Source organism: Haliotis cracherodii, unplaced genomic scaffold, assembly GCF_022045235.1.
Source record: "Haliotis cracherodii isolate W230 unplaced genomic scaffold, xgHalCrac1.p SCAF_8, whole genome shotgun sequence".
Lineage (NCBI taxonomy): Eukaryota > Metazoa > Mollusca > Gastropoda > Lepetellida > Haliotidae > Haliotis > Haliotis cracherodii.
Genome location: NW_027266341.1, coordinates 3,042,389 through 3,330,746, shown reverse-complemented (window position 1 = coordinate 3,330,746; position 288,358 = coordinate 3,042,389). Strand labels below are relative to the sequence as shown.

Below are 288,358 nucleotides of genomic sequence, written 5' to 3'. Positions count from 1 at the left end.
AGAACACACTTTAACATTTATGTCTAGCTGACCTTCATCATTTGGAAATATAGCCTCATAACGAGGCTGGGGTCATCACATCGGACTCCAAGCGAAGGTCTGTACTGGTAGATAAGATCATACAGATGTTGGTATGGTATGAGTCATCGTCAGCTAAATCGTGCCGTTCTTCAGTAACCTCCCTATGAGTAACCACGCTATTGTGATATACAATGCAACCCCTTCAGTGCGGGAATCACACAATCCGGACATCAGTGAGTTTGGTTTCACGTCGCTTTGAACTGTATTTCAGCGATATCACGGCGTGTGAGTGAGTGAGTAAATTCAGTTTCACGCCGATTTGAGTAGTATTCTTTAAAGAAATGAGGGGTTATTCATATTCCCGAGTCAAGGGAGTTAACTGACTGTAAAGGTCCAGTTTCCACCCCTGCTGAACTGGGCTGGAATACCTGGGCTCGATCGTAGCGCCACCAATAGCTATTTTCGAGTTATGTCCCTTCTATGTCCCTCCTATTGACCAATCAGATACCACCTCTCCTATCACTTGCATTTGCATCAAACAAAATGGTCAAGACGATCCAATCGATAATCAAGAGTTATATTGTCTTACTTTTCGAGGTGCATCAAATCACTTTGAGCACCTTGATTAAACAGATGAACAGATTTGGAAAAACTTTGTCTGTTGCCGGCATGTTGACGTTGCACATGTTTCGCAAGTCCTACATTCGACCAAAATATGCACTTTCCCAAACGGATGTCGAATTCGTTAAGCGATTTGATTGAACTATGCATTGAGCTCGTTTGTGCAGGCAAAGTATAGCTCAATAATTCCAGTCTAAGTCGGCAAGGGTGGAAACTTGACTTCCATAGTCCCTTGCCTCGGGAAGAAGGGCAAATTACTCATCGAGTGAGTGAGTTGGGTTTAACGTCCCTGACATTATTTCAGTTATATCACGGAGGAGAGATGGGTTTATGCTCTCAACACTTTAAAATCGTTCGCTTGTAAAAACATTATCGGTGCGATGTGGGATTCATACTTTAAGGTTGTCGTATGCCAATGGGACGCAACTCTGCACAGCTAATTCCGCCTCCTTGTGGATCCGCGTCCCCTCCGTCTACATGGATATATAGGGACGTTACTTCTAAACCAGGACTCATTAATTCGATATTTGTTTTTGTAGGGAAAGGTACCGCCGGGATTGACGGGGTTTAAAAATTTTAAAAACTCCCAATGACGTATTTTTCTCCAAAATCTCATTGATGTGACTTGTTATAATGACTTGTCAGATTGTCTCCAGCCCTGTGAGGAATTGACGTCAAAACACGCACTTTCACTGCCCTCTTCCTCCACATACAATAGTCAGGATGTATTAGTGGTGCGCGAGTCCTCTCATGTTATCTCCAACTCATGAGACGAATAAGGATTGTGCCGAAAATTTTCCCATCACATAGAGTGAGTGAGTTGACTTGACAGCCGCTTCGAACAGTATTTTAGCTATATTGATGCGTGTCAACATGATGTTCAAGGAAAGCCCAAAGAAATGCATGTCTTAGACGTTTACCATTTTGGAGAATGCCAAGAGCAAGGCCTGGTACTGACAAACCGAGATTCATAATCAGTGCGAATCTGGGATTCGTTCCCACAATGCTCGGATTCTGGCACGACTGAGCAACGCATCTCTGCACAGCAAATACTGGCGCCTGGACGACGGGGCACACATGTCCCACAGGAAGTCCCCATGGGACCCACAATCACCGACATCGCGCTGACAACCCAACAATCAGAGTCAGGGCGAATCTGGGATTTGAACCCAGGGCTGCCGGATATCGGCACGACTAAGTAAGCGTGCGTAAATAATTGTGACGCTTTTCAGTCGGCGGGACCACCAATGCCCCCAATGCAAACAATTTAAACATTCTACAAGAAAGAACAAAATTTAATCAGTAAAAATTTGGTTCATGGGCGAACACAATGGTCAGAGTAGTCTGGGTTCGATTCCTATCATTGTGTGAAACCAATCAATGGTATCCTCCTTAAAACTACTAATGATTCCAACCAAACCTTAATCAAAGACGTGAACTTCAAATCGGTACCTCTTCTGACATCTCACAGTATTGACGTGTCTTTAATATATTGATCCTGTTAGACCAAATCCGATAATGTAATTATTATGTCTAAATTCTTCGACATTAGCGTGCAGAGAACTCTTAGCCCGAAATCACTAATGAGACGTAAATAATTAAACTTTTGGGGTCAAACTGACCCGGACGATGTCCCACAATGGTCCCGACCTCGTCGACGGCTGATCAATACATGTTTAACAACGACATGGACTGCGACGGATGAGAGGAACAGACATGCCCCCACCAAGGCTCCATATGATAGAACAGCGCTTTGGAACAAGTTGTGCGTGTCAGGGCTGGGTGTATGGTCTAATGGTCGTCACTGCCTGTGACACACGGAGCAACTAGCGTTGTTTATCTGCAGAGTTTTTCTCAAAATAATGCAAAAACGTGGTCACTAAAGAATTTTCAAAATGAAAAGCGGAGTTAGGGGAATTGACCAAGTAACATTGAAGGGCTTATTAGTTTGACGTTTTGGCACTCTTTGTCGTCACTCGAATCTTGTCTTTCAATCTTTCATCTCATCGAAACGTCTTTTTTAGAGTTCCCACGAATTCCACATTTTTTTACAGAAAGGCACAAATGCCTATCGGCAGTGGACGCTAGTTCGGCGTCAGCAATGGCGTCACGAGTGTTCCTCTTGATTAGAACTATTTCTTTACATTGCCGTTAACACTTTCTATCGTGTATCAATAGCGTATCTCGTGATGGCGCCATGACAACAATGCAGACTGGGTGCTTCATACTATCGTGATTGAGGAGGGTGGTTGTTAAAGGTAAATTAAAATGACTAGTTAATTATATATCATTTTTTTATGACAAAGGGGTGTTACATGCTCACAAACTTATCAATTACGTCTGTAAGTAGTAACTAAACAAATATAATTACCCACTACTAAAACGGCTTAATGGAATCTTTGACGAAACCACTTCTGTCTGTCTGGAGGAAATTATTCTCAGAAAATAGCAACTGTTTAAATTTTTATCCAATAAATCCAATTTGAAAATAATGTATTTCTTACTCATAGTCTCACTGCACAATTACACAGAGTAAATGCAACGTTTATTGTTGACCTGGGAACCTACTTAGAACATGGCATTATAATTAAGTCTATGGTTAAGAAAAGCAAGGAAATAACTGTATTTAATAGAATTCCTCCTTTCTAATTTTGAACCGATATGTTTTTCTTACCACCAACGACCTGGAGTCTCAAAGAGCCCCTACAGGAATTGTGTATGCTCCATTGGCTGATGTGTCTCGTAAACCGATAGAAGCCCAGTGATTAGTTAACTGCTTACTTATTGACTTCCGACTTTCGGCTGAGCCTTAGCAGAATTTATTGTGGCAATAAACCTTTCTTACCCTGTCATATTCTGCAAAAGTAATAATTACCCAATATACGTGTACTACGAAATTACAGTAATCTAGCCATTATCAGGAAAAGTATGCCTCTTCGTTTTTTACGGTCTGGTTGGGAAAAAAGACTAGGAAATTGTTGTTGTCTAAAGTGATTGGAAATTGATGTGATGCAACTACGCCTGTATATATTATAGTAAGAGAGTTAACAACATAATGAATACTACAGTATGGTATATAGAAAGTTTGGAACATATCCATTTAAGGTAACTGTTAGTATGGTGATTAATACATCATTTCTTTCATATGTTATCAGTGTGTTTTACGGGGGCAGTGTGCTTGGGCATGTGTGTTGTGAGGTTTCTGGGACTCCTCGTGCGTGTGTTGGAGTCCTCGCTCACTAATAATAGTCTACTCAAGCTACTATACTCAAGCTACTACACTCAAGCTACTATACTCAAGCTACTATACTCAAGCTGCTACACTCAAGCCACTATACTCAAGCTACTACACTCAAGCTACTACACTCAAGCCACTATACTCAAGCTACTATACTCAAGCTACTATACTCAAGCTACTACACTCAAGCTACTATACTCAAGCTACTATACTCAAGCTACTATACTCAAGCTGCTACACTCAAGCCACTATACTCAAGCTACTACACTCAAGCTACTATACTCAAGCTACTATACTCAAGCTACTATACTCAAGCTGCTACACTCAAGCCACTATACTCAAGCTACTACACTCAAGCTACTACACTCAAGCTGCTATACTCAAGCTACTACACTCAAGCCACTACACTCAAGCCACTATACTCAAGCTACTATACTCAAGCTACTACACTCAAGCTACTACACTCAAGCTACTACACTCAAGCTGCTATACTCAAGCTGCTACACTCAAGCTACTACACTCAAGCTACTACACTCAAGCTACTATACTCAAGCTACTACACTCAAGCTGCTATACTCAAGCTGCTACACTCAAGCTACTACACTCAAGCTACTACACTCAAGCTACTACACTCAAGCTACTACACTCAAGCTACTATACTCAAGCTACTACACTCAAGCTACTACACTCAAGCTGCTATACTCAAGCTGCTATACTCAAGCTACTACACTCAAGCTACTACACTCAAGCTACTATACTCAAGCTACTACACTCAAGCTACTATACACAAGCTACTATACTCAAGCTACTACACTCAAGCTACTACACTCAAGCTACTATACTCAAGCTACTACACTCAAGCTACTACACTCAAGCTACTACACTCAAGCTACTACACTCAAGCTACTCTACTCAAGCTACTATACTCAAGCTGCTACACTCAAGCTACTACACTCAAGCTACTACAATCAAGCTACTACACTCAAGCTACTACACTCAAGCTACTACACTCAAGCTACTATACTCAAGCTACTATACTCAAGCTACTATACTCAAGCTACTATACTCAAGCTACTATACTCAAGCTGCTATACTCAAGCTGCTACACTCAAGCTACTACACTCAAGCTACTATACTCAAGCCACTATACTCAAGCTACTATACTCAAGCTACTATACTCAAGCCACTATACACAAGCTACTATACTCAAGCTACTATACTCAAGCTACTATACTCAAGTTACTATACTCAAGCTACTATAATCAAGCTACTATACTCAAGCTACTACACTCGAGCTACTATACTCAAGCTACTACACTCAAGCTACTACACTCGAGCTACTATACTCAAGCTACTATACTCAAGCTACTATACTCAAGCTACTATACTCAAGCTACGCGTAACGGAAGTGGCGGGGGTGGGGTGCCTCCACCAGCTAGACAATGGTGCTAATGTATAGGAAATTCACGTCCAACAGATAATACTGACTGATGATTGTTGTCAACATTGAGTATGCTACCACAATGGGGGAGATAGACTTGGGTGTCAAGTAGTTATAGATGGCCTCGGAGTACGATGGCTTCCTAACTCTATGCTGATTCAAATGTTTCCATGAGTATTACATGTAGATGATTTTTCTATTGAATTAATGCATACTTTGTACAACTGTAAAACAGTTCAAAGCGTTCACAGTATATGCGTTTTGTCATTAGGGCTTTGTGAAACTATAAAAAAAACCACTTAAATACAGTAAACTACGGTTATAACGAACACGCTTATAACGAACTGACGGATATAACGAACTTACTTTTTGGTGCAGACTATTTGCTTTAGTTATGCTGTATATATGCTTATAACGAACTACGGTTATAACGAACTAAAATTGGTAATCCCTTTGAGTTCGTTATAACCGCACTTTACTGTAGTATGAATATTGTAAATATCCGAGGCTTACATTTTTAATATCTTAACTAAACACATCAGAGAATCTAAAAAACTACAACGCTGATATGAATGAAGAATCTAATCTAACGAAGAAAAGAAAACACTTGAAGGAGATTAAACAAAGAAAACGTTGAGAAAAACGTATATGTACAGACAATATAACACACGCGTCTACTGATAAACGCACGCTGTCTGCAGGACATGTGTTAACAGAGTCTGTCCTGATGCAGCCGTTGATAACTGCATTTTGAAGACTATTTTCTGGATATGCGGATGCGTGTAGTCCCTAGCTTTTTTACGTATCTGTCAATGTTTTGCAGTTGAGATATAAATATGCAACGGTCCTATCTAGAGAAACATAAAAATAACTTCCATTAGGGGGATATTTGGCGCGAAATTGTGTAACATGGCACGCACATCAGTGTGTGAGGAGGTCAGGTTTATCTTTGGAGGCGGGCGTAAAATGATGCCCAATACCGCGGGGTGAACGATCGCATCTGATAAAGCATAAAGAGTGCATTCCCTTAGGTTAAGCATCAAACATAAAATGAAATTACCAGCTTGAGTGAGTTACAGATTTACGTCACATCGGCAAAATTTCAGCCATATCGTGACGAAATATAGTAAAGAAAGAACTATATACCATCTTGAAATGACAAGAAATGTCAATACATGAGCTTAGTTAACGCACTGCTCTCTCTTTGATACAATATCCATCAATGATTGTTGGACAATTACAAAACCGAACGATTCCAAATAATTATGTCTGATACTGATGAGTGAGTGAGTGAGTTGGGTTTAACGCCGCTTTTAACAGTTTTCCAGTTATATCACGGCGTGTCAGGTTAATGTGGGAGGAAAGCCCGAAGTGATGCAGGTCTCAGACGTTTACCACTTCGGTGAAACCCACGAGCACGGGTATGGTGCTGACAAACCTAGAAACATAATCGGGGCGAACCGGAATTCGAACCCACAATCATAGGTTTCTGGCGTGCCCAAGGGACGCAACTCTGCACAGCGAATCACGGCGCCAGAGACGACAGGGCCACCCATAGGCCCTGATACTGATGACTGAGAGTAAGTGGGATAATATGTTTCGTTGCACCTGGAACATTTCAGCAATGTGGTGCCGTCACAGTGAGTGAGTGAGTGAGTGAGTGAGTGTATTTTTACGCCCCATTTAGCAATATTTCAGCAATATCATGACGGGGGACACCAAAAAAGGGCTTCACACATTGTACCCATGTGGAGATTCGAACCCGGGCCTTCGGCGTGACTAGCGTACTAGGCTACCCCAGCGCCCTGATGTCAGCATTATGGTGAGTGAGTTTGGTAAGAAGACGTAATCTTCGCAAATAATAGTGCTATGTGGGTTTAGGCTTTGAACACTTATTCCCCAAAATATCAGCAGGGTTATGTCCCTTGGACACACCAAAACATATGACTGTGATCGAATCCCGGTTCGTCCTGATTATATTCTGGGTTTGTCAGCGCCATAAACATGCTCGTGGGTTTTCCCTAAAGTGGTAAACGTCTGAGACTTTGCTCCCACTTCGGGTTTTCCTCCCACGTGAAGCTTACACGATCAACCCAACTCTCTTACTCACGCATAATATCAGTTGATATTGTTTTAAGAATGAACAGCATGACGTTTCCTGTTTCCAGCAAACCATATCTCATCCGGTACATCAAATTAATGCAGACAGTAAACCCATACATGTTGGCTGAGACTGTGCTGTTCGAGTGAGTGATTCAGTATGTTTAACACCCTTTTGAAAACGTATTCCAGTTATATCACGGCATTTCAGTTTGATGTAGGAGGAAAACCCAAAGTGAACCAGGGTTCAGACTTTTAGCACTCTGGGAAACCCACGAGCACGGGAACGGTGCTGACAAATTCAGAAACCTAATCAGGGCGAATCGAACTCTCGATCGTAGGTTTTGGGCAACCCTAGGGGGCGTTACACGTGAAAAAGTGGTTATCTTGTACAGGAGAGGCCCGGAACAACATGCATTCCCTGAAACCTAGAATTTAGATCTTCAGCATCCCATGCTTGTCGTAAGAGGCGACTAACGGGATCGGTTGGTTGACTTGGTTGATGCATGTCATCGTATTACACTTGTGCAGACCGATGCTCATGATGTCAGTCCAGACTCGATTATTTACAGACCGCCGTCATATAGCTGGAATGTAACGGCGTTAAACAACAAACAAACAAACATGACCAAGAAAGTATTGTTATAGCATGTAAATGCTTTGTCATAAATTCAGACTTCTTATGAAAGAGTGCAATTGTATATTTATATTTAATAAATTTATTCAAATATATAATATATATTAAATACATTAGACTTTTGTCAGTTAAGGTGATATATACTCTGAAGTACTTCTGAACTGAAGAGATGTAAAATTGTAAAATGAATTACATTTTTAATTAGACAATACTCATTTTATACGGACATGCCAAACATTCGCCTAAACGCAACTTGATAATAATTGCACCTCTCCGGAAAATGCCTGAGACGTCTTTGTGTTGGACTGATTCATTTGGCACCATGTTATCTGGTATCACATAGCCTTCGGTATTGTTATTTAAAATTTAAAAATACATCATGCCCCGTCGGGAAAAACGGACTAAGGCCATGCCATGGATGGAGCATGCCACGAGTTGCCAGACACCTTGGTTTCCATAATTCCACAAATACAGGCTTCTGGAACGTCATCAATTGACTGACAGTCGGCCAAGAAGCAGGCCGACTGCAATTGACGTCAGTTAGATCAGATCAGCACATGGTGACGTCACATCTACGCAATGGCTTCCGACGTGTTCAAATGACGTTCGGGACTCACAAAAGTGGACATACCAGTTACTGAGTCATATTCAAAAAGACGTTTAAGCGCCAATGTGACCTTGAATGCTACACAAAGTTAATAAAACGATGTCCTACGTGAAATGAAATAGTTTGCGATAACACTCTATTGAAAACATTATATAGCATGTTACGTTTACCGCTGCTCGTCCGCGTTTCCTTGGGAGTTGATACATATGTATGGGAGGAACTGGCCACAAAGAGGTATGTCATGTGTTCATGTTGCAAATACGTAATGGAAATCAAGATTACCCATGTCATCTGTCCGAGTGAAAGGGACAGGTACCACTCAAATATATTGTGGCAGAGCCAGGCAGGGGGCTTATAGTCACTCAGGTGGGGGGGATTTGTTTGATGTATAGTTGAAATTGAAACATCTGTCAGGAACACATGGTCGATAACATTGGTTTCCATGGCGACGTTGTGACTTGTTTAATGTGATAGGGACGAAACGTAAGAGCGAGTGTAGTATTCTATTCCGATTGTGTCCACATGTTAAATGCTGGTTGGTTGTTTTGTTGTTTAACGCTGCACTCAGTATTCCAGCTATATGACGGCGGTCTGTAAATAATCAGGTCTGAACCAGACAATCCAGTGATTGACATCATGAGCATCTATCCACGAAATTGGGATCGATGACATGCATCAACAAAGTCAGCGAGCCTGACCACCCGATCCCGTCAGTCGCCTCTTACGACAAGCATAGTCGCCTTATACGGCAAGCATGGGATGCTGAAGACCTATTTTAACCCGGATCTTCACGGGCCACATGTTAAATGTATTTGTAGACTATGAATGCTGATGACATTCAGAAATTCCACGTCTCTAAAGACAAAGAGAAAAAACAACAAACTTGAAGATAGTGTTCCTCACACGTTCATCCAATAACTGGTACAGTGATAGACGGAGAAGCAGTATGCACCGCTTTACATCGACACAGGTGCGATGCGCAGTGTTATCGTGAAGGTATTCTGCACTCTAGGCATGGATTTGGTTTGACTTAACACCAGACCCTCCGTCGATGTGAAGGCGGCTGATGGGCATATTTTATATATTTACACTTTTACACTCAAATTTGGCGAAGGAAGCGTCATTAAAATATGTTGAAAACACCGTTCACTGCCATTAACTGGCTTTACATGGACTTTACAGTATAGATAAATCTACCCTGATAGCTTTAGTATTGTGAAAGTCCATTGGTGTACACTTGAGCATTCTGGTGTAAAGGCCAGAGTGGCAATTAAAGCCACAACCATAATTACCTTATTCAGCTAGAGCCACTTGAATTTAAAACTTGTTGACTTGCCTTGAATTTGTTGTGCAACGCCTCACTCAGCAGTATTCAAGCTGTATGACGACGGTCTGTAAATAATTGAGTCTGGATCAGACAATACAGTGATTGATATCATGAGCATCGATCTTCGCAATTGGGATCTATGACATGCATCAACCAAGTCACCGAGTCTGACCACCCGATCCCGTTAGTCGCCTCTTACGACAAGCATAGTCACCTTTTACGGCAAACATGGGTTGTTGAAGATCTGTTCTAACCCGGATCTTCGCGGGTCCATTGACTGGTAGTGTGTCTATGGTTAGAGAGAGGTTGGTGAGGGTAGGGGAATGGTTTGAGCGTTTTCAGACGTTTGAGATGTACAACAAGGTGAATGCTCGGTCGTCCCGTGAGAAAACACGTGTCCTTGGCGTTCAGAAGAGGGTACAGGCTTAGAAGGTGTACTTTGATATTGATTTTAGCACGAGGGAAGATAATTACAAGCTGAAGGAAGGTTTGTCGGTGAAACAGGAAGTATGGTTGCAGACTGACATTGGCTATGTGTAGTTTTTGGGAACTTAATTAGAAAAAGCAGGTGAATCATATTAAGATTTTGCCGTTAAGCTTCGTTGGTTAATAATCGTATGGGCACGAGGACAAGAAATGATCCTTGCATAAGTGAATGTCGAGGGCTGTTGAATGGAAGGACCAGACCACATCGTGCCCAGGTAATTTAATAGCATTTTGTCCATCTTCGCTCTGCGTGTGGTTGCGTCACTATGTCCAAGATCAATTAATATCACGACTGTCAGAAAGGCACTATCAAAGTACATGTGTACGGCTATACAGTCCCGGGCATCTATATTAGAAATGTTCTTTTGTCCACTTGTCAATTTTTGTCAAAATATATTTCCATGGCGTAGTCTCTGTGTCTACAATGCATGACAACCTATTCATATAAAACAATTGACAAGCTAGAACGTTTATAACATAATATCTTCAGAATTGTTTATTGTAGAAGCATTGTGAAACTCGTGCCATAACAAAACTGGAGAAAGCTGCTTTCTGATTGGCTTATGTGGACTTCCTGTCAGTCATTTCATTGGTTGGCCAATTTTCGTGATTGTTGAGGCGTAGATCTGACTTTAATGAGATTGATGACGAGGCGAGCCTTCACAAGAAAGAGGCGGAGAAGTATATAATCCGATTCTCGTTAGTTCCAGTGAGTTTCCCCCTGTCATTCGGCAACTGTTCCAACTAATCAGCTCAGATAAACGCGGGTTTACTTTAACATACATTTGAGTGAATGGCACATGGAGGTCAGACATTCTACAACGTCGCTAGTAGAAAACTAGGCACAATAAAACTACGCCATCCTCGTTATAAGTAACTGTTGATGTTCAAGTGGAGACCATATCTCTGGTAAAAGGAACGAAAAGGTGATCGGACAGCTGAAACACACGGCAGATGTTGCGGACGCTCTAACTGGATTTCACTGTGGTTTAAGTAATATTTCAGCTATATCGACGCGGCCTTTAAACGGTCGAGTCTGGATGAGACAAACCAGGTGATCGAAAATATTAGCAGCGATAAACGCCGTAGCGGTACGATGACACATAATCCCCTTAAGAACCATCTTCCCGAGGCAAGTTACTTAACTGACTGTAAAAGTCCAGTTGCCACCCGTCCACTGGGCTGGGATTTCGTGGCTAGATCGTAGCGCAATCAGTGGCAAGGGTGGCCAAGTCGTCTAAGGCGCCGCGATTCGCTGTGCAGAGTTGCGTCCCTATGGCACGTCAGAAACCTATGATTGTGGGTTCGAATCCCGGTTCGCCCCGATTATGTTTCTAGGTTTGTTAGCACCATACCGTGCTCGTGGGTTTCACCGAAGTGGTGAACGTTTGAGACTCGCATCACTTCGGGCTTTCCTCCCACATTAAGCTGACACGCCGCGATATAACTGTAATACTGTTAAAAGCGGCGTTAAACCGTACTCACTCACTCACTCGCTCTGCAGAGTTGCGTTCCCTGGGCACGCAAGAAAACTATGATATGATTAGTTGATGGAGTCATTATACTGGGTTGTACAAAGCCGCCATTAAACTATCATTAACTAATGGTACTTTAGGTGTAATAATTCCTTTAATGTGACAGTTAATTAGGGTATTGCCCTTACAAAAATGTGTTAGATAACACAAACCTAAGCGCGTTCCTTGTCCCATATTTTATGACGCGTTTATGGCCTAAACATGACAATGTTTAGGACTGTGTTTAACCGCTAAACATGTTTAGGTTCTAAATGTAGAAAAGACTCGTACCCTCTCTAGAAGTTCTGTGAAGATAAATTAAAAAGGGGTGCTTTCTATATGTTTGGGATTTTTTAGCTTTTTATGGGGATAAATAAGTAGGGGTGTAACGTCCAAATCGTGATAATCACATATATTTTCCTTGTAAGCTTCCGTCTCCTGTATTGTGGAAATAGTATTAGTCATGCAACAACAAACATTCATGTAGACAACACGTGTGGTGGAACCTCGGTGACATATGAACCTGCAACCTCTTGATTTGTACGCTGCAACCGGTGCTACGGAGATTTTTGACGTCACAAATGTCAATTTTTCAATGTCACCATTATCTCAGCATTATCGAATTCATCATGTTTAGATTATGGGGACGTTGTATTTACGTGGTTTGAAGGCTGTGAGAAGATAGCTCATTTCACGTGTTTAGGCCCTAAACGTGTTAAGAAAGACCACCCCAACTGTGTATTCTGTTTTGGGTTTTAACACATCCGAACCATGTTTAGATCTAAGCTTGTCTTTTAGTGCTTATATTCTAAACACAAATATACAGCGTATACTTTCGCACAATACCGTTTCAGCCAACAAGCAGTTTCCTATACTAGTTTTAGATGAAAACAGCTCATTTCTCCACAAGAGTGTTTGTTAAGTAAGTCACAGTTACCAAATGCAATACTTCTGACGTTCAGGTAATGAGTGAATGAGTACGGGTTTACACCGCTTTCAGCAATATTCCAGCAATATCACAGCGGGGGGACCCCATATTGTGGCGCCCTTACTGTTTGGTTGAAGGGGGAGGGAGTATGAGTGTAGAACTGTATTTTTATCGGCCCCCTTTATTTTAAAAACGCATTTGCTCATATGAGGCGTGTTAGGTTTAATGGTACCTCTGCGCCTTTATTACCTTTAAGGTCCGTTTATGTAAGGGTTTAGACTGTCTCCCAGTCCTTAGAGAATAAATCAAAATAGGAATCGTACTCGAGTATAGAAGGATTTGGCAAGTCTAGATTGAAATTTAGCATTCTTCTGGGCCCCATTTGGATTTAGTTTATATTATTTAGGATATATTATTCTGAAATAAGGTTACTTTATTTCTAGGACTAAATAGTCTGGTCGGGATGCTCCCATAGACGTGTGATGCAGCCACGGAACAGAAGATGCAGACATCGTGATAAGGGGACTGCTTGGTGAGTTTCTTTCTTAAACTTCAAACATGCGAATTACATGTGTTTGTAGCATTTATTTATCCCAGAGATTCTTGGTATGAGAGATCGGTTCCAAAAACACAACATCTAAAACCCTTTCCTGTGAGTATGTTGAGTTAAAGGGGGGACCTACACAGTCCGACAAAAACTAGATTCATGGATAGAATGCGAGTCCGTTTGAACAGTTTATAAAGGGGTAGCAGAGCCAGTACTGCCAGGAACCAGCCTCTGTGAGAAGGAATACGGGAGCAAGATGTCACTGTGGTGTAATTAACTACACGAATGGGTGTCATGTACAGTGACGCGCGGTAGTGAAAGAACGTGTCGTGTTCAGCGGGAACTGAAACAGAAAATTTCAGTATACAATTATTTTTTCAAAAATACGGGATCGCTGACTTTGTTGATGCATGTCATTAATCACTCATGATATTAATCACTGGATTGTCTGGTCCAGACTCGATTATTTACAGACCGTCGTCATATAGCTGGAATATTGCTGAGTGCGGTGTTAAACAACAAACCAACCAACCATTGAATGTGTCGGTGGACAACTATAAAACCATGCAATGCAATAATGGGTTATACAGAGCAGTGCAACCTAGTATTGTGCCTTTAACAGCCGGAACACCCAAGCAGGCATATTTCAAAGAATATATCGATTGACAGTGATAATGAAACAAAGAAGCATGAACTGCTCTAAGACGCGGTAAAAAAGTAACAGTTCCTCATCACAACGGGACTTTTCAGACAGTTTTCTTTGTAAATAGTGTGCATAGGAGGATGTGAGATATTTCTTCAGAAACAAACAAGACGGGGTTTAAGACAGAAATCACATTTTACAAGCATTACATACCCCACACATTCAAACTGATTTCTTTATTTCCTGTCCGGTGCGCAGATCTGCATCTTGGGCGTGAGTTTTCTACTGTTATCTGCGCACATGCAGAATGCCAGGCAGTACGATCTTGCTGTGTTTTGCAAATGCACTTCCCGGACTCGGTATGTTTTCAACGAAGGATTTACGTCGGTGAGCATTCCTAGGCTCAACAGCAATAATATATAAATGTAGGGAATAGCAAGTGTGAAGCTTAATTACTGTTGGTTGACGTTAAGGAGAAACACGAAGACGCGGCTTCCTTGCCAATATACCTGCATAGACTCACAACGGGGTTTAAAGCGCTGCAATTCGCTTTGCAGTGTTACACCCCTTCGCCGTGGCAGGATCTGCTGGTCGTGGGTTCGAATACCATATACGTACAGTTTATGATCCGTTGTCAACAATACGGGCTGTGTTAAACTTGAAACACTGCTCAAAGCGGCGCCGTACGCATTCACCTTGCTGCCCCTCTGTCTATCCACATGGCTCAGTTTAAACAAACTGTAACTCTGCACAGGAATGACTAAGATGTATATTAAAGAGTGTTTCAGTGCTTAAGTAACCTATTCTCTGCGGGAAACCTATGGGGTCGAAGCACGGGGAAAAGTCTAGACTAAGATTCAGTCCCAGAATGCAATTATCTCGTTTAAAAAATATATCTCCACAAAATAAAAAAAGTAAATTTCAATTGGAGCCAAAAAACATCCTCAATTTGCCTCCAGCTTAGGTAATTATTCCAAATCATTCCAGACTTCAGTTGGACACCTCACACATATATTCTACTGAGGTCTGGCAGATGAACTTAGGAAACGTCTTGCAAGATTAATGAACAGATGGTTCTCCAAGGTCCAACTTTGGCCAAAACCGAGAACATTCAAGTGAACGCTAGTTCATAGCTTTCGTGACAGCTTTAACTACGGATTCCATAAATATTAATTTCCAGGATGTTCTTAGATGTATCAACAAATAATAACAGGCGCCTAGCGAAACGTCTGTTGACATGTATACACTCCGCCCCTAGCTCAACATCCGCCCATAGTTTAAGTAGGGTAAGAGCAAGTAGATTGCTCTTCTGTCGATATAACGAATACAGCCGGCGCCAGTGGTGTTTTGCAACAAATCTGACTTCACCGACAGCATGGGTTTGATGCGTTTCATTTTCAAACAAATAGTTTTCATACTTTTGTATGGTATATTTCGTCAGGAAGTGTCGTCTGTTATCACTGAAGAGCAGACGCGATCTATTGAAGCTTTTGTATCGGAGTATATGGCATGCAAGGGCGTGTCTGGCCTAGGTATTGGGATCGTCAAGGAGGATGCGGTGGTTGCGAGAGGATTCGGAGTAGAGGATGTTGACAAACAGAGGAACGTCACAGCCGATGGAACTCTGTTTGCCATTGGTTCTACGACGAAGGCATTCACGACAGTAGTATTGGCTATGGCCATGGAGGAAACGCAAGGAAGGCAAGTAAACACAGTGTATGCCTGCATATGTATGTTGCTCAAATGGTATGCAACTACGTGCATGTTGCACACATGGTATGCGTGCTTATACATGTTACACAGATTGTATGCATGAACGTGTCTGTTTCCTAGATGGTATACATGAATATATATATAGCCCAGGTGGTATGCTTGCAAATGTATGTCACACAGATGGTGTGCATGGATATGTATGTCACACAGATGGTATGCATGCATATGTATGTTCATTAGGTGTATGCGTGCATATGTATGTTGATTAGGTGGTATGCGTGCATATGTATGTTGATTAGGTGGTATGCGTGCATATATATGTTGATGAGGTGGTATCTGTTTGTTGATCAGGTGGTATGCGTACATATGTATGTTGATCAGATGGTATGCGTGCATATGTATGTTGATTAGGTGGTATGCGTGCATATGTATGTTGATTAGGTGGTATGCGTGCATATGTATGTTGATTAGGTAGTATGTGTGCATATGTATGTTGATGAGGTGGTATGTGTGCATGCATACGTATGTGGATTAGGTGGTGTGGGTGCATATGTATGTTGATCAGATGGTATGCGTGCATATGTATGTTGATTAGGTGGCATGCGTGCATATGAATGTTGATCAGATGGTATGCGTGTATATATATGTTGTTTAGGTGGTATGCGTGCATATTTATGTTGATTAGGTGGTATGTGTGCATATGTATGTTGATCGGATAGTATGCGTGCATATGTATGTTGATTAGGTGGTGAGGGTGCATATGTATGTTGATGAGGTGGTATGCGTGCATATGTATGTTGATTAGGTGGTATGTGTGCATATTTATGTTGATCAGATAGTATGCGTGCATATGTATGTTGATTTATTGGTATGAGTGCATATGTATGTTGATTAGGTGGTATGTGTGCATAAGTATGTTAATGAGGTGGCATGGGTGCATATGTATGTTGATCAGATTGTATGTGTACATGCATATGTATGTTGATTAGGTGGTATGCGTGCATATGTATGTTGATCAGGTGGTATGCATGCATATGTATGTTGATTAGGCGGTATGCATGCATATGTATGTTGATTAGGCGGTATGCATGCATATGTATGTTGATTAGGCGGTATGCATGCATATGTATGTTGATTAGGCGGTATGCGTGCATATGTATGTTGATTAGGCGGTATGCATGCATATGTATGTTGATTAGGTGGTATGTGTGCATATGAAAGTTGCACAGATGTCAAGGTTACATGATCAGTCTGAGTGAGTAAATGTGTTGATAACTCCAGCTATATAACGGCGCCTGTAAATCATTAAATCGGGTCCTGGCAAACCAGTGATTGATAGGGAAAACAAGTTTACACACACACACTCAGCCAGGTCACACATTGTGACCACCTGATCCACAGAAGTGTGAGTGCTCTTACGACAAGTGTGAGTGACGGGACAGCCTAGTGAACACTCGTCCATTCTGGTACACAGTGCGGAACATATTCAGTGTGTCTCCTGCAGTTATAATGCTGAAATATTGGTGCGCCAGGGGCTACTGGGGCTACTGGGGCTACTGTCTCGGGGTGTAAAGTGTGACAGATTAAACATGTGGACGTCAGCTAGCTAATTGACTACTGACGCCCAAATATAGTTTGCCCGAAGATGGTACGTCTAAGAGACAGACAGTTATTTCACTCACAAACCCATACTGCAATGTACTGATGTGCTTTTGAAATATATATACATGTGCATGAATCACTCCTTGGGTAGCGTTACAGACTCGGGTGCTGAGTCGCAACAAGCTCTGTCAGAGTGCACATTGCAGACATGGACATGTGTATAGCCTCTAATTCCCAAACCATTAACCATTAAATACATATTGCATGACATACCATGTCATTTGGTTGGCAAACCGTCAGTTCTTTTTAGGTCTATGCTCCATAAACCGAACAATGATAGTCACGCCTACTAACGGACTGCTGTTTCCTGATTGGCTGATAATAGAGTGGGTGGGACTTGTGTTGCATAATTTGGCTGAAATATTATATCACTGATTTCGTATCCTTGTCTACAGTGTTTGGTTTAAGTTATCAAGTGACGTTATTATTTTTGACGTATATATTTATAAGATTGTACTTCCATTTTTACTTTATGCAGGTATAACAGCAAAAACATAAGAAAATTAATTCGTAAACGCATCGAATATTTCCATTGAAATTGTTTGGTTTCAAAAGTCAAAAACCGAAATATACGAATGATTGAATATTTGATTCTGGCCAAGACAATCCAGTGACTGGTATTTAAAGCAACGTCGTCGTTGTCAAGCTTGACCACACGACCCTGATGACTGGGCAGCAAATTACAACAGTGCCACGCGTTATTATGAAGGATATCTTTCTGCTTCGAAATGGCATATCGGAGTTCAGCATAACCACAAACATACGCGAGAAGGTTTCAGAATGCATCTTTAACTGATGATTTACTCACGTTTCATAATCATTCAATCTTCCTAAACCGACACTGTTTGCCTGCTAACGCAGATTGCATCGGCAAGTGAGACGTAATGCTTCATATGGATCGCGGTAATACGCTGAGGGTTGCGTTTTGGTGTGTGTGTCTTTCTGCGAATGTGAGTGTATGTGTGTGTGAGTGTGTGTCCCTTCGTACTGAATATAACGTTGCAAAGTGGGAACAAGTCTTTGAAAATTCAAATTCATTCGAACATCATTGTACATCAGGTGCGATTGTGTCGAGACAAATACACTCTTCAAAAAAAAGAAATGCACAGTTAGTATGTAGTTCATTGAACCTGAGTACACAAAGAATCCGGTATATAAATTGAATAATTATGTATTATTGGAAAATGTTGGTGGCCTGATATTCGACAAACGGTGCGTCAAAACGCAGCCATTGTCAATTTGCAATGTCTTAAACGGCATTCTTTTCACACATAATCAAAAATATCATTGGGGAAAACAGTAAAGCAAAATGCATATACAAGTTATGGCATTCGTAACTCGTGGTAGTGGCTACAAAAAGGCAAGCATAAGCCAATATTTTGTCATTCATTTGTCAACATTTTTCAAGTTCGAAAATGCCGAGACTCAGCGTTGCCAATCGAAACATCGCCAAAGGACGTATCCAAAGAGGGGAATCGCAGTTTTCTGTTGCACGCAATTTCAACGTCCACCACAGAACCATTTGCCGCCTTTGTGACCGATTCACACAGTTCAATTCCACTGCAGACCGGCCGACCAAGAGTTACTACCCCTGCATAGGATCGCTAGGCTGCATAGGATCGCCATCTTCGCGAGGCTGGAATCCGACCCAGAAGACCAGTTATCGTCCCTGTTTTGCAACAGATCCATCGACACCGACGCTTGCGTTGGTGCCATACCTTACAGCCTGGGAATTTGAGAAACTGGAGACGAGTATGGTTTAGCGATGAATCACATTTTCTTCATCACCGGCGAGATGGAAGACAACGTGTTTATCGTCGACGAAATGAGCGTTTTGCCCCACGTTGTGAACGTGTCATGGTATGGGGGTCTATATCCTACACCACGAGATCTGACTTGGTTGTGGTTCAGGGAAATTTACCAGCAAATCGCTATATGAATAAAATGCTTCAACCTCACCTTCTTCCAATCATTGACCGCCAGAGGGAGCTGTTTCAACAGGACAAGGCTCCGCCACATACAGCTCGTGTCACGGTAGATTACCTTCATAAAGCCAACATGAACGGCTTGCCCTGGCCGTCGGGATCTTTAGATCTCAACTCGATCGACGTGTACGTCAACGTCAGAACACGCCGCAGACACTCCCACAACTGGCCAACGCGTTACAAGCAGAATGGCGCAGAATTTTGCAGGATAGAATTCGTACAGTTATCCAATCAGTGTCGAGTATGATGCAGAGTCGTAATTGCTGTCCGGGGCGGTCACACGAGATACTGAGTTAGGCGCAACCTTGTGGCCTTATGTGACATGACAATGTACAGTTTTCAATGCCTTTCTACAACGACAACATGTGACTATCGAACACCAAAATTTCATATTTGCATCTAGGATATTAAATCAAATATATCGACTTTATCAGGTACAAAAGAAATTCCTAAATATCTACCTGTGCGTTTTGTTTTTTTTAAGAGTATACGTGTGTTGTCGTAGCTCCATTGTAGTCACCATGCATAGCTTTCAACCATTACTGGTGTTCTTCTTCAGGTTGACGTGGGACTCAAAAGTCGCTGATGTTTTGGGCGAAGACTTTCGGTTCATAGATGAAGAGAGAACCAAACTGACAACTATAAAGGACTTGCTGGCTCACAGAACTGGCCTGATGGGCCCCGGCGTGGCTTTGCTCTACAAGTACGACAGCACCTATACTCGCGCTGATCTAGCAAGGTTTGTTTGTTTGCTTTTTTAACGCCGCACTCAGCAATATGCCAATTTTATGACGGCGGCAGCAATATGGCAACTTTATGACGGCGGTCTGTAAATAATCGAGTCTTGACCAGTCAATCCAGTGATTGTTATCATGAGCATCGATCCACGCATTTGGCATACACAAAACGGCAAAAGGGACACACATAGGAAGAATCGACTCGCAAACCATCCATAACGCTTACAAATAACAGTTATCAGAAAGTGCAAAGATTTACCGAAAAGAAAACTAAAATGTATGTCTGCTTTTACTGGTTCCAGTGTTTGCTTTTTGCCTGTAGGGATATTCGCTATCTGGAAGAGAAGGTGGGTTTTAGGGATCGCTGGGTGTACAACAACTACATTGTGACCTTAGCTGGTCACGTGGCCGAGGTCATCACAGAGAAAACATGGGAAGAACTTCTTCAGCTGACCATCTTTGACCCTTTAAACATGACCAGCTCGGGGGTGCTCGGGACGCCCATCCTCGAGTCACCAGGACGGTTTACACCCGGGTACTACGAGAAGATGGGGAGCGTCTTGCAGACTCCTCGCCATGCGTACATGTGAGTGACTGTTGTTGTCAACTATTATTGAGATAGCATCATAAGTATACGGACACAAATGGGGTGCAGGGATGCATGTTGACGTAGACACAACACTGTTGTAGTTGACGAAGTCATTCGGTGACATGGGTGCAACAAAAGCAACAATTTGGTGGCTAACAAACATAAAAACATTTTACTTATTATTTCCGTTTAATAATTCTTTTTAGGCACCCACCCACCAGACCATGTCCTGAGCAAGCAATAATAAACATCATGCTTCTTTTATCGGGGGTAGGTCGGGTAGCCTAGTGGTTAAAGCGTTAGCTCGTCACGCAGAAGACTCGGGTTCGATTCCCGACATGGGTACAATGTGTGAAGCCCATTTCTGGTGTCCCCCGATATTGCTGGAATATTGCTAAAAGCCGCGTAAAACCATACTCACTCACTCACTCTTTTATCGGAAATATACGTTTTGAATTACTGTAACTCTGTATGAAAGTGGATCAACAATACTGGGAGTAACATGCTACCAGTCGCCATAATGACTGCCGTTTCATCCGCTTTACAATACTAATTCTCTGTCGTTACAAAGGCTTATTATGTACATATGATTCAACATTCTAAACAGTACACAACCTTCCATGGATACTCCTCATATGCAGGACATACGATATGTTTTGTCTTTTGGAGGCATTTTTGACACAAAGTTTGTATAATACATTTATCAACCGTAGACAGTGCCGTAGTCAGCCGGGGTGGGGGGGCTATGGGGATGGGGGGGGGGGGGGGGGGGTTGCATTTATTATGTGCACACACACCCACCCCCGTCAAAAAAAAGTTAACTACGGCCATGGTAGAGGTGTTTGGTAGTATTTATGTTCAAACGCATACACATGTACATGCAGACGTGCCAATGAGTGATCGAGTGAGTGAGTATGGTTGTACGCCGCTTTTAGCAATATTCCAGCAATATCACCTCGGGGGACACCGGAAAATGGGCTTCACACATTGTACCCATGTGGGGAATCGAACCCGGGTCATCGGCGTGACGAGCCAAAGCTTGAACCACTAGGCTATCCCACCGCCTCTCACATGCCAGTGAGAACAGAGGTATGAACTCAGCACTAATACCCTCTATCATATATACAAGTATACGTGTAGCTGAGCATGATAGAGCAATACAATACACTGCCTCATGCATTCATGCTTGCTTTCTTTTATTTATGCTTATGCGAGCATGCATTCATCAAATGCATACTCGCTTAGCCTTACCTCTTATATCACAAATAAGTTCAACTATTATTACTAAAATTACCAAAATTCCTTTTTAGCTTAATGCGTATAATGATATAAGGATACTTGAATGTGTGGTTTTCTAAAGCATAATAATCACGAATCCACATTCCGTGTAGTCGTGTCTAAAAACACATATATCCAAATACAAACAATACACCTGGACTGACTGCTGGCATACATTATGCAATAATCTACTGCAATACAATACAGTACAACAAAACAGGACAATACAATACAATACAATACAATACCAAGTGCTACTTAACGATCATAATATCACATGCGCTATCACAAACACACGTCAACACACGTAACACACACACACACACACACACACACACACACACAGATAAACACACAATACTATTAGTTCCAACATAAACTATACTGTAACATATATTCCATCTTCCAGAGTCAAGGGAGTTAACTTAGTCTATATAAGTCCAGTTACCACTGTGGAAAATGGCCGTTTATAGTCCGTTGACTCCTTTGCCTGGGGAAGATGCATATATTCTAACAGAAACAATAACATGTATATGTAAAACGGTCAAGACAACATTTGACGTCGGTGATACATGGTTAAAACGGTTTTACAGAGTTTATGAATTGTGTCTGACGTATTTAAATGGTGCATGAACTTTTCGACTGGTGAGGAGTTGTTAAAAGATGGGGGTCATGTCATTCGACTTCACTTCCGTAAACATGTCACACAGTAAGTAAGTGTACATATCACATTCGATGAAGAAATGTATATGTACAACAACAACAAATGAAACGATCGCGTACTGGTGGAAAAACCCAATCAGCTTACAGGCCTTGCCCGCCATGCTAATTAAGTCGTTTGGGTTGTTACAAAATACAGACCTCAAAGTGCGAACTTTGGATACGTGCATTCTCTAATCAGCCAATCAGACCAGATGCGTCTAGATTCACAGTACGGGCGAACGAAGCATCTGATTTCTGAGTCTCGAAAACGAACGTTAATGTGCAGTTCAGCATGGAAGATATGTCTTTAAAAAAAACACCCAGTCGTTTTTTTCCTGAGTGTCATAGCATCTACACACGATCTCATTAAAACCAGTCATTTTACTCCTTTACGATACCTCTGCACAACACCTCCATGGAAGTTCGCGTCAAGTAAATCCTGAGCAAACTGACCGTCATATCTGAATGACAGATGCATGGATTCTTTAGCCAATCCGATTTCAGCTCTCTAAACGATTTCTCTACCACTCCGATTCAGAAATTTTGATTTGTACAAATGAAAACCCTCTAATAACTCACATATTGCTTCGATGGAACTCCTGATTCAGTGTAGTTGCAATGGCGCTCAGAAACGATTTGGTATTCAAATATCCACAACAATTATAGCGCGTTCTTAATTACCTACATTCGGAGCTGGAGGCGAGGATTTAGAAGCCGACGCTGACTGGCTGATTAGAGAAGTCCACCAACTGTCCTGGGCTGTCCTGGGCTGTCCTGGGCTGTCCTGGGATCTTCACGCAGCATCGGGGGTGAAGATCTGGTTTTAATCAGGTTGCATCTGCACTCGAAAAGGTGCATCAGCGAGGGAACATTTGTGCTTTGTAGATGGTTAAACCTGTCTTTCTTCATACCGATTATTTTTCCAATCAGGAACATAAACTAATACCCCGTTCACATGCACCTATATACATATGTGTTACATTTGAATACCTGTGTAAATATACACACGTGAGTATACGTCGTGTGAACGCATTACGCATGTGTGTATATTTACACCAGGTGCAAATTGCACCACGTCCGGAGCAGGTGCAAATGTAAATTTACACAAGTGCAAATTTACACTGTGTGGATATGTTGTCACGTGAACGTTTATGCCAACACCAGAGGATGATCTAATTAACATAGAAGAAGAAGAAGAGTGAGTGAGTGAGTGAGTACGGTTTTACGCCGCTTTTGGCAATATTCCAGCAATATCGCGGCGGGGACACCAGAAATGGGCTTCACACATTGTACCCATGTCGGGAATCGAACCCGGGTCTTCGCTGTGACGAGCGATGGCTTTAACCACTAGGCTACCCGACCGCCCCAGAAGAAGAAGAAAGACATTTTTATTAAAATGTCACGCATTGGACAGCATAAAATTTCTACGTAGCTCGGGAAGATGTGTTCAATGCCCGGCCAGTATGACAAATGAGACACTAAAGTCAGTAAAATAAGTAAAAGATTTATAGATTGAAAGAAAACAGATTGTACAGATTAAATCACACACATGTTCCTTCATGATTATTGTAAGTCAACTTCTTCTCATTCGATTTTGACTGGAAAACAACCTTTTCGTGTTGAAAGTTGTGATCAGACTGATGAATACATGTGCCTGTCTTCATTTACATACCATATCTATATTTATTTACCTTAGTGAACGGGGAATAATATGGTTGGCTCCGGCAATGTTGCCGAAATTTAGAGTATAGTGTAGCTGAATCTGACAATCCGACATCTTACTGACAGAGGCATCTTTTGATTCGGGGAGTGGGGCCTTGTGGTTAAAGAGTTCGCTCGTCACGCCAAAGACCCGGGTTCGATTCCCCACATGGGTACAATGCGTGAAGCCCATTTCTGGTGTCCCCCGCCGTGATATTGCTGGAATATTGCTAAAAGCAGCGTAAAAGAATACTCACTCGCTTTGATTGGGTCACAGTTATCGATTCAAGGTTATAACAGATCCCCAGCAACCTATGCTTGTCCTAGGAGACAATGGATGGGGTTATGACAGATCCCCAGCAACCTATGCTTGTCCTAGGAGACAATGGATGGGGTTATAACAGATCCCCAGCAACCTATGCTTGTCCTAGAAGACAATGGATGGGGTTATGACAGATCCTCAGCAACCTATGCTTGTCCTAGGAGACAATGCATCAGAGGGTCAGGCACGGTGACTTCATCTCATCGACCCCCCCACAGCGGCGAAAACAAACAAACGTCATATGAAAGTGTTGTCAAAGGTATCGAATGTGCTTGGGTAAACGATTTGTTTTAAAGTAATGACATTGACAGTGTCATTGCTTGTTCATTGTAATCATTTTCGTCATTTTAATGTACAGCATCCACCCTCTGGAGCCTGCAGGAGGTATTGTAGCTACGGTCGATGATATGGTGAAATGGTTACAATTCCTCACAGCTGACGGCAGGACTGAGGAAGGGAGACAACTGCTGTCAGCATCAATGATGAAGTCCATGTTTGACGTGCACATGTTTGTCCCTGGTGACGACAACCTTGTTAGTATGCCTACGTTCCCAGTAGCACATCTACATCGAGGCTATGGACTGTCTTGGGACATAGGAAACTATAGAGGTATTTAGTATAAGGCGGTCTACGCTTTTACAATAAATGAAAATGTTCCGATATATATACGCCATTCTACTGCATTAAGGCACGGGAGGGGGGTGGTGGGGGAGGTTATATGGGGTTTAACGTCGCGTCCAAGATTATTGCACTTATATAGCGACGTGCATGAATGTGTTTGTGTGTGGCTGCTTGTACTAGTCCGGACTATAGTGCACACTGAGATACCATGCCGTAGTTTATTGACATGAATACCCCACTCAGACACAGTATACTGACTCCGAGACGACCAGTCCTTGTTTAAGCCCGTTAATGCCGAGCGCCAGGCAGGGTAACAACAAGTTTAATCTTTTAACGTCTTTTGGTATGACGCGGCCTGGGATCAAACCCAGGACCCTCCGCTCTCAGGGCGGACGCTCTACCACGGAGGCGGTCTCACATTAAAGCAATGGTTTGGCTGGATTTTCAAATGATTGCTAGGCATAAGCTGTTAAGAAATGTCAAGGAGTGTTAAAAAACAATTATTCACAGACCAGACCAACTGATTCTGAGAATCATCGTTTTTGGCACTGCTGGAATATTGCCCACAGCGCCGTACAAACACCACGCTCATTCAAGCATTCGCGGGTCCGTAGGAAAGATCTGATTATAAATACATTGCAAGTTAATGTTCCATTCACTGCTGTTCCAGGTTTCCAGTTTCTGTGGCACGCTGGTCTTATTGGCGCCCACGTCTCGATGGTAGCTGTGTTGCCGCAATTCAAACTTGCCCTCTTCATCTCTAGCAACACGATGACCGATCTCCAGCCGATAGTGTACTACGTGCTGGACCTACTGTCTGGGCTACCCCAGTGGCTCAACTCAACATCCGCGTGTTCTTTTCCATCACCATGGAAACAGGACTTACACAAATCGAACGAGTCAGGTTCTGAGACAGATGGGCACAAAAAAACAGGCACCCCTGCCGACACCGAAATCAGAATGGAGTCGTACATGGGAAGCTACGGCCACAGAGTTTTCGGCGAGTTACAAGTTAGCCTCAATAGGTCCATTCAAAAGCTATATCTATGTTATGGGGCGTTACAAGGGCCACTCGTGATCGAGGACACAAATAAACATGTATTTCAGCTTAATGGAGTCCCAAACTACGTCAGATTCAGAACAATGGTGCAAGGGAAATTTCAGAATTTTGTGTTCCTCGATGACAGTTTGTTTTATACAAGAGGAGTGCGCCTTTCCGACCCGGTCAGCGGCAGTGCGCGTTGTTCTTATCACTGCCTCGTTCTGACAGTGCTGGTGGTTTACTGGATGACAGGTGTACATGATATATATGTGTATTGGACACAATGATGCCAAAACCACGACCTGCAGGTTAAGGTTGTGCAGACTTCTTTTGTAAACAGAAAAAGGTATATGTTTCAATGATAAAGTATTCCACTTGCTTATTGACATGTCGCCGCTGGGCTGGGGTAAACACTTCTCTCTCCCTGTTCGTGTTTTGATGAGCTGATCACGTGAGCCGCATCTTAATCGAGTGGGAGCTAGTCGGAACTCAACACCATTGTCTCTTTATCTGTTGGTTATGGGCCGGATTATAGACAGACAGAAGTAAAACAGAAACACGTCGATAGTTTGAGCATCTTAATTGCTTATTACATAAAGGCTGTCTAGTTGTCACATAATTAGGGGCGGTCGGGTAGCCTGGTGGTTAAAGCGTTCGCTCGTCACGCCGAAGACCCGGGTTCGATTCCCGACATGGGTACAATGTGTTAAGCCCATTTCTGGTGTCCCACGCCGTGATATTGGTGGAATATTGCTAAAAAAACGGCGTAAAACTATACTCACTCAATTGTTTACAAGTACATCATTATTCTGTTTTAGCATGAAGGCACTCTACATTTAGGACACACATAACATATGACAAGCGATAGAAATTGGCACTAGTCGTATAGTCCTTGCCATACTGTCCAATGGTTAAGGTAGTAGTAGACATTTGCCACTTGTAATGGATTTGTTATATGTTATCATTATAAGGACTAGTGGATTAAACAAGTTAGTTCGTTTTGCTGCATAGAGGTGTAATAGGAAACAAGAGGACACGTTGTTTAATAGTGAGACGGGTATTTTATTGAGCTCTCCCTATTAAGGGGATTTCATATTATTAAAAGGCTTATTATGAAAGGGATATGCATTGTTATCTTCTTAGTTCGATGTGTTATCTTGAAAACGTTACTGGGTGATAACGGAAATTGTCACCTTTTATTTCGCTTATTTTATTATTTCCAATTTCCAGTCGTGAATTTCACCTTAATTTATGCTGAGCGATATGCCATCACATCAAGCTTGTGGTGTCTACATATCCCAGGTGCTGGAGCATGAACACTGTAATTTCACGGAAGGACACATTCTGCTTACAAATACATAAATAAATTGCAAGTGCTTTCGTGGCATTTGATTGGCTAACCAAGTATTATTTTTGTGTTCATGTTTCCATAAACCGAAAAATATTAGGCCACGCCCACTTAGAAACTACTGTTTCCTGATTGGCTGATAATACATTGGGCGGGGCTTGTGATGCATTATTGCGCTGAACGATGTCACTTATTTCCTACTGTTTCGTTTGGGATGTAATTGTTGTTGTCTATATTTATATATATAAGAACTGACCTCAGTATGCTTTGCCTTCATGGAGATAAAAACGTAAAAACCGGTGAGCACGCGGAATACACAGTTTAGCTACGGGTGGCCCAGTCGTTTAAGGCGCCGCGATTCGCTGTGCAGAGTTGCGTCCCTTGGGCACGACAGAAACCTATGATTGTGGGTTCGAATCCCGGTTCGCCCCAATTATGTTTCTAGGTTTGTCCATCACTTGTCACTGTATAAACTTACATGTCAATAAGTATATATATACCTATGTTGTTTAGCCCTATCCATCACTTGCTTGATAAAGGTGTTAGGATCTACACCGAAACGTCGCACTAATTGTAATAAAGAAGTTGTTCATCCATAGAACTCGTCTTACTTCAACAAAGTATATAGTATAGAGCTCCGCGAACGGGTTATCGCTGTGAGGAGCTTGGTTAGAGGCTCCAGAGGATGCTGTACTTGGAGATGAATACAAAAAGACACACAGACGCACGCACGCACGCGCAAGCATACGCATGTCCGTCGTTGTATAAGTGAAATAATCTTGAACGCGAGGTGAACCCCATTTAACCTCTCCTCAACCACCGGTAGGTAAACTTGTTCTGGGTGCACTGGCTGGGACGTCTTGGAAGATGGACACAGACATGTGTTAAAACAAGAAGTAGCCACAAATACCAGACAGAAGCGCAGTTTTAGTGTTTAAGTTCTTTCCACAAAAATCCATTTTAAAGTTGAATGTTATTGTGAGAACTACATGACACTGTAAATGCTCTTATGATAAATGTATTCGTGATGACAGTTTCGGCGCAGAGGTCAAGCATATTAATCTCGTCTGCCCATGAGTGAGTGAGTGAGTTTGGTTTAACCGCTTTTAACAGTATTCCAGTTATATCACGGCGTGTCAGCTTAATGTGGGAGGAAAGCCCGAAGTGATGCAGGCCTCAGACGTTTACCACTTCGGTGAAACCCACGAGCACGGGTATGGTGCTGACAAACCTAGAAACATAATCGGGGCGAACCGGGATTCGAACCCACAATCATAGGTTTCTGGGGTGACCAAGGGACGCAACTCTGCACAGCGAATCGCGGCGCCTTAGACGACTGGGCCACCCGTGCCCCCTCGTCTGCCTATGAAGATCTAATCAAGCAGTAGGCAATTTTAATTAGGATCCAATCAGCTTGTCACAACTGTTTAATCCTTTTAACCCTTATCCTTCCTGTACATCTGGCTTCATTACTTGTGTGCTATTTGTTATTCTTACTGTACATTAGGTTCCATCTAATCGTCTGTGTGCTACTTGTTATCTCGTACCTGTTGTTGGTAACGTTAATCTGCTGACTTATCACAACATGAGGCCTGAGTGGAATTCTGTTTACCTTTCGTTTCATTCACAGTACACTTAGGAGACAAGCCAGGCAGATTGTAAACAAGCCATTCCTCACCACTCGCCGCTTCCCGTAGCCTGCAAGTAGACTCGTTCCGCTATCAATGAATGTTATGTGCGAAAATACGTTAAACCAGTTAAAAGGTGTGTATAACTTCAAGTACTTCAAGTACTCCGGTCAAAGATTCCCTTAGGGATAGGTTTTGATTTTACGTAGATCCAGGGGGGGGGGGGGGGGGGGGGGATATACGTGCATTATTAAGCAACGAGTTGAAAATTCCTTTAAATATGCACGTCAGTCGGAAAATGGCCACAAGAGGGGCACGAGTCGCTCGTCGGCTTTTCCCGGAATAACATGAGTTGGTCACGAATGGGGCACGAGTCGCTATTCGGCTTGTCCCGGAATAACACGAATGACAACAAGCGTGATGATTCACAGACTAGAGTAGTTTCCCTTCGAAAAAGGGCAATAATTCAAGCGGGTGGACTGATGGATTGCAGCGAAAGGCGATCACTCACAAGGCATAGGTCTACTTGTGTTTTAACACATGACTTTGTACAACTGTGTTAGAATTGTTATGTCACTTTCTAAAATATAAGTTTCAGTTTGAATCTGATGTAGTAAAAACATAATCGCACATATCCTGGAAAATTGCAAAGTTTATAATGACTGTTTGTGACGATAGAATTTAAGAACAATATCATAAAGTGGTTAATACTTGTGTATTTGGGGGTGGTAAATATCCTGTATTAGCCAAGGTTCGCTTAATGCAATGTTTATTCCTAAAACAGGATACTAGTTTAAATATGCGAAAACAAAACGAAAACATTCCGTTTCAAAGGCAAATACAGATAATTTGTTCTTTCACTCCGAAATCAAACCTCTCTGTGTGAAGGAGGGGCCACGGGTGGCCCAGTCGTCTAAGGCGCCGCGATGCGCTGTGCAGAGTTGCGTCCCTAGGGCACGACAGAAACCTATGATTGTGGGTTCGAATCCCGGTTCGCCCCGATTATGTTTCTAGGTTTGTCAGCACCGTACCCGTGCTCGTGGGTTTCACCGAAGTGGTAAACGTCTGAGACCTGCATCACTTCGGGCTTTCCTCCCACATTAAGCTGACACGCCGTGATATAACTGAAATGCTGTTAAAAGCGGCGTTAAACCCAACTCACTCACTCACTCACTGTGTGAAGGAAGAGATGCGTCGAGTAGGGTTTGTTGCACAATGCAAAACTGTTTTTCTTCAGTATTTGTTTCAGAAATGTAAGCAGAATACCTTCTCAGGGGACCCGTGAAGATCCGGGGTAGAATAGTTCTTCAGCTAACTATGCTTGCAGTAAAAGGTGACTACGTGGTATGAGGCGACTAACGGGATCGGATGGTCAGGCTCGCTGACTTGGTTGATGCTTGTCTTCGATCCCAATTGCGTGGATCGAGCCTCATGATATTAATCACTGGATTGTCTGGTCCAGACTTGATTATTTACTGACCGCCGTCATTTAGCAGGAATAATGCTGAGTGCGGCGTTAACCAACCAACCAACCTTCTCAGGGCTGAAGTGTGAAGGGCTTACTTCAAGACTTTCTCCATAGCGTTAGAATTTGTTTTACAAATATCAAGCTTTCGTGCCTTTTGTGTTCATATGAAACCGAATGTTCCTATTCCTGTGAATGTAAGCAGTTTACTTCACCTTCGCTTTCCACCGACGCATACGGCCGCACGTGAAGATCGTGTGCCATTATCCTTCTGAAGAGTTCATTACAGTGAAGTGAAGGGAATGTTTCCATGTGTTTTCCAAACATAATTATACTGATGCCGATTTTGAATTTAGTTCTCCGACTGATAGTGTTATTCCTATTGAGTGAAACAGCTGTCTTCTAGATAAATATAGTACTATTAATATTCGCGTTATTCCTATTTAGTGAAACAGCTGTCTTCTAGATAAATATAGTACTATTAATATTCGCGTAATTTTCATAATCAGGAATGCATGTTTGCTTCCTTTAGGAGGTGAACATTAAGGACAACCGCTTGAGGGTGTAAGTTGAACAATACAATGGATTCGTGAGTGTCAGTTAATGTTGTTTGATTCCGAAATCAGCAATATTAAAGCTGTTTGTTTGTTTGTTGTTTAACCACGCTTTAGGCAATATTCCAGCTATATGACGGTGGTCTGTAAATAATCGAGTCTGGACCAGACAATTCAGTGATCGACATCATGAGTATCGACCTACGCAAACGCAAGTGGGATACGATGACACGCATCGACCAGATCAGAGAGCCTGACCACCCAATCCCGTTAGACGCCTCTTACGACAAGCATGGGATGCTGACGACCTTTTTCTATACCTGGATCTTCACGGCTCAGTTGATGACATAATAAAACACGGATCAGTCGGTCACACATTGTAACCATCTGATGTTATATGGAATGGGGGGGGGGGGGGGACTTGGGCCATTCAGGTTTTATACACATGTTCACACACTTTCGTTCTGGATGGCCTAGACAAACATCGGTGTTCTGGATAACACATTGTAAAGAAATACAATTTTTTGGCAAGAATAATTCTATATTTTGAATCGATGACTGAAAAATATTCCCTCTCAAAGGAGATGTTCCATAGATTTTAGCACAAGCGCCCGTGACGACTCGTGTCATTCCGGGTTACGGAAACGGTCGAGTGCTGTCGAAAGAAGAGTTCGCTGATGGTAGATCGTTTTACGTCACAATCGTCTGACGTCATAGAAAGAAGACGTCATAGCAAAAGCCATCGCGCTTCGATACAAGACGTGTTTTCGTGTCCGATGTGATTTCTCCTCAGAAATGGCAAACCCGTGGTTTCATTAGGATCTTTTAAGCACAACAAAAGAACTGGACTTTGGTAAGTTGTTTTTAAACATATCCTTGACAAACTTTTGATAAATCAGTCGTGCAGAAGATGAACAAGGTAAAATTTCGAAAACCCAGTCTTCGGTGAGACGAGCGAATGCTTTGACCACTTTGCTACTCTAGTAAACCAGTAAACGTATTAAGATTCGCTTTGACACTTCCTATGACAGTTTCTCTGATCCCCGTACATTCGAAAGAATCACGAGAACATTTTTTTCATTAATTATGGGTCGATGTGAATCTGTGTCCTTATGTTAAATAGTTAAATGGTATAACAGTGTGGTTTCAAGTATTCTTTTTCAAAGCCGATACACTTCCAAACGACTATATACTCTCTATAAAAGTAAATACATCTCGTCAAGTTTATCAATATTTTAGCCATAGGAACAGCCTATTTTAAAACAGCCCCTTTGTTCAAACGGTTTAGGTAGTTGATCTTCATCGGATAAGGAGTAGGGTTCACCAAATAACTGATGGAAAAAAATATGTTGTTTTGTTGTTCTTTTGTTTGTTTTGTTTTTTTCCTTGGGGGGGGGGGGGGGGGGGGTGTATTCATGTCCACACAAGTAGCAGAACTGCTAACTGTGTTGGTAGAATGTAACCTTAAAACCTTAAGCTTAACTTCGTTGTTGTTGTTTTTAATTTCAGGTTCCCGGTTAAGGTTTACTCCTTGCGACGAGGACCAACATTACGCTGCAGCGGAGTTATGGAGAAGACCCCTTTGTTGCGACAACAGGAGACTCGAAAGCATTGACCGTTTATCTCCATCATCTACCACCCGCGTGGACGTCTCGACTCCATCATCGTGGGCATGTTGGAAGCCACCACAATACGAGCATATATTCCTTGGCCGTACCATCCGTGGGTACACGTTCCAGAGTGTAATAAAGTCAGGAGGAACCGCAACCGTATATAAGGTGGAGAAAAATGGCCGGACATACGCAGCGAAAGTCTCGCTCCCAAATCAACTCCACTCGGATACAATATCCAAGGCATGGGCTACAGAATTTAGCATTATGAGTCAGATGAAGCACAAAAATATCATTGGAGTTTATGACCTGTTTCCCCATCATGGACTCCATGTGATCATAATGGAGTATTTCAATGGCTGCGATTTGGCCGACTTCATTGCCTGGAACAACACATTCCAGAGACAACGAGCTTTGAAAAAGATCGCGAGACAACTTGTAAAAGCCATCAAATACTTCCATAAGCACAACATTGTTCATCGTGATATCAAGCCGGCCAATGTACTGATCGGAAAAAATTTGAAAGTCAAAATAATCGACTTTGGGGGCGCGATGAAGCTGAGACCGGAAGATACATTGCTGGACCGGAAGCCGACTATAAGCACTCCGCAGTACACCCCACCAGAGGTACACGCAAGGGAACGGCGTTCATCAGGCGACATCTGCATGAAAGCATTTGATATGTGGAGCCTTGGAGTGTCCTTATATGAAAGTTTGACAGGAAAGCGGCCCAACTTCTACAACTCCGCAATGAGAACAGACACTGTCATTACTCAGCCCGATTTCAGTGTTTTTGAAAGTCGAGACAGAAGCTTACTTTGTTTGGTTAAGAAATGTCTGGATATGAATCCAGAATCGAGAATCACGGCTAAAACGGCACTAAAAGAAAAATATTTCAGGCGTTTCTTTTTCTAGATTATATTAAATCCTGATATTCTTGATCTTATCATGAAAAGTCCAAAACGGTAAATCATGGACTTTATCGTGCCTTCTGAATGGACCAAATAAAGGCACACATTGAGGGCCATGACAAAAAGGTCCACAGTACCTCATGCTTGTTGTAATAGGCGACTAAAATGGTGGACAGGCTCTGTGATCCGTCTGGTTGTGTTTCATGCAACCCGGATGTTGTGGATGATTGCTCCTGCTTTCAGGCACCACAAAAGTCCATTGCTTTATCAGATAGTTTACCATACTTGACGCTATGGTATAAACAGAATTAGATCATGGCTCAAGTAAAACATCAGCTATGAGTCCGCTTCATGTGAAACCAAAGTGTATATATTCCTCTACAAACCATGTTACAATTGGAAAGTTTTGTGTATAGTTCATTATTTGTAACCAATGGATGAACATGAGTGAGCTTATATATAATCCTGTCTTTCCACAGAAAACTATGTATATATTTGAACTGTTGCCAGATCACGTGTCGATCTCTTTTGTTCATGCTTCATTGTGAGAAGTAAACTATTGAAAGAGATCTGTATCCTGTTTCTTTGTTGTTTATGAACATCATTATAAAAAAAAATAGGTTAATAATATCCTTTTGTAATGACAAGGTATTGATTTTGAATAAATAGTGCTACCACAAAGTAGCTCACCTGGATATGTAGTCAACAGTCTAAAATGTCAAACACATCCACTTCACAGACCTTGTTTTCAGCATTGATATTCAAATAATAAGGTTTGGTATATTTTATACTGACGTTCCAGTTAACCTGTGCACTTAAATTCTCCTTGTGGAAAGTCTTGTCTGAAGTCTTGACACCTGATCCCACATGTAAAAGAGGCCAACTTTTGTTAAAATGCTTGAGATTATTTTAGTCCAACTGATGAAGATGTTGGGTGGTGAACGAACCCCTTACCTTCCACTCTCAGGGCTGAGGCTCTAACACTAGACCACGGAGGCATTCTTATTTAAGAAATAAAGGACAAGTACAATAAAACACAACACGGATAATAAACCACGAGGGGCATCAGTATAATGCACAGCCTCTTTAAGAGTGTTGATAACATGTAGAAGCTTTAACAATGACTCCCTTAATAGAATCCGACCTCAGCAATGTTGGACAAGTCTATTTATGCACAGGTGGACATTTCCCACATATTCTCACGTTGATCACCTGTACCTACTCTCCCAATACTGATTGTCGTATCTCTCCCGCTTTTGGATGCGATCGTTTGGTCTTTGTTTTTATCTGCGTTGCCCATCTACATATATGGGAAACAACAAACTTGATAAGTCGCTCTCAAAAATACCATCCAATATATGACGTCATCAAGTTGCAAACGCATGTTTATACTTCCAGAAATTAGGTCATGATAGGACAATGTTTTATTGCAAAATAAACCACACTTCGCTCTTCATGATTTTCTTTGCAATTTATCACATAGCTATCTTATATTCATGGATAAGATACAGAATAAGCTATGACAAATGACTTACTATCTACCCTTCACAAATGTTCACATAAAGCAAAATCATGATAATTCTCCCATAGCTAGTAGGTTATGTTCTCGCTATCTCCACAAATCTGATTTGACAAATCTTGAATTATTATAAATAAGTTCAAGGTCTTTATTTTGTCACATAAAATTTCAAATATCACAAACCGCCACAACAGAATAGAGACCGTCCAAGTTTCACAATAGCCTTACACAATCAAAGATGTTCGAACTTTCAGCAACAAACCTACGACAAGTACATGTTGCTTTGCAACGTGATACAAAATGGTAAAAACTTCTAAAATCATAACAATTCATGACCACCATCAGCAACCTCGGTGATGTCACACATGCTTCAGAGAGAGTTGGTTCCTGATGGCGGGTGGCACGAAGCCATCCTTCAGCATGTCTGGCAGCGATGTCCCCAGAGCTTGCCGTGCCTTCAAGCAGGACAACTCTTTGAGGCTTTTCAAATTTCTGTTGAAGGAAACAAGCTTCTTCTTCAGGGCTTTGCCTCTGGGGCCTCTGAAATATTGGGGTGGGACATGTTTTTCAATGTTTGGTTCGGCAGAAATGTCATAACCTGCAGCCAGAAGCATGTCAAGCATCTGCGTTCCCACATCAACATCCGGACATGTGATGGCATGGCACAAGGTGGTCAGGTTCTTCTTAAAGGACTTTGTTCTCAAAGGAGCATTCTTCCTGATCAGGTATCTCAGGATGTTGATGTGTCCACCTCTCACTGCAGCTCGCACTTCGTCATAAATCGGGGACGTCCCAGGGCGAGCTCCTGCTCTGTATAATCGCTTCACCATCTTGAAACCACGTAGCACAGCAGCATGAAGGATGGGCCTTCCTTCTAAGTTCTGCTTGTTAAGTGGTGAATCTGCTTCAATAAGACAATTGATGTTTTCTTCTGAGCCACTCATGACTGCTCGGAATATTGGTGTTGCGCCAAACTCATCAACTTGCCCAACATCTGCACCATGAGCAACAAGGAATTTGATGATTGGAGAATAGTCATATGGTTCTCTGGAGGCCAAGTGCAAAGCTGTCATATTTTCATCATCAGATATGTTAATGTCAACACCTAGGTCCAGCATTCTCTTGAGATGGGGCAAGCTGCCTTCTTTTGTTGCTTCAAAGAATGGGTGACAAGATGGATGAAAAGGAAAACCTTGTCCACAGAGGTAGTTAAATATCACAGTGCTCCCAGCTCGAATTGCTATTTTCAGAGGGGAGTCTACTGCACTTCCAATTGCCATTTTCGTACTGGCAGATACTTTTCTTTTCTTGAACCAGTTTATAATTCCATGTCCATCTCGGTTAAATATGAGATCTGTTAAGGCATACCATGCAGTATCCGGTGCCTCACTCTCACGTGAAAAGTCATCAAACAGAGGTAAGTCAAATCCTGTCTGAGTGCCCTGGCTTTGATACTTTTGAAATGTTGAAGATTTGCATACTCTGTACGGTTTAGTCACAGATATCAGACACTTTTCTGACTCCACTATACGTCCACCATATTGTTCATCACTTGCCATGTCTTCATCATCTGGTCCTTGTTGTTCAGCTTTTGGTGCTGCTGCTGCTGAAGTCTTGTGACTTAGGGAATCAATCATCATGGCCTCGTCTCTACTGTGGGCATCACCTGGAGCTACTGAGGACTTGGACAACTCCTGAAACAGATTTCTAAGTTTACAGTTTATAGTGTACAAGTCACTGCATGGTTTGCCTCCTGCATACTTGTAGTACCCAACAAGATGACATGATCATTGCATCTGAAGGTCAAAATCAGGTAACAGTTCATTCCATAGGGCAACAGGTCATTCCATAGGGCAACAGGTCATTCCATAGGGCAACAGGTCATTCCAACATGCTGTGGCCCAGTTTCACAGAACAATCTCCCATCCGAAATCAGAGAACCAGAATATTTCCAGCCCTTAATAAGCCATTAAAGACCTATCCCTTCATTCGCCTATTGTGGTCAGAGTGATTTTGAGAAGTTATAAATATGAAATCGCTCCACAAATTCTTAACTTATTTTAAATGTTTCGATCACAATTAGCAGATCAGCATGGTAATACAGGGCTCCATTTAAGGAACTTGATTTAACCTGCACCAGGCGCATGTTGACAAGAAAAGCTAGTAGCACCAGACTAACACAGGTTGCACCCTGTTCTCAAATATTTATCAAAGTTGACACAGATGCATGAACTAGTCTTAATAAGAAGATGTAAAATACCAGGTCTCTGCGATACAGGGATCAGTGATACTGTATGGTAAAAACAAATCGAGTAAAATCCTGGATAGTTTTTATATTTGTATACTTATTTGTATACTCCTTAATGCATGTACTGCTTGTTCTAGACTGTGTGAAGATCTTTGCTTGAAGAAGTTGTTCCAACCAGCTGAGAGGCCAACCCTATCACACAGCTCCCACGTGACCTTTGGACCGCGCCCACAATCGATGATAGGGGTGGGATGAGGAACGATCTATCGGTCTGCCCTGGGAGCTGGTTCTTGGTAATAAAGTCTCAGCACAGTCTGAATGAAACAGCTCTGGCTGACTATGCTCAAAGTGGACACTCATGACGTCCAGGGCGTGTAGATCACTGACATGGGCGGCTGTAGCAAGCGCCAGGAGGAAGACCGTCTTTTTCATCAGAGGGGCTCGAAAGGTGTGTCTCTCAGCAAGGTGAGAATGATGTTCAAATCCCAACCTGGTGGACGAGATTTTGCCTTCTGGTCTTCAGGCCTGAATGAGAGGAGCAAAGCCTGTAGTTCCAGGATTTTCGTCAAGCGCTGATCTTCGAGAACTGCCAGGACGGAGTTGAGCGCCACAAGATAGGATGTTATGTGCTAACCTTGAGTTGATGCTTGTGGCGAAGGGAGAAACAGGAATTGAGGCAATGCAATGGTGGGGCCTTGCTGTTTTCCCCTGCAAAAGCTCTCGAAGGATAGCCATTTGTCATCGTGGGAGGGCAATGTGCCAGTGGGGGTGACTTTATCATGCTGAGATAGCCCATCCCCCAGGATGTTGCAACAGCCTGGAATGTATTGCACCTGGGATCCAGACGATTCACAAGGTGGAAGGAACGTCTGTTGAATGAGTGAGGGTGAGTGAGTCTTTCCTTGGTTCCAAAGACACCAGACGACGGTTATGTTGTCTGTCGAGATGGAGAGCTGTGTCTGAAGGCCTACTTCCAATGAGCGCTGATCGGCGTTCCACAGCCCAAGGCAACCTGTCCCTCTAGGTGTGCGCCGAGGGTGAAGTCCCTGTGATGAAAGTAGAGTGACTGTGTCCCAATGATTCAGGAGGCAGTCATTGAGAAATGTCACGGACATGGAGGTATGAGGCTATCAGCTTGGTAAGCCATGTGAAGAGAAAATTCCAAATGGGAGGACCACCCATTGGTAATGGACTCCCATGATGATGAAGCAGAGGAATTTCCAATCGTCAGGATGGATTGGGACATGTAGATATGCGTCCTGGATGTAGATATGCATCCTCAATCCTCTGCCTGGATCCGGCATCTCAGGAGCTTGAGCGTGATCACCTTGAAGTAAGGTAGACTTGCCAGGTAGCGTTTGTTGAATTCGGTGAGGTTGTGTATCATCCTGTGTCTGTCAGAGTCAAGGAGAGAAGGAAGATGGGTGAGTAGAAGCCCGGTGTTAAGGCTGGGATGTCTCTACGGTTTCTTTGGGTAGCAATGACAAGATGTTCTGGAGTAGTAACTGTTATTGAGTAGGGGGTAGAAGTCTGCTATGAGGGACGACGCAACAGGCAGGTCATCTTTAAGCGTCAGCCTTTTTGGCCAGCAACGACAAGATGTTCTGGAGTAGTAACTGTTGTTGTGTAGGGGGTAGAAGTCTGCTATGACACAACAGGCGGGTCATCTATAAGCATCAGCTCATACACCTGCTGGATGATTTTGGTGACATAACTTAAGGGTCCCCCAAGATTTGTCCAGAATCGATGCAGACTCCCACCTACTGCATTGTCTCTGCCTTTACCTAACAAAGTTGAGGCAGAGCCCCGCCCCCAGGGCTGGAAAGAGTGGCTGGTAGGATCAATACTGGGAAGGCTTAAAGGAGGCTGGCTGTGTTACCCTAGCTAGGGCCTTTACGGCAGTCTGGACCTGGGCGAAGGCTGAAACTCAGGAGTTAATTTGAGAGACATCTCCTGAAATAGGTCTGTCCCTCTTGAACTCTGAATCCCAATCAGATAAAGCGAGGTAGCCCCGACGCCGCGTGGTTGTAAGTTCAATCAGAGCGGCTTGCATATGAGAGCGCATATGCTCGACCTGTCGTTGAATGGAGGATAAGACAGTGGTGTATTCGGTTTGGATTATCCTTTGACAGGTCTTGGAGAATGGCTCTGGAGGTCGACGCCATAAGGGAGAGTGGCTTGTGAGAGCGACGAATCTGTTTCCACATAGGCAAATTTGTTGTCAGAAACTCGTGTCGAGGTGGGACGGTTGGACCCAGTCATGCGTTGGAGATCCTCGTGGAGCTCATGGGCGCAGACTGCAACCTGGAGGGAGTGGATCAGACAATCTCTCCGTCTGTAGCGTGGAGCTCATGGGCGCAGACTGCAACCTGGAGGGAGTGGATTAGACAATCACTCCGTCTGTAGCGTGGAGCTCTGAAGGACGGTGTCAGTGAGAGATTGCTTAAGTCCTCATCAAGGGCCTGGATCATGTCTTTGATCAAGAGATCCGGTGGGATATCGACATCTTGGCAAAGAGACAAAGTAGCCCTTTTAGTTGGAGATGTCTCGGAAGTGTCGGACATCTTACACCGGAGTTTCCGCGCCTGCTGTGATCTCTGCTTTTGAAATCTGTAGGGGAAAGCTGGAAACAGTCTTTGCATCGAGAAGACTACAGGCATGGAGATGTACAATTTAAGTACAAGGGGTGGGGATCCCACGCCGACATGTTACACCGGCACTTGGAACAGGATGGCATGTTATCTGCAATGAAGCAGTGTAAAATCACAATGCATCCACGTCCGATAATGTATGCTATAATTTGTTTTCCCACTAGGTGGGGTTATGAAACAAACATTACGAAGAACATAAGACAACATACAATGACAAAGCAAGATACATGCAAGGGTACGGCAATGGTAAGGTACCAGGCACGACACCCGAGATTACCATTGTAACGCCAGCAGGTGTCAAATAGTTATGCACAAGTAAAAACATAGAATGTACAAAGATACAAATACAACACAAGCACAAGAAACATTAACTCAAGAAGCATAACACTGAGGGTTTGAACAAGTTTTGTGAGAGATGAAAAAACAGGTCTCCACTCAGCAAGTGACAAGATTAATGTGATGATCTGTGACGTCACTTCCCCTGGTCACATGGGAGCTCGGTGATAGGGTTGGCCTCTCAGTTACTTGGAACAACTTCTTCAAGCAAAGACCTTCACACAGTTCTTTTCACTGTCAAGAACAAGCAGTAACATGCATTAAGGAGTAATGCAGGATTAGTAGAAAATTGACATTTTTGGGTGATCAAAACATGTACACAGATACAGTGGATTGTAAAGAAAGGCTTATGTAGATATCCACAAATTGCCTGTAAAAACTTCTTATCTGCTTATCTGAACACAACTATTGTGCACTGTCATGTACCTCCTGCTGCTGTTCCTCATCAGTGTCGCAGTAATTACTCTCCGACTCCTCATCCTGGAATGAAGCGTAGGAGTAGAAATCATTATCCCATTCTCCTCCATCTTCTGGACCACAATCTGCTTCTGTATCAGATTCATCTTCCTCCCCAGAAGTCCCGGAATCACTCTCGTCCCAACAAGTCGACATGGCCTGGTTGTACAGAAGGAGCACACGAACTTAACATAGTGTGAGTTGGTTTTTATGCCGCTTTTAACAGTATTCCAGTTACATATCAGGGCGTGTCAGCTTAATGTGTGAGGAAAGCCCCAGGTGATGCAGGTCTCAGACGTAAACCACTTTGGTGAAACCCACGAGCATGGGTATGGTGCTGACAAACCTAGAAACATAATTGGGGCGAACCGGGATTCGAACCCACAATCATAGGTTTCTGGCGTGCCCAAGGGACGCAACTCTGCACAGAGAATCGCAGCGCCTTAGACGACTGGGCCACCCGTGCCCCAACTTAACATAGCAACTTGGCAGATTTTAATACTTTAGGCTTTACTTAATCACAAAAGCTTGACCAAAATTGAGATTGAAAAACAGAAATATTGCAAAACAGGCAAAATTATCCTCTAAATGAAAACTCCTCCACTGCGGGGAATCCCCTTCCTGGATGTCTAAACGGGTTCTCAGTGTTCTTACTTACTTATATTGGATATTTTACGTGCCCTTTCCGACTGCAGCATATTTCGCACACGGGCCCGGCCAAGCCATTTAATGTGTTTCCGAAAAGGGGAAAAAGTTGTTTGGCAATCTAGTAGGGGTGTTTTAGTGGTTACTTATATAGAATTTTGGAAATTTTGAGATATGGAAAAAATGCCAAGAGGGTTTGGGGGGCGAACTAAGGGACCTGATTTGATTAGATTTGACCATTTGATTACCGTGTCCACAACTAATATCACCTTCGTAACAATACGGAAGATGCCTTCACTTGTTTACAGGTATGTATTGTGTGGAACAGGGCTGAGGGCAGCGGGTGTTTTGTTACCTGAACAGGATGTTAGTAATAAAACTCTAATTAACAATCTTTAAGTGTTATCCAAATTATTCACAATGTCAAGATCAAGGGTTGTTTCACACATTCAACAATGAATGCAATGTTATTTTTGTAGGATTATTAAACAGAAATAGCAGAAACAGTGTATGGATAATGGTTAAGAATCACAAAATAGATAAACGCATCAAACGTGACAGCCGATTAAAAAAGCTGTCAACACTGCGCCGGTAGCTTGCATAAACAGGTTTGTTGTGGGAGTACGCACTTGTGTGTTATATGTCTCTTAATTATGGGCAATTAAGTTCCAGAAAAATATATTTGTCGTATACAAACATTTCAGGCTGTCAGCATAAACCACGAAATTTACAGTCATTCAAATGTTCAATGTTTTTTTCACCAAAATAACATTCTTATAAGAGGCCTCTGTTTCTAATTTTGAGAATGCCCTGGGCGCTTATTACATCGAATACAGTATATCTAAAAAAATAATGTCAGAATAAAAAAAATATAAAATTAAGTGTAACTTTAATTTTAAAATAAAACCAACATTTAAAATTAGTTGTTTATTCTGAACATTTTTTATCTTCACTTATTTGTAAAGGCACGGGTGTATGTACTAACTTCAGATCAGTGGGAAAGGCCAGTCAAAGATGTCTGTGTGCTGCACATGTATCTCTAATTTTATTACATTAAAGTCCATGGTAGTATGGGAACTACTTGCTTAGATTTGAATGTTTGAATGCTTTTAATTGTCACAGGAAATAACACAAAGGCTGAACAATAAAATGAGTTTGCATTATTTCATTGATGTGATATGATAGCCCAGCCTGACAGAATGCCTCACTGTTTTCTGGCATAGAAAATACAGTGGCAGTATACCATTTTCCATGCTATCTTCCATCAAGACAATTCATCTTTTAGTTGAAGACTCAACAAATGTTGACATTCTACACTAATAATCACTACAACATATGTGCAAGTTAAAAATATTCAGTTGTAAACAACCATTTTTGAATGAAGTTGCAACAGGATAATGCTTTAGCTTGGCTCCGTCTCAACATGTCACAACTATAGTCTATAGATCTAGTTGTCGCAGCGATGTTGATCCAGTAACTATCCTAATGTTTACAAGCATATCAAAGAGGGAAAGACAGTTTATACCAATAGTCATGTTTTGGATTTTTGTTATGTAAAATGAATGAATGTTGGAAATATAAAATGAATGGATTCTGGAAACGTTATAGTGCTATAAAAAAATTGCTATGAAAGTATATGAGAATTTAGTGCTGAATTGCTGAATAAATTATTAGAAACAAAATAATTGGGGAGGGGGGTGTTACGATCTACACCGGTTAAAGAAAAATCCTGTTTCGGACATCTTGCAAGGATAGAAAAATATATGCAGTCTACGAGTCATCCAAATTTGGGTAAGAGTCAGCCGAATAAAGTACGAATGGCCCAAAACAGGTATAAATCTGACGAGAATTTTAGGAAAGAGTTAGCCATTTTCGTAGGGTACGAATCTCCGTGCATACGGATCGTCTCGTGTGTTCAGATGATCGTGACATGGGTGACATCGTACACACTCGGTGACATATGCTGCCACACGCAGCAAATAATGGGTACCAGTCATGATTAACCAGAAAACAAGTCCAATACGACCCAATGTCATTATTCTCTTTCTTGCATACCTTCTAAATAGTCAAAGCCTTCTTACATAGTGGCATCAGCATGTATCAATCTGGAACGATCTTCTCAAATAGTTCCCGCCACCGTAGTGAATAACAAATCAGAGTGACCCCCCTTTGAGAATAACTGGTACCGCTGTTGAAATGCGCATGCTGTATTAGACAAGAACACACTTGCTGCTGCCGGTGTTTCGGACTCACTCCCTATCACAAATTGTTCACGATACGTTTAAAAGAGCCACAATACGTGAAAAGTGCACACAAAAATATTAAGTATTTTAACATTACTCAGCCCTTGATTCTACAGTTGTTCAATGTTTATTATGAAAATGTAGAGTCTACATCAATTTATGAAAGGAGCTGGATCTTATTCAAATAATTTCCCATCTGGTAGATCTAGACCTGTAGTATTATTTTTTTGCTTTGCTATAAGTTTTAATACCTGTATTTTTCTATTTTGCATGCATCTTTTGAAACATTTAAATTTTACTTTCCCATGTGTCCAAAGATATAGAAACGTTTACATGTATAAATTTTGACATGTGATTTATGTGAAAATAATCCAGAAAAATATTTTATATTATATTTCATAATGATTTGCGATGTAATTAACTGAACTGGAGGTTACCTGTATCGACATAGGCATGACAAACGTAACATTCTGTGGTTCCTCCCTCAGCCATACCTCGAGCCACTGTGAATCCCTGCATCGCCTCTATTTAGGTCCATGGCTTGTCAGTATCCCTTCCTCTGCAGAGTTCACGTCTTATACTGATGGCAATATCATGTTTACATACAGTGTCATTCCTTTCTGATCAGAACAAGTGTTCCCGCATCAACAAATATGAGACTCCTAAAGGATCAAGTCAGATGCACAACGGCTCCTTAACATGGCTGAGGTCAACAGCCATGGCATTAAATTATTTACAGGCCTCCATTATTTAGAGTATGATTGACTGCCACGTAAAACAGATGCTCTTTAATTCCATCCCTAATCTGAAACAGGATATAGTGAATTCGTAGACCCAATTTATAGTGACAACACACACTGTCATGTGACAGCTGTGCCTAGTGGAACACCGTCTGTGCAACACTGGGTATCATCAGACATTTAATGCCATCGAGTGAAAGATGACTTGACTATGGATTTCTTGTGCCTGCAATGTCTGCATTCTCCTTCAACCCAACTCCTCTGATAACCCATGCGTCTCCGACTCCTTCAAATCTTACTCCAAGACTACTACTCAATTGTATTTGCTTTGTCTTCGAGTTCACCATGTATTTTATCTACGAGTTGGGAGTGGCTAAGAATTCACCTACAGCCCTTTGAAACATGTAATGGCTTTTCCAACAAGACATGCAATGTGTTAAAAGAAAACAAACACATCTTTTATTTTCATACTTTGGTTTATTTACCATATGAAATTTTATGATTCCACCTTCGACAAGACCAGTTGTATGTAACAGTGTATCACTCACATCGGCATCCTTCCCAAAACAGTCATAAAACAGCTTCAACACAAACAGAACATCAGACCACCTACACCTGCAGTAGAAGTAGTATCACACATAATATCAGCTGCACTTCATTCTATAAGTCCTGAAGAAAACTTATTCTAGAATTACAATACTGTACTCTTACTTTTCTCCCCACTCTTGTCAGTAGTTTTAACAGAAACCCCTTTTTCCACCAAGAAGAAATCACCATTCACATAAATCCTTATGTAAGTATTTCCTAGTTACTGATTAGTTAAGTCATTAAATAATTCCTGTCAAAAAGAAGAAAAACCACAACGCGAAAAAATATCAAAGAAAATAAATTAAAAACATATCTTTTCTAGTTTTGACAGATTTCCTGTCCTAAGTTAGAGTACAAAACATGATTTTGTTTGTTTTATTGTCAAGATATTGTTTCAGAAATGCATATTGACATATTTACCTGAAATAAGTGTGTAAAACAAGAGAATAATTTGATCTGGCCACAACTGATTTGCTTCAAGCACCAGGCCAAATCAACCCTTGAAATGGTTCAACAGCAAAGAAATTTCAACTTTTCAGAGTCAAGTCTCGTGTACATTTGTTGAGTCTGGCATTAACCTTCACAATAATTGTGGTGTGAAATTTCTTCTTCATATATAAAACACCTTTTTCATTTACAATAATGATTTCACAATGAGCACAAAAACATAAACGCCCATTTGCACTAGACACAATTAGTTCCATGAGTATCCCAAGTTCTGTTCATGTATTCAAAGCACTAATTAATTCCTTTTGCAAATGGTCCAAGGACAATTTTTTTCACATAAATTACCTTTTCTTATTTACATATTATGTTTAACAACAACAAAAACAAAAGCCCTAAACACAAAAATCATTCTTACTCCTCTCTAAGAGATGTGCAGAAGTATCATATTTGTCTGACAACTTGTTCAACATGTATTTTTACAAATACCTTCCACTTCAATAGATGCAGAGATGGGAAAAGAAACAGGAACAGTAAAAAGGGACTAATGTTGTGCTCCAGATTTCCCATTAGACAGGGTTACTCAAGTTACTGTCAAAACATATTTTTCTCATATTTTCGGTTGAAGAAAATTCCATGTGAAAGAAAATGTCTGATCAACCCATATTCTTTAGTTATAAAATCTAATCCACAACATGTATTGTATGACTTTCCAGTACAAGTTATAGCAGCAAGAGTTTTCACATGTTCTCCACGGTGCTGCAACAACCATGCCCCGCCACCAACTGTTTCTTTGAGGATAAGTACATTTTTCAGTGACATTCAATCAGTAAAGCCCCCCAAAAAGATTGCTTTTTCTTTATTTTCTAGTATCAAAATACAGGGTTTTACCTCGACTCTAAAAACTAGGGGTCCAGGGGACCCTCATTTACTAATTTCAAGGGTCCTTACAGGAAATATGAATGTCCTGTAAAGTATTGAAATAGCTAACTGTACTGTAAGACTTTATCAATTCTTTAATTACAGGAACTTTATAATTCTTGTCAAGAATTTGGTACACTGAATATTATTGTGCGTCCCTCAGAATGCACTTTATATATTTTTGGACATCCATTCTATACATTTTTGTGTACTTGATGTAGATATCTGTGTGAAGTAAAACCCTAATAAAATACATCATGGTGTTCAGTATTCATTCCTTTAGTCTTGCCAAGTTCTGTTAAGTCTGTGACTTAATCAAGTAGTCCAAATCCATTAAAAACTCATTCAGTCTGGGAGGCTCAGTTGATGTAATAACCGTTAATAGCAGCAACATCTACTAAAAATGATGCTGAGTCAAGTTCTGGCAAGTAGATTCACAAGTTTGGGTCGCAGGTTGATTATGTAGGGCATTTTCCTTAGCATGCTGTCTTAGTCTTTCAGGTGTCTCCATTGTCACTTCCTGGGTTTGAGTGAGTGAGTGAGTCAGGTTTTACACCGCTTTTAGCAATATTCCAGCAATATCACGGCGGGGGACACCAGAAATGGGCTTCACACATTGTACCCATGTCGGGAATTGAACCGGGGTCTTCGGCGTGACGAGCTAACGCTTTAACCACTAGGCTACCCGACCGCCCCTCCAGGGTTTGAATACTCCACATCAGTCCATCACATGTGATTACATACTACATATTTTAGTGACTAAAGAGATATGCTTCACTAAGCAGTTGTATGTATTCACAGACAATGAAATAACATACTGTATACAAACACTTGCAGTAACGAGAATAATTGTACATGCTCATATACATCTCACAAAATAAAAAATAACCACCTTTCAGCGACAGAAACTAACAGTTTTAGTCCACTAGTCCTTATAATGACACATATAGCAAAACCTTTAAAAAGAGCAAATTTCTACAAGTCCTTATGACACCTTAACTATTGGGCAGTTTGGCAAGGACTACAGGACTAGCACCATTTTCTAATGCTGCCTTTTTGGTTTGAAAGGTACATTCTAATAAATTTTGGTACTGAAATAATCTAAACAAAAATATTGTTTTTGATGCACTGCAATAACATGACACTGTCAAGGGCAGAATACTTGTGTCAGAGAGCTGTTTGTATTCATTAATATTTAGTCTCATAATCTAAAAATTATTCATGTAAATAAATAAAAACCAAAAATTGTATCAACAATCTTACCACAAAAAACTGGAGTGAAAACGATTAGGCCTAACCAATAGTTGTCTCGTTAAACAGAAGGGCCATCTTTAAAATTCAAGAAAGTAAACAATCTTCAATCAAAAAACAAAATCAGTTTCTCTTTTCAAAATGCTTCTTCCACATGAGTATTTTGGGGGGTTTTCTTCCAGAAAATGAGAACCTTGTTTAAAAGGCATATTCAAGAAAAATATACTGAATGTTTTTCAACAATTGACCTCACCTTTTTGCTCACTGCATGTCAGAATATTGCTCAAGAAATTTTTTGAACTGAATTGGTTCCCTTTGAAATCCTCTGAATTGAAATCTTCGCTCAGAAACGCAGAGCACAACATGTAAAGTGCTACAGTTCAACAAAACAGAGAACAAAAAGGGGAGATAATTACAAGTGACTGCATAATTGACTTCAACCTTGACCTTGTAGCAGAATTCCTACATGATGAAAAATTTGAAACAAGATCAATGCTTCATTTACATCACTTATTTTGGCATCAATGACGATTAAAATGGAAAGAAAACGAGAAGGATATTACCGTCCAGTAAAAATCTAGTTTCCTTATAATGAAAGAGACATTACAAGAGTTATAAAAACATTGTGTGACAACTACACCACATAACTTCACATATTAGAATAGTTGCTGTCTCCTATAGGAACTGGACAGAGAGATGGACAGAAAACAATTTTTGTGAAACCTGAGATGTCATCAGGTCATCCTTTCATATTCAGCAGTTGAGTCTTCATTTACCGTTGGAACAGCCCCAGTCCTTTATATGTCTAGACCCAAGAAGAGGGTTTGTTGAGAACTTTTAACATATGCCTCCAGACGTCCGTTTGCAAACCACCAAAATCAGATCTATTATTCAACATGTTAAAATGTGCACTTGGCACCATGTCCAGTCCTGACTTAAATTACAACGAATTCATTTCACCCAAATCATATCATCCCTGTATTCATAGCACTGCAAGCTGATGGATAAAAATACCATACAAACACTTTGTTGCCCATGGCAATGCGTCTCCAATTTAAACAATTTTGTTTTGTTCTCACTTTATGGATTGGCAGACTGCAAAATGATGAGGTTAAAAAAAATAATTATACCATAAACAAATTTGAATGAATTTTTTAACATTTGTAATAACTTAATTTCCATGCACTGAAATACATTTTCACATAAATATTTATCCATTCAAAGATGTAAGCTATCATGCCATTCTTAGTTGCTGACACTATGTTCATGAGAAATCATGAACAAGAGAAAACTTAAAAGTATTGTCTTACCAAAATGTACAAGGTCTATTGTTAAGAAGCCTGTTTTGACTCATCGGTAGCACTTACTGTCCATACACCCATCGGTCCACAGTGCATAGGCACCATACGACAGACCCTAGCTGATGAATACATCAATTATTTACATAGTATCAGCTGAGAGACTACTAGACTCACAATCACTCAAGCTCCATAAACGCACACTGCACCACTTCCTTCTCGCATGGGATGTCATTAGAAAAAGTTTAGTTTCAAACACACCACAGAAAGGGCTTCCCCATTCACCAATGTATGGATGCATCACAAATCTAGATCTGGTGATGCAATACACAATACACCCACCCATGGATCGAATCCTTGTTAAATTCAGTATCGCATTTTACAAGTCACATTTACAAAGTTTTACATAAACCTAGCCTGGTAACTTCTCATGCTAGCATTATTTTCCTGCTGAAAATGAAACCAAATGCTTAATCAGACTGTAATACTAATACTATACTGGTATCAGGACAAGCCTGAATTTCCCTGTCATGTGACAAACCTCAGTTCAGGGGGCCATACTGAGCATGGAGAATTTCATGCAAAAACTAAGCAAATGAAGTATCAGGACTCAAGTATTGCGACACGTTTTGAATCATGAGGTCGGCACCTCACACAACTCTGACTGTAAACAACATCCAAGGAAGCAATCATTCAATATGTGTGAATACTAATTCCAACTTAGCCTAGATGTGAATTGTTTTGCCAAACATAATCTTGGATCAGGTGTGTGATCCATTTCTCTCATAATTGCATATATTATACACATAGTTTTGGGAGATGTGTTATTTTTACCTACACTCAGCATGAAATGCTTCTGTTATTTCTGGAATCGTGACATTAAAACAATGCTTTCTACTTCTTTCATATCATGGAAAAGCTGAGTGAACAATTGTCCTCTCTTCTTTGACATGGCCAATGTTTCCTGACTGTTGTATGCAACATCACTACTGTGCAATCAGTCATACTGTGGGCACCTGCAATATCCGTACCCTTCAATATCAGTTGTTACAGTATGACATTGACTATAATGATGACAATAATACTGAAATATTACTTCTGAATGACATCCCATCCCTGAAAATATGTCAGCATATCATACCAGCATATCATACCAGCAACTCTTGCCAACATCAGATTATACACTGTATGTATGTACACTTCAACTGGCAGGTCGACTAAGTTGCCAGTGTTATCAAGGCGGTCACAATCGTCTGATATTTTCCTGTGAACTGCTAATGTTAGCTTGGCTTGGACTAATATATTTTTTTCTCAATCAATTGCTGTTCAGCAAGTTGCTCAAATTAGATATGCCCATTCTTGTCATGATTTCACATAAAAAATCCTCACCAAAAGTAAATACCTGACAGGTAAGGTATTAATTTTGAGCTTGTTTGTGTTAATTATTCATGTACTTTTTGAAAAGGTCAACATTTGCATGCTGCTGATTATTGATTGCTGTTTCACCTTTTTCCTGATTAATCCCTGCCATGCCATAACATAACCATATCAACCAATAAATTTGATTTTCATCAATGATGGCAACATGACTCTTCAATAGCCCAGGTCTATAGTGTTCCTCAGTAGCCCAGGGTGCCATTGTACAAAACAACCTTAGTGTTATATGACTGTCGTAAGTCTATGTTAAGATATGGGTGTTACGATTGCTTTGTACAACGTCACCTTGGTCTATAGTGTTTCTCAGGACTATAGCGCTCCTCAGGAACCCAGGTCTATGATGTTCCTCAGTCAGTAGCCCGGGACTATAATGTTCCTCAGTAGCCAAGTACTATAGTGTTCTTCAGTAACCAAGGTCTATAATGTTCCTCAATAGCGCAGGACTATAGTGTTCCTCAGTAGCCCAGGTCCATAATGTTCTCCTCAGTAGCCCAGGACTATAATGTTCCTCAGTAGCCAAGGACTACAGTGTTCTTCAGTAACCAAGGTCTATAATGTTCCCCAATAGCACAGGATTATAGTGTTCCTCAGTAGCCCAGGTCTATAATGTTCTCTTCAGTAGCCCAGGACTATAGTGATCCTCAGTAGCCCAGGTCTATAATGTTCCTCAGTAGCCCAGGACAATAGTGTTCCTCAGTAGCCCAGAACTATTGTCTCAGTAGCCCAGGACTATGGCGTTCCTCAGTAGCCAAGGACTGTCGTTTTCCTCAGTGGCCCAGGTCTATTGTGTCCCTCAGCTAGCCTATCTCAGTGTATATGCACAAAGTGGCCTTTGATTGTAATGTCCCCATGTCTATAGGGGTGTGACTTACCAGTGACTATCTATGACTTGACATCAGCCACCTGTTAGGACCAATGCTTCTATGTACATAAACTGTGCAGCACCTAACATGCTGACATTCAGTCTTGCCATTTCTCAGATTTGATGCATACATACACATATTTACAATTACGCCTGTACTCCTGAGGCGAGGTAATAACATGCTCTTCGTGAGAGTCAAGGTCATGTACAGGACTTGAAAACCGGCTGCAAACTGTTCCTAGATACCAGTGACTGGTGCTGAAATAACTCTGATAACACAGACTCAACCATACAAAAGAAACGAAATTCACAAAATGTTAATTTGTGTTCATTCCACTTTTAGATCTTATCACCTTGAGACGATCATATAAGCACCAATGACAATCCGACAATCCATAGAAATAGTCATAAAATCACGTGTTCATAAAGTCAAACAAGTCTTCAAGCTAACGGCTATCAATTCTGGAAACACACCAAGGTGCCAGTGAAGATCCCCAATTCTGTTGCCAACTCTCTGTTGTGACACAAGGATCCAATATTTTCATGTGTGCTTTCCAAACCATTGGACATTAGCTTCACCCACTTCACAAGTTAGAGTGTACGGTATTTGGTCTCATGTAACACAGGGTAATTTCTTGTCCTCGACATCAAAGTCCAACACGAGCAGCTTAGTCTCCTCTGTGCCATTGCGACTGCCCACAGCACAGACAAGTTTTGTGTTGTTGCAGCGAAGTCGCCAAACTACTCCCCCACTGCCACCACTATCGAGGGCGACAAGGTTCCGGAGAAAGTCGCCATGTTTTAAGTCCCAGATTTTAACTGTCCCATCGTCAGAGGAAGTTATCACAAATTTCTTATTGAACTGGAGACAGGTTACAGCACTTTGATGTTTGTTTGGCCCTGGCAAAGAAAAGACAACATTTCAGCCACTTGATATGTACTCTGTCATATTTCCTTGCAAGACTCACAACTCAAGGTTACAGCGAATGGAGTTAGAAAGGTGGAACTCTGCTTTGAACAGTATTTCAGTCATATCACACCTTGTCAGCTCCAAGTGGGAGTAAAGCCTGAAGTGATGTAGGTCTTCGACACTGACCACTTTACAAGAACCATGAGCACTGGTTGCTGCTGACAGATCAAGGATCATTATTGGGGCAAATTTGAGATTCAAATCTCTGACCAAGGGCTCCTAGCAGACTTGGGAGGCAACTCTGCACAGGGAATTGCAGCTCCTCAGATAATGGGCTAATTACAGCTCCACCTTCCAGCTCATGCTATCAAATGAGTCATATCAGACACACGGGCCTTGGTTGATGCATTTCATCGATTCCAATCGCGTTGATCAATGTTCATGATATCAATCACTGGATTGTCTGGTTCAGACTCGATTATTTACAGACGGCCGTCATATAGCTGGAAAACTGCTGTGTGCGGCTTTAAAAACCAACCAACCAATCAAGACACAAGGGCATGAACTCCAATTTTAAGATAAACACTAACACACAGAAAATAAAACTAACTGGATTTTACATGCTGCAAATAAGACACACTTCTGTTGCAGTTCAAATTCCTCCATTTGGATCTTAGTCAAATATTCTTCTTCTTTCAAATGCCATAATGAATTCAAGGTTGAAAAACCTGTTGACGTTTAACATATAGATAAAATGTGTCCATTTAACAACATTGTAACAACACTTCAACCGAACATTATCTTATGCCATACAGAATTGATATCAAATTGCTCAGCAGATGTGAGACACAGCAGTAAAAGCTGGTTCCTCTGTGTACCTTGTAGAGTCTGCAAGCACTGGCCAGTGGTGATGTCCCAGACTTTGACCGTAGAGTCTGCATTGCCCGACACCAGTATGTTGTCCTTCAGCTCTAGACCACTGGTCAGTGACTGGTGACCGATGAGGGTGTGTAGACAGTTGCCCGTCTCTACATCCCACACTCTGATGGACGTATCCAGCGATCCGCTCACTACATGTACGCCGTCAAACTGGAACCAGAATGATAACATCCGCATCAAGGACACAAACCCACAGGCTAGAAAATACACATTGTAAAGTAACTCAGTCAAAGTTTAGACATCAGTCAATACAGTCACACAAATGTTTTGTACCTTCAAAATATTTCATGACAATACAAAACCTTGTTGTGTGTTTAATCTGTTAATTAAGGGGGCATCAGGAATGTGTCTTATTCTGGCCCCCAACTGAATTAACTGGTAAAAACGGAATGTCTAGTTCAAAATGGAGCTAGAGTGGGTCGATGCCTGCTTGTTGACCAAACGACCGTGTGCAGTCCCTGGTGATAGTCAGTCTGGCGTTGGTCAATTGATGAGCTCAATGTTGTACTGCCAGAAGCACGGCTTCCACTTCCAGGTTGTTCATATGCCACTGTGTTTGTCTTGAGACCAGGGTCCACTTACACAACACAAGTTACAATTGATCTTAAGCACCTACAATCAACTTTACAATCACAATACAATTGTCCTATTCCACTTTCACAAACCCATCTAAGCGCCATTGTAAGATCATGATCTTAGCTAAGATTGAAATCTTCAAAAAGGAGGTACAAAAATCTTAAACTCAACTCCTGTCTACAGTTGTCTGCTAACATGCAATGCTTGCTGCGCATACAATAAGTGGAACCGGTAACGACACACAACAATACCTCCCAGGAAATAAGAATTATGAATAATGTTTCAAGAAAGCAGTTGTTTAATATATATTCACTGCGTATCAATTATATTGATATTATCATTATTTTTAAAAAGTGTGAATTTTAATTTTGCTATTTATGGAATATTTTACACAAATTTCAAATGTCTCATCATTTGTATTTGCTTGTTTGATGAATACTTTTTTTCTTTTAAATTCAGATATTAAGACTGCTTGTCACCCGTCACACTCGATTTTAGATTTAAACATGTATGAATCTGCTCTTCAACTTGTATTTATCTGTAGATTATTTTAATGAGAAACTAAAGACAAAATAAATGACACAAATGAGACCCAAAACTCAGCAATTATACAACAGTAATACACTGGGCAAGGTAGATTCTACTCAACAGGCTTATACAAAGGGAAACAATTCCCATCTAGAGTATAAACTAAGATTAGCTGCCCTTGATTTATCCAAAAGGTCACGGACATTACACATCGCTTGCAGATGACTAAGTTTTTTATCCTTCCCTTGATTAGCGAAAAGGTATGTTGTTTCACACTTCTTTCAGCATTGAGTCGGGCGGGAATAGTACTTTTTGCTATCGACTTGATAGTTATGTGGTTAACTATCACAATTAACAATATTTCTGACCTTATATCTGTGGTGAATTCTTCACGGTGTTGAAGTGTAGATTGGAATCATAAAGTTTAACAAAAAGTCAATGTTTGAACGTAAAGCAGATTGTTTATGTGAAAAAGACCAAGTCTTGCACGCCATTTTGTCAAGTCTATTCAAGGACTACAACAATCTTAGCTACTTCCGCACCAATTGTAAGTTTTGATTGTAGCTAACAATGATTTAAGCCTGCAATCGCTTTGTCGAATTGGATGGCGATTGTAGCCAAAGCCTAAGATTGCGATCTTAAGGATTTATAATAATTGTAGCGCTAAGAGTGTTGTTCTGTGCAAGTGGACCCAGGAACCTGAAGCTGTCTGGTCCAAGAAGTGGGTTCTCAACCTTGGAGTGAGGCGTCTACATACAGGTTATGCCTTGAACTCTGAGGCGTTTGATGGGAGCTGCCACTAGTCGACGTATAGGCGTCGGTGGTCTTGCAACACCACTAGGTCCCTTCTTGCTGGCTCCTGATATCAAGTGAGCTCAAAATTAAATTGAGTAGACTGTTGTTAGATAATGTCCACCTACCTGTAGAGAGTAAACTGTGTGTGGTCCTTTAAGTGTTGAGAGATAATGTCCACCTACCTGTAGAGAGTAAACTGTGTTGTCCTTTTAGTGTTGAGAGATAATGTCCACCTACCTGTAGAGAGTAGACTTGTTGAGAGATAATGTCCACCTACCTGTAGAGAGTAGACTGTTGTTGAGAGATAATGTCCACCTACCTGTAGAGAGTAGACTGTTGTTGAGAGATAATGTCCACCTACCTGTAGAGAGTAGACTCTGTTCGTGTGTCCCTGTAGCGTGTGTAAGCAGGACTCTGTCTCTGGGTCCCACACACGGACGGTGTAATCGTACGCCCCGCTGACCACTCGGCGGCCATCATACTGGACACACCTGACAGCTGCAACATGGCCCATCAGCACATGCAGACACTGGCCAGACTCGATGTCCCACACGCGGAGCGTTGCATCACGAGAACCACTCACAACTCTGAAACATTGGACAGATGTGAACTTTATAAAATAACCTCCACAAAAGAAGTGCACACTATGGAATACATCAATTCTCATTCTGCCAAAAGTCTGACACGAAGGGTTTGATAATGGCAGAAACAATAACACATGAATTTTCAATAACTAGGGAAAAATCAATGACACCGTTAACTGATCCTGTAACTTTGGTGCAATAAGCACAATAGCAACCAACTACAAATAGAGATACTCAAACAGAATAAAACAGACTTTCTGCATGACAGTAAAACCGCTGAGGCTACCCATTCTTCTCTAGTGAATGGCCATAACTCTATGCTAGAAGTTTCAGTTTTCAGCTTCAGTTACAGTCACCTGTTTAAACTCTTCTTGATCACGTGGACACATGTCTGATGTTCTGTCATGAAGTTCTATCTACATTACTTGCTAGTGCACACTTTTAAAAACCGGTACATCAGAAAGGGTGGTGCGGTTTATATACAAGAATGTGTGTACTACTCACTTGCTCCCATACAGACTCATGCACCTGACAGTGGACGTGTGACCATAGAGCGTGTGTTTACACACACCCGTCTCAGCATTCCACACCTTGAGCGTACGGTCAGTTGAGCCGCTTATGACGGTCAGACCGGACATCTGGGATGACCACACCCCTCCAGTATGACCCACTAGTGTACGCAGGCACTGAAACAAGGACACACAAAGCATGATAATCAGCACCACTCAAATGGAGTGAGCTCAGTTCTATGCAGTGATATTTTCAGTCATCCAATAATGTGTGCTGTACTGAGAATCTTAAAACAATTTGATCTCATATGGCTGCTTAGCATGGTCTGAGTGAATGTTTGAATCTAAAGTTAAGTTTGGTCCAGGTGGGATATCTAGAAGTCCTGAAACAACAACAAGAAGCCTCACAGGTATTTAGAAGATGGTACCTCAGGGAAACATGAAAGCTTTTCTGGATAACAACTTTTTTATCACTCTGTGCCAGAAACCTTTGAGTGTGAACTTGCACTGATATTATCTTCTATACATTTTCGTCATAGAATATAGACTAGTCCAACTAGTCTAACTAGATAAGCAGAAACTTTACAAGACATGGGCTTCGGGCAAGTGGATAAAGTCACAGTCCGCATTAATGTTTCTCAGGATGATTCAGTGCTACTTTTCATATTGTAGAAGTAACTGTCAGCAAACATATTTTGACATTATTCATGGTTCTTCCACCTAAACTCAGCCAGGGAGTGGAAAGGATTCTTCATCAACTGCAGTTGCACATGTAGTAAGCTGAGTTACAGCATTTAGTGTACAACTGCTAAGAACAGTATTTATATAATGTGACAACCATCAGTTTATGTGGGACGAGAAACAGACACTCAGTTGTGGTTTACTACATTGCTTTAAGCTAATAACCGTGACAGTGGATCAAGGATTGCTAAATGCAATGATAAGCATCCAGGCAAGCGATGAACACAAACCACAGAATACAGTACTGGTAGCTAGGGGAGACAACTCTTCATAGCTAGTTGTGTCTCAGATGACCAGGCAATCCATGAAGAAAGAAAGAACAATATGATTTGCCAGCAGGTGAGATGTGTTCTAACCACCTGATCACAATAGTACATCAAGCAAATGTTTGTGGAGATTTATTAATTCTACTTGCATAGCTGCACCTTTCTCAAGTGCACAATGCAGTTTTGACCAGAAAAACTAGTGGCTGAGAGCATGAAGATCCACACTGGCTACATATGATGATAATAACATGGGGAACTGGGTACTATTCCTACCATGAATCCTCATGGGCTAAAGCGACAACACACAACACACAACACACAACACAAAGCACACAACACACAACACAAAACACACAAGCACTTACAGTGAGTGAGTGAGTATGGTTTTATGCCGCTTTTAGCAATATTCCAGCAATAACACAGCGTGGGACACCAGAAATGGGCTTCACACATTGTACCCATGTCGGGGAATCGAACCCGGGTCTTCGGCGTGACGAGCGAAAGCTTTAACCACTAGGCTACCTGACCGCCCCCAAGGGCTTAGTCAGCTGTTACAACAACCATGTGCTACTTGGTAATGACAAACACCTTCCTGTTGGGCAGGCACTCACCTTGCCAGATATAGCAGACCATACTTTGAGTGTGTTGTCGTCTGAGCCGCTGACAATACGAGTTCCGCAGAATTCAAGGCAAGTGATCACATGATCATCATGGCCTTTCAATACCTGAAATAAAAGCATATCACACGATCATGTATTGTACATCTCAGCGCAATAGACAAATATGTAACATATACCTTTATTCATTGTGTGACAGACCACCTCCGTTGGTCTAGTGGTAGAGCATCTGCCCTAAGAGCAGAAGATCGGGGATTAATACCAAAAGATGATAAAAAATGTTAAAAGATGGTACTTGTTGTCACCCTATCTGGCGCTTGGCATAAAGAAGCTAAATCAATGGCAGGTTGTCTCAGAATCAGTATAATGTTTCGGGTTTTCATGTTAAACCGGCCATTGTATCTCAGTGGGCTCCGGACTAGTACAAGCAGCCCCACACACCATTCTGAACAGATAGCCGTCATGTAAGAGTTACAGATAGAATTATGTTTGCTGTACCTTTGGAGGTCTTATAGCACCGGTGCGCCAATTTTGTTCGATTTGATACTGCCTCATATAGAGAGCCTTCCATGGACTACGATGTGCTCTTGGCTTCTTGAACTTGTGACTGCCATAAACCAGACTCTCATCCACAGACTCTTCCCGACACTTCTCTCGCCACAGGAGGTTGTCCTCTGCCAGGATCCGCCAGTACCGACAGGTTTGAGCAGCTCTCAGCAGATCCTTTGGCTCAAGGAACGATAATACATACAGAGCCAGCTAAAACACAAACAAAACACTATGACAGAACATTGATATTTATTTTCCTATTTCCCTAAAGGGACTGCCAAGTTAATATGCTAAATATTGATAGCCTCAGATATATGATGGATCTCAAATCTGTGAAGTTTGCCATCCTGATGTCATTTCTGTTTTTTGGTTTATTGAATAACGCCACACGCAATATTCCAGCTACATGAAGGCGGTCTGTAAATAATCCGAGTCCAGACCAGAAAATCAAGTCATGATCTTCCTGCAGCAAGGGAGTAAACTGGCTGTAACAGTCCGGTTTCCACCCTTGCCTAACTAGGCTGGGATAATGGAGTCATATTTTGGTGGACTAACGAGTCTATACATAGACCCATCATAATCGCATAATGAAATCGATATCAGGTTCGTAAACTGCCGTGCAGATTTCAGGCCTGTTAGTCTTACGACAAGCATGGGCTGCTGAAGACCAATTCTAAGCTGCATCTTAAAGGGGTGACATCACTTCTGAGAGAACAATATAACATATACATTTCCACGGACACAATGAGCAAAGTAATTTTAATTCCTGGGGATTTATTTGGTTTCTTCCTGTCCTATTTTAGGATATCTTTTACTATCCTATGGGATATTTGTGTGATTGGATTTTATGAGTACTGGTAAATATCCAATATTTGGATTTCAAACATACACAAAATAACACTGTGAAAAGTAATTTCATAAAAAGGTCAAAAGTAGTGCTATTTACGATGAACCTTTTTTTCATAGGTTGTTTTCCCATAATTTTGCATTGTCTAAAATGACTTCAGATGATTTCACATAACAGATAATTTCCTACAGACGTCAAAACTGTGAAGTGTATTTGCGAGCGGGATGTATTTTAAGTCATTATATTTAACTTTGACTTTGGGGGTTAAAGAGGAAGGACACGCCGCATCCAGGGATTAAGAAGTGTGATGCAGAGAGGGTTAGCAAACCCTATGTGGACAGTGTGGGTAGGTATTACCCGGTACAAGGGATGAAGCTTGGACACCTGTACAAAAAGATCCACCCAAAACACATTTTAGTAAACAGAGTCACCTAAGCTAACAGCGGCCTGAAATCCCTTATATATCCAGTGATGAAATAAAATGTTACATTCAATTCACATCCCCTGCTACATTTCGACATTAAACTTATTACTTTCTATTGATATTTATGGTGATCAGATGTTGGTACATGGTATTGCAGTGCACTGGTTCTCTCTGCTTCTCCGTCAACTCAGCCATGTGTATGGTGTTTTGCTCAGCAAGTTCTAAGAGTGTCAACCTTCTATCAATAGTTTCCGTTTGTTTGTTTGTTGTTTAATGCCACACTCAGCAATATTCCAGCTATATATCTGTAAATAATCGATTCTGGACCAGATAATCCAGTGATTGACATCATGAGCATCGATTCTAGCAATTGGGATACAATGACATGCATCAACCTAGACAGCGAGACTGATCACCAGACCCCGTTAGTCGCCTCTTACGACAACAAGCATAGTCATCTTTTACGGCAAGCATGGGTTGCTGCAGAAATATTCTACCCCGGATCTCTACGGGTCCTAAAGTACAGATCTTACCTCTTTTGGCAGTAGTGATATGAAGTCCCTCTGAAACTGGGGCTCAATGACCTGCATCATGTGGCGCACCTGAGTTGGCTCACAGATGGCTATCAGCTCATCCACAGCCATCAGCCTCTCTGCATTGCTCCATGCCTGCAGGGAGACACCACATACTACATGTCCAGGCAACATCAACGTCAGTCTCAAACACAGCACCAACATCACCCACTCTAGGGCACAAACACTATACATTTTGATTTCTTTAACTGTTACTGCTTGTCTGGTGCAAAAAACGAAATATATCACAAACAGAAAATGTACTAATATATTAATATAACACATCTTCACAGGAAGTATGAATAAGCAAAGAACAAGAGGATTATTCCTGACAACAGTTGTCTTGCAAATCATTACTTAATAAACTAAATTCTTTTGACAGCTATTCAAATCAAACCATCTGCATTTATTACTGGAGATTAAGGATTAAAGTATTGACAACAAAGTGTTAACAGAGGGCCGCTGCTCGTACCTGGAATGTCTGCAGCCACTCTGCCAGCTTGGGAGGGGGGTTCTCCTTGGAGGGGATTCTCTGTCTGGAGATGGCTACAGTCGGACGTGTGGACAACTTCCAACTGGTGAATGCACTGTTTAAACAAGAAATAGCAGTGGTCATAAAAAATATTTTGGACATCATACTTGGCAAGAGAAGACATGGAATAGTGAAGACAATATAAACAGATCTATCATGAGTAAGCATGTCTCTAGCTTGTTAGTGCCATTCTTAACTGATTCCAGGTACTGTGTAATACAGGACAGACAACAGAACAGCTTGCACGCATCAGGACACTTGGGGTCTAAAGCAGGAAGTGAAATGACGCAGCCGTAGAAGTAATGTCAGCTTGGTAAGGTGCAGACAGAATAAGAATCATTAATAATCATGACACGTCTGAAACAAGCCATCTTGTCGAGGCAAGAGAGTTAACTGACTACAAAAGTCCAGTTTCGACCTTTGCCGAACTAGGCTGGTATTATGGAGTTACATTTTGACTGGACTAACGAGTCTATGCATAGTCCAATCAAAATCATGCAACAAAATCGAAATCCGGTTCGTAAACTGTCATGCAGATTTCGGTCTATTGCAGGATTTGTGAAGCATGTGCACTGCCAACTCGTTGTCAACAGATATATTCCAAATCTTTTCATGTTTTTAATCAAGGTGTTGATGTGATTTGATACATTTCATGATGTAAGAGCCGTTTTAACACAATATAGATCTTGCTTATCGATCAGATCGTCCTGACTGGGCGCCACCATTTTGTTTGAAGCAAATGCAAGAGATGCGAGAGGTGGAATCTGATAGGAGAGGCTTAGAAGGGACATAACTCGTAATAGCCACTGGTGGTGCTACGATCAACCCAGGAATTCCAGCAAAGTTTGGCAAGGGTGGGAACTGGATTTTTAAAGTCAGCTAACTCTCTTGTCTCGGGAAGATGGAAACAAGCTGATCTTGGCCCAGCCAAGGGATGCAAGTACAGCAAATTATGGACCTAAGGCCACTAGACCACATATTCCGTGGTCAGTTTAAAAGTTGCTCTTTTTGACTGGCTCCTCAACTGACCTGTGTCCATCTCCAATGCCACAGAACTTCTTACTGGGTGAGGCACCATCATCCTTACTACTGCCTGGTTTCCTCTTCTTCACCTGAAGCAGCAATAGTTATTTTACTCCACAATGGCAGTACAAATTTCTACAGAATACCCGCCAGGGACAGAAATATTTGTGGTGGGGATAATCAACTCAATCAATGTATTTTGATCACTTGGAAACCCAGTTTTCATTGTTACCGTTTTAAAAGTTGCCACCGACAACCAACCGGCGGACCACTTCTTCTGCTGCACTTGGGTTATGTAGTGATATTTGAAAAGTACATAATGATTTAATTGATATCTATAAAGATTACAATTAACTGCAAAACACTGCCAAATGGAGGCTGATGTCTCTAAAAAGTTCAGCAGCAAATACAGCTGTGTTAACCAGACATGTTGCCAGGACTGGCAACAGTAGCTAGTCTGCACCAAGAGCACTAGATTACCTCAAAGAGGTTTACTATTTATATTATATTCAACTCACAATCTTCACAGGTTTATGAAACAATCAATGTCTTGGTAGTTTTGGATCAGTTGGTTGTGTAGTACACTTGCATCATGACAAATATTTCATACGAGAGAGTTAGAGTTGTAACGATACAATGGGGTCAAGATACAATACATATCACGATACTATTGGTGAGATACGATTCATATCCTGATACAGCACTTGTATTTCATAAGTTGATATTCTTTCTTTAAGCAGGTGAACCACAACCCTGAATCATATGTCTTAAATTTCAGAGATATGGCAGAAACATATTGACTAGATTTTATTATACATATTATTAATGTGCATTTTACTCAGATATAACTTGCAATGTAATGTATCGTATGTATCGCGATACATGCTTATCAATGTTATCAGTGTATTGTACTGTGGGCCTCATACTGCGATACAATACTGTATTGCTGTATCGTTACACCACTAGAGTCCAGATAAAGAGACATGACAGAGCTCCAGTTAAGCTTTTGGTGTTGTGGGTATTTTACCAGTGCATTTTAAAATCATTGGGTATCAGTAATTCTATCTGCGTATTCAAATTTCTGTTACCCACTAGTTTTTACACATGTGGGTATTTAAGTTAAATTTTTAAAAACACTGTTCATCTAGTCCCTGCAAACTTGTGTCGTGTGGGTTCGAGAGCTTTTTAGGACTCAAAAATACCACGATACTTCCACACAAAAGTGTGATGGCAAATGATCATGATGTGACTGTCATCGTAGAGTTTGGCAAGGTTGACGGAATGCCTATATAATTTCAAAATAAGTTGCTGATTTGCTAATCGAATACGCAGGGTTACTTCACAATATTTTGATGATACGCACAAATTTTATTTTTGTAGCGTGTCTGTAATGTTCTTTGCGTATTTGATACGCTTGGATTATATTTTACTGCGTATTTCTGCATTTCTGATGCGTATTTCACGCAGATACGCAGCTTATCTGGAGCTCTGCATGAGAATGCTATGCAGATGTTCAGGATGCAGCACAGCTCCTGCCTCAGAGTCTGACTTACAGCGTGTTTACAGCAGCAGCTTGTGGCCTCTGTCAGCCGATGGCGACAGTGACAGTCTGAGTGCACCTGCTGGCAGTCTTCCCCATCCTCATCCTCACTGTCCTCCTCATCCTGGTTGTCCTCGCTGTCCCGCTCCTCGTCCTCCTCCTCGCTGCTGCTGCTGTCATCATCATGGTCGTTGTCAGGCCTCACATGTTCAGAGTTTTCTTCCTGTGATGCCAGTTCCATGTTGTCTTCCACGCAGTCCCATGGCGTGTCAGTGTCACCCTGTAGGCAGGTTATACAGGGTCATAAAGTTAGCAGACAGCATTGCTCACCCAGTTGTGGGACTGGCCGCTATGTTGCTGATATTACCCACCCAACATTGAGGCTGGTGTGTAACTTGCATTCTGATTGGTACATTGGACCTAGTACCGCAGACAATCAAATAGGCTAAAGGAAATCAAGGGCGGGTAATTTGAGATTGCGAGAACCATGGGGATGGGTATCGTGGTTAGCATAGGTTTACCAAAATGCTAGCCCTGGAGATATAGAGGATGACCGTAGATAATCATTATCAGTTTTCTCAGATTTACTGTACTCTGTGATGTAACATTATCACAGTTTTCTAATCACAAAGGTAGCACTTGCTCTGAGCATGCTGAGGTAAGTGAGTCACATATTAATGTCTCATTCAAAACTGTCAGTGTTGCAATGGCATTGTCAACTTGACTGGTGGGCAGGTAGGAATTAATTTCAACTATCCCCTAAGAAATGTTACCAGACATGGGACAGCATTATTTAGGACAGTGGACCTGACTCTGTACCATCATTCAAAAGGGGCAGGGATCAAAGCTGCTCCTGCTCTTTCCCAGAGGTTTGTCTGGTTAAGGTCACACAAAAGCATGCAAATTTCCACCCCCTATTGTATAAACTTCTAGGTTTTATGTCTGAAATATCTCAACCACTTGAGCTTTAGACTCATATCTGAAGAACCCTAAAACAGCCTAGCCTCTTTATTATCCAAAAACCATTGTGATGGGAGTGTTGTCAGTTATGTCAAATCTGACTTCCTAAGGAATGCAATACATTGAATTGACCAAATTGTGTTTTCCTACAGCAGCTATGTTCGCTATGAAGCACATTGAGCCAGGGGCCATGTGAGAGATGTTTTTGGCACCACCTGTTGGGTCCCCAGCAACTTATGCTTGGCCATGTTTCAAAAAGCAATCACAGCACTACGAATGTCGTAAGTCAACTATGGGAGTAACTCAGGGTTAGAAACTAACACTTTTTGTCCATTAGTCCTTATAATGATAACATATAGCAAAACCCTTAAAATGGGCCAATTTCTACTAGTCCTTGGGATACCTTTACTATTGGGCAGTTTGGTAAGGATTATAGGACTAGTGCCAATTTCTAACGCTGGAGTTACGTTCACTTTAGCGTTACGATCGCTTTGTGAAACAGGGCCCTGGTCGTAAGAAGGAATAGTGGAATTGGTGGTTAGGCTCAGTGACTTGGTTGACTGCATCTTATCAGAACCCAACAGCATGGGAAGTGGCTCATGACATCAATCACTGGCTTGTTTGGTCAAGACATGAGTGTTTACAGGCCATGACCATACAGCTGGAATATTGCTGTTGTGATGTAACAAAACAATCAGCCATCTCCCCATGTTACAACAAGCATGAAGTACTGGAGGCAAAGCGTGTCGTGCAGTCTTCAACAATGACAACTTCCACCATGACAACAATTCTGCATACAAAGGTATGGTCATGACAGTAAGCAAACAACACCAGTGTTGGTTCAAGTCTAGTAGTGAGTGAGTTTAGTTTTACGCTGCTAATATTCCAGCAATATCATCATAGTGGACACCACAAAAGTGCTGAAGTCTTGTAAGAAAATATGCTTTCTTACCTGCGAGTCAGGATTTGCATCATCAGAACTGGATATTTCAGGAGTTTCAACCTTCAGCTGTTCTTTCAATCGTGCATCATTCCCTCTGGACTGGCGTGTATTGCTAGTTGTAGGGGCTGTTGCGTCCTCCTCCCTCCGCTCCACTGTGACGAACAGTCGAGACAAGCGTCGCGTCAGTCTGCTCTGACGACTGGAACCACTGGTAATAGCAAATGTGAAATCTTACATATGAAGCAACTTTCAACTAACATAAAGAGATTTTCTATTTAATAACAATTTACAACAATACTCTACAGATCAACAGTTTGTAGTGATTATTACCTTAAACCACAGTTTTCATCACATTCATTAACAGAATTATAGTATCATAAACATGAAAAATACACCTTAATGTCTGCCTGACACAATTAGTCAGTACCTTCAGGTAATTATCAATACAAGACAAGCAAGCTCTAACAAATGCTTGGATAGATGGTTGTTAAGGGCAAGTATTCAGGTTTCCCAACTACATCAAACAGATTTGACATTTCATCATATAGGCGTTCTAAAATGTCGATGTTTGTCCTTGTTCATAGCTAGTCCTTGTTTTAATTTTAAAGATATGTCAGCCCACCTATAGCACAGAAAAAGACTTTTATTAATGATCTTAAATATGTCTATTTTTAGCTGAATGTCCAAGTCAGCGTATGAGAATGAGTGCTCAACATTCCAGATATTTCATTAATGTTAGTCAGAAACATTAACTGCACATTATGGACAATTCAACATGCCAAATGAAAGTCTTTCAATACAGTATGCTCATGAGGTCAACATCCCCACCCTCCCACGTCCACAGTGAAACATTCTACTGCATCAGTTTGCATCCCTAAACATTGATAACCAAAAGCCCAAAGCCTGAGTCAAGTAAAATATTGGCTGGGCTACATCATTACATGTATGATACCGGAGGATATGGCACAGAATGACTACCTCTGTTTTCATCTGTGTCAGTTTTCAAAGAATAGTTACCGTCAATACATATTTGAACATAGAAAGGTATTTTAATCATGTAAATCATGTCTTTGATTATTACTCTATTATCATGGGTTTATTATCAAGGCAGGGACTTACATCGTTCTCACGTATTTTGTAGCAGAAATGTTTCAAATGTCAACTGATCATAGGCCTTCCCTCCCTGTTTGGTGAATGACTGGTGAGCATGCATTGGTGGTTAAAGTGATGATTGTTTCATCTGAACAATGACCAAAAAGCAGAAACCCAAGTTGTACTTGCCTGTTTTCCCCAGAGTTCCGAGATTTAGTCGTGGAAGTCAAAGGTCGACAGGATAGTCTTCTTTTGTTTTGATCTACAATGCTGCTGCCGATACCAGCTACCTGGTTTAAGGCACCGATGTTTTCAAAAGCTCCTAACTCCTGAAATCATAGCATAAAAACATCAGTTAGAACAATTCCTAGAAAGAAATGGAGATGTACTGTATAACTATCAATTGAATCTACAAACAACTATTTCTTCATCTACAGTTCATCAAAGCAACAAATTAATAGCAAGATGATTTTTCCATGGAGTGAGTGAGTATGATGCCACTTTCAGCAATATTCCAGCAATATCACCAGACACCAGAATGCTTCCAGGGAGCAGTGTCTATCTTGACAAATTTGTTTTCACAGAAAATGTCTATATGAAGCATATGACCTGATATCTGAATCTGTTTTGAGTGATCAATTATAGTAAAACAATTCTTCATTAATTAAAACGGATCTCTCAATCAACTTCACTCAAAGTAGTCAGAACAAATCAAACCACAAAGTTTAAACATTCAATTCATTATGAAACAACAAAGGTGACACAACACTGCTACTAGGCATAATGTCTTGTAAAGGCATTCTTCATGAGCATGTATCAAGCTTAAAGTTTATCAGTTGTGATCAGTTTTATTAAGAAAACAAGATGACCGCCATACCTGACCTTCCTGGTAAAAGATCAAAGAAAACTGACTCCCTTTATGTGGGATGCTGAAGTATATGCATACTGCATACCGTATTCGACGTAATAAGCGTCCGCTCTGATAAGCGCCCACGGCAATATTTGCTAATATATTGGCTAGTGAACAATCCCAATTAGCACCCCTTCCGATTGATCAATGAACACTTATTTATTTGTGCATAATATGCACTCGTGTGTTATATGCACCCTTAATTATGGGCAATTAAATCCTGGAAAATATATCTGTCGTGTATAATACGCACAGACTTTCATTTGTTTCTTTTCAGGCTGTCACCATAAATCACAAAATTTACGATCTTTCAATTCTGTATTTTTTTCTCACCAAAATTCTATTCTAATAAGAGCCCCCTATTTTCTAACTTTGAGAGCGCCCTGGGCGCTTAATACGTTGAATACGGTAGTATCCATCATTACACAAATTTATAACCCAGCTAAATGTCTCTGAATTAACAGAAAATTATCCAACAAAAGATATATCTGAGACTGTCAGACATTCAATTACTCAAGGCAATTTATTAACTTCCCCTTCCCATTTCCTGAAGAATTAACCAACATGACCAAGCTGAAGACAATAGAAAACAAACGCAGCTGACAGCAATGACATTTGAAAAACTAGTGAAAACGGGCCTTTTTTAAACTGAAAAACATTGTGCAATCCAGGATCTGCTTTTTATGTTTCTTTAAAAAAAAGAAAGAACTAAAATAATTGATGTGAACATTTGACTGATGTAGAAGTGCAAAGAGTTACTATGTACATACAATGGAAGAAGCCAATGGGATAAATAATCCTATCTCATTGGCCTTGTCATGATATTGTTATCTTTGTACATTCATTCCACCCTGTGTTGTGTAAACATATCAATCATATATATATAAACTTAATGCACTTTCTCAGCATTCATCTGATGAAGGAGCAAGAAGTAGATCTGAAACATGGTGACAAAGACAGAAAGAAATTGCTATCTATAAAAGAAAAGAGTCATGTATTGATGTGGAAGCTGACTATGTTGTTTATTGTCATTGGTGTCATAAATCAGATTCTACTTCCTATTGTAAGAGGCTGTCAAACCTTTTACAATATTAGAAAAATAATAATGATTCTGTTTCCAGTCAAAAGAAATCTATGACCTGGACAGACAATGGGTGTTCAGTAAATGTCACCACATATCGGTTTGTTTAAATGAGCATCTGAGCATCAACAAGCTAATGGTAAAAAATTAATAAATACGAATGTGACCTTATTTGGCTTATTTTATGTTGGATCAAGTTTTCTTTCAATGTAAACATGACAACAATGGCATCATAGAGGATGAAATGTCAAACAAAATGTCTGCCACCAGCTCATCGCCAACTGCAAATCAACAATCTACACAAATAAACTTGCACACAATAACCTTACCAGCAGCAACTTTATATCCCGTCTACGTACTTGATAGAGAAGCCATTAGTGCTAAGCTCTAAATATTTAAAAAAACACCATCAAATCAGTCTTTAACTTTAATAGCTGTCATCGCCTTTGGCAAAAGTCTTTAAACATTTGGGAGTTCTGGTTTCATAATGACACTGAAAGACAAAGGATGCCCAGCTGAAAAATCCCTTGATGATATCCAGTATCAAAATGAGATTCTGTCCAAGATGGTTATGTTCAAGCAGCAAGGTTTTCAGCACACAAAACATGTGCACTATGACCTGGCAGGTTACTTCAAGCGTCTTCAAGGCAGAATGCTTAACACCACCCCAGCAAACCTACACTAACACCTGGTTTTCATGACCTCATACCTGCTTGTGATTTTCGTTACCCAAATTTGATTTGCTGCGCTACTCAGTCTAATGGACCAACCTGAATTGTGAGTTACAAACAGCCTCAATGTTGAGTTGGCGATATCAACAACATGGTGGCCATTCCCATTCATCACGACAGAGTTTGCGAGAAATTTAACATTGAAAAACTGACTGGCACACAAAAGAAAGCCTTTCAAAATAACTTTTTGATGGAAAGGATGTCTTCATGTCCACCTGCCTTACCCATTTTCTTTTTATTTATCTCTCGCTGTCTGATTGGTCCAAAAATGGACAAGGGCGGGTAATTTAAGATCTTAAGTGAGTGAGTGAGCTGGGTTTAAGGCCGCTTTTAACAGTTTTACAGTTATATCGAGGCATTTAAGCTTAATGAGGGAGGACAGCCTGATGGAGGTCTCAGGAGTTTACCACTTTGGTGAAACCCACAAGCACGGGTATGGTGCTGACAAACCTAGAAACATAATCAGGGTGAGTCAGGATTCGAACCCACAATCATAGGTTTCTGGCACGCCCAAGGGACTGAACTCTGCACAGCGAATCGCGGCGACTTAGACAACATTGCCCCTTAAGACCTTCAGAACCTTGGGAATGGATCCAAGGGTTAATGTAGGTTTACCTAAATGTTAGAATATGCACATTAAATTAGCAGGGTAAGAAAAACAAAATTGACACTTAATATGCAAGTATCTACCAAATGGGGACAAGCATGGGTTACTTGGGACAAGCATGGGCTACTACAGACAAGCATGACTACTAGGGAAAGGTATCGGCTACTAGGGACAACCATGGGCTACTGAGGAAAAGCATGAGTTACTGAGGAAAAGTATGGGCTAATGGGGACAAGTATGGGTGGGGTCACTGGGGACAAGCATGGGCTACTGATAAAAAAGCTTGGGTTACTGAGGAAAAGCATGGGCTAATGGGGACAAGTATGGGGTATTGGGACAACCATGGGCTACTGGGAACAAAAATGGGCTACTGGGAACAAGCATGGGGTATTGGGGTCAAGCATGGGCTACTGGGAACAAGCATGGGGTATTGGGGTCAAGCATGGGCTACTGGGAACAAGCATGGGGTATTGGGGTCAAGCATGGGCTACTGGGAACAAAAATGGGCTACTGGGAACAAGCATGGGGTATTGGGGTCAAGCATGGGCTAGTGGGAACAAGCATGGGCTACTGGGAACTGGGAACAAGCATGGGCTACTGGGAACAGGCATGGGCTACTGGGGACAACCATTGGCTGCTGAGGTCAAGCATTGGCTACTGCTGAGCTTATTAAGAACAATGTTAAATCATGAAATGTACTGTCACACAAGGAAACAGATGGAAAACAAGAAAGAAGTGAGCAAAGCTCATATACCCCGGTTATCCCCGCTGGTCAACAACAAACAGTAAATAGTTTGTTAATTAATGAAATATGACATATTTCTAACTGATTTTAACTTCAATGTTTTAAAAACTAAGATTGAGTTCCAATCTCCCATGTTACCAATGTTCACTATGAGGAAGAAGAGTTTACCATGAACACCTTTAAATAAAAAAATTATTGAGGAGCTACATAAGAATAATTATCAAAAGGACCAAAAATTGTTGATATAAAAACACATAAAAAATGGAACAATATCATATAAGAAAATCAATAAATTAATAATTTCCATCTGGCTATATCCCCTGACCCTGTTGCAGAATTTATGACATAATTTAATCTAAACAAACCCTAACCTTTTTTAACCGAGGTGGAACTTGTCATGGAAATTGTAAAAAATAAGAAGAGTTTGGAACCTAAGTCCATCTTGTTGCCATCATGGCCATGGAAACGTAGAAAATAAAAAATTCTAAAATTTCTAAATAGCAAAAGGTGACAGACCTGCAAAGTTTGATGAAAAAATATTGAACGGTTTATGAGTTATGCTCCAGAAACGAAACGTGACGGGCGGAGCCCGTTTCTATATCCCCCGCCAACTTTGTTGGGCAGGGGATAAAAAACAATCATAGTGGTTAATGTAGCAAGTTTGCTGAAGCTAGGATACATAATATTGTAAACATGGATCGTACAAAAACTCTACCCAAAATTTATGTTTCACCATGATTCCATGGAAACGGCAAAAATATAAAAAAATCAGAATCTTCAAACTAGCAAAAGTACTCATTGTGGTTAATGTGTGTAGCAAGCTTGATGAAGCTAGGATGCATAGTTAAAAAGATATGGGCCGTAAAAAACACCCACCCTAAAAGTTTCTTAATGTGTCCATGGAAACGGCAAAAATTAAAAAGTTCAGAATCTTCAAACTAACAAAAGGCACAAGTACTCATTGTGGTTAATGTGTGTAGCAAGTTTGGTGAAGCTAGGGTGCATGGTTAAAAAGTTATGGGCCGTACAAAAGCTCAGACGGAAGAACGGACGGACGGACGGAAGGACAGAGAAACGGAATGCTATATACCCCCGACTTACTTCGTAAACGGGGTATAATGAACACACACAATGCACAGTAAGATTCCCAAAATAAAGCTGGGATCCCTATTTTAGCTGCTCTTATGACCAACAGATCTCTATTTCAGCTGCTTTTACGGTCAACAGATCCCTATTTCAGCTGCTTTAATGACCAACAGATCCCCATTTTGGCTGCTCCTATGACCAGCAGATCCCTATTTCAGCTGCTCTTATGATGAACAGATCCCTATTTCAGCTGATCCTATGACCAACAGTTCTCCATGAGAAAAGGGAATGATCTTTATCATGTTTATGTATCAGAAAGTTGCTTCCAAATATTAATGAGGGGGGATTTTCCTTCTGAGACATTTGGAAGCCAGGAATAAACACCTGGAGTATCTCTGGAAAGATATTCAACGCCAGTCAACCAGAAACTTTTATTGCTGTGACAAACTGAGTTCCCAGAGACTCTTGTATGGTAGATGAAGCCAGCATTAGGGTATTATCTGCTTATAATACATCTTTACAACTGCATGTTATACACCATTTGAAAGGTCTAATCCTACTATTTATACATATGAAACTTATGTTTATCACATCAATGCATATACAACTTATTAAGCTTGTTGTAAATAAAAAAATGTAAGCTAACACATTCATTATGTCCAGATTGAGGACAACGGAAGCGAAAATTTGATAATTTTCGGCAAACATAAGATTTCATAAAATCCACTAACCTCATTCGTTTTTATTTTCACTCTATACGTGATTGAATTGTGTTTTAAAAAAGAATGATGAATAGTATCTGACATTACCCATTTGCCGATGACAGCTGCTGTCCGCTCAGTAACATGAGGAAATACCTCCCTTTCCGAAGCTTCGTATGAATTACACGTGCATATGAGCCTTTGATGTCAGGCATTAATAGACAGCTTAGATATTCACCTACATGATAGTAACTTACCCTGGTGTCTTTTCGTAGCTGTAACATGCGATTTTACTGGATAGAAAATGGTTTCTAATTACGCTTTCTTGCTAAAATCTGCTTCAAGGTTTGTGATTGGCATGAACTAATAAATCAGTAATCACATTACAGTAATGGTACCATCCTCGTGTAAGATAAGTTTCAGATTTTGATGAAAGGTTTTGGTTAAATCATGTTATTCTAAGCGTTTTGAGAAGCAAATCACGATCTATATTACTTAACTTATGGAACTTCGTGGATGTATCATGCTAGGTTTGGGAATTAAACATTGTGTCCAATAAATCGAAGCTACGAAAGATGTAATATGACTTACATGTGATTGCACAAGAAGATGGAAATTATAACTTAGATTAGTTTGACAACTTTTAGATAGATTTCTGTTGATCTTATTTTTTACTTCATAAAATATTATATTTAAAGCTCTCTAGTTGATTGAAACATCTTTATTTTGCTTTTTGACATGGTATGTCTAAGCTTGTGTCGGAGAATATCATTTTCAACAACATTGCAGAAAATAGTGAATATTTTTTAAAATATTGATAAAATACGATAAATTAAAATGAAAAACGTATTTGAGTCATTGTGAAATGTGATAAATTTAATAAATGAATGATATGACAGGTAGTTTAATAAAATCATACACTATTTTGATGTGATGACTGCGTTCTTTTTTCTAAGGCTGATTGGGAAACTGGTTCATAGGACTTGTAAGCCTGACAAAGAACTAGACCCACGGACAAGATGGAACTTCAAGGTTGCACACAGCTACACTGTTCACGAACTGGCACCTTAAGAATTGAATATCAGGTTAATTACAGTTTTCCACATAAGCCACTAGTCTGCAGTCTGAGTCTAGTAAAATGTTGTTGTTTTTGTCTTGTACATGTTATTATAGAAACAATAGGTCATATATGAAATACTAGCTGACCCAGAATGTAACAGCAACCATGTTGACTTGAAAAATAATTGCATTTGAGGATAAACTTAAACGTCTTCTCAAATGAACAAGAACATGCTGGAAGAAAGCTAATTGATGAAATTGAACTCCAAATATTTTGTGTTAGAGAAAACGTTTTTCAACTGACAAACATGTCATCGCCCTAGGATATCCTCTCAGCTACATAGGAAACAGAATTTCATTAACAACAACACAAAGCTGGTATATGCCAGCTGTACTTACCTTTCTGTGCTTGACAATGGCTTCAGCTTTGCGTGTGCCAACACCCACTAGTGTCTCGAGCTCGCTGACTGTTGCTGTGTTAATATCCACTCTGCGTCTGGCCATTCTCCGCTGGTAGTAGCCCAACTTGCTCTGAGGACACACAAGTATTCCCAATATCATCTGCTTGTTCCATCAGATAAAATATATACATTGTTAATAAACTGTTTACTTCCAACAAATGGCAATCCTCTGAATATTCTTCCAAACAGATTTCTGATGATGCCTCATCTAAAGACCCCCATCATCATCATTAGCATCATCATCATCATCATCATCAAAATGGACAACAAATACCAGAAACCATATACCCATATATGGTCTCTGCAAATACCAGCTGGAATCTGAAAATAGTATGCATGTTAAGTTGTTGTTTTTTAAGAATGGTATCAACACTGACTGTATCCTCATATTGTATTGATACCACTGAGGGGAGGATTCCTGGCAAGAATAGGTCCTCACTCCTCAGGATCCCATATCTGCTGTAAATCCATGAAGATCTAGGTTGGAATAGGTGGGTGAGGTGAAATGGGGTTCAACGTTGTGTTCAAGATTATTGTACTAATATAGTGACACTGGATACTGACTCTGAGCTGACCCATCATTGTTTAAGACCCTTAACCCCCCCTGGATGCCATTTGGACATATAATATGTCCCTACACAAAACGCAGTTGCTGTGCCAGAGGGACATATATGTCCTTCTGAAACATCATGTTAAAAGAATTGAAATAAAATATTTTTGGATTACCCCATGCCCATAGCAATTGCAACATCGCAAAAAATAGTAAATTTTCAACACATCTGTGTCATTTTCACAAATCTACTGTCAATAAATAACGCATATGGAGTTAGTCAAATTCCCCTTGTTAACACTTTTGTTCTAATGTGCCGCATTGAAACATTTTTTTCCATTTTGAAAAAATTGCACTGACTGATTGAAAATCCACATGAGAAGGAATGTTTGAAACTTTCAAAAATATTTTGGTTAAAAGTTTGAAAATGATTAAATATCTACGCATCTATCATGTCTATGTATTAATTAGCTAATGAAACCCACTAAATGTCCGGTTTATCGATGGTGAAGGGAGTGTTTATTTTTTCTTCACAGTATTTGTTCAAGGCCTCGTTCATCACATTGAGTATCAAAGCATATTCAAAAACATTCATACAGTAATACATTCCTACTGACATCTGTAAAATACTGTGTGAAAATGTGCCACTTTTCATATTCATACGCATACGCATGTACTTAGAAATTCCATTAATGCTTCCTAAACCTGAAAATCTTCAAAAACACAGAAAGGGTACCGCAACTTTTCTACTTTGTCCCTCAGTCAGTATACATGTTCCTGATGAATACATTCTGCAAACATTCATAACCTCCGTCTTATACTAATTAGTCGTCATCATTCTGATGATAACGCATGGTGCTTAAACATGATTCAACAAACAAGGATAGGAATTGACTGAACCATGATAACTGTTGAATAGAATCAAGTGCAGGAAAGAAGCATGTTTCCCTCCCAAAACTGTCAAACCATAGATGCTGGAATTCAACATGTTCAAGGTGTCTTTAATACACTTCATATCTTTTATTATGTGTACAAAGCATAAATTTCACGTTAAACTCAAACATGACTGAGTAAATTGACGAAGTATGTATTTCCCCCATGTACCTTCAAGAAGAGATACAGAACACAGCTCTTGGCGCCATGCAATAACCTGACAACACCAGGGCCCACTTGCACAAAGCGATCTTAACGCTAAGATGATCGTAACTCCCATAATGCCCATACTTTAGCATAGGCTTACAATAGTCTTAGCCCTAAGATCGTTTTGTGCAAGTGGGCCCAGATTGTTTCATGGTGATAATGGACAATGCTAGTGTACCATGATCTATCATTTCACGTCAAGAATCTTGCAAAACATACCGATCACCTTTTCAATGTGTTTTTCCTGCTTGAACTCACATATTAGAAAGAGTAACGGGATTATTGTATCACATGAAACTGACTTAATGTTTATTGCTTTGTTTTCAAAGCAGTGTAACAAATATCAAAGCTGCATGTGCTTACAAAGATGTATTGTATAACAACTCAGCCTGGTCATTTGCCACAATCACGTTTCACAGCTTACACCCACACAAACATCACATCTACACAGCCGTCATGTCTAAAGGTGTGCAGGATTTCCAGTATATCTGAAAATTGAGGTTCACTCTTAAATATCCATGATACGTATAGTGAATCTCACCCAAGTGTCTTTTGATATGAAGTTCATCAACACTCGTTGATAAAAGTGGAAAAACTCTGAGGCTTGCCAGTTTGTAGACAGTAATAAGCAGTGTCTAAGTGTAAAATGTACTGCTAACAGCTTCAGTAGCAGAGCCATTAGTGACGTCATTTGATTGTGACGTCATGGTAACCCATGACGTCACAATGCAAGGCATTGTGATGCAATTTCATTGCAGGGATATCTTCAAGCCATATCTCCTGTGGGAACCAGTTTTGGATAATAAATCACATTCTACCATGAATTTGGAATTTACTTGATTCTGATTGGTCAATCAGAGGCTAATTAATCACAATAAACCCCTTCTTATTGAAACAGCTGGTTTGACAGACGCATCACCGCGGAAGCTAATATTCATAGAATAGTACTATTTTCAGTCATTATCAGTAAGCATATTTAAAAAATTATATCTAAAATCAGAGGTTTCAAAATAAACAGATGCGGTTACTACAATCTTTAAAGGATGTGTGGCAATATATTTCGTGCAGAAAACATGATAGAAATCTAAAAAGGGAACGTATTTACTTTTTGGAGACAACAGAGAGCTTGGAATTTTGGTGCTTTTCTATATACGACTGTAATGTGTCACAACGAGCGATATGATGTCACAATGGTGACGTGTGACGTAGAGCGAAAGCCTTGCAAAGCTTGCTTTGTTTTCTTCAGGGATGCCCACCTCATGTCACCTTACCAAGTTGCCGTACTTATATGCTTTCAATGCCTGTCATATGTTCAAGTGAAGTATTAAGGTCTAAACAAACTGCTTGAGCATATACAGTGCCATATTTTGTTCGGTGATTCCGTTATTCAGATCGATAACCCACTCTTAACACTGGACTCAACCCATGCCGCTTCACTCAATAAATTTGCGAACACTAAAGAGTTCACGTTTTATTTAGTCATGGTAGAATGGAGATAAACATACTGTGTTTTCAATGTAGAGCTAGGTTACCTGTAGATTTTACCGCGCTAAATTTAACATTTGAAACCACACTCTGCGCATTCGGTTCCAAATTCAATTTAGCATTGTTAAATCTACAGGTAATCTAGATCTTCATTGAAAACACAGTATGGTTATGTCCTAAATATTCTTTTGTAATGCTTGGAAAATAGCGATTTTTATCATGTGTTATTTTACTGTTAGTTAAGAACTTTACCTGGAGTGTTCATCTTGAACATGCATTGTGCGTATCTATTGAATTAGTAAACATAACGTTGTACCACCATCTTGTTTTGTTCCAATTATAAACTTAAATTCATACACTGGCATTTCAAATTGCTTTTGAATTCAAAATTTAGAATTATACAACATATGGGGTGATACATATCACAATATGGCCTTTGGCATCATACAATATTGTGATACACTTCAAACCTGTAATAATACCTATATCTGCCTCTACACTCGGAAATATGTCCTATCAATAACATATAAAGATATAATATATATATATATCAGTTTCAAGAGTGGAAAAAAGTATGACTTATTACAACTAATCAGTTCGAAACTGTGCCTGACGTCTGAAGCCTGGGACAGGTTCGAGGAAGCAGTGTTGTTTCAGGTTCCATGAAATCCTGGTAATAAAGATGTTGAAGGAGGCAAGCAGACAGGGTAAAGTTGACTTTTCATAATGGTTACTGGTGTGCAAAGGAGGTAGTATGGATGCATAGATGACAAGTGTAATGACTTGTAGTTGTATATGCATTTAAGTAAACAGGTGGAGGTGAGGTGAAATTTATCATTGCATTCAAGGATCTTGAACACTTGCAGTGTGCGTGAGTGAGTGCTACTCTCAGACCCACACACAGTGTAAACTGACTCTGAGCCAACCACTATCAGCCAACACAAGTACCATCTCTTAATGTCTTTTGGTATGATCAAACCATTGACCTTCCGCTCTCCAGACAGGCACAACACAACACAACTAGATTCTAGCTTAAATACTCATCCTGATCGCAACGTGCATAAGAAGACATATTTCACCTGACTTCACCATCTATTGCTCATGATTGAACCTGATAACAGACACAAACATTTATCAATCTAATGTCCACATTATGCTCTATGAAAATAGTACATAATCATCTTGACTTCTGTTCTGCGCTCACTTAATGACATGGAAGTCATGACAAAATCTCTTTGTAGCCAGCATCTAATGCCTCCTGGACTTCAGGATCTGTGATGTCCTGGCCACAGAAATAGAAACATGAAAGCCGTGATATACTTGAAATAATTGAAAGAATGTTATTGTATATGTGCTGATTACTACGCTCTTTACATTATTTGAAGTTATAGTTATAACACGATCAATATTATGCCTTGTATGGGACGGTTGTGTAACTACTCATCACATCAATAATGAACACTTAATTAGTTTAATTCATGGAGAGATGAACAGCAGTTTAGTGATTAAAGGTGCCTTAAATGAACTAATTTTCCTGAAAATTGTATCTACCCAATTCAATTTACAGGGAGCCAAAGGACTGGGTCCTATATGGCTTTTAGTCACAAATAATTAATTTAGCTACTTTTTTCAAAAGCAGTCAGGGTTTTGCGCAATGCACACATGTGTATCCAGTAAGCACAAACGTTGAGATCTGGTGCAGGAATAGAATACAAAAATATTTATTGTACCTACAGCACATCAAGAGCTGGCGTCATTTCATTCAACAGTCATGACCACTGTCGACATGACCATTGATTCATTCCAGGATTTAAAGCAATTAACAAAACATACAGTGTATTTTTACAGTAAAATACACTGTTTCATTACTTTACAGGACCCTCATATTGCCTGCAAAGACCCTTAAAATTAATTATTGGGCGTCCCCTGGATAGCCACTTTTGTTAGTCAAGGAAAAACCCTGTGCATGCGTTGTGCAAGCATGTCTGTACTTATGCTGGTTTCGTACTGCTTGCCTACTGAGGTGCCCTGCCACAGCTCTAACATGGATGCCCCACTCTGACAGATCATACTGACTGCAAACCGACCAGACCTTGTTCTAGCCTCTTAATGAGTGAGTGAGTGAGTATGGTTTTACGCCGCTTTTAGATATATTCCAGCAATATCACGGCGGGGGACACCAGAAATGGGCTTCACACATTGTACCCATGTTGGGAATCAAACCCGGGTCTTCGGCGTGACGAGCGAACGCTTAAACCACTAGGCTACCCGACCGCCCCTAGCCTCTTAATGCTGAAGCTAACAACAAGCACTATCTTGTATTTGTACATCCTATGGTATGATGCAGGTGGTGTCAGGCTCAACCCTCTAGCCTTCCACTCTCCACAGAAGCATTTAGTTATCAGATGCAGGGTCTGACGCAAAGCACAAATGTTGAGGTTGGACGCAGAACATACTGCATCCCTTGAAATGTTAGAACTTCAGCATACCAGCAATAACAAAAGCTTGATAAAACAACTGTAAAGTGCAGGATGAAAAGAAGTTGAAATATGATCATGTTAATATTGCCATTGTTTGTTCATAATTGATGCAAGTTGAGTAAAAATGTTCTTGTTGCCAAGCTAGATTAAATAGTTATTCTCTTTTATGATGGAAACATTCTCCTTTACATGTCTAGTATTGAGTTTCCATGCATCAAATATAGGTGCTTTAACATGATACATATGACAACAGGCATTTTTTTCAACCAAGGTAGCCTTTCTTGCACATAATGTCAACTATTCCTTTTCTATAACACTTCAAGTTGATGTGTATGTGTGTCACGTTTCTTGGTGATATCCTCATCAGGTTTTGAGTTACTTGAGTTGTGATGGATAAAGACCATCTACATGACACAGGTGGACAGAAGGAGGAAGCTCGCTACTATATCCCCTTCAACATCAGGTGGCTTCAAGTTTAGTAAACAAAAAAACAATGACATATCTTTCTGAACACATGTCAGCTGCAAAAAGAAACCACTCTATTCTTATGCAACTGGAGAGACTGTGCAGACATCAAACATCTTGACAGTCTTTCATCTCTTTTACAGAATACAAAAGTAAGAATGCCAAGCAAAGCAGAAATATTTATAGATCAGGAACCACTCAGTACAAACAGAGTTAATCTGGTAATTTCAGTGGGAATACTTGGAATTGTCCTGAAAATATCAACAGGGTTTCACTGAATAACCTGGCAATCTGGAGTGATTCCTAGCAATCTGATATGTGAGTGAGTGAGTGAGTTGGGTTTAACACCCCTTTTAACAGTATTCCAGTTATATCACGGCGTGTCAGCATAATGTGGGAGGAAAGCCCGGAGTGATGCAAATCTTAGACGTTTACCACTTCGGTGAAACCCAAGAGCATGGGTATGGTGCTGACAAACCTAGAAACATAATGGGGGCGAACCAGGATTCGAACCCACAATCATATGTTTCTGGCGTGCCCAAGGGAGGCAACTCTGCACAGCGAATCGCGGCGCCATAGACGACTTGGCCACCCTGATATATATACTCTTATATGTATCCCAGGAACCTGGTATATAATAACTTGCAACCATGTGTAGCCTAGCAGCCTGGTGTGTATCCAAGCAGTCTGGCATGTAATGTATCCATCTGCCATTTATCTGAGTAACCAGGGATATATATCTTGCAAACCCATGTAGCATAGCAGCCCGGGCCCCTTCTCACAAAACGATCATATTGCTACAACGATCGTAGGTTCTACACTTCAACATAGACTTACGACAGTCGCAATGCCACTATCGCTTTGTGGAACATGGCCATGGTGTGTATCCAAGCAACCTGGCATCTATCCTAGCAACACGGAATGTATCCCAGCAACCATGTGTAGCCAAGCAGCCTGGTGCATATCCAAGCAACCTGCCATATAAACCCTGTCAACATTGAGTGCGTTATAAAAAAACAATCGCTTGCAAGCAATGTACAGTGAGGAGCTAATTTTCAGTCGCTTGCAATCTCACTAATTGATGGCTGACGTCACTTCGCTCTCAAACCAAAATGGCGGCTGACATAAATTTGACATAAATGAACAAGAACAGAACAAGAAATTCTTGACTGGGTCAACTGGTAAATGGGCAAATGCAGCTAACATCCCAGCATCCCCAGTCTGCTCTACATCTTCAAAGTAGTCATCAATAGTCATAAATTCATGGGCTCGTCATCAAGCTTCTTCGACCCGTGAAGCTTCGGGGTAGAATAGGTCTTTAGCAACCCATAAAAGGCGACTATGCTTGTCGTAAGAGGCGACTAACGGGATCGGGTGGTGAGGCTCGCTGACTTGAAGCATGTCGTCGATCCTAATTGCATGGATTGATGCTCATGATATCAATCACTGGTTTGTGTGGCCCAGACTAGATTATTTACAGACCGCAGTCATATAGCTGGAATATTGCTGAGGGTGGCGTTAAACAACAAACCAAATAAAAAAATCAAGCTTCTTCTATTTTGTTCTTCACGTTGCCATTTTGGAAGAGTGCGCAAGCTTTTTGAGCTGTTGCAGACCCTGGGAGGAGCAATTAAGTTGCTTCCTCTATTCTAAATGATTCGTCGCTTGCAACGTGCCCTATGCGTAGCCCAGCACCCTGGTGTGTATCCTTGGAACAGCCACCATCCATGTGGACATGATGCTCCTTCCTTTGCCACTGATAATAGGTGGGGCAGGGAACTTCAAGAGGGAAGTAGAGATCCTCAAAGACAATACAAGATGAACAAGATGCCCGAAACGGCCACTACTACAGAAAATGTTGACAAGCTTGTGTGTATCATAGTAACCATGTTTGTGTCAGAGCAACTTGGTGCAGATATGAATATATATGAGGCAAACTGGTACGTATCCTAACAACCTGGTGCTTGTGTATGAGACAGGCAAACTGGTACGTATCCTAACAACCTGGTGCTTGTGTATGAGACAGGCAACCTGGCACAAAAGAGAATTTGGTATGTATCCTACCTACTTGGTGCATGAGGCAACCTGCTATGTATCCTGGCAACCTGCATTTCAATTTTATGAGCAGGTAATGATGCCAATGTCAAGACCTTACTGGCATTTTTTGTTTGGTTTCCCAATTCCGTTTGTTGTTTTTTTGTCTGTGGAAGGGTAAAAAATGCATGAGACATCTCAGTGATAAAAGTAGTTTGAGTGTGGACTGGCCTACATGTTTGCAATTTATCAGTTGCTAAATACAATGACAGTGGTGGAAACTGACATTTTTGTCCACTAGTCATTATACAGGCCATAATGAAATCATATATATAGCAAAACAGTTAAAAGTATCAAATTTCTCCTGGTCCTTATGCTACCTTATTATTGGGCAGGTTGGTAAGGACTATAGGGCAGATGCTAATTTCTATCACTGAATGATTTAATCATTGTTAGCCAACCAAAATACTGACAGTTACATACAGTTTAGTAATGTTGATATGAACTGGACAAACAGCTAGCTATCAGGTAGATTTAAGTAACATAACCCTGTTGATTTCATACTTCCTTCAGGTATGTCAACATTAGTCTCATGTTTCAACACAAAGGAAGTCCTTTCCAAAGAAGGCTTTGTTTCACATGATATAGATGATCAATTAAAGCAGGTATTTTCACCACTGCCCCCAAAAAACAGACAATCAATCGCATGACCTTTTCTTTCAAGTCAAAATTACATATCTAATTATGATGAATAAACTGAACATGAACACATCAGACATACACATTACCACATTACATCTACAAACAGATAAACAGCATTATGGAAGTACAGAATTATAAACACCATAATGCTTGATAAAGTGTAGTTTGGGCAACTGTAAAAAGTCTGCAAGCTTATGGAAACTGGACTCAGTGAATACTTTTCTCTGTAACCATGGAAACCTCTAAATTCTTTATCACATGTTCATGACAAGTTTCAAGAGGATGCTTACAATTTCATTAAGATAAGGAGACAGGGAAATTACTTATTCCACATGACAAGCAGCAAATATTTGACTTCGACATCTGTGAACTGATGTGGCATTTGAAAGTTTCTACTTCATTTCAGCCAGATTGGGATATTTTTCAACTTGCAATAAAATAAAAAATTGTTTCCCTCTGACATTCCTAATGCTGTGACTGTAATTGTAAATATTTCATCATCTGTAGATGAGATTATCAAACCTATTCTGCTATCAACAAGTAGGCAACTTCCACATGTTAACAGTTACTTGTCCTATTCCACCCTACCCAAAGTTCTCAAGTGTCTTTCTTATCATATTCAACAAAAAGATTCTATAATTGATATATACTAGCAAAAAAGTAACTGTGATTCATATATAGTCGTGTAAATGTTATTACTGAAAATAACTACATAATATTTGGTCAATCGTCTGACCAATGTTTTATCATAACAAATTATTGACAAAACCCATACCTGTTACGAGGAGACAGAGTGATACACCCTAAAAGATGGGTGCTGTAACAACTCAATTTACAATGTCAATATGGGGTAACAACTCAATTAACAATGTCAATATTGAGTAACAACTCAATTAACAATGTCAATATTGAGTAACAACTCAATTAACAATGTCAATATTGAGTAACAACTCAATTTACAATGTCAATATGGGGTAACAACTCAATTAATAATGTCAATATTGGGTAACACTGGGTCACTGATCAACTGGCCGATCATTGAACGGTGAATAAAGATGTGTCAAACAGACACTAAGGTTAATTCATAGATTGCTGGAGACAGCCTAGGCACGGATTGAGTCGATACTACGACAGTTTAGATGTGTATTTCTTCGTTTGTTCATTAGGATACGCCGCAGCGAGGATAAAAACGTGAACAATCATGCAGTCACGCTCTCTGACATTTCTCAATGTATACTGAAACGCCGAGACCAAGAATAAAGGTTCTAAATAATCAGAAAGAACGCTTATTTCGTTTCGTGCTAGGGAATTCCCAAAGGTTTCCCCGGGAATGTGGAAGTAGTCCGTCAGTGTTTACGTCATTTCAAGAACACGGTCTCATGAAAAACGTATAAACGTCAAATTGTGTCGTTCATACACACCGACCTCTCGTCCAATGGAAAAGCTGTTTATCGTGTAAACTTCAAATTAAAAAATTATTATAACATAAACAACAGAAAACAGTGGTTGTGAAAAATCAGACATCTTTTCGCAACTGCAAAATATCAACAAACAGGCAAAGTGAGAGAAAGCTTCACATCAGGGCACATCCTGCTCTCATAACCAAGAGGTTTACATTAAGGGACAAACAATTTCTTAAAAGGGACATTTGATATTAATGAATATTTTAACACAAAATTATCCATGTTAATATCTAACTTCGTAAATGAAAAGGCAGTAGACGGGTTATCAGCCATTGGTAAGGAGTCATTGTGACAGACATTTGTGAATGTTTTTATCGAGATCTACCAATGATTTGAAGTTATGGATTCAGTTAAGTTCAATGGCTGTTCTGATGCTACTGTTCTGAGTAGTGAGTTCATGTTGTAACTGTGACAGTGATCAATGACTCATAACATAATTGGCACATCAAACATTTTTTTAGTAAGAGTATGTTCAGGATCCAGCATTTCCTTGATAACTCTAGTTAACATGTTTCAGGTGCTATAAATGTACATGTCAGTTACACTAATAATGGTTCTGGCAAAATGTGTTTTGCAATTCTTAATATAACTCACAAGAGATTGAATTATTATCAGCTTGATAGGTCTGTTGTAGAATAACTAAATATTCAGAGTCCGCTAAATAAAAACAATGCTTACATTCAAGTGTTTGCTTTTATTCTTTATCATATACAGTATCGCGGTATCGATAAATCTCGTAATCCACACAACCAGTCGACTGTTTACTTATGCAAATCTAAGCATGATATATTTCATTGCATGATCGAATAATTGACTCGTACCAGTATGTCACAGCTACTTGTACACACGTTAACTTTTTTCAGATAGTTTCTGGGATGTTTTTTAAGTGGAATTACCCCTACCTCCATTCGAAATTGATTAGAAAAAGAACCCATTTGTCCAAACAAAGTCCCTCGAAATACAAAACAGGAAGTGATGTAAACCATATAGATTCTAATACACACAGCCTTACTTACTGCTGTAAGATTCACAAATGAGAGGTACTTTGTTTACTGAACTCGGTAAAGAAAATCAGTATCGATCAATCCAATGAACAACATTTTGTGAATCACATATTTAATATATGTAAGAGTGACCCATTACGATCCATTATAAATTGACTACCGCGATAACATAGCGTACCATCCCACACGGTCGCTCGATTTCGTGGGTCACTGTTACCATGTTCTGAAGTATACCCTTGATGTGCCTGGCTATTTTTAGTTTGACACAAGGTCGGGATATTTTCAACCAATCATCAAGCTACATGAATTACGACTATATCCGACCTGCTTAATATGCAGCATCTGATTGGCTGAAGCAAAGCTACAGACCATACCGAACATTAATACATGCAAAACCGAAAATAGATATAGGTCAAGAAACCGGTTTGGGTATTTGTCATTAAAAGATAGAGAATAATGAAACTGGTTTGGTTTAGCAAACGGAAGTGTTAATCAACATGCTTCGCTGTCTTGTTTGGAAACAAATACCATTACGCAAAGACGTACATCTTTGATTTATGATAACAGTGTCAATTTGATATGAAATTAATAACGCCCCAGTCACTGAGTTCACGAGACCCGCACATGTTACACAGGTGCGTTCAAACTCATTTTTGTGCGTCTGAGACACAAAAACGCGCTCTTCAGCTAACACTGAATAATAATGTCAATATTGGGTAACAACTCAATTATTAATGTCAATATTGGGTAATAACTCAATTAATAATGTCAATATTGGGTAACAACTCAATTAATAATGTCAATATTGGGTAGCAACTCAATTAGTAATGTCAATATTGGGTAGCAACTCAATTAATAATGTCAATATTCGGTAACAACTCAATTAATAATGTCAATATTGGGTGTGACCACAATTTGCATTCATCATGTTCATACAGGCGAGGTGGCGGTGACTTATTGAAGACACCAGATGATTGAAAACAGCTGGCTGGGTCTGGTCCTGTCATAGGTGTCATTCCATCTCATCCCAGACATGTTCTAAGAGGGCAACCAATGTTAAATTGATAAATGACTGAAGGATGAGAAGCATGTGAACCATGTTTACAGGTTTACAGCTGACAACACTGTTAAATGTTGAGTTATTAGTCTTACTTATCTTAAGTTCATTTGAACATTTATATTCCTCAACTGTAACATACTGTTCATTATCTTGTACAGAATTAATAACAAAAATTCCTAGTTCATTCACCATGGTAACATAAACCCGTTACTTATCATGAAAAGCTGAACATTATCATAGTTAACTTACACACACATATAATCAGAGAATAGCCAAAGAGGAATTGCAGATTATGTCTTGAGAGAAGAAACAGTTACCCCAAGCCATGACCTTCAGGATTGTCAGCATTCACTCACAAGGGACAGATGATACGTACATCAGAGTCCCAAGTGTGCTGATTTACATCATGTGTTACAGATCACATATATTATATAATCACAGATTATTGTGACTATTGTGTGTTTGACTGCAGCATGTTGTTAAATAGTAAATGACCTACACTGAACAACAGGTGTACACGCGGCTTTCAAACTCTTCAAGGATTGCTCTAGACTAACATTTAGTCTCTGAAATCTTATATTACACAATACCCTTCTTGACTCTAAAAATAAAAAAAATTCCCTCTGCATGCTAGCTTGAGCTGGCTAGACTTGCTTTTGTATGCATATCTAGATTATTATTTTTTCATAAAATAAATATATTCCACAGTCATGGTTCAGGACTAGGATTGCTCATGCCTGTGTCCAGAGACAGACATAATTTCTACGGCACCAAGGCCCGCCTCCGACAACTAGTGGCTGCTGTGACATGGACATACAGCGATAGAAACTAACAGTTCTAGCCCACTAGTCCTCATAATGACAACATATACCAAAACTCTTAAAAAGGGCAACATTCTATTGGGCAGTTTGACAAGGACTAGTCATGCTAGTGCCAATTAGTCCAATTAGCTGACAAAGTGATTTGAATATGTGGGGGGAAAACCCTGGCGCATTTGAGATGGTTGACCATGTTGACGCAATACTGCTATATTTCTTCCCAGGTAATAACATTCAATTACTCCACAAGTCCAAAGAAACTATTCGCCAATCAATATATGATGGAGATGCGCCATCTTGCTTGTCACTAAGAAGAGAAGAATGTTACCAAGGATACATTGGTTCACTAGGGGAGGTAATTCGAACTGGGTCATGATGTCAGGTAAGGGTGAAACGATACACCGATATTCCGATGCATCGCGATACTTGACCCACGATACGATACACGATACACGAGGGGGTGTATATCGATACGCCACGATACGGAACGCAAATCTTAAGTAGAGTTCCCTTGCTTCCCTCGTAACGCATTGCTCCCAAAACCCACTTACATTTTTAATAAACTCTGATACGATGTTTCCCTCCACTCCCCCTACACTATGAAACATAAACAACTAATATACTAATATTTTTTCAAACTGATCGTGTAAGGTAGGCAGAACATGTTGTGTTGTCTCTTCCGGGTTTACGTTACCTTGCGATTGACTGCTCCGTGTGCTCGCTGAATGTATTAACCAATCAAACAGGTCGTATAACATAACTGAATGTATCCTATTGTTTCATTGGTTGACATTCACTGAACAGCCAACCAGAAGGCTTTAGCGCGTGTCACGATGACCGGCACGTGCTTCAAACGACTTGAAAACATGGCAGCAGCCGAGTTTATTAGCGAGAAATGCGAGCTGGAAAAGCCCCCCAGTTCATTTAAGTCAGCTGTGTGGGACCATTTTGGATTTCCCGTATTATATCGGGATGGACTGCGAACTGTCAATAAAGAAGAAACGGCCTGTCGCCATTGCTTCACTCGTGTGAAATACACGAGTAGTACCACAAACATGTCCACTCATCTTCGTCGCCATCACTCGGACATAGATATTGGCGGTAGCAAGGTTCCGTCTTCTATTCAAGGTACGCAGTCACATGTTGTTGATTTCACCAAACCCTTGCCAGGAAGTCAACCTAATCTCCATGATGTAATTAAATCAAAATTACCGGCTGCATCGTCCCGCGCTGGGGCGATCACAAATAGCATTGGTGTTTTCATTGCTTTGGATATGCGACCGTATTCCGTTGTGGAGAATGTGGGATTTAGGCGTCTTGTCAACACACTCGAGCCAAGGTATCAGATTCCTTCCCGTACACATTTTACAAATACTGTTATGCCTAAACTGTACGAGAACACGAAACGTGAGGTTTTGAAACGAATTGAAGGTGCTTCGTCTGTTGCTATCACAACTGATGGATGGACGTCACGTGCGACCGAGAGCTATGTTACCATAACTGCACATTTTGTTAGCGAAGAATGGCAAATGGAAAATCCTGTGTTGCAAACACGGCCCCTTCACGAGAGCCACACTGGAACTAACCTAGCAAACGTACTGACATCTGCTTTAACAGAATGGAAGATTGACAGGTTTGGAAATGTTGCTATATCAACTGACAATGCAAGCAACATTGTTAGTGCTGTCAAGCAGTCACCAAGTCTCAACCCACACATTAGGTGTTTTGCACACACTGTAAACTTAGCAAGTCAAAGGGCAATGCAAGTCAGTCAGATGGCCAGGATTTTGGGGAGAGTTAGAAGAGTCGTGTCCTTCTTTCATAGAAGCTCTCATGCTGCATCTGTCCTCAGAACCAAACAGTTGCTTCTTGAACTTCCCTGTCACACACTCATACAAGATGTTTCCACAAGATGGAATTCAAGCTATGACATGTTGGAACGCTATCTGGAGCAGCAAGCAGCAATATTTGCTACACTAACAGTCAAAGATGTCAGAAAAAATGTTGATTCACTTGTCACACTGTCAGATGAGGATGTGGGATGTGTGGAGGATGCTACACGTGTCCTGAAGCCATTGAAAACAATCACAACTATCATGTGCAGTGAGAAGACACCAACAGTGTCACTGATTCTTCCACTCAAGGAACTGATTTTAAAAGCTATGGCTGTTGTGGAATCTGATTCAGTTCTCATCAAAAGTGTGAAAGCTGCTATTACAAAGGACCTAAAGGACAGATACACTGATCCTGATGTCAACCAGTTCCTGCAGGAGGCTACAGCCCTAGATCCCAGGTTCAGGTCCCTGCCTTACCATGATGAAACTGGACGACTTCAGGTTTTTACTGGACTGACAGTGAAAGCAGTGGCATGTGCATCAAAGTTGAAGGTATTTATTTGTTTATTAAATGTTTTGTCTGAAAATCTAAATATTATTGCAGCAAACTAAATGTTTGAGAGCTTATATTTAGCCTAGGAAATGAAACAAGCATACATGTTTAGATTACAATTTCCTTCAAAACACTTCTTTAGAAGAAAAACAACATTGAATCATTGACATTTTCTTTGACTATTTTCTTCAGAAACAAAAAAATTAAAACTGACATTTAGTATAGAAGATTTTGTATATCTAAATTCTGAAAACTTGTTTCAGACTGAAGTCAGAGTGAAAGTGGAACCTGATGAAGCTCTACATGCTGAACCTGACAGCCCACCACTACCAGCATTACCATCTGTGTCTGACACTGACAGGGAGGGGAAATCTGAGAGTGGGCCAGAGTCTCACGAACCTGACGAACCATGTGAAAAGAAAATTAAAACTGCCATGGAGGAAATTTTTGGAGAGGTGTTTATCACACATGTTCAGGCGGCAAGACCACTATCAGCTTGTGTGGAAAATGAGATACAACGATATAAAACCGAAGACTGTATTCCATTAACTGCAAATCCCCTGGAATGGTGGAAGGGCAATGAATGTCGATTCCCTAACTTGGCTCTTTTGGTCAGACATTATCTTGGAGTCCCAGCCACCTCTGTTCCCAGTGAGAGAGTATTCTCCACTGCAGGAGATATTGTCAGTGGCCAGAGGGCATCACTGTCCCCTGACAATGTTGACATTTTGATATTTCTCAAAAAAAACCTCATGCTGAACCATTCAGGCTGTGATTGAACATTGATCATATCTGGTGTTTGAAGTCCATTGTTTGAACCAAATAAAAGCTTGAGTAATGTTTTCTGTTCATGTTTTTTTTCCATAGAGTTGCGTATCGAGATACGTATCGTATCGTGACCAGAATATCGAGATACGTATCGTATCGTGGCCTTCCTGTATCGTTGCAGCCCTAATGTCAGGCCATTATGGCGTAACTCAAAAAGTGTGCCTTTGATCTTTTAGCAAAGCATCTTAGAATATGTATACACACCAATCGAGCTCATCCCTAAGGTGTTCAACAGGGATTAAATATTGAGAACACCCTGGATATTGACATAATTCTGAGTGAGAAACACAGTTTTGTCATGAGTCACATGTGGCAGAGGTTGTCATACTGAAATGTCATGTAAGGTTGCTGAGCCATGAACGAAACAACTGTAAGGGACAAAGTTTCATCTATACTGAACAGCTGACAGTTTGAAGGCCAGAACGACCAGAGCCCACCCAGACCAAATAACATCACAGTCCCTCTTGCATTATTAATTGTTGATTTAACTTTCACTCTCAATGTATCAAACAGAAAGTGTGTATTCTGTTCTTGCCAATTTACCAATCAAAAAACCTTCAATGAAAGTTTGACAGCCGTTTTATACGTTATCCAGTTTTTCTACCCAGGGCCATACAAATGCATGCACTCATATAATTACCACATACATGTTAAAATGTTGTGTTTTGAAAAATGGCATGGGTTCAGGCTGCATTAGGGGACACAGGTGGCCCAGTCGTCTGAGGCGCCGCATTTGCTGTGCAGAGTTGCGTCCCTTGGGCACGCCAGAAACCTATGATTGCGGGTTCGAATCCTGGTTCACCCTGATTATGTTTCTAGGTTTGTCATTACCATCCCTGTGCTCGTGGATTTCACCAAAGTGGTAAACGTCTGAGACCTGCATCACTTCGGGCTTTCCTCCCACATTAGGCTGACTCCACATAACTGGAATACTGATAAAAGGGGCGTTAAACCCAACTCACTCAGGCTGCATTACACATCAATCAAATATTACAATTCTATAGCATCAGAGTATACTCTCTTTTCAGGTTTCCTATATTATCTATATTATCAGATTGAGTGAATCATGGGTTTCATGTCACTTTGACATAGTTGAACAGCATTTCATTTGTATCATGGTTTTCGGGAACTCAAAGTTGACGGAATGTGACGGAGGTTGTAATTGTACAATTACAACTCCATTGAAACCCACTATCATAGGTTGTTGCCGATAGATCAAGGATAATAACTGAGATTAATTTGGTATTTGAATCCATGGTAGTTGATACTGGAACGGCTAAGGGACAAAACTTTTGACCACTCAGCCTCCCAAGTCCCTTTTTTTGTGATAGATGAATAATCAATTGTTGTCGATTATTACTTCCTGGTTGCATTATGGCAGAATGTATTATCTACTGCCTAGTCATGAGGAAAAACATTTTAGCAAACATCTTGTTTATCATGTTTACACAGAGAGCAATTTTTAAGGCATACCTATTCTATTTTCTAACTGAAACTCAAACTTGAATAAACTCCAGTGCCATGACACATACATTCTAATCATAATCTAAAACATGTTCAAAACAACTAACATATGACATGCAACAGACTTCTTAGTAAAAGAACTGTGCATTGTCAACATACACATTTTCATAAAGCATGCCTGACTATGCCGAACATAGGCATATTTGAAAATAAGTCACTTGCCTGAAGAGACATATATTCATGATAATACATGCTACATGTGCTTCAGTGTGGCAAGTCATGTGGTAAGTACTAGAGCAAGAGCAAGTTGCCTTTCTACTGTTGCATAAAAGTGTTTTATAAATACCTTAACACATGGGTACAGACTATCCCAAATTTGTTGTGAGTCACTGACAGATAGTCTAAATGTTCTCATTATTACTTAGCATAGAAAGATTTGCCATCACTCCACATTTGACCACAAATGCTGAGACAGACCACCTTATCCCCACATTTTAGTTGGCTCTTACAAGCATGAGGTACTCGGGGCACATTCTTGACTGCAATCCCCAAGGTGTCCCCAGTGTCTTGGAACAGTTATGACTTTTTCAGAGTAAGCAGGTGTAGACACCATGTGTTCAATTATATACTGAACAGCATTGAAAACGCACCACCATGAAAATGGATGTATTTTTATCCGAGCTTAAGCCATATGAAAATATGTAAGTGAATGAGAAATATACGACGTTCTGGACGAAGCATGAAGAAGAACCGCTCGTCAAAACACATTCCTAAATATTTTGTGAGCGAAATCGCCAAAACGCATCATATTGTGTGCATATCAAGGAAAATGTGTTTTGTTTCAAGGGAAGCATGCAGAATAGGGCTACAAAAGACAGACTTCTAAAAGCCACATCACTTGTTGCTGCAGAAGTAAAGGGTACTGACACAAGAAATGCCAAGATTAACAGCAGAGGAACGTGAACGTGCCTTGGGCATGCTTCAAGTTGGTACGTCAAGTAGAGTCGTTGCACAACGGTTTCAATGTCATCATTCAACAGTCCTCAGGCTACTGAGCAGATACCAGCAGACAAGAACCACCAGAGATTGACCACGTCTGTGTCAACGTCGTGTAACTACACCACGTCAGGATCGCCATATTGTTCGTCGGCATCTTTGAGATCGTACACTTCGGGCTACCAAGACTGCAGCAACCGTACAAGGCCGACGGAATTGATCAGTGCTGACACCGTACATCGACGTTTCCGCTCAGCAGGGCTACGTGCTCGACGTCCATATGTTGGACCCATGCTCACTGATCAACATCGAAATGAATGTCTGAGTTGGGCCAAAAGGCATCGGTCATTGAAGATTGTGGCAGTGGCATGGTGTGCTGTTCTCTGATGAGTCGGTTGACTGCGAGTGCGGCGTCGACGTGGAGAACGTTACCACAATGACTGCGTTGTACAGACAGATCGATAGGAGGAGGGAGAGTATCATGGTGTGGGGCGGCATCAGTCATAACCATCGAACAGAGCTCCATGTTTGTCGTGGAAGAGTTAATGCCCTTTACTACAGGAATAACATATTGGCAAATACGTCATCCCATCCTTTCATCAGCACCAGGATATGCACACCTTCCAGCAAGATAATGCAAGAGCACACACAGCACGTTTCAACACAATACCTAGCGAACAATAATGTGCCTCTGCTTCCATGGCCAGCCCTGTCACCCGATCTATCGCCAATTGAACATCTATGGGATTACCTGGGTCAACGCCTCTCATGTCGTCCGCAAGTACAGAACCTGAGAGAACTTGAAGATACACTACGTCAAGAGTGGAATGCCCCAGAACACTATTCGCAGACTTATTCGATCAATGAGAAGACGTTGCATGGCCTGTGTTGCTGCCAATGGCGGACATACCAGATATTGACTTTTCATTTTACCCCTATGTGTCTTCCTTACACTGATGACGTAATTGTAATTACTGTGTGGTATTCCTGTTTCCTTTGTCATCTTTCTTAATAATCCGTCTATGTCTATTCTAATCAAAATTGGTCTTTGCTCAAGTTGTTTTTGTAATATTTCAAGATTTATTGCTGGTGTGTTTTCAATGCTGTTCAGTATATTAGCCCTCGGCCCAAGTCTGACTTGTGATTCGTGTAAAATAACTAGATTCTGGAACTTGTGAATGTAAACAACTTAGTCCATCAGTATTGCCACTAGTCTTGGACCCGCGGATGATAGTGGCAGTGTTCAGCACTTGTATGTCAATTCTGATGTATTTGGGTAAAACAGTAGTATTAATGCTGGCTACTATTAATTTCAGGAACTTAGATAATGAACTGAATCAATATTAACTTGTATTTTTAAGACTATTATTGTTACAAACAGTTATCACAATCATAACATCTTACATGTTCATTATATCAGACAGTACCAATAATACTGGTAAACATTTATCCAGTTGATAATGTTTGAAATAATGAGAATAACCAATATATTGCTGGGAGAACAGTGTATTTTGTTTCATTTCACTGGATCATATTATGCTTTGTGTGCATTTTTGTCAAATGTATATTAGGCCATAGGTGTGTATATGCTGCGATAGAAACAATTGTATTACACCCGTCCTTGTAATGATAACATATACAAAACCCTTAAAAAGCGCCAATTTCTACAAGTCCTTACATACCTAACTCTTGGGCAGTTCGGCATAAAATAGCAAGGATGAGAGGACTAGGTCTAGTGACAATTTCTATCAGTGACAAGTTTACATGATCCATATTCAGAAAACATTTATTCTCAACTTTGAAAATGAGAATAATCTTAACACAAAGTCTACCATCACACGTGTCCATGAACACGTTTGATAGTGACAAACTGCGAATTATTCACCGTTCTTTTCCGAAACGCAAACAATGAGAGAATGTCAGCACACGGGGGTTCTCGAGCAGGCTAATATTGGCTTGGAGAAATCATGTGGGTCGTCAATGCTGCATAAGCAACAATATCTACAACCATATATACGACATGTGTTTTTCAAAATACTGACTATGCACAATTTACATTCTCGGATTTCTGGACCTTTTTCGACAAAATCGAGGCGGTAGTGTGATCAGAATACAGACTTGCAAAATCGTAAGCACGAGACGGTTGGTTATAACAAATCCAATTTTACTAATTAATATGACTTCAAAATAATACAAATGACACTCAAAATAAAGATAAATGGCGAATCTTCAAAACTAGCGCATTGATCTTCAATTATATCTTACCAATACTTGAATATGAAGTCATCTTTACACTTCGCCAACTTTCTCAATCCAAGAGGCGGCCATTTTTGTTTTTCACTCGCAAATTACCGGATTGTCACGGAAATAACCGAACATCAAGGGGAGGTAACCACATTTCTACGTATTGCCAAAATGGCGTTGCGGTGTTAATAATCATCATCATCAACAAAAGTTGGTTATATTAAGTAGCTGACTAGTTTATACTTTCAAATGAAACATTGGATTGATCCTTATTATTATTCATTTGCTTTTCAAGGAACATCCAATGTAGAACATTGGATATACATATTTTTTGGACATACATATGTTTTGGTATGAGACACGTTGCTGCATTTTATCAACCGTTTCTGCATAGCCCACTCTTTAGTCGGCCAACAATGTCATGCTTAAAACCTTCAGCTGTTTTTTTATTATGAGTTTACAGTTTAAGACGCCAATTTATGGGCCTGCATTCATGAAAGATACATAATTGTAAATGCAATTGACGTCTTAATTTCTTTCTAATAATGAGTATTGTCATAACTTGAATTACCAAAGGAAAAGAAACGATACTGAAAAGTTATATATTTATCATTTACCCGTCTGAAGTTATATCTCCCCACAATCAAATATTTTCTCTACCATATGATAATACAATCAGAACAGAATACAAATATTTGAAACACGGGCTATATATATGCTTTAAATGTTCATTAAAGAAATGGTATTTCTGTTTAATTCAAGAAAACCCTCATTGTAGTCAATAAAACACGAATACAGATTTTTTTTTCGGTAATCATATCCTTTATAATTATCAAGTATCATTCAAGTGCATACAAGATATAGATAACAGTGAATTCCGCTCGGTTCGGACCGATAAAAAATGCGGTTTACCCAGAGGTCCGGATTACACAGAGTACAAAAAGTACGATAAAACGTCTTTATTAATCGCGTGCATATACAATCTACATCATAAATGAAATATTGACATGGGCTGGCATTATATACATATCAAAACATTCTTTACTTGAAAAAGGACTGCTCAGTCACAGTTTCGTGGTAAAGTATGTGCCTCACCATCGAGGTATTATTCATACATCCACAAATGCAACATAGAAAAATTTCAAGATTTCGTACGCTAAGGCGATCGTAACTCCAATACTTTAAGATGGACCTGCGGATAGATTTGGATAGATTGGATAGATTGGTGCACTGTCAGTATCACCTCCGTTCCTTGAAGAGCAAGCTATCGTTTTCTTTGAAATACATGTGATATTTCTGTGAGATTCTGGCATGTGCTGGTGTATTAACCCGTGAAGATCCGGGGTAGAATAGGTCTTCAGCAACCCATGCTTCCGTAACAGGACTGGGCTTGTCGTGAGAGGCGACTAATGGGATCGGTTGGTCAGGCTCGCTGACTTGGTTGATAAATGTCATCGTATCCCGTGGATATAGATGCTTATGGTGTCAATCACTGGGTTGTCTGGTCCAGAGTCGATTATTTACCGACCACCGTCATATGGCTGTAATATTGCTGAATGCGGCGTTAAACGACAAACAAACAAGCAAGCTGACGTACTAGCACTATCTAGAGCAATGTAATATTCACAATACATTCTATGCTATTTTTTATTGTCATCTATTACTTTTATACATGAGTTGTGAGAAAAGAAAGATATTTTCGATTGTTTTCAATTTTGAACTTTCATTACACTGTGCAACGATCAGATTTATTTTAGATTATCTTAATATATCTGCAAAATTATGAACATGTTAATCGTTATTAATTGGTGGGGGGGGGGGGGGGGAGGGGGGGGCAATATTCAATCAAATAGACACAATTCAACGACACATCAGCATATTTTAGCAATTAACATGTAAATGAACACAGGAATAGGTTCACACAATAGGTGAGAATCATTACCACATGTAACGCTAGGCTCACAGGGTGTTCAACAGAACACATGGCAACCATATTTTCCAAGCTACACAAGCCAACATGAGTTACCTCCCTTCTGTTATGGCACGGCACCCCGTAAACATCATCGTTATAGCCTACTTTATGTTCCACTGCCAAACACACGCAGCAGAATGTCTTGACGAAAGTACGCGATCGCCTTGGAACAATGAGGGGTAGTTATTCCCACTTCTTCAAAGAAGTATATTCAGCTGAACTTTTCACTTTTGAAAAGTTGGGATACTTCCACATCGATTCATGGCTCCTATTCTGGATTTAGGAACTTCGGTAGCTGAGGAAGAGGATTTTGAAATCCGACACTGCATCTCCATGGTGTTATCAGTGACTGGTGTCTCAGACGCTCTGTGATAACACGAGGCGCCCAGACGCACGGGAGGACTCCATTCAAAACCAGGACAAACCCTTGTTATATCCAGGTAATGGTTTTCTCAGTAACCGTTTTTTGATCGTTCTGAACATTATTTAGTACTCCCAACCTCACTTCATTTCGCCTTGCCTGCAATTGTTGCTATGCAGCGCAGGTGCACTCCTGAATTAGCCCGACTTTGATTCGCGATGACACATGCACATTGTTCGTTGTGGTTCCTAGTTTTATACACCCACACGCAGTTAAACCAACGTTTAGAAACCTTGGATTTGTGTCAACCTACGTGTTAGAAATCCACGAATCAAGATGTGAGTATTAATATAACCCTATACTCTATAATGTATTCATCATTAGGCCCATGGATCCACTCATATTATAAGCGTAGTCGATGATGTTGTATACTCTTTGAATTCCTTTGTCTTAAAATTGAATTAAATCTATGAATGCCTGATACTTATTTTGATTTTATGTCGAATGCGACGTATCCGCTGACTTTCCTGTTTTAATCCTCTAGACTTGCTAAGAGAACTAGAAATTAAATAAACAGTGCCAATATTCCACATTCCTGGTGCAGGACAAAGTCATGTCAGAAGACATAGTGTCCTGTAACACATTCTTCAAGTTGTTCATGTTAAGTTTATTTCTTATAAAAAGCATCACTTGTCGATAGCTTGTCAATACTTTCTGTCGGTGAATCCTGAAATGAGTTACAAAAGCTTGACTGTACATTTTCGATAAAATCGGGGATCATAGATGAGTTTAGGCCATTTAGTTTGCATCGTTTTGAAAGCCTTGTACCGCTTTGATAACGTTTGTATTTTGGGGTCAAATCAAGTGTATACTTTGTTTTTATTTTTTCCGTTAGTTTCTAACATCAACGTCAATTTTGTGATACGATTTTTTTAAATATATTTTTTTTAATTGTGAAGTAATGCACTGATTAGCAACTTCAACTTCAGCTGAAAAAATATAAGCAAAATTGTTCAAAATATGCTTTTACAGGAATATAATTAACCTTCCTAGTTATGTAATACGAAGTATGGAAGTCAATATACGACAATTTCCAGGAACCTGTACCCATTGTCTCTTTTATCTTTTATGATATGTGCGTGTTATGTTAACACACGAGGTTGTTACAAGCGCGCAATTGGATGGTGTTCAGGACACATTCTAACAGTAGAAACATATAACAGGTTTATGATACATTTTTGTGTCGTTTATGGTGACGATGTCATCAATCGTAGATGCTGTAGCCTTGCAGTAGTCTTTGGTAGGACATACCGAAGATATCCAGTTATTTGCTTTTCTCCTATTTAAACAGTACATGAACCAACCTACACATAATTATCTTCCACCACGAGCAGTTGGAATGAACTGAACTTCTTCTCTATCTGTGCATTGGCCATTACGAAAAGAAGTGAAGATATCTTACTTACTTACTTACTTACTTTGGAGATTTAACGTGCGCTTTCCGACCGATGCGTATTTCGCACACGGGCCCGGCCAGGCCATTTAATGTGTTTCCGAAAGGGGCGAAAGTGGTGTGTGCAACCCAAGAGGGGGCTTTAGGGGTTGCTTATATAGAATTTTGGAATTTTGAGATTTGGAATAGGTGCCGATGGGGTTGGGGAGGAGAACTAAGGGAGCTGGATGTGGTGGATGTTTGTTTGTTTATGTAATTTTGATTTGGTAGATTATAGTGTTTTTAGATGCGTTTTATTAGTTCCGTTTTGATTAAGAATACGCTTAAGGCCTTGAAGTTTTCTAGTTTATTTTGTGGGTTTAGTATTGCTTCTAGAGTGAGAGCCTTGTTTAGATTGAGGGTGGTTTGTAATGCGGTTTGATGTGTTAGGTGGTGTGTGCAGTGGATGAGTGCGTGTTCTGGGGTTTCTAGTTGTTTGCAGTGTGGGCAGTTACCTGTAGTATGTTTTTTAATTTTTTTTAGATGGTTATTTAGGTTGGTGTGTCCTGTTGAAGATATCTTGAACTCGATCCAATATGTATACATATGTGCATATGACACGTGAATACAGTTCATATCTTACTATGCTGAGGTGTTGAATCATTTTCTGCTCAAATGTGAGATGTTGAATCATTTTCTACTCACAAGTGTTCACCTGAACCCGACTTCAGTCCTACCATAAAGATCATCCGGATTAAACGTTAAAATCACACGCGCTTATCCCATTGTTCTCTTAATCCCCAGTTAACAACCTAACTGCAACTATTCGCGTTGACCCCAAATGTCTGAAGGTCCACAAAAGTATGACAAGTGTAAATCAGTACGACTACCATGACTCCCATGTGTTCATACAAGACCACTGTCAGTCTGGATTTGGAAAGGATACCGAACATCCATCTTCCAAGTTTCCATCCTTGCCGAACTAGGCTGGTATTATGGAGTTACATTTTGGCTGGACTAACGAGTCTAGGCATAGTCCAATCAAAATCGCGCAATGAAATCGAAAATCGGTCCGTAAACTGTCGTGCAGATTTCGGTCTATTGCAGGATTTGTAAAAGCATGTGCACCGCCAACTCGTTGTCAAAAGATATTTTCCAAATCTTCTCATGTTTTTAATCAAGGTGCTCTCGTGATTTGATGCACTTTTCGACGTAAGACCCGTTTTATCACAATATAGATCTTGATTATCGATCAGATCGTCTTGACTGGGCGCCGTCATTTTGTATGAAGCAAATGCAAGTGATACGAGAGTCGGAAACTGATTGGCCCATATGAGAGGCTTAGAAGGGACATAATTTGTAATAGCCACTGGTGGCGCTACGATCGAGCCCAGGAATTCCAGCCTAGTTCGACAAGGGTGAAAACTGGACTTTAAAAGTCAGTAAACTCTCTTGCCCCGTGAAGATGCCGAACATCACATGATGTATTTGTTCTTAAAACATTAACATATTCAACAAAAAGTAAAAAGAAAAAGCTATACACTTTCCTTGTAGACTTTCCAAAGGCCTTTGATTCAGTTGACAGATCAATACTCCTAAGAAAGCTATTATCCAATACAATCTCAGGAAATGTATTAAAAATATTATCACTCCATAATGATATCTCTTATAAAGTGAAAACTGACAAGGGCATTTCCCGATCCGTTAACTCTAAAATCTGGGTAAGACAAGGATGCATTTTGTCCCCCACATTGTATAATATATTCCTCAATGATCTTCCACATTATATCAAATCTGATGGTATAATATGACACTTAATGTTTTAACGATTTATCATCTTTTGTTTGCCGATGACTTAGTACTATTTGCCGCTTCCCCTACTTGATAGTCTAAATGTATTTTGTGCAACAAATAACCCAAAGACTAATGGTGACAAAACAAATGTTGTAGTGTTCCGCAAATCAAGAAAAATAGAAGACAAGAATACCAGGAACGTGGGTGAATCAAAATACTGGCAACGGATAGATATAAATACTTAGGAACAACATTTGAAGCAAATTGATAACTTAAAAATAGTGCTAAACCACTCCTGAAAAAGGGCATAAGGCCCAACACAACTTCAGTCTACCAATTTTAACCAATATATACCTATAGCTCCTCCTTGCAAATTATTCAAAACATTAATCGAGCCAGCAATCCTATATTATAATGAAATCAATCCCCCTGAACAACTTTGTTTCATTTATCCCCGAGAAACTGCAGCTCAGATTTTGTAAATACATGTTAAATGTCAACAAAACAACAAACAACTGGGCAAGCCGAACAGAACTAGAATTCTATCCTCTTATCTACACATTACGAATAAAAATAACGAATTTCTATCACCATGTTGGTTCTTCAGAAACATAATACTTCAGAACGCTTTTGCTGAAAGTACATCTTTGGTGAATAATAGCTTCGGATGGGTGTACCAACTCAGTATATTCTTAGAAAAACACAAACACAAGTGACGCTAAGTATGTATCTAGTTACCATGGCTACAGCACGGTGATGTTTCCTCCTATGCACAAGTGATGTACAGTGTATTTCACTTATCTTTTACTTTTACTTTTAAAGTCAAATTATGATATGTTGGTTGCATTGAGCGTGAAGGGTATTTTAAAAATGATCGTTCATGGCCATTTTGTAATTGAATTTATGAATGAAATTATTGAATATATATAATGAAATATGTCATTAGTATGATTGTCATTCATTACTACGTTATATAGGCACAATGTTGTATGCGATCATGGCACTTATAATATGGTATCTTAATAAGTTCGACCCTTATACGTTTCCTGATTTTGTGTTAACTATTAATTTGAATATGTAAAAGCTTTACCAGTTAATTGCTCATTATTATGTCTTAACTATTAACTATGAAATGAAATATATAAAAGCTTTACCAGTTATTTGAATGTATGTGTTGTCTTTTCCTATTCATATATTATAAAGTATTCCTGCCTTTGCCTGAGATCCACGCTGTTTTAAGGCATGTAGATCCCGAGTTAGGGATAGCACACGCCAATCACCCAGAGGAGATCTAAACTACGTATGTCCTATATTATATGATGCCAGTTATAGATTTGATAAACGTTTGACGTATCTTTGTTTTTCTTCCAACAGGAGAACTCCATGGCACGGGTCAGAAAGCTTATTCGACTCTTCCTGGCCTTAAGTCTTGCTGGCGCCATAGCAACCATTATGGTCGCACGCTGGATCACTCCCGTCGTCCCAGTCAGTCCTGTGCAACGACTGTTCATCGCCACACAAACTCCTCCACGTCCTCAAGGGTTCCTGGTCGACACTCCAGCATGTCGCATACCCAACCTGGATCCCTTCGATAGCTCTATTTCACGATTTATTCGACGTCGAGGGAAAATTCTGTGTTATGGGAAGCCGTCCATTACATACGAAGATGGCAATGTACTACGAATCAACTGGACAACAGTGAATGATTTCTATGAAGGTGATTTTAAGTACTGTAAATATCAACCAATCACGCGAGGGACAAACCAATCCGATTTTCAGTTCTTTTACGGCAAGTTTGGAGACCCCTTTCACCAGGATGTTGAGATTTCAGATGAGTTCTTAAGAATCTATTGTATCAGCAAGTCTGAGGGTACAATTAACACCAATTTCCATTCGCTGATTATTCCGAAAGAAGCCGTGGATGAAAGATGTGAGAAAAATATTAAACGTCATGTAACAATTAACAAACCAAAGGAAATAATGAATGTTTTAATGGTTGGAGTTGACTCAATATCCAGATTAAATTTTATGCGTCAGATGCCGTTGTCGAGAACATACCTTCTTGAGGATTTAGAAGCTATAGAAATGTTGGGATACACCAAAGTTGCTGATAATACGTTTGTCAACATTGTACCAATGACAACGGGCAAATTTGTTGCCGAACTACCTTGGAATGAAACGATGTCAAGCAAACCGTTTGATGGCTTTAATTTCATATGGAAGAATTTTTCTAACTGTGGGTATAGGACTCTGTATGCTGAAGATGCTCCTAAAATTGCTATTTTTACATACTTAAAGGAGGGTTTCCACATTCCGCCGGCAGACTACTACAACAGAGTGTTAAGTATTGCGATGGAGAAACATAAATCGGTCTGGAATCATGATCACAACTGTGTTGGTGACAGGTTGGAGACAGACATGGTGTTGAAATATGCCGAAGATTTCTCCAAACTTTACCGAGACAAACCGCACTTTGGATTTACATTCATAACGAGGCTCAGTCATGACAATGTTAACGACGCAGGCGCAGCCGATGATCCTCACTTCCGGTACCTTCAGCGAATACACAAGTCCAACCTTCTAGAAAAGACGATTTTGATTTATTTTAGTGACCATGGAAACCGCTACGGGAACATACGGAACACTTTTGTTGGAAAACTTGAAGAGCGTTTGCCGTTTATATTTTTTGTACTTCCACGATGGTTTAAGAAAAAGTATCCACACTTAATTGAAAATATGAAGAAGAATTCTCACAGACTGACGACACCGTTTGACGTGTATGAAACTCTGAAGGATATATTGTACTTCGATGGGAAGGTTAAAAAAGCTAGTGTGACAGATCGAGGTATTAGCCTGTTCAGTGAAGTACCACGTGACAGGTCATGTGACACTGCCGCCATCTTGCCTCATTGGTGCATGTGTTTCGAAAGGCAAGATGTCCCGGTGTCCTCCGTTAATGTTACTAACGCAGCTAAAAGTATCCTAAATCAGATCAATGAAGAACTTTTCTATTATGGTCATCTTTGTGAAGTTTTAGAAATCCAAGAAATCAAAGAAGCAGTTTTAATGAGTCCAAATAAACGGGTTCTTCATTTTGAACAAAGTTTGAATGACGTCATCAACAGGACTGTTCACTATGGTAACAGAACTGAGGCAGTGTTGACATATCAGTTGACGTTCGTGACATCGCCCGGGGGAGGGCTGTTTGAGGGGACGGTCAACCTGGACGAAACAACTGGAAGATATACCATTGCAGGTGACGTCAGCCGTATCAACAGATACGGAGACCAGTCAATATGTATAGATAATTTCTATTTGAAGAAATATTGTTATTGCAAGAGTGTATCATGACAATAAATAATATATTAATTATTTATGCAATCAAGCGTTCACGATCTTTAGCAAATAGTGTTTAACCCCATTACACCTCCATCACAGCCTCATGTAACCGAGTCTGTAACTGACAAAGCAGTGGTATATGAGTATTGTTGTATACTGTCCTGTAGGATCAGACATATACCTGTGATATATGAGTATTGTTGTATACTGTACGTTAGGGTCAGACAAACCAGTGGTACATGAGCATTGTTGTCCATTGTCCAGTGGGATCAAAGACACCAGTGGTACATGAGCATTGTTGTCCATTGTCCAGTGGGATCAAAGAAACCTGTGGTATATAAGCATTGTTGCCCACATGAGCATTGTTGCCCATTGTCCAGTGGGATCAAAGAAACCTGTGGTACATGAGCATGGTTGTCCATTGTCCAGTGGGATCAAAGAAACCTGTGGTATATGAGCATCGTTGTCCATTGTCCAGTGGGATCAAAGAAACCTGTGGTATATGAGCATTGTTGTCCATTGTCCAGTGGGATCAAAGAAACCTGTGGTATATGAGCATTGTTGCCCATTGTCCAGTGGGATCAAAGAAACCTGTGGTATATGAGCATTGTTGCCCATTGTCCAGTGGGATCAAAGAAACCTGTGGTATATGAGCATTGTTGCCCATTGTCCAGTGGGATCAAAGAAACCTGTGGTATATGAGCATTGTTGCCCATTGTCCAGTGGGATCAAAGAAACCTGTGGTATATGAGCATGGTTGTCCATTGTCCAGTGGGATCAAAGAAACCTGTGGTATATGAGCATCGTTGTCCATTGTCCAGTGGGATCAAAGAAACCTGTGGTATATGAGCATTGTTGTCCATTGTCCAGTGGGATCAAAGAAACCTGTGGTATATGAGCATTGTTGCCCATTGTCCAGTGGGATCAAAGAAACCTGTGGTATATGAGCATTGTTGCCCATTGTCCAGTGGGATCAAAGAAACCTGTGGTATATGAGCATTGTTGCCCATTGTCCAGTGGGATCAAAGAAACCTGTGGTATATGAGCATTGTTGCCCATTGTCCGATAGGACCAGACAGACAGACGTTTACCACTTTATCTCAGATAAATTACAAACAACACAAAAAAGACACTTACTCAAATTCACCCTTTGACATGTTTGACTTATTCACTGTGGTAGATATACCATTATACAAAAAATGTTTTAAAACACACATTACAAAAAACAAAACATTTCTTAAATGAATTTGTTGCACTTTTAATCTTTTGAAAATAAATATGAGTCTTAAAAACATACTATTCTGCACATAAAACAGACATATGGAATATGATGAAAGAAGATTTCGTGATTCTGTTGCATTGTCTTCAAATTGTTCCTAGTAATGTTGTATCCAGTTCAACATCATTCTGAAAAAAGAAGAACAAAACACATTGCCAGACAAGAAGAGATTTGTGTTTTAGTTGAATATGGATAAATCAATCATTTTAATGACCATAAACAAAAAAAGGGGTAATTTGTTGCAGTTTTGGCAGATAATACTAAATATTATAGTAAGTGAGTGAGTTGGCTTTAACACCGCTTTTAACAGTATTCCAGTTATATCGTGTCAGCTTAATGTGGGAGGAAAGCCCGAAGTGATGCAGGTCTGAGACGTTTATCACGAGCACGGGTATGATGCTGACAAACCTAGAAACATAATCGGGGCGAACCGGGAACCCACAATCATAGGTTTCTGGCGTGCCTAAGGGACGCAACGCTGCACAGCGAATCGCGGCGCCTTAGACGACTGGGCCACCGGTGTCCCCGAACACATTTGAAATGATATATGGTGTAACAAGTTATTTTTCGATGTTTTCCAATTCCGTGACTCATTAAAGATTATGTCCCGGTGAACAGTCATGATATGAAGTCTTCTTTACACATGTCATGGTACAAACAGACTTTGAGTGACTTAAATTGTTTAACACTGAATATGTAGTATTTAACGATCACAGTGGAACTTCCCCCAAATATTATAATCACATCATGGTTGAAAGCAGTTATGACCTACATTTACTGTAATATTAAGCTGATAGCCATGAAGTCTTCTCAAAAACACAAACCAAAGGTGCCAGCAGGTGTTAGTGCTACCCTCCAAAATCTGAAATCAATCAATTAAAGGGGGCTTTGATCGGGCAAATAGACAGTCCCAGCAAATTGGATAAAACAAATATCTAACATAAAACGATAAGCCATATTATTCAGCGTTGCAATTTATCACTGGGCTCTAATTACACTTATATACCTCTGGCATCATTGTCCCTTCAAAGGCGGATTAAGACTGAGCTTTCCATCCGAGGCAGAGGTGGAAGCAGGAAGAGGAAGGACACGAGGTCTGCACGTTTATTGTGTGTGGCAAGTAAAACCTATAATATGTTGGTGAAGTGCAACACCACCAGGTCAAGGTAGCTATGTTTTGAGCCTCATCTGGAGAGGATAAGTTGGAGGTGGAGAAGCAGATGAAATAGTAACTCAATAACATCAACGCCGCTTTGAACAATATAAAAATGAAATCACGACTTGTCAGCTTAAATAATGCTTGAGGACCTGCGCGGACGGAATCTGACATGCCAATACACATTATCGAGGCTAATATGTGATTCGAACTCACAGTTAGCACAGTTGCACTACTCATTGAGACGACTCTGCACAGCGACTTGCGGCGCATTAGACTGGAGCTGATGGATAAATTTTCTTCTTTTGGATTGGGGCAGTGTATTACACATGTTAGAGTTGGTGACTCGAATCGAACAGTGTTATATGAACATTGTTGTACAATGTCCGATAAGATCAGACAAAGCTGTGGTATATGAGCGTTGTTGTACAATGTCCGATAAGATCAGACAAAGCTGTGGTATATGAGCATTGTTGTACAATGTCCGGTAGGATCAGACAAGCAGTGGTATAAGAGCGGTGTTGTACAATATCCGGTAAGATCAGACAAAGCTGTGGTATGTGAGCATTGTTGTACAATGTCCGGTAGGATCAGACAAAGCTGTGGTATATGAGCATTGTTGTGCAATGTCCGGTAAGATCAGACAAAGCTGTGGTATATGAGCGTTGTTGTATAATGTCCGGTAAGATCAGACAAAGCTGTGGTATATGAGCGTTGTTGTACAATGTCCGGTAGGATCATACAAAGCTGTGGTATATGAGCAGTGTTGTACAATGTCCGGTAAGGTCAGACAAAGCTGTGGTATATGAGCGTTGTTGTACAATGTCCGGTAGGATCAGACAAAGCTGTGGTATATGAGCATGGTTGTACAATTTCCGGTAGGATCAGACAAAGTTGTGGTATATGAGCATTGTTGTACAATGTCCGGTAGGATCAGACCATGCTCTGGTATATGAGCATTGTTGTACAATATCCGATAAGATCAGACAAAGCTGTGGTATATGAGCATTGTTGTACAATGTCCGGTAAGATCAGACAAAGCTGTGGTATATGAGCGTTGTTGTACAATGTCCGGTAGGATCAGACAAAGCTGTGGTATATGAGCGTTGTTGTACAATGTCCGGTAGGATCAGACAAAGCTGTGGTATATGAGCATTGTTGTACAATGTCCGGTAGGATCAGACAAAGCTGTGGTATATGAGCGTTGTTGTACAATGTCCGGTAGGATCAGACAAAGCTGTGGTATATGAGCGTTGTTGTACAATGTCCGGTAGGATCAGACAAATCTGTGGTATATGAGCGTTGTTGTGCAATGTCCGGTAAGGTCAGACAGAGCTGTGGTATATGAGCGTTGTTGTGCAATGTCCGGTAGGATCAGACAAAGCTGTGGTATATGAGGATTGTTGTACAATGTCCGGTAGGATCAGACAAAGCTGTGGTATATGAGCATTGTTTCACAACGTCTTAGGATGCAAAAGAAAAGACAGGGAATAATTAGTTAACATTTAAAAAAACAACGTTTACTGCTGCATTTAAAATAAATCCTTCGTTCGAACACATTATTAATGTTACATGGTGCGTCATGTTGTATTTCCATGTTTTCAAATTCTGTGAATCATTAAAGATTATGTCTCTGTGAACAGTCATGATATGCAACCCATGCTTGCCGTAAAAGGCAACTATGCTTGTAATAGATGACTAAGGGATCGGTGGGTAGGCTTATCGTATCCCAATTGAGTTGGTCGATATCCGTGATGTTAATCACTGGATTGTCTGGTTCAAACCTGATTATTAGAAGTGCAAGCGAGATGAATATGCTGCTTAGAAGTGCTCCCAAGAAGAATACGCTGTTTAGTAGTGCTCTCAAGAAATAGTCGCTGTGACTTGGTTGATTATGTGTCATCGTATCCCAATTAATACCCATTATGTGAAAATCTAGACTGTTGTTTTCCGAGAATGTCAATATATTCCAACCATATCACAGTGGCCAGCAAATAATACAGTCTAGGCCAGACAAGCCAAAGAATGAGTCACGTCCCGCGCCATCAGGGCGTACAGCCAACATTGTGCCAACAACACAATATGTAGGATTTCTGTCTCTAGGAACAGAGCGAAATCAGTGGTCACGCATACACGCAACTGGCGTATGTGGCACATTTTCGACAGAACGTCACTTGACATAGCATTTTAAACATAATTATTTTATAAAGGTCTTAAAAGACGGATGACATATTGAAGGTAAAGTACCAATACCCAGTGTGTAAATAACACACAAGTAAATATTCAGTGGCTCAAAACATTAACTGGACTGGACCCTTGGAGATCACAATCAATTCAATTAGACAAACACATGCAACATTCAGCCAACATATAATCTTATGGTTTGAAATATTTGTCCATTACAAAGAAATGAATACTGTAAAAGCATCCATTGCGTCACTTTCCTTATACTTGGTTCTAATGTGTCAATAAGGGGGACCATACCCGTGCTCGTGGGTTTCACCGAAGTGGTAAACGTCTGCGACCTGCATCACTTCGGGCTTTCCTCCAACATTAAGCTGACACGCTGCGATATAACTGGAATACTGTTAAAAGCGGCTTAAACCCAACTCACTCACTCAATAATGGGGAACAAGCCTATACTAACATCCCTTGAACTATGGTAGCGACAGGAATGTATGTACACATCCAGGATCTTGAATGTGGGAGCTCACACTACCAAAGAGTGAACCTGTACACATGGCAGAACTGACAAATGCTGACACTTGAAAGAGGCGGGGTACTACATACTCTCTGGATCCACCAGATACCAGAAACAAGAACAGCAGACAGTGGTCAGCCTTTAATTATGTTCAGTTAAAGTCTGCAGCTGATGTTTTCAAAGAAAGACAAACTGTGGAAAATGTGCTGCATTGGTAATCATGGAACACGAGTGAGGCCCAGTAACACTGATGACATCTGTTCTACAGCCACCCTGCATTACTGCACTGTATATTAATCCACCAACAACTAGTTCTGACAGTTGGGAGTACTCAGAACAAGGAGATAACCGTACTTGGAGGCTAACTGATGAAAGACAAACAAAAACAGATTTCTTTTATAAAATGTTTTATTCTTAGACCAAATTTCACACGATAGATGTACACTGACAATGAGTATTTGAGTGAGCCTGAACTTCCACCACCCTTGGCAATATTCAAAGAACATTAGGGCAGTGGACACCAAGAATCAGCTGCCCCAAAATGTACCCATGTGGAGAATGAAACCCGGGTTTTTAACCTCCAGGCTACCCAGGGCTCGATTTAGCTATATAAAATATGCACAAGTGCAGCCTATTATTGAAAAATAATACCTAATGACTACATGCGCAAAGTGCATGTCAAACTTTTTCAAGTTTGTCCCTGACTAACCCGTATTTGTTCCCACAAAACATCTTTGATCACACTCATACTTCTAAAGTATATTCGCCATACAAACATCACTACTCCCTTTGTTAAGTGTAACTTGTCATGCTTTCTTAGGCTTGACGTCACCATACTATGGGTACTTTACGATAATGTGCATGTTCCTATTACGCCTTACAGCAATATGTCATTAACTTGTGTGAACCTGGCAACAGACCGGCTTAGGTTTCAACTTAAATTTATGGGACCAGAGTGCAACCTGGTTTTATCTGGTGTCCAAGTCAACGTGCACTGCGCAAGTTTAATCAAGTTCTTTAAATCGAGCCCTGATACCCAAAGGCCAAAATGCAATGAAAGCAGTGAGAACAGGAGCACAATTACTTCACAGTATTGGAAATAAGCCCAAGATGTGGTCATTGACCACTGACAGGCTATTATGAAAAAACCCTACTTTGTCAGTTGGATCAATAAAAACAATATAAAACAAAATGAAATGCTGTTGATTTAAAAAACCCTCTAGTTCACACATCTGATACAGGAAACAGTGTTATGTGTTGGGCCCATGAATTAATGATTATAAACATTTCACTGTATCCTTCGGGTAGGTCTCTGTGTTTACTCCACAAGTATCCATGCAACAACGACATTTCATCATAACCAATCATCATCAGAAATATACACTGCTCATTGCACTTCATTTATACTCCACATACAAACAAATACCAGGATAAGAGAAACACTTCAGATGATCAATAGTCTCATATACCTTAGCCCTTGGTTAGTTTGTCAAATGATGATGAAGTTTTGATGGCTTTCATATACTAGCATTATTAAGAAATATCATTTATAATTACAGGCCACACTTGTAAATGACACAAACAAACCACGTATCTATGCCAGGGAACTCTGATTAAAAAACATTCATAAATTGCATAAAACCCATTTGTATACATTGCAGTGTCAAGAGTTCTCTCCCTTGATAATTATGATAGCATATCACAATGGCACGCTCATTTACAGGTGAAACAGGGATATATTTTTTTCATAATTTATTTCGTATGTAAACTGCATATAAAAAATAGTAGCAATCTCAAAAGACCTCAACTTGAAATTTTATGCATTGTTGAAATCAATATTTTTTTATCTAAGATAAATTACAAACAACACGAAAAAGACACTTACTCAAATTCACCCTTTGACATGTTTGACTTAATCACTGTGGTAGATATACCATTATACAAAAAAATGTTTTAAAACACACATTACAAAAAACAAAACATTTCTTAAATGAATTTGTTGCACTTTTAATCTTTTGAAAATAAATATGAGTCTTAAAAACATACTATTCTGCACATAAAACAGACATATGGAATGTGATGAAAGAAGATGGACAATTTCGTGATTCTGTTGCATTGTCTTCAAATTGTTCCTGGCAATGTTGTATCCTGTTCAACATCATTCTGAAAAGAAGAAGAACAAAACACATTAATGAAATGTGTTGCATGCCGTACCAGACAAGAAGAGATTTGTGTTTTAGTTGAATATGGATAAATCAATCATTTTAATGATCATAAATTTAAAAAAAAGAAGTAATTTGTATTTGTGACGGTGGTCTGTAAATATTTGAGTCTGGACCAGACAATCCAGTGATTGACGTCATGAACATCGATCCACGCAGTTGGGATCGATGACATGCATCAACCAAGTCAGCGAACCTGACCACCCGATCCCGTTAGTCGCCTTTTACGACAAGCATAGTCGCCTTTTATGGCAAGCATGGGTTGCTGAAGACCTATTCTACCGCGGAATCTTCACGGGTCCAGTATTGGTATGGACTTCAGACGTGAGACCTAATTGGGTGATTGGCAAATGCCATCCATGCATTTATTGTGATTGTCATTGATATTATTGATAATTTTATGCTGAAATGACTTGATCCAAAATTCTGCACCTTGTTACAAGATTGACTTGGAAGCAATATTTGAGTGATATTATTCAAATCTGGACAAGGAGATCAGATCAGTTTCCTTGTCCAGGGCCTGATGGACAAAGTTCACATGTTAACACCACAGTAAATTCCTGTGAAATGTACAAACAATGAACCCCTTATGTATCATGACTCTACAGCTGCTGGTTAAAATAATGCTCTTTTTTTGAGATTTCTCCATTCAGCCAGATTGTCAGACTATTGATCTCCTGAGGTGGCCAATCAACCAAGTACTATCCATACCAAGGATCCATTGTGACATCCAGTTTCTATGTAGGCTGAACATTTCTATGTTCTTATGACATAAATAGGTAAAATGCCATCCATTCTGCTCATAGTTTTTGCATACCGATATTCATTGACCGAGTCTGGTTTTATGTTGATTGACATTATTTCAATGATATCATTGCATGTCAGCCTCATGTATGAAAATACCAAAAAGGCATATTGAAACTGAGATGAAAGTTTCTGTATATGAGTGTATATATAAGCTAAGATTGTGTTAGTAGATAGGTAGCAAACAATGGTTCTTGCATGGCAGCAACATCCCAGTTGGGAATACCAAAACTTGGTTTCACACAATGACATTGTACTTTGGACCAGGGAGAAGCGTGGTAGAGTGTCCCAAGTACCCCATTGCTCGTTGTATGAGGGGACTAAATTGGAAATCTGTGAGGAATCTGGGTTAGAATAGGTCCTTCGCGGTCGTAAGAGGCTGCTTAAAGGATCAAGTGTTAAGGCTCAGTGCAATCTCATTAAAATCATAACATAGTTCTTGCTATCGCAAAACAGAGATCTGAGGACATCCCATTACGGGTCACGTCAGAATGACCTTTCATCCAACCAATTAGAGCGTCGCTTACCAGATAATGAAAGTGAAACTTCTTTGATAGGCATTTAGAAGTTGGAGTACTAAGTAAGGATAGGAACAATTGTAATAAAGAAGTTGTTCATCCATAAATTCTTATCCTTACTTAATGAAAGTGAAAGTCGGAATGTGTTTTCTAATCATGCAACCTTGAAATATTTAACAGAGGGTATTCCGAAGGACAGTTATGTGTTTTATGATTATATCCATACAATCTAGGCCATCTATAAGCCTTTCTTTTTATCAATTTTAAATTTTTTATTCGAGATATGTTTCGAAGCGTCGTCGCCAGTTTGAAACTAGTGTTGTAAAGCTCGAGAAAGCTGCCTTCTGAGTGGCTATATCCATTTCTTGTCAGTCATTTCATTGGTCGGTCAAAGTCCGTAAAATGTTGTTCTGACGTGACCCGTAATGGGATGTTCTCAGATCTTTGTTTACTGGTAGCGAAAACTAATATCTGACTTTAATGAGATTGGGCTCAGTGAGTTGGTTGGTGTCGTGTCAACATACCCTGTCACATAGCTGGAATTTTGCTGCGTTAAACAACAGCATGTTTTTTGCAGCATGCTCTCAGATTTATGACACTGTTTCTAAGTTTTTGTTTACGTTCTCATTGTTTACTGTTGCCAGTGCCATGTGTATTGTAGACATCCGACAGTTTCTGTTGCAGTCTGTCAGTTTTCATTGGCTGCTGATGAGGCTGGTAAATGGCAGCATCTGGTGAACACCTGTTCACATCTGAGTCATACACACTGAATCAGTGTCAACAAATAGTGCTCTCTGGCCATGATGACAAGAAAACTTATGGTAGGCCATGCATGTATGTGTTGGTGGTATAGTGAAGCGTTTACTCTGAAAAGGAGCTATTTGTAGGACCAGGCTATACAGCAATGTTAGAATTGTGGCCATCTCAAGTCCAACTTCATGTTCTGGTAGACATTGCAACTTTGCACACAGCAATATTCCAGCTATATGACAACAGCCTGTAAATAAGTAAACCTTGACCAAAACCAGGGATTGATTTTAGGAACAACCATCCATGCAACTGGGGTATGGTGAAACACAATCTTCTAAGTTACCAATGAACTCTCCGCCTTGGGGATATCATGTCTTTAAAGAACTTGTGATATAAATGAAGCCAGTTACATCCATTGAATCATAATATATCCAAAATATGAATAATTGGGTATTGAGCATGTTAAGTATGTCCTGAAAGCATTTCTGTAAAATACTGAAAACTGTATTGATTAGGAAGTAATGTCATGTTGAAATGAGGTACAAAGAGAAAACTAAAAAATTCAAACTTTCAATTTCTTCAAAATAGTTCATGAATATTAATACTTACTATGCAAAAGAGGCATAGATGTCATAGCAGCCACCATCGACGGCACCATGGGTGAGGTTGGCGCGGATGTGGTAGTCGCCAGATGGTAAGAAGCTGGCATCAATCTCAAAGCTGGCACCAGGAAGTGTGTATGTACCCTGAATATAAAATAGTTATCAGTGAAATATAAAGAGTCAGTCTTATATCCCATGGCTTATAAGAAGATAAATGAAAACAGAAGGTTTGCCCGTATCCACCATGCAATTAAAGTGTCAAAATATTTTTAAAAAATGGTTTTTTTTTTTTCTTTTAATGATAAACTGACAATGGTAAGACTGATGTATTCGTATGGGTACAGGTACACTGTGTCAGACTGATTGTGTGGCATAACTTCTAGTGTCTTATCACTAGTCTCAAACAAGCAGCCATGTCTAACTTTCAGAAATTTTCATTGAAAAATACAAACGTTTGGATTTGACAAACTGCAGTGGATTTGTGACTGCACCCCTTCTCTTGTAACAATACCTTTCTACTTGACAGTGACGTAGCTTAATGACATGTCTCCAGAGGCCTTTAAATTCAAAGCATGAATTTTATGGAACAGATGACACAAAGATTGTAAGCCATAAGCAGAAGAGGACGTAACCTCTACACGAGACGGTCCCCTATCTCATGTACAAGTGACCACCTGAGAGGGGGTCTGCGTGACTGTCTGTCAGTGGAACTTGGATTTCTGCATATTGCACAAAAATGTCTCTACAAGTGTTATTTATGAAAATAATAAACAAAATTAAGTACAGTTATTGATCATTGTACTAGTTATCAAATGACATTAAAAAATCTCATAAGAAAAATAATAAACAGTCAAATTGGGAGACAAATGTGCAAAAATTAAGCAAAATGTTCTGTTTCTGACAACACGTTTCTCATAAGTACATATACTACTCAAAAGAAGTTAAGGATCACCATATTCTTTCATATTGGTAATGTTAATCTGTCATAGCATGAGAGATTAAGTATTGTAATATGGAAGAATCAGGTGATCCTTAACTTCCTTTGAGTAGTATATTTTTCAGAAATTATTATGTAGTATTTTCTAAGAGCTTATTCATCAAAGAGTTACAAAATATATGAAATGTTTCATGCACACCAAGTTAGGACGATGCTGTTTACTATTTAAGTTGTGCCAGCACAACACATAGAAACACTGGCGTTTGCATATGTAGAAAACATACCAGGCAAAATAAGATCATTGCACATATCGCTTTTGTTTCCATTTTCCATTTTTTTGTGCATAGTGTTTAAGTATAAGGGTTTTTAGATTTTTTGGGAAAATGGAAATATAAACAAAACATGCGGCAGGCTTTATGATGATGCGGGTGGTGCCTGAGAACCAAGACTATTTTTTTTTAGCCTTATTTATCTAGCTTAATATACTCACTGCATTGAAGGGACATTTGCATGGTACATTGGCTGCCTTAAACGAGTCAGGACAATCTCCAATCTGATTGAGCAGTGGGCAGATGTCATCGTAAGTGCAGGAGCCAATGTTGCCAATACACGGCAGCTGAATCCAGCTCCCGGCAACCTGCTTCTCCAGCAGGACAACTCCCTGAAAAGCAACAAAAATAAAACAGACATTCATCTACTGTATTTAATTCAAATCTCATTACTTTATAGCATGATTATATCACAGGTCTTAATATGCAAGTGAAAGGGGAAGGCTTTGTATAGTCCTGGACCCACATGCACACAGCCATCTTAGCACTAAGAGTATCGTAAGCCTATGTTAAAGTATGGGAGATGCAATCATCTAAGCGCAAGTGGGCCCAGGTGACTTATCAGTGAGAATTGTTAGGAGGCATTATGTTGAACTGGAGTGGCTTACAGCATTAAGTGTTTACACTGGTAATCATTCAACTATCTATTTCAGTTTTTCATCTTTAAAAAAAGGAGTTCGTTTAAAATGTCCTTAATATCTTATAAATCTAAAAGCATTGTACAAACTTATGAAGCTGCTGCCACCATTATGGAACTTCTATTTTCGAGTAATTTTTTTATGTTAATGGTCTGATTTTTGATGTTTATGGATTGCTTTGACATTCAATGTCATGATTTAATCATATTAAACCTAACAAATGCATGCAGGGTCATTTTTTCTGCTTATTTTGAGCTTCATCTCCCTATTTTCCAACTTGAAACAGAGTCGCATGCCCCTGTATTATATAATTTGTACCAATCAAACAAATACGTCCGACAGGTATCCCTTGTACTGCAAGTGTTTCTCTTATCATCTTATTCTTACTTGACAATAAGTCCAAGATTATAAACTTGATAGGACTGGGATAGTGAGAGTGAGTATTTTTTTTATGCCGCTTTTAGCAATATTCCAGCAATATCACGACGGGGGACACCAGAAATGGGCTTCACACATTGTACCCATGTCGGGAATCGAACCCGGGTCTACGGCGTGACGAGCGAACGCTTTAACCACTAGGCTACCCGACCTCCCCGGGACTGGGATAGGATAACAAATGAATGAAAATTTGCCAAAACAACCCACCTTAAGCTGACTTGCTACTGTCATGTTGACGCTGATGCTGAAGGAGACGGTGAGAGTTCCTGGCAAGGAGATGGGGTCGGGGGAGAACTTGATGTCATTGATGAGCAGGTTCTCCACAGACTTGTTGCCACAGTTTGCCCATCTGTAATCTGTCAGACGAGTGCTGGGGTTCAGGCCCTGAACACAGTTAACAACTATAGTACATTATGATCTTAAGATAGTAAAAAATCAAGCAAAAAAACAATCAAATCAGTCAAACAACAATGAACATCGATTTTATTGTTTCCCTCTACATTAGGGCATTGCTTTTAATAACAGAATTGAACATTGGTGCAAAAAAACAACATGTTAATTGGTATATTAGTTAAATAATACTTTTAAAAATAGTAACAATGAGGGGGAAAGACAGCTTGTTATTAGTCGGGTGCCTTAAAAATGCTTTGATCAGTATTTCAGTTACATGATAGCAATACCAAGTGAAGCAAATCATTTAGAACTTTGGAGAACCTCACAAGCACTTGTATGATGCTGACAACCAAGAATCATATTCAGGACAATTCTGAATTTTAATTTCAGGCTAGATCACATGATTGTGCCACACAGTAAGGCACACAATTATGTACCACTTGGCCTCCCATGCCCCAAGACTGTTTGTTTGTTGTTTAACGCCGCACTCAGCAATATTCCAGCTTTATGAAGGGGGTCTGTAAATAATCGAGTCTAGACCAGACAATTCAGTGATTGACATCATGAGCATCTTATGACAAGCATAGTCGCCTTTTTGTTTAAGGCAAGCATGGGTTGCTGAAGACCTATTCTTCCCCGGATCTTCACGGGTGCCTCGAGACTTAAGGAGTTCGGCACACTACATTTCAGATTTGGTGATTTCAGATAGTCTGTTAGTTATTAGTGAGTGAGTGAAAATGGTTTTACGACGCTTTCAGCAATATTCCAGCAATATCATGGCGGGGGACACCAGAAATGGGCTTCACACATTGTTAGTTATTAGGTTATGGTTTCCATACTTCCTCGAATAAACACTGGGAATTCAATTAACTCCAAGTAGAGTTTATGCATGGAATTTTCCCCATCATTGTCTCTGCGATGAAACATTAGCGGTAAAGTGGGTCAGAAAGAATTATACTCCCTGGTGTTTGAACAAGGAAATATTTTTAACTCTGAACTATAAGAGTAATAAATGTTAAAAGAATTCTGGGCCTTTCGTAAGGTGTCATGTTGCAATGACAGATGTTTTTTCAAACTGAACTTCATACTTCACTTACCATCTCCTTGTACACCTGTAGGGGTACATTTCTGCTGAGAGTGTGAGGCTTCATAACCAGTTGCATGAGATCCTCCATTTCAGATTGCAACCTGGAAGTTATCCTCAGAGGGTCATACTGTAGCACCGCTGCGAAAGCCACGCCAAAAGCCAAAAAGGCAAAGGCGACCACACTTGAACAATACTTCATGTCGGATTGCAAAATACAGTTGTCACTGGAACGACTTCGAACAGCGTAACTCACAGCCCGGCCGGCCTACACAATGTATCATGTGACTCTGCACGTGATGATTACTTTCGTATTCAGGCTACTTGACATACAACTGTTTCAATGACTCTGTGTTTTTCAAAAAAAGGGAGATTTGATCATAGTATTAATTATCTTTCTTTTAATTTATAATATTCATCAATAATGTTTAAAAATAACATGATTTAACTATGTTATCCATTTATATTATTTGTCAAATGTCTTAACCTAATTGAATATCAATAAAAGTAGTTTAAGGGAAAATGTGGCTACTTCGGGTCATGTTGAATCCTGTATTCAAAGAGCCATAATGGTAACGACGTGGAGAGGTGACTCGTCGTCTTGTTTGATTATATTTTTGTTTGGGCTGAATGCGGGTACTCTAGAACAGTTGTTTGAAAGGCTGCTAGGCAACAAAGGCACTACAAGAGCCTGAATCTAGTGACCCCAAAGCGTGTAAACCAAGCGTTTGGTGCAATAGGCCAAATGCCGGGTGAAAGTATAGTGGTCTGGCTAGTACTAATATCAACCCTAATATATCCGCGGCATAAGGAAATGATTTGCTGCAAAATCACGTAATTCACACTAGCAAAATGAGGTTCCTCGTGAACATCAGACGAATGTCCCGTTTCCTTGTAACATACAAACATACTACCACTGCGGTATCGCCTAGCACAGGAGTGATATTGACGAGAGCGTAATTGCAAACATGGTTCAAGATATAAACAGGAAACGAAATTGTTAATATTGTTTTAAACATGCCATTATTGATTAGTTTTTGGGGGGGAAATGATTTCATTGTAAATTTAATCTGACGAACAAAGAGTTTGCCGCCGTGTTGATGCAACGCTTGAAAAGGTTTCTTGTATATTTTCTGAAATAGTAACATGAATATGGAATATGAAAACCTCAGTGTATTAGGGGTGGGTGGGGCGGTTTGGGGCACGTGTGTGATTCAAGCAACACGCACATGCCACATCAGTCTGTCATACAGATCCTGATACAAATATATCCAATACAGCCCATGCAAGTCTATAATGTTCTGCAAGTTTAGTTAAGTGCAGTATCAGGATATGAAGAGTCTTTGCATCCATGGGCTCCTTTTTATTATATTATTAGTCTTAAGATAACTTTACAACTGTGTTCATTTCAGAGACTAGATGTTAGTCTAACCCCACATTACCTACCACATATACGCATACATTATACATATACATTTATATTTTCCCTTCCATTTTTATCTTAATTTCTAGTGTGCTATCGATCTATTTAGCCATCCATATATTTGCATGGTGTCCAACGAAAATTTGCAGATTATTATATAAAACTAAAATAATTTTAAGTTAAATTATTCTGGTATCATTACACATTAATCTTATTATGTGTTGGGATATGTTGGAGTGTTTACGCACATCATTCGGTATCACTGATTCGATCGATCACTAGCTAGCTATACCGTAGCTCCTCTAATATGCACTGCACCCGCGAAGACCCGGAATTCATTCATACCAGCTAGCACCAGCTTTTATAACAAATTTTGTTATAAATAATTGTTGAGCATTTTTTCGGTAGTGACATTTTTACGTTTTAGTTACGCTTGTGATGCTCTTATTCATTTGTGTTTATCACTAATGTAACCAAAATATCCTTCGGGAAAATAAAGTGTTATCTTATCTTCTACTATGCTCGGGAAGTATGGTCACTTTTGTACGTCCATGTGTTGAGATTTCGTTCGTAACATGAATGCGATATAAGGTGTTTAAGAAAATATGGCGTTGATGATCTACTTCAGTTGACGAAAGTTTTTACAAACAAATATTCCAGCTACATAACGGCGGACTGTAAATAACCGAGTCTGAGCCAGACAATTGTTGCGTTGTGGGACCTGTCTTCTACATCGTGTAATTATTCTGGCTACCACAGACAACAATAAATACGCCGTTCTTTTGCCGCCATATTTTAATCCCTTAATCTCTTCAACCTTCACCCAAGGGCAGATAATCACAAACGTCATTTCATTACAAACCGCCAGAAAATAAAGATAACATGCACTTGGGATACGATGACATGCATCAACTAAGTCAGCGAGCCTAACCACCCGATCCTATTAGTCGCCTCTTACGACAAACAATGTGGCCTTCTATATGACAGGCACGGGTTGCTGAAGACCTATTCCATCCCGGACTTCACGGGTCAAAATTTAAACTTCACCGGAAACTATATGTATTTGGACTGTACTATTTGAAACATGAATACTTTTGAAAGATGAAAAATATAATATGTGACGGTAACGCAGTAGGACGACACTATATATACATACGGTAGCAAGTCAAGGGTAAACGACATAAATGTGTTGATTTGACATGTATATATTATGTGAAGAATAAACTGTGTTCAGTTATAATATTCATTATATTACATCCAGGAGAAATATGATCTATTTTTATTTGATATGGGTATACACACTTATACAGACGCATCTTATTCCTTTCATGCGTCGAAGGTGAGGTGAGGTGAAATTGGGTTTAACGTCGCGTCCAAGATTATTGCACTTATATAGCGACGTGCATGCACGTGTGTGTGTATGTGTGTGGCTGCTTGTACTAGTCCGGACTGATGCCGATTTATAGTGCTAGCCCACTGAGATACCATGCCGCAGTTTAACACGAATACCCCACTCAGACACAGTATACTGACTCCGAGCCGACCATTCCTTGTTTTAGCCCCTTAATGCCCAGCGCCAGACAGGGTAACAACAAGTACCATCTTTTGACGTCTTTTGGTATGACGCGGCCGAGGATCGAACCCCGGACCTTCCGCTCTCCGGGCGGACGCTCTACCACTTGACCACGGAGGCGGTTTCATGCGTCAAAGATTGACATAGCCCTGATATGAGTATTATGATTAGAAAGAGCCAAAGGTGGCACCAACACCTTTTGGGATAAGATTAAACATCCTTTCAGAATTGAAACGGGCGGCGATTGATGTCACGCACGCACGCACGCACGCACGCACACATACCTACTGTCTACAATTAATAATGTATGTCGTGAGTCGAACAATAGCCTACTGCCTTTTCTGGAAAGAGGAAGGCCCAAACTGTACAGAGAAATAAAATAAGTAAATATGTAGAGGATTGATATGATCCCAAATGGGTGTCATCTGAGCCTTGAGTGATTGTTTGTGAGCCATGTAGAGGAGGGGCGTGGCGCGCCTGAGCCAAGGGTGAATGATGCACTGACACTGACATGGTACACCGGGCCTGTTGTAACCTCAGGGCTTGGAAGATTGCTGAAAAGAATAAATGCCGAAGCGCTTATTAGAGGAAATACGGCTAATGTTATCAGGTTCAATCTGTAACAATGTATCATACGACTCGTACGGTCTCTCCGTCCTTGGCCGCAGTTCAACCTGTATAAAGATAAACAGCGGAAATCTAAGTCAAAGTCCAACTGATTCTTGCATGATTATGCGGTAATTAATCCCGAATTGCATTTCAAGTCATCGCTATGAAATAATAGCATATGCACTTTCTGTTAGCCTATCATTATGATATTGAAGAGCAATGTTTATGATGCGTTACTTGAGCTGTTGCATATCCATTTCAATTGGTATGTGCCCTACATCCCGATAGTAAGATCGTGATAAGATATACGACACCTGGATACTGGTCACCCGTATTACATCATCGAAGAGACTCTCTCGCGCCTCAGTCAGAAGGTATGTAGTCTACATAACGAACAGTTAAGGCCTTACTGACAACACATGCACAAATCATCTGGAAGTATTAATTTACCTTCAATATATATATGAAACCTGTAAACCAATTAGAAACAATTCGTGTCTCTTGTCCTGCCGTCTGTCTCGTTAATTCCGTGCATGTGTATGGGGGGGGGGGGGGGGGGGGGGGGGGAGAAGTCATATATATATATATATATCAATGCTATTGCCCTGTTCCCTGGGCATGGGTTTGTTGTTTAACGCCGCACTCAGCAATATTTCAGCTATATGACGGGGGTCTGTAAAGAATCGAGTCTGGACCAGACAATCCAGTGATTAATATCATGAGCTTCGATCCAGGCAATTGGGATCGATGACATGCATCAACCAAGTCAGCGAGCCTGACCACCCATTCCCGTTAGTCGCCTCTTTAGGCAAGCATAGTCGCCTTTTACGACAAACATGGGTTGCTGAAGACCTATTCTACCCCGGATCTTCACGGGTCACCTGGGCATGGGACACAAGCAGTTGCTACATTTACATGTTTAGTATAGTGCAAGGTCCAGACGCTGAATCCAGACAAAAGACCAAGTCACAGCATGCGTGATCGACATTGTTTGTTGACAACTGTGGGCCTGTCTCAACATGTGAGAAATCTCCACTTAAAGGCGAGATAAACAACACCGTTATTGAATAGTTTCTGTCACTGTGTACATTTATCAGTCTCGTTGATAATTTCCGAGACTGGATTTGTGCCTTAAGTTATCACACCTGACTGCGGTGTAAAACAACACACCTGCATTCACTAAAACACATTGACCTGTGTTCATGATAATGGACCGAAAACACGTACAATGTACACGTGACGGCGGGACAGATGGACTATGCATGTTATCTGAGATAAATATGCACACACAACAACATTTGTAATCATAAACTGCTGAAACGAAACCATCAGAACAAAGTACATTACTTTCGCTATTTCAACCAATGAACTGAACGCTTTGCCATCACAACGAAAGTTGAATCATTTACGGAACAAATCCTAGACAATTTAAGAATCTATATCGTGGTAGCAAGTACAGCATTAATCAACCGAAATAGACTGGGGACTTATGAACTTATTTTTCTGAGGAATTCATTGTTACACGAAAACAATAACTATTTCTTCCGCCACTTTTTCCTTCTTGGACACAGAATCTGACGAACGCTACCTATTTTCTGTTTCATCTTGTCCCCAACTGACATGCTACAATGAAGGAGTGCTGGCACATACTAACATTGAGTGGGTGATACGGCACTGACACACAGTGAATAAACCACGGGGGGCAGTTCGACCCCCCGCTGTCTCTGTGTAACATACACAACGTTGTTTTACATGCATCTTTTACATGCCCCAACACCTTTTCTGTTTCATTAAGGACCTTCACACACACACACACACACACACACACACACACACACACACACACACACACACACACACACACACACACACACAGTCTCTCTCTCTCTCTCTCTCTCACACACACACACACACAAACACATTGTGACTTCCGATCAACATTAAGCGGATGTGTATGTCCGTCTGTGTGTCTGTCTCTCACATATACCACAATATCCCCTTCCTCCAAACCTCCCCCTCCCCTCGCTTTCTCCCCCTTCTCTCTACCTCCCTGGGACGGTCGGGTAGCCTAGTGGTTAAAGCGTTCGCTTGTCACGCCGAAAACCCGGGTTCGATTCCCGACATGGGTACAATGTGTGAAGCCCATTTCTGGTGTCCCCCGCCGTGATATTCCGGGAATATTGCTAAAAGCGGCGTAAAACCATACTCACTCACTCACTCACTCACTCACTCTACCTCCCTCCCTCTCCTTATTTTGTCACATCAGTTGTCGGGAAGGGAAGCCGACCTTCAGCTTGACAGAGATTCCATATACCACTGTCTTGCTCACGGGACGTCACGTTCAGTCAACAAAATGAAAGACTGGTGGTACATGTATTTTGAGCCAGTCTTACTTTGATGGAAGACAAATGAAACCATGCACGGTTAAAAGAAAGTGTCATGTTGCTGACTGAATGACGCACCCGAAACAAGGTGTATAATAGCCATAATATCGGGTGGCCAGTGATATTCCCCCATTCAGAACTTCTCGTTAGTGTTTATTTTCAAGATACAAAATCAAATATGCTGTCCCGATTGCTTCGCACGCTCCTTCAGAGTATTACATTTTTAATAATTTATTTTTAATTATTTTCTTCTCTGATTGGGTGAATAGATAGTCTACCAGACGTGACTTGTGGAGGGCTTGTCGGACGAGATGCAGACAGGTTAAAACTGACTGCCTGACCACTGGGCTAGCTATGGACTAACATCTAGTCTCTGAAATGAACATATCGTACAGAAAAACAACAGTTGTTCAATTATGTTAATAAAAATATATAAAAAAGGAGCCCAGAGAATCTCTTCATTTTCAGATACAGCAGTAATCTAGGCTTGCCAAACATTATAGACTTGCATGGGCTGTTTTTGATAGATTTGTATCAGGGTTTGTAAGACAGACTAGGTTAGCTACACCACTCTACATCTGTGTAGTTGCCGGCGTGCATGAAAGGAGTCCGTCCATTGTGGACGACACGATTTGCCGAGTAGCCTACTCTGTCACAAAATGTCACAGTGCGGAAACCGGAAATTTAACTTAAAGGCCATGTCAAAGTGTTCATTTCAGATATTTTGCTGCACTGAGAACAGATTCATTGCAAGACTTTGACCTGCTTTTGTGATAGAGCAAACATACGCTGCGACTATCACTGTCGTTTGTATCTCCGGATAGCCTTCGTGACTGTACATCTTTATATATTATAATTATATCACCTCAGTATTTGCAGCAAAATACTGAATGAGCGAGTTGTGTTATACACCGCTTTAAACAGTACATATATATAGTGGTTTAAACGTGCCAGCTTAATATTGGCGGAAATCCACAATCGATGCATGTTCACGATCCCCCACAGGCAAGCTGGCAGAGTAATAACAAAAGTCGATGTGAATCTCTACAAAGTCTATTGCTGTTCATCTGTTTAAAGATCACTCCCTGAATAGATTCCGACCTCGGAAAATTCGAACAAGTCCTTTTTATGAATGTGTTTATCAGCGTAGTCCAAGTACTTCTATGGGGAACACTTTAATTAGTATATCCGAATCTCCAGAAATAATAGGACAATGTTTTATCGTGAAATAAACCACGCTTCGTTCTTCGTTGTTCATTGCGATTTATCGCGCGTAGCTATCTTACCCCGTGTCTTACCTCTCGAACTACATCAAATCACTTGAGCACCTTGATGAAAGGACGGTACAGATGCTTTGCAAATCCTGCACATTGAAATCCATGTTGCGATTTTGATTGGACTATGCATAGACTCGTTTGGCCAACCAACATAGAACCCCGGGATTCTAGCCTAGCGACCAGCGAGCCAACGACACTGGAACCACACGAAGGGTATATTCTTAGTGCACGTTAGAATTTTTGAGAAAATTAATAAAGAAAATTTTAATAACGATGTTAACGGAAAAGTAATTGTTAGAAGAAGCTGTCAGGATTTAGGGTAATAGTTTGACCTAAAGGATTTCATAAATGACGATGTGGTTGATGTATATACGGCATTGAAATGCAGTTTTTATGCTACGATGGGTATTCACGTATATATCATTTTTGAAAATTAAACTCCGTATATGAACAACTGTTCCTCCAATAAAGGTCGTTCAGTTTGATTACTAAGCGTGTCATTGATATGAAAATGTAACTGCTGGCATGTGAATAAAAATTCATTCCAGTTTATTACAGTCGCAATAAAGAAACAGCAATTCCAGGGGATGTTAAAGTTTGTTTCATTATATCAAGTAATTGACACTAGTATTAATATTAAACGCCCCTGTTGCGCTTGGACTTCGGTAGAAACAGGTCGAGATGAGGTCGATAACTGACATAGCAGTTCAAAGCTGTCTAACTTTAACATTCATCCTCGCTGTTAAAGGAATGGTATTTGATCACCAGAGACTTCTGTTCAACGCAAGACCCCAGTCGGATTCCCATGATCAGTATAAGGTACGTCTTCGCCACTTCTTAGTTGCGTCCCTTACCTGTGTCAGGATCTGACTGTGGCGTGCTCGTCGTCCAGAGTCCCCTTACTCTGGACTTTGGTTCTTCTGCACCACCCGTGTTAAAGGGTTTCACCAAAATAGGAATCATCTATGACATTCGGTGTTTCCACCCGACAAGCCTTGATATGTAACTGTTTACACAAAGTCACTGCATACATACTGATTAAAGTACAGTTGCTTGCTAGATAGACAAAGTATTTCCATCAGTGTGTATGTGCATCAATCTGAGTTGGATGCCCTTTGGGGATTCTTCGAGAGATTCGTGTAAACTGTTGATCGGATGGTCACTATGGCTTCATATATGTGGGTGGCAATATTTGGCCAAGTTAATTTATGAAGTTACCATTGCAAATTGATTAATTGTTTGAATTTTTACAAGTTCCACCCGAGATTATAAAATTACGCGTTGTACGCGTGTCATATATGTGGTTATGACATAGATGAATATTAATCCATGCAATCCGAACACCCAGGTTCCATACCCTAAATAGGTACAAGAGTCAATGGTCGAAGCCCAAATCAGGTTGGAAAACTGCTAAAGGCGGAGAAATAACAAACTCACACACTCACACACTCACTTCGTGCTCATTACTTTATGAATGCATAGAGTGTGTTTCACATGGTGGCGTCATATGGCTTGCAGCAAATTAAATGATGCATTCTATTACACAGGTGTTACATTCCAATGTCGACATAAACTATACAAGGGGATTGTGTGGTACCGTGTTAGATATGGAAAAAGTATGCAATTAAGAAACGACATTTCAACGAAATCTTGTACAACAACAACAACTACTACTACTACTACTACTGATGATTATTATTATGATGATGATGATGATGATGATGATGATGATATTAATAGGTATGATAATACAAGCAAATAGAGTAACTAGAGGCCGCGTTGAATAAACAGGTTGTACATAACAAATACATGGATACACACTGACCTCCCTGATCGATCATCGTTTGTTTTTCACAATCTTCATCTATGATCGGTACTGCGTATGCTTTCACTATAGGACTCCGGTGTCTACCGACGTAATTTCTGAAGGATATGGCGACAATAACACGGTTTCTGAAAGATGACATGCCATAATATGTTTGTGTGACTTCTCTTATTCCACAAGGCAAGACATAGACACTACTCACTTCTGGAGACGCGTTTTGCAAAGTTTAGACCAATCACTTAAAAAAAGCAGAGGGGCATAAGCCATAGTGCTTTTATTCAAACCGAATTCTTGCAAAACATTAAATCTTTAAAATCAATTTGTGTATCATTGAACTTTGTTACTTTCGTTCATCTTGCAGATTCTGATAAATTATGTTAATCTGTTTTACCGTCAAAAAGTGAAAGAGATTAATTATTTTTTGTTGCAACTCCCACGTTTGAAACGTATTTCACTTTTGGTTGCAGGTGGTGGAAGTCAGGCTGTCGGAGTACAGGTTTGAGAACTGTGGAGATGTGTCCCGCGAGAACTTCATAGTCACAAATTTAGTCTTCTCCCCGGACCCGCTAGTCTTCCCGGGGGAGTTCAATGTGTCCTTCCAGGCTGAACTCAAGATAGACGTACCAAACAATCTGAAGGTAGGTGTGGAGTGAAAAAGATTTAAACTTAGATATTTTCCTCCGTTACAATATCTCCCCGTGTGAAATCTGAGGACGCCTCCCCTTGAAGCCGCGTCACCCAGTCAGCGTTTATGGTTCTAAATTCTCGATACGTGTGGGCAAAGCATTCACAAAAGCATATATGATTCCTGTATCTAAAAACCAAATATGATCAGGGAGTTCCGACTGCAAAAACAAAACGGCACTTCTATAATATTGTGGATAGTCTAGACATCACGTTGTGTGGGAGCGCCTTGGCATCTTCACGCAGAAGGGTCTTCTATCGAAGCTATAATACTTTTCTGTGGTTGTTGTCTTTTGCTAAAAATAGGCATTTCCGGATCGAGCTGTGAAGAAATGAAGCCGAATATTTTATATTGGTGATTTTTGATTTGCTCGATGCCCAACGCATCCTTAGAGTAGATTGGGTGGCCATCATTGCTCAGTGTTCTGAAGAGACCATGTAAGGAGGTGTCGACAGATCTTGACACAGAGAGGTATGTGTCCGAGTATAGGAATTGCGGTCTTTGTTGTATAGTAAGTAGGGAAGCGAACACGGACTCCGGCGTAAAACTTTGATTACTAGACTTCCCCTTCGCCCCGCGTGTGTTGAGTCAATTCCCTGGGGACACATCTTCCAGAGGCAAGGGACTTTATTGTCAGATAACCCCCTTGCCCCGGAAGCTGTTGGGGACAAGACTTATGTATCATTTACAAGTGCAAAGTTCACCCATCTTCTCTATGATCGCATACGTCGTACAGGCAGAATAAAAGCTAAAAATAAGGGCAAAATCAATTCAATTTAAAATCACAGACCTACCATGAAACTATTCCGTGTGATTATGAAAGTATGAAATAGAATTATGTGATCATATATTTTAAAATTAAAGACCTTATTGATACGTTGGGTACAAGCGGTACGCATTGATGTCAGGGTACGAAGAAACAGTCCCATCGCCTGCATCTGGAATCCGTGATCGCCACATATACCTCCTAATGCCCCCATAGGTATCCGGGGCCGATTCACACTGGTAAAATGAATATTCCTGGTTTTTTTCAGGCTCAGGTTCAGCTGTCCAAGAGAGTTGGCAGCCAGGATGTACCGCTTCCATGTGTAGCGAATATAGGAAGCTGCGTCTACGACGACCTGTGCAGCATCCTCAGCGGTGTCGTGTGTCCCCGGGAATTTGTGACTGCTGGTGTGCCGTGTAAATGTCCCTTCAAAGCGGTATGTAACTCTCCTGTCCTACAAACCTTTCTCCCATTGTCATGATACGGCAAAGTAGACTCGTGTGTCTTATTCAAGAAATAAACAACGAGCGGGGGTTGTGTATCTTACAATGAAACAGTGCAAGAAGAGTAAATTCTCTGTGTTTCATATAACGATAAACAACGACCACGAGTCGTTAAACATCTCTTATATGATATATCAACCCTATGTACATACTCTATATGGATGTTGATAAAATATGCAAGCTTAAAAATTGTGACCTTGGTTTTAATAAGTATGAGTCACAAGATAGAATCCGACCTCGGAAATGTACATTTTATGAACAGGTTGGTTAAGTTTTGTATTTCCCGCATATTCTCACAATCCGGATATGACCTCCTGATACCGATTGTCATATCTCTCCCACTTTTAGATGCGATAGTTCGGCCACTGCGTTTATCTGCGTACCCCATGTACATATATCACTCACGAGGCACTTCTCAAGTTGTGAGCGCATATTCGAATCTCCAGAAATGACGTCATGGTACAACAATGATATCTCGTGAAATAAATCACGCTTCGTTCTTTATTGCTGTTTGCGATTTATCGCGTAGGTATATATATATATATATATATATATATATATGACGTCAATTTCGCGGTCATGTGACCGCTCTCTCGTCCAATGGAAAAGCCGTATATCGTGTAAACTTCAAATTAAGAAAAATACACACACACACACACACACACATGACCGCGAAATTGACGTTCATAAGTGTATGAACGACACAATTTGACGTTCATACGAACGGACTGACGGACCACTTCCACATTCCTGGGGAAACCCCTGGGAATTCCCTAGCACGAAAACACACATAAGCGTTCTTTCTGATCATTTAGAACCTATATTCTTGGTCCCCATTACTGTTTCCTGATTGGCTGTGTTTTTTTAACAATATTTTCATTTCAGAGACTAGATGTTAGTCTATTAGAAAGTGTGCACGCCGATTTTTATGTTTTGACCTCCATAAAAGCAAAAATATATCGACGTCAATACTTAAAACAAATTATGTAGTTTAAGAGCAATAAAGGAACATTCTCCAAGAAACCAAAATTGTATTTGATATCCTAAGATAAATTTGTTTTTGAAAATATAGAAAAATATTCTAAGATATTGGTTCAATTATTTTATTGCCTTCGAACCTCCTTAATGCCAGTCAAGAGAATAAACATATAAAGTGTGTGTTGATTTTAGGAAAACACTGTTTATTGTTTTTTACGGAAGTGTGCGCTACTTGGCGCCAACAGGCGGTGCGATTTCCTGTTAAATTGGATTAAGGTAAGGATATATATCATTCCATAATACCCTGATTCGCACCGATTATGTCCCAATCACTTCCGAAGTGGTAAAACGTCTACGACCTACGTCACTTTATGGTTTTCTACCGACAGTTGAGACGTTGATTTACCTGAAACCCTTCTCACTTACTTCATCCCACGATTTGTTTAAAGGGCACCTACAACCTCCCCGTGGCAACGTTCCGCGTGTACGCAGCCTTCCTGCTTCCTGGTGTCTACACCTTCGTTGTGAATCTCACACATGGCGACATCTACCTTGGGTGCTACAAACTCGTAGCAACATTTGCTTGTAAGTATTGAACGGCGTTACTGTTCAAGAGAGTGTTTTATGCGGGTAGTGCAAACATGTCAGTATTCCTGATCGGTTTTTTAATTGGCAAAGGATGTTACTCGAATATACACGTCACCTGAGTAAGAGTAGCGGTATTTTTATGAAAAGCTCATATATGTATGTATAGAGAATGCGCATGTGCTAATGGTTTGTCGTTGTTGTTGTTTGTTGTTTAACGCTACACTCAGCAATATTCCAGCTACATGACGGCCGTCTGTAAATAATCGAGTCTGGATCATACAATCCAGTGATTGACATCAAGAGCATCGATCTACGCAATTGGGATACGATAACATGCATCGACCAGGTTGGGGTGAAACGATACAGCAAGGTAGCGATACTATGCCTATGTCGACACAGGTCACATGCGAATATTTACGTCAAATCGCATGGAAACGTCATGACAATAAATATTTCAGAGCAGGTTCAAAAGGAACACCTAGCTGTTCGTTGTGGTTATTTTTAGTAGTGAAATTTAAACACTAATCCCAGCATATTTTGAAATCTCTGACTGATAAAAACGCCAGCGTCATTAAAAGAATTGTGAGTCATATATTTCATTCTGCGTATCATCTTGTATCGATGCAGGGGCGGTAGGGGAGCCTAGTGGTTAAAGAGTTCGCTGGTCACGCTGAAGACCCGGGTTCGATCCCCACATGGACACAATGTGTGGAGCCCATTTCTGGTATCCCCCGCCGTGATATTGCCGAAATATTGCTAAAAGCGGTGTAAACCATACTCACTCACTCACTCACTCACTGTATCGGTACAGAAAATGAAGTATCGTGTATATTATCATCATATGAAAACTGACGATGCACCGATGTATCGTTTCACTCCTACAACCAAGTCAGCCAGTTTGACCACCCGATTCCGTTAGTCGCCTCTTACGACAAGCACAGTCCCTTTTACGACAAGCATGGGTTGCTGGAGCCTATTCTACCCAGGATCTTCACTGATGTAATGCGTTGCCAAATATGGACACTGGGTGTTCGTGTGACATCGCAGAGATTTTACATACACTTCACTCAACTTGCATACACTTGTAATAGTTTGATGTTGGCGTTGATTTTTCCTTTCTTCTCTTTATTGCAGGAGAGTGAGGCCTATTGCTTTGAATCAACCTTGATAGGTGAGGTTCCAATATGAGCGAGAATGCTTGTTCATGTATGGCCTATTGCTATTTTAAAAATTGTGGTATTGTGAAAATTACCAAACTCTGCACCACAAATAAATTGTTTTGTCACAGATGGTGTGCTATTTCTCCTTTATACATTTCACAACACGGCGGGGGAGGGGAGAACCTGACCCTGCGGTCCGAGTGTGGGTGTCCTGTTATCAATGTGTCGCCAATCTGTCTTCACAGGTTTATATTACAAGCATCTGTGAACACGAACAAATTAAACATTTATACACAGACAATTTCATACTGTAGTTGTAGTTATATAGAAATGTGTAAAGACATGTTTTAAATTTGTATCCATCACCCACGGTTGAGGATAATTTGCAACCACAGACAGAAATTTCTAAAAGAAAGTATATATTTTCGTACAGCAATACATTCAGGTCTTGATATTCTATCACATTCTGCATGGTATGCACGTGCAGCACACAGTCTGGTGGAGTGTATCGCCTGCAGCAGATGAAAGCACAATGTTTCCTCAAATCAAAACGTTTTACATTGAAAACTGTTGTGTACGGAAGCCTTTAAGGGCCATTTGTTTTTTTAATATTTTTTTCGATACCATCTTGAAATTTCAAGATACTATCTTGAAATTTCAAGATACTAAGTTGAAATTTCAAGATACTAAGTTGAAATTTTAAGATACTAAGTTGAAATTTCAAGATACTATCGAAAAAACAAAAAAAACAACAAATGGCCCTAAAAGGCTTCTGTAATTGTGAGCCGAATCCAGCAAAAGATTTCTGCAGGAAAGGGCAGTTAACTCTGACTTTCATGATGAATTTCGCGTATCCCATAGTAATAGAAGTGACTGTAAAATGTTGCCTTACGGCTGTGTTCCGCAGGGGGCCAGTGTTAAATGGCATTTATTTACATTAATTCTTCGTAGATAGGTGAAGTATTGATGACGTGTGTTGAATCTCATCATGTGATTAATATTGCTGGTGCAGTTCAATATTTATGTACACAAATGTCGAGACCAACATGCTTTGACTTGTTTACCTTCTCGTTTACAACACATTTCCTGGGACAGGTACACACACACGACTATGTGCGCTGTAACAGTGACATGTACTAGCACGGAATATCAGGTTAATGTGGACGAAAAGAAGCGAAGCAAGTCGAAGACGTTTAACAAGTGGTGAAACCCATGAGTACGAATATTGTGCACACAAACCAATGAGGTCGAACAGGGACTTGAACCGCCGAGTTGTCCGGATAGGGGACAACCGCCACCGCTAACAAACACAGAGAGCTTTAAACGTCGACCACAGCCAGTTCTACACGTGGAACACAGGCAGTCATGGATGTCTAACACAGGGCGCTCTGTATGCCGGACACATGTAGCTCTGTATGTCCAACACAGGTAGAGCTGCACGTGTACTACAGAGGGTTTTGAACGTGAAACACGGGGACCTCTGTATGTCGGACACATGTAACTCTGTATGTGCAACACAGGTAGAGCTGCACGTGTACTTGAGAGAGTTCTGAACGCGAAACACAGGGACCTCTGTATGTCGACTACAGGCAGCTCTACATTTTCATTTTCTAAACTTGAGACAATGCGAATATGTGATCAAATAATATGAAACAGTTGACAAATCGGTATCATAGTATCTTTAAGTGACAGTGGTTTGTGTGATTCCGTACTGGTCCAGAAAATTATTACTATACATGTACTTGAGATTTACTAATTCATCAGTCTTTTGGTGTCAATTTCACTGTCTTTATCGCCGTTCATATCTCAGATCTAGTCGCCAAAAAGCGGTTTCCATTCCACGAGTGCAATTCTTGCTTTGCTATCTTATAACCAAATGCAAAACTCATATCAGGTTTCTAAATTCTTGAAGACAAATTCCAGGATTCCTAACTGTAAAAGACTGTGATTTACAACTAAAACGGAAACACAGGTGTACATTTCACTGTCGAGATCTACAAGTCCCGTATTGTCTTAAACTATCCATATTTGATTACCCGTCGTGCATAACTCATGAGGATTCCTACTGGGAGACGCTTGTCTAATGAATGACTTATGATAACAGGAGTAATTACTTGCAGAAAGTCGTGTTAACTCCTCACAGCGGAGAACTTGACATTTAGAAATCGAGACACGTGATAAGCTGTGATTGAGACTTTGACATATATTGAAAGTTGGAGACAAAAGACACATTTGTCTGGTATACTTGTTCATTCACTGTTTCGTCAACTGTTCTCGAATTTCTCTTTCGGACTTTCTGTGGATTTTATTTCAAGATACGATTTGCAAGGAAAGTTAAGCAATCGACATTTTGGGCGAAATAAATGCTTGAAATTACTGTTTTAAGTTATGGTTGTAAGTATACCATACGTTTCATTTTGTAAACACATATGTCTTTTCAGCGATTGGTTAGCCAGTCCTCGATTTATCACCTTAATGCCGATGCGGACAGTGGATCGAACACCTACCCCGCTCCCCGGGCAAACGCTCTATCCACTACACCACTGTAGTTCATTGCGTTTCAGGGGCGGTCGGGTAGCCTAGTGGTTAAAGCGTTCGCTCATCACGCCGAAGACCCGGGTTCGATTCCCGACATGGGTACAATGTGTGAAGCCCATTTCTGGTGTCCCCCGCCGTGATATTGCTGGAATATTGCTAAAAGCGGCGTAAAACCATACTCACTCACTCACTCACTCATTACGTTTCGTGAACAGCCTAATACGAGAAGGGTTTGCTCGTCACGTCGAACACTCGCTTTCTATTCCTATCGTGTGAACAATATGTGAGCCTAGTCATAGTGTTCCCCACCCCTATGTGGCTTGGACATTGCTAAAAGCATCTTTGAACCTTACTGACTTCAAGAAATTCAGTGTGCACATACATTGCGTTACTCCCAAATCGCACCAGATTCATGGTGATTAAACAGAATTGCGTTTTAACTTGATGTTTGGCCGACGGAGGTCAGTTCAACGGATTTTGACATCAGTTTCTTCAAAGGTCAATGCATCAGGCCCCTTTATAAATACGATGTGATCGGTTGCAATAAAGATTCAATACTTGTGATTTTAAGGTGTGGTTTCACAATAATTTTCACTTTTGAATGAAGGGTACCCTTCAGAAGACCTACCCCATATTTCAGCCCAACCGGGCGCATGGTTATTCAAAGGTATCACTATGATCAGACTGATTAAGAGATACATTGGCATTGTGTATTGGGCATTGATACACCGTCAGTTGGTTCCCGACCATCTTTGCCCGTCCACTAGTGAGATCAGAGACAGAACCCAGTTTAGATACGCGGCGTGTAGTCACGTGACTCGAAGTCACCACTGACGTTAATACTGATGTCAAAGTTTGTGTCTACCATAAAGGTACAAAAGAACGTCTACCGAGTTTTGTATTTGTATGTAATTGAAGATTGAAAGAAATGTTGTTAAAATTGATTTTGTCTTAAATTATTTAACCATTACTCATTTCTGCAGTGGTCTGTAAGAAGTGATGTGTGGCCGGATACTTATTGGTTCAATGAAGATTGCGGTAAGCAATTTGTAACCATATGACCCCTACATGTCTAAAGTTGTGTAATTATTTTCAAAGATAAGATGTCTAAGATATCCATCAGCAGCTGTGTTATGAGATTTTTAAGCATGTTTAAAACATATAAATCAAACAATGCAGAAGTATTCTCTGTTTACTGACTAAGTGTTAACACATTTCAGAGTTTTATGTAATATCGATAACGTATGGTATTTTCAACTGAAAATAAAACATGATTAAATCAACAGAGAGGTATAGCTTCTTTCGGTCCTCAGTTTACAACGTCAGTTTACAACGTCAGTTTACTACGTCAGTTTACAAGGTAATGCCTGTGATTTATATGAACATGATACAATGTCACTGTGTCAGTTAGTGTCCCTGACATCCATCTTTGTCACCACAACCCATTTGATACATACTACTTCCCTGAAATTCAAACACGGTTATACCATTTGACGTGCAACATTGGAGGCGACTGGGTCGTACAACACTGGAATACACTGTAGCACAACATACACTGTCGTACAACATTGGAAAAAACTCTGTCTTACAACATTGGAAAAGACTCGGCAGTACAACACTGGAAAAACACTCTGTCGTACAACACTGGAAAAGACACTGTCGTACAACATTGGAAAAATCTCTGTCTTACAACACTGGAAAAGACTGTCCCGTACAACACTGAAAAAGACTCTGTGGTACAACATTGGAAAAGACTGTCCCGTACAACACTGAAAAAGACTCTGTCGTACAACACTGGAAAAGACTCTGTCGTACAACACTGGAAAAGACTGTCCCGTACAACACTGGAAAAGACTGTCCCGTACAACACTGGAAAAGACTGTCCCGTACAACACTGGAAAAGACTCTGTGGTACAACATTGGAAAAGACTGTCCCGTACAACACTGGAAAAGACTGTCCCGTACAACACTGGAAAAGACTGTCCCGTACAACACTGGAAAAGACTGTCCCGTACAACACTGGAAAAGACTGTCCCGTACAACACTGGAAAATACTGTCCCGTACAACACTGGAAAAGACTGTCCCGTACAACACTGGAAAAGACTGTCCCGTACAACACTGGAAAAGACTGTCCCGTACAACACTGGAAAAGACTGTCCCGTACAACACTGGAAAAGACTGTCCCGTGCAACACTGGAAAAGACTGTCCCGTACAACACTGAAAAAGACTCTGTCGTACAACACTGGAAAAGACTCTGCCGTACAACACTGGAAAAGACTGTCCCGTACAACACTGGAAAAGACTGTCCCGTACAACACTGAAAAAGACTCTGTCGTACAACACTGGAAAAGACTCTGTCGTACAACACTGGAAAAGACTGTCCCGTACAACACTGGAAAAGACTGTCCCGTACAACACTGGAAAAGACTGTCCCGTACAACACTGGAAAAGACTCTGTGGTACAACATTGGAAAAGACTGTCCCGTACAACACTGGAAAAGACTGTCCCGTACAACACTGGAAAAGACTGTCCCGTACAACACTGGAAAAGACTGTCCCGTACAACACTGGAAAAGACTGTCCCGTACAACACTGGAAAATACTGTCCCGTACAACACTGGAAAATACTGTCCCGTACAACACTGGAAAAGACTGTCCCGTACAACACTGGAAAAGACTGTCCCGTACAACACTGGAAAAGACTGTCCCGTACAACACTGGAAAAGACTGTCCCGTACAACACTGGAAAAGACTGTCCCGTACAACACTGAAAAAGACTCTGTCGTACAACACTGGAAAAGACTCTGCCGTACAACACTGGAAAAGACTGTCCCGTACAACACTGGAAAAGACTGTCCCGTACAACACTGGAAAAGACTGTCCCGTACAACACTGGAAAAGACTGTCCCGTACAACACTGGAAAAGACTCTCCCGTACAACACTGGAAAAGACTGTCCCGTACAACACTGGAAAAGACTGTCCCGTACAACACTGGAAAAGACTGTCCCGTACAACACTGGAAAAGACTGTCCCGTACAACACTGGAAAAGACTGTCCCGTACAACACTGGAAAAGACTCTCCCGTACAACACTGGAAAAGACTGTCCCGTACAACACTGGAAAAGACTGTCCCGTACAACACTGGAAAAGACTGTCGTACAGCACTGGAAAGGCATTCTGTCTAACAACACTGGAAAAGACTTTTGTACAACACTGGAAAAGTCTGTCTAAAAACACTGGAAAAGACTTTTGTACAACACTGGAAAAGACTGTCGTACAGCACTGGAAAAGACTGTCGTACAACACTGGAAAGGCAGTCCGTCTAACAACACTGGAAAAGACTGTCCCGTACAACACTGGAAAAGACTGTCCCGTACAACACTGGAAAAGACTGTCCCGTACAACACTGGAAAAGTCTGTCTAAAAACACTGGAAAAGACTTTTGTACAACACTGGAAAAGACTTTTGTCCAACACTGGAAAAGACTTTTGTCAAACACGAATCAGTACCTACAGCTACGATTTCACAGCATCATAGAAGAGAAATGAGGCCTGCTTGCCAGCACTTCCGTGCAATTAACCTATCTGGCTTCGGTGAATTGCATAAGATTCTGTGATTAAAATAATTACAGCTTATGTCCTAAGAAGTGAAACAGCATGTAAGTCAGCAGTCTACTGAGGGTAAAACACTGTCACTGATCCGCACTGTAACAGCAGGAGGTTCTTCCATGGTGAGTATAACTGACTCTGTATACGTACAGAAGCTTAAAGTAATTAACTGGACATGTTGAATCAGAATCTGATGAAAACACATACTTAGAACGACGTGTACAATAATTATAAGGGTGAAATCCATATTTTCTAAATCCAACTGTATTATGCAATTGTCAAAATCCCCATCGGGTACGATGAAGTGTAAACAGCAACCCGCGTCCCTGGGTATGCTGCGCAGCGTACCCAGAGAACCAGGCTGCGTAGGCAGCAGCAGAACAGCAGAGCATGACACCGGGGTGACCTCGCCACCCCCACCCCCCACCCCCAACGCGTGCACACACATATTAATCGTCTCCACATTGGTCTTTCTTGATATATTCGAAAACTCTTACATATATTCCCAAATATAATGGTTCGCGAATATTAAACAGCAATACTCATTCACTCAAAACATAAACAGTGTTATCCGACGTCAATGGGATAATTACGGTAATCGAGTTTAAGAGCATTATTGCATAAGATTGTCAATTATCATTTATTCACATTTACCGGTTGAAACAAACTGAAATAAATACAACTCGCATTCCTCTTGATACATGACCGAAACAGATTTATACCAGACACGCAAAGTAAAATACAGTCGCGATGAATGGTCTGCTGACTGGCCGTCCAAAGAAGGGATTGTGGTTTGAATTTTCCTTCCGTCATAAAATGTCTTTGATTTATGCCGAAAAGGGTGAAAATGTTAAGTTACTGCAAAACTGCGACCACAAAAACAAGTTTATTTACATATTTTACAACGATAATTCAGATAAAGAGGCTACCCACGAATCTTGTGGATTATGCAGATTAACAACGGGAGCTTTCTAAACGATTTACGGGACGGTTTTAATTAGCAGCTTATCAACGGGCGACCGCGTACGGTGAAATGACTGTATAATTAATTGCAGATCAGCTGGACAATACAGACAAAAGAAGCCTTGTTCAAATGTGCAAACAAGGCACAAATACCGATTTCAAGTACACACAAACAACAAATAGGGAAATTAGCATTGTCACGGGTTATCAACGACACAAGTGATAATCCCAGATGCTTTCTATGACATGCTGTTTGTTAATGATGCAACTCCTCAACACTGAGGATAACGTTGGGCAATGCATGGCAGCTTGATTAACTCAATGTATCCCCAAGGGGCTCATTAGCATTGACGGACAACCAGCCCGACGGAACAATCTCCTGTCGTCCTCGTCCCAACAGTATCCGAGACAGTTAACAACCGTCCACAAAATCAGTTATCTCCCCTTAAACAACAAACCTGCACCTTAATAAATAATATTTCTCTTTCCTCTTACAAAATGAAATACTGGTTTTAGTTTTGTTAAGTTTATATATCAGTTGTACGATGATTATACCATGATGGACCATTCATTGCACTCCCATCTCGTATTTAAAATGAATATCTTCTTGCGGAATATCGACAAAGTAATACCTTGGTTATCTAGGTTACCTGTGGCGTTTCGAAATTAGTTTACACTTCTTCAGTTACCTCCCTTTGACAAAACAGAACAAAGCAACATGAGTACATAGTTCAGGTGTTATTCAGGCTATCTTTTGTCGTCTGCTCTGACATTCGGGTATTGTGTCACGCTTCCCCGCGCACTTTCTGAGAGGCGAGGTACCCAAACTATTTGCTCAGTCGAGCGTACGGGGATTTCGAGGTATAGTTAGAAGGGGGCCTGTTGGGTTTACGTAGAAGGAATTTGCCTGACCAGGGGAAGGAAGGTACACCGGTCCTCTCACCCAGGGTAGACTTGGACCAACTTGTGTGTGACAGATTGTGAGTCACCGACAGTGAATGGCTACATCCATGTGGAAGTCAAGACAATATTTCTGAGTTTGTGGCGGCAGTTAAACCGAATATGGCGATTATCAGGTCGTTTCTGTGTTGGGCAAATACTCGTTCTGGGAGTGCTGTCAGTGGCTACTACAGTCTGGTAAGTGTTTTGAAAACAAGGTAATAATGGTTGTTTGTAAACCCGATTTGGTAATATTTCATGAAATGTGATGTTAAGCAGTTCGGGGCTATTTAAACCCGCTGTATGTGACGGATAACCGGCGTACGTCATTTTCATGTAATGTTCACGATGTCAACGACGTGCTTGACATATCGTTTTCTCGCCGTCTCAAACATTGTTTTTGTTGAAGAAAGCGTTATTATGTGACGCATTGAGACCTTCGTTCGTTTGCGGAAAAGTTCATGTGCGCGCTGTTGCTCACCTGTGTTCATCTTTAATCAAATTTGTTAATGTTTTTTAATTTTTAAATTAATCGATTTGTGGCTGAAATACTGCCGATACGACGTTAAATATTAACTCCATATAAAAAATGAATACACTGAATATGAAACCAGATTTATTTCATATTGGGAACGTGATTATTATCAGTCACGTTTGTAATTAATTATAAGTTGTAGATGCACTGATATCATTTGTGTCAAAATGCATGCAGCGAAAACAGTTTCATCAATCAGTTTGATTTGTCGTTTATTGTGTTTCTAACTAATAATTCAACGTTGGCGAAGTTTTATAGTCTGCAGGGCAATGCATGATAAAGAAAGATAGACGAAACATATAAAACCAGTCATTACTATGGCATGTCACAGTAAAGACGTGCTTTTTAAAAAACACACCAAAACAACAATTGTTGGGGCATTGTGACCTTTTCAGCTCATCTGTCAGCTTAATCACATTTGTTCCCTAGTTGCCGAATGTCTCCAAAAAGGTAAAATTGTAATTAATATTTTAAAATAGAAAAATCAAGAATACAGGCTCGTAACAGTTTTAATAACATGTAGGATGATAAATGTATTACACGTGACAGTGAAGTAACATTTACAATGCATAGGATATTTGTCTTATTTTCACCCCACCCCCACCCCCTGCTGTACACCACAAATACATGCAGTAAATAGGAGTTTATATATATAAATATTAATATAGCACCACTCATATGAATTTATGAGAGACGATTCGAAACTAAATGGTTTTGGCAGTGAAATATACCTCATGTTCAAAAAGGACACACAATTTCTATTGTTTGACAGGTTTAAAAAGGTGGACATTTTATCCGTTATACTCGTAAATAATGTAGATCTTAGATCATAACTTACAATTTACTTAATATCTACATGTTATAGTTACTCCGTGTTAACTGAATATTCAGTTGAATAATTTATTTGTTTACTCTGCTAAACAAATGTTACTTCTGTCACAGGTAACACCAAGCCTGAATTATTTACAGAGGAACATCATGATAACGCATACATTAGACCAGTCTATTACCATTCAGTAATGAATCCCGTGCAGGATGTATATTCACAAGTGTAACACACACCAAGGCACATGATGTAGTGGTAAACCAGGTCGAAAGAACTTATTGTGAAAGTATAATCTCCTGTTAAGCTGCTAAATACCATGATTTACAGGTCAGCGGTTCTGACACGGGAAACTGTGAATCTGACTCTATCGCTAAAGCCTGTCAATATTCTGTCATCTGTGACTCATACTCATCATTAATCGCTAGTGAACAGGTGGCTGGCGCACCAAACGACACTGTATACACTCTGAAGGCTTTAGATATATCACATCCAATGGAGAGAATGTAAGGAATTTGAATGACATATATGAGAGATAGAATGATGTATAAATGAGCATATATTTATGTAATTGCTGTGTGCCAGTAACAAAGTAACAAAGACCTGTCCATAATCACAGGGAAGCTCTGCTGTGAGAGTCCACTGTACAATTCCGACTATATCTGAAGCAGGTGTCAATGAATCACTGTCAAATAGCGATGATCCCAGGTATTCCCCGAAAGGTGAGCGTTTCTTGCCCCACTGGTGGTACCCGTCACGCACATGCAAAGGCTAGTCCATTGTTCATCTAATACGACAAGAGTCGGGAACATATCGTACAAATCAAATTTAGGAAATGCATTATTTTGTCCACAGATGCGTCTAGTACGTATATACTTTCCATGAGTCTTCATACAACATTTTGGAAGTTTTAGCAAAGCCTTGAAAGTTGTAGCCTGATCAAACAACTTACTAGCAAGAATCGTGTGACGCTCCTTGTAGATAGAGAGTGTTCTATTGTACCTAAACATTGGTCAAATGTAGACACCAAAGTCTGGAGCTATTGGAAAGTTGAAGTCACCCCTCTTGTCATACAGTCTTGTGCGCACATTTTTGTCACTCTCGATGTTGATGCATAAATCTGAATGAGGAGATGAGGCGGTTTCATTAGTCTCTTCTAGTTCAAGTGGGCAAATCAGTGGCCTGGATACATCATTATCACAAGGGAAACACGACACGAATAAACACATGGCTGTAACAAAACGCTACCAATGTACTGGGTGGGCTTTCAATGCACATATACGATATTACATTATGATAGTATGAATATATAAAGCTAACTGTATCAAAACAAACTTCTTATCATGTTTGTATATTTATCGTCAGCACTGATACGTACTTTAAACAGACCCATTATAAGAGTTTACTGGGTACGTAAATAAGAAGTACATCTTCAGTGGGTAAATGGATCCTGCAAATGTGTTTCAAACATATTTACTCTGAACAAGCCAGGCTGGTGTATGTTAATGTCGTTCTGGTAGTACATGTACCATATACTAAACATAAAAAGTCATCAACATTGAATTTCAGTTGATAAATATGGTTGATGTTGTGATCTACTGTGCACATCCTCTTGAAGGTTTGGAGTTACCCCAGGTTCACCGAACAGGCGTTATCACAATCGCAGACTTCTACACCTGTTACTATCTCGCAATCTAACTCCACATTCCATCCCGGTCTCACGACCCTCACCACCCCGTACAAACAATACCCCTATATTACCCACGGCCTGGAGATAGCGGGCTCATGGTCACTCGTCAACCACAAAATGTCACGTTCCAACTAACCACACCGCGGGGAGGTCCTTGTCACAAAGGGTCAGACGGTCAGAGGTGACAGGTTGGGACTTTTCCAACCTTATTTAAAGCTAAGATCGTTAGCTAAACATTAAATACAGTCAGTTTGTAATGGATACTATACTGGTTTTTCTATAAGTAAATGTGCATGCGATATCATTTCCATCAGGGTTGATGTTTGCCATTAAAATGAACGACATCATGAAAAATACGCCTCCCATTTTGATACGACATTTCATAGTATAGCAGGATAACACCGCTCTGAGAACACTCGGTTCCTGGTGGAATGATGGAAATAGTTTAGGCTCTACCGCCATTGCCAGTGTGAAATCAGCACATTTCCCATCCTGTCACGTCATTTCCCAGCCGAACGTGATTCTTACCTGTAAACCTGCATTAATAATTAACCAGTCTTATCACTCAATCATTTAATGAGCCTTTTGGAATTCAGTCGATTGTGCTTTCCACTACAGGTATAAAAGCCTATTGATTTTTCTTCCACACATTGCCATGATGGAATACAACACCTTTATCTAACCCACACACCGTGGGAATCCACCTTCCACATCAGGTCTTTCATCAGTGCTTCCACAGCCCTAAGCATTTTTAAAAGTTCAGGCCTGATATACCGATATTTGTTACCTCCATCCACATGACAATTGTGGATAAGATTGTTCCAATGTTGGCCACGACAGCAATACGTCGTGATTAATGCTGTACTCGTAGGTACTGATGGGTGAAGGGACACAGAAGCCATCTGTTAACACGCAGCGTGCAATCTGTTCTGCATTGAAATATATAATTTAGGAATGATGTGCGACATCTTGTATTCCGTACACCATTGCAGTGAAATAACCCAACAAATGCACCATCTGTAATGTATGCATGTATATAGAGCCCAGCTGATCACCGCTAACATCATATGATTGAAACAACCGGCTGGTGGTATTCAAGTTTAATATCACTTTGAAATATACAGTCAAGCACCTCATTATTACAATGCCCAAAACAGATTTTATCCTGATATCTTAAAACGTTTTTAATACATCTTCAGTCTAAGTGGACCTGTTAGTAAGCTCAGTCGCCAATGTTTAGACATGAGGTTGGGGGGTCTCCCTTCTTTAAATATTGTTTGAACAAATCGATTATTCTTTCTTATCAAATATCCCATTTTGTCCTCTCATGCTAAACTAACCGAGGACGTAACTCTCCGTTTGGGTAGCTCTGTAGCAAAGGTCAACACTGACTGACAACCGGTGTCTATTGTGAGACTGGCCACTGGACAAGGGCTGAAAGAAGACGAGAGTTAGTGGGTGTTTACCTTGTGAAGTGACCCACCGTACTTAAAATCTGTATTTGTTTATTCAGGTTGGTGGTCAGCAGGGTGGCGTTCTGTTACGTATAGCATTTGTACCCTGGGGTGACACTTCGCGACTTAATCAGTCGACGGGAATGCACGTTGAAGGCACTTAATTTGTCCTGATAACAACGCGCCAGAGGAAGGAAGAATTAATTCTAAGGATAGAATTATGCTCCCCACAGTTACAAAGTATCAAGTTCTTGTTGCATTAAAATGACATGTTATGATATTACAAATTTGGGTTTCCATTACAGTTTAGTGGCGAATTTTCTGCTATTAACATCAAACTTTGACACACACATGTCATGAGTTTAGATGTAAATAGTATTATATCTTATACCCAGTGCGTAAAACACACAATTGAATATGTTTGTCATTTATACCGAATCTCACTATATATCCTCTTTTTTATATCCCGCGATATCGTCACACCTTTAATCCTTCTCAAGTGTTAATACTGGAGTGCATTTATGACCATCCCATAAAATTGACGGTGACCACTTTCCCATAGAGAAGCGACCAACATGTCTCCGCAACCAGCCGGGACATTGGGCCACCTTTATTAGGGGATGGGGGTTCATAGGGAGGGGTGTAATTTGGTGACTCTTTCATCAAACCCGGACGTATTTCCCCGCCGCTTTTGCCTATGACCTTGGGAGATTGCCTTAGGGTTCGATAACTAGGCGATAAAAACGATGTTCTCGCTGTGTGGATGGGAATCCTGGCGAGGGATTAATCTGACTGATCATTACCTATTGAGCAGGATCCCCACTTTTTGACCATTGCTGTGTTAGTCATGTCCGCCTCCTTACGTCGAATGGGCAATGTTTCGTGATTTATCGGAAGGTTAAAGACTAATGAATGTATTCAGGGCCAAAATGTTGCGATCCTCAGTGCTGTTTCTGTTACAACCACAGGAACTCGATGATAGCGTGTATAACATAATACATCCGTATAGAGAAAAAAGATCACACCCCTCTATATACATAGTCTCTATGTATATAGAGGGGTGTGATTATTTTCTATACGAATATATTATGTTATACACGCTAGCATCGAGTTGCTGTGGTTACAACCAATCCGTTCAGGGAAAAACCTAAAAGGAGTTTGAAACTTCAGAAAACTACCCTGGGCGTGCATTTGTTTATAGTGTATTAACGGTGTGAGGTGTTATTTTCTCCTACCATTTGAGACTAAATTGTGATAAATTGTGTATATCGTATCGTCTCATAATGCAGGAATAATATTTGGATTATCTTAATTTTATATGTCACAATTAATGAACATAATTTCAGACGATTTCGGACACAGTGTGCAGTTCACTGCTATGTAGTCCCTATCTTGATCTAAACAAAAACAATGAATCTCGCTGCCTGTTCTTGTTACATTAAGCCCAAACTCAAGGCGGACGGACCCATTACATCCACGTTGAGAGATCGCGGTTGTAAGCAATGTCTCTAATGCTCATAGATAAGATAAGACAGGTATTCATAGCGATCAAGACTTTGTGAAACTTCCACTTCATTGCGCATAATACCACCGAAGACATAAATGTCTCATAATTATTTTCGGCACTGGTCACAAGGAGACAGTATATCTACCCCTGACTTGTTCGTCCCGGTTGGAAGTGCCCGAGGGTCGTGTTTAACAATGGGACGCACGTATGTGGAATGTTGATGGTCATATTAACGAAACCATTCGTCTGGATCGCTTCACATATGTGTTTTCCATATATAACGTCTGTCATAACCGTTTACCCTTTCGACCTATTTGTGCCCAAAATATTTATGAAAAAACCTTAGCCACTGCTTCCCTACGGGGATATGTTTTCACATTTGGCGGCGCTTTGGAAATGGCAAGATCTCACATTGTGTGTGTCACCCGTCGTTTGTGCCTTTTCCTTTCGCATCAGCAGATTGGTAATCTCAGTGGATAGTTGAATGTTACCCTTTTAGCTGGGGATAGAGTGAGTGCATTAGTATAATCCCAAGTAATGCAGGTCTTAGATGTTTGTCACTTTGTTGAAACCGACGAGCGTGTGTATTGGTGCTGATAAGCCTAGACATATACCCACCACCACATGTTTCTGGTACGCTAAGGGACACAACTTCTGCATAGCGAATTTCTATGCCTTGGACGACTGGGCCATCCGTGCCCCCACCTAAGTCAGTGAGTGAGTTAACATTTAACTAAATTCCACGACCAGTGAGCGTTAATTTGTAAAGTCGATTCTTTCATATAGAAACTTGCAAAGTAGCATTGTCTATCGGTTGAGATAGGGGTCACGTACGTTTGTGTATGGCTGGAAATGATATATCGAAACCACCAAAGCTAGCGCTATCATTGCTTTACTGCTTGTACTAAAATACCAATATAAATAAGGTGACATGGACATCAAACAGTCCAGTGCGTGACTTGACACGTTCACTGAGACTTTGATGAGCCATCCGTTATGACTACTGATGATACAGAGGGTAGTTATTGGTATGACATTGATAACATCTATTCTCTGACTTTTACTGACGGTATTCATTTCGCCACACATATCGAGACAAACAATCAAACCCACTCCTTTCCCACTGTGTACTGCCGGCATTCTTACCCCCCTCTATTGTTAACAATATATGATACGTATCAACCTTTCCATCACCCACGTACAATCACTGACTCTCCCAGGTATTCCAGATAAAACATCATATCCAGTATCTCTCATTCTACACACACAGGTACATCAGGGTCAATTGTTAACTCTCAGGGAACGCACGTCATCTGTAAATACGCCGCAAGACACATGTTGACTTCTTGTCACTAGGGTCGCAACCAGGTGGTTATTACTTCAGTGGGTATTCATCCCAATTACAGTCACTACACCATTTTCAGAGGACAGTAATGGGTTATGATACACTGTGCTATTCATAATTATCTCAAGGGTGTTTCTTAATATTAACGATGTACATGTAAGAAAACAAAATACTTTCGATATACCCCAAAATACTTTTGTTCCAGTAATCTTTGGTGAGTATGTAAACTAACATTTCAATCACCACATACCCGGAATTCATTCATTGAGATGGTTCTTCTGAGACTTTGTGTTGAAGAATAAATAATTAATCCGTAATGAAAATGATGACCCGCCACCTAGAGTAACCACAGGTAAACAGACATTTGAACAAAATGTTTGAAATAGCCCCCAGAAGTGTTCTCGTGCATTGAACAGTTTGGGAACGCCATAGGTATACATAACATACCTGCCCATTAATTACAGGTGAGTTATTTCTCCACACCTTGATGTGAGATCGGGTGTCAAAGGCAGTGGTCAGTACCGGCAGTTAAGCGGGATAAGTTCGCTTGACTTGGTAATCTGTTTAAGTGATGAAAAATAAATGGGCACGGTTGGAAACCTACACCCAGTTTATGTTGAGGTATTTTTGAGGCATTCTTTGCTCTTAATGTGATTAGCTTAAGGTTAAGTAACTGCACATTTTGAACAGTTCTGAAGACACTTAAGTCTTGATTGTGTACTTTTATTGTGTTCATTGAGGTATGATATCGAAAAAAACTGATGTGCAAACTGTATGAATCCGCGCAGAAACTACAGCCAGTGTGAAAAATAAGAAGCTTATAATGTAATTAGACTCTGTAACAGTCTTTAAAGTATCAAAATATGTTGAAGCCATGAAGCCATTGAAGCGACGAATAACCGACAACGATATAAACCCACAATAAACACAACTGTAGAAAGACAAGCTGTCAAAACCAAATTTCTATTTCAAATATTCTTGCTGGAGGCTGTTCTATGAACTTGAATGGTTTGATCTCGTAAAATGTGATTGCCTGTTGTCATAAACATGATATATATTGAGCCTTCCTCAGACAATAGTTTATTAACGTCTCACTCCTGTACATACATAAAACAGCTTTATGCAACTAAACATAGATAAAATGTACAGAACCATTCAATAGAATTATGAGAGACGAATTATCACAGATTTTATACATAAATGATATAAAGATGATACAGTAAAAAGTTATCCATATAAAAGATGTTTTCTAAGATTAAGAATTAAAAAGCAGACTTTGGCAAGTATAAAACACACACTGGAGTCACTGAAAATAAAACAAAGTTTGTCGATATCAGGTATATCTAAAACATTATAAGATTTAGCAATACATTCATTAAAAAGAGTTGCCCTGATATCGTCATATAATGCGCAGTGAAACAAAACATGGACCTCGACTTCTACGCTGTCATTACAGTGAAAACATTTTCTATTATTGACAGGTACACCTTCGAATCGACCGGTTTCCACTCGAATAGGAGCCACCTCACATCTAAACTTGGCTAGTGCCGATCTATAGTTTCCGGGCATCTTATTTGAAACATAGTATTCTGTCCCATATACTTGTTTGTAGCATCGATACATTCTCAATTTATTAAGCCCATTTCGCCCCTCTTCCTTTCTTAACATATCACTCCAACGGGTAACATATTCATTTTTACACCATTGTTCCACCTGTGTACAAACAGAAAATTTATCAATACAACCTGTAGCGTTTAATAAATATCCTAAATCCATATTAGTAAACTTTTTTCTTACCCTACCATTCCAATTTTTACAACCATTTACAGCGTATCCTTCAGCCAAGTTAAACACGTGTTTGTTTAACCTACTAGACATATTCTTAAGGCGACACCATTGTCTTGCTACACTTTTCCACTGTCTGACAACAGGCGGTATCCATCCCATGTCCCCATTTATAGCGACGTTAGGGGCGTATTTGCCGAGTCCCAAATAAAATCTAATGGCTCTATAGTGTACAACATTTATTGCTGACACATCATAATTACTCCAGATAGCCGCCCGTAGTCAAGAACAGACCACACCATGCTATCGTACAATTTGGAATAGGTTTGGAAATGCATACCGCCTATTGTCTTAACTTTGGATATCAACAGGCCCAAAGCCCTATTAGCAGACTTCGCTGCTGCACGTGCCATTACAGTAAAATATAAGTGGTCTGTGAACAGTAGACCAAGATAATTATAATTAGCAGCAATGTCTAAAATCGTATTTCCGACATTAAAAACATGCTTCGTCTGTATGACAGACGGATTTCTAAAATGGACAATTTTAGACTTTTCCTTATTGATCTCTATCTTATTTGTGCAACACCAAGTATGTAAAAACATCTAACAGTAGACTGAGATCAGCTTCATTCTCAGCTAGCAATGCTAAATCATCCGCATATGCTAATGCTGCAATATTAAAATTGTCTACAGTTACACCAATATTAAGACTGTTGAGAGTATATAATAAATCATTTATGAACAAGTTAAAAAGCAAGGGAGATAACAAACACCCCTGTTTTAAGCCACGGTTTACCGTGAACCAGGAAGTAAAGAAACCATTCACTCGAACACTGCATTTAACACCCTTGTAAAATGATTGCAAGGCAGGTAACATTTTGCCTCCAATACCATGGTGAGAAAGTTTATCCCATAAAATGTTTCTATTAACACAGTCGTAAGCTTTCTTAAAATCTATGAATGCAACAAATGTAGATTTCTTTTTTACTTTCCTGTTTTCTATAATTGCTGTTAGCGTTTGGACGTGATCGATAGTAGACCTTTTTGTCTGAATCCGTTCTGTGAATCATGGAGTACGTCGTTACCTTCTGCCCACAGTTGTAGTCTTCTGTTAAGGATACTACAATACAGTTTATAAATGGACGTAGTCAGGGTGATACCCCTGTATGAGAGGGGGTCTCTAGGGTCCAGGGTTGAGCACTTTGGAATGGGACTAATTATGCCTCACTACTGCATGTTGCATCTATCATAACATTAGTGTTATCTACCCTAGATTTCCGCCTGATAACCACACCGGGATAATAATATTTCAGTGTCATGCTCGGGCGAAGGCGAAGGTTCAGTGCTGATTTCCAGATATGCTTTTATCAATGATTACTTCATTCCAGAGTTGTTCTTCTTCAATTTGTGGTTATGGGCAGCATTAAATTTGAATTGATACAATGTTTTATACCGCACTCAGCTTAAAAACAACGCCCATGTATTTTCATGCTGACTAGTGAGTGTGTGTGTGTGTGTGTGTGTGTGTGCACGCGCGTGTCTGTTGAGACCTTTAGTGATAAAATTGCAAATATTTTTTTTTCATTTTCAGGTAATATCTGTGATGTGTTTGGCCTTTTACTTATTCCGATACATCGGGCTTGATGCAATTAGTGCTTCCATGGGTAAGTATTATCTCTCTAGTATCCTTATTTTAGCTTTCGCATTCGTTACTAATTGAATAGGCCCACACAGCAAGCGCTTAATTTCAGCAACAGTTAATAATACTCGTTGCATTCAAAGTGGTTGTTTTCTGCTAAAGGTAGATCATGTGAATATGTTTAATACTATAATATATACTATGAGGAGCTATGCTTGCCAGTTTGTCGTAGTGTTATATATATTATAATTAGGTAGAAAGCAGAGCTTACTGGGATGAGTATTGCGGTAGTTTATACGCTATTATTGCAATAGTATCATGAATATTATGCCTTCCCAATGTGGCGAAAAAGCATTTTCAAGAGGTATGCAGGTTTCGTGATTCAGTAGCTTGCCCGGAGAGTGATTTATGATCAATGATTAATATCTGATAATATGGTATGAACGTGCCTTTGCTGAATACAAAAAGTGAAGTGAAGAATAACAAAATGGGTCAGGTTTTAGTCATTCAAACGAAAAACGATTTGGAGATTTAGTTTGTGATGAGTCAAATTAACAACCTAGCTCATGGAGGTAATGAAACCTAGCTCAACGCACAGGTGATGAAAGGTTTGACACTCTTCGTTGGAGAATATGGCTGTATTATATAATATATAAGATTATCATATTTAGTTTCCCAGTATTGAGATTTTATTATGTGAAGTAAGAAGGACAAGGGGTACACACTTGTGTGTCGTCAACCACTACGTAAAACATACCAAAACAGGCCTCTGGAAGACAGGAAAGACCTCGACGTAATTGTGCCCTCGGGCGCTGACAATATCTGTTATGTGCATAGGACAAAGACGACTCGTATCTCTCTTTCTTTCAACATAAAACTTTATGACGGCGCCACTACAAGCATGTTTTAAGCAGGTGTGAAAAGTAGATTTGTATCTGGTATTGGGGTCACTTTTGGATCGTTTCCAACATATTGAATATTTCTTACACCAAAACCACAGTAATGAATGACACAAAGACAACTTTGTCACTCACGGGAAAAGTTTATTAATGTTATTTGATATTTGGATCAAGGAGTATATACACTGATGTAGTATGCTTAACATTCTAAGGCAGAGGATGTGCATTTCTATTATCCGTCAGGATATCATCTGCCATGGGTTGAGGGCTACCCTACATGTCCTTGTCATTCACCATGTTGTGCATGTTGTGCATGTTGTGCCTGTTGTTCTGTTATCCTACCCCTTTCTACCTTGCCATAGCATGTCCGTGCATCAACACAGGCTGTCACTTTAATATGCACATAAATGGTGTATTGCCGCAAAGTTGGTCTGTGAAGTTCACTTTGATAAACATCAAAGAAGTATATATCTTATCTTAAGAATTGGACGACATTGCCCTGGTTTAATCGAAAGCCGACTATCCTAGGACGGACAGATACATGTACGGAGTATTTGCTTTCGCGATATTGCAGCAATAAAATTACACAGATTCGTAGTTATATGTATTATGTATATGAGATGCGGTGTAGTACTGATCAATATGGAAGCATGGTCGTCGGTTGTAGATTATCTGTACGCAAATATTAACGATGTATTTGCAGTGTCACAGAAATCAGAATCTGAAACACGGACAATTCTTAGACAGTCCGGAGCAATTTACAGCAGTCGGTTATTCATACATTCCCGTATTATTACAAAGAGCAGTGTGTTTGTTATCTCTGTATATATCGACATGAAACACAACACCTGTAATTTCTGTACCTGGTTTAAACAGAGAGACCTCTGACGTTTAAACGCATTTGTTGTCCTTCTTTACTGCAACTAACCCATTAATCATAGTTTACTGGGGAATGTATTTTAGATGCCCACTTAATAAGAGAAAAACATATGTTTATGATACTGGTATTCAGTGTACTTACAGGCTAGTGATTGTATATTAGATGAAAACCACGGTGTTATTATCGCGTTAAGACCTCAATGTACAGTGACGATGCGAGGAATGCGTGTTACCTAAGTGCACTTTGTCTCATGATGGTGTATTAACAAACGATGAATTGTGTGAACTACAGCTCTTAACTGTTCCCAGCATTTAACATGACATACATGTTTTATTTCAGAATTTCGAGGCATTGTGTATGCTGGATTCGTCCTATATTCCCTGATGATAGCAGTCTCCCTGGTCCTACTACCAGGGGTGTATATGGTAAGATAACACACCCACGAACACATGTTTTGTCTGATTATAGACCACCGAATGACGGTCTACATTTATATAATCACCATTTTCAGTTGTTCACTAAAATACAATGTGCATTAAACAGTATCATTAGGAATAAAAACCTGTCTTTGTTTTAAAGTTGTACACTTCTATTTTCATGACGTACGACTTTTGATGAATTGGACGAACGAATAGCAAAACAAAACTTATACACTTCAAACATATTCAATTTTGTTTGCAGCCTAATCTATTGTTGTTTTATGAATCCACTTCCAGTCAACTACAACTACTTCATTCATAACTGATTTGTTCGAATACTTTTGAAATATAATCTGTATAAACGATCATCCACAATACAAGTTCTTATTGTATGTGGAACAATTCTTAACAGATAACGTTATACCTATACAACTTTGGTCAAAAGATCACCGCATGCTTTACACATTTCCGTCGGTTTATTCAGTTATCTTTCCATCAAGCTTGGCTTAGACCACCAAAGGCTTATTTACCGACCTCATATGACCGGTAACTAATTAGTTGAAACTTTCAAGAATAAGCAGCTTATAGCAGAAACCTTAACCCGTTTGTAAACAAAGAGCCCCCAGCTTGACCGGTCTTCATTGAGCCCCGACTTACAAAAGGGGACTATTTGGTGTGTTGATACTAATCTATTCGTGGAGATTCGTCAGGAAGATAAGCAATGAAGCGTCATTGCTGAAGTTTTGAGAAATGAGGTAAATTATGGCCCTAGGTTATGACAAGATAGAGCAATGTGGTCTTACGCCTTGTTTGTTCGCATCTTCTTCTTGGCAGGCCCTTGACAAATATCCGAGTCACGTATATGTCCATTATGAAGAGTACGTGTTATTTCAGGTGACCCTGTCTCTCAGTAGATCTCTAGCTGTCAGTCACATTTAATAATTTCTGCTTGATCGGGAATTTAATAGTCAATAGTCCTGCGCCACCAGGGAAACGGTTTTTAGAGGAGAGAAATTTATTGTGTAATAAAAGAGTTCTTAGTTTATATAGTCACCGACGTCCCGCATTGTGTGCTAGTAGAAAAGATCGCCGGTCTCATTTTAGTAATATCCCAAATGTCTATGGAGTAGTATTTCTTTATAAAGCAGTAAGAGCTGTTTCTTATGCTGGTCAACCATCATGAAGTCATTCTAATCTGGGGTGGATAAACATTTAAGTTGCTGTAAAGTTTCTGTAAGTTGCCTATTGAGACATTTTTAAACGTGTAGTCTTGAGTAGAAGACCGGTTATACTAGTACTCAATGCTGTAGAGTACACTTGTCGATTGATCACTCAAGGTATCAATTTCAAAAATTAGTTTACGTACCCACTGACCTATCGTTAGTACAGTATATGTATCGAAACAGAGCGAAGGCAATGAGACAAATGTTTGACCTTAAGATTTAGCTGGCAATAATGGCCTTTAGCTAATGTCAGAGTGCCCGGTCGCCCCATTAGCGTAGTACAGACTGCGTTCTTAACACCTCAAGTGCACCTGCCAGCCGGCATGGTACGTCACTTTTACCCGCTTAAAGGTACCCTTTACGGCATAATTACATCAGACAATATTTAACTTTCTGTCGTAAAGAAATACCACCACACGACTCTTGCACCCGGTTATAGTAGCCAAGAGTTCTCAAATTCCACGAAACACAAGGGGATTACCGATAAACCGATAAGCGTATAGAAAAGCAAAGCAGGTGAGGAGGGCTTCGTGTGAGAGTTCAAACACTGTTGTGGGTCAGACTGGGTTGTTACCTTTGTCCTTGCTTTTCCATACACGTGTGCGATACAAAACAAAACATCCCCACATAGTTTCATGAACAAGGCATCCGCACCTGAACAATACCTCTGTAAGGAGACACTGTATTTGTGCAGGAAATATTGTGAGAAATTGAAAAATGAGAGTTGTCAGGCAAATATCAATACTTCGGATAAAGTTATCGTTTTAGTTCATCTTACACGTAGATATATTGGTTTTCCGGAACACACACAAACTTCAAATGTAAGGAACACATGACACCAAGGCACGTGAATGAATGATAAAAGTTGTTTTCTTGTATAAAACACGCTCTAAAAATTATATCCGTGCTCAAGTTATATGCAACAGACACGAGTTACAGAGTAATGTAATATTTGGACGGTGGTAATGGGTAGATGGTTTTAAGATTTGATCGGCACTGAAGGCTAATGTTCGGGGTACTCGTGTGCCAGGCGAAACGGTAACCGAGTTCACTAGCAGAAACATGCTCGAAGCAGCCCATGTATTTTCAGTAGAAAGTGAGTGAGTGAGTGTCGTTTTACGCCGCTTTTAGCCATATTCCAGCAATATCACGGAGGGGAACACCAAACATGGGTTCCACACATTGTACCCATATGGGGAATCTTTCAGGAGATAAGAAATACCGATAGTTTCAAATAGAACCCGACTGAGTGACCATTGAATATATGCATGTACACACATTGAACATTATTTTTTAGGGGGTGGGGGTGGTATTTAAACATATCCTTTCTTCACTTTGGGACTAGAAAATATATTTACAGATTAAAACAGGAATTCTTGTAACTTGTCTGATGTCCTTGCAGCAAAGGATACCCTCCATTTAAAACATTTCCTGGAATGCCACATAAACACATTTCTTGCTTCTCGTGTTATTATGAAGTGCTCCTACTACATGGAATACAGTAACAAATCAGACTGGAACGCAAACGTAGCAAACCAAATAAAGATAACTGTAAGGGGAGCAATTCTGGGGTCGGACGATTTAATAAAAATAATTTGTTTAATTGTAACAGATACCGGCATGTACTGGTTTATCGTATATAAGGAAAGACAGTCATGCCCACATTCACATGCCCACAACGTAATAGACACGTCTGTCTCCACGTATGTTTACCCTTCACTACCAGAAATAATCTATCTGGTTGGGTTGTTATTGGACGCGATTGATTCTGTAGCTGAAATGAATCCCTTACTGTATTACCGGCACCCTTCGTTATGACACAAGGTGTATTTCCAATTATTGACTATGTCACTTATCGGCAGTGGCGTGTTCAACATTTGCTTGTTTATGTCTCTGAAATGTAGGATGTAAGTCATGAACATATTTCATATTTTTGTCGAATTGAAACCTTTTAAACGACAACGTCATTGACGATTGATATAAGCCGCCATAGTGATTGCCTATGTGTTTATTTTCAGGACAAAAAGTACCTGTTGTTACCATGGATATACGTGTTGGTAGTAACGGTGTTGTATGAGACGGGAGCCATTGCCCTCCTGACAACAGTACACTTAGAGAATGAAAAGGTGAGCTGGATGCACACTTCAAAGTCAACATCATGCACTCTATTTATGGACACAATGTTATAAACCATTAAACTGACTTTGTTATCATGACTTTAGTCACACGTGTACCATACATGATATTAGGTACGGGCAAATGTTGCTACAGGGCGGTTCGTTTGTGTAAGCATTCACTGCATCTAGCACAAAGTAGTTCGACATTTATAATGGCTCTCATGTGATGGATCACTATATTGTGATAAATCTTGTAAAGCTCAGGATTTTTGTATGTCTTTGAAAAATATGATGTCCTGATATTCTGCACACTTTAATGACTTTGTGTCCTTTGATGTGAATTATAAAACAGGAATTGTTATTCTTTTGTAGACTCTGCAAACGTGGGAAATCATCTCTGTATGTTTTTACTGCTTCCGCTTGGTTGCAAATGTAAGTATTACACCTTTACAGACGAACGCAGTTTAACATTACTATCTATCTATCTATCTATCTATCTATCTATCTATCTATCTATCTCACAGATTGTACCTATGTGGGCAACCGAATTCGGTTTAACAATGGGATGCTTTAACCCCAAGGCTTCCCCACTGCCCCCGTGCAATTATGTAAGACAACATTATGAGATGATATTGTAACTTATATGCAGATACTTGTTAACCTTTGTCATAGCTAACCTGTTTGTTTTTCATTTCTTCCAGTGTTACTGTTTTGCTTGTGTAGTGTCCCAATACCAGGAACTCTCCGAAGGGAGAGGAACGTACGACTTTTTGTACAAACCACGGGTAAGAGCTCATATTATATTTAGTATGGAAACAAGGATATAAGTGTTAAATAATAATTGTGAAAGATCAGCGATAAAGCTATTTCGATTATTGGCAATATTGTGGTCGACGGATGGATATGTTATGTTTATGCTGGCACCCACTAGTGCTACAACTAGCGTAATCCGATACGGCAACAAAGACCAAATCGTAATTCTTTGATCGCTTTTAAGAGGACCGCGTCTGATATTAACATATCAAGCTCTGTTCTTTATAAAATGGTATTGCGCAATGAGACGCGCACGACGATTCACTTAATTTGATGAATGTGGCAAATGCTACAGCAGATTACGAATATGTCTTGAAATACTAATGGTGCATTTACTGTTTCAGTCTCGGAGAATGCGTCGGTATTTCTCAGCTTCGGATTTGGACACCTATAGTCCTCCATATGGCGTGCAACTGCCTCCGTATATGGAAGACGACCCACGTAAAGACTGTAGTCCTCCAGACTATGAACAAATAGAAATAAATGAACACGATACAGCCGATATGTTCTGTACATTAGCATCAGCGTCTGCACACAGGCATAACGATACAGAAAACACAGAAGACATGCAGGATAACAGAACAGGTGTGACATTTCAAAGGACTACTTATGTGACATGGATATAAACACAATGTGATATGTGAAAATGACAGACAGAACTTCGTTACTATGCAATAAGAAAAGGATAGTGTTGCCGTTGGCGTTGTCATTGGCGCCAGTGAAACTTCCGTCCTTTAACTCTGTGTTCGCGCGGACGCCCGAGATACCAATGCAGCAGCGTGCAATGTGATAAGTCAATACGTGACACTGAAACTTGTATATAAAGAGTGTTTGCATGTGTGAGTGATACGAAATATGCATTTAAACGTTTCATTGATTTATTCAATCGAGAATGAAACAGGATTACTGCTGAACAGGATCCACGTTACAAATATTGGAGATACTGACGGGTTGAAATAGGAGATAAATAGTGCTATGTGTTGTTTAGTTGAAAACTACTGTTACCGTGAGGATAACACGGCATAGTGTCTTACGGATTCCGAAGAATTGTAACAGATTTAACTAAGAAGAAACTCAAATCTAGTTATTGGAGCAATTGCGGAATATTCCTCGAACAGATGTGATGTCAGCGAGGAGAGCAGCAATATGATGTCATATGTATTGGTATACAGATTGCATTCTCCGCCCACATTCCACTTTACCTCATTTACTACATGTGTTCAGCCTGACGGATGTGTGCGCAACCTGGTGTTATACATATACTGCAGGTGGTAATTGACCTTTGTGGTTACATCTTTATGTTTATATGTACATAAATATTGGCATTCGTCACAGTGAGTGCAATAAAATATTTTTGAAAGATCATGTTCTTTAGTTGTATGTTTTAGTGCGGTTCAAAACATTTCCATCAGAACGTTATAATTATATGCCAGCTAATGTAAATTGAACACACTCCAGTCACGCCGGAATTACCGCATCCCTAATTATGATTGATTTGGTGTTGATTTTATGAATGGAAGGAAATACATTATTCAGTTCTTTGAAAACAAACCAAAATGGATTTATTCTTTGAAGCTTTTTTGTATAATGAGTAATGCTGTGTAACAGTCCGGTACTATGTGTATGAAGGCCAAATCGCCCAAGATGCCGCAGTTAGCTGTGCAGTGTTGCCTACTCAAGGCGTGACAGGACCCTATGACTCCGGGGTGGATTCAGAGGTTGGTTTCTCAGTACCATACACCAAAACTGACAAATATTAAAGACATACGTGATTTCGGGCATCATAATACAATTTAAAAACTCAATCACTCACAACGTGTATAGTGCTTACAATTAAGGGAAGAACAGTTTGTTGAAAAATATTTCATGTTCAAATTTGATTAAAAGGAAAACAACGAAAACTAATTGTTACTTTTGTTTCAAAAATTAAATTAATTTTTTTAGATTTTCGAAAATTCGCATTACATGTGGCATCAAACATTATGTTCATAGCCAACTACTGGCGTCCAGAGATTTACGCAAAGGTATGTTGAGGTTTAATATGATATCAGATTATGTACCAGTGTTTCCCAGGATTAATAGCAAAGTAGTAGAGATATCTTATCAATGTTTTACGTGAATAAAGGCTCCAATGTTTGTTGGGCCAAAATGTTACACTGCCTTTTGTGTGACGCTGATATGAATGGTCGGGGAAATGTCAGACATATCGTTTCCTGAATCACATTAACCCTTTATGATCACGTATCAAACGTAGCAGAACAAGTAATTCACAACTAGAAATGTTATCACAGCGATGTTTCTAAGTAACGTTTGAAGATCAACGCCGAGATACACAATTTATTGTTTGAATTTTGAAAAATTCCATTCATTGTCATTATTAAGCTTAAGGGTTAAATATTAATTGCATATTAATTTCAATGAATGATTTATCATTCTCGTTTCATAGCACTATGGTTTGTTGTATCAACGCTGTTAGGTGAGTCGGAACATGTCACATCTGAGTGTCAGCTTCTGGTGGCTCCAAGAACAGGTATGTGGTATTTCTACACGCATCATCAAGATTCATGTTCAATTACTTATACTCTATCTATATTACAAGTCACCGTATTTAATTCATAATCATTGGACATTTACCAGTTTAATATGAGTTCTTTCATACGTATTTTACACAAATACAATTTACAGTATTAGTAAAACATATAAAAACCACACCAGTGTAAATTTATTTGAGCTTCTACCGGCCAACGTGTCTCACCTTAAATTACTATGTAAATAGCGCCGTGTTAATATTGGTTTGAGCAAATACATCACAAACACACGTCTCGTTTTGTCATTTACGTCACGTTTAACACATATGTACACGCCATTACGCCGTGTGGTACCCGTTGCAGAATACCCGAGAACTCCGTTGTGAAACTTAATTATGTACACGATTCCACAACAAAGATGCCATTTTCTTTCCAAACACCACTTTGAAAGTCACAATGAACTGATATGTTTTTAAGAGGTACTAGTCTAATACAAGTATATGTTTGTTTAGTTGTGGGGCGCTCCGTGGTGTTGTGGTATGGTTATCACAAGTTATAGCCCTTGCTCAGCGGACAGGGGTTGAAAAAAATCTGAATAATATTTTGAACCGGGTGAGTACAGACCACATGCTTATCATTTTGTAAAACATTGTTTCCCTGGGAGAAAAGATGATAAATATGTTAAATCGAGAATGTGACCTTCTGTGCATGCTGATCAGCTGATACTCGGAATTACTTGTGAAATTGCAATCTTATAAAATCAGACAAACCTTACTACCTCGTTCCGTTATCGGTCCCCTATAGAGAATGAATATTTCATGTCCCATTCGATAGAGATCTTTATTGTATAGTAAAATATATCAAAATAATGTCCACAAGATACCTTGCTTGGATTACTCATGTGTTATTACATACTGATTGCCATTGGACAGTGTAGACAGTTTAATGTTTATCCTCGAGAACTGGAGTATAGATTACAGGTAAAGCCATTCAGGCAGAAAGATACGGTAGTTATAAATGTAACACCAACGTAAGGAGTTAATGTCCCTATCGGCAAAATAAATGGCACATCTGTGGTTGATGAAGGTGGTTATCGTGATATCACGGGAAACACCCCGATACCCGTTGGTAACGGTGTACTCAGTATCGCTCGACGGACAATGCCTGACAAAGTCACAGAGTAAAGTTTTCTGTAAATCTCCTTAATGAATCAGCCCTCATCTTTCCTATACGTTTTTGTAAGATAATATCAAGAGGGTAAGAAAGACGACTCCTTCCAAACCAACACCCACTTAAGTTTGAAACCATGTCAAGGTTCTACATTTTCATCATGATAAAGACAAAGCATGAAGGTTTTCCTTTGTATTTTACGGGTGACATAACAATAATACAGATATCAAGGGGCGAATAATATCAGAAACATCGTGAGAGAAAATATGATGTCTAAAACTGACATTTTCTCTCAGATTCAACTGAGTATTTTCTAAGCAACTCACTTTATCATAGAAGCTGTGACAAAGCGAACCGAAGTTGTTAAGCCCAATCGATTCATACCCGTGCTATCCATTAATTTTGGAACTGTTTCGGAAAAAGGTCATTTTTATTAAGTTAACGTGAATTCCACACGATGTGAGCTGATAAAACACTGTATCCAGTCGAAACATGATATCATGATCAATATCAAATCGGCTTAGTTACTGAAGGTATGTTGATAGTTGCTATCACTGGCAGTTCTTATATCACATATCACGGATGCCATGATACACGGTTTCAAAACGAGTGGGTTTTTACAATCAGCAGCATTAGCTCTGCAAAAGGGCAATTTATATAATCAGTTGCGACATGTAATATTATATAAGCCAAATGTTTCATGTAACATGTTCATTTGATGTAAATAAAATAAGAATACAGCGAAACTCATTTGTCTGAACATCCTGCGTCCCTGGCACTAGCTGTGAAGATATTAATCTATGTCTAAGATTCGTTAATGTCGAAATGTTTTAATTAACTGGCAACGAATCTATCCGGGTAAACGGGCTTTCTGTATACTGATCTAGTTTCATATTTCAATCCAATGGCAAAATGACGAAGTAATAGGTGACGGTCATCACAAACAATAGCTACACTGATTACAGAAATAGTTTGACCCGAAACAACGTATTGACCGATACTTTTTTGTATACAAACGGACAAATAACTATGCTTTATATTAAATGGTGTAAATGTCATGTTATTGAAAATAAGAATATAATATTTTGTCATTCGTCTGATCAATGGTGTATCATAGCAATTTCATTGACAAAACCAAGACCTGTTAACAGGAGACAGGGACAGGCCCTAAAAGAGGGGCGGCGTAACAATGAACAATATCACAATGATGTAGCCATATTTACATATTTACACATAGATGTCTTCTTGTTCACAGGCACGGCATGCAACCGTAGATTAAAACTTCAAGGAAACCTTTTAGGAATAGCCGTAAACACCAAGATGAAACTTGACAAGAAGGATCTTTCCTTACTTTTCCACGTTTAGGTGGGCGTCAGCAGCATTTTTCACATCAACCTAGAAAATCATTCAAGTCAAGCTACGGTTCTCGACGGTTCTTCGAGCTCAGACAGAAGCTGAAACAAACACGCAATCATGATAAAAGGTAACTCGCCTCCACAAGATGCCTCTAATAGGGCGCCGGAAAATGCCGAGCGGTCTCCAAATGTCCAGTCGGCGAATTGGAAGGAACACATGCTCCTTCAGAAGAGGCTGCACATTCTGAATAGATCGGAGAAGGGCTTAGTGCATAGAATCGCCATTGATCAGAAGGTCATGTTCAGAAGGTTCCAAATGAAGCTGCACAGATCCAAACTCGGGTATGCTCAGATGATGGGAGATAAAGACCGTGTACGGGAGCTAAGAGCATTACACCTACATGGACTCAACACAAACTGTGGTCAAAGTGAGGGCGACTACGAGTTTTTGAAGAAGCTGGAGTATCGACCTTGTTCTGTGGATGAAGCAAGAATCCCAAGGTCGCGCCAGCAGTCCAAGAAAGCCACCTCTGACAGGGACATCGAGGAACTAATCCAGCAGGTCATGAAGGAGCAGTCCTCGCAACAAACAAGAAGCCAATCGGCATCAGGAAGGTGTGTTCCAGTAAGGGGAGATAACCCCCGTCCCCACAGTGGTAAGATGCGGACTCCCCCTTCATCACTTCCCCTTAGACCGGCTACTGCCGCAGGAACACGAGTAGAAAAAGAGTTTCTAATTTTACCCGATGTCAAAGGTCAAACAGTGGAAGAAAAGATTAATACATTTGTGGCAAACATAACTATTCAAAATAAAAATGACACAAGTGAAAATCCTGAGCTGGAATTTCCTTCAAAAATCGCAGGAAGGCGACAATCTAGAGTAAGTTTTGCTCAGAACATACCCCGAACAGTTTCCAGTACCTTTCCGGAATCTACCGGAAGTTCCCGACGTGAAAGTCTTACAACCAGCGAAGGAAGATCCTCCAGGAAGTCAAGAAGGGGTTCTATGTTTGAGGAGGTAAAAAAGACAAATCTGCAAGAAATATTTCTCGACGAAGCAAGATCTGTCGATCATGACCCTAAAGTGAAAGAGTTCTGTGATTCAACGCAAGCTTATGAAAACACCTATCTTGACAGATCCTTTGACTATTATGCCCACAAGATGCAGGTAAACGTGGAACAGACGACTAAAGATGATCCACCTCCAATGGCCGGCACGCCGGATCTTGAAAATTATAAATTTATAGGTAACACAAAGGTAAAGAGTCTCACCATGCCGTTGCTGGATTTAGACTTTGAAGATCTGAAACAACAGAAAGAGACACAAGAGGAAGTGGGTGAAGAGAACGTGGAAGAAGAGGAGGAAGAAGCGGACCACGGTCCTGATCCTGAAACAGATGTTCCTTCCGATGGTCCATATTCGTTGTGAAATAACAAGTGGAATGCATTCTGTATTACGAGTGTACGCGCCATATTCTTATTGTCGTCACTCGTATGCATGCATGTATGCTGTACGTTCCTTTAGGCTAACTATTACTTACATTTGAATAGGGTAATTGACATAGCAACACACTGGCCTGAATTGCATTACGTGTTATGATTTACAAATGATTGTTTACACTATACAAGAGAATTAACACCATGTACTTATCATCTCAATCGGACACCACTGATTCCCACTGTATTTAACACGATATTTATTGTGAAAGCAGTTTAGAAATAATCGTTGTACTTGACTGTTCGAACACTATATTAATTCATCATAAATACACGTGTTCTGTTTGTGTGATCATTTCTCAAATGAATATGATGAGTGTTCATATTTGTCCAAGACGGTACGAGTTGCCTCCCTTTAATGCTTGAACTTGTCGACACAAATGCGGCTCGATGAATGTGAATATGCACTGTAAATATGTGTTTACGTATTAACTACATGCTCAGCAAGTTAAGCTCTAAACGTGTTCATTGAGTTTTGTATTTTAAATCCCACTGAAACAAGGTTTTGCACCTTTTATCGAAACATGTGATCTAAACACTTGACGAGGAACAAACAGGCTTTTACAACATACTGGTACTAACACTATCCAAAATCCCCACGCACTTCGGGGCCAAAGTATATTCATGTCATAAAGGGTTATAAATAAATCCTGCTTAGAATAGTACTTAAAATGTTGTGCTGAACATTCATGTTTTGGAATCAAAACATGTACAAAAATGTATATGTTTTCAGGACACAGTAAAACCTGTTTACGAAAAGGTTTGTATGTTTGCTTATTGTTTAACGCCGCACTCAGCAATATTCCAGCTATATGACGGCGGTCTGTAAATAATCGAGTCTGGACAAGACAACCCAGTGATTGATATCATGATGATTGATCTACACATTTGGGATACGATGACATGCATCAACCAAGTCAGCGAGCCTGGCCACCCGATCCCGTTAGTCGCCTCTTACGACAAGCATAGTCACCTATTCATACCCGGATCTTCAGGGTAACGAAAAGGTAGGGGATAAACTTAATAGTGACAATCCATGTAACCTAAATACCTAATTATTTGACGACAGACCTGCTGTCGTATCAGTCACTATCTAAAATTCATGACGAGCATTACCTAAGAGTGGGTGAGTGGTTGAGTGAGCAATATAGTGGATTGGTGAGTGAGTGAATGTATGGGTGAGTGAGTGAGTGAGCACAATAAATGATGAGTGAGTGAATGAGTGATTGATTTACTTTAAGGAAAGTATCTAAGTTAAGACAGTTTAAACAATCATAAGTAAGGACAGAAATGTTGGTCATTGTGCGACAGAATTGTCAAATCTGAGGCTAATACTGTCTCTTGGTCACATGCTAACAACGACATGTACGAGTCATGGGTTGTAGAGTGATCGCCTACATATTCGCATGTTATGAGACGTTGGTCGGTGGCCAATCAGTGAGTGACATTGCAACATAAGCCCCGACGATTATTATTATCTTTTATTGTTGCAATTTATCTTAAAATATTAAGGTAAAGAAAACTGGTACCTCAAATGCTTCAAACAAGGCCACATCAGCTTTAAATTGTAGGCACTTCCTCTTGTCCTTACAGTGATACAAGACATGACGGAAAGAACAAATTCATGTTTGCGGTCGCTTTTGTCTCGTCTTTTCCCCGCGAATGGCTGTCAAGTTGCTAATGCGTCCTTTAAAAAAAACTCGTACCTTTGCCACTGAACGACTAAAGACTGTCGTCGACAAATACAGAAGAAGCGCACGTAAAATAGCTGGCACAACATATTGTGAAACAAGTCTCACTAATCACGAACATTTTGCAGTATTTAATTAGTACGTGTATCACGTTCCGATGCATATGCAACTATAGTATATCGAGTATCGGGCGGTTTGTAAATACGAAGTTAGAGTATTTCACGTCGAAATGAACACTTATTTCAGTTACATCAACAGATATTTTCCCACCGAACTGTGGAGTGTGTTGCAGAAGATATAACCTGTTTATCATAAATTTCGTCATGTCTTGTTTCTCCTCTTTGACTTACGGGGATGCGAAAAAGGGCGGCTGTATTACAGCTTTATGTTAACAGTAACACATGTGGCATTTATTTCATTAATAGACTGTCGCTCCCCAAACTCCGTTTACATCAAAGGTGATCCTCGTTTCTCTGATGTCGCTTTCAGACATATGGAGCTATGACAGGGTAAAACATAAACCTCTCTTGCGTTTCATGATCTGTGATGCAAATTGTTACCTTTGTGCTAACAGATTACTTGAAATGTGTTTCACTGTAAATATACATTAGAGTTCATGAAAAACTTCTGCAGCAAAACTAGGCACCATTGGTGTTACAACTTTTGAATAATGCACGAACATGTTAAGAACAGAAGTAGTGTTTTTCCCATTTATACATTAACTGTATAAGCTGCTTGTGTTGAAAAGGCATGATGTCCACAATGAATCTGAATGAAACGCATATATGATTAATAAAGGAACTTCTGCAGAATGCATAAGCTAAAACTGAAAACAAAAATGTACTTCATGATCTCATGTTCGAGATAATGTCACACTGGTGATAACAAAAAAATAAATGAAAACGCCTTATATTTCAAGTAAAACATCTGGCGATCACCGGTGCAAGAGAAATTTCCATCACCTACATGTGATGTTCATGCAATATGCTTGTAGTTTCCAAACATTTAAAAATAAATAGACATGCATGACCTATTAAAAAAACATTTACATATTCTAAATGTATTATTATTGTTCTTGGAAAAATGAAATAAAACAAAAACAATCAGACAAATCTAACATAGGAAGCATCTTAAAAAAACACTAAAAAGTACATAAAATAAGATAATATATCCTTCAGTCATATGGTAAAATTACACACACATGCACATAAGCACGCGCGCATCCTCTTCATCCAAAACTATGCTTCTTTTATAATGGGAATAAGTTCTCAGTATTGCTGGTTCCACGTCGTTACTTTTCTCTCTCGGCGCCGAGAGGTAGAATTCACTGGTTTATACTTCTCGTCATTTATTCTCAAATAAGCCACCCCTTTCATCGCTTCATATGAGCCTGGCTCCGCGTCAACCATCAGGTCCTTCTGCCTGTACTCGTCGAACACACTCCCGTAACTGAAGGACGGTAGAGGTTCAACGGGTTGTTGTCGTTTCTTGGGTTCCGGAGACGGGGTTTGTGCTGCCACTGGAAGATTGGCCATACCTGGAAATATTCCATATTATGTCATAGTTGTATGTGACCGTTGATGGTGTGATAATTGTTTATAAGTTTGGAATTATGCACATATGTGTTTAGTGAGTGAGGTGTGTTTAACGCCGCTTTGAATAATATTTCAGTGAGTGAGTGAGTGAGTGAGTGGGGTTCAACACCCTTTTAACAATATTTCAGCTATATGTCATGTGTGCTGACAGCCCGGCACCATGCAGGACAACCCTCGAACCTAGGATCATACATGAAGGTTTCGTTTCTGCCTAAGGGACCAAACTCTGCACAGCGAATTGCGGGGCTTGGGCGACTTGGTCCCCCGTGCCCCTTAATCACTGGGAGCAGTTTCTCTTCTGAACATCTTAGGGAAGATTTTTATGTCTATTCTAGAAAAATGCCTTAGAATGTTGATAGAGGTAAATGATGTTATTTCCGAATCTGAAGCAGGTTTCCGTTCTCAATATTCTATCATTGATCATATCTTTAGATACAGGCATTATGAACAAAATATGTAGTAAGCCAAAAGGCACATTTTCTGTTGCATTCATTAATTTTAGAAAGGCATGTGAGTTTGCTGACAGGAAAAGAACGCTATATTTACTCTCACAAAAAAACAAAAACAAAAAAACATGACATGGAAAAATGTACACTATGTTAAAAAGTATGGATGCATCTGTAAAGGTTGGTTGCTGTGAAACGTTTCACACCTCTGGTGGGGTAAGACAAGGCTGCGTTTTGAGCCCTTTCCTGTTCATATATAGAGAATACTACACTCATTCTCGTTAGATACCATTTTTACGAAACGAGTGGACTTTCTATGGTATCTGACCGAGCGAAAGCGAGGTCAGATACCATAGAAAGTTCACGAGTTTCGTAAAAATGGTATCTAACGAGAATGAGTGTGGTATTTTATTTATTACCCACGTTAAATATATATTTAAGTGTAAATACATAACAACTTTCGTTCGTTGACAGACCAAACTGAAACCGGTTGCAAAATCTGGTTGCGCATGAATATTGATATATGACCAAATATGGGCATTGTTGACATGTTTATGCATACGCATTGACAACATGCGCCTGCTGTTCTGTTTGCAAACAAACCAGCACAAACGCTCAAGATCCTTTTGGAAGAAAGTCTTCAACTTATGGTAATTCAAGCGCCATGTTGTAAGTACGCAGGACACCGATAAGAAAATTTGAAATGTCACATTAGCGCCGCGCTTTGAATATCGGACCAACAGTCGGTCACACTGCCGGGGTCCTGTCTGTGCAATCAAAATGGTTCGGTTTCCTTGATCTATCAGGTGAATTTATATCATGTTCGTACCATTTTGGAAGAGGGAAATCAGACTGTTCGCCAAAGACATTCATGTTAACTGTACCACCCTTTACTGAAGACGTGAAAATCAACAAACTCAAGTCTGCTTGCATGGTAGTGACAGCTTCGAAGGGCAAGGTCGCCACCGGAATAAGAAAAGACAACCGCGATCCACTCACAGCGTTTTACGCTAGAGATGGGGAATGTTACTGTTCACATTTGGGATGTTTGGGGCCACAAAATCAGAAGTCAGGCACACTTCCACGGAGTTTTCGAATGATTTTTATCGGAACTGTGAACTTTAAGTGATCTGGTTGTGCTGTCGTGTTCGTTCATTCATGAACAACACCTACCGAAACAGCGCCACAAAATACGCTTCAAAGGGGACACCGATGGCACAACCGGATCATCCCAAGTAAGTCTAGATATCTGTCCAGATAGTTTAAACAGACTTCATTTCACCATGCTTATCCTTTTACGTTAAATCAAATTGAAAGTTGCGAAAATGGTCGGGTGCGTCACGCTCAAGGGACGCGCTCGATCGGCAGTCGTACATTGTAAATCGATTTATAGATCTAGCTCGATTATACGTCTGTAGGAGCTCTATGCATAACTTATATTGAATGCAAACCGAATTTGATGCGTGTGACTATCTTGTTTGGTTTAATAAAGTGTTTGTAAATATCTCTCGTTCTCATGAATTTCTTCAGTTCTGCCTTGTAATCGCAAAATGAATGACGTCTCGCGATTTTTTATGAATGAAAAAAGTAGTCCCGGTGTGACAGAGGTCACGGTTATCCAATCAAAACGAATAAAACAAGGTCAACCTTGTACGACACACGTGTGACGTACGGATTTAGTATCTTACCACCTGTATCTTCACCACGTGGGTAATAATCTTTATTATTGAGCTTGTTCTAGCTGTTTGTGTTCGTGGTATTTTTGTAACCTAAAATATTGAACATCTGGGTCCACTTGCACAAAGCAATCTTAGTGCTATAATTATTGTAAATCCTTAAGATCGCGATCTTAGGCTTCGGCTACACTCGCCATCCATTTGCACAAAACGATTGTAGGCTAAGATCATTGTAAGCTACAATCGAAACTTACAAATGGTCGGGACGAATCTTAAGTAGCTAAGATCGTTGTAGTCCCTGAATAAACTTGACAAAATGGCGTGCAAGGCTTGGTCTGTTTCACATTATAAATACGCAAATAAGGGCAATTAAGTTCTGGATTAAGCTTTTTCAAATGAATGCAAGTCGATACCCTTTCCAAAACTATGCAAAGTTAAAAGTATTAGAAGAGCATGGTAATGTCAATTGGGCATCGTCTGTGAGGCAAATGTTATTTCATAATGGTTTTGCGTATGTGTGGTTATGACAAGGTATTGGTGATAAGAACATGTTTCTGTCTGCAATTGAAGCCGTTTAAGGGATATTTATTTCCAAACATGGTACCACAGTTTGGAGTCGTCTACCTTTTAAGTGCATTGTGCTAAATTATAAATATAAAATCTCTTCTGCAACCCGAATAATATGAAACTGTACTCAGATACAGATGATGTAAATTTCAAATATCTGTTTACAACATTGTCGAGTCATATACAACGAACTAACGAGATATTTTTGTAGTCCGTACATATTTTGTACGGAAGTAAGTTGACATCAAACGTCCCTCATGATGATGCTACAGCGCAATTGTACCCTGAGGTCTCTTTCAACACAAACCAGATTGATCGTGTCTTGATGTGTACGTGTCCCTTGTGCTTAGCACGATATACATCAACCATACGGTAATTGTCATATGGCCTGACGAGAGGCTATGCTGTATGCGAGACTGTAATGCGGGACTGTAGTGCAGACATGTCAGATACAACTTAAACAGGGATAAGCCAGATGCTTTATACCCGAGCTCTCAATGGAGTAACATGAACATACTCAGACATACAAAACCAGTTTTGAAGCCTTTCTTATCTGGCGATAAACGACGACGTAGAGGCATTTATCGTGAGGATTATCACTCTGAATGTATGAATGACAAAATCTGGGCATAAGGCGTCACTAATGAAGTGACATGTGGTCGTTCGGTAACGTGGTACAGCAAACAAGGAATTGAGGTGTGTCTGCACCCTGTTGCACCCTGGTTATTGAGGACAGGGTCACTCTCTGCGAGGCCATACTAACTCAGTTGTGTGCTCGGAGTTGTTCTGGCCATATATATATTTAGTTATTTGTGTACCCAATCCCACACCGGTTGTGTTTTGTTATCACTATGTATGGACGTGGCTATTCACAAAACTAAATTTTCATAACAATAAACATTTGATATAATGGGCAACAGCGCTACATCAAAGCCTGTGCCACAACGCACCTCCGTGCTAACAAGGTTGACTCAACCAAAGCATAGTATACTCAGGTTGTTTTGAAAATATTAAATGAACCTGTAAATCATTTTAGCATAAACACAATCCAACCAGTATATTCGTCATATGTAAGATATGTATGGAAAGTGTCAAGCTTAATTTCTATTTCTCAGCAGTGAGTATGGAAGATGGCAGAATATCTTACCGTAATGTAATGCCATATAATCCATTAACTCAGCCATCCTCTCTCTGTGATCATCGGACTTCACCCTCTCGCCAACTAGCAGTTTTTGCTGTCGATGATACTCCTTAAAGCTCGGGGCAAGGAATTCGTTTCTTCTGTCCATCACAGTGGCAATGTAACGCCCATCTGTAGTTTTATAATACTGTATCACTTTATCATCCTCTGTCATTCGTTTCTGCCACTGACGACGTGATTTCTCCTCTTGTTTTAAAACCCACATCATATTTGCTGATAGATTCTTATCAGCTTTCGCATGTGGTTTCTTCCTTCTTTGTTTCACTGGCAGAAGGGCCCTTGTATCTGGGGTGATACCCAATGGTACTTCAAAACTGAAACTATCAGGCACTGGTTCATCAGCGTCCAGATCAGACTTTGTTGAAGGATGTGCTTTCTTATCTCTGGAGGCTGTCCTGGAGATGCTTGAAAGATCACTTTGCTTTGAAGGCACGCGTTCTCTACTTGCAGCCTTACGAGGACTGGAACAAGAGTCCACTGATTTAATAGAAGACCTGTTACTTTCCCTTGACATGGTTGCAACCATTTCGCGTGAATTAAGGTTCGAATCCGTTGAATATCCTTGGAAGGATCCCACCCCTGAATCAGTGGTAGCGTGTTCTTTACTCTCAGACAATCGTAGTTGTTCTTTGAGATATGATGACGGCGGTGGGGCTAATGGAGCTCTTCTTATCCTAAGTGGTGGCAGACTTGCTTTATCTGTATCTGATCCTAGATAATCAGGCACGATTTCCTGTAAAACGTCATCACTTATATTAATATAATTAGAAGGGAGAGGAACATGTGGATTACCATATGTAAACCATCCAAGGTCTGGGTCATGATTTTCCTCGCCAAACAATGAAGGCCTTCTTAAGACTCCGTCAGAGTTGTCTGTCTCTGTTGAAAGATAATTGTCTATTTTGTCACCTTCTTCCATTTCATCACAATCAGCAGCAGCACCTTCAGGTGAGTGTGAGTCATTCTCTTCTGTTTTATCTTCTGTTCCACCTGTTTCGCTGTCTTGACGATCTGGGTATGTGGTTGTCACTAGAGGCTCATGAAGGTTGTCCTCGTCGTCTTCATCACCCTTAGTCCTTGTTACTGGCTCCGATGTTGTTTTGCTCACTTCCAAAACTCGCGATTTTCTAACTGGACCAATTACTTGATCACAATCATCATCAATAATGGTATCATTGACATCAGTATACACACGTTCACTGTTTTCAGCCGTTTTTGCATGATATTGTGAAGGCTCCTTCTCACGAGTCAGACTACCCTTCCTTTCCGAAGAAGGATTCTCTCCAATGTTCTGATTCTTCATTGGCTCCTGCTCCGTATCCTGCACCGTTTCCTGCACCTTCACATGTCCACGTGGATCTGATTTAGTTGCAACTGGTGCCACACTGCCACCACTCTCAGCAACAGAGCCTTTCCTCGCTAGCTTTCGATCACGTTTTGCTTTTTTCTCTTCTTGTTTCCGTTTTTCAGCCAGAGCTCTTTCCTTTTTCTTCCTTTGAACATTTTCTCTAAATTTAGCAACAGCTCTCTTCATCAGAGTCCTCACCCTCTCCGATTTCATCTTCTCCCTTATCTCCTCCTGTCTCCTCGCACACTCAGCTCTCTGTATCTTCCTCTTCTCCCGCTGGACGCGGCACATCATCTTATACACCACGTCCTGGCCTTTGACCAACTTCTGCATCACATGCTGGTGCTCTTTGTACATGATATTCACGTGTTTCATCATCACAGCATCACTCATGGTGTCAAAGTGTCGAGCTTCATCGGAAATCTCGGGTCTATCCTGTTTCCGCAGTTTCGGAAGGTGATCTCCATGCATACCAGCCAGTTTGAGGTATTTGGACCTCCGATTTTCCCTCACCGGAATAGCCGGAGCCCTTCTTCTCCATATTGGTTTCACTGTAGGATTGTTAGTAGACATTGTCAATAAGATCCAAGTGTCATAAGGAATATGGTTAAGCGGCAAAAATATCCGTAGGATTAAGGTTGTTAACGAGACATTTCATACCATAGTTTTGAGAAATGGCAAGAAATGTTTTTTGTTCATGCTTGAATCTACTCACTCTATTTGTAGTGTGAAGTAAGAAACAATGACACATTAACTGGTAGATCCAATCTCCACTGCAATGACCCTTGAGAATGATCCAATGAAATCATAATGTAATAATGTATATATGTATCCACTTTCGACCAATCTCAAAGCCATCGTCAAAAGTTTTTGGTCCGCACTAGGCCTTGCTGTTAACTGTGCTTCAATCTATACATATCTGCCAACCGTGACAACATGTTCATTTCTTCTATGTCTATTTGCGTGTGTGCATTACTCCAAGTAGCACCCGCAATAACACACACCATAGAGTCGCATTGTAAACATGCCTTACGCTCATCAAAAGCGTTAGGTAACCAGAAGCACCAATCACAGTTGTCAGTAGAGCCTAAGTATTTTCTTTTCACACCCATGCTCCAGGTAACCGTCGTATTCTCTTCTCGTAGCTCCTATCTCCGTGGCAATCTCCTCCAAGTGTCGTTAGATCCATACTTGCTCTACTCCACAAAGATAATGAACAACATTAATCGCATATACCACATTGTCACCTTAATCTATAAACGTTTGCAAAGACTTAGTGAGCACTGCCAAAGACAAACATATATAGATTAACAACCATAAACACCAGCAAAATAAAACATAAAAGATGAAATGTCTCATATTTGTAAATATACCTCACAAGAGCGTTGGGGACCTCTGACTTTATACGGGTGAGAAAAAGACAATATTTCATAGACCCCGTGACAATAATGCTATGGTAGGCTTAAGTCAGCAGTTATCACGACGACATTCCTTTCTCTAGGAGACGGTTGCAAGCAAGAGACAGACGTGTCACATGGTCACCCTTGAGCCTGCCAATAACGTATATACAGAACGTCTAATATGTCTGTGAATTGCCACCTATTGAATCTGCGTCACTGACACTATGATAAGCACAATAACGGCTTGATATCTACGGCGCATTGCTCACGCAAATACAGAGAATCAATTCATGATGGGACTACGACAAGGTTCTATACTTTGTTCGCCTTCGTCTAGCATAAAGATTTATACACGAAATTGGAATCTGGTGCTTGTGGTGTGATGTATTGCTGTCATTGTAACTTTAGGAGAGAGATGGGAATATCAGATTTTCATTGTAAGTGTTGTCATTAAAGCACCGACTTGAACAAATTGGGCTTTTAAGTTTGTTTGACCGTTCGTGTTGTGTTGTCTACTATTGAGTGGTAATAATTTGAGTTTTAGCTTGAGTCCTTTACCGTAAACATTTACAGGATACTGTCTTCAGCGAACATTATAGTTTATGGTCCAATCATTAAGTGGCTCGCGTCTACTTAAGAATGAAGCTCTTGGCCGCCGTAATTCCCTATGCATGTCAGCGATACCGTAGTTTTGTTTTATATTATAGTCGGATCTCGCCTCCTTGGTCTAGTGGATAGAGCGTCTACCAAGAAAAAGTGGGGTCAGTGGTTCGATACCAAAAATACGTTAAAAGATGATACGCATTGTTACCCTGCCTGGAGATTGGGAGTAAGGGGATTACACAAGGACTGGACGGCTTAGACTGTTCCTTAGCAGAGCTACATCCGGTCATTTCTCTCGACAAAGTGACTTGTGAAAAGAATATTCAGAAAAAATAATTTACGTAGACTAACACACAATTAATGCATCTGAATCACGACTGCATCACAACTGACTGCATTGTCATTGAACACAACTGTTTCGCAATCCTACCGTAAAAGGCAGGTTACCCAAATAGACCCAACGGTTCATGTTTGCGTTAAGTGCGAAGTGTGCAACAAGTAAAGGAAGCATGACCTTCCTAAATCTATTTTCTGTATGCTTAACTTGAGTAAATACAGCTGATTGCTTTCAATATTGGCCCTGATAGTGCTGGCGTGCGTGTATCATAGATATGCGTCATAAGATAAGATTTGGGTGTCGACGATAGTCCGATAACTCGACACAGATCACAAGCTCAGTATAATAACCACGAAAACAGGTGAGACACATTAACAGCCACGGCCCAACAGCAGTAATTAACTGTAGAGTTTACTAAGGGCAAGGACCTAAAACTTAAATATGAAGCACACCTGTCCCTAGATAGACGTGGTTGTTTCATTGCTGTCGGATCATTACCCCGACCCTGTCAAAAGAGCAAATAAATTACGATACTGTTTGTGTATGGTTTAAGAGCGATATATTGGTCGGAATCAATATGCCACTCCTGAAGTTGATATACATTGATCCACGTCATGGTTTGTGTAATATACAGTAATTAAGTGGCGGGTATGGAAGAAGTAAGGGGTGGGTATGGAAGAGGTAAGGGGCGGGAATGGAAGAGGTAAGGGGCAGGTATGGAAGAGGTAAGGGGCGGGTATGGAAGAGGTAAGGGGCGGGTATGGAAGAAGTAAGGGGCAGGTATGGAAGAGGTAAGGGGCGGGTATGGAAGAGGTAAGGGGCAGGTATGGAAGAGGTAAGGGGCGGGAATGGAAGAGGTAAGGGGCGGGTATGGTAAAAGTAAGGGGCGGGTATGGTAGAGGTAAGGGGCGGGTATGGAAGAGGCGGGAATGGAAGAGGTAAGGGGCGGGTATGGAAGAGGCGGGTATGGAAGAGGTAAGGGGCGGGTATGGTAAAAGTAAGGGGCGGGTATGGAAGAGGTAAGGGGCGGGTATGGAAGAGGTAAGGGGCAGGTATGGAAGAAGTAAGGGGTGGGTATGGAAGAGGTAAGGGGTGGGTATGGAAGAGGTAAGGGGTGGGTATGGAAGATGTAAGGGGTGGGTATGGAAGAAGTAAGGGGCGGGTATGGAAGAAGTAAGGGGTGGGTATGGAAGAGGTAAGGGGTGGGTATGGAAGATGTAAGGGGTGGGTATGGAAGAGGTAAGGGGTGGGCATGGAAGAGGTAAGGGGTGGGTATGGAAGTAGTATGGGGGGGGGTATGGAAGAGGTAAGGGGTGGGTATGGAAGAAGTAGGGGGGGTATGGAAGAGGTAAGGGGTGGGTATGGAAGTAGTATGGGGTGGGCATGGAAGATGTAAGGGGTGGGTATGGAAGTAGTATGGGGGGGGGGGGTATGGAAGAGGTAAGGGGTGTGTATGGAAGAAGTAGGGGGGGTATGGAAGAGGTAAGGGGCGGGTATGGAAGAGGTAAGGGGCGGGTATGGAAGAAGTAGGGGGGGTATGGTAAAAGTAAGGGGTGGGTATGGAAGAAGTAAGGGGCGGGTATGGAAGAGGTAAGGGTCGGGTATGGAAGAGGTAAGGGGCGGGTATGGAAGAGGTAAGGGGTGGGTATGGAAGAGGTAAAAAAACAAAACTAAACGCTTCGCATCATAATGTACTTTTGTACTCATGTTGTGGTAAATATGAAACGTGGTAAATAAGACTGGTTGTAGCCTTAATACGGTTTGGTGTACTCTCTGGAGCGGTCGGGTAGCCTAGTGGTTAAAGCGTTCGCTCGTCACTCCGAAGACCCGGGTTCGATTCCCGACATGGGTACAATGTGTGAAGCCCACTTTTTGGTGTCCCCCGCTGTGATATTGCTGGAATATTGCTAAAAGCGGCGTAAAACCATACTCTCTCTCTCTCTCTCTGAGCCCATAACCCCGAGACATCCTTGTATAGAAGCACGTAATATTGACCAATGTGTTGTTGCTTCACGTACCCGACGAAATTGTTTAATAATATGCTGCCAACAAGCGCAGTTACCGTTTCTGTGAATTTCTTCTGACTAAATGTTCGTGATAATCTTGATGTTAGTTAAGTCTGCGGAGATGGACAAGCGGGTGGGTTTACGCCGATGTTAATAAAGTAAATACAGATTTTGTTTCCCCCATGATTCCAATATCTCGAAGCCATGCGTTATCAGAAGCGCTGTCTGGACCTTTAGCAAATTTCCACCAATATCACGGGGAGGGAGAGCCCGAAGTGATTCAGATATTAGAGGTTTACCACTATGGTGAAACCCACGAGCACGGGTGTGGTGCTGACAGACCTAGAAACAGGGTGAATTCAGAGTGAATCTACGGGCAATACGTCACCGTAACACAATACGGGTAAGTGAGTGAATGTCCAAGAAATTACGCGGCTCTCCACGTTGTCCAGCATATCGATGACGGTGCCTAACATGGAGTTGAATCAGAATTGTATAAACCTTGTGAACATTGATCAGTCTCGACATATATTCGAACCAAACCACATAATCCACTAAGTTGACAATGTCCTATTGTAAGAATCGAAGGGCATGTACAAATAATGCTTCAAACTATATGGATACACTTGTTTTATTCTTCAATTTCGCAACTTCATTTTCAGGTTTGAAAAAAAAGAAAGTACAGTCATTGTTTAATATGATACTCACAAATCCCCTGAAGAACTTACTTAAGGATTGACTTTGTATTTATTTCGGTCCATTGAGGTATGAATCGAAAAACCAATGTGCAAACTGTATGAATCCGCGTAGCACGTGACCAATTCAGCTAATCAGATCACAGGAATTTCAATGAACACAACGAAAATTTAATTATTTCTATTTGAACTATAATATGTCGCATAAATGTTTCTGAAACGGAATTAAGAAAGCTACGTGTCAAATGACAACCGCAAAATTATTTGTTTACGTTATTCCGACAAGTCAGATTTGTTTTCACAACAAATTCGTAAAGATTCATTTTAACGTGTACATCCAATCAAACATCTCATCTTGCATTCATCATCTCCCTCTGTCACTCCAAGTCACAGCTGCCACTTTCATTGATTTTTCAATCTGTCTTCTTCTCTCCTTCATTATTCGTCCCTCCCTTCTGTATTTCTATCACTCTCTCCGTGCTGCCCTCTGCTCCTTTCATCTTGGCCTCTATCAACAGGAAACCGTCTTCTGTTAGTCGTGACGTCATACTTTCTGTGTCAACGTTCTGGAATAAAATGTTTGTTTCCTTAGAAAGACGCGGTTGTCAGGTAGGATATTTATGTCATTGTTCTATGCAGTCCTGTTCTTTTATATACCAAAAAAACAATCGCACTGAGTCATTCAAGTTGATTATAGTTACAAATAATATAATACATCACAAATAACGGTTCCTATTAAGACTAAAATGTCATTAATATTCGTTTTGATGATGATTTTTGAATCACACGATATTTAAATAATGCGATTTCGATCGGAACATTATGTAATTCAATCCGATTGCGTCCTTGATATTCACATTATATGCGAAAATGATGTACCCGGTATTAGATATTTAGCTTCTCATGACTAGTCTACAGGCTACTAGTATACAGCTGCCATATTCATCGCGGCAGTACTCTCTCAATTTCTATTTGTAAATGCCCAATGTAGATCATATCAAGTACAAACATGTCATTCACCTTTGCTTAGAACATGTCGTCATTGTTTATAATATCACAACAGTATTACTCTAGAAGAATCCCACCCACTGCGACATGTAACTATGATATTGGGTTGCATCAGGCGCTCACGCAGACTGAGAATAGGGCTACACGAGTTGTCTCCCTTCATTCGCGTTTCAAACTGTACTTGACACATTGTCCGGTGAGCGGTTACTTCATCTTGGATGTGCGAATATATAACGCATGAATACGCTTCATACTTTGGAGGTAAAGCTCGAATGTACTTCTTTTTTCTCTCTCTATAAATATAGCCGTAGAGTTTAACTGGAGTGAGACATACCTCGGGTAGGAGAAACTCCCGTGTAAATTCCCTGCTGACAAATCCGTGGTCATCTGCCCTGGCCTCGTGTTTGCCCGAGATGACCAGCCTGTTCTCCAGCTGGCTGACCTTCAGGTGCTCCACGTCATACTGCTGGACGTCGACCTTCACCTCGAACCTGTTCTTGTCGTACTTGACCTGTAACCAGGGACAACGCTGTCAGATGGATGCAGCAAAGTTTCAGATGAGAATATTACAAATGACAACGTTATGATAATGATAAATATGCACTGGCTGTAATAACGACTTCTGCTCCGGAAACTAACACTGGCACGTACTAATCGTCCAAATGACGGTAATTCTGTGCAGAGTGCAGAGTTGCGTCCCTTGGGCACGTCAGAAACCTATGATTGTGGGTTCGAATCCCTGTTCGCCCCGAATATGTTTCTAGGTTAAACGTCTAAGTCCTGCATCACTTCGGGCTTTCCTCCCACATTAAGCTGACACGCCGTGATATAACTGTAATACTGTTAAAAGCGGCGTTAAATCCAACTCACTCACTCACTCACTCATAACAATTAATGGATTAATATGCTCCAACATTTCATTCACAGCTTGAACGAAGTAACCTGACTAAGATGACATCACAAGCATTTTGTTTCCTATTATGTCGATCACTTCTCAGTTCCTCGATGTATTAGACAACTACTCCAAACATGAACCTGATTGAACGGGATGAGAGAATATTTGTCAACAAACTTGTACCCTAAATTCTAATAACTGAAACTTGCGTGTATCTCGATAATCAATGGAATGAAATAAAGCCTTAAATCAATTGAATGCTCCAATTTACCTACCTCTGCAGACTCTGTCCTGGTGATGGCCTGACCGGGTGTCGAGTGGTTGTTGAACATTGGCCTGTTGGACGCCATGCGTCTCATCATCTCATCCATTGCCTTGTTCTTGTCACGAAAGTGGTCTTCGATGCTGGATCGGAAAAATGGACGCATATCCGAGAAGAATGAATCCCATGGGGAATTTGATCTGGACCACGGAAATCGAATGGGGAGATCTCTCCTGTAGCCGCGGACACAAGCGATGTGATTATTGCGCAGTTGTCGACAAATCCGTGGCACAATTTGTCGCAGCATTTTCACTGACGGTCAGCTCAGTTCGAAACGTACGACCAGTGGGTTTGCTAGATATGTTTCTCCCTTTCACGACAAACTTTTCTGATGCAACAGACAACTACTCCAAGTGTTTATATATCCCAGCTGGTGGAGAATGACCTCGAATGTGCCATAACTATCAGACCAGCCAATCAGATTAAGGGATATAATACTGTTGCTAATAATAGACGTAGTGTTTGTGCGATAGCCTGTCCACAGCTTTGGGGAATACCCTTTGCTGGCTTCGTTGTCACGCAGCGACCGCTGACAAACAGTATGCAATTAGTCACTGTTTATTAAAGTTAACATTTACGTCACTATTTAGCAGAGCATGTTATCATTTTCGCATTTATCTGCGAGCAGCACACTAGAATGTTCCCGGACAATCAGTGACATGTCATGCAGCCGGTAAGCCCAGCTATATTTAGACCTGATCACGTGATACGCAGTTCAATAAACAAAGGCACGTTGTCGCAAAATCTGGAAAGATCCGTCAGTTTCTAGCTTAGTGTACTATAGGTATATAAGACGGGGGATTTGACCACTTGTTATTCACTGGTCAGTCGAATACTGAGCCACTTCAGCCACACTGACTTCATATATATCTTCACATATTACAGAGTATATCGTAAGACTACTCAAGTTGACTCCGACACATCATGTTCATTCAAATCGTTCCAGTCCACATGTCTGAGAATACCGGGTTTCAGCGCCGGGGGTATATTCCCCGAAGACCATGCTGTCAACATGGGATGGGCAAGCAGAATGGTTTCCAGGAGATGCTTGATCCCAGGATTCAGTCGCCATTGGAACCTAGGACCAGAGGTAGAAAGATTCGCTTACATTATCGACCCTTTGGTTCACATACCGATTCATCCACAAAGATATCGTGCTTGAAGAAACGCAGAGAAAAGTCAGAAGAATGCCCCATAATGCGGAAGCAACCTAAAGTGACGAAGTCGGAGACGCTTGCGATTCTGGATTTTCGGGGGTTTAATCCTGATGAGATCAAGGTGAAGGTGACCGAGGAAACAGTTACCGTCTGTGGGCAGCGGAATCATCCAAACGCCTCCTTCCGGGTCAAAAGGTCACTCCCGCTGCCTCCCGATGCTGACAACACGGGAATCATGTGCAGGTTTGTTAATGGGGAAGTGATTGTTGAGAAGCATTTAGCCTTTGAGGGGACGCGAAACACCAGAGATGAGTCTACCGAGGGAAAGAAGTCTGACAAGCAAGTGGCTGATACTGACAACACCGCTGAAAGTGATGGCGACAGACCGACAGGGACGGAAGAGTCACGCGTATGTGCTGCAGATCGGCCTGACAAGAATGTGGCCGAAGATGGCGGAGAGAGATTACTGCCTGTCGAGAAGCCGGGATCAGCAGGTAGAGCTCAGGAGACGTCAGTGTGTGAGAGAGAAGGAAGCAAACGTAAAGGGGATACGCTTGCTGACGACACAGGTTCTGTCGCTATCAAACCTGACGTCGTAATAACTGAAGCCACCGGCGTCAATCCAGAGTTTAAAGTTCAAATTGACCTTTCTGACTACCAACCAAATGACATACGGGTACGATTCAAAGAGGGCGAACTGATCGTTGAGGCAGAGCGTGAAGTAGAGGGCGACGATTTCTTCGTGGTTGAAAAACTAACACGGCGTATACATGTTCCCGAAAATGTGGCCGAGTCTGAACTGAAGAGTGTTCTTAATGGCGGCATGATGACCATCCTGGCACCTCTCGTTCCTGATGAACGTGAAGATGACGAACAATTCGAGTTGTCCACATCCAGTGATGTGTGATCTGCGTCCAGACTGACACAGAACTGTTACTTATATGACCATCCACATTATGTTTCGGTTTTGCATAGTCTCTGTTTCCCTTCCCGAGTCAGATCTTGTTTTGTCAGTTTTCGAAATGTAAGCATGATGAATATTCATGGTTTGGGTAATATTCAGTTGCTAGGACTGTATATGTTCAGGAATGAAGCTTTATGTCATATAATTAATGTCATTGTCATTTGAAATACATGTTATTAAATCATTTTGCAACATTTCTACTTCTTTTGTTCTTTAAATTACACAACCTGACCATATATTGCGGAGCATCTCTCCCTGTCACTGCGCACTCGGGTTTCATCACAGGTGAAACTAAACGTTCATGTTGAAGGAGTAACACATGCATTCTATACAGTATTCAATAACCCCCTGTCTTAAAGAAATAATCAAATTAAATTCCCACATGGGAACAGTCGTGAAGCTTATTTCTGGTGTCCCGGCCTTAATATAGCTGGAATTTTGCTGAAGGCTCACTCGCAAAGCGCTTCTGGTAACGCATGGCCTCGAGATATCGGAATTTAGGTGATTAAAATATGTATCTACTTCAAAATGTCACTTAATGACATGGACCCGGTTGTATCAAAGCCTCATTAACTAATGGCTACATTAAACCCTAATGATACATTAAATGCTTAATGCACCATTAGTTAATGGCATCATTAAAATCGGTTGTATCAAACGTTTATTAGCATATTATTATCTAATGATGCCTTAATGTAAGTGTCTTCATTAACCTGTCATTAAATTCGGTGTTTCCCCTAAATATTTCCCACAATTCCTTGATGTAAACACGTACGCGTTACTTCCGGTCGTCTGTCAAAATGGCATCGTATCCACCTAAACCTAGGAATAGAAACAAGATAAGACTTTACCAACACAGACCAGTGAGCTGACCCACGTAGAAGTGCGTTTGATTCATTGTAAAGATTGCCGCTATAAATTTGGCGCTATAATAATATGTTTATTTCAAACTAGCTGAGTTTCTATTGACGACATTTACCTGTAGTTCAACACTTAGTGCGTGCGATCTTGCAGATTTGGGCTGTAATTCATCTCTCACAAGATCGCAGATATATCTGATGCTTGCCTTCCCAAAACGGTAGCGTGCCCTTACTTCTTCATCGCTCATGGATTCGAGGTGTTGAGTTCGTTTTCTGAAAACACGGTCTTTCCTTGTGCGTCCTAAGCGTTCAAACAATATGTTCGCGGCCATGTTTGTTGTTAATGACACGCTAATGATGCCCCAGAACCTTCATTAAGTTAATGACGCGCTAATGACACCACGACGTCATTAAAACGTTAGTACAACTGGATTTAATGATACATTAGTTAATGAAGGTTTAATGCCACGTTAATGCATCATTAAAGTTTGATACAACCGGGTCCTGGTTACTAAACTTTTACATTGATACTGATTAGTGAGTGAGTGAGTTTGGGTTTAATGCAGCTCTGGAATGTCTTTCAGTGGTAGCACGACGTGTCAGCTTGATGTGGGAGGAAGGCACAAAGTGTTGTAGGTCTCAGACGTTTATAGCCATAGTTGAATCTACCAAGACGGGTATTGTGCTGAAAAACACAGGATCATAACTGGTTTGAGTATGGGATTTGAGAACCTTCGATGAACAGATTCTGTCTGGTTGGTACTGGACTCTGAACATCACCACGTCAACTCAATATAATACAGTTGAATAACCTTTCATTGGTCACTGAGCGATGGTTTGTTCATTACAAATTGAAACCGACTGGAGTTATAATTAATCCATCTTTGTCAATCGTGATCTGGTTTGGCAGCCATGTTGGATTGAAGGTCTCTTTACGATTTTATATTGTCTGTAATAAATGTCTTCAAGATTTTTCTTCTCCCAATATAACCCCATGATCATTCTTACTTGTCACAAATTCTTTTCACAGACCCTAAAACAAAAGCACCTGTATCAGTTTTCAAATAATAGCTGCCACCTTCTACTCTGCTATTGATCCACTGTTTGTCCCAAAAACTTTAGAATTCTTATTAATCCCCTTGATGCAACTATCTGTCTGCTATGACACACTAATCCTTCGGGAACAAATTGTCACAAAGAGACGAAACTGACGTCCGTACATACTGAAGGTAGTCATAACTGTATCATTGAGCAAGATGTGCAACATGTGAAACATCACACGACGTCATCAGGCCCTAACGGCAAATACCGTGTAACGTCATTTATTGTCGCCGGCTACGATATATGCCAACGTTTACTGTACATACTGCCTGTATTTGTCAAAGCAAAAACAAGAACATGGAGATGAAGGTTCTGTTGGTGATGATTATGTTGAATATGATGATTATCATTACTTTACAGAAAACATGTTAGACTTGCCTGTCGGGGGATATATCGTCGTCTGTCTGTCTGTCTGTCTGTCTGTCCGTCCGTCCGTCCGTCCGTCCGTCCGTCCGTCCGTCCGTCCGTCCGTTTGTGGTCATTTATTTTCATATCTCGAACACTTTTCAAACTAGCCTCACGAAACTCCATACACTTACTGATCACATTGAGCACTGGTGCCTGTTGCTATTTAAAGATTTTCCAAAATTGAATGTTGGACAGTTTCGATAGAAACGTGATGACAATTGAAGGGTTGTGTTTTTTGGGAGCATGAATTCTGACACTATAATGTCTTAAAATCAATTTCATAAAACTTTCTGCACTTGTAATGCCAGTATTTTATTTTAAAATTAGTATTGACATTTTCTGGGCGTTATCCAAAACTTAAAAAGTGTAAGCCTACGTGACCTCTTCATAAGCTTATATGTCGGGTAGTGTATACATGAATTCGGATAAGATGTGTAAAATCCAATTTTTATTGTTTTTATATGGAAACATTAACATGAAATGTTATAGACTAGAATGTTGTTTGGGGATAATGTATTTGAAATTATGAAACTTAAACAGTATATATTTCTACAACCGTATGTACATTGGATGGGGATTTATAAACAAGGTTTCCCCAATATAGATATCTCTCTCCTGTATAACTTGCATCATACATTGTACAGAATAGTTTAATAAACAGACTTAGCAAAAGATTAGTGGTAATTAAAACAGTGTCCTATAGATGAACAGATACGTTTACACACTATTAGACATTTCAAAGGTTTACAGATAAATAATTATACAGCAGTCTATAGATGTCTAACTAGTGCATCACTTGTACGTCACTAGTTTATAACTAGTGTATCAGAGGTATTCCAAAGCTACCCATTTCATAAGATAAAACATGTCTGGTTTCTGGTCGTAGATTACTATCTTCGGTATAATTTGTATTTCCATATAAAACATTTTAAAGTTCATATCCATTCTGGGGGCACGGGTGGCCCAGTCGTCTAAAGGGGCATTCACACGGTACAACTAGTTGTATACAATTGGTTGCATGCAACACATTGCATCGTGTGAACGGGCAAGTCGGTCCAACTTGTTGGACGTGAGTTGTGCGGAATAGGACATACTCTATTTTCATGCGACAAGTTGTACGTACCCAGCCAATCAAAACGCGTATCCAAATCACGTGATATTTTCACCTCCAAATGTAAACAATCATGGCGATTATGCCATTGTACAACGTTCATCGTGTCCTTGCCCTTCACTAACAGCTGATCGCGGGTAAACAATAGATCTCTTTTCGCAAGAGTATGCTTACCGGTGGCTAGATAGCGGAGCGTAATGGCCAACTTATCACCGGGTGGAATGGCATCACGCATGGGATGAAGCTTGTCTTGTTCATGCAAAGAAAATCGGAGAAGGCCTTTGTATCCTCGGCTTTGAGTTCATCCAAAAGAGCGCTGTATGCTCCAAGTTGCCTATGGGCATGGCCTCAGCCCTCCATAATCAAGAATCCAAAAAACACAAAAAAATCCTAATACTTACCGACTCCCTAAGTGGACTGCAAGCCCTCCAAAACAAAAATACCAAAAAACGACCTAAATTAATAAATCAAATACTTAAAAGCCCCAACGACCTAACTAAGGCAGGCAAACAAATAACCTTCTTGTGGATACCCGCCCACGTAGGAATATACGGTAATGAAAACGCCGATAATGCAGCTAAACTATCCCTCAAAATCCCAGAAATAAGCTTAAACTTACCCATCTCAAAATCAGAAATTAAAAGTGTAAACAAGCAAAAAAGCACAAAAAAATGGCATAACCTGTATCTAAACTCAAATAGCCAAATCAAAAAAGTGCTCAGCAAACCACAAACCAAACCAAAAATTCTCCACCCATCCAAATAAATCGACAGAGTAATCACTAAACTCCAAACAGGACACACCAACCTAAATAACCACCTAAAAAAATTAAAAAAACACACTACAGGTAACTGCCCACACTGCAAACAACTAGAAACCCCAGAACACGCACTAATCCACTGCACACACTACCTAACACATCGAACCGCATTACAAACCACCCTCAATCTAAACAAGGCTCTCACTCTAGAAGCAATACTAAACCCACAAAATAAACTAGAAAACTTCAAGGCCTTAGGCGTATTCTTAATCAAAACGAAACTAATAAAACGCATATATATATATATATATATATATATATATATATATATATATAAAACACAATAACCTACCAAATCAAAATCACATAAACAAACAAACATCCACCATACCCAGCTCCCTTAGTTCTCCTCCCCAACCCCATCGGCATCTATTCCAAATCTCAAAATTCCCAAATTCTATATAAGTAACCCCTAAAGCCCCCTCTTGGGTTGCACACACCACTTTCGCCCCTTTCGGAAACACATTAAATGACCTGGCCGGGCCCGTGTGCGAAATACGCATCGGTCGGAAAGCGCACGTTAAATATCCAAAGTAAGTAAGTAAGTAAGTAAGTCCAAATTGCCCTCGCCTAGCAATCCATAGCCTGACCCAACATGACCGCTTGGTTCTAACTTGTGAACAACCCGCAAGCAACGCAACTGTGGCAATCTCGTATATCGTCATCACTATCATAGTCATACACAGACGCCATGACGTAATGTTTACAAACATCGTCTTAAAAATTGAGATCTCGCGAGATCCGAGTTGTATGCAACTCGCCGCCGTGTGAATGCTGAGTTGTATACAACTTCAGTTCGTGCAACTAGTTGCATACCACAAATTATATACAACTAGTTGTACCGTGTGAATGCCCCTTAAGGCGACGCGATTCGCTGTGCAGAATTGCATCCCTTTGGCATTGTGGGTTTGAATCCCGGTTCGCCCCGATTATGTTTCTAGGTTTGTCAGCACCATACCCATGCTCGTGGGTTTCACCGAAGTGGTAAACGTCTCAGACCTGCATCACTTCGGGCTTTCCTCCCACATTAAGATGACACGCCGCGATATAACTGGAATACTGTTAAAAGCGGCGTTAAACCTGACTCACTCACTCACTCACATCCATTCTTATATAAGTAACAATTACAACTAATAATCGTAAACTCAAATTAAAGAGGCATTTGATGCATTATGTTGCCTAATTTGATTTAGGGGCGGAACATTGTACATGTTCCTGACAACTTTTGTAAAGAGGTTCTCCATGTCTCGAGGAGCACATCCGACTTCCTACCTATGTGCAAGTGATAGAGCGGGTCTCCGACCAGGGAACATATTGGTCATAGTGCCTTTTGTAACTAATTGCCATTACTTGTAATGAAGATTATATGTATTTTATCCATCATCACAGTCGGATATTTGCGGGGAGGCTATACAACATGTATATCTTCCCCAGTTTTCGTTTTAGTGCATGGATGTCTCTTCCTGAATTGATTACACAAGCGTTATACTAATTAATCATTCGCTTTTAAGCATTCGCAATCTGCTATTAAACGGATGTTTGTAATTCTCTTTCAATAGATATACATTTGCTTCACCAAAAACACAGAAAACCATAAATGAAATTGATGTGACCCATATATATGTTTATGACGTTCAAAGAAGGAATTTGAAATAATGATAATAATAACAAATCTGAACGCTCGCAACAAAGTCAAAGCCACACACACTTATGTGCCCGTCCTTTCATATTCTTTTGGTGTTGTTGATTGGACGAAACAAGAAATTCAGGGTATTGACACCCTCAAACGAAGAATCATGTCAGACAATGGATCCCACCACACTAGCTCTTCCCTCAATCACTTATATTTACCAATCATTATGGGATGATGTGGTTTTATTAACATTGGGGTTCTTCGTGATAGAATTGTTTTGTGCACTTTTGCACACATTTATTTGTCTGATCATCCTCTTGTGAAGCATGTCAGGACTCATGATGAAAACAAGGCATTCCACGGTTTTCTAAACCGAGACAAGAATGTGGGACATAATTTCAATGTCGATGTTGATTTTGTACTGCTGGACGGTACAGAAATGAGTGTCAACCAAGCGAAGTGTCAAATCAAGTTGGCCCAGACTCAGTTTTTCAAGGAGTGGCTTTCTGAACGACCACTGGATCGACTTTATGTACAGTGTGTTGAGTTGGTCAGCAATCCTGCAGAGGATCCTTTGCTTTGATGAAGTCGTCTGGCCTGAAGAGTAAAACAGAAGGTTTTCTGTTTGCTGCTCAGGACCAGTCACTTCCCACTCGAAACCGTCAATGTGTGAGTTTGCATCAAAATGTAAATATGAAATGAAGATTATGTAATGAATTTAATGAGACTGTCCAACACGTTGTCAGTGGATGCCCAGCTTTGGCACAAACACAGTATGTAAAACGACATGATGGTGTAGCGCGATCATTTTATTACCGTCTTCGCCATGCTTGTGGTTTTGACACAGAGGTCCACCCATGGTACGACCCGGAATATGTAGAGGGCGTCATGAAAAATGATGAATACAAAATTCTTTAGAATAGGCACATGTACAGCCTCAGACGTATCCGGGACAACAAACCTGATCTTGTCCTGTTTGATAAATCTAATGAAATCATGTATATCATTGAAATTTCTGTCCCCTTTGACACTGATGTGATTGACAAGATTGAGGAAAAACATGGCAAATGTGCGTACCTCGCTTTCGAAATGTCACGCTTGCATCCCAAGTACCAAGTTGTCCGACTCCCCATTGTTCTCGGTGCCTTAGGTTTGGTACCTCCCAATCTGTTGACTGACACTGGTAGAGTACCCGAGTTTGCTACCAGAAATACAGCCCTTCTGACTATCTGGGTAATGCAAAAGACTGCAGTGTTGGGGAGTCTTCACATTTTCCGAAAAGTTCTGGGTGGGTTGACTAGGCGGCGTTTCCTTTGGAGAAGTCCCATTCGCTGTCTGGGCCGCGTGTAGTGGGGCAAGGGACCTGAGCTGACTGTGCCAGGATCACCCAAACCCTCTTTGCTGAATTTGCTGCGTTTAGATAGATTCCAGCAATATCATGGCGGGGGAAACCAGAAATGGGCTTCACACATTGTACCCATGTCGGGAATCGAACCCGGATCTTCGGCGTGACGAGCGAACGCTTTAACCACTAGGCTACCCGACCGCCCCTAATAATGATAATATTGCTAATAATAATAATAATAATAATAATATTGATAATAATATTGATAATAATAATAATAAAAATAATAAAAATAATAATAATGTGCGTCTAATGTGATTCTATTCATAATAATCTAGTTCGTAGACTATTCTGCTTGCTCTTACATTTTATTATAGGGTTATTTGTACTTGTAAGTTCATAGAACTAGCTATTTGTATCTTACAGTACTTTGGGAAGATATTTTGGGTAAAATCCTTATTTACGCTTAAAGCGTTGTAGTTCTTTTAAATCCACCTATTATCCCTTAGAGGTAATTATCCAAGTCCCCGCTAATTGACCCAATTAAGAGCTTATATTAATTGGTCACTGCTCATTGTCTCAAGGTGTGAATTCCTGTCATACGTAGACGTTAGCATATCCATTGTCTTGTCTAGCGTCCGGTGAGATTGGTTAGCACAGCCTATTTAGTTTTAGTTTTGTCAATTGTTGTAACCCCTACTTGAGTTTCATTGCCTATATAAATAAACTGTGAGTTTTAGATTACACGCCACTTGTTTGTATTATTTTTTCACTGCCTGATATGCGGGTCTTAGTCGATCCCCACGCAGTAAGAACCGACAGGTAAAAAACCATCCAAGGCAGAACAGGAGGAGGTCTAATCATCTACGTTAGAGAGGATATTAATTACGAGGAGGTTAGAGTAAACACTCCTAATCTAGAAGCTAATCGAATCCAAGTCACCATCAATAACCAAAAAATAAAAATCATTAACATCTATCACTAACACTAAAACCAATTAAAGATACAGACCTAGACATCCTTTACCAATTAGGAAATAAATCAACTATCTTCCTAGGAGACTTCAATGCCCATCATCCTACCTGGGGCATTGCAGATAAACTAGACAACCATGGACAACTAATATCAGAGTGGATCGAAAAAAATGACCTAATACTATTAAACAATAACCAACCAACTAGATACGACAAAATCCACCACACCATGTCGGCTATCGACTTAACAATATGTGCGCCAGACTTAGCACAAAGTCTGATGTGGGACGTCCACCCAGTACCTCTAGGCAGCGACCACTTTCCCATAAATATAACCCTAGGAAATCTGAAAATACCAAATCAAACCCCTAAACAGGAACCTAAATTTCAGTACAGAAACGCCAACTGGGACAAATTCCAAGAATTATGCAACCAAGCTAATCTACACGATTTATAAACAAAAGACCCCGAAACATTCTGTCAAAACCTAACTAACTTCATAATCAACGCAGCCAAATCCGCAATCCCCTTCAAATCATCCAACCCAGGAAAACCCAATGTCCCTTGGTGAAATGAGGAAATAGAGCTAACTAGACTAAAACGCAAATCGGCTTTCAACAGAGCTAAACGAGACCCCTCTCATCTCAAAACAGCCCATGAACTAAACCACCAAGTCCAAAACCTAGTTAAAACTGCTAAAACCAAAAACTGGAAAAAATTCTGTGAGGAGCTAAACCACCACACCGACGCTAGGAAGGTGTGGCGCAAAATTCACGCCATCAGAGGCATCAAACGGCACAAAAGCCCCAATATAAACAGCTCAACTAACCCCACCCAAAAGGCCAACAACCTAGCCAAACACTTCTCTAAAGTTAGTAGCAACAGTAACTTCAGTAAAAAATTCCAAGATAAACTAAAAAAAGAAACCAAATTCTCCAAAGAAAACAGACAAGACAATCTAGAAATAAACCAGCCTTACACCATAGAAGAACTAAATCACGTACTAAACAATAGAAAAAAGGAACAGCCCCTGGCCTAGACCTCACCTCTTACCAAATAATCAAACACTTACCTACCAAACTACTCCAAACTTTACTTAAACTATACAACCTAGTCTACCTAAACGGACAGGTCCCATCCTCATGGAAGGAAGCTCTAGTAATCCCAATACCTAAACCAAATAAACCAGCAGACCAGGCTAACTCCTATAGGCCCATCTCCCTAACCTCAAATCTCTGCAAAATAATGGAACATGTGACTAAAAATTGGCTACAATTCTACCTAGACCAAAACAACATCATAAACCCCGACCAAAGCGGCTTCACTCCTGGCCGATCAACTCTCGCTAACCTCGCCCGACTAGAACAGGATATAAAAACAGGACAGCTAAACAAGCAATACACCATAGGCATATTCCTTGACTTCTCTAAAGCTTTCGATATGGTATGGCACCACGGGCTAATACAAAAACTTACAAAATAGGACTAAAAGGCCAAATAATAAACTTCATCCAAGATTTCCTAAACAATCGCAAAATAACCGTGGGTATAGACCATACGCTATCGGACCAGTGTCCCCTAGAAAATGGCACTCCCCAGGGCAGCATTCTCAGCCCAACCCTCTTCAATATAATGATAAACGATCTATTCTAGGGCTTATCCCCTAAACTAAACACTTCAAAATTCGCGGATGAGCCCTATGGATCCGCACTAAAAGCATTAAAATGGCAGAAAACTTAATCCAAAAATCTCTAAATAAAATACAACAATGGGCAGACAAATGGGGCTTCTCCCTTAACTCACACAAAACAACAGGAGTAGTATTCAAACATAAAAACATGAAACCTGCCTTCCCAATCCTCCAGCTAAACAACCAAACAATCAAATTCCAAAAACAAACCAAATTCTCAGGACTCATTTTCGGGAGGCTCACGTCCAAAACCTAAAAACTAGATGCAGCAAAGACCTTAACACACTAAGATGTCTCACCGGCTCTAACTGTGGAGCCTCCAAAGATACCCTCCTCTCACTCTATACAGCACAAATTAGATCCAAACTAGACTACGGCTGCGCCATATACAATACCCTAAACAACTCTCTATCTAAAAAACTTGACTCAATACAATACCAAGCCCTTAAACTAATTACACGCACCCAACATGGCACCTCCTACACCTCACTTCAGGCACTTACAGGGGAAATGCCACTAAATCTACGCAGGGAACATCTAAGCCTTAATTTCTGGGCCGCGTCCCAAACAAACCCTCTCATCCAAAACTTAATTAACCAAAACATTAGCCCAAAAAACAAAGCTCTAGCTCGCAAACACCCCTTACTCACCCCAATATCCCAAAGAATAACTAACTACCTCAATGAACACCAAACTCAAAATCTTAAACAAACTGCAAAAAATCAAATATCTTCACCCCTAAACTCAAAATACCCAAAATAGACACAACGCTAGCAAACCAAATAAATAAACAAACCGACCCAAACATAGCTAAAACCACCACACTCGCATTCATACACGAAAATTGGCCAAATTGGTGTCACATATACTAGTATACTGACGGATCTTCAGACCCGATCTCCAACCACACAGGCTTCGGAGTCCATACCACACAACCAGTTATAGAAGAAGAAGAAGAGAAGAAAAATGGTTTATTTAAGTGTCCAGCGGTGTATACATAAAATTACATCAATTTATACAGGAAATAAAATATATCAAAAGATATACATCGCCCGGCCAACGTGGGCCTATTAGACACTAATGTTCTTAAAAGCACTGCAAGTGCTAAAATAGTTATAGTGGACAATGATGAATTTATTAATGGTGCACAAAATAAGTGATAAAAGTATAATACTCGTACATTTATAACAAGCATTGCTATACAATGACATGTTTTATAAAATATACATGGGCATACAATACTAGAATGGGTTTATGACACGTTGTTATATAACCTACGTTTGATTTAATTAGTGCAGCCACAGAATAGGATGAATTAGCGCACTTCATAAGGAATGTGGTTTGATCTATAGGGGTCATGAGACAAAAATTTGGGCAAAGAGACGAGGTGTAACCCCAAACATATTCTCGTTGATCTGCATAAAGATTACACGTTGTTAAGAAATGAACCTCGTCTTCGATACTGTTTGTATTACAGTGTTTACAAATACGATTATGTAAGGGAATTTTTGGTTTCAAGAAACGACCGAGTTCAATTTCCAGAGGGAGGGTGCCACATCTAAATTTAGCAAATATACTACGATGTTCTCTGTTGGCTAAATTAATGACATATTTGGAGGTACTTAAAGACGTTTTAAACAGTCGATATGTTCTTAACTTAATACCATTTGTTAATCCTCTGTCATCCCAGAGCTGTTCCAACCATAATTCCTTATCCTTGTCATGCATGGTCGAAGTCACAAGATAATAGATTAGTTATAACAGAAGTAATTGATTTCACATCGAATAATTTCTTAACTGAATTATCCCATGACTTACGAAATTTAGATGACCATCTTTGCACTATATGCATTAGCCTGTTTTCATCTGCCAAACTCAGCCTTTTCCAGAAACGTACTATCTCAATTTTTTGCTTTGTATAGTTAGATGACCAGCCCATTTCCCCTCTTATTGTCAAATTAGGTGTTTTGTTGCCTACTCCCAAGAAAAAGCGGCAAGCTCTATTTTGGATAGCGTTAATGCAACTAAATTCTTTGGTGCCCCAAATAGCTGAACCATATGATAAAATTGGTTGAACTAGGTTATTGTATAAAGTAGTGAATACATCATAATCCATGCCGCCCACCGCTTTATACTTACTGATAATTACCCCAAGTGCCCTACTGGCTGATTTAGATATTTCTTTTGCTGTATAATTCATATCTAAGTTTTCATGTAACCAAAGCCCAAGATACTTATATGAATGAACAATTTCTATATTTTCCGCACCACAAGTAAAGTGATAGGATGACTTAACAGAGGATATGTTACGATAATGAACAATTTTTGTTTTTTTGCTATTTATTTGAAGGCGCCATTTCTTGCACCAATTGTCGACACAGGTTAACATTGATTGTAATGACTTTTCATCGGGTGCTAAAAGAGCGATATCGTCGGCATACAATAAAATACTGATTATAGAATTATCAACCTTTATTCCGCATTTAAGATCATTAATTTCTTTAACTAAATCATTAATAAAAACGGAAAAGAGCATAGGCGACAGAACACAACCTTGTTTTACACCGCTAAATACAGCGAAGCTCTCAGTCATTTTACCATTTATAAAAACCCGAGAGCTATTATTTTCATATAGCGATTTAACTGATCGGAAGAACTTTCCGTTTATTCCCAATCTATGTAATTTATACCACAGACAGTCGCGGTTCACACGATCAAAGGCTTTCATGGCGTCGATATAACAGACGTAAGTTGGGAGTTTAACAGATTTACGGTTTTTGATAATGGAGAATAAAGTATAAATGTGTTCCGTTGTACTTCTTTTACTGCGGAAGCCGTTTTGCTCTTCTGCCAAAATATCATTAAATTCCAACCATCTAGAAAAACGAGTATTTAAAATATCCGCGTATAACTTACATGGTATTGATATTAAAGAAATTCCGCGGTACCCTAATGGGTCACGTGGGTCGGTATCAGCTGTTTTGATAGGATAAATTAAGCTATGACGCCAAATATTAGGGCAAACATTGTTATTAAAACAATATGAGAATATGCGCAATAATACATCAATACAGTAGTTATTTTTTAATGCCTCGGCAGGTATAAAATCTAACCCAGCAGCCTTACCACATTTAGCACGATTAATTGCATGGAGGACCTCCTCGCGTGTTATAGATGCATCTGAAGAGCCTGTGTCCACAGTGCTGGTACAAGTAACGGAATCAGAAGATACACACTCCACTACGTGATGGAAGTGGTTATCATCGAACTGATCATATATGTCGCCATTGTATAATTTACAATAATCAGATTTCCACTTATCCAAGACTTTGCCCTCATCAGAGACAACCGTCCCATTTTCCACAACTTCCCAAGGGATAGAAGTACTCCTATCATTAACTATTCCGATTTTCCCGATAGCCTTCCAAAATTCCCTGGAATCCTTATCCTTATATTTATTAAGAAGTGTTTGTTGTTGTTGTCTCTGGTAAGACCGCTTCCGAGCCCGGAGCATTTTGCCAAAAGTTTTACGTTTAGATAAATAGTCACTTTTGAGTGATTTTCTACGAAATGGCGATTTACATTTTAACCAATCACGTTCGGCAGTAGAGACTGTATCCAACTGAGCTTGTAAGGCGTCACACCAGTAAGGTTTGTAAACCGAGTTACCCTTTTTACAAAAAGGCTTATATCGGGACACGTCCCCAATCTTATCCAGCTCTGTATACATACAATTCAAAAACTCGTCATATGCAGCGTCAACATCACGCTGATCACCAAAATGCGATTCAATCATACAAATTGTATCATTTAGGCGTGAAACGCAATCTTCATTTAACAAAAAATCACCATGAATTTTGCATTGATCATAACGCTTATATTCTTGCTCACTGTAAACAGACAATGGCTCACCAATCATATCATCCCTGGCTGGCAAAGGTAAAGCTATTTCGGACAACAGAACAGAATGATCGGGTACAACGTCAGGCACATTCGGCCCGGTAATAAGTGATGGCATCTTAATTACTTTAAAGTCTTTAAATCTGGCCAAGTCCTCGTGTGCTGTCACCATGTAATCCATAACTGAGCATCCGTTTTTAATGTAGGTAAAATCCTGCTGACCCAGACGGCCATTAATCAGACATAAATTCGCGTCCACGAGAAAGTCTATGAAAGATGCGCCTTGAGCGTTCAGTGTAGTGTCAATTACTTCACGTTCTTCAATATTGTCTACTCCTTCTATGTAGTCTTTCTCGGATCCAACACGAGCGTTGAAGTCGCCACATATACATGGTGTTCCATAGTTTTGATATAAGTAATATTTCTCAAGTAGGGTATTGAAGAAAGCTTCTGCATTGGTGGCTCGCGTAGAGCCGACTGGAGGCAGATAACAAACGCACAACACAAGATTGACGTCTCTCGCCGAGTTAGATGAAATCTTGAACCATATTATATCCTCTGTTTCTGCATCTAATATAGTAACACTGAATTTTTCTAAAAAACTTGTTTTAAAAAACGCACCCACTCCTCCCGAACCCCGTTTGGCCCTTGCGTTTACAGTTCGGCGATTATTGCCATACCATTTGTAACCATCAAAGACAATCACGGTGTTTCAAAAATGTTTCACATAACCCAAAAATATCGCAGTCCATCTCATTTAAAACTGACTCTCTAAAACGACTATTGTCATTTACATATTTAGACCACCCACAAGAGTTCCACAACCCTAGCCGCACAGTATCCTATTCTTTTGCTATAACTATTCGGTTACCTTGGAAACGTAATTTCTTGTTTTGACCACACTCCTTTATCACCGTTCGTAAGTTCGAACGCGAAATTAGTTCTTCTTGGGACATAGCTGCATCGACGTACACTTTCGCGTAGTCTTTGCTGTTCTTCGGTTTCTTTTTGTGTTGCAATAACAGTTTTTGTTGATCATGTGATTCTAGTCTGGCAACCACAACACCCGGTTTGCCATCACTCCGCTTCTTGCGTTCTGCACGCATTGCCCGCACTGTTGTCAATTTCAGTTCTTCACGAATCAGTTTATTTACAAGCCGACAAGTAACGCTTGAAGTTTTTGTTTCATTTTTATCTGTCGCTAAATTTCTGATAACTACTGAACATTCATGTTCCGCCATTGGGTTTGTCCGTTTAACCACATCCGAGAATTTTGATTCCAGTGAGTTAATTTTGGCATCAGCATTGTCTTTATTGGCCTTTATTTCTGCACGTACAGCAATTTGATCACCTTCAATACGTTTGATTTTATCTACTAGAATTGCTATCTGTGCATCAAAGTCACGTTTTAAAGCCTCAGTTTCCTGCAGCAAGCTTTTGGGCCGCCCTATCTTCATTTTCTGACAACTGTTTCGAGAACTGAATTCGCATGTGGTCAATTGCAGCTAGAATGTCGGAGTTACTTGCCTCGTTACTCGCGCACGTATGTGTCGACAATTGTTCACAAGAGTTTAACGTTTCTTCACTGTTAGTTCTCGGTCTCTTTGCAACAGACGGCTCACAATTATCCCCAGTACATTCCGTTACATTTGGTTGTGTCATAACTGCATTGTGTGTTATATCCACACAATCTTAGGGACTCCCTAACAACCAATCTATATTCACGGCCGAACTTATGGGCATGGCCTCAGCCCTGCATAACCAACAATCTAAAAACAACAATAAAATCCTAATTCTCACCGACTCCCTCAGTGGACTACAAGCCCTCCAAAACAAAAATACCAAAAAACGACCTAAATTAATAAACCAAATACTTAAAAGCTCCAACGACCTAACAAAAGCAGGAAAACAAATAACCTTCTTGTGGATCCCCGCCCACGTAGGAATTTACGGCAACGAAAGCGCTGATAAAGCAGCTAAATTATCTCTCAAAATACCAGAAATAAGCCTAAACCTACCAATCTCAAAATCAGAAATTAAAAGTGTAAACAAACAAAAAATAACCAAAAAAATGGCATAATCAATATCAAAACTCAAATAGCCAAATCAAAAAAAGTGCTCAGAAAACCACTAGCCAAACCTAAAATCCTACACCCCTAAAAAAAAAATTGACAGATTAATTACAAAACTCCAAACAGGACACACGAACCTAAATAACCATCTAAAAAATCTTAATAGGCACACCACAGGCAACTGCCCCCACTGCAAACAACCCGAAACCACAGAACACGCACTCATCCACTGCACCCACTACCAAACACACAGAACCACACTACAAACCACCCTCAATCTAAATAAGGTTCCTACTCTAGATGAAATACAAAACCCTCAAAATAAACTAGAAAACTTCAAGGCCCTAGGCGTATTCCTAATCAAAACAGACCTAATTAAGCGCATCTAAAACCTAATTAATCTACCAATCCAAAATCCAATAAACATACAAACACCCACCTCACCCGGCTCCCTTAGTTCCCTCCTCCACCCACCTCGGCATTTATTCCAAATTTAAAAATTCCAAAAATTCCATATAATTAAGCAACCCCTAAAAGCCCCCTCTTTTTAGCACACACCACTTTCACCCTTTTCGGAATACACTAAATGGTCTGGCCAGGCCCGTGTGCGAAATACGCTACAGTCGGAAAGCGCACGTTAAATCTTCTATATCAGTCAGATTCCCATGGAATACTAGTGAGGCGATTTTGGTCACCGTGATACTCGCCATCAATCAAGTCATTGGCCATCCGATCCTATCTTGTTTACTCATACGACAAGAAACAGACTTCCAGCTGACACGTATTGTGTAAATAGATATTGCGGTTCAATTTTTTTGACAGCTGATACAATAGAATAAATGATAAATCAAAATGCCAACTATCGCATATAATGTTCAATATTCAGACACTTCTGTGACGCTGTTCTTTTAAGAGCATTTAATCACAGTACATCATTCGCCATGATTTCCAGCCACTGTCTGATATCACATCAAATGATGACATCATCCGGCTGAAGAGAGCACACTTCTGCAGGCCTTTGTTGTAGCTGAACATCCCACAGTCTGCATGTTGGTGGCACATGAGGCTACACAGTGCCTCATGCGTTGTCTTTTCCTCAATTATTTCGTCTGCAGTAAACTTACCATGTTCTGCCACCAGTCTGAATTTAGCATTCCTGTCATCGCCTGAATAAATAAAGACCAAAACAGAGCACCCTCTTTATATAATCAAATTAAAGTTAGTCTCAAACTCAAGCATTTGCATCGTTATTTCCTTCGTTTATAGTGATGCGGATGTATTAATTTTATATATTATTGATTTTATGCCCTCTTCGTTTCAATATCTACAAGTCATGTGTTCAAAACAAAAGCACTCTCACAGCGTGTTTGCAGCGTCCAAGAAACAATTAACCTGCCGTTCCATCACTGTTCTGTTTCAACTTAACATGCAATTGATTACTATTTCATTGTGATAATATTGCATAGGCAGAATGTGAGTTACAGCTGTGAAAACAAAATCATGAGGAACCACTGACCGAATACAAACGTAGTTGCCATACGGGCGTTCCATTTCCACAGTGTCAAATGGCTTGCGTCAGTTGGAACTGGATCGATAACGTCAAACATGACCTCGTGACCAACTGATTTACCTTGGCCAACAGCAAAGCGACCATTTCCCCACTTTACCCAGAAATACCTGTGGACATTAGAATAAAACAAAAATTGGCAAATAATTGATAATGTAAAGTTCGTATTTAAGATGGTGTATTGTAATAATGTTTTTTTTATTGAAAATTAATGAATTCATATCATTGGTCAAATAATTTAATCTAATAATTTATTTCTACTACCACCACCACTTCTACTACTACTACTACTACTACTACTACTACTACTACGACGACGAGGGCTGGTCAAAAAGTTCTAAGTCTGACTAACCTTCACCTATGGGCCATAACAAAGGTAACTAGTCAATGTAGTACATTGTGTGAGTAACTCATTGCATATGTATGTTAGTGACAACCAATTGGACGTGAGAGGGGTCTAAATGGACACAGAAATGGAAAAGAACGAGTACCGAGCCGCAATCAAGTTTTTGACTATAGAGAAAAGTACTCCCTAAGACATTCATGACCGTATATCACAAGTGTGTGGGGATAAGTGCCCTAGCCTTTCACTGTTAAACGTTGGGGAGCCATGTTTAAAGCTTGGAGACGTCCCTCAACTTCCAGCAATGAAGATTCAATTAAGGAAAAGAACGTATAGTATCAGATAGCCGTACTTAGCCATGGATCCATTGAAACTATTAATTATGAACATTTACAGTTGAATAAGATATCAGCTCGTTGCGTGCCAAAATTCTGATTTTCGGGAAAAAAGAACTGACATTGACAGAGAAAATCTTGAGCTAACTGAGGATGATTTCGTCAAATTCAAGAAGAGACTAGTAACGGGTGATGAAACATAAGTCTACTAGTATTATCACGAGTAAAAACTTCAATCCATGGAATGGCTCTATTACTCCGACACCAAAGAAATTCAAGTCTTCAAGATCAGTGAAGAAAGTTATAGCCACTGTATTCTGGGATGCACAGGGTGTGATCCTTGTGGATTACTTAGAAAGTCAAAAGATGATTACCGGTTCCTTTTATACTGATTTGCCTCATCGTCTGAGAGATTCTATCAAAGAAAAGCGGCAAGGAATGCTGACTGCTGGAGTTCCACGTGAGTTTTCATGACAATGCCTTTCATACCTCTCGACTTGCAAAGGCTGCTTCCCACCCTGCATACTCACCAGACCTGGCAACAAGTAATTTCCACCTGTTTCCTAAACTGAAAGAACACCTTCGCGGAAAGCGCTATGACGACAACGATGACCTCTTCCACACTGGAATTGAAAAGCTTCACTATCGACAGGATAAGTGTATAGAAATGTAGGGAGATTATGTTGAAAGATATAATAAATAACACTTTCACAGTTGTTGTTTTTTTGTGGTGGGCATAGACCGTTTTGCCCAGCCCCAGAACTACTGTGTTTTTTCTGAATTTCGATCGTTATATTAACAGACGAATCAACTGACATTCAACCTACCTTGTTTCGTTACAGTCCAGAATTTTAGGCGTGTTAATCAGATGCTGTTTGCAACTTCGGCACGTTCGTATCGACGATTTTTGCCCAAAATATCGACCTAACGATATCGTGTAACCATCAGTGTCCTTCATATTGTCCAGTGCCATGAGACCATCATGACACACTTTAACACCGTATACCATTTGAGTGCAGTCTTTAACTTCAACACCATACTGATGTGTGGATGAATTGATACCTGTGTTCACAGGAAAGTCAACGATCAGTCGAGAAGCTGTGGTGGCATAATGTAAAGAAAACGTTTCGTTAGTAACTTGTTGCAGAGTTGTTTCACCAATGGATTGTGGGACATCAGTCACTGAAAAACCCCATAAACATTACACACTGAATGTTGCCTTGGGTTTGTAACTAAAGCAGAAATATCTAATGCTGTAGAAAAGACGTCCTTGTTAGTTATCTATAAGACGGGTGTGATGGAAATCGTTTTTGACATCTGAGATAATATTTTCAAGGTCTACATTCACGTGTCTGGCTCTCTTCTTTCTTTACCTGAGGGACGTGTCAGCCATATACCTGCACTACTTGATGTGTTGAAAGAGGTATCAGGGAAAGTGCACTCCAGAGGACCGCTCCCAGAAAGCTGCCCCATCCCAAAAAACATACCACCTCTCTCCTGATAGACATACATACATACATACATACATACATACAGACAGACATGTACATACATACATACATACATACATACATACAGACATACATACATACATACAGACAGACAGACAGACAGACAGACAGATACTGAATCGCCAATGTTAAATATCATATAACACTGTGGAATCTCTCTTCATAAATAAATATAACAAATGACCAAGGGGATTGAAAACAAAATAGGTACATATGATACGTTATGTAGACATGTGACATCAAGTTGTTTTACCAATTACAATTAAGTAAATAAACAATATACCCCACTGTTAATGCAGTCTACCCATAAAGAAGTGGTCCACACCAAACTTAAGTGCGTTCGTGTACTCACATGTGATAGCACATTCGCCAACAGGGAGGTCATGTTCTATTACATTAGAGTTAGATCTTTAAGGAGCTTGAAAGAACACCCAAACCAATTCCCTCCCGTATTAAACCTGCTGTCACATTTTCGTTGTGTTTATGCAGTATATGACAGTATATACCTTTTGTATTTCACTTTCATTTTGATTACAGCTGGTCGATATATTGCATATATATATACAATGGTGTGTGTATATACCGATAATTCATACACTCATAAACAAACATATCATTGAATGACGGACACATATACAAACAAAATAGTAGGCATACATCCCACATTGCAAGCCCAGAACACAAAGATACTTTCATGTGACCGTTGTTGAGTAAATATTTCCCAAAAGACATCACCGGTGTCACAGATTTCTTGGCAGGACTTAATACTCATGTGTAATAGCTCACAAATTCTTGTCTTTATCTCAACATCTTCATCATGACGTATACTACTTTACGCAACATCACACACACATGATTTGATTTGTTCACAAACTTTACACAAGATCCATTCAATATAATCTATAAGGTAAAAATGTGTCCATTCGAAAACTCACTAGTGAGTAACAACATAAGGATCGACTAAGAACGTTCTTTAAGTTACCTTCCGTTTCATGTAAACATACGATAAGTAGGATGCAGGGTAAGCACAAGATTAATCAATGGTGAAAATAGAACACTGCAACAGACTACTTTCCATTTATTGTTCGTCGTACATACTTCAACATATTGATTACCAAGGTGAAACTATTTAAAAAATAACCCTAAAGTTTAATCAGTTCATGTTTTTATGAAGAAAATCGTAACCTTGTGGTACCCCAAAAGGCTTTATTTTAACCTTTAATCCGACATTTTGATGTGCGTGTGTGTGGTTGCTTGTTCTAGTCCGGACTAATGTCGATTTTATAGTGCTATCCCACAGAGATTATTACGAGACCTGTTGTGCGTAATCAGACATTAGAAGCTTTGGGACACAGCAAGGGGATATTTTCTTCATTGTCAAAGTTTCTGTGGTAATGAAAGTGCTGGGAAATGCTATAAAGCTAGCAATGTGACGCTCGGTCATTCGCCGGCAGGTCTTCATCAAATCGTGGAACTCTGGTGTTGCTGAAATCACACACTTTCGAGTACGGGGTCGTCTTCAAGGCTCTCCTTTCCACACTTTAGCTCTGCACCCCCCCCCCCCCCCCCGCCCCCCTTTACAGTGGCATGGGAAGGGGCATATTAGTATTTTACTACAATAAACATGGATGGCTTGTGGCATTTAGCCCCTTGTCTTTAAGTACTTGATAACTGCACATTCCTCAAGTTTGTAAATTTTCGAAAGGTCACATATCCCTTCTGCTCATTCTGCTGAAACACTTGTCTCTAATTGACAAATGTTTTATGGCTAAAACTCAATGCCATTAATGTTCAAAACAAAGGCTTTCACTATTACTTAATTCCTAAAAAGGCAGTTTTTCCTCTCATTTCGACAAAATAAGAGAAAGTATTTTTGAATGTGAAATGGTATACGTGTGTACATAATATTAAGGAAAGGCATGTTTGAATGTCTCAATAAGCTGACGTGATGCTTGATAAGGCGTATCGTAGCAGCGCACAGGAGGGAGCATAATATATTCAGAGACATAGAATGAACATTCACCAGTTAAACATTCATGGCAAAAGAAATTGCATCATCTGCATAACATAATTCAAATTTAGGCAGGCATATATATTCAGTTCTTCGTGAGTAGGAATTAAATAAACCGAAGACCATAATTAGCGTGAAACTAGAACTCAAGCACAATCAGTGTATTCAGACCCCGGCGTTACAGATGGAAATAAGTTATTATTGAAAGGATGTTGTGGGGAAATGATCATTTGTGTGTCCTATATGTACGTACTTTCGGGCCAATTTCGAGTCACTATAACGCCAATAGGGCGTGACTATAGCGCGACAATTGCTCAGTAATCGCGCTACTATCTCTCCACTTTAGCGCCACTAACTCGATACTTCACACGGCTCTTTCAGGGCAATTTTCTAGCAAGTTTCGCGGTATTATCTGGCCATTTCCGAGCCACTTTCATGATACATTCACGACACTATCGCGAACGTACTGGGGCTCAGAAGTTATCAGTCAACCCTCGTGTGTGCCATACTGGGTTGCTACTTGCTTCTAAAAGGACCAGGCAGCACATTGTCCTGTTATTGTCCTTCTATGCAGTACGTGCATATCACATTAATATGAACATTCATGAATTCATCCTATGTGTACGAGAACATACACCCAACATTGTACACAAATGTATTCTGGAAATACAATAAAGAAATGGTGTGTGACAAGTAGAAACATCACCAAACGTGACTGAATTTCTTGCAAACTATATCCCTTGAGACTGAATAGAAAATCAACTTCAGCAATCTGTTTTATAAAAAAACAACCACTTATCAATTACACACAACTACATTGAATCATTTATTAACTTAACTTGTATAACAGCTTGCTTACTTTTTCCCCGATGCATTTACAGTATACTAACAATATACCCACTGCAATACCCATGTATGAAAGTAACCTTACCTTTCACACATGTTAACAGCAATATGAGGAGCTGCATCTTCATGTGACTTGTTAGAACAACTTTTGGTTTGCTCACCTCACGTGATTTTAACTATTCTGGTGAGACGCTGCGAGAAATACATTATTGATGTCTTGTCTTGAAAATCAATGAAACATTTTGAATGTTTATGCGTTCAAGTTTTTACATCAAGAAGCTTAGCATCCTCATTGGTCTCCATACAGCGTGGGTGGTTTTAACATTGCGATTAGAGATGTTACACTCAGTAACTGGTATGACACTGTAAATCGTTTATTCTTGTAAAGCCAAAGATGATGTAGATCTTAGATGTTTATTATTTTGCGACGGGAAGGAGGGGGACCTGGTCCAATGTCCACCAACGAGGCTTTTCTTCAGCGTAATAGGGACGCTTATACGATTTCGACTATATTCTGAGCTGATGTTTATGAATGACTATCAAGGAGTGATGATACAAGAGTTTTCCAAAAGGTGAACGTACCCTGTCCCACGTGTCGCAAGACCATCGAAAAAACGTAATATGGGGAAAATAGGACGTTTTCGTATTTGTAGTCCAATTCTATGTGTAGTCCAAAAAATAGTAAGCACTTTGATCGTGCTATCAACCACTGGTGGACCTAGTACAAATTCTAATACCTACAAACACTATTATAAATAGCTTATAAATATTTGACTGTGGTTTAAACAACCATCCCGCCCGCACACAATATATCATAATCATTGTAATTTGTGTTGAAATTGGCTACATTTATACGGCCTATTAGAAACATACCTTTCTGCCCTTGATCCGCATGTGCAATGTGGCAGATGTTTAGGTGATTAAAACGTCCGGCGCATACATACCAATTGCATATTGTCATTGTTGGAATGGCACAGGCAAGGGTGTGAATTCACCCGTTCGCAGGGTTCCTACATGTCATCTTTTAATCTTGAATATTTAGCTTGTTTTACGAATACTGTCTTTTAACTACCGTCATACGGATTAAAATGTCAAATGAAAAAGACATGTGTTTCAACATTGGCCAAACCGTCTATCATATACTATCCCTCCGTACCATATTAATGGATAATTTAGGGAAGTGTACATCTGGACAGTGGTTGTCAAGGATTTATCAACATGTCCAATAACTTACGTTATGTACATGTATATGCAAGGCGTCTCTGGTAATCTTTCATATCTATTTCCCTTTTTCGTAAATGTTTGTAATAAAATAACAGTCGACACACATGCTGCCATTATAATAACGCAAAAGTTATTAAAACAAACACATCTTTAATATGTAGTACAAACTTCTTAATAATTACATCTTCGGAGATAAAGTTTGGATGGACCAGACCATGGTTCTGCCATTTTGAACAGCTACAAGACAACAGCTATTTGCCACATTTTCTAAAGGGAACATGTGTTTGTTTATACGCAAGCTTCGATCAGTATTGATATAGACAAATGTAATTTTAGACATTGTTGCGAGACTGTCGGAGCCATTCAAATTGATTTTGCAGAGACAGAAAACTTTAATCGTGAGAAACCACACATGGTGATGGCCGAATATCAATAAAGAGATGCTTACTTTGTCACGTAGGCTTCGGTATTTTTCCCGATTACGACAAACATGAGTTTCAATTACGACAAACATATTGATGTATTAAGACATTACAAAGGCGGGTGAGGCTCGAACACTATACACGCTGCCGTTAACACAGGCAGAGTAGTGCTGGCTTTGCAGTTGACTCCGTTTACACTATCTGTGACGAGCATACCCTGTCTTGTTTAGAGTGAGTATGGTTTTACGCCGCTTTTAGCAATATTCCAGCAATATCACGGCGGGGGACACCAGAAATGGGCATTGTACCCATGTCGGGAATCGAACCCGGGTCTTCGGCGTGACGAGCGAACGCTTTAACCACTAGGCTACCCGACCGCCCCTGTCTTGTTTAGAAGTTGCATTATGAGCATAGACCATAGCTTAGTAAACGTATGTGAGTATATAACCTTGTGTTGCGTTCAAACTCGTGTGTGTGTATTTTTTTTTATTTACAGCTTTTCGTTAAGTTGATTGCCAGTAACGTTACTGTTTCAGATGTTTGGGAAGTTAACTTTTCTATTAACAATATATACAAATGAATGTCAGAAAGCAGAATAAATGATCGCATATTATCAAGTAGTATTTGTGTCAGAAATAGTATGTGGCCATTCAGACTTATTCACACCCGTGGTGACATGTCTGGGCTCCCTTCATGATGGAAGTATAACGTAATTATAAACCATGTCAGGGTTGTTCTATGATCGTTTGATATCGAGTGTGTTAACTGTGCTAAGCATCAAATGTAACTTGCAACACGAATTTGCATTTTTTAAAACATCGTTAACAGGGATAAGTAGTTGTTTTCTCATGGGCAATGTTGTTTTCATCTCTCGTCACAACTGTAATTTAAATTTATGTGCATGACATTTCAAATAAATAAAAACCACAAAGTCCTTTCCAGAATCATAAGAAATCTCTGACAAAAGCAGAGCCCATTGCGCGATTGCAACTATGTTATATGCATGTGTTTATGAATCACTATCAAATAGTGATGAAACCAGGTGTTCACGAAAAGGTAACCGTATCCTGCCTCACCGTTGGCACCTGTCACAAACACATAAAAAAGCAAGTCAAGTGAAACACGGAAACAAGAAAGAAATTATGGTACATGCCAGAACGTAATTCTAAACCATATCAATATTCCAAATGTCCATTCTTGTTTCCCCACTTCACAAAAGACAAGGTAGCTAGGTTAAATATAATATTATTTTCTTCTTTTTCTAGGTTGGTGACAAGATAGGAAATATTTTCATAATGCTAAGTAAAACATCAACGTCACCATTCTAGGCTACCAGTTGGTCAGTTTAGAAGCTGTTGTTACCTGCACAGACGTAAAACTGTACGTTTGCATGTATCTTCATAAGTGCTTCCCTATCCGATTTCAGTAGCTGTGCCCGGATAGGTCAATGTCATTGTTAAGGTCATCCGAAACAATATCTTATTGCTTGCGTGCTACTTATACAATTTGATGATATTTACTGAGGCTTGGTAGCTGTTGCAACTAAAGAATGGTCAAATAAGTAAGATGAAGTGCTGGTCACTTTCAAGCCCCATGGTCAGCGTAGTTGCAATGCCTGTATGTTATTAATTGCAGTGACAATAATATTTTGGTATACCAGGGATAGTTCATTTCATGAGATACAAATTGGATATATTTTTAAAAACATAAATATATTTAAACTTATCATTAAGCCACGTCCTTGCTTGATATCTAAGTTTAGTAATCATGTAGGGTTTGTTTACAAGAGAAATTAACAGACTGCTGGATATGAACACGTGACTGAAATATATATATATATATGTGCGTGAGTGTGTGTGTGTGTGTGTGTGTGTGTGTGTGTGTGTGTGTGTGTTCATCAGCCTTATGAGGATTGGTCTGAAATAAAAGGAAGCCATGAAGTAACTAACAGATACACCATAACCTCAGAAGGTTCGGCGTGATAACGTTTTGAAAGGAATTTAACTGCTTTAAACCCTTGTTAGTGTCCACCTTTTGTTATCTTATTAACTGTGTTGTCCGTACCTGTACATATATATGCTCTCTGCCCCATGGCCTTCATTCACCTGATGAAGGAATACGCATGTACTCCGGTGCGTTGTGTTCTCCATAATACAGAAGTTGACATCCATAAAGTCTCTTCACTATTGTTACAGTCTACACCATGAGGCTGGATATTGTAATTGACATATTTTTCCTCCAAAATGTTACTCGCTCTGAACCAGCTGGCACTGATATAGCAGATGACTCTCTCAGCTGTCTGACAATAGAGTCAAACATGTACCGAATGTCACCGATTTGTACTGTTGACTGTTTCTTTTCTCCAAGCTTTAACAAACATTATTTTGTATTGGAAGGTCGACAAAAGCAATTTTCAGAAGTTAGAATAGGATATCTTTTCCATTTACTGAAAAGTCCGAACTATAACAGTCAACTTTAAATTTGTTTGGAGGCTAGAGTTTGTCTCTTTCATGATAATTAGATTCACTTTCCAAGTTGCACCCAGACTTGACAAGGGCCACAACTAACACCATTCTGATGACACTTTTTAGATTATAACTGAGATTCGCCTTTCAACGTGCTGTAATTCGTTTGTTTCATTTAATAGAAATACATTTATTTAACCAAAAAGCCAGAAACCATGACTGAAATTGATGTGACGCATATATGCGTTAACGATTTTTCAGAGAAGGAATTTGAAATTGTAGGTCAATAATAATAATAATGATAATAATGACCGGATGATGTAAGCCTCTCCTAGGTGGGCCTAGATATAGGGAGGATTTATTCCCTTGAACAGTAATAGTTGATATAGCATGTACATATGTCCGTGTCGATTCGTGGCTGGTTGCGTTGTTATGGGTACCAGGTTTTGTGACCAGTCTACCATTCTTGTAATTGGCATCAATGTCTTTGTCCCTCAGATCCGCTAGAGCCTGTCTCTTGTGCTTGGGTAGGTCGTTAGAAACGCCTATATTAACACTTCTCAAGGTATGTCTGTGCTTGAGTACTATAATTTTCTCCTCCGTCAGAGAAAACTTAACAATAAGAGGGCGGGGTTTATTGGGTTGCGACTGTTTGACTCCTACACGATGCGCCCGTATAGTATCGGGGTCTTGCCAATCCTTTGTCTTCACATGCTCATTGAACATAGCAATATCTTTATCCTTACAATTTCGAAGGTCTCATCAGCTTCTTCAGACACGCCATAAAATACTACATTATCCCGACGACTGAAGGCCTGTAACCTGTCGATACCCCGTCTTCAAGTTGTTCAAATTTCTGATAGGGTAGATCTATATCACTGTAGATAGTCTCCTGTTCAAGTCTGAGCGCACTTCTGAAAGTGAGTTTTCAAATGATGAACACTTACTGCTAAGGTCGGTTAGTTGTGATTTAATTACACTCATCTCGGTAAACAGAGACTGTCAGAAATCCCGTAGTTCTGTGAGTCTTAATCTCAGTCTTTACATTGTTCAGAGCGTCCATAGTAACAGGCCCTGGGTTGATCTCAGTATCACCAGAAAGTAGTATATTAAGTCTCGTTACATATCCTACGATGCGAAACCGTCACAGTTGAGTAATGAAGTCGCAAAACATGGCCGACATGCATGACTTGTCACAGGGGTAAACACAGTGACGTCACACACTTTGGTGTTCATGTGGTAAATAACGATGAAGATCCTCAACGGCGTTAAAGAGAACTTGTCTGTTAGCTAGCAGAAGTGTCGAGAGCGTGAGGTGGAGTGTAAGCAAGACCATGCAGACTGATACACGCTGCGGGGTGCATCAGAAAACGACGTGTGAGGTGTGTACTTTGCGTCCATGGCGATATGTCTCACCTGTCGTGTCCCTGGAGGGTGGGCAAACTGCCCGATCCTGGCTCTGTAAGTCGCAAGATCGATCATCTTCTCTTCTCCAATCTGTCTAGGTATACTAATATACTTCATGTACCAACTTTGCATTTTGGAAACAATTTGTTGGTCAGTTATTTCATAGTTATTTAATCTACTCCGGCGAATGCTAGCCAGTGAAGTTTCAGCGGAGGTAATTGAAATGACAATAATAATAATAATAATAATAATAATAATAATAACAACAACAACAACAACAACAACAACAACAACAACAACAACAATAATAATAATAATAGACTTGTTTTCTTTTGTCTTTCCGTTATGTCAGATCAATGTCATTCATTTCGCATGCGAGGGTTGCGAGGAGTAACACTGGTAAAGAATACTTACCATTATATACATTTATATACCTCATTAGAATACAAATATATGTGCGTCTTATGTGATTCTATTCATAAACCGATAGTCTCGAAGCATAAACAGAAGTATCCAAGGCCATCTGACACTGGCTATTGATATAAATTTAATCCCACGAGGGCTAGGTGTACTTATGTTCAGTAATTACCCATGAGTATTACAACTATACCATTGTTTTCATCGTTTGCGAAGAGGCCCATGACAACGGGACGTCATATGAACGCATTTTCGCAAGTAGTTAATAAATAATTGATTTTGTTGTGACATTGTTCCAACAACGTACATGCGCTGCTGGTGTCTCCACTTGAGGCCAGATAACACGTAACTGTTCGTTGCCTGTAGGTCATTGTACAAGTATGTAAATCAACCATCAATAAAATGTTATTATTGCCTCATCGAAGTCTGGGTAACACATAACCTGGACGGAGTAATCCATACATATTCCTGACCTATGTCACGCAAAGCACATACACAAATATAATGGATGATATATCCAAATCTGTCACGGCGGCCTAAAAATAATATAGTCAGGGTCAGCGGTTGATATTAAGAGCAGCTTCGTCGATGCACGATAGACCGCAATCAATCAAGCCATCTGACCTGATCATCTGATTCAATGTTGTTTCCTCTCACGACAAGCAATTTAGTGGCGTGGAGCCTGATTTCACAAGAATAGCATACACGTGAAGAGTCCTATATACTGATTGTTTATTCCAACTTGATTGACACTAATGGTCACGAATGATATCATTGCAATGTTAACACACGCTCCTTTCTATCCTGTCAACTATTTGTCCTGTCCCGGACCGACACGATTGCACAACATCATAACGAAGCGACAAGTTTGCCTCAAGAGTGGCAAATCCATTTTGTGCACTATCCCCAAACATACGTGTAGACTTCCAGCGTATACTTATTGTTTGAATCCTTTTATTCTGTGAATAGACATTGATATTCATAACAGGTGATTCGATAGAATAAATGCTAAATCAAATTTAAAAATGCCAACTATTGCATATAATGTTCAATATTCAGACACTCCAGTTACGCTGTTCTTTTAAGCGCATTTAGTCACAGTACATCATTTGTCATGATTTCCAGCCACTGTCTGATATCACATCAAATGATGACATCATCCGGCTGAAGAGAGCACACTTTTGCAGGCCTTTGTTGTAGCTGAACATCCCACAGTCTGCATGTTGGTACTCAGCGTTGTCTTTTCCTCAATAATTCCGTCTGCAGTAAACTTACCATCTTCTGCCACCAGTCTGAATTTAGCATTCCTGTCATCGCCTGAATAAATAAAGACCAAAACAGAGCACCCTCTTTATATAATCAAATTAAAGTAAGTCTCAACCTCAAGCAATTTCATTGTCATTTACTTCGTTGATAGTCATACGGATGTATTTATAAATTGTTTCAATACAGGACTTACTTTTCGCCTTTTATTTTACTATTCACGTTTCTGTGTTGACAGAGCATTTTGTTTCTCTTTTAGGTTAATACTCATGTGCAATAGATAACAATTCCTGTCTTTATCTCAATACTTCATCATGCTTTGTAATAAGGTCCGTGATGCATGAACACGCATACATTTCCCAAATAGTACATTCTAACAAAACATACTTTACTGAACATCATATACAAATAATCATTATTTTCACAAACCTAACACAAGATCCATTCAGTATAATCTATTAAGTAAATATGTGTCCATTCAAACAACCTCGTGTGTGTAACAGAGACGAGGCATCAAGTTACCTTCCGTTTGATGTATACATACGATATGAGGGTGCAGGGTAAACACAAGGTTAATCAATGGTGAAAATTGAACATAGCAACGGTCTACTTTCTTTCCATATATTGTTCGCCCTACATACTTTAATACATTGATTACCAGGGTTGAAACTGATTAGACAATCACCCTAAATCAATAATTGTAAAACTAAAACCCAATTCGTTAAGAAAATCAACAAAACCATGTTGATAAAAATGAGAAAACTGACAATTATTTGTAGTAGTAAAAAGCCCGATTCCACCATATAACAAAGCTTACTTCTCTAAGAAAGAGAAGACAAGGAAACATGCCTACACATACATGGAAATACCTGTTTAGAATATAAATACGTGTGCACCATGCGTGTTTCCCTTCATAAACGTGCCAGCTCGTTATATGAAGAGAATGGTCATAAGGTCATGGCGACAGTGGCTGTAGATATATGTAACCGTCGGTTTTCATAATTACTTAAAGGGGGCACGGGTGGCCCAGTTGTCAAAGGCACCGCGATTCGTTGTGAAGAGTTGCGTCCCTTGGGCACGCCAGAAACCTATGATTGTGGGTTCGAATCCCGGTTCGCCCCGATTATGTTTCTAGGTTTGTCAGCACCATACCCGTGCTCGTGGGCTTCACCGAAGTGGTAAATGCCTGAGACCTGCATCACTTCGGGCTTTCCTCCCACATTAAGTTGACACGCCGCGATATAACTGTAATACAGTTTAAAGCGGCGTTATACCCAACTCACTCACTCACTCACTCTGACTCGTATATGATGTTCAAAAAGATCATATCAGCAAGGAGAGGAGCACAATTGGTGCACATGTAGATGTCTACTTCTTGCCTTTATGTTCTATCCCCAATTTTTCAGATTTTGCAAATTGGTTTTCAGTACACAACAATTGAATCCAATTATTTTCTCTGGACATTCTAATAGATCGACTGCCTTGGAGGCTTTTAGGTAGATGTGATACCTTCCTCCAATATCCTTACTTTCATGCAAAGGATGGATTGATTTTCAGAATTGAAATTTGGTAGACACAGCTGGAAACAATACTGGTGATGACCGATCTAGGCTGGCTGACTCATGATGATAATTGTTCGTTGACTTTTACTTCATTGAAATGGGGAGGCTGACTGTATAACACATGACTTGAAGAAAACATATGGAAGCGTATGAGTGCCATAGTCTAAAAGAAAGAATCATCTTCGCAGATGAAAGTATCATCTAAGTAGAGGATACTTACATTTACGTAGAGGATACTTTCATCTACGTAGAGGATTCTTTCATTTACGTAGAGGATACTTACATTTACGTAGAAGATACTTTCATCTACGTAGAGGATTCTTTCATTTACGTAGAGGATACTTACATTTACGTAGAGGATACTTTTATCTACGTAGATGATACTTTCATCTACGTAGAGGATACTTTTATCTAAGTAGAGGATACTTTCATCTACGTAGAGGATACTTTCATCTACGTAGAGGATACTTTCATCTACGTAGAGGATACTTTCATCTAAGTAGAGGATACTTTCATCTACGCAGAGGATACTTTTATCTAAGTAGAGGATACTTTCATCTACGTAGAGGATACTTTCATCTACGTAGAGGATACTTTCATCTAAGTAGAGGATACTTTCATCTACGTAGAGGATACTTACATTTACTTAGATAATCGACTTTGGTGATATATATTCTCGAATAATCGACACAAGGTATTGTATAACCTCTGGATTAATCAATAATGACCGATTTGTTTGACTTTCTACCTTGATAGACATTTCATAAAGTAAATCAATGTGTCGAAGTTACTGGAGAACACACGCCACAGTCTCTAACAACCGTAATAAAGAGAGGAGAGCACAACATGTTCTCCAAACTACAAACAAACAAACAACTATTGGCGCTTATTCAAAATCTTAGTAATATATCAACCATAGCATGGTTCAAGCAGGAGAAATCACTCGAATATATTGATTTTCGTGCTTTCTCCATTAAGGAAATGAGGTTCAAGAGGTATAAAGTGAATATGAAGAGTGAGAATCACTCATATAAAAAAACCTATATTAAACCAATACTTGTCCTCATCCGATGAAGCACTGAAAGTACAATTTTGCAGTATGTGTTTTTTTCTTAGCACTGATAATTTGACAATTTGAAATGATCTCAATATGTTGTAAACATATGTAAAAGGCCAAATGCAAATAAACAACCAACATGCTCCCAAACATTTAATTAAACTAACAGTTATGAAGTTATCACCTTTTTAAAACAATATTTGTGAGTGAGTGAGTTGGGTTTAACGCCGCTTTTTCAACAGTATTCCAGTTATATCAAGCCGTGTCATCTTAATGTGGGAGGAAAGCCCGAAGTGATACAGGTCTCAGACGTTTACCACTTCCCTGATACCAACGAGCACGGGTATGGTGCTGACAAACCAAGAAACATAATCGAGGCGAACCGGGATTCAAACCCACAATCATAGTTTTCTGGCGTGTCCAAGGGACACAACTCTGCACAGCGAATTGCCCCCTTTTAAAATATTAATATTTGTATAAACTTCACAAGACAAAATCACTGTCTGAGTAACCATACGTACGTTTATAATATCACATATGGAGATGAAACTATCCTCTATGCAGATGTAAGTATCATCTACGTAGAGGTAAGTATCATCTACCTAGATGTAAATATCATTTGCGTAGAGGTAAGTAACATCTACCTAGATGTAAATATCATTTGCGTAGAGGTAAGTAACATCTACCTAGATGTAAATATCATCTACATAGATGTAAGTATCATTTGCGTAGAGGTAAGTAACATCTACCTAGATGTAAATATCATTTGCGTAGAGGTAAGTAACATCTACCTAGATGTAAATATCATCTACATAGATGTAAGTATCATCTATCTAGTTGGAAATATCCTCTACGTAGACAGACAGACATTCTCCATTTCCTCCAATAATTGAAGAGTACAGTACAAATACGTAGCATCTACGTAGATGTAAATATCCTTTATGTAGATGTAAGTATCATCTATATAGATGTAAGTAGCATATCGTATATTTTGGTTACATTGATAGTATTGACTTTCACAAATCATACCGTCAATTGTTTCGGGAATTGGAATTGAGTGCCCATTGGCAGATACACCATTTTATGACTTTGAAACAGTTGGCACATTTTACTCGACTGGAAGCGCAAATATTACGTTGAAAACGCAATATGAACGTGAAAACTGTAGAAAGGATGAGCTGTAATGTCAGGTACGAATCGGAGGTTTTCGTTCGTATACACGACGAAACTGTTAGCTATCTGGTCGCATTTTGGCATGTAAGACTTGACCCTGAGATGGAAAACCCGCGTTTACACGCGTAGAAATGCAATGTTTTTGCACCAGAATGTGTTGCCGGTGTTGGATTCGGATGTAACAGTGAGATGACGTGGGCGGACATATCCTAAATCTGGTATAGACCTGGCGCACCTGCAAGGAAATTTCAACCCTCCACCACAAACATAAGCATTTCTCAAAGGCCATCTGGTTTCCGATTTTTAAATGTGTTGCACTGTAGAGGTACGAGGCGCAGAGGTAATCCATTTAGTACCCATTCCTCTGATACACATGCCTATTGTTTGTCTCGTGGTTCAACTGTTTCTTTTACAGCTGGTTCTATAGATTACATGATATCTGAACATTACAAATATAAAATATCCGCTAACACTGTCATCAAATGTTTAATATGTATGAAAAGTTTCGAAACCATGCCATGTATGACGACACATTAAATAATGATGCGTACCGTTAAAGAGCGCACACATCTGCAGTCCTGTATTTCAGCTGAACATCCCACGTTCTGTGGCACGTGAGGCTGTAAACTGTTTTACACGTCGTTGTGTCAATGACCATCCTGTCGGGAAAATTCCCAGTTTTCAATCATCGCCTGAACATATAGGCGGGACTAAATCAGGTGATACTTATGCTGTTACTGTTTTAAAACATATATGGCTAGGTTACTTGTATATGAACCGCGCTAAGTTCATGTGTAACCGAAAGCGCAGCGCAGCTACAAATAATCTACATGTTGCTCTACATTGAGCGCACAGCGAGTTTGCCTCCATTGTACCATGACAATTTATATGCAAAGTCTTTGGTGTTCGAGGAGAGCGAAGCAGCATTGGTTAAGGTTAATATATTTTCGTTTTTAGAATTTTCGAATTAGTGAAACATCGATACTAACCTTTAAACAAAATATTGCTGTGTATGATCAAACGTTGTCTTTTTACATCATTATATAATGGATATCATTAAAGGAAGTGTCTAGAATAGCTATTTCGTAAGCTAACATAATTCGGTATTTAGCAATTTGACAACCAAGGGCCAAATTGATAATACATGTCGGACATAATTCAGGGCCAGTATTTCTTATTGTGCTGATCAGATAGCGTTAAGCAAACACATGAAAAGCGTCAATACCTTTATCTGTCTCTACAGCTGTTTATCATGCATTCTTATCAAATCCCAATAACAACGTATACGTCCGTAGCATGGTATAAGCTATTCTTCTTCATACTATACTTTGCACATAAACACTGTTATCATTATGTATACCTGAACTCCTCGCCAATGTTCCTACCTGGCGACCGAGTTGCTACATGACTGGACACCCTACATCCCCAGCAACGTCCGTGCTGTTTGCGGCTCACTTCACCAGACATTCCCTGACTTGTCTTCGTCGATAGCGTTCCTGTCCGACCACCAGGGTGGTAGGGAGTCCGGCTCAGACATTCATTGAACAGATCCAGCAGACGAGAGTTGGTTTCCAGGTCCCCAATCTCTCCTTGTTCAGGTCATTATCAGGACCTGCAGTTGGTAATTCCACAGGGTAAGCGTTACAATAATGTCGAAGTGGTTCGTTTGCTCAAAACCCACATGGGAACCCAATGATTATGCCCCAGACGTGCCACAGTAACAGGCTAACTTTGGTAACAGAAATGTATCAACAATGAAATGATTTCCTAGTATTCAAGAAGAGATTCGATGAATCTTCTATTACAAATTACGTCATTATTATGATTTAGGTGCTAAACTATCAAGTTACATGTTACTTTGTGAAATGTATGTACTAAATAGTGTGTCTCCTGTCTCGTGTACAAGACCAGGAGTAGCCAATGTGTTCACGAAACAATGTTTTCAGACACAGTCACAAGTATTATGAGTGAATAGGCAAGAACTGTAATCCATCGGCGGTATAAGAAGTTGTTGTTGTTGTTTGTTGTTTAAAGCAGCGCTCAACAATATTCCAGCTATATGACGGCGGTCTGTACATTAGCGCGTCTGGACCAGAAAATCAAATGATCGAGATAATGAACACCGATGTACGCATTTTGGATACGATGACATGTATCAGCGAACCCGACAACCCGATTCCGTTAGTCGCCTCTTAGGACAAGCATCGGTTACTGAAGACCCTTTTCTAACCCGGATCTTCATGGGTAGCATAAGAGGTGCCTGGCTGTTACATGTCGCATGGAAATGTTATTCATCCTTATATCGATATATATGTACAGCATGTGCACACAATCAGCAGATTGAGAGATGAAGCATCAGGATCGATCACGAACGTTTAACCCTTTAAGTTCGGTTCTACAGATCTTCTGACAAAATGTCTTCCATTTATTGTTCATCATTCCGAACTTAACATGCTGATAACCAGGGTTGCAATTGTCTTGCAAATAGCCCAAACGTTGCCGCCACTACCACAATCACCACCACCACCACCACCACTACTACTACTACTACTACTACTACTACTACTACTACTACTACTACTACTACTACTACTACTACTACTACTACTACTACTACTACTACTACTACTTCTACTACTACTACTACTACTACTACTACTACTACTACCACAACAACGTACCCGTGGAGATTCGGGGTAGAATAGGTCTTCAGCAACCCATGCTTGCCGTAAAAGGCGGCAATGCTTGTCGTTCGAGGCGACTAACGGGATCGGGTGGTCAGGCTCGCTGACTTGATTGATGCATGACATCGTTTCCAAATTGAGTAGATTACTACTATACTAAGCGGAATAATAACTGTAAAATTTTTCTTGTGTAGCCACAACACATTAGCTTGGAATGTAAGCGAAACCGTGTTGATTAAGGTTAGACAAATGATACTCCTATGTTACAGAAAACCAACCCGACCCGGTGTGATAATAAACCGAGTAAAGAAATGTAAACGTGCACAAACAGATGATGCATGATGTAAATAACCCGATAACAAACCAACAATCTGCGATTGTTTTTGTCCCCAAGACTGTTTGTAAGGCTTGTTTGTACACGAAGAACCGGATCTGATTACTGACGTGCCGCCATCGTCACACCTATGTGATATGACACCAGCTGTAATCTATACCCTTGCCACAATGACGCTCTTCTAGAAGGATACTGTTTCACTGTTGGTTGAAACAGTGCCTATTTCCGCGAAAAAGGCGTGTTTGGGTTCTGTCTTGGGTTATATAAGTAAGTAAATCGCGATAGAATAACAAATCTGCAGACTATTATTAAGGTAAGAGCTGTTTGAGAGAGATATCTTTAATACATGTAATGTTCGACACGTGTGTGTAACATGTGTAATTATGCTTTGTTTTATGCAGACACTTCAACTAATACTGGGATGGACCGAACACATAACTTCCTATACATTGCGGGGCTTTGCTTGGCATTTTCGTGTTCCTTATCATATGTAAGTATATGAATCTACGACAATGCTTTATTATCTACATGTGTGTACTACGCTGATTTTAAAAACCTACACTGTGTTAAGAAATCTTACACGAGTTTCCTTAATCAAGGGCGATGTCAAAACTTGAATATATTAATTCCGAACAAATATATCATTTGCAATAATGTCTCTTAATGATTTTCACCATTCAAGAGAGATAACAGTACTGAAAAGTCGTCACTGATGTGACGTCACACAAGAAATGACGTCATCAGTCATTAAACTGTTACATAGTATTCACGTTTAATTATATCTCACCGTTAAGTGGGGTTTGATTGCGATCGGTCACATTATGTTCAAGCCTGATGGGGAAAAATAATTTGGTATTACTTACATTACGTACTTGGTAATGTACTAACGTAAATATTTCGAACTGTAGGGACAAAATATATATTTATGTGGTCCTGTTAATGTTTGGGCTTATATAACACCAAGGATTTTAGATTTTGTTTTAACTTTATCGACCACTTTTGCATGGAAGATAAGGGATCTATTTGGGGGTGAAGCTTGTTATGGTCTCAGTCTTAATTATAGAAATGATCCAACACTGTGTAAAAGGAATTGTAATTTAAGTCGTCGCATTATTTTGGCATATTCATATGTTGATTAATGACATACTTTGGATGTTCTTTAGGCTGGTGCTACTTCTGTGAATCGGGTAAAAGTAACATTATGAACATCTAGGCAACACATTAGAAAAGGCTGGCTTTGATGATTTTGACGTGACAATCATTAAGAAGCCGCTGTTACATGCTCTGAATAGTGTCTAGCTGCATGTATAGCTCAACATCATGAATATTAACCTTGTGATTCCATTGTTTGTAGTCGGATGATGTGGATGGCGATATCTCCACGACACACAACGACTGCATGACCACCCCATTTCCACGGAAAATATCACACTGCTTTACTCCAGGAGAGGACGAAGCAAAGATAACGGCAGATCATTTTCCAGAGCAAACAGTGTGCTTATCTGAAGAGAACAACTCGTTTTACATTTGTTCTGGAGGAAAGTGGCTGGAATCTGAGTTTGTACAGGAAGGTGCTCCGGGAAGGCACAAGAGGGGATTTTTTAAGAAATTATTCAGAAAAGTTAAAAAGGTAGCACGTTTCCCCCACGACCAGATTAGACGGCGGCTACCCTTCTTCAGGCGTCGTAGACCCTTTAGACCAAGTAAGATATGTTTTGATTTCATATGCACATGTGCAGGTATATTGATATTTAGATATACCTCTAAGTTAGATGCCAATCCTTATAATACCCTATACCTTATTATAAAACCTACTTTATTATAAAACCTTATGAGTGAGTTTGGCCTAACACTGCTACTTAGAAACGAAAGAATATATTCACATATTCATATTGTTAAATACACATTTTAGGTAGTTAGAACCTGTCATTTATCAAATGATTTATAAGATTCGGTGTTCTATTTTTCGCATATGCATGTTGTTTTATCGATATGAATGGTCCTAATAACATCTTGGTTTGCAAATGTGTGATTCAAGTTTTGATGATTCCCTACTCTACATCCTTGTGTCTTCATATAAAAGACGGAATTAGTTATGTACGTCATGTCTATATGAATTCATTAATCAATGAGTATTTATGTTAAATAATACCTTTCAACAATTTATGTTATTTAAAACACCTCTTTAGCCTGTGCTGCTTTACCCTCCAGTCAACAGCCCACCTTCGATAACTTGTCCGCCGATTCCCAGCACTATCATTGCCGAGTCCGGGGCGTCCGATGCCACAGTCAGATGGGGCGGCCCTAAAGTTACCGACAAAGAAAACAGGATCGGATCGTTAGTCATGATTTCTGCTTCACCTGATCTTCATTTTTATTTCTTTTCAGTAATCCATCTTAAGATTTCAAATTCTTTATCTGATACATGCGATAAGTTTATATTTTCATCAAACCGTTGAACAATTATGACATTTACCCTGTTCCGTATTCTGATAGCTTCACCCTTCCTACGTTATTCTCTGTTATTATAATTCTGTTCTATTAATCAAACCCGTTTTCACTCTATCCCCGATCAGCGTGTGACATGGTGACTTTCTTTTGTTAAGTACCCGTTTAACAAGTGGCAAGGGGCCAGGCAGTAGGTTCGGTGCCGGGCGCCATACAGTCAGCTACAAAACGACTGATCATCTTGGCGCTACTGCTTCATGTGCGGTGTCATTCACTGTTAAAGGTGGGCGTGACGAGCTCTATGTGTACAAAGACTTGATTAATTTTGATTAGGTCGACATTCGACATTTCGTTGTTAGTTGCAACATATCATTTTATCAATTTTCTGGTCCATCACTTGATGATTTGGTTTGTTTACATGTCGCAGTCGCATTGCAGAAGTACTGCTGTTTAGTGTCAAACAGCGAATTGTAAGTTGTGTTGAGGTGCCGATATGGCAGGACACGCTTACCCTTTTCACCAACACCTGGAAACATTCATATAATTTTCACAGCTATGTTTCCTTCTACGCCAAATGAAATCTGTTTCGCCAGATAATCGTTAAATATTCACAATAAAACCGACATGTAGTTGAAGTATTTCAGTGTATTCCAATTTTAGCAGTTGTATCACACAATGATTATACAAATGTCCCCAAGAAATATATTCTGCACCCCAGACTTAAACTTATATTAAGCCAAGGTTTATTTCCATACCATCCTTATGTTTTGTTATTACACTTTGGTGTTCAACAGACGCTCTATATATGTTGTATCAGTTCTTTCTGTACCTACCATTTCAGTAATTCGCTGTCCCCAGCTACCCAGTATAGCGAATGGGAATATTCACTGTTCAGGGTCGGTTGGTAGAGTGTATGGCAGCACATGTACCCACAGTTGTAACTCCGGATACTCGCTGACGGGGGCAGGGACTCTCACGTGCCAGAGAAGTGGAGCTTATACTCCAAACCGTCCAACATGCCAAAGTATGTCTTCACAAGAGCTTGTTATATATTAGAGCCCCTCCCTTAAACCATGTCTCCATATGATTTGTAAAGTACCGGGAATCTCTCGAACATGTTACAGTGCATGTACGCTTCTGTATGAGCTTTTAATATACTTCCAACTGGCCAGGTGTAAATGTATGCTTCTATAATAATTTGTGATATAAATGCAGTCACCCCAACTTGTTCATCGGCGTCTCTGTATGACCTTGTAATTTACATCAAAGCGGCCAACACGTCAACTTATGTCTCTACATGATTTTGTATTTTTCAACAGTTCTTCCGCCATGTGACAATATGTCACCGAAAATCTATATCATAGATGCTATATTCATCGTGCTTTACAGTGTCTTATTATAGCAAAAAACATTATAATGCTCTTGTAATGTACATGTGTAACCTTACATGTAGTTCATTCATAATTTGTTAAATATCATGAACGATCAGTATTGATTGACGAGGAAGCATCTGTTGTCCAGAAATCCAGTGTGGTAGGCCTGCTCTGCCAGTTCATGGAACGCATGTCCGCTGTACAGATGGCAACAGCTACCAGAGTGCATGTACACTCTTCTGCCACACGGGGTATTCTCCCAGCAGGGGTGCCAGCGCCATATGTTCGGCCAACAAGAAGTGGAGTCAAAATGCCTGGAAATGTGAAGGTGTGACAAACATAACCATAAACTCGGAATAATATCAACATGATCGGATACTACTTTATTGTGTGGGAGATGTTCATAAAAAAATTGGTTAATACGAAATATAAAAGATATTAAATTTTATATCGACATATTTCTTTTTACATGAGACATTATCAGTTCCGTGTTGAAACAATCAACAAGACTATTCAAAGACAGTTATATGAATATCAGTTGACTTATCTTAGCACTGTCATTTTCATTGTCTGCAATCATTGTCTTCTATCGTTATTCCACCATTATATAGCTCAGAAAACGCTAGACGGGACATGAAATCAAAATCACTCACTTCTAAATGCACAGTATTATAACTTTCAGACACCGTCAAGCCGGTTTTCACAAACTGCCCAACTAAGAAAATCAACACCATTGACGAAAGATTCCACTGGACACCCCTGAAGGCAACTGACAATTCAGGAAAGGTGGTTGTGAAACAGGTTCAAGGTGGACCACCAGGATCTTTGTTGACCGTTGGTGTTCACATCTTGAAGTATGTTGCTTCTGATGATGCAGGCAACATGGCTTCTTGTGTGTTTACAGTGGAGCTCAAACGTAAGTCAGTAAACATAGGACCTGTCTCACTTGTATATTGAGATTTGAAGATAACATGATATCTTTGAGACTGCATTGTCTCCTCAAAAGGTCTCCCGAAAGAGTCGGGCAGTCTAGGTGTCGGTGTTAAGATGCAGGTCGACAGGGTTAGAAGGTTCGATTCCCACCCATGTTACAGAACCCCGTTCATCGTGGTGCCTGCAGTGATATGGCTGGAAGCGCCGTAAAACCATACTCATTAACGTACATATTAAATGAAGACAGGTTCGTCCATGTCAAGAAACGTTATACTATATTTACATCGGTATACGACAGGTAAACACAGATATTTTGTATTGTTCTGTTGCTCAAATATATTTTCGATTTTGAGTTGCGTTGATAAATATACAGATGTACTCACACTGCCGACAATATTCGATTGTTTTGTGCAGAGACTGACTGCCCAAGACCCTCGGTTGGCGACACGGATATGAAGTTCACGTGTAATGGTTTAACAGTTCAGTCTGTTTGCCAGCTGTCGTGTCGCTCCGGTTCCTTTGTTCAAGGCAGTAGCTACATTTCATGTGTTCATCCTGACAATACGTCCTACTGGGAACCTATCGACGGAGACAACCCAAAGTGCTTTAGTGAGTTCAAATTCATGGCTCGCTCTGTGGTCTGAGCATTGGACTTCAATGTATGCTTGATGCTGTAGGATACAGGGGAGATCATGCAATATTAAGTCATCGATACAAGGTTACATAATTCATTACATTTGCATCCTATCAGACAGAACTACTGAGATCGCACTGGGACCCTAATCGTCTGCAGACCAACATCCCAACATCCATCTTCTGGATATAAGAGTGAAACAATTCATATAGTAACATTCAGTTGGTAGCCATAATTGCAGTACGACCATATTACTGGATGTGCATTATTCAGCAGGGTTTGGGATATTTAACGTTTTTGTATCATAGTTATGTTCCGTTTCGTTATCTTGCTGCTATCATTTATATATATCGTTATAAATTGTGCCGAGGAATGTACGCCGTTATCACGAGAGTACCAACCTTTCAGAGAAGAGATGTCCACAACTACCTGCGCCCAAGAACGGAGCACTAGCATGTGACAAGCAGCTAGATGGGACAGTATGCCAACTCCAATGTAATGACGGCTTTGACGTGAAGGAAGGGGAGGGCACAGGGGTAACCTTTGTCTGTGGGCTGAACTCTGACCAGTGGAAACCAAGTAGCGTTGTGCCAGACTGCTCGGGTAAATATTAGACACTTTTTAACAAGCATGTGTTTCCATTTAAGAATTTGCAGACGTTCGTGAAACGAACATGCGTAGGTTTGGTTGTGACAAGGAAAGGATAAAAAACAGGATGAATCTGGGACCATTTGGGGACTCGTGCCCCATCAAAACATAAGATCACAATCGGATTATATTTTAATTATAGATCTGGCGTATCCCGATGAATACCTTCTACCCACCGAACTCTTCTACTTCTGGGGCAATTGTGATGCCCCGGAGACACTGCAGCAGATCAAGCAACAGTTCCTGTTCAATTTGAACTCCCTGGGTATATCACCCTGTGCACAAGAGACATGTTCGGTGGATGACATTGATGTCACCTGTGGCGAGGAATCAGACATAGACGGCTATCTGGACTTTAGGCGGAAGCGACGAGCCGTGGCGAGACCAAAGCAGCTTGTTCATATAAAGATGACTTTCCGGCTGAAGAACACAAACAAGTAAAGGCAGAGTCATGTCAACTCTTTATTACGTTTCTTTTCTCTCCAACCTTAAAGTTCGTCTATGAAGGCAACAAACCTGAGCTCTCCCTTGAATTGGAACCAAAGAAAATGCAACAAACTTGAAATTGGGATTTTATGTGAGATTATATTTTTTTTTATTTGTCCAAGTTGTTTGTAATTTATCACATTGGTTGTGAATCAACATGTATGTTTTCTTTGTAGGACGATGTCACCAGAGGCGGCCAAGCGCTTGCTACAAACTCTTGTCGAGAAATCCAAGAATATGATGTCAACAAACACCGCAATGAGGTAACTATTACGAACGATGCTGTATTGATAGTTTCCGCTGGTGTTTTTATCGAGTGCATGTTGGCAACTATTGCTATAGATGTAATCATTGAAGATGTAATGCACGGCAGTATTTCATGATGTGTCATTTCAAATATATCAAACACCATCATTTAATTTATTGCATCTGTTGATTATTTCTATTTTATATTTCACGTTAAACCATATGAAATATTTAAAAATTGATTTTAATTTACCAGATTCCATCATTTGTGAAAACATTGATCTTTCAGGAAAATGTATATGAAAGCGAATCACATCACTACACCGGCCCCAAGGTTTGTATGCAAGATGATTTAACACATTGTTTGAAAACTACTCAATATGATTTGTAAACTATTTTTACTTATTAAGCATCCATAATATAATCAGTTAGTCGGTATTGTATTCGTGTTATGCCCACACTCAGTCTTCAGTGTTGCTGCAGATGGGCTAGGGCTATAAAAGAGTGAGTGAGTGAGTGAGTATGGTTTTACGCCGTTTTTAGCAATATTCCAGCAATATCACGGCAGGGGACACCAGAAATGGGCTTCACACATTGTACCCATGTCGGGAATCGAACCCGGGTCTTCAGCGTGACGAGCGAACGCTTTAACCACTAGGCTACCCGACCGCCCCTGGCTATCAAAGAGCTATAAGCATATATTGTTATGAGAGATATTCAAATGTCAAATTCAAAGGTCAACCCAGAAATCAGTACGCACCGCTGGGAAATGATCATTCAATCTATGAATAATCAATAAACTATGTAAACTCACATTTTCAGGTTTACAAGGTAAAATAATGGGCCAAATACGTGTCAGACGTAGAATTAATGTTTGTGCGCTTTGGAATGTCTAGAATTATGACACTGTCGAATGTCTTGAAACAAACCGGCCTGTCTGCGTCCTTGACTCCAGAATGGTGTTGGACGCTGGCAGGAATTTGGTGCTCACAAATTGTTGTATCAAACACTTGCCAGGTATATATGACTTAGTCTAACAAACCCTCGAATCGCCCTCTTGTCGCTCATATATACATGTTGGAACAGACAACCGTCTAGAAACTGACCACTTCCGAAACTTGAATGATTAAGCTTGCCATGTTAATGTATACCCGGGCGAAAACTGCTGCTACATTCTGACTATAACCAACTAAACAGCCAACTGACCAACCAATCAATCAATCAATCTTGCGTGCAAAATGGTAAATTAACATGATTTTTATGAACAATGAAAAGCGCAAATAAAATAAATAAATGTTTCAAACATAATCAACTCTCAAACTGTTTTTCAGGCCAAAAATCAACTTTGCTATTCGTCGTATGAGCAAGAGTTTTGGTGTGAAAACGTCGTCAACTAAAAGGTTTGTCTAATGTAATATATTCTGTTTAAATTATTGCCTTAAGAGTTGAATGTGATAAGGTCATGTTATAGACAAATGAATTTTCTGAAACTTTCTGAAACGATTGTTTTCCATTTTATTTGTCAGTTTTGCTCACAAACATGGATTGCCTTCTTTTGAACTTCTCCCATCTCAACCTCCCCCGACTCCGACTCCCATAATACCACAGCTGAAGGCACGTGCAGTAACAGGAAGTATGACCATGGAGTGTACCGGGGGTCATGTCCAAATGGACGCCAAGTCCGGCATCTGTGGTATGTACTTTGTTTCAGGGCTCCTTCATACTGGTACATTCTCATGTCTTTATACCCTGTCTCCTGGTATGTTTAGCTGTTCGATGGGTTCGATCAAGGTTACAGCATTAATTGCCTTAGCTTTAAAATAGCTTTATGGCAGACATGTGGAGGCCTTTCCAAATTTGATAAACAAGTGCAATTTTGTATTTTGACTTGTACTATAAATACTTGTACCATAAATTTTTGTGTTCAGGTTAACGCTTGCCTTGATTTTTCAAGTTAAAAAAGGATAGATTGTTTCCCCAGACTGTTGCTGATGATACAACATGCGATCAACATTAACCTACCTGCATAAAAGGCCCTATCAACAATTTTACAGAAGTAACGTTCGAACAGCAAGTTCACATTTATTCCAAGTCCAATGAAGCAAGTCTGAAAGGACTATATAAATATGCGCATCTGACTCCGTTATCATAACAATGGTTGGACTATCACATTGACAGTAGATGCCCAGCTTTAGCACAAACACACTATCTTTAGCGAGATGATGAAGGGGCTCGATTATCTTATTACTGTCGTCGCCAGGCTTGTGGTTTTGACCCAAGAAAATGTTGAGGGCGTCATGGAAAATGATAAATGCAAAATTCTTTGAAATAGGCCCGTATACAGTCTCGGACCTGATTCCGATGAAATCCATATGTATTTCATTGATTGTTTCTGTCCTTTTCCAAATGGCACGGGTGGCCCAGTCGTCTAAGGCGCCGCGATTCGCTAAGCAGTTTCGTCCCTTGGGCGCGCTAGAAACCTATGGCTCTGGGGTGGAATCCCAGTTCATCCCTATTATGTTTTTTGGTTTGTCAGCACCATACCCATGCTCGTGGGTTTCACCGAAGCGGTAAACGTTTGAGACCTGCATCAATTCGGGCTTTCCTCCCACACTAAGCTGACACGCCGCGATATGACTGAAATACTTTTAAAAGCGGCATTCAAACCCAACTCACTCACTTACTCACTGTCCCTTTCGACACTAATGTGATTGGCAAGAATCAAGAGATATATGTCAGGACCTCACTTTCGAAATGTCACGCTTGCATCCCAAGTACCAAGTTGTCCGACTCCCCATTGTTTTCGGTGCCCCAATCTGTTGACTGACATCGGGAGTGTACCCGGGTATGCTACCAGGAATACAGCCCTTCAGACAATGTGGGTAATGCAGAAGGCTGCAGTGTTTGGGAGTCTTCGCATTCTCCGAAAAGTTCTGGGTGGGTTTGACTAGGCAGCTCTGCCTTAGAGAAGTCCCATTCGCTGTCTGGGCTGCGTGCAGAGGGGGCAAGAGCCCTGAGCTGATGATGAGCCTAACCAGCCTGACTGTGCCAGGATCACCCAAACCCTCTTTGCTGCATTTTTTTATAATAATTCTAAATGTGCGGTCATTATCCTTGGGAAACAAGTGGCGATGTGTTCATAGACTGGTTGGAACATCAGCTCCTGCCCAATCTAAACAATCCCAGTGTCATTGTCATGTATAACGCCAGTTATAATCATAACGTTCCAGAACCAGATACTGTCGCGACAACCATGAGTAGTCTGAAGGCGACAATGCAAGAATATCTGACATCTTGCAATGTCGAATCCAGACCATCTGAAAAAAAGTTCAAGTTGTGGGAACAATTCGCCTAAATAAGAAACCAGTAAGGTACAAGACATATGTCCCACCACACGGTCACGTTGTCTGATGTACGCCAGTCAGACATTGTGAGCTCAAACCTATTGAGCATGTCTTGGCTACCTGTAAAGGGTTCGTGGCAAGACATGACACAACATCCAAACTCCCACATGTCAAAGGGTTGATTAACGCAGGCTTTGCTAGAATCACACCAGAGGTATGGCAAAAGGATGAAGATCACGTTTTGAAATAGGCTGTCAGTTCCTCTAACGTGACGGCATAGATGTCAACAATGTTGCCCCAGTTATCATACCTTTGGGTGATAGTACAGATTTAGGGACATCATCAGCTGAGTCAGGTGCTGGCAGAAGAAATTATCTGCAGAATAAAAAAATACGTCTTGATTAAAAAACCCAACCTCCCAAACCTTCTGTTTCATAGGTTTCAACTATTCCGTCATTTTTTCCAAGCTCGTATCAGTACAATTCTTATTGGTACCTCGTCAACGCATAACAGCAATGTTTTGAGACCATCCCCAACATTTGCACCTGTAAGAATGCACGGAACGGTGTGAGGTCATCACGTCGGGACAGGTGTTAGGTACTTACCCCAGGCCACAGGCCACACATGGATGACAACACACGGATATGTTCTAAGTTTATCATCATTTTACTTGTAAAATTCCCTCCTAAGGCTAATCACAGTGTTAGTTAGGATAGGCTAGGTAAAGTAGATTTGCGTTATTTTGATTTATGATATTTAATATTATAAAGCCCTACGATTCGTATTCATGAATGAAGTCAGAAATACATTTTCTAGCATTTCCGACAGTACTGTAATGATATATTCGAACAAAAGACACTGCTTTCAGCATTTTCGTATGATTATGGCAAGGGTTTTGTTCCTTTAACATGTAGATATGTAACTTGTACTAATCTAAACGCAAAGAATCATGATGTATTCGTCACAAGTGGTAGTCTCTTGGAGACTGCACAGTGTACATTATTACCTGTATGCAGTATGAGATACTTTAACCTGCTATCTACCAGCCTGTTCTGGCATATGTTTTAGGCCTGCTACACCTACTGAATGTATAAATATATAAGTAACTGGTAAGCATCAAGTCGCAGGGGATGACTACGCCGTCGTCGAAACGGGGTAAATGGGAACATAAATTTATAAAGACAGGATTTCTCTATGTTTTGCGGAAAGAAAATATGCCAGCGATAAATTAGATATATGCGAACGAAATCATTAAACCCGACCTTGGCTGGACCATTGAGCAGTTCTTCAAGCAGTTGTAGGGACGTATTGGTTACTACAGAATGAGAAATAATCGTATACAATATCCGTTCAATATAAATTCCAACTGAGTATGTGCCCTCATCTGACTTCCAGTGCCCTGCTCGGTGGGGACGTACGAAGATAAAATGAAGGGGAAATGCGTGCCATGCCCTGTCAACACCTATCAGAACAGTCTGGGCGCGACCTCTTGCCATCTCTGCCCACAGCTACATACAACCGCCTCTACTGGATCTACAACCAAAGAGGACTGTATCGGTGAGTTTACTGATGATGCGATTTGAATTACAAGACATCCACGCGAGGATACAAATATGAAATATCGCCCCGTAACGTAACATGTGTAATGGGGTGGATAATGGCGGATAATGGAATACTACTTTTGAAAGTAACAATGAAAATAACATGATCGATCATTATCATTACAAGAAGATCCAGATTATGTTAATGAAAAAATTGAAACATAGCCTATAGCATTTTCCTTTTTATCTCTTTTAAAACAAATTAAAAATAGCACAAGTCATCAACTTGCGTCAATATTGTCAGAACTTAATACTAAATAGCATACATTGTATTGTGAAGGTATACAGACATCATGTAACGTGTATCTCTAGTTCATTATAAGGGACTCTTAAAGTGAGTATGTTAGTGATGTTTAATGCTGCTGTGGCAGTATTGTCGGGAACACAAGGAAAGAGCTTTTTCAAATTCTGCCTAGGTCATGAACAAATCCTTGTACCACAAGACGACTCCATTGCATGTTGACGAAACATTACGGGCTTGCAGGACCCCCTGTATGATACTTAGTATTTGCATTTCTCATTTATTTCAGAATTGTGTTCCCCGGATACATTTTCCATGACTGGATACCACCCCTGCTACCCCTGCCCCCCGGGAACCTATCAGACGAACTCTGGAGCCATGACATGCAATCCATGTCTCGAGGCCGCGAGTGAAAGGCCAAACTGTGTCCTGAAGCATGACGTTGGCAATAACACCGCTATTCCTGATGATCTTAGAGTGTCCGAGTTCTTGCTGACCTGTGACAATGAATTGTGTCTGTCTTTCTAAGAACTGGAATTGTCAGGTGAAAAGCATGTCATGATCATAATGCCACATTCGCATCATGGAATATGCCAATCAGTCCAATGTATTGTTCTTTATAACTTGGATGTTGTGTAATAAAAGTGACAACAAACATTTAAATAAAGTCCTGTTTGTTATAACGTTGATGGAGATCAGTGCAATAAAGTCCGACAGAATCGACTTAAGGCATTAAGCGTTTGCAAGTATAAAAATAATTAAGTAAGCAGAAGAAGAAGAAGTCCATATCTAATGCGCCAAATTCCATTCACCAATTTAATGCTCATTACGCGACATTATTATTATTATTATCGCGGGGTAAACAGTCACATTAACATTTCATCCTACCGGGTACCCATTCACTGCTGAGTGAGCATAGGTATATTTCGAACAATGTCGTTAACAGTCACATTACCATTTCATCCTACCGGGTACTTATTCACTGCTGAGTGAGCATATGTATATTTCGAACAGTGTCACTTTTGCTGCATGTGGTTCAGTGAAGGGAAAGACGAAAGCCCTAGAAACTCTCAGGAGTCGCCAATCAAACTACAATCCGCGACCGACGTCGTTACCTTTGACCTATGCGTTGTAAACAGGATGATGCGCCGTAAATTATACTAAATCAAAGTGACTAGGATCATGTTCCCAGTTGTCACATTGTGAGGGGGCACGTGTACGTCTGGCCCGTACCGCTCGCTATTCTCTGTGTAGAGTTTAGTCTCTTAGACGGGCCAAAAAGCTGAGTTCGTTGATTCGAATTTCAGACTCGGCTTTACCATGTTTCGCATTGTGTCAGCACCGCAGCTGTATTTGTTGGTTTCCAAATTTTAATTCACCTATCAGATCCCTGTTTGAAAGGTAAAGCAAGTTTAAGATGTGACTTTCTATTCAGCAGTTTATGTGATCACACCCACTGCTTTCGTTGGACGAACTAGTTTGGAAAGTTTAAGGAGTTTCCAAAATAAAGAGCCTTTTTACAACTGCATGCCTCGGATGGGACGATGTTTGTTGAAGTGTTCATAAAATCTAACAGTTGTGAAGGTGGTCGTATCGAAAAATATAATATCATGACACATGTACAGCGTGCACCATCAACAATAGGGAGTGAGTCGGGTTTAATGCCGCTTTTAACAGTATTACAGTTATATCGCGGCGTGTCAACTTAATGTGGGAGGAAAGCCCGAAGTGATGCAGGTCTAAGACGTTTACCACTTCGGTGAAACCCACGAGCACGGATATGGTGCTGACAAACATAGAAACATAATCGGAGCGAACCGGGATTCGAACCCACAATCATAGATTTCTGGCGTGCCTAAGGGACACAACTCTGCAAAGCGAATCGCGGCGCCTTAGACGACTGGGCCACCCGTGCGCCCTGCCATCAACAATAACAATGGATAGAGGCACAACTGAGGAATCGCGAGATCTGCACAGCGCCCAAGACTTCTTGTCCATGGTATTGAATGCAACGTAATTTGATACAACTTCAAGGCAGCACCTTTGATCACCAGGAGGATCGTTAAGGAATCGGAATATATATGCATGTGGATAGAAACAAAATAATGTCAGACTTTTAAATGTAGCTGTAACCTAGGAAATGTAATTCTGAACTAAGTTCTTAACAAATGGTTAATAACATGGCCAACGGAATATACTGTATGAACAGATTATGCACCCGAACATTAATTCAATTCAATTCAATTCTTTATTGTATGAAAGGCCACAGGCCCATATACAACGGAGTTACATTCACTTCGTAACAAAAAAGCATTATGTATGTACAAAGCCAGTTGATGTTGTGTTATAAGATCCTTGCAAGAGAGTAATGAAGACAATCTTTTAGCATTAAAATGAGATAGAGACCACTTCGGTAAGTACTTGTCTCTTAGATTTTCGTATATAGGGCAAATAAACATGAAATGGTATTCATCTTCGACAACAATGTCACAAAATGGGCATAATCGTATCGATTTTTCAATAGATGAAAATCTCCCTGTGTTAATTTTTAGATCATTCAGGCCAAGTCTGAAACGAATAAGGGTGTTACGAGAATTCCTGTACCGTAAATTTGATAAATAGGATTCTGGTTCAAGCAATGACTTGAATTGGCGATAAGTATCATATCTTGAACTTTCATAAATATCTGAATGCCATTTCTTATGAAACATGTCAATGGCACGCATGTGAAAGTACTTAATGAAAGCATTTGCATTACCAATTGTCTTGGACAGCCAAATGAAGCCAAAGCCATATGTAAAAAACAATGTACGACTACGAGAAGCCCATGTGTTCTTTCCAAGATTGTCGAGGTGTACGAGCATGTTGTAGGCTTTCTTGGGTAAACGGTGTTCAGGGATTATTATTATTTTACACCAATAACGAGTGTAAGATCCAATGTACAATGGGAATCTCCCGCATTCTCCATAAACCATATTACTTGGTGTTGACATGCCAACATTCAAAAACTTTTTACAAGCGAGGAGATGAACCTTTTCAATTGTATAGAACTCTTTACAACCCCATATCTCAGACCCGTATAGTAAAATAGGTTGTATTTGAGAATCAAATAATTTAAAATACATTTTTGGTGAAATAACTCCGAGCTTAGACATAACAAAGTGGACTTGTAACAGAGCTTTCTTTGCTCTGTTTGTGAGATTAATTACTGACTTATTCAGATTCAGTGTATGGGTAAACAATATGCCAAGGTATTTGTATTCATGCACAACATTAATACATGTACCTTTAAAAAAACATTTCTCTCTTGTGGCCACTCGACCACCTCTACGAAATATAACAATATTTGTTTTATCAAGATTAACACTAAGTTTCCATTTATCTGAATATTCCGAAAGGATGTTAAGCTGCTTCTGTAGACCAATAATAGTACTAGACATCAAACTCACATCATCTGCAAAAAGTAGCATGAAAAGTTCTATTATATCAGGGGAGAAATGGACGCCATGTCTACCAGACTGTATGATATCAACATATAACTCATTTATAAAAAATGAGAAAAGTATAGGACTTAAAACACATCCTTGACGTAAACCTATCGGACAATCAAAAAAGTCACTCTTAATATCACCACAACGAACACATGATTTTACATTTGCATACATTGATTTAATAATGACAAGCATTTTGCCTCCTAAACCCTTATTTTTCAAACACCTCCACAAATAAGCTCTGTTTACAGAATCAAATGCCTTTTTAAAATCAACAAAGGCCACATACAACTTACGTTTCCTGTACGATAAATATTTCTCAATGACTGCATACAAAGTAAATATGTGGTCAAAAGTAGAATAGTCCTTTCTAAATCCCGCTTGTGTTTCAGGGATCAAATCTCTCATATTTGACCACTTTGTTAATCTATTATTGATGATAGATGTAAATGCTTTACTGAGGATACTTGTGAGAGATATACCCCGATAATTGTCAGGATTGTTTACGTTTCCATTCTTGAATAACGGAATAATAATTGATTTTGACCAGATAGAAGGAAAAATACCTGTATCAAAAATCCGATTGAAACATTTAACCAGAAAAGGCATAGTATCAGGTAGTGAGTACTTGAGCATTTCAGCTATAACACAATCAGTACCAGCAGATTTACCTTTTTAAGGTGAGATATGGCATTAAATATTTCCGTTTCCGTGATAGGCGATTCCAACAGAAGCATGTCAACATCACTAAGAATTTCACTGACGCCATCATCATCACGTTCAAAGCACTCATTGTCTACCAAATATATCGAAACATCTTTTGAGAATAACTTCTTGAAATGATGGAACCATTCTGTTTGGGATATAGATCCTTTGGGGGTAGGATGTCTCTGAAGAGAACGTATAGTATTCCAAAATAGTTTCGGACTGTGTTAAGTGCTGTTTAGTCGGACTAGCCGTGACAATTTAAGATCATATTTGAACTTTCTACAAAAGGTTTTATACACATTTCTCAGTTTATAGTAGCGTTGTCGGTTGTATTCACTGCGACAACACCTATACCTTCTGAGAGCCTTCCTGGATTCAGATCTTGCTGCCCTACATGCTTTATTCAACTTTGGTTTATCGTGTTTATTTTCACCATATTTGATCTGTTTCCTCATACAGGATGCCGAGGCTAGAACATACTGTACCAAATATGTAATCCCCTCCTCTACATTAGCTTCAATTTTATCCATCAAGGAATTTTCATGAATATGCAAGGACCATCTAAGTGCTGTGATAAAAATGCTTTTCTTCGATTCGTTCCATGAAAATGTACTGTTCATAGAGACATCATCTTCACAGTCTAAACTATGTATGGCGCGATTGCTACAAGGAAACCTGCAGGATAATTCAAGAGGGAAATGGTTTGAATCTGATCGATCATCAACATTTAACATATCTACATACTGGAAAAAATCAGCAGATGCAATAAAATAATCAACATCACTAGAACCAGTATCTCCTACAAAAGTAAACTCGCCTGCACTATCACCATAAACTCTCCCATTTAGTATAAACATACGAAGTACAAAGCATAGATTCAATAAAATGCGTCCGAATCTATTGATAGTACCATCGTGCGATACACGTTGTTCAACAGGGGCATTGTCGACATCAATGTATACATCATCATGTCCAAAGTGATCACTTTCCTCAGAAATGGGATTATTTTCGTTGCCTGTGCGGGCATTAAAATCACCATAGAGTAGCACATGTGAAGAAGTGAAATCAGACCAATGCTCCAATATAAAAGCTTCAACTTTATCAATAAGGCAACCTGAATCAGTTCTCCCTTTGTAAAATGTTGAACCTGCCGGAGGGACATATGTACACAACAACATTAAATCACATTTCAAATTAAACACAGATTTTGGAAATTTTAAACATATGAAATTTTCTATGTCGGTGCTAAGGTGAGTGCACATGTTCACAACATCTTGCCTAACGCAGAGACACACACCACCAGAACATCTACCTGACAATGATGTTTTAACTGCTGGGGCAAAGTACATTTGGTAACCAGGTAACCAGTTTAAGTCTGGGAAATCTGATATAAATGTCTCCAAGAGACACACAATATCAAATGATTGGAGGTAGGCAATAAAGTCACAATCATCAAACATTTTACGAAGGCCACAAATGTTCCAGGACAACAATGACAAATGTTTATCGTTACCGGTGTTATTTCCATTCTGTGTCGAATACTGGCCCTGGCCGGATTGTTATCTCTTATGGTAGCCACCACGCTTTGAGGTACTCCTCAATTGTCGTTTTGAGCTCTCAGATTTGTGTGTGTCATGGTTATGTTCATCATTTCGTGGTTTAGTTAACAGCTTACCATTTTTAAAATATCCAATCAGTCCTCTATCTTTCACGGCTTTAAGTTGTTCGCGTTGGCGGATAGTTAAGTCACTTGAGACTCCATAACCGATATTCTTGAGTGTTGGTCGAGCTTTCAATACTTCAATCTTGTCATCAGACAGCCGTAAATTAGCAATTAGCGGTCTTGGTTTAGAGGTATCCTCACGTTGTGCGCCGAGTCGATGTGCACGGATGACGTCATCACTAACCCATGTCTTGGTCTGAACATTGCTGTTCAAGATGTCTAGTACCTTGACCTTGCAATCAGTGTGCGTCTCCCCTGTTTCCTCTGTCACGTTATAGAGGATAACGTTGTCACGCCTGCTAAATGCCTCTAGCTTGTCGATCTCGCCGTCGAACTGTTCTAATTTCTCTTCCACGTTTTCCATCTTACCGGAGATCAAACCAACGTCCTCGTACATTATGCTCTGGTTGTGTTGTACAGTTTCCATGTCACTCTGGAGTTTGGTCATCTTTGATTCAATGTCATGAAATCTGGTGCTCAGATCTCGAACCTCATTTGATAGTGTGGTTATCTGACTTCCGAGATCACATTTCACGCACTGGATTTCCTTCAAAATGGTATCTTTGACTTCTGCTAAGGTAAGTGGTCCAGGATTCATTTCGATGTCGTTTGCACACAAGATTCTATGTGTTATTACCTCAGCGGGCAGTGTATTACCACCTAAAAGGCAAGTGACTGGAGCACGTGAAGATTGAGATGGCCAAGCTGGCCAAACTGGCCATTCAGTTTTGAATGATGTGACGTCACTGGTGAAAACAAAGTCACAAACATGCTCTTTTGGTAAATATGAATACATATCAACATTTTCACATGCGTTCAAAACAGCATAGCTTAGACCAATATGCAAGATAAACACAGCTGCACATATAACGATTCTGAAGTGTATATCAGACCCAACGACAGTCGGTGAATACTCGCCATGTTTGTCAAGTGTTACTTGCCGGGTGCCTTTTGGTTGAGTGAAAAGACCAATTCTTGCTCTATAGACACATTACAACTATGTGTGCTGACTGACGTACTTGGGATAATTTCAGGATAATGAAATATTGAAATTATATCGTTTAAACTGGAAGTGGGGATATATGTTGTTTATCATCTGCCAAATATATAGCAGCCTTTTGCAAAACAAGCCACTATATATATAAAGCATGTCATAATCTACAAATATTCAAACATTATACAGGAATGCATACATCTTAAATCAGCATTTAGCAATGGATAGCTGACAAAGATAAGTACATATTTAGACGACAAAAATGTCGAGATGTCGACAGACATGCACGGGACATCAGATACCTTGTCTTTACTTTACTGTACTATATCTAAGTCCGCTTGTGTCACATTGAACATCCTTTGATAGGAACAAGATGGGGAGCACAGCTGGTGGTGGCCATGTAGATGCCTACTTCTTGCCTTAATGTCCTATCTGCAAAGTTCCCATGGCTGTTATCTATGAGGATGTGCAACATTTCACATATTGTTTTCAAAGTAAACTTCAAGTAACATTTGTGTTCATGTTTGACAAGTTGTCCTCACATACAATGTTTGTCTTTCTGAAAGGACGAGTGTAACACGTTTAGGAGGTCTATTAAGTTTCATTTTAGAGAAACGTGAGACAACATTATTATCTCCAGTGTGTCCTGGAACTAAATATTTAAATAAACAAGAAACCAACCACTTGGTTGTTTGACTTGAGGGCGTCTATAAAATGACGCTATGATAACCCAACCCATACATTTATGATCAGGTTTTATTGTCCTTCGTCAGCACTCGAATCGAAGGGTTTAATGAATTCGAGTTTCAAGCATGGTAAAACGTTAAAAACAATGTAAACATCTAGATACATTATTAACTAAAGCAAATAGGCTGTCGTACTGTTGAATGCATTAAGCGTCTGGTATCGGTATTGCGCCGGTACGCTTGATTTCAACACATCTGAAGAACGGAATCATGGGGTGTTACAAATTATGTACACGTATAAAGGTCATATGTGATCGCTGAAGCATTGTTGTAGAATGTCTATGACTGGTTTATGTGTTGAAATGTGTATATCAGAGTGTTTAGTTTAAGAATGCCGTGATCAAATAATATTACATATATTCGCATAAGAATAACAGGTGTATGCACATAAGAATATCTGTAAATGTATTTTACATAAGCCTAGGTACCACTGTTGGCTTGAGAGAACTTTCCATGTGATTTTTGAATTCTCAAACCACAGACAAACTGCCATACATTTACGATATCCGGCACTGTTAGTAACAGAGTAGCAATGATGATGAAAACAATTCCAGCTGAACCCACAGTAACTGCACTCGGTCTATTATCACTGACACTAATTTTCCTCCGTAATGTACTTGAGAGATTGTGTGTTGGCACAGTAAGTTGTTTCTTTATTTCATCTGTTATCTTCATCATGTCGACTGTAGATAGATTGACGGCACATGTACATATGCAAGCTGTCGATAAGAACTGGGGTACAGACGGAAGGGGAAAGACAGATATTGTAGACGTTTCCGGAGTGGCCGACACGGTTGCTGATGGGGCACAAGTTGTGCATGTCGACGTGAGACTAAGAGGATAAGATGTGGGTCTGCTGACAACCGATGACTCGATCAGAGAGTCATAGTCAGTGTGATGTGATGTAGATGTTAGCATCACAGATGAAGGTAAAGAAGAGGTAAGTAAACGTAACGATGTAGCATAGTCTATGTATGTTGGGGAGGTGTACAGGCTGAAGATGAAAGATGATTCCAAGGCAGTTTTAAAGTCAGAAGGAGATGTTCCTGCATCAAGCACTGTTGATGGAATGAACGGATTGATGCTTTTAGAAGTGGTACTGTATGACATGTACACAGAAGCTGGCGATGGTGATGACAATGGTGTTACGAATGTCATACTTTCTGAGGATAATTGTGACGAAGAAACTGAACCGTCTACAACTAAGGATGACGTAGCCACATTGTCTGAATGTTGAGATGACCAGGAGACCACACTATCTGTAGGTGGTGATGGAAAAGAAGAGTCAACACTTGTTCCAGTTGAGATTGTAGATCCGATGTTGTGTGAAGATGAAACAGTAGAGGTTGAGAATGAACTTGCTGAAGTGGGCAGAAGATCGTGGGCAGTTGTAGAAGTACTTGCTAGATAATCCGATGAATACTGTATGTCGGTTGTTGACGACACGGTCGATGATATGGTTGTTAATGATGAACTAACTGCAATTTTGAACAAAAACATTATTCTCATGTATGACATTTTATAGTGCTTACATCGATAGAAATTTCACGATGTCAGGATTTACTGCGCCTCAAATGTAATATATTATATCATACAGATAAAAAACAAACAATATATCTATGGTAGAAAAGTGTATATGCTTCAAGTGGCAGTCTATTTAAAGTAAGAAGGGTATTGTTATGATCAATGCACTTTTCAAGGGCTCAACAAATTGCTTACCCGACTCACAGTTGACGCCAGTGTGTTCTGGTAAACACTCACAGGTGTAGGTATACACACCATCCTTACACGTGCCTCCGTTCACACACGGACTGCTCTCACACTCGTCAAAATCTGAATGTACAAGAATAACGTAATGATTCATGTGGCTCACTGTCGCCTTACATGCATAATGGGTTTCATCAAGTACCCGCATTTTGTGTTATCATAAATACAAACTTAGTTCGACAAAGGAGGTTGTACGTCTGATTGAACTGAAGCACAATGTTCTAGGTCTTTGAAAAGCAACCATAATGTTCTGGTGTTGTAATGTGCAAATCGCTGTTGTGTCAAAGTCTTACTTTGAGTAGTTATTCTAAGAATCACAATTCATAAACTCTCCTCTGTAAATTTCGGATCAGAATAGAATTCAAGTATCCATGTATCTTTGATATAAAGGCACCCTGAAGTATGTGACACTGTTGGTGTTGTGTCATTCTTCCCCGACGGCCTATCCATACTAATACTGTAAATAATACTGCCAACTGATACTGCCAACTAATACTGTAAATAATACTGACAACTGATACTGCCAACTAATACTGCCAACTCATACTGTAAATTAATACTGACAACTGATACTGCCAACTAATACTGCCAACTGATACTGGAAATCAATACTGACAACTGATACTGCCAACTAATACTGTAAATAATACTGACAACTGATACTGCCAACTAATACTGTAAATTAATACTGCCAACTAATACTGCCAACTAAAACTGTAAATTAATACTGACAACTGATACTGCCAACTAAAACTGTAAATTAATACTGACAACTGATACTGCCAACTAATACTGTAAATTAATACTGCCAAATGATACTGCCAACTAATACTGTAAATAACACTGCCAACTGATACTGCCAACTAATACTGTAAAGTAATACTGCCAACTGATACTGCCAACTAATACTGTAAATTAATACTGCCAACTAAAACTGTAAATTAATACTGCCAACTAATACTGCCAACTAAAACTGTAAATTAATACTGACAACTGATACTGCCAACTAAAACTGTAAATTAATACTGACAACTGATACTGCCAACTAATACTGTAAATTAATACTGCCAACTGATACTGCCAACTAATACTGTAAATAACACTGCCAACTGATACTGCCAACTAATACTGTAAAGTAATACTGCCAACTGATACTGCCAACTAATACTGTAAATTAATACTGCCAACTGATACTGCCAACTAATACTGTAAATTAATACTGCCAACTGATACTGCCAACTAATACTGTCAACGACTGGTTACTCTGGACGAGACAAGATAGCCTTCTGGTGTCCCTGATACAGCTGCATTATTGTTGAATGTGACGTAACTAGGTAATCATTAACTGTGGAAAACTGATGTAAGCATCCTTACCAAAGACCATTCCAAGTGGCAACCCATACCCGCCAGATGACATAAATCCGTATGCGATTGCGCCTAAATATGATCCCTTCGCTGAGATGTGTATGGAAGATCCACTGGCTGAAGTAAAATTTACTGCAAAATTACATCCCGGTATGGGCCGATAGTCAGATGTATTTGCATATGCCGTTGAAACTGTCCTGGCGTAATATGTTGTGAAATCAGTAAGTGACGAAAAGTCAGCCATGTACGAAGATAGAAATCGGTTTGTAGAGGGCACCTGCGTCATGAATCCATCACCATCTCCTACAACTGTGTCAGCCTTCTTGCTTTTACCATACATGACAACCAGAATCGGATGGTTAGAAGTGAGGCACATCTCCCCATTAGCAGCTGTATCGATATCGAAATAGTCACCAAACCCCAGAGAAAATGATTTCCCAGTACTTGTCTTCACCACTGTCCCATCCGCTGATGCAACAGTACGGTATATAGCGCCACTGTCTCTTCCTTCCAAATTATGGATCACGAAACTAGACCCTAATGCTTCAATGGGAGCTATCATCTCCACAAGCATATCCAGACCGTCAATGCCTTCAGGAACCTTTGCACATGGATGTCCTGAAAGAAGTGACACTGGTTTGGTGCTTTTAACGTACGTCCCTGTTAAATCGTGAGTACAAAAGATTCCAAATGTTTGGTTTGCACTTAGACTGAACGTAGCAGTGTCTCCATCTAAAAGGTGTCCCGAACCGCATGTTCCGCCATCTTTAATCTTGAACTTGACTGTCACGCTTGTTTTATCTTGGATTGCCGACACAAGCATTGTTGGACTGTATTTGGATTGTGTATAGGATGCAGCTATGTAGGTCGTAGAGAGATAGGTGGTTGGAATAGCCAGATATCCATCAGAAGAGTATGTGTTATAGTCAATGACGTACACAGACACGTCGGATGTCGAATCAACTGCGACGGTCTTTTCTTGAACTTCCTCTGTGTCTGAAGAATAACGAATGGAGTTCGCCAGCTCGACGCTCAAAGACAGCCCACTGTCAATCTCATAGAGCTTGACTGTTCCTTCTAGGTGGTTTGTGATTGTGACATCAGCCTTCGTTTCTGCCATTATTAGTATGTATGCCTTTCCTTGTCCGTGGCCATTTTTTAAAAACGACAGAAGAAACTGTTTTCCTTTATGGTCGCCCATTGGAGTTGAACCTGTGTTGGCAAAATTTAAGAAACTGTTATATACATAAGCATATTACTGTTTTGGAAAAATAACCGCAATGGTATTTTAACAATAGCATTCGAAATATTTATTTTCAATGATGACTATGATTACATAAATGAACGGGAATGTAAGCTGTAATCTGATGGAAAACGCTTTCAAAAGGGATTGGATCCCACAAATATTTTAGTGCGTATGAATACTTTTCTTGATTAAATATCTTCTTTTGTTTTAATCTCAATCTGAAACAACAGCATGGCGAAATGAAGTTCATATTAATTAAATATTAAGGTTCATAATATTTTTTTCACATTCAAGGAAACAGGCGAGATACCACAGAAGCATGAAACGCAATTTCCGAGCATTTAATACTTAATAAGACCCCTTAAGAAGCGAACGCATAATGTTGTAATCTGTTCTATCTAGGTAGTGTATAAATTGTAGTCTGTGGCAGTGTATGACTATTCAGTTGAAAGATGTTTTATGCGGTAGTTTCCTTTGGTCAATATACACATGTTTAGCGAAAAGAAGCCACAGCAGTGCTACATGTGTATGCGTGAAATTCCACTTAAACATTGTTTGTATAACAAACAGCTATAAACGAGACTGACGATGTCAAATGAACATTGCATTGTTACACGAATATGCACATCATAATCTTTGGGATAATTGTAATGAGTTACTTTACTTACCGTTCACAAAAAAGGAAACTGCGATAATGACAAATAACAACTTCAGAACCTGGAGTGACATCGTTATCCCTCCATGCATCTTAACTGCCGTGTGAACGTGTGAGTGACAGCTACCGTCTCCTACAGTAGGCAATGATTTCCATCAAGGCTTGGTTCCCGTTGCCAATACTCCCTGCAATCGATGGCCCATCTGCGCTTCGTATCCACTGGAAGTCACGCCTTGTGAGGATAATCCCACATGCTATGTTTCGTGTTAAGGTTGAAACCAATATAAAGCATTGTCCTCTCATTTTGAGAAAATTACTGTCTTTCATTTCATCATGGTGGACATATTGGTGTTTAATCGTTTCACATACACAGCACGGAGTTGGACTTAGTTCCGAAAGGGTGCAACAAAGCTTACCCAAAGCTCTTTATGAACTGGACAATAGACAAATAGTTTGTGGAATTTCTTTATATTGAGAGTTTGAAAATATATATAAAGGAGACACTTAATCTCTATTCATCCATACATTGCTTTAGAGAGCCATTTTTGTATTAATGATGCATGGTGGTTTCGTAGGCTATGAAATAAATATAGGAATACTGGATAAAGACAAAGTAAACATCACATGAGATAAAACAATGCTAGATAAATGCAGTCTGTGTGATTGATCACGAGGCTACTGAATACCCTCATGACTGATATAGAACATGCAATCATAATATCGACACCACACATTGTTTATCCTAGTCTGCAAAGGTTATACAGGTAATGTCGATATTATTACACTTGGAATCAGCTATATTTGTAAGATATATGCTTGATATAGAACTGCGTTCGTTAACCATCATTAATATAAATAGACAAAGTCCATTTAGGACACGTTTGTTCGTTATGTCCATTATTTATTTGTGTTGAAATCGAATAAATTAATTTTTTTATATGACGACAAAATGTCTGAAATTAAAAAAATGGATAAGTATAGGCATTTAACTCATTCCACTACACCACATATAGACACTATTTTTTCTCACGTTCGTGTGTATTTAAACGCCACAATCAGCAATATTCCATCTATATTATGGCGACCTGTAAATAATCGAGTCTGGAATAGACGACCTAATGATGGATATTATGAGACATGTCCCAAGACCTTGGGTGCAGCTTATACGCAGGATCGTCACACAATCGTATCCCAAAGGGTATTATTCATGAAGATATTAATTTCCGGTAATATTCCGGAATATTAACTTGCACGAGAATAGCTTCCAGTAACCAATCGAAAGAGCCATTTTCGATACGACAATTAATTATAAAAATGTACAAGTACCTCCATTCCCATTTATAAGTAATAATCATTAATGCCATGCCATAGTTATACGTAGCTTGTCTGCGATTAAATTTGCTTGATTGCTTGGTTGACGTTCGATCTGATCTGATTACAGTAATGACGGCTGATTCCAAATATCCCACGTTAAACATTACTTGATGAAGTATATAGAATATAATACCCATTACATGTGTGCATATTGTGAGACTGAAAACTTGATTGTCATTTGTGCTTTAATCGTTGTGTTTTACTTCTGACGCGTTGTTTTTTAGGTGGGCTCTGGGAACACACCGAATGATTTGTCACTTCCAACTTACTGACTAATCCACGTGCTATGGTCCTCAACGTTTTACCAGCTAAGGGAGGCAACCCTTCACAGCAAACTACATCGCCTCAGCCCACTGGGCCAACCTTACGCTTATTGTCTTTATTCGCTTATGTCTGTGGCTGTAACTATCACTGCGTAACCTTAACTAGCCCCACGATCGTCATGAAATACATTTAGAGTCATGTTTCAGTTGTACAAAGTCATGATTTGGAAATGATACAGTGACAGAAAATAAAACGCCCAATCAACTGCAAATAAAAGAGATATGAATTAACGCGATATTGTGTTGGTCTGTTGATCTGTCTGATGCATAATCCTATAGGCACTGAGACCACGAGGCTACACAATCGTCGGCTGTCCGATTCCTAGAAGTCAGTGAAACAACGAAATGAAAAAGAGAAAACTATAAACCGTTTCTGGAACTATATAATTCGTCTTATATATGTGTGATGAGTGTTACATTGTTAGAATCAGTTGACCGGCAACAAGAATATCGTGGCATTCATATTAAGACAGAGACTCGTCATGGAAGGAGAAAAAAATGCAGCTGAGAGCGACTTTGTGAGTTGCAAAATCACAACTGTGTTCACGCGGAAGTAGTAACACTAGGGGACAGCGACAAGTCTTGGCTTTGTGAATTGTACCACCATCTTGATGAAGACAATGGTGAAATTCATGTTCCGAAACATTACAGAAATTCTAGTGTGACTTGTATTTGTATGCTTGGCATGCCAACAAAAGGCATTAACAGGGAATTAAGATCTGCGTCACAAGGACCCGTGAAGTGTCCAGGAGAGTGAGTGAGTGGGTGAGTGAGTATGTTTTTTACTCCACGTTTTAGCAATATTGCAGCAATATCACGGCGGGGGACACCAGAAATAGACTTGTCACATTGTACCCATGTCGGGTATCGAACCCGGGTTTTCGGCGTGACGAGCGAACGATCTAACCCCTAGGCAATCCGACTGCCGCTGTCCAGTAGATACTTGACACGAGAAACATTTGGACATGTGTGCCTCTGTCAAAACATATTGCAACTGGGCAAGGAAAACGTGTGACCGAAAGGACAGAAACGTACTGTCATCACTGACAATATCATTGACCAGTATCAGGGTCTTCATGGACATCTGGACATGTTATGTCACAGATGGCACAGCCGTGTAAGGCGCTGTGATTCGCCCGAAACCTATGATTTTGGGTTCGAATCCCGGTTCGCCCCGATTATGTTTCTAGGTTTGTCAGCACCATACCCGTGCTTGTGGCTTTCACCGTAGTGGTAAACGTCTGAGACCTGCATCACTTCGGGCTTTCCTCCCAGATTAAACTAACACATCGAGATGTAACTGAAATTATGTTAAAAAGTAGCCTTAAACCCAACTCACTCACACTTTCTTCGAAGTGGTCGTACGAAGCCTTACTATGTGCCTCTAAAACATCTATTCCAAATCATTATATGGGGCAAGTCCTACAATGGCGATACAAAAAGATAAAGGTGGGAGATGAATGCAGGTTTGCACGTTAAGCTATAACAAGACAAGTCCAGCAACATTGCGCTCTTTGTGTTCTAGCTGTTATTCAATGTTCACGTGGCAGTATTGTGGCATTCATGCGTCTGGCCAATGCTAGTCATCAAGTCTTAACATATATAGCATATGATCATTACTACACCAAGGCGTCAGTACCAGGTGAAAAATCATCAACGCTAAGTTGAATAATTCAAATATGACTTAGTCTGAATAACATTTTGAATGGAATTAAAACATGAAAAGGATTCAAATGAGTCTTCATTCAGTGATAGTTATGGCCGAATAGTGATGTCTCTAATAGTCTATACGCTATTGGTCTTTCCCGTAAACATCATGATTTATACATAGATCAATTCTTTGTCGCCTGTGGCTTTCTTTTCATCTATTAAAGAATGCATGATGTGGCGATACAAGTACGAATTGTATATGTGTAAACGCCAGGTGATGTATCTGCGCAACAATTGTTTTCCTGCGTGAAGTTGAACACATAATATCCTCAATCAAGTTATATTTATCAATTGCTAACAGCTATTAACATAAGTCAGTGTGTATGATATATACTTGCACTGTGAATATTTTCCAAAAGACACATTATAGAAGTATAAAGCCGTAATGGAGCATCACGTGTAAATGTTCCTTGTATCTGAAAAGAAACGAAAGACAAAATGGATCAAAGAAACGTATCAAACAGTTCTCACAATGTCTTTAACCGCAGAGCTTTCTATTCTTTGTATATATAATTCTGTACCATGTTCATTGTTTGACAGCGGTATAATGATCTATACCGGAACGTCGCTATTACAGTAAAAAATAGAAGTTATCCATTAACTCCTGTTGACTTAGTAAAAGAGCACAGGAAGTTGGCGGGTGGGCAAACAGACGCGACATTGGAGCATGATGCATTATGGTCTTTTGTCCGTGAGGACCTACATTGTATTACAACAAATGATCATTATACACACGGGGAAACTCGAACGTGAACCTGAGCATTCACACCTACACGCTAATGGAATATTACAATAGGCCATTTGCAATAAAGGAAACATATGGAGTGCGATATGTTTTGCATGGTTGTCTTAAAGCACAGGTAGATAAAAAATAGGATGCAAATTACTCAACAAGACTAAATTATATTTTGCAAGTACTTTATATGACTTGATACACAATATCAATCAGTTTTCTGTTCGTTATTTTTGTTTGTAAGTATTTGAATAATCATAGTGTTAAAGTGTTATTTGAATAATTTAAGGGCGGATACGTGTGTGTTTCTTCAGGAAACACGAGTCCTGAATTCCGGTTCATGAACCAGGCCGCATGATTCGTATTCTGGTTTTGTTTACAAGCTATATTACGTGGAACCAAGCAACCTATGCTGGTCGTAAAGAGGGTTCGTGAAACGGGTTGTCATGCTCGATGACTTGTTTATATTTTATGAAGCGTTTTACTATTTATTCCTGATTTCTTGATATCATTCATACATTTAGTGCTATCGCAAACTGGATTCATTGATATCGCACATTCGAATTTATGATATTATAAGCAATTACACTGTGTATTGATATCACAAATTCGAATTTTAGATATCGTGAGTTACATCTGTATTTTCATCATATGAGAAAGGATCACATGACCTTCCTTAAAACACGGCATTGCCCTTAGACCCGCTGTGCCGTGCAAGGTTTAATATTGATATTGTCCTGCGTGGTTTAGCCAATGGACTCGAAGGAGAGAAATATTTTCATCCGATCAGAGATCGTAACGCAAGGCTTGTAATGTTTCATCTGATTTGACTTCCCGTCAATTTAACATCTGAGTTGAATTTGAATTATTCTTGTTTATTTAATTTTTTATTAATCGAATTTGTGAAATAATAAAATGCTGAGTAATACATGTATGGTATTAGATATCCAAAAATAAATTTATGATATAAGTAATTCCCCTTTCCACAACAACTACTCTCTTGACTTCTTTATGAATGTTCACTGCTGCACTGAATATTGCGTGGCGGCAGTTACGAACAAGCAGGACACGGTTTCAGTAGCGCTCGGTGCCTATTGCGTGGTGGCAGTTATGAACAAGCAGGACACGGTTTCCGTAGCGCTCGGTGCCTTTTGCGTGGCGGCAATTACGAACAAGCAGGACACGGTTTCCGTAGCGCTCGGTGCCTTTTGCGTGGCGGCAATTACGAACAAGCAGGACACGGTTTCCGTAGCGCTCGGTGCCTATTGCGTGGTGGCAATTACGACCAAGCACGACACGGCTTTTGTAGCGCTCGGTGCCTTTAACAGCGACAGAAACCTAGGCGTCACTGCTGACAACCGATATATCATCAGACACCGGTCATTTCCAGGTGAATCCATGAAGATTGACTTCGCGTCACGACCATTTCTAATAAAAGATATGCATGTACATGTACATACCCGGGGATCTATCATTTTACTGTCTTGAAGATAAAGTCATGGTAGGTTTACAAAATGCCTTAATCACTGTCAATAGGATTTATTTCTTTTGTTTTGTTTGTTGTTTAATGTCGTACTCAGTAATTCGAATGTATCTAGATTGCAACAAATGGTGCTCTCACGAAAGTTTCGATACCTGGACTCAAATATTGCTTTCTATGTTTGCCGTTGGAGACTTTGTGACACATAGAACTATATATTCTGAAAAGAAATGAAGCAGAATATCTTAGTAGATCCGAAAGGGAATGAAATGGAGTTACAAATATTCAATTACATGTAAACAATTTTCCTCAAAGTTAGGTACCTCTTGTTTGAGGTGAACAATTGACTTGCCTTTGCAACGGGTGCAAATGTTGAGGGAGGATGTGCGCAACTATTCTCGAACACCTGGTATCATCACTTATTGATAGTGATTAATTGTTCATGTTCCTGATATAGTCGGAATCATACAATCGATTCTGTTTTTAGCAGAGATTTATTATGAACATGAATTAGGTTTTCTCGCTTCTATTTCCGATCTTTGCAATAAATCCAAGCGGCAGAATCTCTGTCAAGCCGTGCAATATTACTCCTCGGACAGCATTCGATAGGTGAAATCAGCATGCAGTTGGATATGGGGTTTAATTGGTTGATCACTTTCAGAGCAATATATAAAAAGCTGCTTTTGTCATGTGGCAGCGTATTTTGTTAGTTTATTTTTAGGACAGTTAGTGGCAGCAGTCGGCAGTGGTGAGCTTGATTAGTGTGACACCCTTGGTTGTGCACAGTCCAAACGTCGTCCCAAGGACACTCAAGGTAGAAAGCTTCGCTGTTCGGGGCTTGACTTTACATTTATCAACTTCCACAAAACTACGGTGTTTCGAAGCAGCATTTTCTAGTAGGCTGGCTGTTCCTGTTTAAGTGTAAGATGGCTGAGATTCGAGACCTTCCCTCTAAGACCTGACTTGCGTGATACCTATCGGAAAACACCGACTGTTTTGAATGTTTCAACCCTGATTCCTGGATTCAAGAAAGGAGCACCTGCCTGTATGAAGACATTCAAATGTGATAAAATATTAGACATTCGTGAATGGACGGACTATTGGAATAGTTTTAACCCATCACGTAACACTGTGATTATTTATAAGATTCATTAACTGTTGCTATGTATCAAATATTATTCGAAACCAATATCTTATTGGCCTCACGTATGTAAACTAACACGACCAGGCGCCCGGATAAATGTGTTCCTAACACATAAATATGGTACTGATGCTGAGCAATTTTGAACATACGTGTCCTTCCGCGGACAATCCCGTTTACAGGTTGTGGTGGGGGGTCTGATTTGTGGCACTGAGGTAGCTAAGAGATACAGCAAACCTCTGGCTGCATTGCGAATTGCCTTGCCGAGAACAACTGTTACAGAACAGAATAGGTAATCAGTACTTATTGAAGCTTGTTTATACATTAAACGTTTTTAGTTATAAACTCGTATATAGTTATATTTTATCAAATAAAATGTGAAAGGATAACCACAAGAAAAAGCAAATGAGTGTATTTTGTGACCTTACATTAGCTGACCATTTCTTCCCGAATGTGTTGAAAGGGTTTAATTAATTTAGTTTTTCATAATTTCGTTCATAAGGGATTATTATGTGAACCGTTGAAAATATGTTTTCACTAGTTAATTGTATTAGTCCGGGTACATTATTGCAAAAGTTAAAAAAGGCTGGAATCTACATATAGGATTTTGTACAGAAAGTTGTTATAGGATAATATGGCCACTTCATACATGTAGACAGAGTTGTGTATATCTATTTGCCAGGAAATATATAATTAAAAAGTATTTACCTTTCGATTTTTACAATATTTAAGTACAGTCTTTCTAATACCCCTATATGTGAAGAATTTTGTTTAAATACCATAATTTTCTCAACGTTAATAAACTGTACAGAACCTAATTTCCTGCGTGTACCATTAATATTGTTTTATTAATAATACACCAACCAGTTACACTATTACAGTGCTACGATTACAGCCTTACCTTACGATTGTGAAATAATCTCTCGCTTCATCCTTTTAGATTTCAAGTATAACGACCATGTTGTCAGTGAATCCTTACAAAACATTTGAAACAGTTGGAATAATATTAGTATCAATATGAACTGGATTTAATTACTATATAAACAAGTCTAAGAGAGCAATTGATGCAATATTTGTATAAACAGTATGCGTTCTGTGTTCTGTGTGTGTTTGAGAGTGTATTATTATAGCTCAAGCTAAAACCGGTTACTTTGTATAACCTAAATTACTTTCTGGTGTAAGGATATCATTGTATTTTACAGAAACAACAATAGACATCAGGTTTAGGAACTCTGACATCCACGTAATGATATGTTCAGGAATTATGAGCATTTTTGGAAGAGGTGTTTAAATGTCCATAATTCGATCACGTTCTTTTTCTTGTTGTCAAACAATAACACACCTGAAAATCACAATTAATCGTCAATGGGTGTGTCCACCTCTAGCACGTATGCACTCCCCGACACGACGTTGTACTGATGCTACCAGTCTCCTCACAATAGCTGGATTGATGAGACGCCGATCTTCTTGCAGTGCCTACGTCAAGGTCTGTCTGTCATATGGGGGATGCTGATGTTGCCGAATACGTCTCCCAAGATGGACCCAGCGGTGTTCTAGTGGATTCATGTCAGGGGATCGGCCAGGCCACGGGGGTACTTGTATGTTGTTTGCATTCAAAAAGTCTCTTGTAACACGTGCAGGGTCTGGAGTGGCGTTATCCTGTTGCAACAGCGTTCTGGGATTATTCTACAGGAATGGAAGTACGGCTGGTGTAAGGACCTGGTTGATATAGCCGTTAGCGTTGAGGTTACCATTTATAACCATTAGGTCGGTCTTGGTGTCACCGCAAATACCGCCCAGATCATCACACTGCCAACGCCATGGAGGTGCACTTCCTGAACGCAGCAACGTGATGTGCGTTCGCCTCTACGCCGGTAAACTCGCAATCGGCCGTCAACACTGAAAACCTGCACTCTGTCCCAATGTCGTCTTTGCCAGTGTTGCACTGTACGAGCCCACTTCAATCTGTTGAGTCTTTGTTGTCGGGTCAAGGTCATTCCCCTCAAAGGTCGATAAGCTCTCAAACCAAAATGGCGGAGACGTCGGGCTACAGTCCTTCTGCTGACGGTGTGTTGGAAAGCATTTTGTGCTGATGACGTCACAGTGAGGAATCAGTTACGTAGGTGCAACATACGCAAATAGCGGTCTTTGTTGGGCGTGATTACTCGTGGTCACCCACTTCGTGGTTTGTCTGATGTCCGGCCAGTATCTCTAAAACGTTTCACCAGTCTCTCGATGGTGGTTTTGTTACAGTTCATGATTTCTGCAACTCTGGTCTGAGTTTCACCCATCTGCAACATTCCTATTGCTCTCTCTCTCGCTGCTCAGACGTCAAACGTGGCATTCTTGTAGGTGGAATCTAAACGATTCAATGCTACAGAAGATTTCTGTGCACAATTTATACCTAAATCTAGCACGAAATTGTCCTTATGCATTTTTTACAAAAAGAGGGAAAAAACGTATTTCTTCGAAAATCACTTGCTGCAGATTCGCCACGACCCTTAGGAAATAATTGGTGCGTTTGGAAGACTGTTTTTATATGGTATCGAATCATGGTTTTAGGTTTTGATTTTGTGTCAACGTTTATAAAAACAGCGTTTCTTTTGCCCGTGAGTTTTATCATACTTAACGTAAGTCAATCTCGAAATATACCACTAACTGAACAAAACAGGCTCGTCACAGAATGGGCAAATAGAGAGATCGAAGTTTGACTCGATCGCAATGCCTCAATGCCCCCACTACTCGCTAAACCACGAGAAGATCTTTTGACGGCGTCCGAGTCGGATTTGCCGTGAGCTATAATATTGTTCAAACATATCCGACCATACGTACATGTTATTGTCGTGATAGGAAAGACCCGTGAAAATCCAGGTAGATAACAGTTCTTCAACAACCCATGCTTGTCTCCCTCTGTGAAGATCCAGGTAGATAATAGGTCTTCAGCAACACATGCTTGTCGCCCGTCGTAAAGATCCAGTTTGAGAATTGGTCTTCACCAACCCATACTTGTCTCCCTCTGTGAAGATCCAGGTAGAGAATAGGTCTTTAGCAACCCATGCTTGTCCCACTCCGTGGAGATCCAGCTAGAAAATAGGTCCTCAGGAACCCATGCTTGTCTCCCTCTGTGAAGATCCAGCTAGAGAATAGGTCTTCAGCAACCCATGCTTGTCCCACTCCGTGAAAATCCAGGTAGAGAATAGGTCTTCAGCAACCCATGCGTGTCTCCCTAGGTGAAGATCCAGGTAGAGAATAGGTCTTCAGCAACCCATGCTCGTCCCACTCCGTGAAGATCCAGGTAGAGAACAGGTCTTCAGCAACCCATGCTTGTCTCCCTCCTTGAAGATCGATCCAGCTAGAGAATAGGTCTTCAGCAACCCATGCTTGTCCCACTCCGTGGAGATCCAGCTAGAGAATAGGTCTTCAGCAACCCATGCTTGTCTCCCTCCTTGAAAATCCAGCTAGAGAATAGGTCTTCAGCAACCCATGCTTGTCCCACCCCGTGGAGATCCAGGTAGAGAATAGGTCTTCAGCAACCCATGCTCGTCCCACTCCGTGAAGATCCAGGTAGAGAATAGGTCTTCAGCAACCCATGCTTGTCTCCCTCCTTGAAGATCCAGGTAGAGAATAGGTCTTCAGCAACCCATGCTTGCCGTAAGAGGCGACCATACTTGTCGTTAGAGGCGACTTACGGGATCGGGTTGTCAGGCTCGCTGATTCGGTTGATACATATCATCGTATCTCAATTGCGTATATCGATGCCCATGATGTCAAGACTCGATTATTTACAGGCTGCCGTCATACAGAGTGCGGCGGTAAACAACAAACAAACAAAACAAATCGCAATATGAAAACTCTTGACGTATTGTTTCCCTGGCCTTTTTATCTTAACTTCGCGACTCAACAATGCTTTACAAGCACAATAACCGTCTCGAAACTATCTCACATTTGTTAGAATTTTCTGAGGCTTTTGGAATACAATTCCACACGCTACCGATCTTGATGAAGTTATCTTCAGTTTCATGTGTGTAACCCGCTTTATTCATATACTGGGTATGTTTCTCGTCAAGATAAAGCCAATCAGATAAAGACGGTATTCTATGGGGTAATATACGATAGATATGCAAGTGACCAGACAGGTTTTGCTTTCAGTGTTTACAAACAAACAATGCGCCATCTTTGTTTAACAGAGAGTCAGAATTATCCATCGGGAATCTGGACTCATTACTCGGATTTGTGTAAGATACCGAACATCAGTGTCTAGCAGGGACAAGTTTTACAGATTGAATTGCAAAAGTGAGGACACTTGTACTACTTGCAGGATCAGTTTCCATATGTGTGCCTCCGTTTCTGCTAGGTCGCTTTACGAATATAAAACAATTGAATTTGGCCGACATTTGTCAGAAATGTTACCTTGTTTCAGTTGTTTTTGTATCTTAAATGAGGTGAAGTTAAATGCAGTTTAACGTTGTGTCCAAGATTATAACACCCTACGTGGAAGAAGCTTCCATGACGACGAGACCTAAAGGCTGCCACAGAGGCTTGGTTAGAGGGCCAATCTGCGGATGTCTATAAAGGTGGTATTAAAAGTTTGAAGGACATATGGAATAAGTCTATTGAGGTGAATGGAGATTATATTGAAAAATAAAAGCGCAAAACTTATTGAATGCGCATCTTCATGGACTACTTGCAGTATTAGGCAGAGTTTGTGAGAGTAATTTGTAAAAGAATGACATTAAATGATAGAGACATTATCACGTTTGCGTAAACAGTATGTACTTAGCAATGTTAATTCCTAATACAGGATATTTACCCCCTTAGAAAACACAAGCGTGATAACTTCTTTTAATTGAATATATTGAATACGTCACTTGGCAGTTCAGATTTCATAAGCTATTTTAGAGGTGTACGCAGTTATTTATTACAGCAAAGCTTTTCAGATAAGACAAGGAGACTTTCTTTGGGAACCAGTGTACTTTCATTCTATTTAAACTCTGATCCAAACCACTGGTAGCTGGTGCGAGGGATGATCAGTGATGTTTGCTCGCAATGACAGACATCATTGTGGCCACTCAACACCCCCTTCTACCGCCTCTTGCAACAAACATGGGGGACTGGGCTACCGCTTCCAATAAATAGTTTATTATTTTGTCGTATTTAGTAGAGAGGGAGATGTCGTTTTTTTTATTGAATAATTTGAGAAAATGTGTTTTTGGTCTCTCTGTATATATTTTAGTTTTATTGTTCTTGAATGTTTAAGACTAAATTCAGTGTCGTGATTGATGACTGCGTATTCCGTTACTATACATGTGATGGGTATACAGTGCTCACAAGGATTTGAGAATCCCATTACTATACAGTATTAGATGAATGGGTGCTTGATCCCGGTCTTCAAAGAAAAAGGATACTAAAGAAGTAATAAAGTAAAGAATACATAACTAATATAAACGCATTGTAAAGAAAATGTCACGTAGATCAACAAGCCTGTAACATATTGCATTAATGGCAAGCGAAAGCATTGAATTTCAGAGACTGTTTGGCCATGTGAAACCGACTGCAGTGTATTTCCATACGACCAGTCTCTATTGGAAACGAAAGTTAATTCAAAACAAATTTGCCCACTGAATTAATGCCTTCACTTAAAATATGCTCGAGCGTACATGATGCAAAACGCTTGAAGAACCTTGCTGCAGCACGATACAACATGATGACATCCCCAGTTGTTGTCAGTAACAAACAAACAAACAAACAAACAGTTGTTGTCAGTGTGTGGTCTTAGTTACACTGTGGTGAAAGTACATCATTTAAATGTTAATGTTAATTACAAATTTCCTCCTAATGGACTGTCACACCACAGTCGCCGTATTGTTGAGATTTTCTTGTACGTCACTGTCACAGGAAAAACCGTTAGTCAAATCAATATCTATTATCTCAAATCTACATCTTTATTCGTTGACGCCTCTCTTAAAAGCAAATCTCGCCACAACCCTAATTTGATTATGTCATTGTGCGTACGAGGATAATATTGTCAGTCTTAAGATGTATTTGGAATCGACTGGGGATGGTGAGTTTGCATTTTTGTGTGTTATCTTTTTCACCTATATATCATGGCAGCATGAAGTCCGTGTCATACTGACATGTTGTTTGTTGTTGAAGACAGAGTTGACATGGATTCCACCTTCATTAGTCTTTCAATGCACAGGAAATCACAAGTGGAGTGTAAACCTCCTGGGACAACATCTAAGATACCAAGAAAAGTCGTCTGTTGTTGTTTTGTTATTCTGTTTAATGGTGAACATGTAGTCTGTTTTGAGTTTTGAGGTACGGAATTTACATCAACATAAAAAAGAAGGGTGTGTGTATTAGGATGTGTTGGTGTGTTGGTATTAGTCTCACTTCTCTACACGATTAGGCACATGCAAATATGCAGCATTGAATTAATTTCAGAAGGATTATTAAGAACGACAAAATGACGTTGATGATAATGCCATGTCTGTTAATGTGTATGTTTACAAATTATACAATGACAACCGTTGCTAAAACAAGATAATTCTACTTGCGGACATCTTGTAGTGTTGTATTGGCAGAAATAATGCGAGTGAGTGAGTGAGTGAGTATGGTTTTACGCCGCTTTAAGCAATATTCCAGCACGGCGGGGAACACCAGAAATGGGCTTCACACATTGTACCCATGTCGGGAATCGAACCCGGGTCTTCGGCGTGACGAGCGAACGCTTTAACCACTAGGCTACCCGACCGCCCCGGCAGAAATAAAGCTCATCATAACAACATGCAGTAGGTAACTTAAATTGACTTTTGAAATCCTCTTGTCTATATGGAACATTCCACTAAGTACATGTCTTACAACACACGAACACAGATAATAACAACGAACGGATACATAACTTATGATGGGATCGAATATTGATATGGACATTCTCCTGAGACAATATGTGAGGTAAAAGCTACCGTTTAATCTGAAAATGAAGTTTTCAAAATATTCTCAAATAATTTCTTATTTATATATCTAATCTGAAGCATATATATCATTGAGATGAACAAATCACCATTTAGTAGAACATTGTGATACAAAAATAATTATAAAAACTACTCTTCATGTATCGTGTCATTACTGTGGTTTCTTTGCAGCATATTGCATGTATCATGATTAAAGGAGCGATCGAAACATAGTCAAATACTTCCAATAGATGTCACGGGAAACTTAAGCATTAATATCAACTTGGGTTATAGTGTGTAGTCAGATGTACGTATATTCGACGAACTGAACTTAATTACGCTTATGACCGCTGACAAACCTGAATGCAAGTATTTTACTGAGTTGCTTGTAATATATGAAAACATCCCCTTGCATACGCCGTTTGCGTCCTACTTCAGAGTATTCACTGAGGCAATTGTAATATTAATGTATGGTGATTTGAGCTAAATGTGTGTTGGGTACAATACAACACATGTTTATTTGATTGTAAAGACTGAGCATATTAGCTATTCTTGATGTTTGGAATCACGTGCACTAACACTACTTCCTATAAGAACATTACCCTCACCCACATGGGAAACGACTGACACAACCCGTGTGGACCACGTTGGTACCTCGTGTGGAACCCATCAGCCAGGCGAATGCAATCCGTGTGCAACGCGTTGAACACTTGTGTTGCGGCCCGTCCTCCTCGAGTGTGCAATCCGTGACCGACGCGTATGAGAGAGAACAGACTTTTGACAATAGCTGCATATTCTTTGATGACAGAGGAGGTAGTTAAAAGGTGTGAAGTTGCTGTTTTCCTTGACACATATTTTATCTGGTATATTTTTTTATCTCAATTTTAGATAAGACATTGAAGCAAAATATGCAAGATGTTTCTATCAATCACTTTGTTCTTAATTTGAGCAACCATGTGCATCAATCCAAAATTGTTTGTGATGTTGTTGAGCGTAACGTTGCTCCTGGAAATATTTCTCTGATTGCAAAGTCAACATTATATGCCAATCAGTGTCGGGGAGACAACATGCATTTATAAGATTAATGAGGTGAGCGCTCCTGTGTCACCGTGTTCTTGGTTGGTCCCTAATTACGATGGCTGTAGGTCTCTGTAAAGATTGTTAGGCTTGATTATCTCTACGTTTGTTTGATTTGGAACAGGTCATAATTTTATTGTCTGATTTTGCTCGACCGATGTGGTCCACGGGTTAATAAAGAAGAAGAAGGAGGTGGAGAAGAAGATTTCTATTTAACTGTCACGCTTTGAACAGCATACAAAGTACCAGATACTTCGGATGGTTATGTACAAAGCCTGGCCAATATGATCAATGAGTTTTAAACAGCATAAAACATATACATGTGTTATGAACTGGAAACACTAATAATTAAAATTAAGAAACCCATCAATACAAGCACACCCAATCACACAACCCCAAGTTCGCATGTCCTCCCATGTATCAACAAGCACGCACACACAGCATCATCATCGTCATCGTCAAACTTGTATGTTTTCTGTACGTAATTTGCACAATCGCACTCAGTAAGTTCTTTGCCACAGTGTATTCTTATTAAAGAATATGAATAATGAATTGTGATGACTTCTACAGCAAACAATACCAAGACAACTTGTAGCGCTATTCAGCATACACCAAACTTAAATGTGAGTCAATAGCCGTTCTTATTGAAACCATTTATGCATAAAAGGCAATCCAATGCGTCAGATTATATGATACAATGACTTAAAATATGTGGCAGCAGCAGTTAAGTAATAGGCCCTATGACAAACGACAGCGCACACAAGAATGTACAGTAACTTCCAGGACTTCCCCTTCCTTTGATTTGCTGACACCTTCTGTTCGTGCCAAACCAAATATTCAAGTTGACAAATTTAATCACAACAATAATGGCATCTATTACAATTTATATTATTAATTATACTACAACATTTGATAGAAATACTAAATATACTTGATAGAAATAGGAACAATATCACTATCAAAAGATAATTAGTATAGTGATAAAAAAATGTTCGACAACCCCCTGGCTACATCTTCACGTGTTGGAATGGGACCTGTATTTATGAAGCCGGGAAACCAGCACTGGTTTATTAAACGAGTGTATCGGGGCTTGAAGTGAGATACATGGGTGGTTTATTGCCTCGTTGTGTTTCTTTTACATTATTACATTGTATCTATCATATGTAATGGCATAGACGTAAAGGACCGCTTCGTAGTTTCCTTTATATATGAGTACATTATCTCCAACATAGTATTCGGTTATTGGTTTAGGGTGAGCTATCTTAACTATCACGTTAAGATATATTAAAACATACTGATGCATGTGAGGCACAGGCCATATGAGTGGGCAGGCCATATGATGAGGCAAATCAACGTATTATTTAAGATACAAATTCGCAATAATATTATCAAGGATTGTTTGCATGTATTTATGAAATGATACAACTTTGCTTTAAGACCAGAAAAGGAACATACACACATTATATGTCAATCACGTATTAAGAACGTGTATGAGTTTTTACTGTTTCAATTTAACAGTAGATTGTATTCCTGTAACCGACAATGTGTTAATCCTTAAAACAGATTGTGTTTAGTGAGATCATCAGTTGGATAAATTACAAAGTCATTATATCTTTCCTATTTCTAAAACCACGTACATGATCAAGGCATATGATTATAAGGGTGTTCGGTGCGGGAGCGCCACATTGGATGTTGAGGTTAACAACACATGCTGGTGCTCCCGGGACCATATATTGGGCAGGAATCAATCATATTTGGGAGAAGAATACTCAGAAAGTCTGGTAGCGATTACACAGGAATTCACACATGTAGGTGCCAGTCTGCAGGGATGTGTGACAACTGCGTGTAAAGGACATAGCACGGGATAGCATCGCGGATCATTAAGCGACGACTTGTATTGAGTAAACCCATCTGAATGTCTGCCATGAAACATCTGGGACGGTTCATCCGGACATTTGATGGTGCCACCTTGATTGAAATGCTTATTTGCAGCAAACTGTGTCGTTCCGTGAAACTTGAATACGATGTACAGATAATGTACAAATTCGTCTGGTACAGTGGCTCGTCAAGGGCATTTAACGACTAACGCGATTATTGATTGGAGTTTTACAAAAATTGCAATCCTTGAAACCTTGTGGTCAATACATGTTATTATCGGTTCCCAAACACAAAACATCGTTATCCAAAAGGACAGGTGAAATCTCTACTATTATATAGATTTATATTGAAATTCTACACTGGGGGTATGAGGCAGACAAACATGTCGTCAATCAATAAAGAAGGCTTACGGTATCATCAGTTAAATGCTGTTGACTTAACCCAACGTCCAGTACAAAGCTGAAGGTAAACTATCAGTGCAAACTTCCATCAGATCTTTAAACTTTCGATATCAGGTAAATTGTGTCCGCTGTGTTCTCTACAGCAACAAGACGACATACATCTTTGTTTGGTTGTGTGGTGCATGTTACGTGATAAATATTAGCACGTTGGTTAATGGGTGTTAAATGACAGTGTCACAGTATTTGGAGAAGGAGAAAAGTGTCTACTGAATATATTGTTGAATAACAACTCGCGTATCAAATGTTGCTTAACACAAGGACAAACACCCACAGAAGGTCATTTGTTGAAGACATGTTACAGTAAACACAAATTAACATGACTGCAATAATACCAAACTTTTATATGCGTTTATGAGAAGTACATGATGTACATCCATGTCACGATCTCAGCATTCGGGGGGACTAAATGTGCTCCATTTACACAATTTTTAACCTCACGATTCACTCTTTTCTTGTTGTGTCTTTGACGTTAACTGCTATTCATTGATGACATTTCACTTAGAATGTGCACATAAACCATTATAGATACTGACTGAGGCAAAACATCTTGGTTCCTTTCATTGCGTTGTGAATAGCTAGTTTGACAGTCTACTGCATCTTTGCATGAATATATTGACATGATCGTGAGCACACAATATACACCAGACAACCTGTGGACTCTTAAAAGTCCAATAGATTTGCAATTGTTGGGAATATTGTGATAGAACTCCGTCCTATGCGCTATACGTTGATGACACCCAACAGTAAGAAAACTCAAACATATCAGGTCTGTTCCAGCAACTTGTTTGCTGTACCCTCGTACTTCACAGCCATGTTTTGTACTCCTAGGTTCTGCCAGGAACTGCGGTTGTCGGTTGGACTTCAAAGCTTCGCCATGATTATGAATCGTGCTATGTCAGCACCATAACCACGCTCGGTTTCAAGTTGCATACGATTATAATCTTCATGGTATCGCGCTTTACTCCAACATTAAGCTGACACGCAATGAATTTACTTGAAAATGTTATTTTCAAACACAACGTACAGCAATGTTAAATTGGCTTTAAAATGTCTATTTCTAGTTAGTATAAATATCTTGCCTTAGACACAAGGTGTTTGATCAAATCATCCGTTGATATTTCAAGATTGGTGCTGCTATGGTGGAAACCATCTAACTTAAAGACAAGAATATTACATTGTTTACACGTTTAATCTTTTCCATAAATAGTCGTAATCATATGCAAGATGTATTTTTATAGAATCTCCTTGTAAATGCATTGTGGAAGACCCCTGAATAAGCTGTATATGATTAAATTCAATCGATAATAGGTGGCATTGTGTTTGGATCATGATAATTGATAGTAGCAACTATAATTGTCCAAGGCAATCTTCGGATCTCGACGCAATACGTTCTTAATCTACTTGCTTAGCAACTGCCATGCAACCCATAGTGATTTCCATGTCTTGTCTACTTCATTTGACTTCGAGGAGTCGTTTATTTCTAATAGTTGCATTCACGGAATGGTCTCGGAAGAGAGTATTTCTGATTTCTATTCTTCTGGCTTTTCCATTTCGCATTTGGTTGCAAGTTGCATGTTATTGCTAAGGAACGGGTAACAATCGACACGAAATAAACCCGTTATGGTTTTTATTCTCTGCCTTAGTTCTACCAGTGTAACATGCAGGAGACACGGACACAGATATAAAGTAGGCCTCAACAGAAGCAGCAGGCTGTCTATGTGGCAGGGAGATTGATTGATGTTGTGAAGAGTTTGATGGCAGGAACGAATGAACAAGACCGTTGTATATGTCCTCCGTGTCTGCCCTATACACACATCGAACCAATCAGTTTGTTTCTATGTACCAATGGCAATAAGCACTGAAGTCTTATGGTTAAACCGATTGTTCATGACGCCAAAGAGCCGGGTTCGATTCCGCATGTGTGTACATGGTGTAAAACAGCGTAAACCCACTTTGACTCACTCATAGCCAATAAGAAGGGCTACATACGGTCCATTACTTATATTATGATAGAATTAGAAGTTAATGGTAAGTATAGTATAATGTTGTTCAGTTACTCTGAATGTATGTTATACTAGGAATATTACTTTTGTTCAATAAATATGAACAAAGTAATCACAATGTGAATTTAGATCTTAAGTTTCTAATATAGATAAACAAAAGACGGAAGTGAGCTAGCGAGTATTTGATGACTTCGTCAGAATACTAAGAAAAATCAAATTAATGCATTGTTTTCAAACTCATATAGAGTTCAACTTGCATAAATTAGGTTTAACGGTTAACGCCATATCTAAATTTTTGCCGTTAATAAAGGACGAGATCAATATCCAGATGGTCCCAGGAAAGATCTGCAACCGTTCCATGTGCAGAATAAGATGTACAGCATAACCTTAATGTGAATGATCACGAACTGTCTCAATCTTGGCGAAAAGTAACCGGTTTATATCTATCACGAATGGCTTCGAATTTGACCTTATCGAAAAACGGATATGATGAAACTTGTTTAATCATAAATTGCGACCTAAATTTGCCAAATCATTTCATTTTGGCAAAAGCCTCTTAGCTGTATTTTATGAAGAACATTTAGAACTGTTTAGCTTAAATAAAAAGTCGGGAGCTCTCAATTGTTGTCATCTCATTTATTTTCCATCTTTCACGCATCCATCTACATCATCAGTCACAAGCGCCTGGCTGAAATGACTCAGGATCTTGATCTTGATGTTGCAAAAAGTATTGTTGATTCACGTCGCGAGCGGTACCCCTTGTGTATAGAAGGTTTATGTCAACTGAAATTGATTACACTATTGGAGGGCAAATAGATAATGAAGATAGAAATAGACAGTGGTTGTATCCTGCACTTACGGAAACAGAAGGGCGTATTCTTTACCTTCTAGTATACATTCATGAATTGATAATCACCTTTTGTGTAGGCCAAATCGAAACAGTGAAGAAAACAACCCTTTAATGGAGAGAGCCCTACACTGCCAATAAAATGTTAACTCCAGGTAAGTAATTACATGCACAAACATGCACTGAGCTCTCTGTGCTGAGATATAAGCATGAACGCAGATATAAGGAAAATATTGACATTACATTTCCTCAACTGCTGGGGTGGCTCCCAACATGATCACCTGGTTGAGGTACATTGTGCGAAATCACCGATCACGAAATCATGTAATGATTATTCTCCCATTCCTAATGAGTAATTCTTTTGTTTGGAACAAATGCGTGAACCAAACCAAACGTATTGTATTTAGATAGCGACGTGCAAGAGAGTGTGCTCGCTATTCATACCTTTCTGAGGTGTATTTGTTTGCATCTTCCCGAGGACAGGGAGTTCACCGGTTATAACGGTACAGTTTCCACCCTTGACGAACTAGGCTGGAATTGTGGAGTTTTATTTGGCTTGACAAATTTGTCTATGCATAGTCCAATTAAAATCGCAAAACGAAATCGACATCCGCGTAACGAAAACATCGCGACTGCCAAGCAGATTTGGGTCGATTGCAGGATTTGCAAGGCATGTGCACCGCAAACTGGGAGACAAAGCCATATTTTACAAATCTGTTTATGTTCTTAATCAAGGTGCTCAAGTGATGTGTTGCACTTCACGAGGTAAGACCCGTTATATTACAATGAAGATCTTGAGTATCGATCACATCGTCTTGACTGGGAGCCTCCATTTTGTTTCAAGCATCACATGATCATCATCATCATCATGAATTTTACAAGGTTCTTGATTTCTTTTACATTTCTGGTACTTAACAATTATTGTATTTTATTATATTCGGCAATTGCGTATATTTATTCTAGATAAGTTTAGATCTAGATTCACGGAACGCTTCACATTTAAACAGGTAGTGGAATTCATCGGCTATACCTGGCGACATACACAGTTTACATGTCTTAAATTCTCTATCTGTACCAAGCCAACGGCCAACTTCGACAGGTATGGTTATGGTTACAGGTTCTATGATTTAGAATAGGATAATAAATGTGTTTAGATAGGAGAAGAAAGTTTTCAAATGACGGGATATCTTTTAATTATTCATAATAATACCCTTTTGAACTTCTCTCAACGTCAGATCTCCATTTTGATAAAACTGATCTTTTAATTCTTACTCTATCTGCGCAGTTAGCCACTTGCTGGAAACGCTTTGTGGGTCACACTTATTTAATGTTTGCCTCACATTTCTTGTCCAGGTAATTTGTTCATTATTAGATAAAACGTGTAAATGGGCAAACTTATAAGTAATTCGCGATAGTTTCGGTGCAGGTCCGGGTTTACAAAGTGTATCCCCTAATGCCTTACTCAAAGCAGGGACGCGGCAAGGGATCGAACCACTAGGCAATGGAGGCGGCACGATATTGAAAAATGCCAAAAACAATCATTTCCTTGACTTGTCTACTAAAACGCAGCAGTCATCGTTTCCTAGCCTTTTCTACATATTCATGATAGTTTACAGAAGGTGATAAATACTCTCTTACTCTTCGACGATTTAACAATCATATCAGAGATGGCCTGCGATTATTAATGTTAAAAGTAGCAGCAGTATATTCATAACTTAGAAATGATGACAGGAGTTTGAAAACAAAAGGGAATATGAGGTGTGACACTATTTGTTAACCCAATGCAAGTACCTATCGAAACTTTATGAATCTACCTCGGTATATCTTGACAAACTATGTGAAGCCATATATTCCAGATCATGATCTCTTATAATTTTCAGATGTCAATATATTTTCCTATTCCTTTGTGTTTATAACAGTACCAAGACATGTCGTAATCAGATAATATGTTACACTGTACAAAGGTCCACTTTAAAACTATCTCTACGTCAGAAAATTAGATGCTTTGGAGATTTCATTGGTATAATACAATGGCGCTTGAAGAACATGACGACTACCTCAAAACTTTTTTCCAATTCTATGAAGACGTGTCGTTTTTGGTTTCCTTTCATAAAACATTTAATCAAAATGAAAAAATGAAATCTCCACGGACACTCAGGAGTAGATTTGTGTGGGATACATGAGCGACAAGAATGTTTTAATCAATAAGATAGAGGAAGGATGTCGGTCATCAGTTGTATATTACAATGCTAAAAAACGTCACTGACTACTCAGTCAGACCTGTTGTCGATGTATGGCAGCATTTATAGTCACTGTGTTATTTATTCTAATGAAACTCGATATGCAGGATATGTGTGTCCGGTCTGTATGGCGCATACTTGCTATCCCTGCCGGTATAGGAAAGAACATCACTAGCTCATTGTACCCGAAGTCATGTATTCTATATGAATGAATGTTTTTCATTTTCCTGAATGCGATACCAAAATTCTAATGAATAAGAGTTCCATTGTTGCCAAGTTGCACTAGTTATAACTCGAGTGTTCATCCATCAATTTTGTTGTTGAGGCAGCTTCTCTATTGATTCCTTTCTTGTACTGGTCAAAGCTTTGCTGTAAACCCTCACACGTATCCACGCAACATTATTCGACCAGTCCAGATTTGGAAATGTTAAAGTACCAGTGGTAGGACTGAAAACGCGAAGTCTATTTTTTATTCGTTGTTTAAGTCGCACACCCTAGAACACTGGATCCCGTAGCGGGTGGGGTGAGGGGGGTGGGGGTGGGTGTGTGGGTGTGTGGGGTGGGTGGTTAACTCTTAACTACTAATTGGGACGGGGTTGTGAGCCATTTGAATCGTAAATCAAAGTGATAGATCCTTATACCGTTGTCAAGCAAGACTCTACATGTGCCAGGTAAATTGTTTAACAAAATGACTATTGTAACGTATGTGACATCAGAGAGATACCGTTATAACACCGGCCGTGTCTTCTACACACAGTGACGTCATACGTCTACATATATAGAAATATCATCACTGCCAATCTCTGTAAAATTCTTCCAATAATCCACATGGCAATATAACAATTATAAACACTAAACAGAAACTATTATGGGTCATTTGTATTTTCCTGAAGCAACAATATCATAGTAAATATGTTTCAGACAATTGCATTTTATCTGGCGGTTGAACAGGTTACACGGCTGTGAAATGGCATTGAATCCATCGGAACAGACACCCTGTTTTATCTGTGAACAGAGCAGACTGCCACTGGGATGGCATTCAAGTTGACATGTTCCCCAGAATACCGGAGACCTTATGGAGAATGCTGCACAGACAACAGAGGCGGTCGCACAGCTCAGAGGCCGTTTTAGTTTCATGAAATCTGTTTTGAAATGTTTGTGTCATAATGGCAGTCGTGTAACTCCTGTGACATTGCGAAATACTGCAACGATGAAATCGAGGATAAACGATATATGCCAGGAAGTTATGTAATCAGGCGGTCTTGTTTGTTGTTTTCCTTGTCCTGTTTTGGGTTTTCTCGTTCAGCCTGTACCCAAAAGCTTGCCAGTCTTTCTATGAGAAACGTTACGTTCAAATAGCCTGACGTTAGCGGACTGCTCAGCTAGCTGTCTTTGTAATGGCGTTTCCGGCGGCAATATATCATGGGTCAAACGTCCAGCAGCCCCGTTGAAAACGACATTGACATTGGCTGACAAGAGATAAAGTTGCTCTGTCAGCTGTCAATTTCGTAACTTCCACGCAAAGTTGTCAGATCCCCATGCAGAGAGAATACGTATTGCTGATCTATCGAAGAGAAACGTCTGGTTATAATGAGCCTGGTCAGCTGTCACACTGCACCCGAGGAGCAAAATAAAATGTACCTCTGTTGATTTTATCATATGTGTAATGTTAAATAGTTTATGTAAACGTGTGTTGGTGTGCGGTGTGGGGTGGGGTGGGGTGGTGTGTGTGTATGTGTGTATGTGTGTGTGTGTGGGGGGGGCGGTAGTGGTCCGACTTGATTGCTCGAGACGTGTAGTGTATCTTTCGCCACGGACTATGATACTTGTTTCACATATGGGGCTGAGCCGTAAACGTAAATCAATATCAGCCCATCTACCTTCGTTTACCTTGTCTTAGTAGCCCGGCTCTAAGCTTATTTCCAGACCGCTGTCATATAGCTGGAATATTGCTGAGTGCGGCGTTAAACAGCAAACAAACATACTTACATGCAATACCTGCTCAATAAATGTCATCAGCCTCACACCTCTCCATATCGGACGCTCCCCATATCGGCCCAAACTTAGCGCTGTTACAAGTATGTAATTCCGAACTTCCGAAATGTTGAAATATAAAAAGGAACGGTCTTTCCATCTAGTATATTGTGCTATTGATTTTGTTAATAGCTGAATGAATAATGAAAGCGTACGTAAAATACTTCAAATGGTATCATGTTTTAAAGGTAATCCTGCCAAGTGGCACTTGTGAACACGTGATAATGAGCCGGTGGTATCTAAAATGGTCCGCTACAGTTTGTAGCGAGCTGTATTTCCCCATCGACTCACTGGAAACTTATTAGTAAATAAGGCGTCTCAATTTCCACAAATGAACACGAGCGGCATTTAATACCAATTCCAGCTGCTAAAGATAAACCAGAGGGTAACTGATAACACCCGCAGTGTCCACTGAAATGTTGTCTTCATCCCATGCGTGAGTATCTCTTTTGCCACGACGCCCTTCGTAACGGGTGTCCACTGCGACATACAGCGTCATGTGCTGACGTATCTACCCACGAAACACGTTCAGGGACATTAATGTCTCACGGGTATGGATACCAGGTGCCCCCCGTTGTATTGAGGCTGAAATAACAACCATAAAGTTGGTTTATTGACATGATGTGCAGTTTCAAACAGTTGTCGTGAAGTTGGTGTTTTCTACATGGAAACTGAGGGGCAAAAGAAAGTGTACCGAGTGTGTTTTTCAGGTGATTGAAAACGGAAAGAACGGTTGTTAAAGTTTATTATAGCTAAAATGGATAGAATTATCATAAAAACGCCCGCATGTTATCAGAAATGAGCGGGCCACTGTAACTTGATAATGCCCTCATATCACTTGACGACGGGCCATTATCACGCCCGTTGTTAGGTGACGTCATAGGATAGGGATAGGTGACGTAACGTTCAATAGTGACGTCATCTGGTTTGTTCTATGACGTTTCCATATTTGTAAAAGTGGGTCAGTGACATTCGTGTTGATTGCAGTAAATGTTTCAAAATCGACGTTGTTGTTTCTTTTTATTTGATAACAAATTCCATCCATTTTAGCTATAATAACGGTAACGCTATTTTTCAGGGCATTATCATTTGCAGAAGTCCTCGGTCTTTTCAACTGCCCTCCTTCGTCGGGCAGTTAATGGAAGACCTCGGGCTTCTGCAAATGATAATGCCCTGAAAAATAGCGTTACCCTTATATCATGTATATTTCACCATCCGTCGTTCCTAGAACAGTTTGTAAAACGTAATCTGTGTCTGGCTAATTTTGTCTGAGGCGGCCCATTGACAGCAGAGACCACTGGCTGTGCGGAGTGTCCAGATCGAATCCCACTGCTGACCCACAGCCCTTTGCGTTGTGTTTATTAAGATGTGGGGGTTTAACTGTGCGTCAGCCAGCTGGGACAATCCTGTGAGACTGGTTCATGCATCAGGCGGGTGAACACAGAAAAAAGGCTATGATATATGAATTTTGATAACCCTTGAAGTGTTTAACAACATATAAAATTGAGAAATTCAACACTCACATGGAAGATATTAACTATTATTTACCACATACTTTTACCCACCCTAAGCCTGTGGGGAAGCAGTACATTTATACCTTTCTATTATATTGTCACATGATATTTGTATTTCTGATATATACTTTTTATTTATGTATAAAAGCTGCCACTGTGATCATCGGGAGCGGTATTGATATTTCTTGTTTACCAATCCCATTTCATTCTACATATGTGTGATCAAATACAAATATGTTTAAACCACTTATTCCTAACCCTACTCCCCCCCACTTCCCCCAGGAAACTCTAAGTAAACTATTTAAAAATCTACCTATATACTTACAATTCTTCTTAGGATAGGATAAGTTTTATTCCATACTGGAAGGCCTCAGGCCCATAGTACCATTCTGTTTTCGGGAGTGGTTACAGATCCGTTTAACAGGTCATATTCTCATTAACATAGCATGAAAATGAACATTGATAGATTTTTTAGAGTATCTTTATCAGTTGTTGACATGATCGTTGTAAATGTTTGTATAGTGGGATGTACATAACAAGGCAGATCAATATATTTTCTTCTAAGGTCGTCGTATTTTGGACAAACTAACAGAAAATGAAACTCATCTTCAATTACATTTAAATCACATTGCTCACATATTCTCAATTCTCTGTCTATGTTTCTATGCCTGCCTACTTCGATCCTAAGTCTATGAGAGCTGCATCTAAATTGTGCTAAACTTATTCTAAACCTTTTAAAGTTGATGTCAAACAAATAGTATTCTGGGGAAATTTTTGTCTTGAAAAGCTTGTAATAATTGCATTTTTCTGAACATAAAACATGCGATACCCATTTTTGCAAGTATATATCCTTAAGTCTTTGGCGTAAAGATACTAAGAATGAATCTGGATTGTTTGGTACACATTGATTACGCCAAACATACCCATAGCCGCAATCATTTAATAACGACTTTACATCATATACCCAATTGCAGCTTCCATGTTTTTCATACAATAACATCATATTGTAACATTTTCTAGGTAATCTATCAATAGGCATTTTAAGAATCTTTAACCAATACTTGAGAATTCTAATATGTTGAAATATGTAAAGTGGTACACGTCCACATTCACCATATACCATAACACTCGATGTAGATTTTTTTACGCAAAGGAATCGTTTACAAGCATATAGATGGACCAGTTCACTAGTTCTGTATTCAGTATGCCCCCAGACCTCTGCTCCATATAAAAGAATTGGAGTAATTTTTGTATCAAATATTTTAAAAAGGGGTTGATATGAGAGATCAGTGAAGGTTTTCAAACTATGTAAGATTCCCATTAGTATCTTTTTTTTTCCAAGGGAGCTCCCTTGGGGAGTGGTTGCATTCCGCTTTGTCTCTCGTAAAAAAATTGAAAAATATTGACATCGGAGACTAGGCCAATCTAATTAAGCACTTTGGGACAAAATGGGAGTCTCTATAGATGTCTGGAGAGCCAGGATCGGATGTTTTGTACCGCCCCGAGGACACAGGCAGATAGAGAAACTCAGACCCTATTCGACGACATCGGGATGGACAGCCGGGACTGACATGGCCTATCGACTACTCTTGTGCACAGTATTTCTTCTCTCAATATATACCTCAGGTACGATCATCGAAGATAAGATGAAGTATACATGTGATATCTTGACAAATCCACCACTCAGTATCATGGATGCGCTCTTTTGTCCCACTGATTGTAACACATCGTCTTTGTTTACATATCGAATTCCGGACCGAGGTGGGGTGCGACTGTTTTGTCCTTGTGTATCATTGCTAATACACCTGTCAGGTGATGTTGAATCGAACCCTGGCCCATTTAGTAAGGATCTGGATGATATGAAATCGGCAATTATTCAACAAATCAAGGCATCCGAAGACAAACTATTAAAGGAAATTGGTTCAGTGAAAGAAGAACTACAAACATTACGGTGTGACGTCACAGATTTACGACATCAAGTGAGTACGAACAAGGGAGAACAAGATATCATTCGGCTTGATGTGGATGCGGTCTGTCAACAACTAGACGATATATATTATGACTTTGACAATGTTGATACACGTCTAGAGAATCTAGAGAGAAGGGGTCGAAGAAATAATATCATTTTGTATGGTGTTCCAGAGGGACCGAGCGAATCCTATGCAATCTGCAAAAACAAAACTTTGGAAGTGTTGAACAATGCCAGGGAAGCCAATAACATAGATCTGCTTGTTCCAAGAGACATTGAGAGGGCACATAGAATAGGACAACGTAACACTGATAGACCACGCCCTGTGATCGCTAAACTTGTGCCCTGGGAGGATAAGATGAAGTCTCTAAGTTTGAGAGATTCCCTTCGGTTAAAGGGATATAGAATTTCCAACGACTTAACTTTAAAACAGAGACAAGAATTAAAGAAATGTAAAGATGAAGACCAATCTAAACATTATTTTTATAAAGGTAGTAAAATTGTGTCAGCACCCAAACAGGTTACGGATGCTTCAATCAATGTCTCGGATGGGAGAAGAGGTGGGTTCTCTGACAGAATCAACAATTCACCCAGGAATGAGGGGAGTTCGCGCCCCACTACCCGCAATCAGGCTACCAGCTCTAGGGGCAGCCAGCAGGACCGCACTACCTGGTGGTATCATAGTTATGGTTAGAAAACAGCTGAAAAAATATATTAAGCGGAATTGGGTGAAAGAGTGGTATTTACATTCTATTAGATAAATTACTGTTTGGTACTGTAACAGATGTGTTATACTGTTGTGTATATATACACTCAGAAGGCGCAACCTATTATGGTAAATGTGCTACTTCTAGAAATGGTGTACTGATGTTTCAAGATGAGCTCCTGGATGTTTTAAATCAGATCGATGACGTTTCATGTATTTTTGGGGGAGATTTTAACTCCAGAACAGGGACAGAACCCGACTTTGTGGAAGACGACATTTTGGATTATCTTGAAGGGCGTGTTACGACGTAGATTGTAATGAAAAGGTAAATTGTAATACTTGCAGCAAATTGTTATAATTTTGACGTAAATTGTAATAACAACGTAAATTGTAATAAAATTTGACGTAAATTGTAATACGCAAATTGTAATAAAAATTGACGTAAATTGTAATAATCTCAACTTGCGGTAAAATGTAATAACTTTTTACGTAAATTGTAATAACCTTATAAGTTTAGTGTCAAAGGCGTTAAATGACTAGAACCTATCCTTGTCAGGATTGGTACAGGGTTTATCGTACAATCGTCATTAAAGTATGGGTGTGGGGGAGGATTGAGGTCGTTATCGTACATTGTTGTATAATTATGTGTATATATAAACGCATTTCATTTCTATGGTTGTCCAGAAGAGGATTGATTACTACAATGAACTTAGTTTTCTTATTTATTTGAGAATTACTCTGTGTGTTTTGTATTATATTTTGACGAAGAATTCAAATACAACAAATGAGTGACAGATCTCCTGTGTGCAATGTCAAATGAAAAAAAAACGGTAGTCAGCAAATGCAGCATAGATTTCCCATGCATGGGAAAGGAGAATACTTAATACATAACATTATATACAATGTTTTTATTGATATCAAAAGAGGGGCGAGGATATTCTTTACCTACATTGCATATACTATTAGATATTGTGTATTCTCGATCTCTGTGAACTTCTCACAGATAAAGAAATAATAATAAATAAATGCAAACCATGTTAACTTATGCAATATTTGTAGCAATGTATGATTAACATATGGATCATTAATATAACACAAAATATTTCCTTTCATAGGAAGAAGTATATTTAATGAAATGAATGAATAAATGTCACTGTCTGGATTCCTTTCACATGTCATGAAGAACTAACAACAACTTACTGACAACTTAAGCTGGGAAAATAACTCCTTGCCCCAACAACAAAAACAGAATCCATCATGATAACGGCACGAAATCATAATTCACAAGCATACACAAATTTAATCCGGTATCTTCGGGCATGTCTTGTTGAGTTTCAAAGAGCATCAGAATGTATAATCAATTTGTTGCAATCAATTATTGCTGAAATAAAACTGTTTTGATCAAAATTGAAAGGATGGAAAATCTATAATGAAAAGGGTTTTGTCACTAACGTAAATAGTCTCTTTGACATTATACGAAGAGTATTCTAAGATCATTAAACTCGGCAATCGTTGGTGGATTGCGCCAAGCAACCTTGATACCAAATTTGGTACCTCACGTATAATGCGGTACATAATTTTCGAAACAGATAATTACATTTTTCATAAGTTATCACTAATTTGTGACATATATACGGACAAAAATTACCTCAGAGGATAATCTTCTCTGGGGGTTTAAGTGGATTAAAATAATTCCAGCTAACATCAAGCACTGTAATAAAATATTGAAATTATAGCATACCTTCTTAACATTCCAATGAAAAGAATAGTGACTAACTAAGAAACCAAATTATATTTATCTCCGATACTATGCCCTCATCAGTATAGACACACACACATACATAAACACATACACACAAACACACATATACGCACCAACACACACACATACATACAAACACATACACACATAGGTGTGTGTGTGTGTGCGTGCGTGCGCGCGCGCATGTAGGTGTGTATGTAATGACAGTTAATGTGAGCTCTATATCATTGGTATCACATATATGACTGCACTTCTACATACTCTAGATGGCAGTATCATGTACGTAGATGAAAGTATGTAAGTGGACGATAGTATCTAGATGGCATACTATCATCTACGTAGAAGATACTATCATATACGTAGATGAAAGTATCTTCTACGTAGATGATGGTATCTTCTACGTAGATGATGGTATCTTCTACGTAGATAGGGGGCACGGTTGGCCCAGTCGTCTGTCGCTGTGCAGAGTTGCGTCCCCTGGACACGCCAGAAACCTATGATGGTGGGTTCGAATCCCGGTTCGCCCAAATTATGTTTCTAGGTTTGTCAGCACCATACCCGTGCTCGTTGGTTTCGCCAAAGTGGTAAACTTCTGAGACCTGCATCACTTCGGGCTTTCCTCCCAAATTAAGCTGAAACGCCGTGATATAACTGGAATAAAGTTAAAAGCGGCGTTAAACCCAACTCACTCACTCACTCAATTCTACGTAGATGATAGTATTTTCTACGCAGATAGTAGTGTCTTCTATGTAGATGATAGCATGCCACAAACATCACATCACTTCCAATAAATGTCTTTCACTATGTTGACACCACCCTTTAATGACGATTGTACGACAAAGCCTATACCAACCATCCCTAACTTAACAGTTTTGTACGTTTGTCATCATAAACAGTATTTCTCGAATTGTACATGTGAAACGCAAGCTCAACTGTCCAAGATCATTTCTAGTCAATTGGCGTCTTGGACACTACGGTAGTAAGTTTATTACAATTTACGTAAGAATTTATTACATTTTACCGCAAGTAGAGATTATTACAATTTACGTCAATTTTTATTACAATTTGCGTATTACAATTTACGTTGTTAGTGTCTGCTGACACTATTTTGAATAAGTTTGGTAAATGTTTGTTGAACCTATGCTCTGTCTTAAATATTCATATTATGAATGGTCGTTGTGGCAGTGACGCTGGTATTGGGTACCATACATTCATCAGTAGTACAGGGGCAAGCGTAAATGACTATATTATCTCCACCGTACATATGTTTGAACTCTGTAAAACATTCGACACAAACACACGGTACGGGTCGCAACATTTTCCATTAACAATGGCTTTACGTACGTGTAGGCTTCACTCAGTCATCGAGGGTCATGATGATATTAATTATGCAAGTACATTTAGATTTACGTGGAGAATTGATAGAGAAAAAATATTTCTTTGTAACTTAGCTTCGGACAAGTTTGTATCACTGGTTGAAAAAGCAGTAAATACCGTATTCACAAATATTGATGAAATGAAGAAAGTGGTTCACGTGGACAAGAAAACACAAAAATGGTTTGATTGGGAATGTCAGTTACTAAAAAAAGAGAGATGTACATGCCTCAACAAATTCAGAGGAGATAAAGATTTACAGTCAGTAAGGGAATATACAAGAATTAGAAATCTTTACAAAACCACGTGCAGGGAAAAGAAGATTATATTTCTTGAAAAGAAAAAACAATATTTGGAAGATAACATTAAGTCGTCCACAAGCTAAATCCACATTATGAGTTTAAAAATAATATTGAAATTGATAAATGGTATGATTATTTCAAAAATATGTTTAGTGGTAATGGTGTTGGGGATGATACCTACTTTGAATTATCAGATCAGGAAACATGTGATAATGACATAACTGCTACAATTCTTGACACGCCAATCACAAGAGAGGAAATTCAAAAAGCTATCTACGATTTGAAAAACAGCAAGAGTTCCGGCATAGATGGTTTAATTCCAGAATTTTTTAAACATTCTGTTAATATTCTACTCCCATACCTTGAATTACTGTTTAATAAGATTTTAGAAACGTCTTATTTCCCAAAAGAGTGGACTATCGGTGTGATTGTTCCACTACATAAATCAGTTTCACATACAATTCTACTTACATCCTATAGTTTCTCCCACCCAGCTACATAACAACCCATTCTAGATAGATAGAGGCTTCTTGTTAATCAAGAGTCTGTGTCAAATATCCTCGAACTAGATGTGACTTACTTGTGCATTTTGGAGTCGCCCATTACCGACTCAGAAATCCTCAAGGCTATAAATCCCCTGGTGTTGATGACGTGGTTATTGAAATGTTAAAATGTTGTGAAAATGTAATAACTCCTTTGAAATTTGTTCAATAAGTTATTTGATTCTGGATTATTTCCCGAGAAATGGACGAAAACTATCATCCTTCTACTATATAAGAAAGGTAACAAAAATAATTCAGATAACTTTAGAGGGATATCTCTATTGTGTACAATTAGTAAGGTTTACACAAGTGTCTTAAACTCTAGACTTACAAACTGGGCTAATATAAGAAGTAAACTCCCCGAGACACGCAGGATTTAGACAGGGATATTCTCCTGCTGTTCACATATTCACGTTGAATGCAATTGTTAAAAAATGTTTATCGAAAAGAAAAAGGAAATTATACGTTGCTTTTGTGAATTTTAAAATAAAGCGTTTGATTCAGTAAATAAATCATCTTAAGCTACGGGAGTGTCGGCACGATGTTGGCTTGGGTGGAAAGATGATGAGTGCACTTAAGGGAATCTATGCCTCCGTGAAAGCGTGTGTGAGATGTAAAGATAACATTTATACAGAGTATTCCTAAAGGAGTTAAACAAGGCTGTATATTAAGCCCTCTATTATTTTCCTTTTTCATCAATGGACTGTCAAATGAAGTTTCATCATATTGGAAACACAGCGTACAATTATTTCCAGACTTGTTTGAAATATTATTATTATTGTTTGCCGATGATGTTATTCTTGTCTCTAACACAGTAACTGGTAACAATCTAGTATGGATCAGACAATCCAGTGATTGACGTCATGAGCATCGATCCACGCAACTGGGATACGATGAGATGCATCAGCAATGTCAGCGAGCCTGACCACTCGATCCCGTTTTATAAAAAAAATACGTAGCAATGAGCCTAAAAGAGTGAAATTAAAGCATAAGCAAATATAAAATAGAATCTAATAAATATGTCCAGTCTGTTAAGTTACTCTTTTAAATTATAAAATACTTGTAGACATGTCACTGTCATTGATACTTAGCATATGCATCACACCCATCTAGTCCTGCACGTATCTGTACAATACATTACTATGCTGCTATGTTGTCACAACAGATCTGCATAATGAAGAAATAGATATGCAGTAAACTATCAATACATACATGTGCTATTATATTGTAAAATAATGTATAAAAAAATAACGTACAACAGCTATGCACATCAAACATACAACACTCAATCACTCATACCCTTGCACTTACCAAGATAACTCATATCAAACATACAAACATACATTCATATTTACTTGCCATTACTGTACAGAGGGGTTAACATTATCGTATTTACGTTGATATATATATTTAGGTTTGCGTTTAATATTTAGTTATACAGATAATAACAATAACTCACTGAACTGTGAGTTCATCAACAAGTATAAATATGTACACGATACATTACATTTCTGATAAATCAAATCAAGAATGCAGTATAATCCATTTCTAATCGCAGTAACTAGAATCATGCATATATACAACACCATAAAAGACATAATCAACTGACCTAAGTGGAGGTCAAAATAAGAGTAAGCTTACTTTAAATTATAGAGCTATGGAATGAATTCTTAAGGTATAAAATACAAACGTATAAAACATAACTAATATTCTTACTAATAATATGTTCTTATTGTTAAACCTATTAGTAGTAACAAGGCCATATAACCTTACTACTAACTAATAGACCCGTGAAGATCCGGGGTAGAAAAGGTTTTCAGCAACCCATGCTTGCCGTAAAAGGCGACTATGCTTGTCGTAAGAGGCGATTAACGGGATCGGGTAGTCGCTGACTTGGTTGATACATGATATCGATCCCAATTGTGTGGATCGATGCTAATATATTAATTACTGGATTGCCCTGGTCCAGAGTCGATAATTTACAGACCGCTGTCATATAGCTGGAATATTGCTGAGTGCGCCAAAAAAACCCAAACAAAACCAACCAAGCAACCATCTAATAAATCTTTGTTAAAAGTTTATCTCCATATGTATGAATACTTGAGCCTGCCACATATTCATAACATTGAAAACAGAAGTTAAAAAAATATGATAATCCATGTAAACAAGTTTAATGCAGGTTTTTCGTTTCAAGAAATTACTATATCTAAAATAATATTTTTGAAACAATATTGTGATTGTCATATACTGTCTGATAATAAAATACCAATCTTTGTTTCAACATTGTCATTTGTGATTCTGAATATTTCCAGAACATATAAACTTGGACTTATCTGCATTCCTATGAAATGACATTACACAAGCGTGTCTCATCTCCAGTTCCCAATCACAGAAGACATGAATACAAAATACAGTACACAATGCACGTCTCTCCATCTGTTGGTTGTGTTGTTTAAACACCTTCATAATTTTACGTTTTGACTTTAATAAACAGCTGCTTTATGTATTTCCCACAACTAGGTTTCAAGTTTGATAACACCGGCCATTTGTAATATTTGTTACGGTATCGACAATTCAACAGACATAAAAATACTTTTAAACACACACTTGCACGTACACTGGGTGAAATGGGCGTCATTCTTACACTAACGTATAAGCATACAAAACACTCAGAGCGAACAAATGAATTTACTCATAGCAACTCCAATATGATTATGAGTCAGCCCAGCAAATCAACAAAGGACTGGCCTGATTCTGCCGAGTCACGACAGCGCTGTTTACCAGGTCACGTGATTTGCGGGAAACATGGCGCACATCGACAAGGAAGCGAAAAACGGGGAGCGCGACAGTGCTGCGTAAGACAATTAAGATTTGAATGTTTCGTGTACACCTTGCCAAAGATATGTCTAGCATCAATTTCACTTATCTGTAGGACATAATCCCAGGACATTGTGTGGTTATTCGGCCATAAGACTGGTCCGAGAAAACCAGGGTTTATGCAACCACACTGCTTGTCAGAAATGTATACCGTATTTTCTCTATTAGACGCAGGAACCACTTGACAATACAGGCCGGCCTGTAAGTGATGCCAAGTGATACACTCCAAAACCTGACGTAGAGGGAACAGGGAGGGATTTGAACCAGCTACATCTGGCCTGTATTTGACGCATGGTTTATCATAGAGGCCGGATTAATCACTTTTATGAAAATTATTATCCCTATCACATTACCTTATGGTAATGGTTACCCTCTTTCGCTTTATCGTGACCGTTTATTCAAATGTAGACTTTGTATGACTGTATAATTGGGGATTTCGTAAGGAAGTGAGTTACGGCTAGGCCAGCATTAAACAGAATAGACGCCGGGCCTCTAATGTTTTGACAACGGCTTGTGGAAATTTAAAAAATCGGGGCGTTAAGGAAATACGGTATGTTATATGATTACAGCTGGTGGGTATGATACATACTCAAGGAAATACGGTATGTTATATGATTACAGCTGGTGGGTATGATACATACTTGTCACACACATAAATGGAACATTGATGATGAATTATTGATTTGTGTAGGGAATCCGTGGTTGCAATGTTAAGTAATGTTGGCGTCACAAGGAGTATCATGCAGGGGTGTACGTCCATGATATATCATGTCATCATATGTCGTAGTAATGTTGTACAATCATTTTTTCAGACGAATCATTAACACTAATATGTTGGAAGTATGGTTTATGTAGAAGGAATATATATACAGTGTTGTATGTGTGGCTAAATTGATGTCATCAAATATTCACAATGCCTCATTAAAAATGAGATCATTTCAATAACTAGAATGTGCTAATCTCTTATTGTCAAAGATAAGGAGGACCGCCATTATTGATTTATATCTTTATTGATCTAAAGAAGGAAATTTAGGGAGTGTCAACTTCTTTATTCTGTTGAACACAACCTTTCGGGGTAGATATTCACTCCTTCATCAGGCGAATGATGGAGCAAGTATATACTCCGAAACGTTTTGTTCCTCATAAAAAAGAAGTTGACATCCTTAAATTATCTTCTTTATGTGAGAGGGCACGGGTGGCCCAGTCGTCTAAGGCGCTACAATTCGTTGTGCAGTGCTGCGTCCTCTGGGCACGTCAGAAACCTATGATTGTGGGTTCGAATCCCGGTTCACTCCGATTATGTTTCTAGGTTTGTCAGCACCATACCCGTGCTCGCGTGTTTCACCGAAGTGGTAAACGTCTGAGACCTGCATCACTTCGGGCTTTCCTCCCACATTAAGCTGACACGCCGTGATATAACTGGAATACTGTTAAACACAACTCACTCACTCACTCACTCTTCCTTATGTGTACCTCAGCTAAATGCCTTTCAAAGACTTTATTGATTTAGTTCCTGATAGTAGTCAGTTTATAACTACATAGCTCAGCAGTGAAAAATACCCCCTACATTATGATGAGAACACTTGCTCTGATGTATTTGTATGACGATGTTGTCCAGTGCTGACCACACGGAGAGGAGGCGGCGTTGTCGACTCCACTGGAAGCCCACGTCTGCAGGGAAGCTGGCCGACGTGGAACAGAGGATTCTTAAATGTAGGAGCTGTTTGTGTGAGAGAGAATGAGAGAGAGAGAATGTTACATCCGAGCTTTCCCTTTATAGTCTGCAGTGTTTACGTGCGTTTTGTGTGGGCACATCGAACATGAAGTAATGTTCACCAAACAATGTGTCAAGTACAGTTTGAAACGTGGATGAAGGGAGACAACTCGGGTAGCCCTATTCTCAGCATGAGCGCCTGATGCAACTCAATAAGATCGTTACAGTCGCAGTGGGTGGGATTCTTCTTGAGTAATACTGTTGTGATATTATAAACAATGACGACATTTTCTAAGCAAAGGTGAATGACATGTTTGTACTTGATATGATCTACTTTGGGCATTTACAAATAGAAATTAAGAGAGTACTGCCGCGATGAATATGGCAGCTGAAGATTAGTGGCCTGTAGACTAGTCATGAGAAGTTAAATATCTAATACATCAATATTGATATTATTAGTTAAATGTCGCTAGAGGTTGGATTCTTCTGGAGTAATACTGAGTATTACTAGGGTAGATTAAGTTAAATTCTAAATGACCTATCTTCGGGAAGGTAGTGTTATATACTTGTAATGGTTGACACAGAGTTTTTTACAGGCCGAAGGGGTAGTTTCGGTAGAAGTATATCAATGATATGAAAGCAAGGCACGGAACAGGACAAGGACCATTTCTGTGATAATAAAATTTACCTATGAAAAATGATTATAAAAATGGATCCGTGGCAAAAACCGTGAGCTGGCCCTTGAACATAGATGAACCAAATTGTCTGGACTACTGTTTTCTACCTCTCATGGGCCAGGAACGTTTAAATGTTGCATGTTAATTAGAACTTCAAAAATGTCAGTCATATATATATCTGTAATTGTATTGACTTTAAACCTTTGTCAGACACAATATTACCAACAGATGTCATTTTCAATTGTTGAAACATAGGGTTTGTTTCCTACAGGTATGAAAAGCACAACAAGTGGCCGTTTCGTGAAGACAAACAGCTCCAATATCTGGACAGTGACCGTCAACGCTCACCTGGATGCCGTGCCCCTTGTGTTGGTCCACGGGATGGGGGGTGGGGTAGCCATGTGGATCCAGAACCTCGACAGTCTTGGTAACACCAGGCCAATCTATGCATTGGACCTTCTTGGATTTGGCAGAAGCTCCAGACCGACGTTCAGCACAGACGCTGAGGAGGCCGAGGCTGAATTCGTGAGGTCATTGGAGGAGTGGCGCCAGGAGGTCAAGCTTGACCGCTTCATACTCCTGGGTCACAGTTTGGGCGGATTTGTCAGCAGTGCCTATGCGATACAGAATCCTGGGAGAATTGAACACTTAATTCTGGCTGATCCGTGGGGTTATGCAGAGAAGCCAACAGACACGGAGTTCAGGCAAAAGTACCCGCTCTGGGCTCGAGCCCTTGTGAAGGTCCTCCAACCCTTCAATCCATTCACGGCCCTCAGAGTGGCCGGACCCTATGGTAAGGTTAATGTATGCAGTGTTTCCAAATCATGTTTTCACATATGAGGTTGATCCTTCATAAACAAAAAGTAAAACAAGTGGTCAAGTAATATGAGGCCCGCAGCTCGCGATCGCTCTGCAGAGTTGCGCCCCTTAGCTTGCTCGCCTGACAGTTAATCCAGATACCAGCTTCGCCACGATGACGACACTTGCTCATTAAACACCAGACCCCCACTCTTGTCTGTCAACAAATTCCTAAACGCCTACGACCCACCTCACTTCACTTCTGCCATAGTAAGCTCAAACGCCGAGATGTGAGCAATAAATGGGTAGAATAACATGCCATTATATTATATGATGTGGTAACATCTTACTTCCCATAGTTATGTCATATTCATTATGAATATTATTTTCAGGTCCTGGTATTGTGAAACGCTTTCGTCCAGATCTGAAGGCTAAATATGCAAACTTTTTGAACGATGACGAAGATTTAATGCTTCAATACTTATACCACTGCAATGCACAAAAACCAAGGTTAGTCTGCTCCTAATCCTATCATTGCAGTACTCTTATATGACAAGGTTCCAGCATGTGTAGATGTCATCAGTTCTAGACGAATTCTGCGATGCAGAATTTCAGAAAAATCACAGAATTTGCCTTTTTTATAAATCAATACACTATTTATCATTTTATTCAAGCTTTTCTATCGCACTTTGTACACAAATGATGTCCAATCATTTACCGTACAATTCAAACATACGAAATATGATTCCTACAATTAAACGAAATTTGAAATAAATAATGCTCTCTTTTAAAGGTTCTTGTGGTATTGTGACCACATAAAGTTTTACATGTTAAACCTGAAAGAATGCCAATTTTAACTCACTCATGTCAAACGAATCATGAAATTCTAAATGCAGGAGATTAATATGTGTAAAGAAAAAAATAGTTTGTATTAATTTTTTATTTAATTTTGTATTCTCTTAACTCACACTTTTTGTAATGTTACGGCCAAATTCATCTGGGGTTATGATATGTAATGAATGTGCCTGGCGAAATTCAAATTCGGGCGGTTCATGGATATGATAAATTCTTTATACGCATACAACGATTACAAACTGAATTGACTGATAGTAACCATACATTTTAGATGTCGACTGGTTTGTCTGATTCATACTTCATTCCCGAAATACCGCCCTATTGTAAATGAAATAAAGCGACGTGCGGCGTAACACAATATTAACTGACTCATTCAATTTTGCATTGTGTTTTCATATTTGTAAAAAGCAAAATTGAGTGTCATTTAATTGAAGAATATGTGTCATTTCAGTGGCGAAATAGCCGCCAAAACACTGCAGACCCAGATCCGTTGGGCCAAGCACCCAATGATCAACAGGATCACTGCCTTGGACTCCAACGTTCCAATGACGTTTATACACGGACAGGAGTCCTGGCTGGACGGGGATGTTGGGGACAACGTCAAACAGCTCCGCGCTGGCAGTGACGTGGAGACACATGTAAGTTCCATTGGCTGTTCTACAAACTGCTTGTTATACTAGTCAGTTAGAATTAAACGAGTGGAGTGATGATCATTCGTTGGAGTTGAATTATGCAGAGTAAAACAATGTTTCCGACTCTAACGCAATCCAAGTCTCACTCAAAGTAACTGGTCGTGTGTGTAATTTGAGAAGGATACCTAGCGGCTGAGTGAGTGAGTGAGTATGGTTTTACCCCGCTTTTAGCAATATTCCAGCAATATCACGGCGGGGGACACCTGAAATGGGCTTCACACATTGTACCCATGTCGGGAATCGAACCCGGGTCTTCGGCGTGACGAGCGAACGCTTTAACCACCAGGCTACCCGACCGCCCCATCTAGCAGCTGAAGTATTGGCTATGTATTGTAGTCATGGAATGTTCACATACACTGAAACCCCGACAAACCGGACAGCATACTTCACAGTGAATAATTCCGTTTTAACAATGATGCGGGTTTACAATCCCTGGATATGTAGATATGAATTATGATATATGATGCAAATATAATATAACCGGGAGAGGACATGCTTTTGTATAATAAGATCTGACATGACTGAATGTCACTGAATAGTATAAACTTTAAAACAATCATCCCTGCTTTATGTAGAAGTTCATTAATTGATTCTATGGTGATATGTGAACGTGTTTCCTCCACCAGACGGTCTTGGGAGCTGGTCACCATGTGTACGCCGACCGGCCGCGAGTGTTCAATCACATAGTGCAACAGATCTGTGATACCGTGGACGCCCTGAGGGGGACGAGGGGAGGACATGGGGTGGAGAGCAGTTTGAAGAGGACATCCACTTGAATATCTATGTGACGGTCAGATGACAATGGCATGCCACCTGTACACGTTGTGACGCCATATCAGATGGCGATAGTATGCCACATGCATACCTGACGATGTCATCGTGTTTTGGGGGGACTTATAAATACGTAGCGTTTCTGTGATAAAACATATGACAAAAACAACACATACATTTGAAGGCGAATCGCTGTCACGAATGTATTTTTGTATAATCCACATATTCCACACAGTTGCCTCTTCCGTGACGTGAATATCTAAAGAATGTGGACGTATTTCCACGGTGATGATTTTTGAATGAGAATGATGTAGTGGTGATGTAATGTATGAAGTAGTCCTTTCATGACACTGTACTAGTTGTAGAGTGAGGGTGACGGCCTATACTGTTTTGGGCAATGTTCCTGGGTAGTTGACACCACGTTACCGTTCCGATATAGATCAACATATATATTGTGTATGTCTCAGCTTAATATATATACTCAAAACTGCATGCTCAATTAATAGAGCACGTGATAGCCGACATATATAGTTGTTAGTTCAGTAAATTCACGAGCGTGCGTGCGTGCGTGTTTTGTGTAGATGTAATATGAGAGGATATGTCTCTTTCAGGGCATTCATATACACATAACCTAAGTGATTACCAATGTCGCCTTCCTACTTTTCAGTTTGTATATGGTGGGAAAATATTTTTGAAGTTGAAAGAATTGCACTTATCTTTTCTAAGCAGTTACTGTTGAGGTGGAAGTATATTTGTACATTTATATGTTTATATGGTGTTTTTTTTCATTTTACCATTTATGTTGTTTTACAAACGTATTTATTTTGTGAATAAAATAAATGTTTGAGTATGATTGTGTACTTCTCGGCACTATAGAAGCATCATGCATTACATAACAGATTATCCCCCTCAAGATTCAGCAACCCATGCTTGCCGTAAAAGGCGACTAACGGGATCGGGTGGTCGGGCTCGGTGACTTGGTTGATGCATGTCATTGCATCCCAATTGAGTAGAATTGTCTGGTTATTTAGAGACCGCCGTCACACTGCTGGACTATTGCTGAGTGGGGCGTTACACAACAAACAAACATTACAGATGAACAACAGTCAAGACTTACGATATCATCAATATTAGGATATAATCAATACTACCTGCTTGTTATTCCCCTGTGTTATAACAAGAAGGTACATTAGTTAGCGTCAGACCTTGATTTGAGAGATACCTCCATTACTGCGTGGGAGAGGTCGCAGTACCCCACGGTTGTTGGTGGTAACCATAGGCGAATGAGTGACTATCTGATGGCGTGTCAAGACTGATTGTTTGTCATCCTTTTCCTCCGTGGTCCAGTGGAAGAGTGTCTGCCCGGAGAGCGGAAGGTTGGGGGTTCGATCCCCGGCCGCGTCATACCAAAAAGACGATATAAGATGGCGCTCGGAAGTAAGGGGCTAAAACAAGGACTGGTCGGCTCGGATTATACACTATACTGTGTCTGAGCTGGGTATTCATGTTACATTGCGGCATGGTATCTAAGTGTTAGCAGAATGAAATAGACATGAGTCCGGATTAGTACAAGCAACATCACACCCACGCACACACACTCAGGCGCGTTCAGTGCAATAATCTTGAACGCGACGTTAAACCTCATTTTACCTCACAACCTGTGCCTCAGGCTGGACAGGATGGCAGATTATTTAAGTCCAGCTGGAATATGTATGTTCGAGGCGTGCGTATGTCGCATTGCCCGGAATCGATTATAACATTTTCTGACTGATTATATTCTTACCTACCATGATACAACTGTTAGAGAAGCAAAGAGATTATTTAAAGTAAAGGGTAAACCAAGAACAAGCAATGATAACGCATACAAAGCTTACAAACAGGCAAAATGTGAATTCAGACGCATAAACGCAAGGCAGAGAGGCAGTGGGAAAGAGAAAAATACTGTGAGATCAAAGAAGCGTGTGAAGTTGGCATTAGTGAAATCTATAAAACTGTTAGAAAACGGAGAGAAAAAAATCCGCTGTGAACTCTAACATTGCCTGTAAGAGTATAACAGCATCTTCCTCTCCTAATGTATGTATTATTTGGGCAGAATATTATCGTGATCTATCTAATCCGTTTGATAAACCTGATTTTGACAGTTCCTTTGCAAAACAAACGACTGAACGTGTGATGAAGATATGCAATGTTCCCCTTCCACATACAGACCCAATATTGGCGGATTCAGTCTCTGTGTCAGAAGTGAAAAAAGTAGTAAAAGATGCGAAGATCAAGAAAGCTCCAAGCTCTGATCTGGTCACCAATGAGCATATTAAGTACACTAGTTCTTTATTGCATAAACACCTCGCACATATGTTCAACTTGATTATACGTGAATGCTATCTGCCTGAAGGTATGCGAAAAGGAATGATTATACCCCTATACACAGAGAACAACAAAGACAGATCCGATCCAATGAACTGTAGAGGTTTAACGCTCACTTCATCGATCGGGAAGATCTTTGAACGGATTGTGTTGAACAGACTAGAAGTATACATGACTATAAAAAATTCAACATTTCTATACAGACTTCAGTGTGGATTTAGAAAAGACCATGTAGCTACAACTGCTATCCACATACTGGAATAAGTGGTCTCATACTATGTAGAGAGAGAAACTAGAGTGTATGTCGTATTACTAGACAATGAAAAAGCGTTTGACCGCATCTGTCACGATGGACTTCTACTAAAACTCTTCGAATACGGAATACATGGTCGTGCGTGGCATCTGATACATCACTCGTATCACGGATCAACAGCCTGTGTGAGATATGATGGCTATTCCAATTACTTCTTCCAAGTCCAACAAGGTGTTGGCCAAGGCCGCGTTTTATCAGCATAGATGTTTCTCATCTATATTGATGGTTTGATAACTAACCTAGAAACCAACACAAAAGGTCTTACCTACCTACTGTATTACTGGCAGATGATACAACATCAGTAGGTTGTACACAAACAGGTCTCCAGTTGTCACTTGATGTAATTCATCAATACGCCTGTCAATGGAGTTTATCATACAATGCACGGAAAAACTGTGTTCTCATTTACACATGCGGTCACAAAGTTGATAAAGACGTTACATTGAAACTTCACAGAACTGAACTGCCAGTAAAAGAGAGTATTATATACGCCGGCTCTCTAATGACCTCATAGAAAGAGAAAGACCACAAGAGCATGCGCTAAGGCAAAACGTACCATTGCTTCTCTCAGAGATATTGGGTTAAGAGCTGGGGGTCTAAATCCACTGACCAGTGTTCAAATATGGCGGCGTGTTGTTCTCCCAAGCGCCCTCTATGCCTGAGAACTATGGGCAAACATATCATCAAATGAACTCCGTGAATAAGAACTACTGCAACGCTGCTTTGCCAGATCAATACAGAACTTTCACAAACGATCCCGAACTGATGTAAGTAACTAAACTCTTGGTCTATATCGCCTATATCTCGGTAGACTCTGTAGATGTAAAGCTGATTATATTGTTCAAACCCTATTTTACATTAGACTTGGACAGTACCTAAACATCTTTGTCTCAGATACATCTGTTGTCCGTGATCTGCTAGGCATTACAAAGAAGTATAAGCTCTTCCATTTCATAGAAACGTATCTCACTGAAGGGCATTTCCCAGCAAAGACAACATGGAAAGGAATCGTTAATAACACGGTAGCTCGATTTGAAACAAGGTGTCTACTCGCCAAGATCTAAAACGTTTTCATATGATACATGACAGACTAGCTTCACAGAGGTTGTGGAATATGTGTGACCTTTACAACATGAATACCAGGCCAATATATGCCCTAGTTAAACAACTGGTGTATTTATCATGTGTGAAGAAGAATGTAACGATGTTGTACTGCACCACTTAATAAACTGTGACAGTCTGGTGCAAGGAAGAAATATCCACTATGAGAAACTGTTTGATTTACTGTCCCTTAACCAACATCTTAAAATAAAAGATTGTACAGACAACGAAGTAAGAGTAGTGACACTACTTGGTGGCATTACGCATCTTGTAGAGGAGATGACACTCGATACATGGGCTCAATTCATTAGCATAGTCAGCAAAGAAATAAGCTCATGGCAGCTTACATATTCTCTATCTGTTATCATGCATGTACATACTGATTAATCAAATTCCATATTTGTACTCTCCGATACTAATGGAGGAAATAAAGATGAGTAAGGCATTATAATCTGGTGTCAATAGTATAAAACAAGATTTTTTTGTATGTATACTGAGTCAAATTAAGAACTTCACATTTTTAAAAGTAATCCAGTGTATGATATACAACAGACAAATGTATCAGAGAAGGTAATTTTTAATCATTAATGTCCAAAGAAGGATTTTAATTAACGGTGGTAACCATACTTTGTTCCAAGCACCTACGGTATTCGGTGATAACATCAACAGTTTAAATCATAAGTCCCAAGCACGAGAATCTGATGGCACACAAGTTCAGTAGCGTGTATGGCCACCACGTGCGTTGACAACTGCCACACAACGCCTCCGCATGGACCTTGTGATGCTTGTGAACACATGATTGGGAAGACGACGCCATTGTTTCTGCAAAATGGTGCCAAGATCTTGCAAATTCTTTGGTTGGTTCTGGAGAGTCAGCAGACTTCTGCCAAGAGCATCCCAAACGTGTTCGATGGGATTGAGGTCGGGAGACCTTGACGGCCAGTCCATGACGTTGACTCCCGCATGCTGAAGGACATTCCTTGTCAAAATTGCTGTGTGGGGTCTGGCATTGTCGTGTTGGAAGATCAAACCGGGTCCATGTGCTGCCATAAAAGGCAGAAGTTCTGGTGCCAGTGCAGCACCGTTGAGGTTGCCACGGATGACAAGAAGCCTGGACCGTGCATTGCCACAGAAAGCACCCCACACGATGACACTTCCGCCTCGAAATCTGTCAACCTCCCGTACACAACACTGGGCGTAACGTTCATGGTGGCGCCTCCACACCCTCGCCCTACCTACAGCATATCGAAGATTACATCGGGATTCATCACTGAAGACGACTTGATTCCAATTCCAATTGATTCCATCGTAAGTGTCGCTATGCCCACAATTGACGTTGACGTCTGTGTAATTGAGTCAGA

The 288,358-nt window shown here is 39.9% G+C and overlaps 14 protein-coding genes and 1 pseudogene across 16 annotated transcripts; 9 read left to right on the top strand and 6 right to left on the bottom strand.

Annotated features, from left to right (window-relative positions):
• Positions 1-15,485: 15,485 nt before the first annotated feature.
• LOC139450520 (uncharacterized) lies at positions 15,486-27,030 on the top strand. The gene is made up of 5 exons (XM_071232250.1): positions 15,486-15,811; positions 20,030-20,209; positions 20,530-20,793; positions 25,158-25,408; positions 26,091-27,030. The coding sequence occupies exons 1-5, from the start codon at positions 15,486-15,488 to the stop codon at positions 26,747-26,749; spliced, it is 1,680 nt and encodes a 559-aa protein (XP_071088351.1). The 3' UTR covers positions 26,750-27,030.
• A 5,222-nt stretch (positions 27,031-32,252) lies between these two features.
• LOC139450290 (aurora kinase C-like) lies at positions 32,253-33,982 on the top strand (annotated as a pseudogene).
• Positions 33,983-35,649: 1,667 nt separating this feature from the next.
• LOC139450526 (ankyrin repeat and SOCS box protein 13-like) lies at positions 35,650-43,966 on the bottom strand. Its single transcript, XM_071232258.1, has 3 exons — positions 43,889-43,966; positions 41,159-41,347; positions 35,650-37,191 (listed from the first exon to the last, which is right to left on the bottom strand). Exons 2-3 carry the CDS (start codon positions 41,342-41,344, stop codon positions 35,857-35,859), a joined length of 1,521 nt encoding a protein of 506 aa, XP_071088359.1. The 5' UTR covers positions 41,345-41,347; positions 43,889-43,966; the 3' UTR covers positions 35,650-35,856.
• A 1,344-nt stretch (positions 43,967-45,310) lies between these two features.
• On the bottom strand, positions 45,311-97,264 carry LOC139450736 (F-box/WD repeat-containing protein 7-like). Of its 2 annotated transcripts, none has more exons than XM_071232553.1 (14): positions 97,093-97,264; positions 73,884-74,015; positions 66,754-66,893; positions 65,482-65,680; positions 63,583-63,849; positions 62,036-62,118; positions 60,947-61,061; positions 60,436-60,570; positions 58,581-58,841; positions 58,077-58,190; positions 56,454-56,635; positions 55,727-55,952; positions 53,406-53,616; positions 45,311-52,517 (listed from the first exon to the last, which is right to left on the bottom strand). In XM_071232553.1, exons 2-14 carry the CDS (start codon positions 73,986-73,988, stop codon positions 52,231-52,233), a joined length of 2,325 nt encoding a protein of 774 aa, XP_071088654.1. In that variant the 5' UTR covers positions 73,989-74,015; positions 97,093-97,264; the 3' UTR covers positions 45,311-52,230. The 2 variants fall into 2 exon arrangements, with proteins under 2 accessions (XP_071088654.1, XP_071088653.1); XM_071232552.1 differs by lacking the exon at positions 97,093-97,264 and adding an exon at positions 95,088-95,174.
• LOC139450289 (E3 SUMO-protein ligase ZBED1-like) lies at positions 87,980-90,604 on the top strand. Its single transcript, XM_071231968.1, has 3 exons — positions 87,980-89,533; positions 89,798-89,989; positions 90,539-90,604. The coding sequence occupies exons 1-3, from the start codon at positions 87,980-87,982 to the stop codon at positions 90,602-90,604; spliced, it is 1,812 nt and encodes a 603-aa protein (XP_071088069.1).
• LOC139450737 (uncharacterized) lies at positions 97,150-103,976 on the top strand. Its single transcript, XM_071232554.1, has 2 exons — positions 97,150-97,478; positions 102,000-103,976. The coding sequence occupies exon 2, from the start codon at positions 102,009-102,011 to the stop codon at positions 103,974-103,976; it is 1,968 nt and encodes a 655-aa protein (XP_071088655.1). The 5' UTR covers positions 97,150-97,478; positions 102,000-102,008.
• Positions 103,977-109,506: 5,530 nt separating this feature from the next.
• LOC139449709 (ganglioside GM2 activator-like) lies at positions 109,507-118,098 on the bottom strand. 2 transcript variants are annotated; one of them, XM_071231220.1, is made up of 5 exons: positions 117,829-118,098; positions 116,546-116,722; positions 115,424-115,594; positions 114,004-114,140; positions 109,507-111,263 (listed from the first exon to the last, which is right to left on the bottom strand). In XM_071231220.1, coding segments are annotated over exons 1-5 (675 nt in total). In that variant the 5' UTR covers positions 118,018-118,098; the 3' UTR covers positions 109,507-111,262. The 2 variants fall into 2 exon arrangements, with proteins under 2 accessions (XP_071087321.1, XP_071087322.1); XM_071231221.1 differs by lacking the exon at positions 109,507-111,263 and having other exon boundaries at positions 114,003-114,140.
• Positions 118,099-125,757: 7,659 nt separating this feature from the next.
• On the top strand, positions 125,758-131,679 carry LOC139450627 (ganglioside GM2 activator-like). Its single transcript, XM_071232413.1, has 5 exons — positions 125,758-125,900; positions 127,374-127,544; positions 128,626-128,793; positions 130,288-130,423; positions 131,561-131,679. Coding segments are annotated over exons 1-5 (615 nt in total). The 5' UTR covers positions 125,758-125,762; the 3' UTR covers positions 131,563-131,679.
• A 7,851-nt stretch (positions 131,680-139,530) lies between these two features.
• On the top strand, positions 139,531-158,074 carry LOC139450401 (uncharacterized). Its single transcript, XM_071232092.1, has 7 exons — positions 139,531-139,835; positions 150,370-150,442; positions 152,536-152,621; positions 155,857-155,964; positions 156,328-156,387; positions 156,657-156,740; positions 157,113-158,074. The coding sequence occupies exons 1-7, from the start codon at positions 139,761-139,763 to the stop codon at positions 157,392-157,394; spliced, it is 768 nt and encodes a 255-aa protein (XP_071088193.1). The 5' UTR covers positions 139,531-139,760; the 3' UTR covers positions 157,395-158,074.
• A 3,865-nt stretch (positions 158,075-161,939) lies between these two features.
• LOC139449450 (uncharacterized) lies at positions 161,940-163,250 on the top strand. Its single transcript, XM_071230850.1, has one exon. The coding sequence runs from the start codon at positions 161,940-161,942 to the stop codon at positions 163,248-163,250; it is 1,311 nt and encodes a 436-aa protein (XP_071086951.1).
• Positions 163,251-166,227: 2,977 nt separating this feature from the next.
• On the bottom strand, positions 166,228-175,455 carry LOC139450456 (gelsolin-related protein of 125 kDa-like). The gene is made up of 2 exons (XM_071232162.1): positions 170,441-175,455; positions 166,228-166,546 (listed from the first exon to the last, which is right to left on the bottom strand). The coding sequence occupies exons 1-2, from the start codon at positions 172,413-172,415 to the stop codon at positions 166,278-166,280; spliced, it is 2,244 nt and encodes a 747-aa protein (XP_071088263.1). The 5' UTR covers positions 172,416-175,455; the 3' UTR covers positions 166,228-166,277.
• A 1,346-nt stretch (positions 175,456-176,801) lies between these two features.
• On the bottom strand, positions 176,802-179,444 carry LOC139450373 (alpha-crystallin B chain-like). The gene is made up of 3 exons (XM_071232055.1): positions 179,062-179,444; positions 178,226-178,402; positions 176,802-177,449 (listed from the first exon to the last, which is right to left on the bottom strand). Exons 1-3 carry the CDS (start codon positions 179,353-179,355, stop codon positions 177,297-177,299), a joined length of 624 nt encoding a protein of 207 aa, XP_071088156.1. The 5' UTR covers positions 179,356-179,444; the 3' UTR covers positions 176,802-177,296.
• Positions 179,445-217,993: 38,549 nt separating this feature from the next.
• On the top strand, positions 217,994-230,384 carry LOC139450372 (sushi, von Willebrand factor type A, EGF and pentraxin domain-containing protein 1-like). The gene is made up of 17 exons (XM_071232054.1): positions 217,994-218,076; positions 218,165-218,253; positions 219,118-219,466; positions 219,975-220,101; positions 220,370-220,494; positions 221,053-221,235; positions 221,733-221,912; positions 222,267-222,500; positions 222,932-223,126; positions 223,560-223,754; positions 223,942-224,236; positions 224,462-224,548; positions 224,821-224,865; positions 225,863-225,931; positions 226,058-226,224; positions 229,271-229,432; positions 230,007-230,384. Exons 2-17 carry the CDS (start codon positions 218,185-218,187, stop codon positions 230,243-230,245), a joined length of 2,721 nt encoding a protein of 906 aa, XP_071088155.1. The 5' UTR covers positions 217,994-218,076; positions 218,165-218,184; the 3' UTR covers positions 230,246-230,384.
• Positions 230,385-237,749: 7,365 nt separating this feature from the next.
• LOC139450281 (uncharacterized) lies at positions 237,750-251,473 on the bottom strand. The gene is made up of 5 exons (XM_071231961.1): positions 251,353-251,473; positions 242,426-242,545; positions 240,521-241,723; positions 239,099-239,212; positions 237,750-238,857 (listed from the first exon to the last, which is right to left on the bottom strand). Exons 1-5 carry the CDS (start codon positions 251,471-251,473, stop codon positions 237,800-237,802), a joined length of 2,616 nt encoding a protein of 871 aa, XP_071088062.1. The 3' UTR covers positions 237,750-237,799.
• A 26,139-nt stretch (positions 251,474-277,612) lies between these two features.
• On the top strand, positions 277,613-284,072 carry LOC139449620 ((Lyso)-N-acylphosphatidylethanolamine lipase-like). Its single transcript, XM_071231096.1, has 6 exons — positions 277,613-277,690; positions 279,331-279,425; positions 280,375-280,896; positions 281,294-281,411; positions 282,208-282,394; positions 283,075-284,072. Exons 1-6 carry the CDS (start codon positions 277,641-277,643, stop codon positions 283,222-283,224), a joined length of 1,122 nt encoding a protein of 373 aa, XP_071087197.1. The 5' UTR covers positions 277,613-277,640; the 3' UTR covers positions 283,225-284,072.
• The last annotated feature ends 4,286 nt before the right edge of the window (positions 284,073-288,358 follow it).

What these genes read in the sequence shown, in the direction of transcription:
- LOC139450520 (XM_071232250.1), top strand. Translation starts at nt 15,486, where the DNA reads ATGGGTTTGATGCGTTTCATTTTCAAACAAATAGTTTTCATACTTTTG. An exon ending in ATGGAGGAAACGCAAGGAAG is followed by an intron (nt 15,812 to 20,029) that starts GCAAGTAAACAC and finishes GTTCTTCTTCAG; the next exon opens with GTTGACGTGGGACTCAAAAG. An exon ending in ACTCGCGCTGATCTAGCAAG is followed by an intron (nt 20,210 to 20,529) that starts GTTTGTTTGTTT and finishes TTTTGCCTGTAG; the next exon opens with GGATATTCGCTATCTGGAAG.
- LOC139450526 (XM_071232258.1), bottom strand. Translation starts at nt 41,344, where the DNA reads ATGTCGACTTGTTGGGACGAGAGTGATTCCGGGACTTCTGGGGAGGAA. An exon ending in ATGAGGAACAGCAGCAGGAG is followed by an intron (nt 37,192 to 41,158) that starts GTACATGACAGT and finishes AATCTGTTTCAG; the next exon opens with GAGTTGTCCAAGTCCTCAGT.
- LOC139450736 (XM_071232553.1), bottom strand. Translation starts at nt 73,988, where the DNA reads ATGGCCAGACGCAGAGTGGATATTAACACAGCAACAGTCAGCGAGCTC. An exon ending in AGTGGCTGCAGACATTCCAG is followed by an intron (nt 60,571 to 60,946) that starts GTACGAGCAGCG and finishes GTCTCCCTGCAG; the next exon opens with GCATGGAGCAATGCAGAGAG. An exon ending in ACAGAGTCTACTCTCTACAG is followed by an intron (nt 53,617 to 55,726) that starts GTAGGTGGACAT and finishes TTCTGGTTCCAG; the next exon opens with TTTGACGGCGTACATGTAGT.
- LOC139450289 (XM_071231968.1), top strand. Translation starts at nt 87,980, where the DNA reads ATGACCGGCACGTGCTTCAAACGACTTGAAAACATGGCAGCAGCCGAG. An exon ending in CATGTGCATCAAAGTTGAAG is followed by an intron (nt 89,534 to 89,797) that starts GTATTTATTTGT and finishes AACTTGTTTCAG; the next exon opens with ACTGAAGTCAGAGTGAAAGT. An exon ending in TGGAGGAAATTTTTGGAGAG is followed by an intron (nt 89,990 to 90,538) that starts GTGTTTATCACA and finishes TTGATCTTTTAG; the next exon opens with CAAAGCATCTTAGAATATGT.
- LOC139450737 (XM_071232554.1), top strand. Translation starts at nt 102,009, where the DNA reads ATGGCACGGGTCAGAAAGCTTATTCGACTCTTCCTGGCCTTAAGTCTT.
- LOC139449709 (XM_071231220.1), bottom strand. Translation starts at nt 118,017, where the DNA reads ATGAAGTATTGTTCAAGTGTGGTCGCCTTTGCCTTTTTGGCTTTTGGC. An exon ending in CAGTAGCAAGTCAGCTTAAG is followed by an intron (nt 115,595 to 116,545) that starts GTGGGTTGTTTT and finishes GTTGCTTTTCAG; the next exon opens with GGAGTTGTCCTGCTGGAGAA. An exon ending in GCAAATGTCCCTTCAATGCA is followed by an intron (nt 114,141 to 115,423) that starts GTGAGTATATTA and finishes TTTTATATTCAG; the next exon opens with GGTACATACACACTTCCTGG.
- LOC139450627 (XM_071232413.1), top strand. Translation starts at nt 125,763, where the DNA reads ATGAGGTCGATAACTGACATAGCAGTTCAAAGCTGTCTAACTTTAACA. An exon ending in ATTCCCATGATCAGTATAAG is followed by an intron (nt 125,901 to 127,373) that starts GTACGTCTTCGC and finishes TTTTGGTTGCAG; the next exon opens with GTGGTGGAAGTCAGGCTGTC. An exon ending in ACGTACCAAACAATCTGAAG is followed by an intron (nt 127,545 to 128,625) that starts GTAGGTGTGGAG and finishes GGTTTTTTTCAG; the next exon opens with GCTCAGGTTCAGCTGTCCAA.
- LOC139450401 (XM_071232092.1), top strand. Translation starts at nt 139,761, where the DNA reads ATGGCGATTATCAGGTCGTTTCTGTGTTGGGCAAATACTCGTTCTGGG. An exon ending in GCTTCCGCTTGGTTGCAAAT is followed by an intron (nt 156,388 to 156,656) that starts GTAAGTATTACA and finishes CATTTCTTCCAG; the next exon opens with TGTTACTGTTTTGCTTGTGT. An exon ending in ACTTTTTGTACAAACCACGG is followed by an intron (nt 156,741 to 157,112) that starts GTAAGAGCTCAT and finishes TTACTGTTTCAG; the next exon opens with TCTCGGAGAATGCGTCGGTA.
- LOC139449450 (XM_071230850.1), top strand. Translation starts at nt 161,940, where the DNA reads ATGATAAAAGGTAACTCGCCTCCACAAGATGCCTCTAATAGGGCGCCG.
- LOC139450456 (XM_071232162.1), bottom strand. Translation starts at nt 172,415, where the DNA reads ATGTCTACTAACAATCCTACAGTGAAACCAATATGGAGAAGAAGGGCT. An exon ending in TTATATGGCATTACATTACG is followed by an intron (nt 166,547 to 170,440) that starts GTAAGATATTCT and finishes GAATATTTCCAG; the next exon opens with GTATGGCCAATCTTCCAGTG.
- LOC139450373 (XM_071232055.1), bottom strand. Translation starts at nt 179,355, where the DNA reads ATGCTGCGACAAATTGTGCCACGGATTTGTCGACAACTGCGCAATAAT. An exon ending in CCAGGACAGAGTCTGCAGAG is followed by an intron (nt 178,403 to 179,061) that starts GTAGGTAAATTG and finishes CCCTGGTTACAG; the next exon opens with GTCAAGTACGACAAGAACAG. An exon ending in GGGAGTTTCTCCTACCCGAG is followed by an intron (nt 177,450 to 178,225) that starts GTATGTCTCACT and finishes ATTTTATTCCAG; the next exon opens with AACGTTGACACAGAAAGTAT.
- LOC139450372 (XM_071232054.1), top strand. Translation starts at nt 218,185, where the DNA reads ATGGACCGAACACATAACTTCCTATACATTGCGGGGCTTTGCTTGGCA. An exon ending in AAAGAAAACAGGATCGGATC is followed by an intron (nt 220,102 to 220,369) that starts GTTAGTCATGAT and finishes TCTTTTGTTAAG; the next exon opens with TACCCGTTTAACAAGTGGCA. An exon ending in AAACCGTCCAACATGCCAAA is followed by an intron (nt 221,236 to 221,732) that starts GTATGTCTTCAC and finishes TCTGTTGTCCAG; the next exon opens with AAATCCAGTGTGGTAGGCCT.
- LOC139450281 (XM_071231961.1), bottom strand. Translation starts at nt 251,473, where the DNA reads ATGTTGCAGATGGGTGAAACTCAGACCAGAGTTGCAGAAATCATGAAC. An exon ending in GACATCAGACAAACCACGAA is followed by an intron (nt 242,546 to 251,352) that starts GTGGGTGACCAC and finishes TGCCTACTGTAG; the next exon opens with GAGACGGTAGCTGTCACTCA. An exon ending in TGGCGTCAACTGTGAGTCGG is followed by an intron (nt 238,858 to 239,098) that starts GTAAGCAATTTG and finishes TCAAAATTGCAG; the next exon opens with TTAGTTCATCATTAACAACC.
- LOC139449620 (XM_071231096.1), top strand. Translation starts at nt 277,641, where the DNA reads ATGGCGCACATCGACAAGGAAGCGAAAAACGGGGAGCGCGACAGTGCT. An exon ending in CAGAGTGGCCGGACCCTATG is followed by an intron (nt 280,897 to 281,293) that starts GTAAGGTTAATG and finishes TATTATTTTCAG; the next exon opens with GTCCTGGTATTGTGAAACGC. An exon ending in TGCAATGCACAAAAACCAAG is followed by an intron (nt 281,412 to 282,207) that starts GTTAGTCTGCTC and finishes GTGTCATTTCAG; the next exon opens with TGGCGAAATAGCCGCCAAAA.